The sequence below is a fragment of the Haliotis rufescens genome, unplaced genomic scaffold (genome assembly GCF_023055435.1).
Source record: "Haliotis rufescens isolate VD_foot unplaced genomic scaffold, xgHalRufe1.0.p SCAF_16, whole genome shotgun sequence".
In the NCBI taxonomy this organism is placed as follows: domain Eukaryota; kingdom Metazoa; phylum Mollusca; class Gastropoda; order Lepetellida; family Haliotidae; genus Haliotis; species Haliotis rufescens.
In genome coordinates this window covers 5,457,983-5,746,340 of record NW_025963846.1, presented here as the reverse complement: position 1 = coordinate 5,746,340, position 288,358 = coordinate 5,457,983, and the positions used below count along the sequence as shown (strand labels likewise).

Sequence of the window (288,358 nt, the reverse complement as noted above, 5' to 3'; positions counted from 1 at the left end):
TGTTGCCTTGGGAAGATGCCAGAAACGTATCAGTTAGCCCGGATTATGTAACTGTCAACGCCATATCCATGCTTGTAGGTTTAAATGAAGTCGTAAGCGTATAAGACCTACATTACTTATGCAATTCCATTCCACACGCCGTTTATATACAGAAATGTATTTTCAAATCTGCGTTAAACCAAACTGACTCACTCACTATGTCACTGACTGTTGCTATGCAACAGGTACCTCTACAGCTACCCGGTCACCTGTACCGGGTACGTATGTAGGTCTCTAAGTACATTGTCTGTCGCTTGGGCACTTATACCTAACGCCCTCGTTCAGCAGCTCCTGTCGCTGGGCTACACTGGCGCTTCGTCTGTCCCCAGGACTTAAGTATCTTGTCAGTCGAAGAGCCACTTCTAACCTCGTTTGTCGATCGGTAGGTCCCAAGTATCTTATCTGTCGCTGGGCCACCTTGACTTCTTCTGTCGATGGGTTATCTCAATACATATTGAAACCGTCTACCAAATATGACAGAATTATCATCGTACGGACGACAAGTGCCGTCAATTGGTGTACGAGAATTGTGTGGAATGGAATACGAGGCAGATTATACAAAGACATGTCCATCCTTGTGTCCTTGTGTCGTTATTATGCTTTACTCACCTCAAGTGTGCTGGCGTTTTTTAGTTGTTCGTTATGGTAACATTGATTTAAATAAAAGCGACAAAAACAAAAATTATGATAATAGACAGACAGATAAAAGCGACAAAAACAAAAACTATGATAATAGACAGACAGATAAAAGCGACAAAAACAAACAGAAAAAATATGATAATAGACAGAAAAATAAAAGCGACAAAACAAATATGATAATAGACAGACAGATAAAAGCCACAAAACAAATATGATAATAGACAGACAGATAAAAGCGACAAAAACTAATATTATGATAATAGACAGACAGATAAAAGCGACAAAAACAAATATTATGATAATAGACAGACAGATAAAAGCGACAAAAACTTTCCATAATCATAATAGATGGTTACAAAAGCAGAGTCCATTATACAATTCCGACTATATCATTAGTATGTGATTATGAATCATTATCAAAGTGATGATTCCAAGTCTTCGCGAAAAAGTGGGCGTATCCTGTCCCATCGGAGGCACCCATCACAAACACATGCAAAAACAAGTCAACTGTTCTGACAAAACAGGTGAACAACAAGGTACAAGTTATAATAAGGAACTGCGTCGGACATCATTTTTATCACTGATGCGTCAAATTTGGAATTTGGAACATGTCTACCAATTATTATCGGTGGCAAACCAAAAGGTTCCAGCCTAATGTCAAAATAGCAGAGACAACATATACGTAAGAAGGCTGAGGCGAAGTATCGATATAGAGCAGATATGTCTTCGAACATACTTCAGTATAATTGTACTGGAATGACTTGCGTCATTGGGGCGGTCGGGTAGCCTAGTGGTTAAAGCATTCGCTCGTCACGCCGAAGACCCAGGTTTGATTCCCGACATGGGTACAAAGTTTGAAGCCCATTTCTGGTGTCCCCCGCCGTGATATTGCTGGAATATTGCTAAAAGCGGCGTTAAACCATACTCACTCACTCACTTACATGCGTCATTGTTACTGTAATTCTCTGCTAGGTCAGTAAATGTCGGTAGGTGGGGCCGTCAGTGTTGTTATTGTATTTCTCTGCTAGGTCAGTAAATGTCGGCAGGTGAGACCGCCAATGTCGTTGCTGTATGTCTCTGCTAGGTCAGTAAATGTCGGTAGGTGAGACCGCCAATGTCGTTACTGTATTTCTTTGCTAGGTCAGTAAATGTCGGCAGGTGAGACCGCCAATGTCGTTACTGTATTTCTCTGCTAGGTCAGTAAATGTCGGTAGGTGAGACCGCCAATGTCGTTACTGTATTTCTCTGCTAGGTCAGTAAATGTCGGCAGGTGAGACCGCCAATGTCGTTACTGTATTTCTCTGCTAGGTCAGTAAATGTCGGTAGGTGAGACCGCCAATGTCGTTGCTGTATTTCTCTGCTAGGTCAGTAAATGTCGGCAGGTGAGACCGCCAATGTCGTTACTGTATTTCTCTGCTAGGTCAGTAAATGTCGGTAGGTGATACCGCCAATGTCGTTACTGTATTTCTCTGCTAGGTCAGAAAATGTCGGTAGGTGAGACCGCCAATGTCGTTGCTGTATGTCTCTGCTAGGTCAGTAAATGTCGGCAGGTGAGACCGCCAATGTCGTTGCTGTATTTCTCTGCTAGGTCAGTAAATGTCGGTAGGTAAGACCGCCAGTGTCGTTGCTGTATGTCTCTGCTAGGTCAGTAAATGTCGGTAGGTGAGACCGCCAATGTCGTTGCTGTATTTCTCTGCTAGGTCAGTAAATGTCGGCAGGTGAGACCGCCAATGTCGTTACTGTATTTCTCTGCTAGGTCAGTAAATGTCGGTAGGTGAGACCGCCAATGTCGTTGCTGTATTTCTCTGCTAGGTCAGTAAATGTCGGCAGGTGAGACCGCCAATGTCGTTACTGTATTTCTCTGCTAGGTCAGTAAATGTCGGTAGGTGATACCGCCAATGTCGTTACTGTATTTCTCTGCTAGGTCAGTAAATGTCGGTAGGTGAGACCGCCAATGTCGTTGCTGTATGTCTCTGCTAGGTCAGTAAATGTCGGCAGGTGAGACCGCCAATGTCGTTGCTGTATTTCTCTGCTAGGTCAGTAAATGTCGGTAGGTAAGACCGCCAGTGTCGTTGCTGTATGTCTCTGCTAGGTCAGTAAATGTCGGTAGGTGAGACCGCCAATGTCGTTGCTGTATTTCTCTGCTAGGTCAGTAAATGTCGGTAGGTGAGACCGCCAATGTCGTTACTCTTTTTCTCTGCTAGGTCAGTAAATGTCGGTAGGTGAAACCGCCAATGTCGTTGCTGTATTTCTCTGCAAGGTCAGTAAATGTCGGTAGGTGAGACCGCCAATGTCGTTGCTGTATTTCTCTGCAAGGTCAGTAAATGTCGGTAGGTGAGACCGCCAATGTCGTTACTCTTTTTCTCTGCTAGGTCAGTAAATGTCGGTAGGTGAGACCGCCAATGTTGTTGCTGTATTGCTCTGCAAGGTCAGTAAATGTCGCTAGGTGATACCGCCAATGTCGTTGCTGTATTTCTCTGCTAGGTCAGTAAATGTCGGTAGGTGAGACCGCCAGTGTCGTTGATGTATTTCTCTGCTAGGTCAGTAAATGTCGGTAGGTGAGACCGCCAATGTCGTTGCTGTATTTCTCTGCAAGGTCAGTAAATGTCGGTAGGTGAGACCGCCAATGTCGTTACTGTATTTCTCTGCTAGGTCAGTAAATGTCGGTAGGTGAGACCGCCAGTGTCGTTGCTGTATTTCTCTGCTAGGTCAGTAAATGTCGGTAGGTGATACCGCCATTGTCGTTACTGTATTTCTCTGCTAGGTCGGTAAATGTCGGCAGGTGAGACCGCCAATGTCGTTGCTGTATTTCACTGCTAGGTCAGTAAATGTCGGTAGGTGAGACCGCCAATGTCGTTGCTGTATTTCTCTGCTAGGTCAGTAAATGTCGGTAGGTGAGACCGCCAATGTCGTTACTGTATTTCTCTGCTAGGTCAGTAAACTTTATGGAAGCTGTAAATGTGTGCCATAATTTCTCTGTGTGTTTGATTGGCATTCCAGACGAAAACGTACAAATGGAGCTTGATAACGATCTACATCGAAACATCGTTATACGCCATAAACCAGAAGTTGTTATCCATAAATTTATACTGTTTGTTAATTTCTATCACCTTTCAGATACAGGACAGGTATTTGAGCAAGTGATTTTTAATAAAAGTGAGTTAACTTTACTATGTTCCCAAACCTGTTTTAATATTCCCCGCAGAAGGAGGTGTTTACACAATGATATTATGTTTTATATAATGCTGTTTATATCTGTATTTTAGTGTATATATTGTTTCTCATAATTCCAAATGAATGGCTTGTACATAATTTAGACATATGGTTTTTTTCTGAAATGGGCTTCACACATTGTACCCATGTCGAAATCGAACCTGGGTCTTTGGTATTACGAGCGAACGCTTTAATCACCAGGCAACCCGACCGCCCCTCAACGAACAAATATGGAATAGTACACCCAATATGTATTGAGATAATGAATACTGACTTGAGATGACCAGTTCACCTTACAAATTTGGAATATTATACACAAATGTATTTTGAGATTAAATAATGGCGTCACAGGTTTCCCTATCATTGTAAGTAGGCAGATCGTATTATAACTGAAACACTGTTCACGGCCGATATAGACAAGTCCCTGATTCATGCGTTAAAGAGCTAAACCTCACTAAGAATCGAGTCATTACATGTAACAGTTCGTTCGCATTCTCCAATCCTGCTGATGCAACTCAGGGCCCCGTTGCACACAGCTGTCCTGGCGCAGCGACTACTGTAAGCCTGTGTTAAAGTATTGATGTTACTATCACCTTAGTGTTAAGGTCTCTTTGTGAAAAGACCGCCTCCGTGGTCTAATGGTAGAGCGTCCGCCCGGAGAGCGGAAGCTCCGGGGTTCGATCCCCAGCCGCGTCATACCAAAAGACGTTAAAAAATGGTACTTATTGTTACCCTGTCTGGCGCTCGGCATTAAGGGGCTAAAACAAGGACTGGTCGGCTCGGAGTCAGTATACTGTGTCTGAGTGGGGTATTCATGTTAAACTGCGGCATGGTATCTCAGTGAGCTAGCACTATAAATCGGCATCAGTCCGGACTAGCACAAGCAGCCACACACATACACGTGCATGCGCGTCGCTATATAAGTGCAATAATCTTGGACGCGACGTTTTCCCCATTTCACCTCACCTCACCTCTTTGTGAAAAGGCCCTGCCCTCACCAAAGACTCGCGATTTATGAATACTCAGTATATTCCTTCACTATATTCATATTCGATCTGAGATCTACAATAAGCAATGTTTCGAGACGTGAAGCATGCGGCTTCGCTAGTCTCAAGTCAACAAGACCATTGATCATGACGTGTTAATCATATCAAGAAATTCCATTTATGAAATTGAAACCACCCTATTTCTTATTGAGAGGAAACGCCTGTCATAAACGAAGTTGGTTAATATCTCACTCTAGATCTGTCCAAAGACGAAGCTCGGTACTTTGATATCAAGTAATTAGTAACTAACCGAGTAACCCCGGAGGTAATTTCTCTAATGGAATCTAAGGTAGGCTACCACAGTTACACATTCATATACACTTCTTCTCACGTCCGTGGGGGCGGTCGGGTAGCCTAGTGGTTAAAGCGTTCGCTCGTCACGCCGAAGACCCGGGTTCGATTCCCGACATGGGTACAATGTGTGAAGCCCATTTCTGGTGTCCCCCGCCGTGATATTGCTGGAATATTGCTAAAAGCGGCGTAAAATCCAACTCACTCACTCACTCACTATCAGATCCGTGTATCTATAACTGTGTGGGACAAATTAATATAGATGGGGTTACAAAACATAATATTTAGATTTACAAACTTAGATTATACATAAACTGCTGGGAAAGAGAAAGTATCAACAAGTATCAACAAACAATCAAATATGATTATTCGATCATGATGAATTTAATACGGGTACTCGGTTATGTTTTCGACCTTACGCTTGCACTGTTTCATCGACCGTCTTAAGCGAGTAAGTTTTTTTTATATCAATGTTTGTAAAAAAAAAAACTCTATCCAAATTTCTTGTCTTTAAAGTCTCTAGTTCAGTTTCATATACTAAAAAGATTCTTCGAAACTGTTGAAGCATATGCCAAAAATGGACAAGAGAATATTAACCTGTTGAATGGTTCAATGTATACGTGTGTCAAGTTTGGTGCTTTTAACCCAAAGTGCACAATTTTGACAAAATCCTGCCTTAACCGCCCCGATAAATGTCGGTCAGAGTGGTTAAGTCAGTGCGCGATGTTGTCATTGGTGGAGTGCACAAACTGAAAAAGAGTAAACAGAATTGGAATAAACCAATTCCGTCCCAGCCAGCTGTCATCCAAGGTCTGGCTTCCCTACATGAAATGATTGTCAAATAATGCCAGCATGTCAGATGGAGAAGAAATCTGTCAAAACAACGCATCAGTACTATTAACTTTTGACTTGACTCTAAAACCTGAAGACATGCTCATTCCTCATTTATAATGGAATCCAAAGTTCAATAAATATCTGTACGAAGAGAAAGATATTGCTTGGTCCAGCAAATGTACCACTAAATCCCTGTCATAACGATAAACCATAATACAATCTGAGAATGCTTTTGTTTATATTCGTAGTTGAGACAAGTGGAATTAATACCATGAAGATTCTCAAAACTTTAAAGGATTTGCTTGAACTTTAGTGATTCTGTCGGAACATTTGATTTTTCAGCTTTGGGCACAACTATCTCACACAACAAATTTAAGGGAAAACTTCATTCTTTTATCGATGGATAATTTGTCACAAAACGCGGTGACTATAGATATAGTTACATCTCTATCTACAGAGGTTAGGTATAATTTATCAAAATGAAAGCAAATGTCATCTGATCAAACAATATACGAAATGCTAGACTTCCTCATTGATAACATATATGTATACTGTTAGCACAAGATAAGATGAGATAAGATAAGATCTGATTTAGTCCCTTCCACTTATTTACCCACCTGGACTATAGATAAAAGAAGAGACCAGTGATACGGCCTCACCTGTTTCACATTTAGATATATGCATAAAGAATCTGAGTGACAAGAACTCTCCACAAGACTATATGAAAAGAGGACTGACTTCAAGTTTCGGATAGTGAACTTTTTATCGATCAATTCTCCAGCAGGTCCAGCTTCGGTGTCTACATTTCACTGACACAGTCGCGCATGCTCTTTCCATGAGCATTAAATGTTGCTCAAAGGTTGTTTGGTGAAGGTTACAACATTCAAGGCCTCAGAGGAGGTCATTTAAAAAAATGACACATCAATTGACAAAATTATGCCCGATGCATTTCCCTGTTTTGATTTGTTCCGTATGGTTTGATTTCGAGTGAACCATTGACTTATCTTTGTATATGCTTCTGATGGGTGCCAACGCTGGGGAAGGATACGCTCACCTTTTCGCAATTACTCAGTATCATCACTATTTGATAGTGATTCATATGCATAGACTCACGCTATCGTCGGAATCGTACAATAAACTTTCTATACACATCAGAGCATCCTTTCACAGCAGACACGTGACCGCATCGACAATACATACTAAGTGATCTGTGCGTGTACATGTGCAGCCGTTGTTCACTTTGACTCAAACATGAAAGAGATTTTACTGCAGGTTCACACATAATGAGCGAGGAGTTAGGCGAAGGCTAGGCAGGCAACACGGCATCCTAATCTGCACATACGACCCGCAGAGATCTCTTGTGGAAACGCATACACTTCTTACATAAAAGGGAAAGGCATACGCATCTTGTTTCAAAGGAAATACATACATGTACGTCTCTTGCATAAGAAAAAAGGCAAACACTTCTTACATAAAAGGGAAAGACATACGCATCTTTACTCGTTACTTTAGACGTTACTCGGTCTATCTCAATCCTTGACCCCCCAAAATTCAATTGAGAGATCAAACAAAATAATTGTTATATTATGGTTAAGTAAATACTTAGCAAAACATTAACAACTATTTAATTAGCTTACTTTCATACAAATCCCTGTACGATCATTCGTATACATTTCAGTATTGTTATTTCCCATGGTATGGATGAGTTATGAAAACCAAGCCATAATTAGATGATTAATGAACCATGGAATTAGAGATCGGGGGTTTAATCATGCATGAATATCCGCCAACAACTTTCACTTAAGACGTTAATCACGTCCTGTTGTGAAAAGTCCAATATGTATCGTCAAGCAGCACTCAATGGGTCCCTCTAATGACGCCTTTGTAATGAGCTTAGCAACGGTTACTATGGGTCAGCGTCCTTGACAACCGACTGTCCGCCATGTGTATATAACTGTCCGGGCACCTGCTCTCCTATCAGACTTTCTCACCCTAGACAATTCGCAGTCCCCGTGAGATCCACATCTACCAACAACAATCATGGTATGTTGGATTTTTTTTTCTCGTTTCTCAGATTGTCCCAGATTCCGTCCTATTTGAAGTGTTGATTAACGATCAGGAAATCTGAATATGTACTATCCAAAAATACAAATAGGTATCGGGCAATGGATGAATAATAACAAGGGAGGACTATGTGTAACATGACAAGCAACAGAACGTGTTAGTGTTTGAAATGACCTGGTCAACAATAGGTCATGCCCCCACGATTGGTCACACATTCGTTTATGCGGCGTGGCATGGTCCGAATCAGTCTCCCAATGACAATTTGAGGGAGTCTTGCTCACTCTTCTTGCAACTCCTGGTCCAAATTGGTTAACGTAGTGGGCGGTCTTTGACGTCGGCGCACTCGCCTCCCAATCATGTCCCAGACGTGTTCTATGGGGGAAAGATCTACATCCTGGCGGTGTATTGATACTGCAGGTAGTCAGTTACAATACGTTCACGGTTAGCACGAGCGTCACATTGAAGTGTAAAATGACAAATGACTCTCTATCCATGTGCAGAGAGGAAATGCATGATCCATGTGCATTGTTTTGGATGTATGGGCGTAATGTTTTGGTTCAATTTGGCAGTTATGTTCAAAGCCGACCTTTCTTCTGACATATAACATTTATATTTCATGATCCATATTTTTTGGAGAGTATAGTAACCTAATATGAACTAATAAAATAACGCTAAAGGTAGTGCACTATTCGCCGTTCTCATTTTGGTCAATCGTTGTTTTCAAAACCCTGACTGAGAGTCGGATTATAAAGCGATTCATTTTGAGTTCTTCATAAATTGACGTTAAGAATATGCTTTATTTTTGTGTTTCTTCAGAGGGAATGCATCTCCATCCACGTCGGCCAGGCCGGAGTCCAGATGGGCAATGCATGCTGGGAGTTGTACTGTCTGGAGCACGGCATCCAGCCCGACGGTCAGATGCCCTCAGACAAGACCATCGGGGGTGGGGACGACTCCTTCAACACCTTCTTCAGCGAGACCGGGGCTGGGAAACACGTCCCCAGGGCCATCTTTGTTGACCTCGAACCAACTGTTGTCGGTGGGTACAAAATATTTTGAAAATGGTACATGTGCGACTAGAAGAGGTGTTCAAAGTACGGAAATTATGTATCAATGCTTGGTGTTTTTTATATGAAGAAGTTAAATAATAAAAGTTGAACATGTTAGAGTAACTTACCTCATCGACTGAAATATAATGGTAACATAAAAGTTGAATACTTGTTCATAGAATACATTTTTTACTTATAGTAAAAGGAGAAACAGATTTGTCCAAAAACAGTTCCTAAATCTAAAATCATTCTTTATTATGCCAACCTAACATGTTTTAGATGAGGTCCGTACCGGCACCTACCGACAACTGTTCCACCCAGAGCAGCTCATCACCGGCAAGGAGGACGCTGCCAACAACTATGCCCGTGGCCACTACACCGTCGGAAAAGAGATCGTCGACCTCGTCCTTGACCGCATTAGAAAGTTGGCTGACCAGTGCACTGGACTCCAGGGCTTCCTCATCTTCCACAGCTTCGGTGGCGGCACTGGCTCCGGCTTCACCTCTCTCTTGATGGAGAGGCTGTCTGTGGATTACGGCAAGAAGTCCAAGTTGGAGTTTGCTGTCTACCCCGCTCCCCAGATCTCCACTGCCGTGGTGGAGCCCTACAACTCCATCCTGACCACCCACACCACCCTGGAACATTCCGACTGCGCCTTCATGGTCGACAACGAGGCCATCTACGACATCTGCAGACGTAACCTCGATATCGAACGTCCTACCTACACCAACCTCAACCGTCTGATTGGTCAGATTGTCAGTTCCATCACTGCCTCTCTCCGTTTTGATGGTGCCCTGAACGTGGATCTGACAGAGTTCCAGACCAACCTGGTGCCCTACCCACGTATCCACTTCCCTCTGGCTACCTACGCTCCTGTCATCTCCGCCGAGAAGGCCTATCACGAACAGCTGTCTGTGGCCGAGATCACTAACGCCTGCTTCGAGCCCGCCAACCAGATGGTCAAATGTGATCCCCGTCACGGCAAGTACATGGCCTGTTGCATGTTGTACCGTGGTGATGTCGTCCCTAAGGACGTCAACGCCGCCATCGCCACCATCAAGACCAAGAGAACCATCCAGTTTGTCGATTGGTGTCCCACTGGCTTCAAGGTTGGCATCAACTATCAGCCACCCACTGTTGTCCCCGGCGGTGACTTGGCCAAGGTCCAGAGAGCTGTCTGTATGTTGAGCAACACCACCGCCATCGCCGAGGCCTGGGCTCGTCTTGACCACAAGTTCGATCTGATGTACGCCAAGCGTGCCTTCGTCCACTGGTACGTGGGTGAGGGTATGGAGGAGGGAGAGTTCTCCGAGGCCCGTGAGGACTTGGCCGCCCTGGAAAAGGACTACGAGGAGGTTGGAGTTGACTCTGTTGAGGGCGAGGGAGAGGAAGAGGGAGAGGAGTATTAGTGCTACCCCAGTTGACACTCAAATGTTCCCTTGATGGAACGACCGAATAAAAAAATAATATAATACATTGTTTGTCATTGACTTTGTTTCCATGACACTAAATTATACTACCGATAGAAAATAAGGGAACGAATGATTTGAATTCAGCTATCCTTGAGGTGTACATTTACAATATCGTCACGTTGCATTATGAAGGCAACATCTAATCACAATAATATGTCCAAACATGCATGAAGAGCAAGTGATTCTTGTGTACACAGAAACCAAGGTTTGTGCACATGAAGGAGGACTCTGTGTCTATAAATGCAACTGAGCTGAGCACACGCTTGAAAATGCCTCCAAACAGACGAAATGGTGAACTGTCGGTACGGCACAGGGGGTGGGGGCGTCAACATCCCATGTTGCTCGAATGTTTGGCAAATCAAAAAGTGTAATTACTCGACTGTGGGACAAGTACCGTCAAACGGGTGGGGCTGCAATGAAAACTGGGCGTGGCAGGCCAAAACATACGAGACCTAGACAGGATCGTCTCATTACATTAATTGCACTGGGCCATAGATTCAAATCTGCTCCTGTTATCAATAGAGAATTCCGCATAATAACAGGCAGACGGATGTCAACATTTACTGTTACAAACCGGCCTGAAAGCAAGGCGTCTTTTGAACGGTATCAGCGTACTATAGGCGGCCAAGATTGGGGTTGGCTAGGCAACACCAGGCACGGGCTGTACGTCAATGGCGTTACACCATGTTAACAGACGAATCAAGGTTTGCCTCCGATTCACCGATGGCAGAAAACGTTGTTGGCGACCATGTCAAGATCGTGCCCAGGTCCTCACCTTGTATCTCGCGACTGCCCTGCTAAGTCCCCTGCCATGTCCCCTAAAGAGCATCTTATAATTAGGGATGTCCTCGGGATTGGAACGTACGCCAGAGACCCAGCGACCGCCAACGTAGCCCAGTTTGGGGCAGCTCTTCAGGCGGTTTGGCGGCCAGTACCATGGGCAACCATACGCAAGTTAATCATCAGTATGCCGTCTCGGTGTCGTGCATGTATCGCCCAACATAAAGGACACAGACATGAATCGTCATTACACCTTTACTATCATTTCATCAGTTCTCTGATTTCTTTCGCTAATGCTGTTGTTTTGTTGTAACACAGGACCCTAAACTTGAAGATTTTAATCGCATAGAAGCGGGTGATGAAGGATGGTTCATATTCTAAGTACCTTGTTACATGGTTCATTTTATGGATACCTGTGACATGTGGTAACGCTAGCTTATCCGTGGAGCGCAGTCTCAACTATTGTGACGTTACATGCGTGGGTGAAAATATCTCTGCAAAATATTGTTTGAAACAAAATTCAAAATGTTATTCATTGATGTAACATTTTGTTGCAATATTAATGAGCAAAAGAGCAGGTGTTTTGTTAAAACAACCTCATCCTTATTATCACTATGAAACATATCGTCAGACTGATGCACACAGTACATGTAGTTGGATGTTGCAATGTTAACTTTCTTGCGTCAGGAAAACGTCACTACATGCAGGTGGGTCTTGCAAAGCTCATTAAACTCAAGTCCAAAGAAAGTACCCCGTGATCAAAAGATGTGTTAGAAAACACGAACTTATTTGTATTTTAAAGGGAGACCACTCACTGTGTGTATCTGATAGGAACACAATACAAGTAGAAATAATAGCGTCTTGTTCTCACCGCAGACGCATCCGCAAACCCTCACAACACCCGCACCATACGTTGACCTTGCATCACGCATGGTGGCGCCTGACCTTACCCTGTACGTCGATAGACACGAGTTCTTCAATCATTGTGATATAGACAACACGACTCTCGTTCCTAAAGATTACACGGCGCCAATCACGCAGTTGTCAACGTCTAAGTCTCCTTCACCAACGTAATCTGTTGTTTGATGTTCTGGAGTCAGCGTTATTCTACGGTATGGTCGACGGGCACAGGTTCCAGCAAAACGTAATCTTCTTGTCACGTGACCCAGTGCCGTTGACGACGTTTCTGCCACCGTCAGGAAACGATTCTTCAGGTGCAATGTGCGCAGGTATCGGTCTTCCTGAGGGGTTGGGATCCATGGAGTGCCGGTTCTTGTTAAGTGATTTCCACAATTTGCACGAAATTCTCGATCTTTTTCAAATGCCACAGCTGTGTTTGAGTCTTAATGTTACACCATGTTTCAATAACTCATTCACATCGCATTGTTTTTATATTTTAAAAATGTGATGGGGTATTTTATTTTGGACTTGGGGTTATTTGGGGCCTATTTGTAGATGAGTGTTGCGAAGTTAACAATTTGTGTGTGCGTAAAACGGTACCTGTACCTGTAGATGAGTGTTGCATGCTTAAATATTAGGGGTCAACCATTTGGCATCAGTGAAACGTAACAGCTTAACGAAGGTGGGTGTCTGCAAAGATAACTGTCTGACATCAGGAAATGGTTACATTTACACGTTGGTGGGTGTAGCAAAGTTAACCTTTCGGGTAGGTTGACTTTCTATTGACAGTTAAAAATAACGTCTACGCGAAGATGAGTGTTGCAAAGTTAACGATGTCAGTAAATGGTTGCATGTACACGTAGGTGTATGTTTCAAAGTTAACAAAGTTTTTTCAGTTAAACGTTACATCCACATGTAGGTGGTTGTAGCAAAGTTCCTTGTCTTGTGTCTACGTGGTTATGTAGGTGGGAGTTGCAAAGTTAACTGTCTGGGGTCTGTAAAACGCTAATCTGCCATCTCGTATACACACATGAGCATTAATTTAGCACCACGTGATTCAAAATCCAATTGCCAAAACTAGTTACAGAGTCAGTGGTAATTCCTAGTAGCTGGACAATAATCGGGTCTCTTCACTGCATAAGGTGACAGCCCGGTTCGTGGGGGGGGGGGGGGGGGACAGTGCAGATATTTGATATTTTTGGAGCGTTGTTAAAAAACGTTTTTAGACTTCTTCCCATAACACCAATACATCCGCACCGATTGCTGGTGCCATCATCATTATTGTGTGATGGCAGTGCCAGGCGCTCTGCTTGTCAGTTTCCTACTCTTTTGTCGTCGTCATTTTTTTATGTAGCACTTATAAAAATGTCGACATGATTGTCTATGTTTGTTTGTTTTTGTTGTTTGACGCAGCACTCAGCAATATTCCAGCAATAATATGAAAATAGTCTGTAAATAATCGAATCTGGACCGGACAATCCAGTGATTGACATCATCAGCGTCGATCTACGCAATTGAGATACGATGACATGCATCAACCAAATCAGCGAGCCTGATCACCCGATCCCGTTCTACCTCCATGACTGTCAGAGAGTAACGTTATATTAACAGCTACTTAATTCTTAAACACTAACAGGCATTTATCAGTATACTTCACATCTCTAGCTATATTTGTCAGAGGGTAAATAGCATATATTGGCAAAAAATTACATCCATTTCCCTTTGATTGTCGGAGATAAAAAGTAGACGATATTAATACACCGTTACATGTGTAGCTAAATGATTGTTAGAGAGTAAAGAGCCCGCTTTTTCACTTAGTAATAGTAATTTATAATCACCTATTTTTTCATATGTTCTCTGAGATTTCTTGTGGTTATTGAAATATTTTTGTCGCTTTTAGTTATATCTGTAAAGGTGACAGTTCTAGATGTATTCATAGAGAATATCTTGCAAATTTCAAGTAAACGTTACATAAATAGCCATATGATTGTTAGAGGGTCACTGGTATATATTCTTATATATAAAACGTTATGTCTGCAGCAAAGGTATTGTTAGAGAGGATCCAGTTGATACCAAGGAAACATTACATTTACAGTCAAACCCTGATGTGGCGAACTTACGGTTGTCTCGAGGAAAAAGCTTGGTCCCTGCATATTCCTTCTTTATTCATCATCATATAACCTCCGATTTGTCGAACTTACGGTTGTCTCGAAGTTATTTTTCAGTCTCAAGTATGTACTTCCAGCACAATTTTACTCTGACGAGACGATCTCTACACGACCAATCTGTCATCACAGTTCAATTAACAAGGCTCAACAAGCCGGAAATCACCACTGCATTGTCAAAGGCATACAGTTCCGTTATTCACACTCAGTGACACCTAACTTCAACGAAATCTTTAGCTGATGTGTCTATTATGGATTAACAAGTCATTTGTCTTGAAAAGTACAAACACAATAGGAAAATGTCATGAGAAATTAACGGAAATTCAACTCTCATCCTGCATCTGTAATTGACCTAAACGGTCTATGCTTCACGATATTGAAGTTAATTACATCTTCAATAGACTTATTCTTAATTAGTGCGCTATTTAAATTAATGGCGGAAGGCACAATCAATTTCACGGCTTGAACAAATGCCTTGTAAAGTCCATACAACAGATTTCTAATGAACTCAGCAACAGTTGCTATGGACCAGCGTCCTTGACAACCTTCTGACCACCACGTGTATATAAGTGTCCGGGCACCTGCTCTCTACATCAGACTTTCTCACTCCAGACAACTTGCAGTCCACGTGAGGTCCACATCTACCTACAACAATCATGGTAAGTGAAACTGTTTTATGTACACATGTATCACGTTTCAAGTTGCAAGATATGTGCATATTAAAACCTTTCATTAGGAATATTTTTGATATGCCATTGACGAAACTTATATGAAAGACGTAACGTGGGTGCCTCAGTAGCCTGGTTGGTAACGAGTAGCTCGTCAGGCTGAATGTATCATGTATCATTACCATGTACCCAGAACACAAGCAGGAACCATGCCGGGATTTGCCAAACACAGAATACATAGCCATGTTTATATCTTTCATAATCTTATTATAATTTTGTGCATGGGAATATTACATACATAACACCTTGCACCCTGATGTAACATGGCTACCCTTGTGGCCTGGTAGCAATTCATTCGTCAGACTTAAGGCACGGGTTTGAGTCCTCACATTGTGGTATTCTTGCTGCCCAGTCTCGTCGTCGCTGCTGCAATAGGAACAGAAGCTGCAGGCGACTATACTCACTCAGTCAGTAACTTGCTAGAAAAATAGGTACGGAAGCCATCGTCATAAAGAAGATTTCACGGAATTCATGAAATATATACCTTCAGACTACTTTCACGGACCGACCGTACATGTAGTTGTTAACTTAACAAAAGAACATACATGTTATTGTGATACTTTACATTTTTTTTTCTAAACAATCATTAAGTTTACTTAATTAATATTTATAAGTTTTATATGAACTGAAATAGTCTTCAAAACAAAATCCTTCATTCATTTTCTTGTGATCTTCAGAGGGAATGCATCTCCATCCACGTCGGCCAGGCCGGAGTCCAGATGGGCAATGCATGCTGGGAGTTGTACTGTCTGGAGCACGGCATCCAGCCCGACGGTCAGATGCCCTCAGACAAGACCATCGGGGGTGGGGACGACTCCTTCAACACCTTCTTCAGCGAGACCGGGGCTGGGAAACACGTCCCGAGGGCCATCTTTGTTGACCTCGAACCAACTGTTGTCGGTGGGAACAATATATTTCATATTTAACAATCGTAAATATTCGATTAAATCTTTCCTTAAAACGTATCTATTTATAAGAAATATGCACTTAAATCGGAATTCAACCTGTACATTGATTTTGTTTAAATATTCTTTTTATTCCTTGCTCATATTATTTCTTACTGCTCTTCCAGATGAGGTCCGTACCGGCACCTACCGACAACTTTTCCACCCAGAGCAGCTCATCACCGGCAAGGAGGACGCTGCCAACAACTACGCCCGTGGCCACTACACCGTCGGAAAAGAGATCGTCGACCTCGTCCTTGACCGCACAAGAAAGTTGGCTGACCAGTGCACTGGACTCCAGGGCTTCCTCATCTTCCACAGCTTCGGTGGCGGCACTGGCTCCGGCTTCACCTCTCTCCTGATGGAAAGACTGTCTGTGGACTACGGCAAGAAGTCCAAGCTAGAGTTCGCTGTCTACCCAGCTCCCCAGATCTCCACTGCCGTGGTGGAGCCCTACAACTCCATCCTCACCACCCACACCACCCTGGAACATTCCGACTGCGCCTTCATGGTCGACAACGAGGCCATCTACGACATCTGCAGACGTAACCTCGATATCGAACGTCCTACCTACACCAACCTCAACCGTCTGATTGGTCAGATTGTCAGTTCCATCACTGCCTCTCTCCGTTTCGATGGTGCCCTGAACGTGGATCTGACAGAGTTCCAGACCAACCTGGTGCCCTACCCACGTATCCACTTCCCTCTGGCTACCTACGCTCCTGTCATCTCCGCCGAGAAGGCCTACCACGAACAACTGTCTGTGGCCGAGATAACTAACGCTTGCTTCGAGCCCGCCAACCAGATGGTCAAATGTGATCCCCGACACGGCAAGTACATGGCCTGTTGCATGTTGTACCGTGGTGATGTCGTCCCTAAGGACGTCAACGCCGCCATCGCCACCATCAAGACCAAGAGAACCATCCAGTTCGTCGATTGGTGTCCCACTGGCTTCAAGGTTGGCATCAACTACCAGCCACCCACTGTTGTCCCCGGTGGTGACCTGGCCAAGGTCCAGAGAGCTGTCTGTATGTTGAGCAACACCACCGCCATCGCCGAGGCCTGGGCTCGTCTTGACCACAAGTTCGATCTGATGTACGCCAAGCGTGCCTTCGTCCACTGGTATGTGGGTGAGGGTATGGAGGAGGGAGAGTTCTCCGAGGCCCGTGAGGACTTGGCCGCCCTGGAAAAGGACTACGAGGAGGTTGGAGTCGACTCTGTTGAGGGCGAGGGAGAGGAAGAGGGAGAGGAGTATTAGTGCTACCCCAGTTGACACTCAAATGTTCCCTTGATGGAACGACCGAATAAAAAAATAATATAATACATTGTTTGTCATTGACTTTGTTTCCATGACACTAAATTATACTACCGATAGAAAATAAGGGAACGAATGATTTGAATTCAGCTATCCTTGAGGTGTACATTTACAATATCGTCACGTTGCATTATGAAGGCAACATCTAATCACAATAATATGTCCAAACATGCATGAAGAGCAAGTGATTCTTGTGTACACAGAAACCAAGGTTTGTGCACATGAAGGAGGACTCTATGTCTATAAATGCAACTGAGCTGAGCACACGCTTGAAAATGCCTCCAAACAGACGAAATGGTGAACTGTGGGTACGGCACATCCCATGTTGCTCGAATGTTTGGCAAATCAAAAAGTGTAATTACTCGACTGTGGGACAAGTACCGTCAAACGGGTGGGGCTGCAATGAAAACTGGGCGTGGCAGGCCAAAACATACGAGACCTAGACAGGATCGTCTCATAACATTAATTGCACTGGGCCATAGATTCAAATCTGCTCCTGTTATCAATAGAGAATTCCGCATAATAACAGGCAGGCGGATGTCAACATTTACTGTTACAAACCGGCCTGAAAGCAAGGCGTCTTGTGAACGGTATCAGCGTACTATAGGCGGCCAAGATTGGGGTTGGCTAGGCAACACCAGGCACGGGCTGTACGTCAATGGCGTTACACCATGTTAACAGACGAATCAAGGTTTGCCTCCGATTCACCGATGGCAGAAAACGTTGTTGGCGACCATGTCAAGATCGTGCCCAGGTCCTCACCTTGTATCTCGCGACTGCCCTGCTAAGTCCCCTGACATGTCCCCTAAAGAGCATCTTATAATTAGGGATGTCCTCGGGATGGGAACGTACGCCAGAGACCCAGCGACCGCCAACGTAGCCCAGTTTGGGGCAGCTCTTCAGGCGGTATGGCGGCCAGTACCAAGGGCAACCATACGCAAGTTAATCATCAGTATGCCGTCTCGGTGACATGCATGTATCGCCCAACATAAAGGACACAGCCATGAATCGTCATTACACCTTTACTATCATTTCATCAGTTCTCTGATTTCTTTCGCTAATGCTGTTGTTTTGTTGTAACACAGGACCCTAAACTTGAAGATTTTAATCGCATAGAAGCGGGTGATGAAGGATGGTTCATATTCTCAGCACCTTGTTACATTGTTCATTTTATGGATACCTGTGACATGTGTAAACGCTAGCTTATCCGTGGAGCGCAGTCTCAACTATTGTGACATTACATGCGTGGGTGAAAATATCTCTGCAAAATATTGTTTGAAACAAAATTCAAAATGTTATTCATTGATGTAACATTTTGTTGCAATATTAATGAGCAAAAGAGCAGGTGTTTTGTTAAAACAACCTCATCCTTATCATCACTATGAAACATATCGTCAGACTGATGCACACAGTACATGTAGTTGGATGTTGCAATGTTAACTTTCTTGCGTCAGGAAAACGTCACTACATGCAGGTGGGTCTTGCAAAGCTCATTAAACTCAAGTCCAAAGAAAGTACCCCGTGATCAAAAGATGTGTTAGAAAACACGAACTTATTTGTATTTTAAAGGGAGACCACTCACTGTGTGTATCTGATAGGAACACAATACAAGTAGAAAAAATAGCGTCTTGTTCTCACCGCAGACGCATCCGCAAACCCTCACAACACCCGCACCATACGTTGACCTTGCATCACGCATGGTGGCGCCTGACCTTATCCTGTACGTCGATAGACACGAGTTCTTCAATCATTGTGATATAGACAACACGACTCTCGTTCCTAAAGATTACACGGCGCCAATCACGCAGTTGTCAACGTCTAAGTCTCCTTCACCAACGTAATCTGTTGTTTGATGTTCTGGAGTCAGCGTTATTCTACGGTATGGTCGACGGGCACAGGTTCCAGCAAAACGTAATCTTCTTGTCACGTGACCCAGTGCCGTTGACGACGTTTCTGCCACCGTCAGGAAACGATTCTTCAGGTGCAATGTGCGCAGGTATCGGTCTTCCTGAGGAGTTGGGATCCATGGAGTGCCGGTTCTTGTTAAGTGATTTCCACAATTTGCACGAAATTCTCGATCTTTTTCAAATGCCACAGCTGTGTTTGAGTCTTAATGTTACACCATGTTTCAATAACTCATTCACATCGCATTGTTTTTATATTTTAAAAATGTGATGGGGTATTTTATTTTGGACTTGGGGTTATTTGGGGCCTATTTGTAGATGAGTGTTGCGAAGTTAACAATTTGTGTGTGCGTAAAACGGTACCTGTACCTGTAGATGAGTGTTGCATGCTTAAATATTAGGGGTCAACCATTTGGCATCAGTGAAACGTAACAGCTTAACGAAGGTGGGTGTCTGCAAAGATAACTGTCTGACATCAGGAAATGGTTACATTTACACGTTGGTGGGTGTAGCAAAGTTAACCTTTCGGGTAGGTTGACTTTCTATTGACAGTTAAAAATAACGTCTACACGAAGATGAGTGTTGCAAAGTTAACGATGTCAGTAAATGGTTGCATGTACACGTAGGTGTATGTTTCAAAGTTAACAAAGTGTTTTCAGTTAAACGTTACATCCACATGTAGGTGGTTGTAGCAAAGTTCCTTGTCTTGTGTCTACGTGGTTATGTAGGTGGGAGTTGCAAAGTTAACTGTCTGGGGTCTGTAAAACGCTAATCTGCCATCTCGTATACACACATGAGCATTAATTTAGCACCACGTGATTCAAAATCCAATTGCCAAAACTAGTTACAGAGTCAGTGGTAATTCCTAGTAGCTGGACAATAATCGGGTCTCTTCACTGCATAAGGTGACAGCCCGGTTCGTGGGGGGGGGGGGGGGGACAGTGCTGATATTTGATATTTTTGGAGCGTTGTTAAAAAACGTTTTTAGACTTCTTCCCATAACACCAATACATCCGCACCGATTGCTGGTGCCATCATCATTATTGTGTGATGGCAGTGCCAGGCGCTCTGCTTGTCAGTTTCCTACTCTTTTGTCGTCGTCATTTTTTTATGTAGCACTTATAAAAATGTCGACATGATTGTCTATGTTTGTTTGTTTTTGTTGTTTGACGCAGCACTCAGCAATATTCCAGCAATAATATGAAAATAGTCTGTAAATAATCGAATCTGGACCGGACAATCCAGTGATTGACATCATCAGCGTCGATCTACGCAATTGAGATACGATGACATGCATCAACCAAATCAGCGAGCCTGATCACCCGATCCCGTTCTACCTCCCTGACTGTCAGAGAGTAACGTTATATTAACAGCTACTTAATTCTTAAACACTAACAGGCATTTATCAGTATACTTCACATCTCTAGCTATATTTGTCAGAGGGTAAATAGCATATATTGGCAAAAAATTACATCCATTTCCCTTTGATTGTCGGAGATAAAAAGTAGACGATATTAATACACCGTTACATGTGTAGCTAAATGATTGTTAGAGAGTAAAGCGCCCGCTTTTTCACTTAGTAATAGTAATTTATAATCACCTATTTTTTCATATGTTCTCTGATATTTCTTGTGGTTATGGAAATATTTTTGTCGCTTTTAGTTATATCTGTAAAGGTGACAGTTCTAGATGTATTCATAGAGAATATCTTGCAAATTTCAAGTAAACGTTACATAAATAGCCATATGATTGTTAGAGGGTCACTGGTATATATTCTTATATATAAAACATTATGTCTGCAGCAAAGGTATTGTTAGAGAGGATCCAGTTGATACCAAGGAAACATTACATTTACAGTCAAACCCTGATGTGGCGAACTTACGGTTGTCTCGAGGAAAAAGCTTGGTCCCTGCATATTCCTTCTTTATTCATCATCATATAACCTCCGATTTGTCGAACTTACGGTTGTCTCGAAGTTATTTTTCAGTCTCAAGTATGTACTTCCAGCACAATTTTACTCTGACGAGACGATCTCTACACGACCAATCTGTCATCACAGTTCAATTAACAAGGCTCAACAAGCCGGAAATCACCACTGCATTGTCAAAGGCATACAGTCTTGTTATTCACACTCAGTGACACCTAACTTCAACGAAATCTTTAGCTGATGTGTCTATTATGGATTAACAAGTCATTTGTCTTGAAAAGTACAAACACAATAGGAAAATGTCATGAGAAATTAACGGGAATTCAACTCTCATCCTGCATCTGTAATTGACCTAAACGGTCTATGCTTCACGATATTGAAGTTAATTACATCTTCAATAGGCTTATTCTTAATTAGTGCGCTATTTAAATTAATGGCGGAAGGCACAATCAATTTCACGGCTTGAACAAATGCCTTGTAAAGTCCATACAACAGATTTCTAATGAACTCAGCAACAGTTGCTATGGACCAGCGTCCTTGACAACCTTCTGACCACCACGTGTATATAAGTGTCCGGGCACCTGCTCTCTACATCAGACTTTCTCACTCCAGACAACTTGCAGTCCACGTGAGGTCCACATCTACCTACAACAATCATGGTAAGTGAAACTGTCTTATGTACACATGTATCACGTTTCAAGTTGCAAGATATGTGCATATTAAAACCTTTCATTAGGAATATTTTTGATATGCCATTGACGAAACTTATATGAAAGACGTAACGTGGGTGCCTCAGTAGCCTGGTTGGTAACGAGTAGCTCGTCAGGCTGAATGTATCATGTATCATTACCATGTACCCAGAACACAAGCAGGAACCATGCCGGGATTTGCCAAACACAGAATACATAGCCATGTTTATATCTTTCATAATCTTATTATAATTTTGTGCATGGGAATATTACATACATAACACCTTGCACCCTGATGTAACAAGGCTACCCTTGTGGCCTGGTAGCAATTCATTCGTCAGACTTAAGGCACGGGTTTGAGTCCTCACATTGTGGTATTCTTGCTGCCCAGTTTCGTCGTCGCTGCTGCAATAGGAACAGAAGCTGCAGGCGACTATACTCATTCAGTCAGTAACTTGCTAGAAAAATAGGTACGGAAGCCATCGTCATAAAGAAGATTTCACGGAATTCATGAAAAATATACCTTCAGACTACTTTCACGGACCGACCGTACATGTAGTTGTTAACTTAACAAAAGAACATACATGTTATTGTGATACTTTACATTTTTGTTTCTAAACAATCATTAAGTTTACTTAATTAATATTTATAAGTTTTATATGAAGTGAAATAGTCTTCAAAACAAAATCCTTCATTTATTTTCTTGTGATCTTCAGAGGGAATGCATCTCCATCCACGTCGGCCAGGCCGGAGTCCAGATGGGCAATGCATGCTGGGAGTTGTACTGTCTGGAGCACGGCATCCAGCCCGACGGTCAGATGCCCTCAGACAAGACCATCGGGGGTGGGGACGACTCCTTCAACACCTTCTTCAGCGAGACCGGGGCTGGGAAACACGTCCCCAGGGCCATCTTTGTTGACCTCGAACCAACTGTTGTCGGTGGGTACAATATATTTCATATTTAACAATCGTAAATATTCGATTAAATCTTTCCTTAAAACGTATCTATTCATAAGAAATATGCACTTAAATCGAAATTCAACCTGTACATTGATTTTGTTTAAATATTCTTTTTATTCCTTGCTCATATTATTTCTTACTGCTCTTCCAGATGAGGTCCGTACCGGCACCTACCGACAACTGTTCCATCCAGAGCAGCTCATCACCGGCAAGGAGGACGCTGCCAACAACTACGCCCGTGGTCACTACACCGTCGGAAAAGAGATCGTCGACCTCGTCCTTGACCGCACAAGAAAGTTGGCTGACCAGTGCACTGGACTCCAGGGCTTCCTCATCTTCCACAGCTTCGGTGGCGGCACTGGCTCCGGCTTCACCTCTCTCTTGATGGAGAGACTATCTGTGGACTACGGCAAGAAGTCCAAGTTGGAGTTCGCTGTCTACCCCGCTCCCCAGATCTCCACTGCCGTGGTGGAGCCCTACAACTCCATCCTCACCACCCACACCACCTTGGAACATTCCGACTGCGCCTTCATGGTCGACAACGAGGCCATCTACGACATCTGCAGACGTAACCTCGATATCGAACGTCCTACCTACACCAACCTCAACCGTCTGATTGGTCAGATTGTCAGTTCCATCACTGCCTCTCTCCGTTTCGATGGTGCCCTGAACGTGGATCTGACAGAGTTCCAGACCAACCTGGTGCCCTACCCACGTATCCACTTCCCTCTAGCTACCTACGCTCCTGTCATCTCCGCCGAGAAGGCCTACCACGAACAGTTGTCTGTGGCCGAGATAACTAACGCTTGCTTCGAGCCTGCCAACCAGATGGTCAAATGTGATCCCCGACACGGCAAGTACATGGCCTGTTGCATGTTGTACCGTGGTGATGTCGTCCCTAAGGACGTCAACGCCGCCATCGCCACCATCAAGACCAAGAGAACCATCCAGTTCGTCGATTGGTGTCCCACTGGCTTCAAGGTTGGAATCAACTACCAGCCACCCACTGTTGTTCCAGGCGGTGACTTGGCCAAGGTCCAGAGAGCTGTCTGTATGTTGAGCAACACCACCGCCATCGCCGAGGCCTGGGCCCGTCTTGACCACAAGTTCGATCTGATGTACGCCAAGCGTGCCTTCGTCCACTGGTACGTGGGTGAGGGTATGGAGGAGGGAGAGTTCTCCGAGGCCCGTGAGGACTTGGCCGCCCTGGAAAAGGACTACGAGGAGGTTGGAGTCGACTCTGTTGAGGGCGAGGGAGAAGAAGAGGGAGAGGAGTACTAGTGCTATCCTAAACTGACACTCAAATGTTCCCTTGATGGAACGACCGAATAAAATATGAATATATAACATTGTCTGTTTGTCGTTTGTCCAACACCCTTAACAGTGACACTTATGTAACGTACATGTATCAACCGTCCTTTTCAGTTTGCATATGGTGAAGATGAAGGATTGTTAAATATTCACAGAATAACACCACCTCATCTCTGATGTAGTCCTTTGCCTTTTGTCATATAAAGTCACCATATGTGTTCATGACATAGATTCTTTTAATCAGACCTTCACCTGCACCGTTTTCTATTTAAATTGCGTACATGGAATAGTAGCCTTGATCAGACGTCAAAATATAATTCATTTTATAAAAGGAGCAGAACAGCTTCAAGTGAAAATGACACTAAATAGATGTCTTACCACCACAGCATAACCGTCATACACATCGAAACATAATATCCCACAGATGCGCCCAGGAGTGACTAAAGTTTGAAACATCCAGTCATCTTAAACTATCTAGCTACATGGATACTCCACATTGTGACATATCATCGCATACATATTTCAAATATCAATTTCGTATTTAATTATCTGGTAACATGGACTCTCAAATAGTAACTACATCTTGAAACATCTAGTCACATAGATACTTCAAACAATCATTTCGTATTTAATCATCTTGTCACATTTATAATTGAAATAGTAACTACATCTTGAAACATATCATCACATAGATACGTCAAATAGTCATTTCGTATTTAATCATCTGGACAAACATATATTTCAAATAATGATTACATTGTAAATTATTTAGTCACATCCATACTTCCAATAATTTTGTACACCAAGTCACACTAATACTTCCAATAGTGCTTGAATCTTCATGCACCTAGTCACACTAATACTTCCAATAGTAATTGTATCTTGATACACCAAGTCACAATAATGCTTCCAATAGTGATTGTAGCTTGAGACATACAGTCACGCTAATGCTTCCAATAGCAATTGTATCTTGATACATCTCGTCACATAGATACTTTCAATAGCGATTGTATCTTGGTACATACAGGCACACTAATACTGTCCGCAGTGAATGTAACTTGAGACATCTAGTCACACTAATACTTCCAATAGTGATTGTATCTTGATACACCTAGTCACGCTTATACTTCTAGTAGTGATTATATCTTCCCGCACCAAGTCACACTAATACTTCTAATAGTGATTGTATCTTGAGAAAATAGTCACACTAGTGCTTCCAATAGTGATGGTGTCTTGATACACATAGTCACACTAATATTTCCAATAGTGGTTGTATCTTGATACACCTAGTCACCCTAATATTTCCAATAGTGGTTGTATCTTGATGCACCTAGTCACACTAATATTTCCAATAGTGGTTGTATCTTGATACACGTAGTCAAACTCATATTTCCAATAGTAGTTGTATCTTGATACACCTAGTCACACTAATATTTCCAATAGTGGTTGTATCTTGATACATCTAGTCACACTAATATTTCCAATAGTGATGGTGTCTTGATACACCTAGTCACACTAATATTTCCAATAGTGGTTGTATCTTGATACACCTAGTCACACTAATATTTCCAATAGTGATTGTATCTTGATACACCTAGTCAAACTCATATTTCGAATAGTGGTTGTATCTTGATACACCTAGTCACGCTAATGATTCCAGTAGTGATTGTATCTTGATACACCTAGTCACACTAATACTTCCAATAGTGATTGTATCTTGATACACCCAGTCACATCCATACTTCCAATAGTGATTGTATCTTGACACACCCAGTCACACTTATACTTCTAATTAGTGATTGTATCTTGATACACCTAGTCACACTAATATTTCCAATAGTGATTGTATCTTGATACACCTAGTCAAACTCATATTTCGAATAGTGGTTGTATCTTGATACACCTAGTCACACTAATATTTCCAATAGTGGTTGTATCTTGATACATCTAGTCACTCTAATATTTCCAATAGTGATGGTGTCTTGATACACCTAGTCACACTAATATTTCCAATAGTGATTGTATCTTGATACACCTAGTCAAACTCATATTTCGAATAGTGATTGTATCTTGATACACCTAGTCACGCTAATGATTCCAGTAGTGATTGTATCTTGATACACCTAGTCACACTAATACTTCCAATAGTGATTGTATCTTGATACACCCAGTCACACTTATACTTCCAATAGTGATTGTATCTTGACACACCCAGTCACACTTATACTTCTAATTAGTGATTGTATCTTGATACACCTAGTCACACTAATATTTCCAATAGTGATTGTATCTTGATACACCTAGTCAAACTCATATTTCGAATAGTGGTTGTATCTTGATACACCTAGTCACACTAATATTTCCAATAGTGATTGTATCTTGATACACCTAGTCACACTAGTGCTTCCAATAATGATTGTATCTTGATACACCTAGTCACACTAGTGCTTCCAATAGTGATTGTATCTTGATACATCTCGTCACATTAATGATTCCAATAGTGATTGTATCTTGATACACTAAGTCACACTAATATTTCCAATAGTGATTGTATCTTGAGAAAAATAGTCACACTAGTGCTTCCAATAGTGATTGCATCTTGATACACCTAGTCACACTAATACTTCCAATAGTGATTGTATCTTGACACACCCAGTCACACTTATACTTCTAATAAGTGATTGTATTTTGATTCACCCAGTCGTATTAATACTTCCAATAGTGATTGTATCTTGAGACAAATAGTCACGCTAATGCTTCCAATAGTGATTGTATCTTGATACACCCAGTCTCACTAATACTTCCAACAGTGATTGTATCCAGTTAATGCAGTTCATTGTCCTTTGATAATTCCTTAATGCTCCCTTCGTGATTCCTTTACGTTTCCTCTTTCGTCATTTCATGATTCTTTGATGATTCAGTAATAATCATTGTTGATACCTTGATGATGCCTTGGTGATTCCTGATTTTCCCTTAACGATTCCTTGATGATTCCTCGAAGATTCCTTAATGATTCCTGGATGGTGCCTTGATGATTCCGTGATCATTCCGCAATGATGGTTCCTTGATAGTTCCTTGGTGATAACCTCATGTTTCTTTGATGATTCCTAGATTTTCCCTTGGCGATTCCTAGATGAATGTTCTAAGATTTTGAAACGTCGTTTACACCGACATCTAAATCAACCCTTGACGTTGGTCCAGCTACAACTGGCCTTGTTCCAGATGTGTAATGACACCACACAACCCTTCCTTAACCATCTGGTTTTCGCAACTGAGGAGCCGTTGTCAAGCTTGTGTCACTGCTAATGGTGGTCATACATGTGAACTGACCCCACGTCAGCTTCAGATGACGTTTACAGAGGACTTATGTGTTGACACTGTCCGATGACTTCATGTTTCAAGAACTTTCAAAATATTATTAAATCGTTCTTTGCGTTTATTTATTATTTCCCACGATAGTGATACACCCGAACGTTTTTTCGCTAGTATATTTTACAAGGTTTAGTACACATGTAGCTTTTAAGATGTTATACCCCATTTGGTTCTATTGTATATATCTTGCTTGTTATACTTGTAAAATGTTGAGACAATTATAGATAAATGCTTCGTAAAACGACCGTGTGGTCATATGAATTTACTAACTACGTCTTTGTTTAAAGGATGAGCATTTGTACATTGAAGTTGGTCAATTTCCAATTTTGGATCCGTGTGCTTAGTCATTGGCTGCATGTTTTAGGTCAAGATGTACAAACGCTCAAGCTCTGAAATGAATCTTTCTGGTGTTCTTTTCGGGGGAAAAGTCGCATCCATCGTCCACTGACTCGACACCGACGGCTGTCATTGTACAAGCTGAGGACAATAAGCGCCTTTAAACCCATCCACTGTCATTGGTTTTCACAATCAAGAAGACTAACTGTGTTTTCATTTCAATATAGGTTGTACGTGAATGGAAGGTAAATTTTGTGTGTTTCAGTTATTTTAGTTTCTGTTAATTGCAACAACCGTTAGTAAATGTTTTGTCTATTGCTTTATCAGATTTGAACATTCGGTTGGTTTTAATGTGAACAGAAAAATATTCCACTAAAGAGACTAAAGGTGTATACAAAGAAGAAAAACGCAATGAATTGAAAAACTTCAAACATTAGAATCTATCTTTGATAAAGAACAAAGACGCCGAACCATTCTTACTCCCTCAGATAGAACGTATCTTAGTTCTACCTGCGGTTAATAGAACACTCGGTCAATTGTTCTTTGATTTTGAACTTGCCCAAGTTTTTTCCGTCAACAGATTTAGCATGGCTGAAAACAATAGTATGTCATATGAGGTTAAGAATTGTTTGTCAGGGAATTAGTGATTTAGAACAGGATTACATTGATTAAATAAATCCCTTTAGGCGAGTTTTTGCTACTGCTTTGTAATGAGCTTATCAACCGCCATTACGGATTAGCGTCCCTGGCAACCGGCTGACCACCACGTGTATATAAGTGTCCGGGAGTCTGCTCTCGACATCAGACTTCCTCACTCCAGACAACTTGCAGTCCGCGTGAGATCTCCACCTACATACAACAATCATGGTAAGTAATAATTATGTCCACATGTAGAATACATCACGTATCATGTTTCACGTATCAAGTGGCAAGATATGTACATTTGTAAACATTTCAATAATTTTTGTATGTGCAACTGAAGAAAATTACATTCGGGTCTTACTGTGAAATATGTGTGCCTCAGCAGCCTAGTTAGTTGGTAAACAGTCTATTGTCAGGCTGAGTGTAGTATGTATCATGTATCATGTATCATGTATCATGAAGACAATCAGGTACCACGCTGACTGGTGCCAAACACAGTAAAACATATGTATGTCTTCATTTTGTGAATATGGGAATATTATACACATTACAACTTCCATCCTAATGTAACATGCCCCCCTTTGTAATCATTCGTTCGTCAGGACTTTAGGTGAGGTGAGGTGAAATTGGGTTTAACGTCGCGTCCAAGATTATTGCACTTATATAGCGACGTGCATGCACGTGTATGTGTGTGTGTGGCTGCTTGTACTAGTCCGGACTGATGCCGATTTATAGTGCTAGCTCACTGAGATACCATGCCGCAGTTTAACATGAATACCCCACTCAGACACAGTATACTGACTCCGAGCCGACCAGTCCTTGTTTTAGCCCCTTAATGTCGAGCGCCAGACAGGGTAACAACAAGTACCATCTTTTAACGTCTTTTGGTATGACGCGGCCGGGGATCAGGACTTTAGGCAATGATTTGAGAGTACCTATTGTGAATAATAAAAACATACAACTTAATGGATAACAACTTCTGGTTCGTGGCATGCAGCGACGTTCCGATGTAGATTCCTAAAAAGTTGTCAAGTTGATAACGGTGATAGAATCTACATCGAAACGTCGCTACATGCAACAAACCAAAAGTCGTTATCTGTTAAGTTGTACGTTTTTATTATTTGCTCACAAACTTCTAAAATGCCAGGAGCGGTCGGGTAGCCTAGTGGTTAAAGCGTTCGCTCGTCACGCCGAAGACCCGGGTTCGAATCCCGACATGGGTACAATGTGTGAAGCCCATTTCTGGTGTCCCCCGCCGTGATATTTTTTGGAATATTGCTAAAAGCGGCGTAAAACCAAACTCACTCACTCACTCTAAAAAGCCAATCGAACAGTTAGTACCCATTGTGGTATTCTCGATGCACAAACTCGACGTGGCTGCTGCAATAGGTATAGAAGCCACAGGCGAGAATATTCACTGTTAGTGAATAAACAAAATTAAGTGTGGAAGCCATTGACATAAAGACGATTTCCCGGACCACAAGGAAGAAACGTCAGACGTCCTTGGGCCGATCGTACATGTAGTTGTTAACTTACCTATTCAGCATAATTGTTAATGAGATACTTTTTTACATTCTTGTTTCTAAATAGTCATGAAAGTTTACTTGTAAACAGATATTTGTAAGTTTTATATGAAGTGAAATAATCTAATAAAATCTTCATATATTGTTTTGTAATCTTCAGAGGGAATGCATCTCCATCCACGTCGGCCAGGCCGGAGTCCAGATGGGCAATGCATGCTGGGAGTTGTACTGTCTTGAGCATGGCATCCAGCCCGACGGTCAGATGCCCTCAGACCAGACCATCGGGGGTGGGGACGACTCCTTCAACACCTTCTTCAGCGAGACCGGGGCTGGGAAACACGTCCCCAGGGCCATCTTTGTCGACCTCGAACCAACTGTTGTCGGTGGGTACATCATATGACCATTGTTAAATCTGGGAAGTGTTTTTTCACATAGTATGTTCATTCAGGAGAAGTGGTGAACAATGATACCGTTGATAAACTTTCACATATTGCTGTTAATGTTATTGTAACGACTTTCAGATGATAGAGGTTTCATCACAATCATATTTAACGGCTTAATAAAAATTCATTTTCAATCATGCACAAATACCGTGTTACAGATGAGGTCCGTACCGGAACCTACCGACAACTGTTCCACCCAGAGCAGCTCATCACCGGCAAGGAGGACGCCGCCAACAACTACGCCCGTGGTCACTATACCGTCGGCAAGGAAATCGTCGACCTCGTCCTTGACCGCACCAGGAAGTTGGCTGACCAGTGCACTGGACTCCAGGGCTTCCTCATCTTCCACAGCTTCGGTGGCGGCACTGGCTCCGGCTTCACCTCTCTCTTGATGGAGAGACTATCTGTGGACTACGGCAAGAAGTCCAAGCTAGAATTTGCTGTCTACCCCGCTCCCCAGATCTCCACTGCCGTGGTGGAGCCCTACAACTCCATCCTGACCACCCACACCACCCTGGAACATTCCGACTGCGCCTTCATGGTCGACAACGAGGCCATCTACGACATCTGCAGACGTAACCTCGATATCGAACGTCCTACCTACACCAACCTCAACCGTCTGATTGGTCAGATTGTCAGTTCCATCACTGCCTCTCTCCGTTTCGATGGTGCCCTGAACGTAGATCTGACAGAGTTCCAGACCAACCTGGTGCCCTACCCACGTATCCACTTCCCTCTGGCTACCTACGCTCCTGTCATCTCCGCCGAGAAGGCCTACCACGAACAACTGTCTGTGGCCGAGATAACTAACGCTTGCTTCGAGCCTGCCAACCAGATGGTCAAATGTGATCCCCGACACGGCAAGTACATGGCCTGTTGCATGTTGTACCGTGGTGATGTCGTCCCTAAGGACGTCAACGCCGCCATCGCAACCATCAAGACCAAGAGAACCATCCAGTTCGTCGATTGGTGTCCCACTGGCTTCAAGGTTGGCATCAACTACCAGCCACCCACTGTTGTCCCCGGCGGTGATTTGGCCAAGGTCCAGAGAGCTGTCTGTATGTTGAGCAACACCACCGCCATCGCCGAGGCCTGGGCTCGTCTTGACCACAAGTTCGATCTGATGTACGCCAAGCGTGCCTTCGTCCACTGGTACGTGGGTGAGGGTATGGAGGAGGGAGAGTTCTCCGAGGCCCGTGAGGACTTGGCCGCCCTGGAAAAGGACTACGAGGAGGTTGGAGTCGACTCTGTTGAGGGCGAGGGAGAGGAAGAGGGAGAGGAGTATTAGTGCTACCCCAGTTGACACTCAAATGTTCCCTTGGTGGAACGACCGAATAAAATATTGAATACAATAATTGTCTGTTTGACTTTCGAGCATTGTTGTCTGATAGCCACCTTAATATGACATATATTTATTGACACGTTCTGTTCAGTTTGTTTATGGAAGATGAAGATGAAATATTGTTAATACTTGCGGAATGACGCAAAGCTTTGATTTCTGAGGTTGTCCTTTGTTTTTAGACGAACAGAATAAGCTTATCATTACTGATACAAGTAAAAATGACACTACATGAACATAGTACCAATCCCAGATAATCGTGATACATCTCGAAACATACTATTACACATGGCAGTCGAACTGATTAAGTCATTGTGAATGCACATTTGACTGGCCAGCGATATGGTGACGAATTTATAGGTAAATTTATAGGGGAAGATTTATAGGTTAACAAATTGAACTGCAAGAGGACAATGCCAGATAACATCGTGCCCAGATAGTCACCGATTATCTCCGACGAGAAAGGATACGTACATTGGGCCGGCCCGCTCAGTCCCTTGACATGTCCCCAATAGAGCATCTGTTGGCAGCCCTTAAGGGGGGAATTGCGGGCAATACCAAATGCAACCATGCACCAGTTTATCATTAGTGTGCCATCAAGGTGTCTCGCAACATGGATGACACACCAGATACTGATCTACACGCCCGAAATTAATTGTACAGACATTTATCTTCTTTACATCCTCACTGTCATTTCATCAGTCTCCATACTTATTGTCGGTAGTAAATTATTCTTCAAAATGGTATTTAAATTGGAATATACGCACATACACTGTTTTAACTCGTATATCATTGGTATAAAATTCTGAACCTGGATTAATAATGTGAATCTTTGGTAATCGGAATAGTACTATTATCTCATTATCACGCCATGATGATGCAAAAAAATTGCTGAAAGCGATGTGAAGTTCATTAACTCTCACCCTCTAGTTGCCATGGTGATCTTCCAAACGCCATAAGCACATTTGTATTACAAGACTCCGATTAAGCTACGTGGGTACGCCAATGTCTAGAACAGGAGATTCCATAGTTCACACACATTCTAAAATGTTCCCTTGGTTATTTATTGAACATCCTTCGATAGCCCCTTGAGTATTCTTCAGTGATTCCTTGAGGGTCCCTTGATGATACCCCAATGATTCCTTGAAAGTTCCTTGATGATTCTAAAATTGATTTCTTGATAGCCCCTTGATAGCCCCTTCATGATTTATTGATAGCCCTTGATGATTTCCCGATGATTCCTTGAGAGTCCCTTGATAGTTCCTCAATGATTTCTTGAGCGTCCCTTGATGATTCCTCAATGATTCCATGGGAGTCCCTTGGTGATATACCTCGATGATTCCTTTAGAGTCCCTTGATGTGATCCTTGATAGTCCCTTAATGATTCCCTTCATGATTCCTTGATAGTCCCTTCATGATTCCTTGATAGTCCCTTCATGATTGTTTGATAGACCCTTCATGATTTCTTGATAGACGATTCATGATTCCCCGGTAATTCCTCCATAGTTCCTTGATGATATACCTTGATGATTCCTTCATATCCCCTTGATGATTCCTCAATGATTCCTTGAGAGTCCCTTCATGATTCCACGGTGATTCCTTGATATCCCTTGTCGATCCATATATAATTCCTTGATGATTCCTTGAGAGTCCCTTGATAATTCCTCAATGATTCCTTGAGAGTCCCTTGATGATACCTTGGTGATTCCTTAATAATTCCTTGATGCTTCCTTTATATCCCGCGATGACTCCTTGATGATTTATCGATAGTCCTTTAGTGATTCCTTGATGATTCGCTGATACTCCATTGGTGATTCCTTGGTGATTCGTTGATACTCCATTGGTGATTCCTTGACGATTCGTTGATACTCCATTGGTGATTCCTTGGGGATTCTTTGATGATTCCTTGATATTGCCTTGACGATTCCATGTTGGTTCCTTGATTATTCTTTGGTGATCATTCAGAAACTATCCCTCACATTTTAGTCCTTGTCACTTGAAATGCAATTTCGAAATATTGCGATGAAAAAAATAACGAAGATAGCTGTGTGTGCTGATACTTGTCAAAATAAACCACAGAAGTGGACTTGACCTGCGTTCAGTCAATTTCGCACGTCCAACACGTATTTCCCATGACCACAACGAGCGTCTTTCATCAATTAAAAGACAATAACTCATTTTATAAAATCATTCAAATACGATCGCACATTTCAGGATTGTCCAATTTACCAAGTATAAAAAATATAATGTATTACATATTCCAAGTAATAATTTCTAATTCTTCCAAAGTATGACCCCAAATGTTTAGTTTTTGTCCATAAGGTCTCAGTGACCGAATTGTGTTTACACTCACAAAAGGCAAAACACTTGGTGAAATAAGTGCCGGCAGTCAAAGATATCAAACCCAATAATATGTTAAAGATTTAAGTCACTGTCCAATGTCTTGGAAGGGGCAAGTGCCCCATTCTTGATGCCAGAAGAGTTAGCAGTTGGCATATTCCATCCGCACTTTGCAAGTAGATGAGCACCAACGCGACTTGCATCAATTGCCAGGTTATATGTATTCTCACAATCTGGCGCTTTGAAAACTTGAGAATTCATGAGTATGTTTTTTACAGAGGCTGCGCGTCAGTAGCTATCGCAATATACAAAACATCAATGTCGGAGAATAATCTCGATTATCTGTGGAATCGGATTACACTGGGCATAAAAGGCAACACAGCGGGGAACAAATCATAAATGAATCACTGAAAGTCGTGAAGGGTCCGGGGTAGAATAGGTCTTCAGCAACCCATGCTTGCCGTAAAAGGTGACTCTGCTTGTCGTGAAAGGCGACTAACGGGATCGGGTGGTCAGGCTCGCTGACTTGGTTGATGCATGTCATCGATCCCAATGGCGTGGATCGATGCTCATGACATAAATCACTGGATTGTCTGGTCCAGACTCGATTATTTACAGACCGCCGTCATATAGCTGGAATATTGCTGAGTGCGGCGTAAAACAACAAACCAACAAACACTGAAAGTCGGTGATAACACCAGGTGTTCGCCAAAAGGGCAAACAATTCCTGCCCTGCCGGTCGCATCCGCCACTCACACAATTTGCATAAAAAAGATTTGCTGCCTGACACCCGACAGCAGTACTCCTGCCATGTGACGGCGACATGATAACAAACCAGACAATCAAGTGATGGACCAGAGATCCCAGTCAAACTTCAGCGCATTTTGTAGTTTGTTGAAACTTAAACGATGTTAATTTGAATTACGCCTGATGTGTACAAGTGCAGAAATTCTGCTGCTTATAAGTAACTACAACGAGAAGAGTTATGTTTTAAACCGCTTTGGCCTATATTTAAGTTACATCACAGCGTGTCAGAAAAACGGACGGAAGCAAGTCCAACGGGGTGCATTTCTTACCACTTTGATGGAACCCATACAAACGGGCCACGGGCATGGTGCTGACAAACCGACGATCATGATCAAAGCAAACCTGGGATTCGAACCCACGATCACAGAAACCTGTCATAACTCTGCATTCCAGTCATGTCAAGGCGATGGACACCAGGTCTTGACAAACTGTATTTATTTGAGGAATCGAAACCAGAATCGTCATCGGCGTGACGAGCGAACACATTTACCACTAGACTACACCCATCGGCCACCCCATACCCATATCCCACAGCCCTTAACACTACGAGTGGTGAATCATTTTTTATATATAAGGGACAGGTTCCTCTGTTTCTGTATCAGTTTATAGATAAGTAAACATGCGTATTTTCTTCCTTTTAAAAAATAGTAGACACACCGAAGTGTTGTACATGTGCACTTTACTTTTTTACTTGTTTGTTTTGTATGTTTGTTTGTTGTTTAACAATATTCAGCAATGTTCAGCAATATTCCCGCTATATGACAGCGGTCTAAAATAATCGAGTCTGAACCAGACCATCAAATGATTGGCATCATGAGCATCGATCCACGCAATTGGAATACGATGACATGGATCGACAAAGTCAGCGAGCTTGACCACCCGATCCCGTTGGTCGCCTCTTACGACAAGCATAGTCGCCTTTTACGGCAAGCATGGGTTGCTGAAGACCTATTTTATCCAGGATCTTCACGGGCCTTTTGCTGTAATAGATTTCAAATCTTAAAAAGAAACTGTGTTTTAAAGATTTCAAGGCTGTTCATACCATGTTGTTTTTACCAGCCCAACACATTTTAGTTATTTAATGAGAGCTGTGGAGAGAAAGAGTCTTCGCATTAACTACAGATCCAGTTAACTGTTTTGTTTTAAATATAATGTGTTGTCATTAAAAGGTCAAATTGATTGATCAAACGTTGTCCAACTTACAACTCTCTTTCCATAAACATATTTACAGACAGCGATTAATGGTGTAAATATTAAACATTGAAATACATTAGGCGCATATAAAGTCTGATACTCCAGTGAAGATGGTAATATCAATAATTAATAAAGAAATAAATATGTGATTAATACTGTATACCAGTCATCTGTAGAGGTTGCAAATGGTAAAATAACAAATGTTTAATTGTAGTAAACAACAAATATGTAAATCAAATCGTTTTGTTGACATTATATAATTTTGCACACTTTTAAATATCAATTTGTTATGCATCAATGAACATGAAATATCATCAGTAAGAATTTATTGGATCAAGAAAATATTGTATTACAAGAAAGTTCTCATTGAATTATAGTAAGGGCATTCGAGAAAAAAGTGATAGGTTTTTTTTTCACGTGGATTTTCGCACAGGCTAGTTATCTAACGAATTGACTTTAAATACATCTGCATTGTGAGAACTACAGAATGTCTCAAACGAGCATGAAGTAACAAGGGGGTAAATATATTTCTGGTAAAAACATCCAATTAAGTTCATTAAAGCCCCCATGTAAATCTGTAACAAGCACTGGATAATCGACTTCAAAGTGAACGTTCTTCAGTAACACACTTCTAAATTCTTTTGTCAGGGAATTAGTGATTTAGAACACGATTAAATTCCCGGCTTTAGCAAATCACTTTGAGAAGGTTCTTGCGACGACTTAGTAATGAGCTTAGCAACGGTTACTAGGGATCAGCGTCCTTGACACCCGGCTGACCACCACGTGTATATAAGTGTCTGGGTACCTGCTCTCCTCATCAGACTTTCTCACTCCAGATAACTTGCAGTCCACGTGAGGTCCACATCTACCTACAACAATCATGGTAAGTAAAACTGTCTTATTCACACGTGTATCGTGCATGTTGTATGATATATAATTTTCAGCACGTGTGACGTCATGTTGTAGGATATATAATGTAGAGAACGTTTGACGTCTTGTTGTAAGATATATAGTGTAGAGAACGTTTGACGTCTTGTTGTAGGATATATAATGCACAGGGCGTGTGACAGGGTATGTAATGTATTTGACGTGTGACGCCAAGAATATATAATGCACGGGACGTACGACGTCATTGTGCACGGTACGTCAAACACCGCCCATCAGACATCCCAAAATAAAGAATATTTGATTAAACATTGCAATTAAACGCAATTAACCATACACGTTACTGGTAACATGGGTAACAGTGAAACAGACCTCGCCAATCGGTAAACCGCACTTGATTGCTGCCAAACTTCCAGATCGTCATGGGGGCGGTCGGGTAGCCAAGTTGTTAAAGCGTTCGCTCGTCACGCCGAAGACCCGGGTTCGATTCCCGACATGGGGGAAGCCAATTTCTGGTGTCCCCCGCCGTGATATTGCTGGAATATTGTTAAAAGCGGCGTAAAACCATACTCACTTACTCACTCCAGATCGTCATGACGCCCGGTCAATAACTTTCAAACTGTCCGCGAAACCTAACATATAAATATAAAAGAGCACTGATCAGATGAACCTGTCCAGCCGGTAATAGTTATGTTTCGAAGAGAACGTACATCTTATATTTGGCAGTTTGATATGAGTGTACAGGTTTTTTGATACAAAACATGCTGAACGTTTGCTTTTGTTACTTCAGAGGGAATGCATCTCCGTCCACGTCGGCCAGGCCGGAGTCCAGATGGGCAATGCATGCTGGGAGTTGTACTGTCTGGAGCATGGCATCCAGCCCGACGGTCAGATGCCCTCAGACAAGACCATCGGTGGTGGGGACGACTCCTTCAACACCTTCTTCAGCGAGACCGGAGCGGGGAAACACGTCCCGAGAGCCATCTTTGTTGACCTCGAACCAACTGTTGTCGGTAGGTACATCATATTTTCGTATTTAACAATCTTAAATATTCGACGAAATCTTTCAAGTCTAAATCCTTAAAAAAATTCTCTTCAAAGGAATTATGGTCTTAAATCAAACCTGTACACTTGCTTTTTAAATATTCTTTACATTGCTAACTAATATTATTCCTTACTGCGCTTCCAGATGAAGTCCGTACCGGAACCTACCGACAACTGTTCCATCCAGAGCAGCTCATCACCGGCAAGGAGGATGCCGCCAACAACTACGCCCGTGGTCACTACACCATCGGAAAAGAGATCGTCGACCTTGTCCTTGACCGTATCAGGAAATTGGCTGACCAGTGCACTGGACTCCAGGGCTTCCTCATCTTCCACAGCTTCGGTGGCGGCACTGGCTCCGGCTTCACCTCTCTCTTGATGGAGAGGCTGTCTGTGGACTACGGCAAGAAGTCCAAGTTGGAGTTCGCTGTCTACCCAGCTCCCCAGATCTCCACTGCCGTGGTGGAGCCCTACAACTCCATCCTCACAACCCACACCACCCTGGAACATTCCGACTGCGCCTTCATGGTCGACAACGAGGCCATCTACGACATCTGCAGACGTAACCTCGATATCGAACGTCCCACCTACACCAACCTCAACCGTCTGATTGGTCAGATTGTCAGCTCCATCACTGCCTCTCTCCGTTTTGATGGTGCTCTGAACGTGGATCTAACGGAGTTCCAGACCAACCTGGTGCCCTACCCACGTATCCACTTCCCTCTGGCTACCTACGCTCCTGTCATCTCCGCCGAGAAGGCCTACCACGAACAACTGTCTGTGGCCGAGATCACTAACGCCTGCTTCGAGCCCGCCAACCAGATGGTCAAATGTGATCCCCGACACGGCAAGTACATGGCCTGTTGCATGTTGTACCGTGGTGATGTCGTCCCTAAGGACGTCAACGCCGCCATCGCAACCATCAAGACCAAGAGAACCATCCAGTTTGTCGATTGGTGTCCCACTGGCTTCAAGGTTGGCATCAACTACCAGCCACCCACTGTTGTCCCCGGCGGTGACTTGGCCAAGGTCCAGAGAGCTGTCTGTATGTTGAGCAACACCACGGCCATCGCCGAGGCCTGGGCTCGTCTTGACCACAAGTTCGATCTTATGTACGCCAAGCGTGCCTTCGTCCACTGGTATGTGGGTGAGGGTATGGAGGAGGGAGAGTTCTCCGAGGCCCGTGAGGACTTGGCCGCCCTGGAAAAGGACTACGAGGAGGTTGGAGTCGACTCTGTTGAGGGCGAGGGAGAGGAAGAGGGAGAGGAGTATTAGTGCTACCCCAAACTGACACTCAAATGTTTCCTTGGTGGAACGACCGAATAAAAAATGGAAAAATGATATTTCTTTTCTTTTTCAAATGGTTTAACAAATGTTAGCCGTTCTGTTATGGGACATAGCCCAGCTGCAGATTTTTATGGCATTGTTCACATAATTTCCATAACTAATTTTGCCTTTCACGCCCCAATGAATCTGTTTCAGCAGATAATCGAGACTGATTATTTTCTGGCTTTGCTGTTCAGCAATGTCATTAATGGACTGATTGAGTAAACTCTTTGAAAAATATATTCATGTTTTGGTTTAGGTTATTGCACATACTAAATCAAACCAACAAAATCTATTTGGTTAATGAGTACCATTGTCATTGTTTGGAAGTATGGAAATTGCAAAATTTGCATGCCTTGCTTTTGATCTTACAGTTTATGACATTGTCAAGGTGACGCCATGTAAGTTATTAGATGTCATTACAGCAGGAGAAAGTACAGTATTTCCTTTCCAAAATCTCAAGAGCAATTACATCAGGGGACACCACGAATGGTCTTCATACATTGTACCCTTGTTGAAATCGAACCCGTATCTCCGATGTGACGAGTGAAAGCATTAACCACTAGGCTACCCATCTGCCTGGCACGGCTGCAACTCGAGACATGGATTACGATGAGTAAAGGCTGAGAATATGTCCTTCTTTTCGGAGAGGTGATTTTAGCTGCTATCATTCCTATTTTTAAATGTTATATCCATAGTTACCTGATCCCCACACCAATGTCTAGATGGTCTATGACTTGCCATATGTAGACATTTCTTTGTATAAATAATATCAGTATGTGAATGTAACCTCGTTGTATTATGAACATCGTGTATAAACAGTTGGAGACTGTTATTTAAAAACAATATAAAACCAGTAAGTGTAAACGATCTTGTGGAGTTAATGAGCGAATGAGTTGAGCTTAACGTCTTGATCAGTATTCCAGTTATATCACGGCGAGTCAGCTTCACATTGAGGAAAGCCCGAAGTGATGCAGGTCTCAGACGTTTACCAGTTCGGTGGAACCCGCGAGCATGGGTATGGTGCTGACAAACCAAGACGCATAATCAGGGCAAACCTGGTTCGAACCCACGATCATACTGGCGTGCATAAGGGACGCTAATTGCGGTGCCTTAGACGTCTGGGCCACCCGTTACCCGACGATTTTGTGGAAGGCAAATATGTACCAACTGTATAGTAAAGCGTCTGTGAAGATAACTTTCTCATGAAGATCATAGATATTCCAATCGAATACAGCCATCTCATGAAGATAATAGATATAGCAATTGTATATCACTATCTCATGAAGATCATAGATATAGCAATCATACATACCTATTTCATGAAGATCATAAGATAAAGGTGGGAAGATACTAAATCCGTACGACACACATGTGCCGTACAAGGTTGACCTCGTTTTATTTGTTTTGATTGGATAACCGTGATCTCTGTCACACCGGGACTACTTTTTTCATTCATAAAATATCGCGCTACAATGTATATATCCATTTACAATGTACGACTACCGATCATATAGATCGACGGTCCCCATGAGCGTGACACACCCGACCACTTTCGCAACTTTCAATTTGATTTAACGTAAAATGATAAGCGTGGTGAAATGAAGTCAGTTTGAACTATCTGGACAGATATCTAGACTTACTTGGTATGATCCGGTTGTGCTATATCAGTGTCTTCTTCGAAGCGTATTTTGTGGCACTGTTTCGGGGGTTGACCAGATTACTCAAAGTGAACATTTCCGATACAAATCATTCGTCTGACTTCTGATTATGTGGCCCAAAATATCCCAAATGTGAACAATAACATTCCCTATTTCTAGCGTAAAACGCTGTGAGAAGATCACGGTTGTCTTATTCCGGTGGTGACCTTGCCCTTCGTTCGAAGCTGTCACTGACATGCAAGCAGACTTGAGTTTGTTTTCACGTCTTCAGTATAGGGTGGTACAGTTAATATGAATGTCTTTGGTGAACACTCTGATTCCCTCTTCCAAAACGGTACGGACATGATATGAATTCAGCTGATAGACCAAGGAAACCGAACCATTTTATGCGCAGACAGATCCCCGCCAGTGCGAGTGACCGACTGTTGGTCTGATATTCACAGCTAATGTGACTTTTAAGATTTTCTTATAGGTGTCCTACGTACTAACAACATGGCGCTTGAATTACCATAAGTTGAAGAAATTCATCCAAAAGGATCTTGAGCGTCGGTGATGTTTTGTTTGCAAATACAACTGCAGGCGCATGCTGTTAATACGTATGCATAAACATGTCAACAATGCCCATATTTGGTCATACATCAAGATTTTGCAACCGGTTTCAGTTTTGTCTGTCAACGAACGAAAGTTGTTATGTATTTACACTTAAATATATATTTAACGTGGGTAATAAATAACATTCCACACTCATTCTAGTTAGATACCATTTTTACGAGTCCACTCGTTTCGTAAAAAAGGTATCTAACGAGAATGAGTGTAGTATTCTCTATGTATATAACTATATCATGAAAATCTAACATAAAACAATGTATATACATATCTCAAGAATATTAAAAATATAGCAATCGTATATAGTTATCTCATGAAGATCATATATATATATATTACAATCGTATATGACACTCTCATGAAGATCATAGATATAGCAATCGTATATAATTATCAAGAAGGTCGTGTATGGAGCAGGTACGTAAATGAATAGCAAATATAAACCAACTGTATATATAACCACTTTTATGAATAGCAAATATAAATCAACTGTATATAAAACCAGTTTGTGAATAGCAAATATAAATCAACTGTATATAAAACCAGTTCATGAATAGCAAATATAAATCAACTGTTTATTAGAGCGTATACACCGATGGTATATAGAACCAGTTTAAGGATAGCATAGGGACTGATATCGAGGCTCTTCCTAATAAGGGAACACCGCTGGCTCAGCATGTGGATCCACTAGTCGTAGGTTCGAATCCCAGCTGTTTACTTTGATGACGCATTACCTCATGTTATATTCTCTAAAGGCACTGAAATGCATTTGTATAATGCCAAAGTAAAATAGGTCCATTATAGTTATTGGTTTAAAGTTGACGTGTATATCAGCTGATAATGAATGTCACGTAAAGGAAATATTCTGTAATGCTTTATTTAAATACTATTTGATTTTGATTGTTCATAGTGGTCGACTCGGAGTCAGTACAATGTGTCTGAGGGTATTCATGTTAAACTGCGGAATGGTTTTTCGTGGGCTAGCACTATTAAAAAGGTACAAGTCCGGATAAGTCGAACAGCCACGCACCCGCGTACATTCACGTCGCTATACAAGTGCAATATTTTAAACGCGACGTTGAACTCCATTTTCATCCATCTCACTTTCTTGATTTAAATGCGGTCAGTTCTTGTCTCAGTTTCGTACTCTTTTCAAGTTTATACACAAGAACTCTGAGCTGGTTATGAGTACATAATCTATACATACATCCCATAAATCGAATTGGAGTCCTCGGACCTAGACTGTGTGAATTGATGAATGATTTACAGAGAAACTAATGACCACAATCCAGGTGCATAAATCAGAAAACAACCACTAATGATGTGAGCAGTGACTCGTGAATCTCTACCCACCTAACATGTAAGTATTTCCCACCCAAGCATATGTCGCCAGGCTGCTTTCTCTAATACTCAATTAACCCCTTTGCAATTGGCTGAGCGACAGTTACTAGGGATCAGCGTCCATGACAACCGGCTGACCACCACGTGTATATAAGTGTCCGGGCACCTGCTCTCAATATCAGACTTTCTCACACCAGACAACTTGCAGTCCACGTGAGGTCCACATCTACCTACAACAATCATGGTAAGTATAGTTTCTCTGGCTTGGTTGGAATCTACACCCCCACGTCGCTAACAATAACTAATATTGATTTGACGGCTGTATCATTGATATTCACTATTATAGACAAACTCAAGCAGGAGTGTTTATACGTGTCTGTTACATTATCGACGTCATATCGGCACTATTTAAGCGTCATCTTGCAATATCTAAGCTGTGGTATCTCACTGGTTACAATGCGTGAAGTCCTTTTCTGGGTTCCCCCGGATTATTTTGCTGGTATATTACTAAATTCGGCGTAAAACAATACTCAGCGACTCACTCAACTAACTCGCTCACACAAGATATCCATAGAAGTTGGCAGAAAAAGGTCACCAGACAGCGAAGCATAATCATCTTTAAATCATGGTTCCATCATATGAGAAATACAAATAAGTTATCATGTTAAAAAAAGTGAAACCGCAAGTCAATTTAAGTTACAAAAAGTATTATTGGGTTTACTTGGAACGACGACAAGTATACGATGGACGAGCTAGGTTCAGGGGACACGAGTGACCCAGTCATCTGAGGCGTCGAAATTCGCTGGATAGAGTTGCGTCCCTTGGGCGCGACAGAAACCTATGACTGTGGACTGGATTCCCGGTTCGCCCCGATTATGTTTCTAGGTTTGTCAGCACCATACCCGTGCTCGCGGGTTTTACCGAAGTGGTAAACGTCTGAGACCTGCATCACTTCGGTCTTTCCTCCCACATTAAGCTGTCACGCCGTGATATAACTGGAATACTGTTAAGACGTTAACTCCCTCACTCACTGACACGCTCATTCACTCACTCCTCGTCTATGTTTACATCGTTTTCAACGAATATTTCTAATGTTGTCGCGTTCATGTCTTCGTGACAGTTTTATTTGACACTGACCGTTTCATTGTGTTTCTTCAGAGGGAATGTATCTCCATCCACGTCGGCCAGGCCGGAGTCCAGATGGGCAATGCATGCTGGGAGTTATACTGTCTGGAGCACGGCATCCAGCCCGACGGTCAGATGCCCTCAGACAAGACCATCGGGGGTGGGGACGACTCCTTCAACACCTTCTTCAGCGAGACCGGGGCTGGGAAACACGTCCCGAGGGCCATCTTTGTTGACCTCGAACCAACTGTTGTCGGTGGGTACAATATATTTTCATATTTAACAATCGTTAATATTCGAAGAAATCTTTAAATCCTTAAAACGTTTCTCTTAATACAAGAATATACTCTTTAATCGAACTTCAACTGTATACTTGTTTTTTTATATTCTTTTCATTTCTTGCTCATACTATCTTTGTTGACCTCGAACCAACTGTTGTCGGTGGGTGTTTCATCTGCTTAAAACATAACAAACAATATGAAGTATAGAACATGAGACTTAAGTAAATGCATCAAACACGTTGATACAACCCAATTCAACTGTGTTCCATTTAAAAAACGCAGCATCTCGTTGACGATGTTGTCCTCTGCCTGTTGATTTTTGCATTGGAATTTACCTCAGTGCCCTGTCACATTTTCAGATGAGGTCCGTACCGGCACCTACCGCCAATTGTTCCACCCAGAGCAGCTCATCACCGGCAAGGAGGACGCCGCCAACAACTACGCCCGTGGTCACTACACCGTCGGAAAAGAGATCGTCGACCTCGTACTTGACCGCACCAGGAAATTGGCTGACCAGTGCACTGGACTCCAGGGCTTCCTCATCTTCCATAGCTTCGGTGGCGGCACTGGATCCGGATTCACCTCTCTCTTGATGGAGAGACTGTCTGTGGACTACGGCAAGAAGTCCAAGTTGGAGTTCGCTGTCTACCCAGCTCCCCAGATCTCCACTGCCGTGGTGGAGCCCTACAACTCCATCCTCACAACCCACACCACCCTGGAACATTCCGACTGTGCCTTCATGGTCGACAACGAGGCCATCTACGACATCTGCAGACGTAACCTCGATATTGAACGTCCTACCTACACCAACCTCAACCGTCTGATTGGTCAGATTGTCAGTTCCATCACTGCCTCTCTCCGTTTCGATGGTGCCCTGAACGTGGATTTGACGGAGTTCCAGACCAACCTGGTGCCCTACCCACGTATCCACTTCCCTCTGGCTACCTACGCTCCTGTCATCTCCGCCGAGAAGGCCTATCACGAACAGCTGTCTGTGGCCGAGATCACAAACGCTTGCTTCGAGCCCGCCAACCAGATGGTCAAATGTGATCCCCGACACGGCAAGTACATGGCCTGTTGCATGTTGTACCGTGGTGATGTCGTCCCTAAGGACGTCAACGCCGCCATCGCCACCATCAAGACCAAGAGAACCATCCAGTTCGTCGACTGGTGTCCCACTGGCTTTAAGGTTGGCATCAACTACCAACCACCCACTGTTGTCCCCGGCGGTGACTTGGCCAAGGTCCAGAGAGCTGTCTGTATGTTGAGCAACACCACCGCCATCGCCGAGGCCTGGGCTCGTCTTGACCACAAATTCGATCTGATGTACGCCAAGCGTGCCTTCGTCCACTGGTATGTGGGTGAGGGTATGGAGGAGGGAGAGTTCTCCGAGGCCCGTGAGGACTTGGCCGCCCTGGAGAAGGACTACGAGGAGGTTGGAGTCGACTCTGTTGAGGGCGAGGGGGAGGAAGAGGGAGAGGAGTATTAGTGCTACCCCAAACTGACACTCAAATGTTCCCTTGATGGAACGACCGAATAAAATATGAAAACAAATATTTCGTTTGCATTTCTTTTAAATCTGTAAAGAGCATAGAGCAATGGGCCAAATTAGTCTCTTACACAACATACAGGCTCTGGTATGTCTTTATTGCTCCATCTGGACAAGGTCTGGACCGTTAGCTTGAAGATTTGTATTAACTTTATTTGTTTCGTGACTTTTACGTCTTTCTGGTTTCTTTTCGGGATATCAGTTCATTATTCATCAGTACGATGTGTGCTTTACATTGACATCACACATTGATCGCACATGACTCATACACTAACGAACGGCTGTGTGGATGCATGTAAGGTATCTTACACAAGCCATACATGGCTGTACGTCGGTGTGCCTTGATGTCGGGTTGGATAAGTGAGTGAGTCATCGAGTATGGATTTACGGCGCTTTAGCAATATTCAAGTAATAGCACAGAGCAGGACAACAGAAATATCGCATCACACGTTGTACCAACATGTGGAATCGAACCCGGGACAGTACCTTTTTACCACTAGGCTACCACACCGACCCATATGTAAGCGAGTGAGTAAGTCAATGGTGTTTCACGCTTCAATCACCTACATGCAGCTATATCACGACAATGTGTAAATACTTGTGTCCGGGCCACTGTAGCCAGTGAGCATGGTAGCAAGACGACACACAGTCAGCCAGACCTATATCCCAACTACCCGTTTTCATGATTTGGCTTGTACGACAAGCATGGGTGCTAGAACTCGGTCATAGCCTATACTTTCTGTTACGCGTACTCATTTTTAAGTGAAAAGGTATGTGACTTTTAACTTAATATATTCATGTGTTGTGTCATGACTGGTCACATATGATGTAAGTTAATCAAAGAGTAATTCGGTTCCAGAACGATGCACATGCACGAGATTTCAGAACTGAAAGATACCAGAAGGGCTCGAAGACGTCACGACGTTGAAGCTTTCGTTAGACTCCTTCCTAGATCCTCCGCTTGGTGTCGCTTCTCTGCCTTTGAAATATTGTACAACGAGCACATATATACGCTTTCGGGAACATTTGTTCATTTACCAGGTGAAAGACGTTCAGACAAGTTCCGTGTAGTTTAACAACTACACGGAACTTGTCTTTGCTCATTTGAAAAGTTGCTCATTTGAAACGTTCCAGTGCAATGTAATGTCCACTTTTCTCACAGCAATTTTCTGAACACTTCCCTTGAAACAAGAAGTCTATATATTAGGTGGGCACTAATTGGCGTTACCGCTTGAACAGCTGAGGGACCGTCCATAAAAAATGCTTAACGTAAATAAAAACGTTTTCTAACTACACAACAAAGCAGTTGGTGTTTGGTATTTGAAAAAAAGAATTACTGTACTGAAATAAAATAAGTACCAGTTATCCCCATGCTTCCCTTCAGACAAACTAACGATCGACATTTGCATTTGGATTCAACTTGACAGCATGTCCGACAATCGCGTGTTTAGTTTTACTGACTAAGCCGGAACCATAATGTCTGATGACTCAAGGTCCCAATTTATACCGACAACTACGTTCCGCCACTAATAATCCCACTTTAGTTAATCTAACTGTGCACGCGGCTTTGATCTGCTTCTAGCTTCCACGAGTCCTGTTCTGTTCCTTGTTTAATGCCGTACTCAGCAATACTCCAGCTATACGGTGGAAATAATCGACCAAACACTCCAGTGACTGACATCGTAAGCAAAGGATCCACCCCATCAACCAAGACACAGAGCAAACACCTTAAGTCGCCTCCTACGACCAGCAGATGTTGCTAGGGACCAACTCTCATCCGAAATCCAATCCGAAAAATCTCAGATAGAAGCAGTAATTCGCGAACGTATTCTGGGACGTATTCTTCACCGAATTCCAAAATTATTCGGACCCCCAAAACCACCCGATGGCGTGTGTATCTGATGACGTATATTTTCATTGCATAAAGCCTCGAACCCTTCTCTATTTATTTGTTTTCATATTACAGTGAACAAACAGTGAGTTTAGGGGTATCTCCATATTATCACGTTATTCCGAAATGGTGCGCACGGTGCATAATAAAGGCCACAAACATGACACACTTAAACCAATGTTGACAACGCAATAGTTATCGCGGATTTTCAAGGTTGTACATAATACGTTGAGGCGATGGGACAACGTTTTATGGGATATTTGCAAAAGTAAAAAGGTCACCCGACGTCGGAAATACCCTACGGAGTGCTATACCTCAGTATAGTGAAGCGGTTTCTATCATTAGTTCTACATGCATGGAGAGTGACGGTAAACCTAACACACTCACTCACTCAACATGCATGAATATGGATGTAAACGCATGTTAATCAAGAACAGTTCTGCTGTCATTTATGATAAATTTACATTGAAACATGATTAGAGTACAAATATATATTTTCTAGATGTCGGTCTTTTAATGCTACATCATTGGTGCCTTATTATTATCACTGAACGGACACACACTGGGTCCTAGAAAGTAATATATTTCATATCAGTGAAACATTGAACCTATATGGATCTTAGAAAGTAATATATTTCATATTAGTGAAGTATTGCACCTATCTGGGTCTAAGAAAGTAATATATTTCGTATCAGTGAAACATTGCACCTAAATGTATATGGGTCTTAGGAAGTTATATATTTCATATTAGTGAAGTATTGCACCTATCTGGGTCTAAGAAAGTAATATAGTTCATGTTAGTGAAGTATTGGTCCTATCTGGGTCTTAGTATCTAATCTATTTCATATCCGGGGAAAATTGCATCTGTCTGGTTATGAGAAACTAATCTATTTCACGTCAGTCAAACATTGCATAAGCTATGTCTTAGAAACTCATGTATTTCACATCAGTCAAACATTGCATAAAGCTATGTCTTAGAAACTCATGTATTTCACATCAGTCAAACATTGCATAAAGCTATGTCTTAGAAACTCATGCATTTCACGTCAGTCAAACATTGCATATAGCTAGGTCTTAGAACACTGGTCTATTTCACATCAGTCAAACATTGCATAAAGCTATGTCTTAGAAATTCATGTATTTCACGTCAGTCAAACATTGCATAAGCTATGTCTTAGAAACTCATGTATTTCACATCAGTCAAACATTACATAAAGCTATGTCTTAGAAACTCATGTATTTCACATCAGTCAAACATTGCATAAAGCTATGTCTTAGAAACTCATGTATTTCACGTCAGTAAACATTGCATATAGCTAGGTCTTAGAACACTGGTCTAATTCGCGTCAGTCAAACATTGCATAAAGCTATGTCTTAGAAACTAATCTAATTCACGTCAGTCAAACATTGCATAAAGCTAGGTCTTAGAAACTAATCTATTTCACGTCAGTCAAACATTGCATAAAGGTAGGTCTTAGAAAGTAAAATATTTCATATCAGAGACACATTGCATCTGTTTGGATCTAAGCAAGTAATCTATTTCATATCAGTCACACATTGCATATAGCTGGGTCTTAGAAAGTAATCTATTTCATATCAGTCACACATTGCATCTGTCTCCTTGATAACGATGAAAGAATCTACATCGAAACGTCACTTAATGCAATAAACCGGAAGTTGTTATCCATAAAGTTGTACGGGTTTTGTTTTTCTATCAAATAAACATCGCATCTTGTAAACGTGTAATACTAAATTTAATGAAACATATCACTGTGTCTTGGAAAGTTAACTATTGTTATCTGTTAAACATTGAATATACTTTGGTCTTGGTAAGTAAAATATTTCATATCGCTACAACATTGCAACTCGTCGTGTCTTTTAAAGGAAAAGTATTTCCTACCACTGAAACATTGCATCGAGCTAAGTCTTGGAAAAGAAACTATTTCATATGGGTAAACCGTTACATTTAGACTTGTCTTGGAAAGTTAAATGTTGCAAGTCGAAAAAATAGATATTTTAGATATAAGACCAGGCTGTGGAAACTAAGAACTCTCATTAAGCATTAAGTAAAGAACAGAGCTAACGAGCTGCAACAAGGAATGAACACCATACTCCAAGTAAACAGTCATTAATTAAGTGTTCAGTGTACCTTCTGTTAATTAGGCTTTCACCATTTAGATGATTTAGAACATAGTGATAATCCCGTCGCAGTCATCCAGTGAACTTTAACCCCTGCACCCCAGACGCCGCCGTCGTAATGAGCTTAGCAACGGTTACTGGGGATCAGCGTCCTTGACAACAGACTGACCACTACGTGTATATAAGCGTCCGGGGACCTGTTCTCTACATCAGACTTTCTCACACCAGACAATTTGCAGTCCACGTGAGATCTACCTACAACAATCATGGTAACTATAATGTAGATGTGTTTAGTGGGAATCAACACTTACACACGTCGTTGACAATAATTCAGAATTAGGCACCAGTATAACACCTATTCCTTACAACACCCAACGTAAAAAAATACACTCACAAGTGTTAAAGATGAACTATTAATGTCTTATCGTCAATAGTTTAGTCATGTACGGAACAACTACTAAAAACGCCAGTGCTCTAGGGATACACGTACCCGCGGCAAACTGTACCCATTCAGGGTGTCAGGGTGTAAATCGCAGAGAAAGAAGAAGCTTTTTGAGGCTATCGTTCAATACGCTATAACTGATTAAGGTATGTAACAAGTATTCCAAAGAGGGTTAATGCGTCTAACCTGTCATGTGTGGAGTACTTCATTACTTATTGAAAGAAACTGAGATGTTGAATATATAAACTGTCACTCACTAACGTTGTCTTTTGTTACTTCAGAGGGAATGTATCTCCATCCACGTCGGCCAGGCCGGAGTCCAGATGGGAAATGCATGCTGGGAGTTGTACTGTCTGGAGCACGGCATCCAGCCCGACGGTCAGATGCCCTCAGACAAGACCATCGGGGGTGGGGATGACTCTTTCAACACCTTCTTCAGCGAGACCGGGGCTGGGAAACACGTCCCGAGGGCCATCTTTGTTGACCTCGAACCAACTGTTGTCGGTGGGTACATCATATTTTCAAATCGCAAAGAGCGGAAACTTCGGAAAGCATGTATCGCACTGTGTGGTTATAATGACTCAGTTAAAATATTGAACATGTACGAGTAACGGACCTTAACGATTAAAGACATTTAACAAACTGCTGTATACAATAAACTATTTCTATGTGAATAGAATGTATGTATATAATCCTTCTTGTCCGTAACATCTAAAAAAATAACTTTAATCTTCAAACTTGTCTTTGTTGGATTATCCACTGATACTCCTAAGATAACAGTTATTTGACTTGCTGTTCACTCAATCATAAACAACCTCATTGAAATCTGTCTTACTACTTGGTGTCTTACTAATTGGAGGTTACCGTTACAGATGAGGTCCGAACCGGCACCTACCGACAACTGTTCCACCCAGAGCAGCTCATCACCGGCAAGGAGGACGCTGCCAACAACTACGCCCGTGGTCACTACACCGTCGGAAAAGAGATCGTCGACCTCGTTCTTGACCGCACAAGGAAGTTGGCTGACCAGTGCACTGGACTCCAGGGCTTCCTAATCTTCCACAGCTTCGGTGGCGGCACTGGCTCCGGTTTCACCTCTCTCTTGATGGAGAGGCTGTCTGTGGACTACGGCAAGAAGTCCAAGTTGGAGTTCGCTGTCTACCCCGCTCCCCAGATCTCCACTGCCGTGGTGGAACCCTACAACTCCATCCTCACAACCCACACCACCCTGGAACACTCCGACTGCGCCTTCATGGTCGACAACGAGGCCATCTACGACATCTGCAGACGTAACCTCGATATCGAACGTCCTACCTACACCAACCTCAACCGTCTGATTGGTCAGATTGTCAGCTCCATCACTGCCTCTCTCCGTTTCGATGGTGCCCTGAACGTGGATCTGACAGAGTTCCAGACCAATCTTGTGCCATACCCACGAATCCACTTCCCTCTGGCTACCTACGCTCCTGTCATCTCCGCCGAGAAGGCCTACCACGAACAACTGTCTGTGGCCGAGATCACTAACGCCTGCTTCGAGCCCGCCAACCAGATGGTCAAATGTGATCCCCGTCACGGCAAGTACATGGCTTGTTGCATGTTGTACCGTGGTGATGTCGTCCCTAAGGACGTCAACGCCGCCATCGCCACCATCAAGACCAAGAGAACCATCCAGTTTGTCGACTGGTGTCCCACTGGCTTCAAGGTTGGCATCAACTACCAACCACCCACTGTTGTCCCCGGCGGTGACTTGGCCAAGGTCCAGAGAGCTGTCTGTATGTTGAGCAACACCACCGCCATCGCCGAGGCCTGGGCTCGTCTTGACCACAAATTCGATCTGATGTACGCCAAGCGTGCCTTCGTCCACTGGTATGTGGGTGAGGGTATGGAGGAGGGAGAGTTCTCCGAGGCCCGTGAGGACTTGGCCGCCCTGGAAAAGGACTACGAGGAGGTTGGAGTCGACTCTGTTGAGGGCGAGGGAGAGGAAGAGGGAGAGGAGTATTAGTGCTACCCCAAACTGACACTCAAATGTTCCCTTGGTGGAACGACCGAATAAAAAAGCGTAAAACAAATATTTGTCTTTGTCTGTTTACAGTATTTAGTTACTTGCTTTCATGTTTATTGGGAGACAATACAAAGAAAAATAATAGGATTGAATTATCATCATAAAGGACACCGGTATGCAATATTTATATTTTACATCGTCATACGCATTGAAGCTGCCTCTCACGTTCATATGTTAACAGCACTTTAGTGGAGCATTTAGCAGATAACGCATTTTTTGTCTCTACACACAGCTTTCTGGTGCAAATACGTTTTACTGATAACGAGAGGATTCAACTTGCTGATGTTTCATTTTTAGATGTGATTACATGGTGTCTTGCGATGGTGTTAAGAGAATACATGATCCTGTTACATTTTATTGCTATTCATATGCTTTTTTGTGATTTGACATTAAGCGTCTGTAGTACGACTTTCAGTGATCATGTTTATGAGGTTTGGTGGGGCATTGTTTTTATTGGACCCTAATTACTTTATGATGGTTGGGCCTCTTCGTCTCAGCTCCATAGCCGTGACGCTGGGAAAGGGCAGCATTTAATTAATGAGAGTAGAATATATCCTGGAGGATACACTTGAGGGAGAGGGCTATATTAATTACCGTACCACAGGAAGAGACCTGTAGACGTGAGCACGGGGTTGTGTGTAAGATGGCCGTCGCATAATGGCCGCCAGGAGTGGTAAACATTGAGCTAAAGCAGTGTTGTTTTCACGGGCCTGTTGAATAAATTTCCAGCGCTGCTGTCTATATATCTTCTACTTGATCCTGGATACATCATTTTGGCATTTACATTTTAATATTTTTCAACGTACATTAATGGTTTACTAGTCATAGATTTTAGAGTATTTGTCAATTGTGGTGAACGTACAAGCAATAATTGTAATTTGTGGTGACATCTAAATTTAAACGTCTCATTTAAAACAATAAGTAAGTACGATAGTAAATAATAATATTCAAATCGCATTAAACTACAATGAGACATCATCTGAAAATGACTATATATGCAAATGTTACAAAACTGTACCTATCTTCACGAATTATTAAAAAATGGGCATTAAGTTCACGGAGACGAAGGCTATAGATACAATACCATATTTTATTTTTTAGATGATAAAGTACATCATTTCATAATGAATTCAGTTATTGATATCTAAAAACCGATTTCCCATATTAATAAACATTTCATGATAAAACACAATCAAATGTGTGATATAAATTCATTCTTTAGTATCCATAAATGAATTATTGATATCATATAACGAATAAATAGTAAAAAGGCGCCCTATATATTGTTCTTTGTGGACTGTATTAAGTTACGCATTTGCATCACGGTTATAATGTTAATTGCTAGTCTTTTTTCTGCACCATCATTTCTTTCATCTTATGAAAAAATGTTTTTAAAATGGCAACTTATAATTAACTTATATATAGCACTGGTATAAATAAATAGTACACACACTAATTTAATGTCATAACTGGCCTCACTCTGTCACATACAGCACTAAAACTACTATATTTCAAGTCTCTTAACCAAGTTTGAGAAGATGACCAACAGCATCAAGGAACTCGATAGGGGTTTTCTGTCCTTGAGTCAACATGTCCTTAAGACGTCTCAGGCGATTTTCAGTCTCTCTGTAAACTCGCTTCCTGCTGGGTGGGGCGGCACCAAAGTATAACTGTTTTTGTCCTGTCTGCACACTCAATTTACAAATCGGTAGATATTCGGGTGGCGGTGGGGTAAGGTTCTTTTAAGGCCATGGTGAAATCCCTCAAGATTGTTGTTGGTGCGAGGGCCGGGTGTCTGGTGGTGATTCAAGAGAGGTATTGGAAACCGAGCATCATCGTCAATTGATGACCATATAGTTGATAACCATATAGTCATTGAAGTCTTCAGTTCTCGGAACTGGTGGAGTTGCCTGCTTAGCATCCAACCAGGTGTCCTGGACATCACGCAAGGGCAGGAGGGCAGGGTGTTGTGACGTGGTTGGGTGGCGTGCGGTGTGGGCTTGTTGCATTCGTCACCACTCGCCCCTTTCCGTAACCTGCAAGAAGATTCGTCCCCCTATCGATGAATGTTATGTGCGAAAATACGACAAACCAATCAGAATGCGCGTATGATTTCAAGTTCTTCGTCAAAGAATCCCTCAGAAATATTTTTTGATTTTACATATCTTGCAATCTAAAAATGTACCCAAGACAAAGTTAAATATGTTCAGTCATACTGTATAATTCCGCACGTCCCAATGTGCTTTAAATTGCATCTGAAATATACATAATACATGGGGAAATAATATGTGAACGAGTTGACAATTGTTTTAGGTATGCCCGTTTGCGCTAAGACGGAACCCGGTCACAAAAATGGCCATGAGAGGGGCACGAGTCGCTATTCGGCTTGTCCCGGAATAACACGAGTTGGTCACGAATGGGCTTGTTGTTGGCGCCGGCTGGCTTAACGACTCTATTGAGTTAGTGTATGGTTAGCTGGGGTTATAGGCACGGACGTCGGAGAGGGCGACTCGTGTTGGAAATTTCGATCCCGATCCGAAAGTTGGGGTGTTTGTTTACTAGGGCATAGTTATGTTGTATAGATTTGTTTGGGAGGTTCTAAATTCGGTCTATAAGGTCGGCTTTGATGATGAATTGCGTTATTGCATTGAAGATGTAGATAGGGTTGGAAGGTTTGAAAAGTAGTGTGAGGTTTTGTTTATAGTTAGGAGGGATAGCTTGATAAAGTTCGGAGTGAAGGGTGTTATAGAAAGGACAGCTGTTAAAAATATGATATAAGTCTTCTGGTTGATTACAATATGTACATTTCCCGTCCGGGTGTCTGCCTTGTTTGTGTAGATTGTGGTTGAGGTTGGTATTTCCGCTGATGATTCTTGATATAATATTGTCCAAATGGTTAGAGCTGTTATAGTTGCGACATTTGAGATTGTATTGCGTAAAAAGTGTTTTGAGCCATTGCGAGTTAGTGTTTTGGATTATATTGTTTTAGTTTTGAAGTTTTATAGACTTTTTAAATTTGTTCTTGATCTCCGCTTTGGAGGTATGGAAATAGATTTCTAATGAGGGCTGTTGGGTGGCTATATTGGCTGCGATGTGTGCTGTGTTATTGCCTGGTATATTTGTGTGTCCCGGGGCCCAGAGTAGACTGATTTGTTTGTTGTTGTTGTTAAGTTGGTTGATTAGAGTAATAATGTTGTTGATGTTAGTGAGTCTGATAGTGAGTCTGATATTATTAGAAATTTTTGTTTTGATAGCGTGTATTGCTGTAAGGATATGGCTAATAGTTCCCCTGTGTTATTGTTAGTGAAGTTTTTATAGTGAAAGTTTGTGGTGACAGGGGGGTTGTTGGTCTATGTGTATTCCTAGTCCTGTTTTTCCATTGGTTTGGGATGCGTCGGTGTAAATGTAAGTGTGTGTCGGCCAGTTATTGTGGAGGTGTCTGAGGGTTGCTTCGGCCTTTTTTGCAGTTGGGGTGCCGGGGCTTTGTATGAAAAGTTCGTGGAGCGTTGTGTCAACTGGGGGGGATGGGAGGTCGGCTATGTATTGTAGGGAGGGGTGTGTGTGTGATATATTGCTTAGATTGTGGGTGTGTATTAGCTTGTGTAGGTGGGTCATGTGTGGGGCTTGGTCAATGCTGTTTGTTTGTTAATGTTGTTATATTTTTGTTTGAGTATTTTAAAGATTGGATTGTGTTGTGCCCCAGCCCAGTAGTTGAGGATTGTCTGTTGTATTCTGTGTGTAATGGAGAGAGTGTTGGTCATGAGTATGGCGTGGTGTGAGGTACCAGTCCTGGTGCCGGTAGCTATTTTGAGGGCCTTATATTGAATTGATTTTATTTTGTTGTAGTTAGTAGTTGAAATGCCGCTTAGGACCGGAGCGGCGTAGTCGATTTTGGATTGAATAAGTGTTTTGTAGATGTTGAGGAGGGTTTGTTTGTCAGACCCCCAATTGTTACCTTTAATAGCTCTCATTAATTTTAAATCTTTTTCACAAGAGTTGACCAATTTTGATATACGGGGGCCCCATGTAAGGTGTCGGTCAAATGTAACCCCTAGGAACTTAGCTTCTTTTTGGTATGTAATTTCTTTGTCATTAAGGTGAAGTTTGGGTGTGTAATTTTGCATATATTGTTTTTTGATGAGCATGCCAATGGTCTTTTTGGTGTTGATTTGGAATCCCGAATTTGAAGCCTATTTTTTTATATTGTTTAAAGCAGATTGCATTCTGGTTTTTAATAAATTGATGGAGGCCGAGAGGTCCAAAGGGAAACGTCATCTGCGAAATTTGCTGTGGTATTTTTTTTCTTTATTTTTGGAATCTGAAAAGATGTCATTTATCATAAAATTGAATAGTGTTGGCGATAAGATGCTTCCTTGTGGAGTACCGTTTTCAATGGGGTGTGTGTCGGATAGGGTTTGATGGGATTTAACGGTGATGTGTCTATCTGTTAGGAAAGAGTGAATGAAGTTTAGTATTCTCCCATTGATATGATTATTTTCGAGTTTTTTAAGGAGGCCGTTATGCCAAACCATGTCGAAAGCTTTGCTGAAATCTATAAAGATGGCCAGGGTGTATTGTTTCATTGATTTCGCAGTCCTAATGTCTTGTTCTAGGTGTAGAATGTGGTCTAATGTTTGTCTGTTATTTGTGAAGCCGCTCTGGTCCGGGCTTATTAGTCTGTTTATAGAGATGTGATGCTTAAGTCTATTATTGATAATTGATTCAAGGATTTTGCATATATGGGAGGTTAGAGATATGGGGCGGAAGGAGTCTGGGTCGTTCGGGGGTTTGCCCGGCTTCAGGACTGGAATGATTTTTGCGTGTTTCCAGGTTTGTGGTGTTGTGCCTGTTGACCATATTTGGTTGTAGGGTTGTAGTAATAATTGTTGTATTTGAGGTGTGATTTTATTTAGTATTATGTAACGTATGTTATCGAGTCCTGTGGCTGCGGCTGTGTTTTTGTTATGAAGTGCATGTAGAAGTTCATATATATTAATGGTTTTATTGATGGGTAGATGGTGCTTTTTGTTTGTATCTTGGAATGGGGGGGGGGGGGGGTAATTGGCGGTACCGGTGCTGCTGGTCTTGGCAAAGTGGATAGCTATATGATTGGCTTTATCTTTATTGGATGGGCAGTTGGATTGGACTGATTTTCGAAATGTCCGTTTTAGTCATTTAAGTTTGTTCCAGATTTTTCTTGAATTATTTTCGCCAATTTTGGGGGTATTGCAGAAGAGCTGCCAGTGTTTTTTCCTGGCCGTTTTAATAAGCTGTTTAGTATGGTTTCTGAGATGAATGAAATCAGGGTTTTTTGTTTTATCCCGTTTACTTCTATTTAGGGCTCTTTTTCTTAATTTTCTAGAGTTTTGGATGTCGTCGTTCCACCAGGGGACTGGGTTGTGGGAAGGGGCGGGTTTGGTTGTGGGTATGCATTGGCTTGCGATATCGAATAGTGTGTTGGTAAGGTTGGTGTTGAATGTGTCTATGTTGCTGTTTTGTATTTTTGGGGGGTCGGTTTGGTTGCATAGTTTTGTAAAGAGTTGCCAATTGGCTTTTTGAAAATTGAATTTTATTTGCTTGGTGGTTTCTAAAGGGGGTTCGTTAGTGAGTGAAGGGGGATTTAGAGAGAATTTGGTCTGTCAAATGTCATTATGATGGACTCTAGTTATATACTATAGTGTTAATCCACAATAAATTGAGTAAACCCAATTTAAGGTTCAAACTACTCCCAGCCCGACAACTTGTAAGTTGCTATTACTGCATACACATGAAACATTTTGATCTTAAACAGTGTATAACTGTGATTTCCTAAACCAGTTAATTTCATTAAAAGTGACGGGTCTTTTTATTATAATCTTCTTTATCTACAAATAATTTGTTTTCATTAGGTACATCTGTAACTATTTAATCTTCACAAAGTACCCTTCCTTGCCTTTCTAAAACAACATCGAAAAGAAGCTAATGAGTCTTCTTAATTAAAGGAGGACTAAACCATTATAACAATGGGTAAACTCAATCAGTCATGACAACTCTCTGTAGATGTTTTGGCATGTAGACGTTTTGGCATGTAGAAGTTTTGGGAGTGAACCGTGACAATAGCTCAATTTGACTCAACTTGTGTGTCGCTCTCGCGTTAGATTTGCTAACGAACCAATTTAGGTCGGATTTAGTGCACCATGCGTTTAAGCTCCCATGTCTGATCCTTATGAAAACACATTAAGGGTTTAAAACAACACAGTAATCCATATCATGTTTCACATGACCACGAAATATGACACATAAATAAGAAATATTTGGGACTTTGGCTCAAGGAACACCTAGATTAAAATTTCACAGCTAAACAAATTGCTAAATCTGCTGGAAGAGCCCTCAGTGTAATTATTAGTAAATTTAAATTAGTTGGAGGAATGACCTATGATGTTTTCAGTACTTTGTATGACAATCTTGTACAACCTATCTTAACGTATGGTGCAGCAATTTGGGGAACCAGAGAATTTAGTTGCATAAATGCCATCCAAAATAGAGCGTGCCGCTTTTTCTTGGGTGTAGGAAAAACTACTCCTAATTTGGCCGTAAGAGGGGAGATGGGTTGGTCATCGATTATCACTAAACATAAAATCGAAGTTGTGCGTTTCTGGAAGAAGTTGAATTCAGCTCCCCCGCAGAGAATTATAGCTCGTATCAGAAATTGGTCTCTGTCATACCGAAAGTCCTGGGACAGCAGAGTTGTAAGAATGTTTGGTTCTTTTGATCTACCATTTTTGGATCTCTATAACATTGGTAATATAGATTTCCAAATTTTGAAATCAAAACTGATAGAACTTGACGGAGAAAACTGGTTGCGTGGAGTTTGGAATGACACTGGTCATACTACAGGCAATAAGCTTAGAACGTTTAGATTGTTTAAAAATACACTGAATGTTTCATTTTATGTACGCCATATTCTGGATAGATCACGACGAAGCACTTTAGCTAAACTTCGCTGTGGAACTTTACCCTTAGAATTAGAAAGAGGTCGTTATACACGCCCGAAAACCCCTGTTTCTGAACGCGTCTGTAAATTATGTAACGGCCAAACTGTTGAAGATGAAGTTCACTTTTTGGTAACGTGTGACTGTTATAGAGATCTAAGACTTAATGTTTGGCAGAAAGTATCCCTTATTAACCCCTCGTTTATTACCATGTCTCCGGCAGACCAAACCGTATTCTTAATGCAGTGCGACGAACTGGTTAAACCACTTGCTGCATTAATCTTCACAATGTATCGGAGAAGAAAATATATAAAACAATAAACTGGGTAGTTGTGTGCGTGTGATAATTCTTATCATCTATCATGTTTTGCTGTGTTGTAGGGTTGATGTGTGGGGGTGCTGTGGGTTGTGATGGGTGGCTGGCCCGAGGGGTTGTGATGGGTGGCTGGCCCGACGTGGTTGGTGCTTCTTTTTTGTGGAGACGGGGAGGGATGTGGATGCGAGTGAGGACGTGGTTGATGGGCGCGGATGAGGGAGTTGGTGTGGATGCGGGAACGGATACAGGTGAGGGTGTGTTTAAGAAATGGGGTGTGTGTGAGAGTGATGTGTGACGGTGAGGGTTCGAGCGAGGGTTCGGATGTGATTGAAGTGATGTCAATGAGGGTTTGGGTGTGTCTGAATGTTCGGGTGTGTTTGCGTGGTTTGCGTAAGCTGCTGTGAGTGAAGACCTGGATGTGGGAATGGATGTGGTTGTGTGTATATAGGATGTTTGTATGGGGGATAATATTATGAATGTTATTTTCATAACTGCTATTAAATGTGGTGTGTACATATATAAAATAGTGTTTTTATGAGTCTTTTAGTGTCTCGTAGGCCATTTTGGCCGGCCGCTGAATTTTTACATTCTTGCCTTGTCATTTTATATGTACAGCGGGTGACACTATAATAAAATATTCTTCTTCTTCTTCTTCTTCTTCTATTCTTCTTCTTCTATATTTCTTCTTTTAATAACAAAATAAGATAATATAAAGTTTTGTCACTCTCGTTTTATTCACAAAATATTCACCATCAACAATGTATCATTTTACATTACTCCAAGTGAAGCGATGGTCGGCATACTCCATTCTGGATACGGCACCATCCATCAGTCGTGCTCAAGTTGTTAGTTCTTGGACCATCGTTGCCGAAGTGGTTCGAAAGATGTCGCAAGTTGTCTCCAGTGGATTAACCAAGGACCTTCAGTCGAAACACGTGCAGGACATGTCTTTTCAAGACACAGCCAAGACTGCCACGTGTCTCTCTTCTTATTGCAACGGAACATAAATCCATGAAAACAAAGAATCCTACCTCCACGATGGGATGGTATGAATTTGATGTCAACTTGAGCGTTTGCCATTTTGCAAGTAACTTCTCGCTTTTTAATAATGCTCATTTAATTAATTAAGATTGACACTGATTGAACATGCTACTATGATTGGCATGATTACCAAATCATAATTAATTACTGAGATGTGGTCATGGAGAACATACTAATCCTATGTATGTAACCCAAATGTAATTCCAGATATTCTATATTGGCAAACAAAAGCTATTCTAAGTGAAAAGTAATCTATAATGTAAATGGTAATTCTATGGATTGTACCATGGATAGTTTGAATTATCATGTTTATTCAAATGATTTTTTTTCAAGATAAAGTTATATATCACTAGATTATTGCCTGTATTTGTTTTTGTGATGACCTTGTATTTATTTTTCCATATAATAGAAAATTATGGAAAGTTTGAGCGATCTGCGTGGAGTCAATTTCCATATGTGTGTTCTACTAAGTAAAATAGCCACTATACTTGTCATTATATTTATATGAAAATAACATAATCGTAACCGTAATAACTTCAGCTTTATTTTGATAGATTACACATGGAAATTGGACAATTTTAAAGACATTTATTGACCTTTTTGATGCAGTACAAAAATGACGCTGACGTGGAATGCAAAATCGCGATCTTTAGGGTACCTCCACAAATATGATGAAAACAGGAAGTGCATGCCTATAATTTCAATGTTAACATATGATTCCATGTTCAGGGCACTCTAAGGCTTCAGGAAAAGTATGTTTTGTTGGGAGGTGGGGGGGGGGGGGGGGGGGGGGTGTGTGTGTGTGGGGGGGGTGTGTGTGTGGGGGGGGGGGGGATGCATAATGGACCTAAGTAGCCCATGGCCTAATATTTTTTATTATTCAACCCGACCAACCCCGTCGATGTAATTCAGTTATTGATATCAAAAAAACGATTTTCCATATTAATAAACATTTCATGATAAAACACAATCAAATGTGTGATATAAATTCATTCTTTAGTATCCATAAATGAATTATTGATATCATATAACGAATAAATAGTAAAAAGGCGCCCTATATATTGTTCTTTGTGGACTGTATTAAGTAACGCATTTGCATCACGGTTATAATGTTAATTGCTAGTCTTGTTTCTGCACCATCATTTCTTTCATCTTATGAAAAAAAGTTTAAAAAATGGCAACTTATAATTAACTTATATATAGCACTGGTATAAATAAATAGTACACACACTAATTTAATGTCATAACTGGCCTCACTCTGTCACATACAGCACTAAAACTTCTATATTTCAAGTCTCTTAACCAAGTTTGAGAAGATGACCAACAGCATCAAGGAACTCGATAGGGGTTTTCTGTCCTTGAGTCAACATGTCCTTAAGACGTCTCAGGCGATTTTCAGTCTCTCTGTAAACTCGCTTCCTGCTGGGTGGGGCGGCACCAAAGTATAACTGTTTTTGTCCTGTCTGCACACTCAATCTTCTTAATCACTTCTACAAATCGGTAGATATTCGGGTGGCGGTGGGGTAAGGTTCTGTTAAGGCCATGGTGAAATCCCTCAAGATTGTTGTTGGTGCGAGGGCCGGGTGTCTGGTGGTGATTCAAGAGAGGTATTGGAAACCGAGCATCATCGTCAATTGATGACCATATAGTTGATAACCATATAGTCATTGAAGTCTTCAGTTCTCGGAACTGGTGGAGTTGCCTGCTTAGCATCCAACCAGGTGTCCTGGACATCACGCAAGGGCAGGAGGGCAGGGGGTTGTGACGTGGTTGGGTGGCGTGCGGTGTGGGCTTGTTGTTGGCGCCGGCTGGCTTAACGACTCTATTGAGTTAGTGTATGGTTAGCTGGGGTTATAGGCACGGACGTCGGAGAGGGCGACTCGTGTTGGAAATTTCGATCCCGATCCGAAAGTTGGGGTGTTTGTTTACTAGGGCATAGTTATGTTGTATAGATTTGTTTGGGAGGTTCTAAATTCGGTCTATAAGGTCGGCTTTGATGATGAATTGCGTTATTGCATTGAAGATGTAGATAGGGTTGGAAGGTTTGAAAAGTAGTGTGAGGTTTTTTTATAGTTAGGAGGGATAGCGAGATAAAGTTCGGAGTGAAGGGTGTTATAGAAAGGACAGCTGTTAAAAATATGATATAAGTCTTCTGGTTGATTACAATATGTACATTTCCCGTCCGGGTGTCTGCCTTGTTTGTGTAGATTGTGGTTGAGGTTGGTATTTCCGCTGATGATTCTTGATATAATATTGTCCAAATGGTTAGAGCTGTTATAGTTGCGACATTTGAGATTGTATTGCGTAAAAAGTGTTTTGAGCCATTGCGAGTTAGTGTTTTGGATTATATTGTTGTGGTTTTGAAGTTTTATAGACTTTTTAAATTTGTTCTTGATCTCCGCTTTGGAGGTATGGAAATAGATTTCTAATGAGGGCTGTTGGGTGGCTATATTGGCTGCGATGTGTGCTGTGTTATTGCCTGGTATATTTGTGTGTCCTGGGGCCCAGAGTAGACTGATTTGTTTGTTGTTGTTGTTAAGTTGGTTGATTAGAGTAATAATGTTGTTGATGTTAGTGAGTCTGATAGTGAGTCTGATATTATTAGAAATTTTTGTTTTGATAGCCTGTATTGCTGTAAGGATATGGCTAATAGTTCCCCTGTGTTATTGTTAGTGAAGTTTTTATAGTGAAAGTTTGTGGTGACGGGGGGGGGGGGGTGCGTTGTTGGTCTATGTGTATTCCTAGTCCTGTTTTTCCATTAGTTTGGGATGCGTCGGTGTAAATGTAAGTGTGTGTCGGCCAGTTATTGTGGAGGTGTCTGAGGGTTGCTTCGGCCTTTTTTGCAGTTGGGGTGCCGGGGCTTTGTATGAAAAGTTCGTGGAGCGTTGTGTCAACTGGGGGGGATGGGAGGTCGGCTATGTATTGTAGGGAGGGGTGTGTGTGTGATATATTGCTTAGATTGTGGGTGTGTATTAGCTTGTGTAGGTGGGTCATGTGTGGGGCTTGGTCAATGCTGTTTGTTTGTTAATGTTGTTATATTTTTGTTTGAGTATTTTAAAGATTGGATTGTGTTGTGCCCCAGCCCAGTAGTTGAGGATTGTCTGTTGTATTCTGTGTGTAATGGAGAGAGTGTTGGTCATGAGTATGGCGTGGTGTGAGGTACCAGTCCTGGTGCCGGTAGCTATTTTGAGGGCCTTATATTGAATTGATTTTATTTTGTTGTAGTTAGTAGTTGAAATGCCGCTTAGGACCGGAGCGGCGTAGTCGATTTTGGATTGAATAAGTGTTTTGTAGATGTTGAGGAGGGTTTGTTTGTCAGACCCCCAATTGTTACCTTTAATAGCTCTCATTAATTTTAAATCTTTTTCACAAGAGTTGACCAATTTTGATATACGGGGGCCCCATGTAAGGTGTCGGTCAAATGTAACCCCTAGGAACTTAGCTTCTTTTTGGTATGTAATTTCTTTGTCATTAAGGTGAAGTTTGGGTGTGTAATTTTGCATATATTGTTTTTTGATGAGCATGCCAATGGTCTTTTTGGTGTTGATTTGGAATCCCGAATTTGAAGCCTATTTTTTTATATTGTTTAAAGCAGATTGCATTCTGGTTTTTAATAAATTGATGGAGGCCGAGGAGGTCCAAAGGGAAACGTCATCTGCGAAATTTGCTGTGGTATTTTTTTTCTTTATTTTTGGAATCTGAAAAGATGTCATTTATCATAAAATTGAATAGTGTTGGCGATAAGATGCTTCCTTGTGGAGTACCGTTTTCAATGGAGTGTGTGTCGGATAGGGTTTGATGGGATTTAACGGTGATGTGTCTATCTGTTAGGAAAGAGTGAATGAAGTTTAGTATTCTCCCATTGATATGATTATTTTCGAGTTTTTTAAGGAGGCCGTTATGCCAAACCATGTCGAAAGCTTTGCTGAAATCTATAAAGATGGCCAGGGTGTATTGTTTCATTGATTGCGCAGTCCTAATGTCTTGTTCTAGGTGTAGAATGTGGTCTAATGTTTGTCTGTTATTTGTGAAGCCGCTCTGGTCCGGGCTTATTAGTCTGTTTATAGAGATGTGATGCTTAAGTCTATTATTGATAATTGATTCAAGGATTTTGCATATATGGGAGGTTAGAGATATGGGGCGGAAGGAGTCTGGGTCGTTCGGGGGTTTGCCCGGCTTCAGGACTGGAATGATTTTTGCGTGTTTCCAGGTTTGTGGTGTTGTGCCTGTTGACCATATTTGGTTGTAGGGTTGTAGTAATAATTGTTGTATTTGAGGTGTGATTTTATTTAGTATTATGTAACGTATGTTATCGAGTCCTGTGGCTGCGGCTGTGTTTTTGTTATGAAGTGCATGTAGAAGTTCATGTATATTAATGGTTTTATTGATGGGTAGATGGTGCTTTTTGTTTGTATCTTGGAATGGGGGGGGGGGGGGGGGGGGTAATTGGCGGTACCGGTGCTGCTGGTCTTGGCAAAGTGGATAGCTATATGATTGGCTTTATCTTTATTGGATGGGCAGTTGGACTGATTTTCGAAATGTCCGTTTTAGTCATTTAAGTTTGTTCCAGATTTTTCTTGAATTATTTTCGCCAATTTTGGGGGTATTGCAGAAGAGCTGCCAGTGTTTTTTCCTGGCCGTTTTAATAAGCTGTTTAGTATGGTTTCTGAGATGAATGAAATCAGGGTTTTTTGTTTTATCCCGTTTACTTCTATTTAGGGCTCTTTTTCTTAATTTTCTAGAGTTTTGGATGTCGTCGTTCCACCAGGGGACTGGGTTGTGGGAAGGGGCGGGTTTGGTTGTGGGTATGCATTGGCTTGCGATATCGAATAGTGTGTTGGTAAGGTTGGTGTTGAATGTGTCTATGTTGCTGTTTTGTATTTTTGGGGGGTCGGTTTGGTTGCATAGTTTTGTAAAGAGTTGCCAATTGGCTTTTTGAAAATTGAATTTTATTTGCTGGGTGGTTTCTAAAGGGGGTTCGTTAGTGAGTGAAGGGGGATTTAGAGAGAATTTGGTCTGTCAAATGTCATTATGATGGACTCTAGTTATATACTATAGTGTTAATCCACAATAAATTGAGTAAACCCAATTTAAGGTTCAAACTACTCCCAGCCCGACAACTTGTAAGTTGCTATTACTGCATACACATGAAACATTTTGATCTTAAACAGTGTATAATTGTGATTTCCTAAACCAGTTAATTTCATTAAAAGTGACGGGTCTTTTTTATTATAATCTTCTTTGTCTACAAATAAGTTGTTTTCATTAGGTACATCTGTAACTATTTAATCTTCACAAAGTACCCTTCCTTGCCTTTCTAAAACAACATCGAAAAGAAGCTAATGAGTCTTCTTAATTAAAGGAGGACTAAACCATTATAACAATGGGTAAACTCAATCAGTCATGACAACTCTCTGTAGATGTTTTGGCATGTAGAAGTTTTGGGAGTGAACCGTGACAATAGCTCAATTTGACTCAACTTGTGTGTCGCTCTCGCGTTAGATTTGCTAACGAACCAATTTAGGTCGGATTTAGTGCACCATGCGTTTAAGCTCCCATGTCTAATCCTTATGAAAACACATTAAGGGTTTAAAACAACACAGTAATCCATATCATGTTTCACATGACCACGAAATATGACACATAAATAAGAAATATTTGGGACTTTGGCTCAAGGAACACCTAGATTAAAATTTCACAGCTAAACAAATTGCTAAATCTGCTGGAAGAGCCCTCAGTGTAATTATTAGTAAATTTAAATTAGTTGGAGGAATGACCTATGATGTTTTCAGTACTTTGTATGACAATCTTGTACAACCTATCTTAACGTATGGTGCAGCAATTTGGGGAACCAGAGAATTTAGTTACATAAATGCCATCCAAAATAGAGCGTGCCGCTTTTTCTTGGGTGTAGGAAAAACTACTCCTAATTTGGCCGTAAGAGGGGAGATGGGTTGGTCATCGATTATCACTAAACATAAAATCGAAGTTGTGCGTTTCTGGAAGAAGTTGAATTCAGCTCCCCCGCAGAGAATTATAGCTCGTATCAGAAATTGGTCTCTGTCATACCGAAAGTCCTGGGACAGCAGAGTTGTAAGAATGTTTGGTTCTTTTGATCTACCATTTTTGGATCTCTATAACATTGGTAATATAGATTTCCAAATTTTGAAATCAAAACTGATAGAACTTGACGGAGAAAACTGGTTGCGTGGAGTTTGGAATGACACTGGTCATACTACAGGCAATAAGCTTAGAACGTTTAGATTGTTTAAAAATACACTGAATGTTTCATTTTATGTACGCCATATTCTGGATAGATCACGACGAAGCACTTTAGCTAAACTTCGCTGTGGAACTTTACCCTTAGAATTAGAAAGAGGTCGTTATACACGCCCGAAAACCCCTGTTTCTGAACGCGTCTGTAAATTATGTAACGGCCAAACTGTTGAAGATGAAGTTCACTTTTTGGTAACGTGTGACTGTTATAGAGATCTAAGACTTAATGTTTGGCAGAAAGTATCCCTTATTAACCCCTCGTTTATTACCATGTCTCCGGCAGACCAAACCGTATTCTTAATGCAGTGCGACGAACTGGTTAAACCACTTGCTGCATTAATCTTCACAATGTATCGGAGAAGAAAATATATAAAACAATAAACTGGGTAGTTGTGTGCGTGTGATAATTCTTATCATCTATCATGTTTTGCTGTGTTGTAGGGTTGATGTGTGGTGGTGCTGTGGGTTGTGATGGGTGGCTGGCCCGAGGGGTTGTGATGGGTGGCTGGCCCGACGTGGTTGGTGCTTCTTTTTTGTGGAGACGGGGAGGGATGTGGATGCGAGTGAGGACGTGGTTGATGGGCGCGGATGAGGGAGTTGGTGTGGATGCGGGAACGGATACAGGTGAGGGTGTGTTTAAGAAATGGGGTGTGTGTGAGAGTGATGTGTGACGGTGAGGGTTCGAGCGAGGGTTCGGATGTGATTGAAGTGATGTCAATGAGGGTTTGGGTGTGTCTGAATGTTCGGGTGTGTTTGCGTGGTTTGCGTAAGCTGCTGTGAGTGAAGACCTGGATGTGGTTGTGTGTATATAGGATGTTTGTATGGGGGATAATATTATGAATGTTATTTTCATAACTGCTATTAAATGTGGTGTGTACATATATAAAATAGTGTTTTTATGAGTCTTTTAGTGTCTCGTAGGCCATTTTGGCCGGCCGCTGAATTTTTACATTCTTGCCTTGTCATTTTATATGTACAGCGGGTGACACTATAATAAAATATTCTTCTTCTTCTTCTTCTTCTTCTATTCTTCTTCTTCTATATTTCTTCTTTTAATAACAAAATAAGATAATATAAAGTTTTGTCACTCTCGTTTTATTCACAAAATATTCACCATCAACAATGTATCATTTTACATTACTCCAAGTGAAGCGATGGTCGGCATACTCCATTCTGGATACGGCACCATCCATCAGTCGTGCTCAAGTTGTTAGTTCTTGGACCATCGTTGCCGAAGTGGTTCGAAAGATGTCGCAAGTTGTCTCCAGTGGATTAACCAAGGACCTTCAGTCGAAACACGTGCAGGACATGTCTTTTCAAGACACAGCCAAGACTGCCACGTGTCTCTCTTCTTATTGCAACGGAACATAAATCCATGAAAACAAAGAATCCTACCTCCACGATGGGATGGTATGAATTTGATGTCAACTTGAGCGTTTGCCATTTTGCAAGTAACTTCTCGCTTTTTAATAATGCTCATTTAATTAATTAAGATTGACACTGATTGAACATGCTACTATGATTGGCATGATTACCAAATCATAATTAATTACTGAGATGTGGTCATGGAGAACATACTAATCCTATGTATGTAACCCAAATGTAATTCCAGATATTCTATATTGGCAAACAAAAGCTATTCTAAGTGAAAAGTAATCTATAATGTAAATGGTAATTCTATGGATTGTACCATGGATAGTTTGAATTCTCATGTGTCCAATTATCATGTTTATTCAAATGATTTTTTTTCAAGATAAAGTTATATATCACTAGATTATTGCCTGTATTTGTTTTTGTGATGACCTTGTATTTATTTTTCCATATAATAGAAAATTATGGAAAGTTTGAGCGATCTGCGTGGAGTCAATTACCATATGTGTGTTCTACTAAGTAAAATAGCCACTATACTTGTCATTATATTTATATGAAAATAATATAATCGTAACCGTAATAACTTCAGCTTTATTTTGATAGATTACACGTGGAAATTGGACAATTTTAAAGACATTTATTGACCTTTTTGATGCAGTACAAAAATGACGCTGACGTGGAATGCAAAATCGCGATCTTTAGGGTACCTCCACAAATATGATGAAAACAGGAAGTGCATGCCTATAATTTCAATGTTAACATATGATTCCATGTTCAGGGCACTCTAAGGCTTCAGGAAAAGTATGTTTCGTTGGGAGGTGGGTGTGTGTGTGTGGGGGGGGGGGTGGGGTGGGGGGGTGGGGGGGGGGGGGGGGATGCATAATGGACCTAAGTAGCCCATGGCCTAATATTTTTTATTATTCAACCCGACCAACCCCGTCGATGCAATACAGGACTGTGATGTTGATGTAAAACCTAAAACTTGATGATGATGATAATATATGAATGTTAATGCAACAAGCGACGCGTGTGAAGATATATTGAATACGTTTGACACATTAACCTATTTCTACACCTTTTTAACGGTAAAATTAGATACACTTAAACGTAAGTAGCATATAACCGTTGAAATTAAAAGGTCTACAAGAAGATGTATTTCTTATAATAGAAGGTCCATAAGGGTATTTAGTATTTCGTTATGAAAAAATAGTTCTCTTGATATTCAATACTGGACATTTCCCCACAACCCACTTTTTGTTTGTTTATGGTAAAAGTTAATAAGAGGAGGTTTGGTGGGGGACTAGAGGTGTCTTTACAGAGGGTGTTATTCTGGCATTACCCACTATTTACTGGAGGATATTGGAAATGAATATACTGTAGACAGTCATGTTGTCTGACTACAGATAGGATTTGTTATCTTAACAATCACTGGGGGTTTCACATTAGAGGTGATTTGTACAATTGCCCAAATGATCCTGCTGAGTATTGGTGCTTAGTGATGTCAAATGGAATATTTTATTATCAGAGGAAATTGGTGGTGAAAACTTAATACCATCTATACAGTATATCTTCAGGATTTTTAGCCCTTTCTTTCTCTGTGTGTAATTCTGATTGAAAGAAGTCACTCAACCAGTTCATGCATTCCATGGTAAAAAAAATCAGACTTGGTTAGAATCCGTGTTTATCTCCGACAACTTCCCACTGGTGACATTGTAGTGAACTTGAGAAGTGGAGATGATTTTTTATATTCATATTATTATAATCTGTCAAACTATACATAAATGTGTGTGTGTCATAAAATTAAAAGGGACCGTTCCCTACACTCATCAATATCATAATGAATGAACATAAGTGTATTGTGTGGATTATATAAAGCTCTCACTAAATATATTTGGTATTAGGGTAACATTCAACAGGCTCTTTACCTTGTGATCATGTTAACATTTTTTCTTAACAGTTTAGAAAAAGAGAAGATATTTGAAGTGAACTACATTGAAAAATGAGAGAAGAAATTAATTGTCAATGGTTTTTTTATCATAAAAACTCTCTGGTCAGTAAACAACAGTTGTTATTTTAGTACTTTGAAGAGGAATCCCAAACCTTCTCTTACTCTGTTATGATATATAATGTCAAAGTGAAAGCAAAAAACCCATTAACGTGCAACACAGCATTTTCCATGGACTTGTTTATTTGCTATTTTGATATACATGTGTTCAGATTGATTGAAAAATATACAATATCAACTATAAATTTCTTCCGTGTGTGAATGCGTGTAATACTTGCATATTGGCTCCCCAGTTCTCATAATGCTTCATATGAAAGCAAAATTGTGTGTTTGATTAACATCATCTCTTATGTCAGTGACTGATTTAAACCACAGCCAGTGTCTCAACGCTCGTAAATGTTTCGCCCTCGCGATCTAACGTTATAACATTTCAGGTCATAGACATCCTCTGATACACAGCAGATGCGTTCTGGTCGTATTACCTTTCGGTCCATAGTCTGTACTGTCTTAAAATTGACTTTATTAGTCTTCAGATGTGACGTCTAGTACACACAAACAAGACCGTTTAGCCTATATAAGGAATGTAGCAGGCAGTGGATCTTCCAGTTGGCTAACTTACTGTTGGTAATATCCGTTTTCTTTTAGCAAATAAGAGGATAGTTAGTAACAAAATATACGATATACAACGCATATTTGCACAACTATCACAAAACCATTCGACACTGACACCGCATCAAACCCCGCGGTAGACTGGACACAGTTATGTGCTCACCGATTAGATAAACACCTACCGACAGGGTGGGGATTGTGGTTCAAAGCGAAACAGACAACCCTGTCTGTTGTCTAATAAATGCTGGGCGGCGCCTTTGATCCTGCCTCTAACCATGCATGAAGTAGGAGTAAACGATGACCAGGATGGCCTTGAAATAAACAAGATTCTTCTTGTTGAATATCAAGGTACCAATTCATCGGTCACGTGGTTTTCTTATGTATCCAGTGTATCCACAATTAACTAGAATGTTTCATATCCACCAAAATGTATATGCGTCAGTGTGCTTTATCAAGACATGAATAATGCTTATTCACGCTTGGTGTGCCAGACTGAAATTGAACATTATGATAGCGTCAGCAGGGATAATAGAGGTCATAAGACGTGGCATAAGAAGATCATACATAAATATGTTTAAGTTACATAGGCAGCAGGCTAGATTATTTACAGCAATACAGTTCAAATATTGTGTTCAATAAAAGAAAACGTTGATTTTTAACACACTTATTTTTGTACTATTAAACAAACTGTGGACTTTGGAGACATTTTCGCTTATTGTAATGAGATCAAGGTAAAAAGTCATATCTTTCTCTGAAATCCACGGGCATAGTTTCTGTCAAGCATAAGAACGTAATCAGGGCGGCCAGCTTTGACTTGTCGTGTGCCTTAAAGTTAGTTTAAAATGTCAAAAGCGATTGACCCTACAATATAGGGTCATTTACTCCAACGTTCTAACTTTCAATCGTCTTAACAGGACCATATCGTTTGTTATATATCGACTGCCTGTGTCTATATCTTAAGTTGTTAATCGGTAACTGCGGACCAGATTTATTTAATTTATTCATCTATTGTTGCAAACTTGACTGATTTGTTTACACAATAAAAATTCTAATTGATCATGCACTACTGAGGCAGTCAAGCACCTGTATAAGAAATATAAAAGCAGCCATGTTACATGTAGTCCCAAAAGCTGGCAATTATTTCGCCACAATATAACTGAAAAAATGCTGATGTGACGTGACATATAAACTTACCCACAGACAATACATTTTTTCCAGAGAGTGTAGCACAATTCTATCAAAGTTTTATTGAAAAAATATAACAGTGCGAAAATCATTATATTTTTCTTCAAGTTTTATCAAAATCAAATATATTCTACTACTTTAAGTTTCACATTCCCAAGCCAGTAAAAGCTACATAGTTTACAGGACGTCTATCATAATACGTAACGCTTGGAGATGCAAGCTGTCGAAACCAGTCAAACGAGCTGGCAGATGCTAATCAGCTAGCGCTATTGAAATTCTAGACCCGGCTGACCAGATTCAGACACAGCTGACCAGCCAATAAACAATTAACTAAGCAAGTCAGCACATCAAAACTTGCAAAATTTGACCAACATTTGAGAAGCCATTGTTATCAATTCCATGTATTGAAATTCTAGAGCCGATTGACCAGTTTCAAACACAGCCGACCAGCCTATAAACAATTAACTAAGCAAGTCAGCACATCAAAACTTTCAAAATTTGACCACCATGTCGGAAACCATTGTTATCAATTCCAAACTGGACAGATGGGTAGTGACATGCTTTCAAACGTGGACTGGAGGTCTCGGGTATAAATGCAGGGGTATCTTGGCATAGGGTCATTCCTGCATTTCGCCTGAGAACCTCTCTGTCTGTTTTTGAAGGCGTGGAGATCCCGGAGTTAATTCCCCGTAAAAAAGGACGGTTTCAATAATATGAATATTAAAATTCATCATCACTTTTCAAGTTTACAAAAATGGTTCCAGTTGGAAGATGTCACAGATAAACAAGGATTCTAACTGAATTTGATCGTCACAGGTTTATCTCCAATTTGCCAGCACAATGCAGAGGATTAACAGTTACTGTGAGTGAGCATGGTTTTACGCCGCTTTTAGCAGTTACTGTGTTTATACAATTCCCACAGATATCATGCCAAAAACGCTCACAGTAGTTAGTGAGTAAACTGAACTGAGGATTTTACAAGTATGTATCACAACCTTTGAAAGCTAACATGTGAATAAACTCAGTTCACTGAAACTTAAATAATTAAGGCACTTGCAGTGACCAGTTAACAAGTAATCAGTGAGATATTATATAAATACTGGGAACGCCAAACAACTTCATTGTAAATAGACAAATGCACCTGTGAATGGTCAAGGTTTTAAATACCGAGTGAAACAAAGACGAGGTGCCAGCCTACACTGGAAATGCTGTATCCTGCATGTCCAGCCTGCATCAACACCTCTAGTGATCTATTCGTGATGCCGAGCCTTGCGCATAACCATTGTCATGACCTGGTTGAGTGACTTCCTTCCATCAACGTGAAAGGATTACCCACAGCGAAAGAAAGGATTAAAATCCTAAAGATATCCTATCCAAATGGTATAAGTACTCACAACCAATTTCCTCTAATAGTAAACTGTCACCTTTGGTATCCCCAATAACACTCACCATGGTCATTGGGCAAATGTAAAAATCACAAACCCTAACGAGATTCTCTCTATATGGTCACACCCGGTGATTGTGAAGATCTAAAATTCTATCAACAGTTTGTTTGTTTGCTGTTTAACGCCGCACTCAGCAATATTCCAGCTATATGAAGGCGGTTTGTAAATAATCGAGTCTGGACCAGACAATCCAGTGATTGACATCATGTGCATCGATCCACGCAATTGGGATACGATGACATGCATCAACCAAGTCGGCGAGCCTGACCACCCGATCCCGTTAGTTGCCTCTTACGACAAGCATAGTCGCCTTTTACGACAAGCATGGATTTCAGAAGACCTATTCTACCCCGGATCTTCACGGGTCGGATCCTATTCAAGCACTATCTACACATTACATCCATTGTGACAATGGAATAGTTTCATCATACATCATTATCATGTTTTGTGCATGCAGGTCATTGGTTCAATGCATAGAATAACAGATAATCAAGTATTAGCTTGGACGTCGTTTTAAAAAGGTGCCCTCGCAACGTTGCATTAACAGTTCTTCTGATTTGAGTCCATGGGTGGCCCAGTCGTCTAAGGCTCAGCAATTCACTGTGCAGAGTTAGGTCCATTGAACACATATGATCATGAGATCGAATCCCGGTTCGCCACGATTACCTTTCTAGGTTTGCCAGCACCACACCCGTGCTTGTGGGTTTCACTAAGGTGATAAACGTTTGAAACCTGCATTACTATGGGCTTTCAGCCCACGTCTAGCTGGCACGCCGTGATATAACTGGGAAACTGTTCAAAACGACGTTAAACCCAACACACTGACTCACACAAATCCTGACCTCAAATGTGAGGTGTCCTGTGTCAGGATTACATATATGGTTCAATGTTCAGTGTTTCATGATATATGACTGATATCATGAGCATTGACCCACGCAATTGGGATACCATGTTAGCGAGCCTGACCATCCGATCCCGTTAGTTGCCTCTTACGACAAGCATAGTCGCCTTTTACGGCAAGTATGGGCTGCTGAAGATCTATTCTACCCCGGATCTTCACTGGTCACGAACCGACCTGATGACATATTGCTTTGTATATTATTACACATGTATGCTGGCCAGGTTTCCCCACGTACATCAATACATTGATTAGACCATGTTGATATCCTATTTGATGCTAATGTACCAGTAAGTTGGTCAAGCCTTGCTTTTAGGAGATTTACATGCTTTCTATTTTAACATAGAATACCAATGTTGTTGATTGGATATATATACCCATTGTTGGATGTATCGTTAATGATTTGGGGATTATGTGATATCTTAAAAATGCAGTAATTGGTGCTCTTATACAACAATTCGTAATTCAACGTTTGCCATGTCCACATCAGATGTCGATTCTCCAAATTTAATTGCTCGATATTTTTATGACAGTTCATTAATCACCAATCACTGTTATAATACCACGTCACAAACGGGATCAAAGGCATTGCTCCATTCAACATGTATCTTGTAATATACAGCAAACGCCAACACCATTCCCTGATGTATTTAATTAATATGCGTGGGTGTTACACACAGTGTAACCGCTAAAATTAGAACTTGGAAATAAAAGTGACATCCGTGTACATTCTACGAGTGCGACCATATCAAGTGTTCATGAATAACTGTGAAAAGTAGTGATGACATCGGATGTTTGCGAAAAGGTGCGATTTTTCTGCCCCACACATTGCGAACACGTGTAAAGGCAAGTCAACGTCTCACATGGAAATGATGGCCTGAATGTGAGAATGTTAGTAATTGTTAATAAGTCAATAAAAGTTCAAGCAGTGATGATGTCAGTTCACAAATGGGCCTTGTTCTCGGTAGCTATTGAGACCACTACGTGACTCCAAAACTGATCCGCATCGTCATGATTGAAGAAGGCTTTGGGTCCTAGCTAGCCCAAATGTTCTGTGGCTTTAATGTTTGGCGATTTGGACAGCCATGTGAAAGTGGTAATGTAATGTATTCATAGGCAAGAGTGGAACGTGCAGTCCGGCATTATCTCCTCTGAACATTTCTCTCTTATGGTCAATAATAAGAATCATGTGTAAAACGTGACCCCTGTGACGAAAAGCTATTATAATTGTCCCGTTTACACAAGATAGGATATCCACAATTATTCTTTTGTACGTGAAGTGATGTGTGGTATATTATGTTGAATTTTGTTTAACGACACATTCAGCAAAAACTGACAAGCTAGCGACGGAAATTATATTTTATATTATTGTGTAGCAAGCATAGGCATAGGCAGATCCAGGGTTTCTGGTGTCACCACCAATCAATTACCCGTAGACGCATGTTTCCCGAACTGACCAACAAGCAGCACATAGTTAAACTACTTTATTCTGCAATTTTAACATTTTACGTCCGGAATAATGCTGAGCTCTCTCATTCACCCGAGTGACAGAGAATTGGTGATATGTAGTCCCAGGAACTGGCTACTTTTTATGTTTTACTTTTTGTTTCCTTATATTTCTTACTTCCTCTTTTTTCAACTGATGTTTTTGTAACGTTAAATAGTCGAATAAAACAGTGGCTGTTGATGTGTCTTTTGTCCTTAAAAGCATAAGTCACTTCGCTAAAATATTCTGATCTGTCCATGTTGTGGTGTTCGCTCATTTAGAACGCTGAGTTTTGCTGTACGCGTCAGTGGAAACATTTTCAATAAAACGAAGCTGCAGGAACTACTTTCTTTGTGTTTCAATGAGTTTCCATAGAAGAGAACATATGTCATTTCTTGCCAAATATTGAATGAATGGAGCACGTTTGATCATTTATGTCAGGTCAGTTGATGAGAAAACATTATTTGAACAGAAACACCCTGATACATCCCTTCTCAGGCGGTGCGTCACACGTTTCACGTGAATATTTCACCCTGGTAACAACTTAATCGCGGTGTGAAGATGTGTGATCATTTTTGTTAGAAAATCAAAATTAAATTGCATTGCGAGAGTTGTTTTTAAACAAATGCATTGTCAACTGACAGCGAGGGCACTGTATTTTTTGTAGCCTAATTTTCGAATTTGCTAGGTTTTATATTTTATCATTTTACTGACATTTGGGTTCTCCTACGTTCTGTACCGCTTCAGACGTTTCCTCCGCATGAACCTACATGTAACACGCTGGGATATAACTTACATGAAGGAGAGGCGATACAACTTTGGAATGGTAAGCAGTCCGAACATGACCATAAAGGGATCGAGCCTACAGGAACACACAGGAACATTGGAAAGTTTATGTTCCTCAAATGAGCTCAAATGCATTTCTGAAGAAAATTCTGACTGATTTGTTTTGTACTGCAGAAATTTCTGGAAGAATTTTTTTATACCTCCAGAAATTTCTGCCAGACATTTATTATTTACCACTTTGTATTATGTACTTCAAAATATCGCTCAGCAGTCATTTTTGTACTAAACAACACGTTGGTGTTGAAACATTAGGCTCTGTAGTCAATCAATATATTTTGCAGTAAGAGAAAATCATTTGGCCTGATAGACTAGGGAATCATATCAAGATTTTCAAAAAATCATTTCATACTCTCATGGCTTCAAATGCCCGATTAGCTACAATGAAAACCAAATGGTGGATTTTTCATACTTTTATTATACATGGTTTGATACAGAAAAATGGCGTGACACTATAGTTCATGAAAGTCAGCCTCACAAGTATGGGATTGAAACCACCTAGTCCCACAGTAGTTGTAAGTGTGGCATCACGTTCGAGTGATTAGAGGACGGTGCACACTCATTCAGGGCACAACTGCGAGTTTTCCAGGTGGTACCCGGTGCAAGTAATGCCCATCACAGTGGCCTTTGTCAGGTACCAACTACTTGTCCTCCACAGCTCGTTCAAGTCTTGGTGGATCAAGTGATTCACACTGAATGAAAAAGAAAGACAACGTTACAAGTAAGCACTTACAAATTGGTGACATGTAGAATTAGTATTGTCGTAACATTGATTTTCAGCCATCAGCGCGTATTGTTTCTCATAATTAATGCTATCTGTCTCTGCTAATCAATTTGAATGGCACTGACAGCATCGAAGCAATGAATTTCATACTTCATCTCGCCATGGATGTTGATCAAACAACCACGACCATAGTTTTAAAGGTTTAAATTGTTACAATATTCCCAGGTGTATGGGATCCATTTCTACCTTATGGCACTAAGCTTACATATTTACAACAGTAATGCTATTCTACAACTACCAACAGATGCAAGGACAAACATGTAAAACATATATGAATAAATATATTACATGCAACACAGAACTAGTCCCTACATAATTTTTCTTGAATAGCGAAAACTTTACCACAACAAACGTGTATCATGACCCATTTTAACGTCCATCTACTCAAGTGACAGATGATCTCATCAATACATGTTTTAGATTCATCACGGATACCTCATGTTGCCAAATGCAGTAGAAATTAGTCCTGTGCCTCAAGCTGTCAATGTAAGCACTCTTGGTTTGATAACTTCACCTCTGTAATGGGAAAACAGACAAACTGACTTAATTGTAGTAAAGGCCAAACATAACATAAGCTCAATGCATCACAACCTAAAAACAGTTCTGCACCAACATTACTAAGAAAGTTGTTGGCACTTCCAGTAAAATGACATCATTTCCCGTTTGGAAAGAAGACAACTTCAAAACAGAAAGTGTTATTCCACAAGCTACCATAAACAGAAAGTTATAAGTACTTTTGGTGTAATGACCTTGACCTCAATTTAAGAGAATCACATGTTTGATTATTTTTAGTTGAAAACATAGGTGTAAGCTCTTACAAACATGTTATACACACACATTATTAACAAACAAACATGAATGCTGACCTTCGACGTGAAAACATTTGGGGGATTATTATGGAAAATTGCATTTGATTGCATAGTCATTTAGACCTTATAGTAGGTCTTCGTCATTTCAATTAATTGTAACTACATTGAACGATTTTTATTATTGAGAACGCGTGACCTTGACATTATCAATATCAACTGCAATATTTTCAAGGGTTAACCAGTATATAAAACCCAATATGAAGTCTCATGGTGGAATTCTATGTCACAACGAAAATATGGTTCATGCTTTTCATTGAAAATAGGTCACTGTGACCTAACAAATATCTGCAGAAATAGACACTGAAGTGAAAGGCACTGTTCTGCCTCCAGGATGTCCTCGTGACAGTGACACTGAATATCTTCTGGCAATCATTTCCTCAAGAGGTCTCGAATAATTTCGTGACAGTGAATTATCACTGAATATCTTCTTAGCAAACAATGCTTCGAGATTAACATTCTTGGAACTTTCATACCTCTTCATGACAGCGAAGTGTCATTGAAAATATTCTTCGTAATCAACGCCTCAAAACGGCCGATTGGAATTCTTCTGTCTCCACGGTGTCATCGTGAAAGTGAAGTTACGCAAAATATATTCTTGGCAATGAATGCCTCGATTTGACCTCATGGAAATCTTCTGCCACCTGGGTGTCTTCATGACAGTGAAGTGTCATTTAATTTTTTTTCGTAATCAATGCCTGGAAATGGCCTCTTAGAACTCTTCTGCATCCAAGATATCTTCGTGACAGGAAGTGCCATTTTTAAAATATTGGTAATCAATGCATCGAGGTGTCCTCATGGATCTCTTCTGGCTCCAGGGTGTCTTCGTGACGAAGAAGTATCATAGAATATATCCTCAGCAATCAATGCCTCGAAATGTCATAGAATTCTTCTGCATTCAAGGTGTCTTCGTGACAGTGAAGTGTAAAGGAATGTATTCATAGCAATCAATGAATCGAAATGTCTTCAGGTATTTCTTCTGCCTCCAGGTTCTCTTTGTGACAGTTAAGTGTCACTGAATATATTTTTAGCAATACATGCCTCGAAAGATCCTCTTCAAACTCTTCTGTCTCAAGGGTGTCTTCGTGACAATGAAGTGCCACTCAATATATTCTTGGCAATCAATGCCTGGAAATATCATGGAACTCTTCTGCATCCAAGGTGTCTTCGTGACAGTGAAGTGTCACTGAATGTATTCTTTGCAATCAATGAATCAAAATGACTTGATGGAATTCTTCTGCCTCCAGGGTGTTTTCCTGACAGTGAAGTGTCACCGAACGTATCTCCCGCAATGAATGAATAGAAATATCCTCTTCAAACTCTTCTGTCTCAAATGTGTCTTCGTGGCAATGAAATGCCATTCAATATAATCTTCACCATAAATGCCTCAAGATGTCAGAGAATTCTTCTAAATCCAAGGTGTCTTCGTGACAGTGAAGTGTCACTGAATGTATTCATAGCAATCAATGTCTCAAAACGTCCTGATGGAATTCTTCTGCCTCCAGGGTGTTTTCCTGACAGTGAAGTGTCACTGAACGTATCCTCAGCAATGAATGAATAGAAATATCCTCTTCAAACTCTTCTGTCTCAAGAGTGTCGTCGTGACAATCAAGTGCCACTCAATATAATCTTCACCATATATGCCTCGAGATGTCATAGAATTCTTCTGCATCCAAGGTGTCTTCGTGACAGTGAAGTGTCACTGAATGTATTTAATCAATGAATCGAAATATCCTCTTCAAACCCTTCTGTCTCAAGGGTGTCTTCGTGACAGTGAAGTGCCACTCAATATTATCTTGGCAATCAATGCCTCGAGATGTCATAGAATTCTTCTGCATTCAATGTGTCTTCGTGACAGTGAAGTGTAAAGGAATGTATTCATAGCAATCAATGAATCGAAATGTCCTCAGGTATTTCTTCTGCCTCCAGGTTGTCTTTGTGACAGTGAAGTGTCACTGAATATATTTTTAGCAATACATGCCTCGAAAGATCCTCTTCAAACTCTTCTGTCTCAAGGGTGTCTTCGTGACAATGAAGTGCCACTCAATATATTCTTGGCAATCAATGCCTGGAAATATCATGGAACTCTTCTGCATCCAAGGTGTCTTCGTGACAGTGAAGTGTCACTGAATGTATTCTTTGCAATCAATGAATCAAAATGACTTGATGGGATTCTTCTGCCTCCAGGGTGTTTTCCTGACAGCGAAGTGTCACTGTACGTCTCCTCAGCAATGAATGAATGGAAATATCCTCTTCAAACTCTTCTGTCTCAAGGGTGTCTTCGTGGCAGTGAAGTGCCATTCAATATAAAGTTGGCAATCAATGCCTCGAGATGTCATAGAACTCTTCTACATCCAAGGTGACTTCGTGACAGTGAGTGGTCACTGAATGTATTCATAGCAATGAATGAATCGAAATATCTTCTTCAAACTCTTCTCTCTCAAGGGTGTCTTCGTGACAATGAAGTGCCACTCAATATAATCTTGACCATTCATGCCTCGAGATGTCAGAGAAATCTTCTGCATCCAAGGTGTCTTTGTGACAGTGAAGTGTCACTGAATGTATTCTTAGCAATCAATGCCTCGAAATGTCCCCACGGAATTCTTCTTCCTCCAGGGTGTCTTTGTGACAGTGAAATGTCACTGAACGTATCCTCAGCAATGAATCAATAGAAATATCCCCTTCAAACTCTTCTTTCTCAGGGGTATCTTCGTGGCAATGAAGTGCCATTCAATGTAATCTTGACAATCAATGCCTCGAGATGTTAGAGAATTCTTCTGCATCCAAGGTGTCTACGTCACAATGAAGTGTCAAGGAATGTTTTCTCAGCAATCAATGCCCCGAAACGTCCTCATGGAATTTTTCTGCCTCAAGGGTGTTTTCCTGACAGTGAAGTGTCACCGAACGTATTCTTAGCAATCAATGCCTCGAAATGTCCCTACGGAAATTCTTCTGCCTCCAGGGTGTCTTTGTGACAGTGAAATGTCACTGAACGTATCCTCAGCAATGAATGAATAGAAATATCCTCTTCAAACTCTTCTGTCTCAAGGGTGTCTTCGTGACAGTGAAGTGTTACTGAATGTATTCATAGCATTCAAAGAATCGAAATGTCCTCATGGAGTTCTTCTGTCTCCAGAGTGTCTTCCTGACAATTAAGTGTCACTGAATATATTCTTGGCAATACATGCCTCGAAATATCCTCTTCAAACTCTTCTGTCTCAATGGTGTCTTCCTGACAATGAAGTGCCACTCAATATAATCTTGGCAATCAATGCCTCGAGATGTCATAGAATTCTTCTGCATTCCATGTGTCATCGTGACAGTGAAGTGTAAAGGAATGTATTTATAGCAATCAATGAATCGAAATGTCCTCAGGTATTTCATCTGCCTCCAGGTTGTCTTTGTGACAGTGAAGTGTCACTGAATATATTTTTAGCAATACATGCCTCGAAAGATCCTCTTCAAACTCTTCTGTCTCAAGGGTGTCTTCGTGAAAGTGAAGTGCCACTCAATATAAAGTTGGCAATCAATGCCTGGAAATATCATGGAACTCTTCTGCATCCAAGGTGTCTTCGTGACAGTGAAGTGTCACTGAATGTATTCTTTGCAATCAATAAATCAAAATGTCTTGATGGAATTCTTCTGCCTCCAACGTGTTTTCCTGACAGCGAAGTGTCACTGAACGTATCCTCAGCAATGAATAAATGGAAATATCCTCTTCAAACTCTTCTGTCTCAAGGGTGTCTTCGTGGCAGTGAAGTGCCATTCAATATAAAGTTGGCAATCAATCCCTCGAGATGTCATAGAACTCTTCTACATCCAAGGTGACTTCGTGACAGTGAAGTGTCACTGAATGTATTCATAGCAATGAATGAATCGAAATATCCTCTTCAAACTCTTCTCTCTCAAGGGTGTCTTCGTGACAATGAAGTGCCACTCAATGTAATCTTGACCATTCATGCCTCGAGATGTTAGAGAATTCTTCTGCATCCAAGGTGTCTACGTGACAATGAAGTGTCAAGGAATGTTTTCTCAGCAATCAATGCCTCGAAATGTCCCTACGGAAATTCTTCTGCCTCAAGGGTGTCTTTGTGACAGTGAAATGTCACTGAACGTATCCTCAGCAATGAATGAATAGAAATATCCTCTTCAAACTCTTCTGTCTCAAGGGTGTCGTCGTGACAGTGAAGTGCCATTCAATATTATCTTGGCAATCATCGCCTCGAGATGTCATAGAACCCTTCTGTCTCAAATGTGTCTTCGTGGCAATGAAATGCCATTCAATATAATCTTCATCATAAATGCCTCGAAACGTCAGAGAATACTTCTTAATCCAAGGTGTCTTCGTGACAGTGAAGTGTCACTGAACGTATCCTCAGCAATGAATGAATAGACATATCCTCTTTAAACTCTTCTGTCTCAAGGGTGTCGTCGTGACAATCAAGTGCCACTCAGTATAATCTTGCAATCAATGCCTCGAGATGTCAGAGAATTCTTCTGCATCCAAGGTGTCTACGTGACAATGAAGTGTCACTGAATGTATTCTCAGCAATCAATGCCTCGAAACGTCCTCATGGAATTCTTCTGCCTCAAGGGTGTTTTCCTGACAGTGAAGTGTCACCGAACGTATCTCCCGCAATGAATGAATAGAAATATCCTCTTCAAACTCTTCTGTCTCAAATGTGTCTTCGTGGCAATGAAATGCCATTCAATATAATCTTCACCATAAATGCCTCAAGATGTCAGAGAATTCTTCTAAATCCAAGGTGTCTTCGTGACAGTGAAGTGTCACTGAATGTATTCATAGCAATCAATGTCTCAAAACGTCCTGATGGAATTCTTCTGCCTCCAGGGTGTTTTCCTGACATTGAAGTGTCACTGAACGTATCCTCAGCAATGAATGAATAGAAATATCCTCTTCAAACTCTTCTGTCTCAAGAGTGTCGTCGTGACAATCAAGTGCCACTCAATATAATCTTCACCATATATGCCTCGAGATGTCATAGAATTCTTCTGCATCCAAGGTGTCTTCGTGACATTGAAGTGCCACTCAATATTATCTTGGCAATCAATGCCTCGAGATGTCATAGAATTCTTCTGCATTCAAGGTGTCTTCGTGACAGTGAAGTGTAAAGGAATGTATTCATAGCAATCAATGAATCTAAATGTCTTCAGGTATTTCTTCTGCCTCCAGGTTGTCTTTGTGACAGTGAAGTGTCACTGAATATATTCTTAGCAATACATGCCTCGAAAGATCCTCTTCAAACTCTTCTGTCTCAAGGGTGTCTTCGTGACAATGAAGTGCCACTCAATATATTCTTGGCAATCAATGCCTGGAAATATCATGGAACTCTTCTGCATCCAAGGTGTCTTCGTGACAGTGAAGTGTCACTGAATGTATTCTTTGCAATCAATGAATCAAAATGACTTGATGGAATTCTTCTGCCTCCAGGGTGTTTTCCTGACAGCGAAGTGTCACTGTACGTCTCCTCAGCAATGAATGAATGGAAATATCCTCTTCAAACTCTTCTGTCTCAAGGGTGTCTTCGTGGCAGTGAAGTGCCATTCAATATAAAGTTGGCAATCAATGCCTCGAGATGTCATAGAACTCTTCTACATCCAAGGTGACTTCGTGACAGTGAGTGGTCACTGAATGTATTCATAGCAATGAATGAATCGAAATATCTTCTTCAAACTCTTCTCTCTCAAGGGTGTCTTCGTGACAATGAAGTGCCACTCAATATAATCTTGACCATTCATGCCTCGAGATGTCAGAGAAATCTTCTGCATCCAAGGTGTCTTTGTGACAGTGAAGTGTCACTGAATGTATTCTTAGCAATCAATGCCTCGAAATGTCCCCACGGAATTCTTCTTCCTCCAGGGTGTCTTTGTGACAGTGAAATGTCACTGAACGTATCCTCAGCAATGAATGCATAAAAATATCCCCTTTCAACTCTTCTTTCTCAGGGGTATCTTCGTGTCAATGAAGTGCCATTCAATGTAATCTTGACAATTAATGCCTCGAGATATCATAGAATTCTTCTAAATCCAAGGTGTCTTCGTGACAGTGAAGTGTCACTGAATGTATTCATAGCAATGAATGAATCGAAATATCCTCTTCAAACTCTTCTATCTCGAATGTGTCTTCGTGACAGTGAAGTGCCATTCAATATAATCTTCACCATAAATGCCTCAAGATGTCAGAGAATTCTTCTGCACCCAAGGTGTCTACGTGACAATGAAGTGTCGAGGAATGTATTCTCAGCAATCAATGCCTCGAAACGTCCTCATGGAATTCTTCTGCCTCCAGGGTGTTTTCCTGACAGTGAAGTGTCACCGAACGTATCTCCCGCAATGAATGAATAGAAATATCCTCTTCAAACTCTTCTGTCTCAAATGTGTCTTCGTGGCAATGAAATGCCATTCAATATAATCTTCACCATAAATGCCTCAAGATGTCAGAGAATTCTTCTAAATCCAAGGTGTCTTCGTGACAGTGAAGTGTCACTGAATGTATTCTTAGCAATCAATGCCTCGAAATGTCCCCACGGAATTCTTCTTCCTCCAGGGTGTCTTTGTGACAGTGAAATGTCACTGAACGTATCCTCAGCAATGAATGCATAAAAATATCCCCTTTAAACTCTTCTTTCTCAGGGGTATCTTCGTGTCAATGAAGTGCCATTCAATGTAATCTTGACAATTAATGCCTCGAGATATCATAGAATTCTTCTAAATCCAAGGTGTCTTCGTGACAGTGAAGTGTCACTGAATGTATTCATAGCAATGAATGAATCGAAATATCCTCTTCAAACTCTTCTATCTCGAATGTGTCTTCGTGACAGTGAAGTGCCACTCAGCATAATCTTGCAATCAATGCCTCGAGATGTCAGAGAATTCTTCTAAATCCAAGGTGTCTACGTGACAATGAAGTGTCGAGGAATGTATTCTCAGCAATCAATGCCTCGAAACGTCCTCATGGAATTCTTCTGCCTCATGGGTGTTTTCCTGACAGTGAAGTGTCACCGAACGTATCTCCCGCAATGAATGAATAGAAATATCCTCTTCAAACTCTTCTGTCTCAAATGTGTCTTCGTGGCAATGAAATGCCATTCAATATAATCTTCACCATAAATGCCTCAAGATGTCAGAGAATTCTTCTAAATCCAAGGTGTCTTCGTGACAGTGAAGTGTCACTGAATGTATTCATAGCAATCAATGTCTCGAAACGTCCTCATGGAATTCTTCTGCATCCAGGGTGTTTTCCTGACAGCGAAGTGTCACTGTACGTATCCTCAGCAATGAATGAATGGAAATATCCTCTTCAAACTCTTCTGTCTCAAGGGTGTCTTCGTGGCAGTGAAGAGCCATTCAATATAAAGTTGGCAATCAATGCCTCGAGATGTCATAGAACTCTTCTACATCCAAGGTGACTTCGTGACAGTGAGTGGTCACTCAATGTATTCATAGCAATGAATGAATCGAAATATCTTCTTCAAACTCTTCTGTCTCAAGAGTGTCGTCGTGACAATCAAGTGCCACTCAATATAATCTTCACCATATATGCCTCGAGATGTCATAGAATTCTTCTGCATCCAAGGTGTCTTCGTGACAGTGAAGTGTCACTGAATGTATTTAATCAATGAATCGAAATATCCTCTTCAAACCCTTCTCTCTCAAGGGTGTCTTCGTGACAGTGAAGTGCCACTCAATATTATCTTGGCAATCAATGCCTCGAGATGTCATAGAATTCTTCTGCATTTCATGTGTCTTCGTGACAGTAAAGTGTAAAGGAATGTATTCATAGCAATCAATGAATCGAAATGTCCTCAGGTATTTCTTCTGCATCCAAGGTGTCTTCGTGACAGTGAAGTGTCACTGAATGTATTCTTTGCAATCAATGAATCAAAATGACTTGATGGCATTCTTCTGCCTCCAGGGTGTTTTCCTGACAGCGAAGTGTCACTGTACGTATCCTCAGCAATGAATGAATGGAAATATCCTCTTCAAACTCTTCTGTCTCAAGGGTGTCTTCGTGGCAGTGAAGTGCCATTCATAATAAAGTTGGCAATCAATGCCTCGTGATGTCATAGAACTCTTCTACATCCAAGGTGACTTCGTGACAATGAGTGGTCACTGAATGTATTCATAGCAATGAATGAATCGAAATATCTTCTTCAAACTCTTCTCTCTCAAGGGTGTCTTCGTGACAATGAAGTGTCACTCAATATAATCTTGACCATTCATGCCTCGAGATGTCAGAGAAATCTTCTGCATCCAAGGTGTCTTTGTGACAGTGAAGTGTCACTGAATGTATTTTTAGCAATCAATGCCTCGAAATGTCCCCACGGAATTCTTCTTCCTCCAGGGTGTCTTTGTGACAGTGAAATGTCACTGAACGTATCCTCAGCAATGAATGCATAGAAATATCCCCTTCAAACGCTTCTGTCTCAGGGGTATCTTCGTGGCAATGAAGTGCCATTCAATATAATCTTGACAATCAATGCCTCGATATGTCATAGAATTCTTCTAAATCCAAGGTGTCTTCGTGACAGTGAAGTGTCACTGAATGTATTCATAGCAATCAATGTCTCGAAACGTCCTGATGGAATTCTTCTGCCTCCAGGGTGTTTTCCTGACAGTGAAGTGTCACTGAACGTATCCTCAGCAATGAATGAATAGAAATATCCTCTTCAAACTCTTCTGTCTCAAATGTGTCTTCGTTGCAATGAAATGCCATTCAATATAATCTTCACCATAAATGCCTCAAGATGTCAGAGAATTCTTCTAAATCCAAGGTGTCTTCGTGACAGTGAAGTGTCACTGAATGTATTCATAGCAATCAATGTCTCGAAACGTCCTCATGGAATTCTTCTTCCTCCAGGGTGTCTTTGTGACAGTGAAATGTCACTTAACGTATCCTCAGCAATGAATGCATAAAAATATCCCCTTTAAACTCTTCTTTCTCAGGGGTATCTTCGTGTCAATGAAGTGCCATTCAATGTAATCTTGACAATTAATGCCTCGAGATATCATAGAATTCTTCTAAATCCAAGGTGTCTTCGTGACAGTGAAGTGTCACTGAATGTATTCATAGCAATGAATGAATCGAAATATCCTCTTCAAACTCTTCTATCTCGAATGTGTCTTCGTGACAGTGAAGTGCCACTCAGCATAATCTTGCAATCAATGCCTCGAGATGTCAGAGAATTCTTCTGCATCCAAGGTGTCTACGTGACAATGAAGTGTCGAGGAATGTATTCTCAGCAATCAATGCCTCGAAACGTCCTCATGGAATTCTTCTGCCTCATGGGTGTTTTCCTGACAGTGAAGTGTCACCGAACGTATCTCCCGCAATGAATGAATAGAAATATCCTCTTCAAACTCTTCTGTCTCAAATGTGTCTTCGTGGCAATGAAATGCCATTCAATATAATCTTCACCATAAATGCCTCAAGATGTCAGAGAATTCTTCTAAATCCAAGGTGTCTTCGTGACAGTGAAGTGTCACTGAATGTATTCATAGCAATCAATGTCTCGAAACGTCCTCATGGAATTCTTCTGCATCCAGGGTGTTTTCCTGACAGCGAAGTGTCACTGTACGTATCCTCAGCAATGAATGAATGGAAATATCCTCTTCAAACTCTTCTGTCTCAAGGGTGTCTTCGTGGCAGTGAAGAGCCATTCAATATAAAGTTGGCAATCAATGCCTCGAGATGTCATAGAACTCTTCTACATCCAAGGTGACTTCGTGACAGTGAGTGGTCACTGAATGTATTCATAGCAATGAATGAATCGAAATATCTTCTTCAAACTCTTCTGTCTCAAGAGTGTCGTCGTGACAATCAAGTGCCACTCAATATAATCTTCACCATATATGCCTCGAGATGTCATAGAATTCTTCTGCATCCAAGGTGTCTTCGTGACAGTGAAGTGTCACTGAATGTATTTAATCAATGAATCGAAATATCCTCTTCAAACCCTTCTCTCTCAAGGGTGTCTTCGTGACAGTGAAGTGCCACTCAATATTATCTTGGCAATCAATGCCTCGAGATGTCATAGAATTCTTCTAAATCCAAGGTGTCTTCGTGACAGTGAAGTGTCACTGAATGTATTCATAGCAATCAATGTCTCGAAACGTCATCATGGAATTCTTCTGCCTCCAGGGTGTTTTCCTGACAGTGAAGTGTCACTGAACGTATCCTCAGCAATGAATGAATAGAAATATCCTCTTCAAACTCTTCTGTCTCAAATGTGTCTTCGTGGCAATGAAATGCCATTCAATATAATCTTCACCATAAATGCCTCAAGATGTCAGAGAATTCTTCTAAATCCAAGGTGTCTTCGTGACAGTGAAGTGTCACTGAATGTATTCATAGCAATCAATGTCTCGAAACGTCCTCATGGAATTCTTCTGCCTCCAGGGTGTTTTCCTGACAGTGAAGTGTCACTGTACGTATCCTCAGCAATGAATGAATAGAAATATCCTCTTCAAACTCTTCTGTCTCAAGAGTGTCGTCGTGACAATCAAGTGCCACTCAATATAATCTTCACCATATATGCCTCGAGATGTCATAGAATTCTTCTGCATCCAAGGTGTCTTCGTGACAGTGAAGTGTCACTGAATGTATTTAATCAATGAATCGAAATATCCTCTTCAAACCCTTCTGTCTCAAGGGTGTCTTCGTGACAGTGAAGTGCCACTCAATATTATCTTGGCAATCAATGCCTCGAGATGTCATAGAATTCTTCTGCATTCAATGTGTCTTCGTGACAGTGAAGTGTAAAGGAATGTATTCATAGCAATCAATGAATCTAAATGTCTTCAGGTATTTCTTCTGCCTCCAGGTTGTCTTTGTGACAGTGAAATGTCACTGAATATATTTTTAGCAATACATGCCTCGAAAGATCCTCTTCAAACTCTTCTGTCTCAAGGGTGTCTTCGTGACAATGAAGTGCCACTCAATATATTCTTGGCAATCAATGCCTGGAAATATCATGGAACTCTTCTGCATCCAAGGTGTCTTCGTGACAGTGAAGTGTCACTGAATGTATTCTTTGCAATCAATGAATCAAAATGTCTTGATGGAATTCTTCTGCCTCCAGGGTGTTTTCCTGACAGCGAAGTGTCACTGAATGTATCCTCAGCAATGAATGAATGGAAATATCCTCTTCAATCTCTTCTGTCTCAAGGGTGTCTTCGTGGCAGTGAAGTGCCATTCATAATAAAGTTGGCAATCAATGCCTCGAAATGTCCCCACGGAATTCTTCTTCCTCCAGGTTGTCTTTGTGACAGTGAAATGTCACTGAATATATTTTTAGCAATACATGCCTCGAAAGATCCTCTTCAAACTCTTCTGTCTCAAGGGTGTCTTCGTGACAATGAAGTGCCACTCAATATATTCTTGGCAATCAATGCCTGGAAATATCATGGAACTCTTCTGCATCCAAGGTGTCTTCGTGACAGTGAAGTGTCACTGAATGTATTCATAGCAATCAATGTCTCGAAACGTCCTCATGGAATTCTTCTGCCTCCAGGGTGTTTTCCTGACAGTGAAGTGTCACTGAACGTATCCTCAGCAATGAATGAATGGAAATATCCTCTTCAAACTCTTCTGTCTCAAATGTGTCTTCGTTGCAATGAAATGCCATTCAATATAATCTTCACCATAAATGCCTCAAGATGTCAGAGAATTCTTCTAAATCCAAGGTGTCTTCGTGACAGTGAAGTGTCACTGAATGTATTCATAGCAATCAATGTCTCGAAACGTCCTCATGGAATTCTTCTGCCTCCAGGGTGTTTTCCTGACAGTGAAGTGTCACTGTACGTATCCTCAGCAATGAATGAATAGAAATATCCTCTTCAAGCTCTTCTGTCTCAAGAGTGTCGTCGTGACAATCAAGTGCCACTCAATATAATCTTCACCATATATGCCTCGAGATGTCATAGAATTCTTCTGCATCCAAGGTGTCTTTGTGACAGTGAAGTGTCACTGAATGTATTTAATCAATGAATCGAAATATCCTCTTCAAACCCTTCTGTCTCAAGGGTGTCTTCGTGGCAGTGAAGTGCCATTCATAATAAAGTTGGCAATCAATGCCTCGAGATGTCATAGAACTCTTCTGCATCCAAGGTGACTTCGTGACAGTGAGTGGTCACTGAATGTATTCATAGCAATGAATGAATCGAAATATCTTCTTCAAACTCTTCTCTCTCAAGGGCGTCTTCGTGACAATGAAGTGCCACTCAATTATAATCTTGACCATTCATGCCTCGAGATGTCATAGAATTCTTCTAAATCCAAGGTGTCTTCGTGACAGTGAAGTGTCACTGAATGTATTCATAGCAATCAATGTCTCGAAATGTCCCCACGGAATTCTTCTGCCTCCAGGGTGTCTTTGTGACAGTGAAATGTCACTGAACGTATCCTCAGCAATGAATGAATAGAAATATCCTCTTCAAACTCTTCTGTCTCAAGGGTGTCTTCGTGACAGTGAAGTGCCACTCAATATAATCTTGACAATCAATGCCTCGAGATGTCATAGAATTCTTCTGCATTCAATGTGTCTTCGTGACAGTGAAGTGTAAAGGAATGTATTCATAGCAATCAATGAATCGAAATGTCCTCAGGTATTTTTTCTGCCTCCAGGTTGTCTTCGTGACAGTGAAATGTCACTGAATATATTCTTAGCAATCAATGCCTCGAAATATCCTCTTCAAATTCTTCTGTCTCAAGGGTGTCTTCCTGACAATGAAGTGCCACTCAATATAATCTTGGCAATCAATGCCTCGAAATATCCTCATGAAATTCTTCTGTCTCAAAGGTTTCTCCGTATCATTGAAGTGTCTTTAAATGTATTTTTAGCAAGCAATGAATTGAAATGTCCTTTAAGAAACCTTATGCTTCGAAGCTGTCTTTGTGAACAGTGAAGTGCCACTTAATCCACTTTTTCCATTTAATGCCTCGAGATGTCCTTATGGAATTCTTCTGTTTAATGAGTGTCTTCGTAAAATTGAAATGTCAAACAATACAATCTTGGCAATCAATGCTTCGAGATTTCCTTTCAGAACTCTTCTGCATCCAGGGTGTCTTCGTGACAGTGAAATATCACTGAATATATTCTAAGCAATCAATTCCTCAAAATATCCTCTTAGAACTCTTCAGCCTGAAGGTTTCTTTGTGACAGTGAAGTGTCACTGAATGTATCCTCAGCAATCAATGTCTCGAAATGTCCTCAACGAATTCTTCTGTCTCAAGGGTGTCTCCGTAACAGTGAAGTGTCTTTGAATGTATTTTTAGCAATCAATGAATTGAAATGTCCTTTAAGAAACCTTATGCGTCCATGCTGTCTTTATGACAGTGAAGTGCCACTAAATTTAATCTTGGCAATCAATGCCTCGAGATGTCTTCAAGGAATTCGTCTGCCTCCAGGGTGTCTTCGTGCCTGTGATGTGTCACTGAGTATCTTCTTGGCATTCATTGCCTCAAGATTCGTAATGTCACTGTTTTCCCTCCAGGGTGTGTTCGTGCCAGAGAAGTGCCAATTAATAATTCTTGGCAAACAATGCCTCGAAATGTGCACTTTGATCTCTTCTGCCTCCATAGCGCCTTCGTGACAGTCAATTTCAACTGAATATCTTATTAGCAGCATCACTGCATTCATAAGTCTTCTTGACCCCCTTTTGCCTCCAGTGTGTGACCGTCGTTATCCAATGGTCGGACATGCTTCAGGCGGATACAAAGAGGCTGACACTGCCTCTGACAACCAAACAATCCCCGATTTTGAACCTAAATCTAAAAAATTTGGAAGTGTCTTTCTATAAAGTGATGCGCCTACGTGCAGGTTGTTAGTGCGGGTTAGTGCAGGTTAGTACAGTGTTAAGTCTCTGAACCTAACGTGCCTCAGAAGCATACCCGACCCTTAGATCGAGGTCTCCAGAGGTCTTATTTGGTACCAGTGACCATGGGAGTTGGGAAACCTGGTCCTGGAGAGTCTCATGGTGATGCCTTTTGCCTCAATGATGTCTTATGGCAGACATATTCCTAAAGGGGTCTTGTTGGTCATTTTCTGCCCCCAGAAGTCTTGTTGGCACTCTAATGCTTCCTGTGTTTCTTTGTGACAGTCAATTGCCACTGAACAGCTTCTTGGCAAACCTTGCCTCCAGAAGTCTCCTTGCAACTCGTCTATGTCTCGTCTGTGATTTGTTACAGACTATCCTCTTGGACCTCAATGTTTCCAGAAGAAATCAAGGCACTTTTCAGCCTCAATGGTGTGGTCGTGAAGTGCCACTGAATATCTTCTTGACAATCATTTGTTCAAGAGTTCTTGGATGTCTTCTTTACAGTGAATTGTCACCGAATATCTGCAAGGAAATAATTGCTTCATGAACTGCAGGACGTCGTCGTGAAAGTACATTTTCACTGAAAATCCTTTTGGCAATCCTAACTCATAGATTACTTATTGGCCCTGTCCTGCCTCCAGGGTGTCTTCGTGACAGTGAAGTGTCACTGAATATCTTTTCAGCAATCAATGCCTCGAAATGTCCTCTTAGCACACTTCTGCCTTCAGTTTGTCTTCGTGAAAGTGAATTACCACTGAATTTCCTCTTAGCAATCAATGCATCGACATGTCCTCTTGAAACGTTTCTACTTCCAGGGTGTCTTCGTGACAGTGAAGTGTCATTGAATTTATTCTTAGCAATCAATGCCTCGAAATGACCTCTTAAACCTCTTCTGCATCCAAGGAGTCTTCGTGACAGAAGTGCCACTTGAATTTATTCTTAGCATTCAATGCCTCGAAATGGCTTATAAGATCTCTTCTACAGTGTCTTCATGACAGAGAAGTCACTTGGTATATTCTTGGCAATCAATGCCTCGAAATGTCTTCTTGGATCTCTTGTGCCTCCAGAGCGTCTACGTGTCAGTGAAATGTCACTGACTATCTTCTTAGCAATCAATGCCTCAACATGTCCTCCACTGCCTGTAAAGTGTCTTCGTGACAGTGAGGTGTCATTGAATATATTCTTAACAATCATTGCCTCGAAATGTCCTATTCGATCTCTTCTGCTGTCTCTTCATGACAGGGAAGTGACACTTGGTACATTCTTGGCAATCAATGACTCGAAATATGCACTTTGATCTCTTCTGCCCCCAGGGTGTCTTCGTGATAGTGAAGTGTCATTGAATATATTCTTAGCAATCATTGCCTTGAAATGTCCTATTAGATCTCTTCTGCTGTCTCCTCATGACATAGAAGTGCCACTCAATATAATCTTGGTAATGAATGCGTCGAGTTGTCATGAAACTCTTCTGCCTCCAGGGTGTCTTCGTGACAGTAAAGTGTCACTGAATATCTTCTTAGCAATCAATGCCTCGAAATGTCCTCTTAGAAATCTTCTACCTCCAGGATGTCTTTGTGACAGTGGTTGGCTGGTTTGTTGTTTAACGCCGCACTCAGCAATATTCCATATGACTATATGACGGCTGTCTGTAAATAATCGAGTCTGGACCAGACAATCCAGTGATTAATATCTTGAGCATCGATACACGCAATTGGGATCGATGACATGCATCAACCAAGTCAGCGAGCCTGACCACCCGATCCCGTTAGTCGCCTTTTACGACAAGCAGAGTCACCTTTTACGGTAAGCATGGGTTGCTGAAGACCTGTTCTACCCCGGAATCTTCACGGGTCTTTTGTGACAGTGAAGTATCATTGAATATATTCTTAGCAATCATTGCCTCGAAATGTCCTATTAGATCTCTTCTACATTGTCTTCGTGTCAGAGAAGTGTCACTTGGTACATTCATGGCAATCAATGACTCGAAATATGCACTTTGATCTCTTCTGCCCCCAGAGTGTCTTCGTGGCAGTGAAATATCACTGACTATCTTCTTAGCAATCAATGCCTCAAAATGTCTTCTCAGAAATCTACTGCCTGTAGGGTGGCTTCGTGACAGTGAAATATCATTGAATATATTCTTAGTAATCAATGCCTCGAAATGTCCTCTTAGAAATCTTATGCTCCCAGGGTGTATTCGTGTCAGAAAAGTGCCACTTGATACATTCTTAGCAATCAATGCCTCGAGATGTGCAGTTTCATCTCTTCTGCCTCTCGTGTGTCTTCGTGATAGTGAAGTGTCATTGAATATATTCTTAGCAATCATTGCCTCGAAATGTCCTATTAGATCTCTTCTGCTGTCTCCTCGTGACATAGAAGTGCCACTCAATATAATCTTGGTAATGAATGTGTCGAGTTGTCATGAAAGTCTTCTGCCTCCAGGGTGTCTTCGTGACAGTAAAGTGTCACTGAATATCTTCTTAGCAATCAATTCCTCGAAATGTCCTCTTAGAAATCTTATGCTCCCAGGGTGTATTCGTGTCAGAAAAGTGCCACTTGATACATTCTTAGCAATCAATGCCTCGAGATGTGCAGTTTCATCTCTTCTGCCTCTCGTGTGTCTTCGTGACATTGAAGAGTCATTGAATATCCTTTTAGCAATGAATGCACCGACCTGTCCTCTTGGAGGCTTTCTGCCTCTAAAGTGTCTTCGTGACAGTGAAGTGTCAATAAATATCTTTTTAGCAATCAATGCCTCGAAATGTCCAATCAGAAAACTTCTGCCTACAGGGTGCCTTCGTGACAGTGACGAGTCACTGAATATCTTTTTAGCAATTAATGCCTCAAAATGTCCTCTTAGATCTCTTCTGGGATGTATTCGTGCCGGTGAGGTGCCACGTGTCACTGAATAGCATCTCAGCAGTCAATGCCTCGAAATGTTATCTGAGAAATCGTCTGCCTTCAGGGTGTCTTCGTGACAGTCCTATTGGATCTCTTCAACCCCCAGGTTGTCTTCGTGACAGAGAAGTGCCACTGAATACATTCTTTGCAATCATTGCTTCGAAATGTCCTCTTAGATCTCTTCTCGGCATTCTTCCTCCCAGTGAGGTGTCACTGAATATCTTCTCAGCAGTCAATGCCTCGAAATGTTCTCTTAGAAATCTGCCTTCAGGATGTCTTCGTTACAGTCCTGATGGAACTCTTCTGCCTCTAGGGTGTCTTCGTGACAGTGAAATGTCATTGAATATATTCTTAGCAATCAATGCCTCGAAATGTCCTCTCAAAAATCTTCTGCCTCCAGGGCGTCTTCGTGGCAGAGAAGTGTCACTTGGTATACTCTTGGCAATCAATGCTTCAAAATGTGCTCTTAGAATTCTTCAGTCTCCAGGTTGTCTTCGTGACTGAAGTGCCACTCAAAATATTTTTGACAAATTAAAAACTTCACATTTTTAAAAGTAATCCCATATATCACATACAACGGACAAATGTATCAGAGAAGGTACTTTTTAATCATTAATGTCGAAAGAAGGATTTGAATTAACGGTGGTAACCATAATTTGTTCCAAGCACTTACGGTATTCGGTAATAACATCAACAGTTCAAATCATAAGTCCCAAGCACGAGAATCTGCTGGCACACAAGTTCAGTAGCGTGTATGGCCACCATCTGCGTTGACAACTGCCACACAACGCCTCCGCATGGACCTTTTGATGCTTATGAACACATGATCGGGAAGACGCCATTGTTGCTGCAAAATGGTGCCAAGATCTTGCTAATTCTGTGGTTGGTTCTGGAGAGTGCGCAGACTTCTGCCAAGAGCATCCCAGACGAGTTCGATGGGATTGAGGTCGGGAGACCTTGACGGCCAGTCCATGACGTTGACTCCCGCATTCGGAAGGAAATTCCTTGTCAAAATTGCTTTATGGGGTCTGGCATTGTCGTGTTAGAAGATCAAACCGGGTGCATGTGCTGCCATAAAAGGCAGAAGTTCTGGTGCCAGTACCTGGTCCCGGTAAGCAGCAGCGTTGAGGTTGCCACTGATGACAAGAGGCCTGGAACGTGCATTGCCACAGAAAGCACCACACACCATGACACTTCCGCCTCGAAATCTGTCATCTTCCTGTACACAACACTAGGCGTAACGTTCATGACGGCGCCTCCAGACCCTCGCCCTACCATCAGCAAATCGAAGATTAAATAAGGATTCATCACTGAAGACGACTTGATTCCAATTCCTCTGAGTCCATTGTAAGTGTCGCTATGCCCACAACTGACGTTGACGTCTGTGTAATTGAGTCAGAATCGGCCCGCTGTATGGCCGTCGTGCTTGAAGGTGAGCAGTTCTCAGACGGTTTCGAACAGTTTGCGCACTCAGTCTACCCCTAAACAGTTCATTTCTGGTTGATGTACCTGTCAAAAATCGGTTACGGAGGTGATGTAAGACAATCTGACGATCCTTTTGCATGTGACGTCACACGTGGTCGGCCTGGCCGAGGGCGATCAGCGGTGGTACCCGTTTGCTGTAGACGCGTCTGTAAATCATTAACAGTCCGTCGGCTACAACCCATCGTCCTTGCGACTTCAGCTACGGACGTTCCTGACTGCAACATGCCGATGGCACGTTCACGTTTCACATTTGAAAGGCGTGGCATGACAAATGGCCGTAAAGACTTTTGTTTTCTTGTGTTTTTCTTTTTTGTTGTTAATGACTGCTTACAAGTATGGCTGAAAACACGTGTGGTATTATGGCCACGTGACCAGTTGCAGGTGAAAAACCACTTTTGCCACTATAGTGCTGTGCACATGATTTTGATCGATTCACCTGCACAAAATGGGTGTTATCTGAAGACAATACGTGGACATTACTGTTTAAATACACAATAAGGGCCCACAATGATAACTTGTCAAAAAGTTAAAGTTTTAGGATTGTGAAGTTGTTAACTTGGTTCAATATATTTACGTATTTCTTTGAAAGTAATGCTTACTTATTCTGGGTATGCAATCAACAAAACCTATGGGTACAAAATCACTACATTTCAACCGGATTTCATTGGAGTGATGGGATAGTAAAAAGGAGATATATCGCCTGTAGGTTTCCTTTTCACATTTTAAAAAAAGAATCGGTTTTTTTCCATGTTTGTGCTACCTTTTTCTTGAGAGCTGCAACATGGATTCTTTCCAAATGTAAGAAACACATTCTATTATAATAAAAAAAGGTGAAGTCCAAATGTTGATTTTGATATGTGTATTTTATGAAACAATATTATTTTCTTACAAGTTGTGAATGTGGTTTTTTTAATTCAACATTGTGCGACCTTAAAAGTGAGAACTGCCACATGGGTTCTCTTCAAATTTAAGGAACACTTTTTTATATTCATTGGAGAGATGCATTCCTAAGGTTGATTTTGATATGTTCATTTTATGAAACAATATGATTTTTTTTCATCTTTTGAACACAGAATGTTTTTTTTATTTTCTGTTTGTGCTACCTTTTACTTGATAGCTGCTAAATGGATTCTTTCCAAGTGTGAGAAACACTTTCTATACTAATAGAAGAGGTGCGGTCCAAATGTTAATTTTGATATGTGTATTTTATGAAACAATATGATTTTTTGCATGTTTTGAACACAGAATTTTTGTTTTGATGCTATGTTTGTGCTACCTTTTACTTGAGAACTGTTGCATGGATTCTTTCCAAATGTGAGAAACATTTTCTATACTAATAGAAGAGGTGCGGTCCAAATGTTGATTTTGATATGTCTATTTTATGAAACAATCTAATTCTTTGCATGTTTTGAACACAGCATGTTGTTTTTTTAATTCAACATTGTGAGACCTTTAACTTGAGAACTACTACATGGATTCTTTCTATACAAATGGGAGTTGTGCATTGATTTTGATATGTTGATTTTACGAAACAATATGATTTCTTTCATGTTTTTAACTGAGAATGTGTTTTTTAATTCAACATTGTGCAACCTTTGACTTGAGATATCAGTTGGAGAGATGTATTGCAAAAGTTGATTTTGATATGTTGATTTTATGAAACAATATGAAATTCTTGAAAATGTTTTGAACATAGAACTTGAGATCTCCCACATGGATTCTTTCCAAATGTAAGAAATTCTTTCTATACTAATAGAAGAGGTGCAGTGCAAATGTTGATTTTCATATCTGTATGTTATTAAACAGTATGATTTTTTTCATATTTTGTCCATGTCACCTTCCCAGTTTTAGCAGTTTTGAACAGTTTAATGACTTTGACGGGGGGAGGTAGCACTGTTGAGATTTTTTTTAGACATCAAATTATTATTTGGGGGAAGGCAACTTTTTAATGTCAAAATATGTCCCTTTCCTTGTAATTTTATAATATTTGTGTCATTGTTTTATTCAGTTACCAAGGCAAAAGCAGTGACCATGGATAAGGTTGAAGATCATCCCTGTGATAAGTTCGTCTGATTCCTCATTTGAGGACTGAAAAGGTTCCTCAACCACTTGGCCCAAGTTCTGACTTGTCATTTAACAAATAGATAGAGTTCACCTAAACCAGAATTCTATTGTCATTTTGTTGCTGTCATCATATTTTTTAATGGATCAAGGCAATCAATCATAGGACATCCGATGCATGGACTATTTTGCCTGTCTCAGTGTTGCTCTCAATGCTGAATGTATTGGGTAAGGCCAAGGAAAATTAAATGTTTCAATTTGTGCCGGGCTTATTGTCTGATGGTTTTTAATTTGCAAACTCGTGGGGAAATAATATATCTTTTAATAGTGTTGAAACATTTGTGAACAATTTGCGCATAGTCTTGAAAGTTGTTTTGGAAAGTAAATATTATATCACGAAATTATGCATGTAATTATAACCATTTTGAATTTTGTCTTGGCCGTATTTGAAACTATGTATACCGAGGTACCCTGCCAGAAGACAGCACATTTAATTGACATACTCTTTCATGGATAGAGTTCAGAGTGAATTCAGCTTGCAGAATTTACTGCTTGATACCTGATATTTTAACCAGATTGGTACAAACATTTCAAGCTGCCTGGGAGGTATTGAGTAATAAAACAGGCGTAATCTAACGTTGGACCAACGATGTCTATCAACGTTGGGCCAACGTTGTTTTGACGGACGGCATAACGTCAGACTTCTTTCTGTTATGTGTCATGTGCCCTGTGATCTGTGTCGTGTAATATTTTGTGTGATATCTGATGTGATTAATTGCATATCTGTGATGTGTGATGTGCCATGTACCATATGAGTTATGTATCCTGTGATCTGTGTCATGTAATGTTTTCGTTTGTGATATGTGATATGATTATTTGTATATACGTGATTTGCAATGTGACATGTGTCATGTATCCTGTCATATGTCTCATGGAATGTTTTGGGGGTTTTTTTGTATGCAATCAATTAATCTTATATGTGTAATGTGTGATGTACCATGTACCATGTGTGTTATTTATCCTGTGATCTGTGTCATGTAATGTTTATGTTTGTGATATGCGATGTGGTTGATTTTAAATGTGCCATGTACCATATGTGTCATACATCCAGTGATATGTATCATGTAACGTATTTTCGTGATATGTGATTCATTGTACATTTATTATGTGCCATGTGCCATATGTGTCATGTACCCTTTGATCTATTGAGAGCTGAGATATTAATTGGAGAGATGTCGGGCAAACGTTGATTTTGGTGTGTTTATTTTATGAAACAATATGATTTTGTAGATGTTTTGAACTTAGAATGTGTTTTTCTATTCAACATTGTTCGACCTTTAACTTGATATATTAATTGGAGAGATGTCGTGCAAAGGTTGATTTTGATATGTTTATTTTATGAAACGATATGAAATTTTCACATGTTTTGAATACAGAATGTTGTTTTAAATTCTATGTTTGTGCTACCTTTTACTTGAGAGCTCCTGAATGGATTCTTTCCAATTCGAGGAACACTTTCCATACAAATGGGAGTGGTGCATTGCACATCTTGATTTTGATATGTATATTTTATGAAACAATATGATTTTTTACATGTTTTTAACTGAGAATGTGTTTTTTAATTCAACATTGTGCGACCTTTGACTTGAGATATCAGTTGGAGAGATGTATTGCAAAAGTTGATTTTGATATGTTGATTTTATGAAACAATATGAAATTCTTGAAAATGTTTTGAACATAGAATGTTTTTCTTTAATTATTCTATGTTTGTGCTACCTTTTACTTGAGAGCTCCCACATGGATTCTTTCCAAATGTACGAAACTCTTTCTATACAAATAGAAGAGATGCAGTGCAAATGTTGATTTTCATATATGTATTTTATTAAACAGTATGATTTTTTCATATTTTGAACCTAGAATGTTGTTTTAATTCTATGTTTGTGCTAGCTTTTACTTGAGAACTGCTGCATGGATTCTTTCCAAATGTGAGAAACACTTTCTATACAAATATGAGAGGTGCAGTACAAATGTTGATTTTGATATGTGTATTTTCGGAACAAATATTGTTTGAATGCGTTGAGGTTACCCTTCTTCATTTAAGTGTTAAAAGCTTTTCTGCCAATGTATGATCCAAGAGCATCTTGGTTTTACTGTCCATGTCACCTTCCCAGTTTTAGCAGTTTTGAACAGTTTAATGACTTGGACGGGTGGAGATAGCACTGCTGAGATTTTTTTCAGACATCAAATTATTATTTAGGGGAAGGCAACTTTTTAATGTCAAAATATGTCCCTTTCCTTGTAATTTTTTAATATTTGTGTCATTGTTTTATTCAGTTACCAAGGCAAAAGCAGTGACCATGGATAAGGTTGAAGATCATCCCTGTGATAAGTTCGTCTGATTCCTCATTTGAGGACTGAAAAGGTTCCTCAACCACTTGGCCCAAGTTCTGACTTGTCATTTAACAAATAAATAATGGTCACCTAAACCAGAATTCGACTGTCATTTTGTCGCTGTCATAATATTTTTTAATGGATTAAGGCAATCAATCATAGGACATCCGATGCATGGACTATTTTGCCTGTCTCAGTGTTGCTCTCAATGTTGAATGTATTGGGTAAGGCCAAGGAAAATTAAATGTTTCAATTTGTGCCGGGCTTATTGTCTGATGGTTTTTAATTTGCAAACTCGTGGGGAAATAATATATCTTTTAATAGTGTTGAAACATTTGTGAACAATTTGCGCATAGTCTTGAAAGTTGTTTTGGAAAGTAAATATTATATCACGAAATTATACATGTAATTATAACCATTTTGAATTTTGTCTTGGCCGTATTTGAAACTATGTATACCGAGGTACCCTGCCAGAAGACAGCACATTTAATTGACATACTCTTTCATGGATAGAGTTCAGAGTGAATTCAGCTTGCAGAATTTACTGCTTGATACCTGATATTTTAATCAGATTGGTACAAACATTTCAAGCTGCCTTGGAGGTATTGAGTAATAAAACAGGCGTAATCTAACGTTGGACCAACGATGTCTATCAACGTTGGGCCAACGTTGTTTTGACGGACGGCACAACGTCTGACTTCTTTCTTGGATGTGTCATGTACCCTGTGATCTGTGCCGTGCAATATTTGTTTGTAATATCTGATGTGATTAATTGCATATTTGTGATGTGTGATGTGCCATGTACCATATGTGTCATGTATCCTGTGATCTGTGTCATGTAATGTTTTCGTTTGTGATATGTGATATGATTATTTGTATATACGTGATTTGCCATGTGACATGGGTCATGTATCCTGTCATATGTCTCATGGAATGCTTTGGGGTTTTTTATATGCAATTCGATTAATTTTATATGTGTGATGTGTGATGTACCATGTACCATGTGTGTTATTTATCCTGTGATCTGTGTCATGTAATGTTTTCGTTTGTGATATGTGATATGTGATATGATTATTTGTAAATACGTGATTTGCCATGTGACATATGTGTCATTTATCCTGTCATATGTCTCATGGAATGCTTTGGGTTTTTTTTATATGCAATGCGATTAATTTTATATGTGTGATGTGTGATGTGTGATGTGTGATGTACCATGTGTGTTATGTATCCAGTGATCTGTGTCATGTAATGTTTATGTTTGTGATATGTGATATGTGATATGATTATTTAAAAATACGTGATTTGCCATGTGACATATGTGTCATGTATCCTGTCATATGTCTCATGGAATGTTTTGGGGTTTTTAATATGCAATTCGATTAATTTTATATGTGTGATGTGTGATGTACCATGTACCATGTGTGTTATGTATCCAGTGATCTGTGTCATGTAATGTTTATGTTTGTGATATGCGATGTGATTGATTTTAAATGTGCCATGTACCATATGTGTCATAAATCCAGTGATATGTGTCATGTAACGTATTTTCGTGATATGTGACTATTGTACATTTATAATGTGCCATGTGCCATATGTATCATGTACCCTTTGATCTGTGTCATGTAATTTTTTTTATGCCATATGTGATGTGATTAAGTGTTAATGTATGATGTTCCCTGCAATAATATATACAAACATCTTTGATAATAAAAATTTAGATATTTCCTTTTTTAATGATATCCCCAATCTAAAAGGGCGGGTTGATAAAGCCATACCAAGGATATACGTCTGTCCGTCCTTCCAAATACATTTTGTGTGTGAGTGCAGTGAAAAGGTTCATTTTGATATGTGTATTTTATGAAACAATATGATTATTTACTTGTTTTGAACTTAGAATGTTTTTTTTAATTCAACATTGTGCGATCTTTAACTTGAGATATTAATTGGAGAGATGCGTGCAAAGGTTGATTTTGATGTGTTTATTTTTATGAAAGAATATGATTTTGTATATGTTTTGAACTTAGAATGTGTTTTTTAATTCAAAATTGTGCTACCTTTAACCGGAGAACTGCTACATGGATTCTTTCCAAATTTGAGGAACACTTTCTATACAAATAGGAGAGGTGAAGAGCAAAGCTTGATTTTCATAAGTGTATTTTTTATGAAACAATATGATTTTGTAGATGTTTTGAACTTAGAATGTTTTATTTTAATTCATCATTGTGCGACCTTTAAGTTGAGATATTAATTGGAGAGATGTCGGGCAAACGTTGATTTTGGTGTGTTTATTTTATGAAACAATACGATTTTGTAGATGTTTTGAACTTAGAATGTGTTTTTCTATTCAACATTGTTCGACCTTTAACTTGATATATTAATTGGAGAGATGTCGTGCAAAGGTTGATTTTGATATGTTTATTTTTTGAAACAATATGAAATTTTCACATGTTTTGAATACAGAATGTTGTTTTAAATTCTATGTGTGTGCTACCTTTTACTTGAGAGCTCCTGAATGGATTCTTTCCAATTCGAGGAACACTTTCCATACAAATGGGAGTGGTGCATTGCAAATCTTGATTTTGATATGTATATTTTATGAAACAATATGATTTTTTACATGTTTTTAACTGAGAATGTGTTTTTTTAATTCAACATTGTGCGACCTTTGACTTGAGATATCAGTTGGAGAGATGTATTGCAAAAGTTGATTTTGATATGTTGATTTTATGAAACAATATGAAATTCTTGAAAATGTTTTGAACATAATTATTCTATGTTTGTGCTACCTTTTACTTGAGAGCTCCCACATGGATTCTTTCCAAATGTACGAAACTCTTTCTATACAAATAGAAGAGATACAGTGCAAATGTTGATTTTCATATATGTATTTTATTAAACAGTATGATTTTTTGCATATTTCGAACCTAGAATGTTGTTTTTAATTCTATGTTTGTGCTAGCTTTTACTTGAGAACTGCAGCATGGATTCTTTCCAAATGTGAGAAACACTTTCTATACAAATATGAGAGGTGCAGTACAAATGTTGATTTTGATATGTGTATTTTCGGAACAAAGATTGTTTGAATGAGTTGAGGTTACCCTTCTTCATTTTAGTGTTAAAAGCTTTTCTGCCAATGTATGATCCAAGAGCATCTAGGTTTTACTGTCCATCTCACCTTCCCAGTTTTAGCAGTTTTGAACAGTTTAATGACTTGGACGGGTGGAGGTAGCACTGTTGAGATTTTTTTCAGACATCAAATTATTATTTAGGGGAAGGCAACTTTTTAATGTCAAAATATGTCCCATTCCTTGTAATTTTATAATATTTGTGTCATTGTTTTATTCAGTTACCAAGGCAAAAGCAGTGACCATGGATAAGGTTGAAGATCATCCCTGTGATAAGTTCGTCTGATTCCTCATTTGAGGACTGAAAAGGTTCCTCAACCACTTGGCCCAAGTTCTGACTTGTCATTTAACAAATAAATAAAGGTCACCTAAACCAGAATTCGACTGTCATTTTGTCGCTGTCATAATTATTTTTTAATGGATTAAGGCAATCAATCATAGGACATCCGATGCATGGACTATTTTGCCTGTCTCAGTGTTGCTCTCAATGCTGAATGTATTGGGTAAGGCCAAAGAAAATTAAATGTTTCAATTTGTGCCGGGCTTATTGTCTGATGGTTTTTAATTTGCAAACTCGTGGGGAAATAATATATCTTTTAATAGTGTTGAAACATTTGTGAACAATTTGCGCATAGTCTTGAAAGTTGTTTTGGAAAGTAAATATTATATCACGAAATTATGCATGTAATTATAACCATTTTGAATTTTGTCTTGGCCGTATTTGAAACTATGTATACCGAGGTACCCTGCCAGAAGACAGCACATTTAATTGACATACTCTTTCATGGATAGAGTTCAGAGTGAATTCAGCTTGCAGAATTTACTGCTTGATACCTTATATTTTAATCAGATTGGTACAAACATTTCAAGCTGCCTGGGAGGTATTGAGTAATAAAACAGGCGTATTCTAACGTTGGACCAACGGTGTCTATCAACGTTGGGCCAACGTTGTTTTGACGGACGGCACAACGTCTGACTTCTTTCTTGGATGTGCCATGTACCCTGTGATCTGTGCCGTGTAATATTTGTTTGTAATATCTGATGTGATTAATTACATATTTGTGATGTGTGATGTGCCATGTACCATATGTGTCATGTATCCTGTGATCTGTGTCATGTAATGTTTTCGTTTGTGATATGTGATATGATTATTTGTATATACGTGATTTGCCATGTGACATGGGTCATGTATCCTGTCATATGTCTCATGGAATGCTTTGGGGTTTTTTATATGCAATTCGATTAATTTTATATGTGTGATGTGTGATGTACCATGTACCATGTGTGTTATTTATCCTGTGATCTGTGTCATGTAATGTTTTCGTTTGTGATATGTGATATGATTATTTGTAAATACGTGATTTGCCATGTGACATATGTGTCATGTATCCTGTCATATGTCTCATGGAATGCTTTGGGTTTTTTTTATTTGCAATGCGATTAATTTTATATGTGTGATGTGTGATGTGTGATGTACCATGTACCATGTATGTTATGTATCCAGTGATCTGTGTCATGTAATGTTTATGTTTGTGATATGCGATGTGATTGATTTTAAATGTGCCATGTACCATATGTGTCATGTAACGTATTTTCGTGATATGTGATTCATTGTACATTTATAATGTGCCATGTGCCATATGTGTCATGTACCCTTTGATCTATTGAGAGTTGAGATATTAATTGGAGAGATGTCGGGCAAACGTTGATTTTGGTGTGTTTATTTTATGAAACAATACGATTTTGTAGATGTTTTGAACTTAGAATGTGTTTTTCTATTCAACATTGTTCGACCTTTAACTTGATATATTAATTGGAGAGATGTCGTGCAAAGGTTGATTTTGATATGTTTATTTTATGAAACAATATGAAATTTTCACATGTTTTGAATACAGAATGTTGTTTTAAATTCTATGTGTGTGCTACCTTTTACTTGAGAGCTCCTGAATGGATTCTTTCCAATTCGAGGAACACTTTCCATACAAATGGGAGTGGTGCATTGCAAATCTTGATTTTGATATGTATATTTTATGAAACAATATGATTTTTTACATGTTTTTAACTGAGAATGTGTTTTTTTAATTCAACATTGTGCGACCTTTGACTTGAGATATCAGTTGGAGAGATGTATTGCAAAAGTTGATTTTGATATGTTGATTTTATGAAACAATATGAAATTCTTGAAAATGTTTTGAACATAGAATGTTTTTCTTTAATTATTCTATGTTTGTGCTACCTTTTACTTGAGAGCTCCCACATGGATTCTTTCCAAATGTAAGAAACTCTTTCTATACAAATAGAAGAGGTGCAGTGCAAATGTTGATTTTCATATATGTATTTTATTAAACAGTATGATTTTTTCATATTTTGAACCTAGAATGTTGTTTTTAATTCTATGTTTGTGCTAGCTTTTACTTGAGAACTGCTGCATGGATTCTTTCCAAATGTGAGAAACACTTTCTATACAAATATGAGAGGTGCAGTACAAATGTTGATTTTGATATGTGTATTTTCGGAACAAATATTGTTTGAATGAGTTGAGGTTACCCTTCTTCATTTAAGTGTTAAAAGCTTTTCTGCCAATGTATGATCCAAGAGCATCTTGGTTTTACTGTCCATGTCACCTTCCCAGTTTTAGCAGTTTTGAACAGTTTAATGACTTGGACGGGTGGAGATAGCACTGCTGAGATTTTTTTCAGACATCAAATTATTATTTAGGGGAAGGCAACTTTTTAATGTCAAAATATGTCCCTTTCCTTGTAATTTTATAATATGTGTGTCATTGTTTTATTCAGTTACCAAGGCAAAAGCAGTGACCATGGATAAGGTTGAAGATCATCCCTGTGATAAGTTCGTCTGATTCCTCTTTTGAGGACTGAAAAGGTTCCTCAACCACTTGGCCCAAGTTCTGACTTGTCATTTAACAAATAAATAAAGGTCACCTAAACCAGAATTCGACTGTCATTTTGTCGCTGTCATAATATTTTTTAATGGATTAAGGCAATCAATCATAGGACATCCGATGCATGGACTATTTTGCCTGTCTCAGTGTTGCTCTCAATGCTGAATGTATTGGGTAAGGCCAAGGAAAATTAAATGTTTCAATTTGTGCCGGGCTTATTGTCTGATGGTTTTTAATTTGCAAACTCGTGGGGAAATAATATATCTTTTAATAGTGTTGAAAGATTTGTGAACAATTTGCGCATAGTCTTGAAAGTTGTTTTGGAAAGTAAATATTATATCACGAAATTATGCATGTAATTATAACCATTTTGAATTTTGTCTTGGCCGTATTTGAAACTATGTATACCGAGGTACCCTGCCAGAAGACAGCACATTTAATTGACATACTCTTTCATGGATAGAGTTCAGAGTGAATTCAGCTTGCAGAATTTACTGCTTGATACCTTATATTTTAATCAGATTGGTACAAACATTTCAAGCTGCCTGTGAGGTATTGAGTAATAAAACAGGCGTATTCTAACGTTGGACCAACGGTGTCTATCAACGTTGAGCCAACGTTGTTTTGACGGACGGCACAACGTCTGACTTCTTTCTTGGATGTGCCATGTACCCTGTGATCTGTGCCGTGTAATATTTGTTTGTAATATCTGATGTGATTAATTGCATATTTGTGATGTGTGATGTGCCATGTACCATATGTGTCATGTATCCTGTGATCTGTGTCATGTAATGTTTTCGTTTGTGATATGTGATATGATTATTTGTATATACGTGATTTGCCATGTGACATGGGTCATGTATCCTGTCATATGTCTCATGGAATGCTTTGGGGTTTTTTACATGCAATTCGATTAATTTTATATGTGTGATGTGTGATGTACCATGTACCATGTGTGTTATTTATCCTGTGATCTGTGTCATGTAATGTTTTCGTTTGTGATATGTGATATGTGATATGATTATTTGTAAATACGTGATTTGCCATGTGACATATGTGTCATGTATCCTGTCATATGTCTCATGGAATGCTTTGGGGTTTTTTTTATATGCAATGCGATTAATTTTATATGTGTGATGTGTGATGTGTGATGTGTGATGTACCATGTGTGTTATGTATCCAGTGATCTGTGTCATGTAATGTTTATGTTTGTGATATGCGATGTGATTGATTTTAAATGTGCCATGTACCATATGTGTCATGTATCCAGTGATATGTGTCATGTAACGTATTTTCGTGATATGTGATTCATTGTACATTTATGATGTGCCATGTGCCATGTGCCATGTGCCATATGTGTCATGTACCCTTTGATCTATTGAGAGTTGAGATATTAATTGGAGAGATGTCGGGCAAACGTTGATTTTGGTGTGTTTATTTTATGAAACAATACGATTTTGTAGATGTTTTGAACTTAGAATGTGTTTTTCTATTCAACATTGTTCGACCTTTAACTTGATATATTAATTGGAGAGATGTCGTGCAAAGGTTGATTTTGATATGTTTATTTTATGAAACGATATGAAATTTTCACATGTTTTGAATACAGAATGTTGTTTTAAATTCTATGTGTGTGCTACCTTTTACTTGAGAGCTCCTGAATGGATTCTTTCCAATTCGAGGAACACTTTCCATACAAATGGGAGTGGTGCATTGCAAATCTTGATTTTGATATGTATATTTTATGAAACAATATGATTTTTTACATGTTTTTAACTGAGAATGTGTTTTTTTAATTCAACATTGTGCGACCTTTGACTTGAGATATCAGTTGGAGAGATGTATTGCAAAAGTTGATTTTGATATGTTGATTTTATGAAACAATATGAAATTCTTGAAAATGTTTTGAACATAGAATGTTTTTCTTTAATTATTCTATGTTTGTGCTACCTTTTACTTGAGAGCTCCCACATGGATTCTTTCCAAATGTAAGAAACTCTTTCTATACAAATAGAAGAGATGCAGTGCAAATGTTGATTTTCATATATGTATTTTATTAAACAGTATGATTTTTTTCATATTTTGAACCTAGAATGTTGTTTTTAATTCTATGTTTGTGCTAGCTTTTGCTTGAGAACTGCTGCATGGATTCTTTCCAAATGTGAGAAACACTTTCTATACAAATATGAGAGGTGCAGTACAAATGTTGATTTTGATATGTGTATTTTCGGAACAAATATTGTTTGAATGCGTTGAGGTTACCCTTCTTCATTTAAGTGTTAAAAGCTTTTCTGCCAATGTATGATCCAAGAGCATCTTGGTTTTACTGTCCATGTCACCTTCCCAGTTTTAGCAGTTTTGAACAGTTTAATGACTTGGACGGGTGGAGGTGCACTGCTGAGATTTTTTTCAGACATCAAATTATTATTTAGGGGAAGGCAACTTTTTAATGTCAAAATATGTCCCTTTCCTTGTAATTTTATAATATGTGTGTCATTGTTTTATTCAGTTACCAAGGCAAAAGCAGTGACCATGGATAAGGTTGAAGATCATCCCTGTGATAAGTTCGTCTGATTCCTCATTTGAGGACTGAAAAGGTTCCTCAATTACTTGGCCCAAGTTCTGACTTGTCATGTAACAAATAAATAAAGGTCACCTAAACCAGAATTCGACTGTCATTTTGTCGCTGTCATAATATTTTTTAATGGATTAAGGCAATCAATCATAGGACATCCGATGCATGGACTATTTTGCCTGTCTCAGTGTTGCTCTCAATGCTGAATGTATTGGGTAAGGTCAAGGAAAATTAAATGTTTCAATTTGTGCCGGGCTTATTGTCTGATGGTTTTTAATTTGCAAACTCGTGGGGAAATAATATATCTTTTAATAGTGTTGAAACATTTGTGAACAATTTGCGCATAGTCTTGAAAGTTGTTTTGGAAAGTAAATATTATATCACGAAATTATGCATGTAATTATAACCATTTTGAATTTTGTCTTGGCTGTATTTGAAACTATGTATACCGAGGTACCCTGCCATAGAGTTCAGAGTGAATTCAGCTTGCAGAATTTACTGCTTGATACCTTATATTTTAATCAGATTGGTACAAACATTTCAAGCTGCCTGGGAGGTATTGAGTAATAAAACAGGCGTATTCTAACGTTGGACCAACGGTGTCTATCAACGTTGGGCCAACGTTGTTTTGACGGACGGCACAACGTCTGACTTTTTTCTTGGATGTGTCATGTACCCTGTGATCTGTGCCGTGTAATATTTGTTTGTAATATCTGATGTGATTAATTACATATTTGTGATGTGTGATGTGCCATGTACCATATGTGTCATGTATCCTGTGATCTGTGTCATGTAATGTTTTCGTTTGTGATATGTGATATGATTATTTGTATATACGTGATTTGCCATGTGACATGGGTCATGTATCCTGTCATATGTCTCATGGAATGCTTTGGGGTTTTTTATATGCAATTCGATTAATTTTATATGTGTGATGTGTGATGTACCATGTACCATGTGTGTTATTTATCCTGTGATCTGTGTCATGTAATGTTTTCGTTTGTGATATGTGATATGATTATTTGTAAATACGTGATTTGCCATGTGACATATGTGTCATGTATCCTGTCATATGTCTCATGGAATGTTTTGGGGTTTTTTTATATGCAATGCGATTAATTTTATATGTGTGATGTGTGATGTACCATGTACCATGTGTGTTATGTATCCAGTGATCTGTGTCATGTAATGTTTATGTTTGTGATATGCGATGTGATTGATTTTAAATGTGCCATGTACCATATGTGTCATGTATCCAGTGAAATGTGTCATGTAACGTATTTTCGTGATATGTGATTCATTGTACATTTATGATGTGCCATGTGCCATATGTATCATGTACCCTTTGATCTGTGTCATGTAATTTTTTTTATGCCATATGTGATGTGATTAAGTGTTAATGTATGATGTTCCCTGCAATAATATATACAAACATCTTTTATAATTAAAATTTAGATATTTCCTTTTTTAATGATATCCCCAATCTAAAAGGGCGGGTTGATAAAGCCATGCCAAGGATATACGTCTGTCCGTCCTTCCAAAGACATTTTGTGTGTGAGTGCAGTGAAAAGGTTCATTTTGATATGTGTATTTTATGAAACAATATGATTATTTACTTGTTTTGAACTTAGAATGGGTTTTTTAATTCAACATTGTGCGACCTTTAACTTGAGATATTAATTGGAGAGATGCAGTGCAAAGGTTGATTTTGATGTATTTATTTTTATGAAAGAATATGATTTTGTACATGTTTTGAACTTAGAATGTTTTTTTTTAATTCAAAATTGTGCTACCTTTAACCGGAGATCTGCTACATGGATTCTTTCCAAATTTGAGGAACACTTTCTATACAAATAGGAGAGGTGAAGAGCAAAGCTTGATTTTCATAAGTGTATTTGTTTATGAAACAATATGATTTTGTAGATGTTTTGAACTTAGAATGTTTTATTTTAATTCATCATTGTGCGACCTTTAAGTTGAGATATTAATTGGAGAGATGTCGGGCAAACGTTGATTTTGGTGTGTTTATTTTATGAAACAATACGATTTTGTAGATGTTTTGAACTTAGAATGTGTTTTTCTATTCAACATTGTTCGACCTTTTAACTTGATATATTAATTGGAGAGATGTCGTGCAAAGGTTGATTTTGATATGTTTATTTTATGAAACGATATAAAATTTTCACATGTTTTGAATACAGAATGTTGTTTTAAATTCTATGTGTGTGCGACCTTTTTCTTGAGAGCTCCTGGTATGGATTATTTCCAATTCGAGGAACACTTTCTATACAAATGGGAGTGGTGCATTGCAAATGTTGATTTTGATATGTATAACTTATGAAACAATATGAATTTTTACATGTTTTTAACTGAGAATGTGCTTTTTAATTCAACATTCTGCTACCTTTAACCGGAGAACTACTACACGGATTCTTTCAATATTTGAGGAATACTGTCTAAATAATTAGGAGAGGTGCAGAGCAAAGGTTGATTTTCATATGTGTATTTTATGAAACAATATGATTTTGTACATGTTTTGAACTTTGAAAAATGAATGAGTCGAGGTTACCCTTGTTCAGTTTAGTGTTAATATCTTTTCTGCCAATGTATGATCCAAGAGCAGCATGGTATTACTGTCCATGTCACCTTCCCAGTTTTAGCAGTTTTGAACAGTTTAATGACTTGGACGGGTAGAGGTAGCACTGCTGAGACTTTTTTCAGACATCAAATTATTATTTGGGGGAAGGCAACATTTTTAATGTCAAAATATGTCATTCAAAAGTATGCTACCTTTAACCGGAGAACTGCTACATGGATTCTTTCCAAATTTGAGGAACACTTTCTATACAAATAGGAGAGGTGCAGTGCAAAGGTTGATTTTGATGTGTTGATTTTATGAAACAATATGAAACTCTTGCATGGTTTGAACATGCATGTTTTGAATGTTTTTTAATTATTCTATGTTTGTGCTACCTTTTACTTGAGAGCTTCTACATAGATTCTTTCCAAATGTAAGAAACACTTTCTATACTAATCGAAATATCCTCTTGGATCTTTCTGCCTCCAGGGTGTCTTCGTGACAGTGACGTGTCACTAAATATCTTATTGGCATTCATTGCCTCAAGATGCGTTATGTCACCGTTTCTCTCCAGAATGTCTTCGTGACAGTGAGGTGTTGCTGAATATCTTCTCAGCAATCAATGCTTCGAAATTACCTCCTAGAAATCTTCTGCCTCCAGGTTGTCTTCGTGAAGGAGAAGTTCGACTTAATACATTCTTGGAAATCTTTTCTTCCTCCAGAACGTCTTCGTGTCAGCAAAGTGTCACTTGATATATCTTGGCAGCAATCAATGCCTCCAGGATATCTTCATGACAGTGAAGAGTCATTGAATATATTCTTAATAATCAATGCATCGAAATGCCCTCTTGAAACGTTTCTGCTTCCAGAGTGTCTTCATGACAGTGAGTGCCACTCAATATATTATTGGCAATCATTGCCTCGGGATGTCCTCATGGAATTCTTCTGCCTCAATGGTGTCTTCGTGACTGTGATGTGTCACTGAATATCTTCTTGGCATTCATTGCCTCAAGATTCGTAATGTCACTGTTTTCCCTCCAGGGTGTCTTCGAGCCAGAGAAGTGCCACTTAATAATTCTTGGCAAACAATGCCTCGAAATGTGCACGTTGATCTCTTCTGCCTCCAAAGTGCCTTCGTGACACTCAGTTTCCACTGAATATCTCAATAGCAGCATCACTGCATTCATAAGTCTTCATTACCCCCTTTTGCCTCCAGTGTGTGACCGTCGTTATCCAGTGGTCAGGCATGCTTCAGGCGGATACAAAGAGGCTGACACTGCCTCTGACAACCAAACAATCCCCGATTTTGAACCTAAATCTAAATAATTTGGAAGTGTCTTTCTATAAAGTGATGCGCCTACGTGCAGGTTGTTAATGCGGGTTAGTGCAGGTTAGTACAGTGTTAAGTCTCTGAACCTAACGTGCCTCAGAAGCATACCCGACCCTTAGATCGAGGTCTCCAGAGGTCTTATTTGGGTACCAGTGACCATGGGAGTTGGAAACCTGGTCCTGGAGAGTCTCATGGTGATGCCATTTGCCTCAATGATGTCTTCTTGGTCATTTTCCGCCCCCAGAAGTCTTGTTGGCACCCTAATGCTTCCAGTGTTTCTTCGTGACAGTCAATCGCCACTGAACAGCTTCTTGGCAAACATTGCCTCCAGACGTTTCCTTGCAACTCGTCTGTGTCTCTTCTGTGATTTGTTAAAGACTATCCTCTTGGACATCAATGTTTCCAGAAGAAATCAAGGCACCTTTCAGCCTCAATGATGTCGTCGTGACAGTGAAGTGCCACTGAATATCTTCTTGGCAGTCATTGGTTCAAGAATTCTAGGATGTCGTCTTGACAGTGAATTGTCACCGAATATCTTCTAGGAAACAATTGCTTCATGAGCTGCAGGACGCCGTCGTGAAAGTGAATTTTCACTGAAAATCTTTTTGGCAATCATAACTCATAGATGGCTTATTGGCCCTGTCCTGCCTCCGGGGTGTCTTCGTGACAGTGAAGTGTCACTGAATATCTTTTCAGCAATCAATGCCTCGAAATGTCCTCTTAGCACACTTCTGCCTTCAGTTTGTCTTCGTGAAAGTGAATTACCACTTAATTTCTTCTTAGCAATCAATGCATCGACATGTCCTCTTGAAACGTTACTACTTCCAGGGTGTCTTCGTGACAGTGAAGTGTCACTGAATATCTGTTCAGCAATCAATGCCTCGACATGTTCCACTGAAACGTTTCTCCTTCAAGGGTGTCTTCGTGACAGTGAAGTGTCACTGAATATCTTTTCAGCAATCAATTACCACTGAATATTTTCTTAGCAGTCAATGCCTGGAGATGTCCTCATTGAATTCTGTATCCAGTGCGTCTTCGTGACAGTATTAAATGTATTAAGTGTCACTGAATATCTTTTCAGCAATCAATGTCTCTTAGCACACTTCTGCCTTCAGGGTATATTTTTGGCAATCAATGCCTCGAAATATGCACTTTGATCTCTTCTGCCTCCAGGGTGTCTTCGTGACAGTGAAGTGTCATTGAATATATTCTTAGCAACCAATGCCTCGAAATGTCCTATTAGATCTCTTCTGCTTCCAGGGTGTATTCGTGTCAGAAAAGTGCCACTTGATACATTCTTAGCAATCAATGCCTCTAGATGTGCAGTTTCATACCTTCTGCCTCTCGTGACAGTGACGAGTCACTGAATATCTTTTTAGCAATCAATGCCTCGAAATGTCCAATCAGAAAACTTCTGCCTCCAGGATGTCATCGTGACCGTGAAGTGTCACTGAATAGCTTCTTAACAATAAATGCTTCGAAAGGTCCTCTTAGAAATCTTATGCCTCAAGGGTGCCTTCGTGACAGTGACGGGTCACTGAATATCTTTTTAGCAACCAATGCCTCAAAATGTCCTCTTAGCTCTCTTCTGGGGTGTATTCGTGCAAGTGAGGTGCCACGTGTCACTGAATACCATCTCAGCAGTCAATGCCTCTTAATGTTATCTGAGAAATCGTCTGCATTCAGGGTGTCTTCGTGACAGTCCTATTGGATCTCTTCAACCCCCAGGTTTCCCCAGAGAAGTGCCACTTATAACATTCTTTGCAATCATTGCTTCGAAATATCCTCTTGAAACTTTTCTGCCTCCAGCTTTCTAAGCATCAAAACTTTAATAAGTTTATTTATAATCTGAACTTATTTACATAGTAACAAAACGATTTATTTGCAGCATAATGCAGATTATGTAAAATAATCAAACTATTTGTAATTTTATGACTCCTTGCTGAAATCGGAAGCACATACAGCATCGTACATATCGAAGTCTAAGTTTTGAAGCCGAAATCGTAAAATAGTCATGGATTCTACGCTCGGTGATTTTCGAATTGTTTTTTGAAACAGGGCGGCGGGGATAGATATATATCATATTGATGTGACATAAGTGTACCCAAATAATGGTGTTATTGGTCTATCATTGCAAGAAGGACAATTTAGAAAGTCTTTACAAACTTTTTCTGAGAATCTCCCGTTCCCAGAACGGATGGGTGGGTGAGTGAGTATGGTTTTACGCCGCTTTTTTCAATATTCAAGAAATATCACGGTGGAGAACACCAGAAATTGGCTTCACACATTGTACCCATGTCGGGAATCTACCCCGGGTCTTCGGTAATTTAACCATTATGCTATGCGACAGCCCCTCTCAGAACGGATGAAACAAGATACACGTGATGTTTGTTATGAACCATAAAAATATTTTCTACCCAAAATGCTGCGTGATTTTGTACCAATGAATATATAACAATCGATCTATATAATTATATTTCTTTTTACATGTATATTGCAAACTAATATTTACATATATTTTGAAACTAATGCAAACTTATTCTGGGTATTCAATCAACAGAAATTATGGGTACAAAATCACTACATTTAAACCGGATTTCGTGGTGTGATGGGATAGTAAAAAGGAGATATATCGCCTGTTTCCTTTTCACAATTTAAAACAAGAATGTTTTTTTTATTCCATGGTTGAGCTACCATTTACTGGAGAGCTACAACATGGATTCTTTCCAAATGTAAGAAACACATTCTATTCTAATATAAAAGGTGCAGTCCAAATGTTGATTTTGATGTGTGTATTTTATGAAACAACAAGTTTTGAATGTTTTTTTAAATTCAACATTGTGCGACCTTTAACGTGAGAACTGCTACACGGGTGCTTCCTTTTACTTGAGAGAGATAAGTTCGTCTGATGCTTCATTTGAGGACTGAAAAGGCTCCTGAACCATTCGGCCCACTTTCTAACTTGTCATTTAACAAATAAATAAAGGTCACCTAAACCCGAATTCTATTGTCAATTTGTTGCCGTCATATTTTTTAATGGATCAAGACAATGAATTATAGGAGATCCGATGCATGGACTATTTTGCCTGTCTCAGTGTTGCTCTCAATGCTGAATGTATTGGGTAAGGCCAAGGAAAATTATATGTTTCATTTTGTGCCAGGCTGATGATTTTTAATTTACAAACTCGTGGGAAAATCATATTTCGTTAAATATTGTTGAAACATTTGTGAACAATTTGCACATTGTCTTGAAAGTTGTTTTGGAAAGTAAATATTATATCACAAAATTGTGCACGTAACTAAAAACATTTTGAATTTTGTCTTCGTCGTATTTGAAACTATGTGTGCCGAGGTACCCTGCCAGAAGACAGCGCATTTCATTAACATGTTCTTCCTCGGATAGAGTTCATTCAGAGTGAATTAAGCTTGCAGAACTTACTGCTTGTTACCTGATATTTTAACCAGGTTGGTACAAACATTTCAAGCTGCCTGGGATGTATTGAGGAATAAAACAGGCGTAATCTAACGTTGGGCCAACGCTGTCTATCAACGTCGGGCCAACGTTGTTTTGACAGACGGCACAACGTCTGACTTCTTTCTGGGATGTTTCATGTACCCTGTGATCTGTGTCTGGTGTAATATTTTTGGTGATAACTGATGTGATTAATTGCATATTTGTAATGTGTGATGTGCCATGTACCATATGTGTCATGTATCCTGTGATCCGTGTCATGTTATGGTTTTTTGTGTTATATGTCATGTGATTATTTGTATATGCGTGATTTGCCATCTGACATATGTGTCATATATGCTGTGATATGTGTCATTGAATTTTAATATTTTTTTTATATACAATGTGATTAATTTTATATGTGTGATGTGCCATGTACCATATGTGTAATGTACCCAGCGATCTGTATCATGTAATGTTTTTGTTTGTGATATGTGATGTGATTGATTTTATATATGTGATGTACTATGTACCATATGTGTCATGTATCCAGTGATCTGTATCATGTAATGTTTTTGTTTGTGATATGTGATGTGATTGATTTTATATGTGTGATGTGCCATGTACCATATGTGTCATGTATCCAGTGATCTGTGTCATGTAACGTATTTCGTGATATGTGGTTCATTGTAATTTATGATGTGCCATGTGCCGTATGTGTCATGTATCCTGTGATCTGTGTCATGTACTGTTTTTGTTTGAGATATGTGATGTGATTATTTGTATTTGCGTTATGTGCCATGTACCATATGTGTCATGTATCCAGTGATCTGTGTCATATATTTTTTTGTGATGTGTGATGTGATTAATTGTATATTTGTGATTTGCCATCTGACATATATGTCATGTATCCTGTGATATGTGTTATTGAATTTAAATTATTTTTTGTATATGCAATGTGATTAATTTTATATGTGTGATGTGCCATGTACCATATGTGTCATGTATCCTGTGATTTGTATCATATAATGTTTTTGTTTGTGATATGTGATGTGATTGATTTTATATGTGTGATGTGCCATGTACCATATGTGTCATGTATCCAGTGATCTGTGTCATGTAACGTATTTTCGTGATATGTGGTTCATTGTAATTTATGATGTGCCATGTGCCGTATGTGTCATGTATCCTGTGATCTGTGTCATGTACTGTTTTTGTTTGAGATATGTGATGTGATTATTTGTATTTGCGTTATGTGCCATGTACCATATGTGTCATGTATCCAGTGATCTGTGTCATGTATTTTTTTGTGATGTGTGATGTGATTAATTGTATATTTGTGATTTGCCATCTGACATATATGTCATGTATCCTGTGATATGTGTTATTGAATTTAAATTTATTTTTTTTATATGCAATGTGATTAATTTTATATGTGTGATGTTTGATGTGCCATGTACCATATGTGTCATGTATCCAGTGATCTGTGTCATGTAACGTATTTTCGTGATATGTGATTCATTGTACATTTATGATGTGCCATGTGCCACATGTGTCATGTATCCTGCGATCTGTGTCATATATGTTTTTGTGATATGTGATTTATTGTATATTTGTGATGTGCCATGTGCCATATGTGTCATGTACCCTTTGATATGTGTCATGTCATGTTTTTTGTGCGATATGTGATGTGATTAAGTGTTAATGTGTGATGTGCCCTGCAAAGTATATACAAACATCATTGATAATAAAAATTTAGATGTTTCTTATTTAATGATACCCCCTACTAAAAGGGCGGGTTTGTAAAGCCATACCAAGATATCTGTCTGTCCTTTCACAGACATTTTTTTGGTGTAAGTGCAGTGGAAAGTTGATTTTGATATGTATATTTTAATGGAACAATATGATATTTTTTTCTTGTTTTGAACTTAGAATGTTTTCTTTTTAATTTAACATTGTGCGACCTTCAACTTGAGATATTAATTGGAGAGATGCAGTGGAAAGGTTGATTTTGATATGTGTATTTTATGAAACAATAGGATTTAGTACATGTTTTGAACTTAGGATGTTTTTGTTTTTTTATTCAACATTGTGCGACCTTTAAGTTAAGAACTACTACATGGATCCTTTCCAAATTTGAGGAACACTTTCTATACAAATAGGAGAGGTGCAGTGCAAATGTTGATTTTGATATGTTTATTTTATGAAACAATATGAATTTTTTTACATGTTTTGAACATAGAATGTTTTATTATTCTATGTTTGTGCTAGCTTTTACTTGAGAGCTGCCACATGGATTCTTTCCAAATGTGAGAAACACTTTCTATACAAATATGAGAGGAGCCGTGCAAATGTTGATCTTGATATGCGTATTTTCGGAACAAATATTATTTGTTTCTTGTTTTGAACTTTGAAAAATGAATGAGTCGAGGTTTCCCTTGTTCCTTTTAGTGTTAAATGCTTTTCTGCCAACGTACGATCCAAGAGCATCATGGTATTGATGTCCATGCCACCTTCCCAGTTTTAGCGGTTTTTAACAATTTAATGACTCACTGCTGAGACTTTTTACAAACAACAAATTACTATTTGGGGCAAGGCAACTTTTTTTTGTCAAAATATGTCCCTTTCCTTGTAATTTTATAATATTTGTGTCATTGTTTTATTCAGTTACCAAGGCAAAAGCAGTGACCATGGATAAGGTTGAAGATCATCCCTGTGATAAGTTCGTCTGATTCCTCATTTGAGGACTGAAAAGGCTCCTCAACCACTTGGTTCTGACTTGTCATTTAACAAATAAATAATGGTCACCTAAACCAGAACTCGATTGTCATTTTGTTGCTGTTATCATATTTTTAATGGATCAAGGCAATGAATCATAGGAGATCCGATGCATGGACTATTTTGCCTGTCTCAGTGTTGCTCTCAATGCTGAATGTATTGGATAAGGCCAAGGAAAATTAAATGTTTCAATTTGTGCCGGGCTTATTGTCTGATGGTTTTAAATTTGCAAACTCGTGGGAAAATCATATATCTTTTAATAGTGTTGAAACATTTGTGAACAATTTGCGCATAGTCTTGAAAGTTGTTTTGGAAAGTAAATGTTGTATCACGAAATTGTGCACGTAACTAAAAACATTTTGAATTTTGTCTTGGCCTTATTTGAAACTATGTATGCCGAGGTACCCTGCAAGAAGACAGCGCATTTCATTAACATTCTCTTCCTTTGCGTTGGTTTCAGTATCGAATCATACATAGAATACTTGCAACTATTTCTTTGTTGTTTAAAATGAATATTTCTGATACCACGCTTTGTTCTTTTTGCAAATGTTATGATGAAACTATTGTACACATTTTTTGGGAATGTGAACTTGTACAAGTATTTAGGAAAACCTTCTTAGATTGGATAAATAAATGTAGCCATATACATCATATGAACTTAAGTGCTGAACTTGTTTTATTTGGTGTTAAAGAAAATATTGTTACTGACAAAGTTTTTGATCTTCTTATTTTAATAGCTAAATTTTTTATATATTTTTGCAGATTCAAAAAAAAAAATCTTTGCTTCGCAATATTTCAAAAAGATGTTAGTCTTAGATACAAAATTGAGAAGAATATAGCCTTTACAAATGGTAATGTAGCTACATTTTATAAATCTTTTATCATATATTGTTTGAAGAAGCAGAACAGCAATAACATATGTATCTCTTTCTCATATTTGTTTCTTGCCAGGATCAGTGTTTGAATAATATTTTGAATGCTTGACTGTGTGTATGTTTTGTTATATTTCTTAAAAATCACCTTGGCACTATTTCCAATACTTGTATTTAATTTTCCCCAAATGTATACATACATTGTCTTCAGAATGTGAGGGTGACCATTGCCCTGGATGGCCATCCTCCTCATGTAACGGGGAAAAAGGTGAAATAAAATGCTAAAAAAAAAAATTAAAAAAAAAAAACATGCTCTCCCTCGAATAGAGTTCAGAGTGAATTAAGCCCGCAGAACTAACTGCTTGTTACCTGATATTTTAACCAGGTTGGTACAAACATTTCAAGCTGCCTGGGATGTATTGAGGAATAAAACAGGCGTAATCTAACGTTGGGCCAACGCTGTCTATCAACGTTGGGCCAACGTTGTTTTGACGGACGGCACAACGTCTTACTTCTTCCTGGGATGTGTCATGTACCCTGTGATCTGTCCGGTGTAATATTTTTGGTGATATATGGTGTGGTTAATTGCATTTTTGTAATGTGTGATGTGCCATGTACCATATGTGTCATGTATCCTGTGATCCGTGTATTGTTATGGTATTTTTGTGTGATATGTGATGTGATTATTTGTATATGACATATGTGTCATTTATGCTGTGATATGTGTCATGGAATGTTTTATTGTTTTTTTAAAAAAAATTATATGCAATGTGATTAATTTTATATGTGTGATGTGTGATTTGCCATGTACCATTTGTGTCATGTATCCAGTGATTTGTGACATGTAATGTTTTTGTATGTGATATGTGATGTGATTATTTGTATATGCGTGATTTGCCATGTGACATATATGTCATGTATCCTGTGATATGTGTCATTGAATTTTTTAATATGCGTGATTTGCCATGTGACATATGTGTCATGTATCCAGTGATCTGTGTCATGTAACGTATTTTCGTGATATGTGATTCATTGTAATTTATGATGTGCCATGTGCCGTATGTGTCATGTATCCTGTGATTTTTGCAAATATTTTTGTGTGATATGTGATTAATTGTATATTTGTGATGTGCCATGTGCCACATGTGTCATGTACCCTTTGATCTGTGTCATGTAATGTTTTTTTGTGCGATATGTGATGTGATTAAGAGTTAATGTGTGATGTTTGATGATCTTTAATAATAAAAATTTAGATGTTTCTTATTTAATGATATTCCCAATCTAAAAGGACGGGTTGATAAAGCCATACCAAGGATATCCGTTTGTCCGTCCTTCTAAAGATATTTATTTTTTTGTTGATTTTAATATGTATATTTAATGAAACAATAGGATTTTTTACATGTTTTGAACTAAGAATGTGTTTCGTAATTCAAAATTGTGCTACGTTTAACTTGAGAACTACTACACGGATTTTTTTCCATATTTGAGGAATATTGTCTATATAAATAGGAGAGATGCAGTGTAAAGGTTGATTTTGATGTGTTTATTTTATGAAACGATATGATTTTGCACATGTTTTGAACTAAGAATGTCTTTCGTAATTCAAAATTGTGCTACCTTTAACCGGAGAACTGCTACATGGATTCTTTTCAATTTAGAGAAACACTTTCTTTACAAATAGGAGAGGTGCAGTGCAAAAGTTGCTTTTGATGTATTGATTTTATGAAACAATATGAAATTCTTGCATGTTTTGAACATGCATGTTTTTAATGTTTTTTAATTATTCTATGTTTGTGTTACCTTTTACTTGAGAGCTTCTACATAGATTCTTTCCAAATGTAAAAAACACTTTCTATACTAATCGAAATGTCCTATTGGAAGCTTTCTGCCCCCAGGATGTCTTTGTGACAGTGAAGTGTCATTGAACATATTCTTGGCAATCAGTGTCTCAAGATGCGTTATGTCACCGTTTCTCTCCAGGATGTCTTCGTGACAGTGCGGTGTTACTGAATATCTTCTCAGCAATCAATGCTTCGAAATGACCTCTTAGAAATCTTCTGCCTCCAGGGTGTCTTAGTGAAGGAGAAGTACGACTTAATACATTCTTTGCAATCAATTCCTCGAAATGTGCACTTTGACCTTTTCTTCCACCTATTCTTGGCAGCAATCAATGCCTTGGGATGTCTTCTCCGAAATCCTTTGCCTCCAGGATGTCTTCGTGACAGTGAAGTGTCATTGAATATATTCTTAGTAATCAATGCCTCGAAACGTCCTCTTGAAACTTTTCTGCTTCCAGGGTGTCTTCGTGACAGTGAAGTGTCACTGAATATCTTCTTAGCAATCAACGCCACGACATGTCCTCTAAGAAATCGTCTGCCTTCAGGATGTCTTCGTAACAATCCTAATGGAACCTTTCTGCCTCTAGGGTGTCTTTGTGACAGTGAAGTGTCATTGAATATATTCTTAGCAAACAATGCCTCGAAATGTCCTCTTGGAACTCTTTTACCTGCAGGGAGTCTTCGTGACGAGAAGTGTCACTCAATATATTCTTGGCAATCATTGCCTCGGGATGTCCTCATGGAAGTCTTCTGTCTCCAGGGTGTCTTCGTGACTGTGATGTGTCACTGAATATCTTCTTGGCCTTCATTGCATCAAGATGCGTCATGTCACAGTTTTCCCTCCAGGGTGTCTTCGAGCCAGAGAAGTGCCACTTAATAATTCTTGGCAATCAATGCCTCGAAATGTGCACGTTGATCTCTTCTGCCTCCATAGTGACAGTCAATTTCCACTGATTATCTTATTAGCAGCATCACTGCATTCATAAGTCTTCTTGACCCCCTTTTGCCTCCAGTGTGTGACCGTCGTTATCCAGTGGTCAGGCATGCTTCAGGCGGATACAAAGAGGCTGACACTGCCTCTGACAACCAAACAATCCCCGATTTTGAACCTAAATCTAAATAATTTGGAAGTGTCTTTCTATAAAGTGATGCGCCTACGTGTAGGTTGTTAGTGCGGGTTAGTGCAGGTTAGTACAGTGTTAAGTCTCTGAACCTAACGTGCCTCAGAAGCATACCCAACCCTTAGATCGAGGTCTCCAGAGGTCTTATTTGGGTACCAGTGATCATGGGAGTTGGGAAACCTGGTCCTGTAGAGTCTCCTGGTGATGCCTTTTGCCTCAATGATGTCTTATTGGCAGACATATTCCAATAGATGTCTTCTCGGCCATTTTCCGCCCCAAGAAGTCTTGTTGGCACCCTGATGCTTCCAGTGTTTCTTCGTGACAGTCAGTTGCCACTGAACAGCTTCTTGGCAAACATTGCCTCCAGACGTGTCCTTGCAACTCGTCTGTGTCTCTTCTGTGATTTGTTACAGACTATCCTCTTGGACATCAATGTTTCCAGAAGAAATCAAGGCACCTTTCAGCCTCAATGATGTCGTCGTGACAGTGAAGTGCCACTGAATATCTTCTTGGCAGTCGTTGGTTCAAGAATTCTAGGATGTCTTCTTGACAGTGAATTGTCACCGAATATCTTCTAGGAAATATGTGCTCCATGAGCTGCAGGACGCCGTCGTGAAAGTGAATTTTCACTGACAATCTTCTTGGCAATCATAACTCATAGATGACTTTTTGGCCCTGCCTGCCTCCAGTGTGTCTTCGTGACAGTAAAGTGTCACTGAATATCTTTTCAGCAATCAATGCCTCGAAATGTCCTCTAAGCACACTTCTGCTTTCTGACTTTCTTCGTGAAAGTGAATTACCACTGACTTTTTTCTGAGCAATCAAGGCCTCGACATGTCCTCTTGAAACGTTTCTGCTTCCAGGGTGTCTTCGTGACAGTGAAGTGCCATTGAATTTATTCTTAGCAATCAATGCCTCGAAATGTCCTCTTTGAAATCTTATGCTTCCAGGGTGTATTCGTGTCAGAAAAGTGCCACTTGATACATTCTTAGCAATCAATGCCTCGAGATGTGCAGTTTCATATCTTCTGCCTCTCGTGTGTTTTCGTGACATTGAAGTGTCATTGAGTAGCTTTTTAGGAATCAATGCATCGACATGTCCCCTTGGAAGCTTTCTGCCTCTAAAGTGTCTTCGTGACAGTGAAGTGTCAATGAATATCTTTTCAGCAATCAATGCCTCGAAATGTCCAATCAGAAAACTTATGCCTCCAGGATGCCGTCGTGACAGTGACGAGTCACTGAATATATTTTTAGCAACCAATGCCTCAAAATGTCCTTCCTCTAAGATATCTTCTTGGGTGTATTCGTGCCAGTGAGGTGCCACGTGTCACTGAATATCATCTCAGCAGTCAATGCCTCTTAATGTTATCTGAGAAATCGTCTGCCTTCAGGGTGTCTTCGTGACAGTCCTATTGGATCTCTTCAACCCCCAGGGTGTCTTCGTGACAGAGAAGTGCCACTTAATACATTCTTTGCAATCATTGCTTCGAAATGTCCTCTTAGATCTCTTCTGGACATTCTTCCTCCCAGTGCGGTGTCACTGAATATCTTCTCAGCAGTCAATGCCTCGAAATGTTCTCTTAGAAATCTGCCTTCAGGATGTCTTCGTTACAGTCCTGATGGAGCTCTTCTGTCTCCAGGTTGTCTTCGTGACAGTGAAATGTCATTGAATATATTCTTAGCAATCATTGCCTCGAAATGCCTCTTGTACGGTGTCTTTGTGGCAGAGAAGTGTCACTTGGTATACTCTTGGCAATCAATGCTTTAAAAAGTCCTCTTAGAATTCTTCAGTCTCCAGGTTGTCTTCGTGACTGTGAAGTGCCACTCAAAATATTTTTGAGAATCAATGCCTCGAGATGTCCTCATAGAACTCTTCTGCCTCTAGGCTGTCTTCGTGCCAGAGAAGTGCCACTAAATATATTCTTGGCAATCAATGCCTCGAGTTGTCCTCTTGAAACTTTTCTGCCTCCAGCTTTCTAAGTATCAAAACTTTAATAAGTTTATTTATAATCTGAACTTATTTACATAGTAACAAAACTATTTAATAGCAGCATAATGCAGATTATGTAAAATAATCAAACTATTTGTAATTTTATGACTCCTTGCTGAAATCGGAAGTACATACAGCATCGTACATATCGAAGTCTAAGTTTTGAAGCCGAAATTGGAAAATGGTGTTATTGATCTATCATTGCATGAAGGACAATTTAGAATGTCTTTGCAAACTTTTTCTGAGAATCTCCCGTTCTCAGAACGGATGGGTGGGTGGCCGCTTTATTCAATATTCAAGCAATATCACGGAAATTGGCTTCACACATTGTACCCATGTCGGGAATCTACCCCGGGTCTTCGGCGTGACGAGCGAACGCTTTAACCACTATGTTATCCTCTCAGAACGGATGAAACAAGATACACGTGATGTTTGTTATGAACCATAAAAATATTTTCTACCCAAAATGTTTATTGATTTTGTACCCATGAATATATATAGCAATCGATCTATATAATAATATTTCTTTTTACATGTATATTGCAAACAATAGTAAATGAGCAGAACATGTAAAAAAACATATGATCAATTTTATGATATGACTGATGAATATGAATGACTGTGACTGAGTGAGGGCAATCCAATTGGCAAAACTCAAACTGATTGTTTGGTTCTGATAGGACAGTAAAATTGATTAAACCTTAGTTGATTTAATGTTTTGATAGGAAAATTATTGTAAATTAAAAAGTATAAAACTAATATTTACGTATATCTTGCATAACTAATGCAAACTTATTCCGGGTATTCAATCAACAGAAATTATGATTTCGTGGTGTAACGGATAGTAAAAAGGAGATATATCGCCTGTAGGTTTCCATTTCACATATTTTTATTCCATGTTTGAGCTACCTTTTACTGGAGAGCTGCCACATTGATTCTTTCCAAATGTAAGAAACACATTCTATTCTAATAAAAAAGGTGCAGTCCAAATGTTGATTTTGATGTGTGTATTTTATGAAACTTTTTTTTTTTTTACAAGTTTTGAATGGGTTTTTTTAATTCAACATTGTGCGACCTTTAACGTGAGAGCTGCTACATGGGTTCTCTTCAAATTTAAGGAACACTTTTTTTATATTAATTGGAGACATGCATTACAAAGCTTGATTTTGATATATGTATTTTATGAAACAATATGAAATTTTGCATGTTTTGAACTTAGAACGTTTTTTTATTTTTTGTTTGTGCTACCTTTTACTTGAGAGTGATAAGTTCGTCTGATGCTTCATTTGAGGACTGAAAAGGCTCCTCAACCACTCAGCCCAAGTTCTGACTTGTCATTTAACAAATTAATATAGGTCACCTAAACCAGAACTCTTTTGTCATTTTGTTGCTGTTATCATATTTGTTAATGGATCAAGGCAACGGATCATAGGACATCCGATGCATGGACTATTTTGCCTGTCTAAGTGTTGCTCTCAATGCTGAATGTATTGGGTAAGGCCAAGGAAAATTAAATGTTTCAATTTGTGCCGGGCTTATTGTCTGATGGTTTTTAATTTGCAAACTCGTGGGAAAATCATATATCTTTTATTAGTGTTGAAACATTTGTGAACAATTTGCATATAGTCTTGAAAAATGTTTTTGAAAGTAGATATTATATCACAAAATTATGCATGTAATTAAAAACATTTTGAATTTTGTCTTGGCCGTATTTGAAACTATGTATGCCGAGGCACCCTGCCAGAAGACAGCGCATTATATTGACATGCTCTTTCATGGATAGAGTTCAGAGTAAATTCAGCTTGCAGAATGTAGTGCTTGTTACCTGATATTTATCCAGATTGGTACAAACATTTCAAGCAGCCTGGGAGGTATTGAGGAATAAAACAGGCGTAATCTAACGTTTGGCCAACGCTGTCTATCAGCGTTGGACCAACGTTGTTTTAACGGACGGCACAACGCCTGACTTCTTTCTGGGATGTGTCATGTACCCTGTGATCTGCGTCGTGTAATATTTTTTGTGATATATGATGTGATTAATTGCATATTTGTGATGTGTGATGTGCCATGTGCCATGTACCATATGTGTCATGTATCCTGTGATTTGTGTCATGTAATGTTTTCTTTTGGTGATATGTGATGTGATTATTTGTATATGCGTGATGCGCCATGTGACATATGTGTCATGTAAGCTGTGATATGTGTCAAGGAATGTTTGTTTTTTTAATTTTTCATATGCAATGTGATTAATTTTATATGTGTGATGAGTGATGTGCCATGTACCATATGTGTCATGTATCCTGTGATCTGTGTCATGTGATGTTTTTATTTGGTGATATGTGATGTGATTATTCGTATATCCGTGATGTGCCATGTGACATATGTGTCGTGTATCCTGTGATATGTGTCATGGAATTGTTTGGGTGTTTTTAATGTGCAATGTAATTAACTTTATATGTGTGATGTGTGATGTGTGATGTGCCATGTACCATGTGTGTCATGTATCCAGTGATATGTGTCATGTAATGTATTTTCTTGATATGTGATTAATTGTACATTTATGATGTGCCATGTGCCGTATGTGTCATGTATCCTGTGATCTGTGCCATGTATTTTTTTGTGTGAGATGTGATTAATTGTATATTTGTGATGTGCCATGTGTCATATGTGTCATGTACCCTTTGATCTGTGTCAGGTAATGTTTTTTTATGCGATATGTGATGTGATTAAGTGTTAATGTGTGATGTGCCCTGCAATAATATATACAAACATCTTTAATAATAAAAAAATGATGTTTCTTTTTTAATGATATCCCGAATCTAAAAGGGCGGGTTGATAAAGCCATACCAAGGATATCCGTCTGTCCGTTTATCCAAAGATATTGTTTTGTGTGAGTGTAGTGGAAGATTGATTTTGATATGTATATTTTATGAAACAATATGATGTTTTACTTGTTTTTAACCTAGAATTTTTTTTTAATTCAACATTGTGCGACCTCTAACTTGAGATATTAATTAGAGAGATGTAGTGCAAAGGTTGATTTTGATATGTCTATTTTATGAAACGATATGAAATTTTCACATGTTTTGAACACAGAATGTTGTTTTTAATTCTATGTTTGTGCTACCTTTTACTTGAGAGCTCCCACATGGATTCTTTCGAAATGTGAGAAACACTTTCTATACTAATAGGAGAGGTGCAGTGCAAATGTTGATATTGGTATATGTATTTTATGAAGCAATATGATTTTTTTGCATGTTTTGAACCTAGAATGTTGTTTTTAATCATATGTTTGTACTACCTTTTACTTGAGAACTGCTGTATGGATTCTTTCCAAATGTGAGACACACTTTCTATACCAATAGGAGAGTTGCAGTGCAAATGTTGATTTTGATATGTGTATTTTCGGAACAAATATTATTTGTTTCATGTTTTGAACTTTGAAAAAGGAATGAGTCGAGGTTAACCTTGTTCATTTTAGTGTTAAAAGCTTTTCTGCCAATGTATGATCCAAGGGCATCATGGTATTTTTGCAGTTTTTAACAGTTTAATGACTTGGACGGGTGGAGGTAGCACTGCTGAAACTTTTTCAGACATCAAATTATTGTTTGAGGGAAGGCAACTTTTTAAGGATCAAAATTATATCTCTTACCTTGGAATTTAATTATATTTGTGTAATTGTTTTATTCAGTTACCAAGGCAAAAGCAGTGACCATGGATAAGGTTGAAGATCCACCCTGTGATAAGTTTGTCTGATTCCTCATTTGAGGACTGAAAAGGCTCCTCAACCACGTTCTGACTTGTCATTTAACAAAAAAAAAAAATGGTCACCTAAACCAGAACTCGATTGTCATTTTGTTGCTGTCATAATATTTTTTAATGGATCAAGGCAATCAATCATAGGAGATCCGATGCATGGACTATTTTGCCTGTCTCAGTGTTGCTCTCAATGCTGAATGTATTGGGTAAGGCCAAGGAAAATTAAATGTTTCAATTTGTGCCGGGCTTATTGTCTGATGGTTTTTAATTTGCAAACTCGTGGGGAAATAATATATCTTTTAATAGTGTTGAAACATTTGTGAACAATTTGCGCATAGTCTTGAAAGTTGTTTTGGAAAGTAAATATTATATCACGAAATTATGCATGTAATTATAACCATTTTGAATTTTGTCTTGGCCGTATTTGAAACTATGTATACCGAGGTACCCTGCCAGAAGACAGCGCATTTCATTGACATACTCTTTCATGGATAGAGTTCAAAGTGAATTCAGCTTGCAGAATGTAGTGCTTGTTACATCATGTCTCATATAGATTGCTACAAACATATCAGGCTGACTGGGCGGTATTGAGAAATAAAACAGGCGTAATCTAACGTTGGGGCAACGTTGGCTATCAACGTTGGGTCAACGTTGTTTTGATCGGCGGTCCTACGTTGGGCCAACGTTGGCGCAAAGCTTGATTATGATGTGTATATTTTCGAAAAAAATATGATTCTTTACATTTTTTTAACTTCGAATATTTCTTTTTATTTCAACTCTTTCATCGTCAGAGTTCAAAGTGAATTAAACTTACAGAATGTAGTGGTTGTTACCTGATGTCTTAACTAGATTGGTACAAACATTTCAGGCTGACTGCGCGGTATTGAAGAATAAAACAGGCGTAATCCAACGTTTGGCCAACGTTGGCCTTCAACGTTGGGCCAACCTTATTTTGATCTGCGGTCGTACGTTGGGCCAACGTTGGTGCAAAGTTTGATTTTGATATGTATATTTTCGGAAAATAAATATGATACTTTACATGTTTTTAATTTCGAATATTTCTTTTTATTTCAACTCTTTCATGGTTAGAGTTCAAAGTGAATTCAGCTTGCAGAATGATTTGCTTGTTACCTGATGTGTTAACTAGATTGGTACAAACATTTCAGGCTGACTGGGAGGTATTGAGGAATAAAACAGGCGTAATCTAACGTTGGGCCAACGTTAGCTATCAACATTGGGCCAACGTTATTTTGATCGGCGGTCCTATGTTGGGCCAATGTTGGTGCAAAGTTTGATTTTTATATCCATATTTTCTGAAAAAGATATGATTCTTTACATGTTTTTAACTTTGAATATTTCTTTTTATTTCAATTCTTTCACGGCTAGAGTTCAAAGTGAAGTCAGCTTGCAAAAATTATGACTTGTTACCTGATATTTTAACCAGATTGGTACAAACATTTCTGGCTGCCAGGGAGGTATTGAGGAATAAAACAGGCTTAATCTAACGTTGGGCCCAGTGATCTGTGTCATGGAATTTGGTTTGTGATATATGATAGGAGTAATTGTATATGTGTGATATGTCATATGCGCCATGTATCCCGTGATATATGTCATGTAATGTGTGTAACTGTATATATGTGATGTGTTTTATATGTCATGCATCATGTGATCTGTCATACAATGTTTTTGTTGTAATATGTGATGTGATCAATTGATATTTGTGATGTGCCATATATGTCATGTATGCGTGCCATATGCGTCATATCATAGTCATTGTATATGTGTGATGTGGCATGTGCCATATCTGTCATGTATCCTGTGATATGTGTCATGTATTTTTTGTGTTATGTGAGTAATTGTATAAGTGTGATGTGCCATGTGCAATATGTGTCATGTATCCTGTGATCTGTAGCATGCAATGTTTTTGTTGTTATATGTGATGTGATCAATTGATATTTGTGATGTGCCATATATGTCATGTATGCGTGCCATATGCGTCATATCATATGTGGTATATTTCATTTCATATATCATTTGTCATTTTATATGTGAGGTGAGATATGTGTAAAGCGATGTTATATGCAATGTGTCCTGTGTCTTGCGATTTATATCAGGAGATATGTTTCATGTGACGTTTGTCATGAGTTCGTTTATATGTGTCCTGTATCGTGCGTCATGTATTAAGTAATGTGCCATATATATCATGTATCCTGTGATATGTGTTCTGTAATGTATTATGTGATATGTGATTAACCTTTTATGCATGATGTGTCATTTTACCTGTGATAATTATGTGTCATGTATTCTGTGGTATGAGCCCCGAAAGGTTTTTCGTAATATGGGGCGTCCGGTATTTGTCATGTGGCATATGATGTGTGTAGTGTCCTGTTTTGTCATGTGTCATGTCCTAGGTGATATATACGTCTCATATGTCGTGTGTCGTATCATGTGAAATGTGATTTGTGTGATGTGTCATGTGTTGTGTCACGCGAAATATGTCATGGCATACATTGAATGTTATGTAATATGTTATAGTGAGTGAGTGAGTATAGTTTTACGCATCTTTTAGCATTATTCCAGCAATATCACGGCGGGGGACACCAGAAATGGGCTTCACACATTGTGTCCATGTGGGGAATCGAACCCGGGTATGAAGCGTGTCGAGCGAACGCTTTACCCACAAGGCTACTCCATCGGCCCTTATGTTATATGTTTCATGTGATATTTGATATTTGTCATTCCTCGTGGATACATGTGAAATGCGTTATGTGTCATGTCATGTGTGTCATGCGATAGATGACGGGTAGCATGTATGAAATGTAATATGTGATGCGTGATGTGTGATGTGTGATAAACAATGTTACTCAGTAATCTTACTCAGTATTCGCATGATAGAGTAACCCTGAAACATCGCTATAAACATTAAAGTTGCTATCCATAACCGTTTTATGTCCCCATGTTCCTACAACTTCTGATTGGCTAACAAAGAGTATTTTACAATTAAATGAGCATTAGACCGGTGTATACAAAGTAGTATCTTGCTGTTTAAAAGAGGAATATTGGCTTGACAGTCAACTCATCTCTCATCAATGTTATGCAACAAACAGACACCGAGTTATGTTCGGGGTAGTGAGTGAAATGTGTCGACCATATCCGACACTACTCGTGAGAACACCAGAGATTATGTCATAGAGTTCACAGAGTAATAGTTCATTACTTTCTGTTCACGAGGTCACGGCAAGACCTTTTTGTCTCCAGCATTAAGACTTTAAATTACGTATAAATTACTCTGGCATTTAAACTTTAATTACGTACATACTTTGTTTATAAAGATTTTCAATAGGTGCTCATGACCATCTGTTTCGCTATGTTATTGTGTAAGCGTTGTATGCTAATCGGTAAACACACGGAAGTAACAGCTGTAAATACGTAAACTATGCCATTTCATTTCAAAATAATGTTTAATGCAATTTAATTAGGTTTACACGTTTGAAGTAGTCGAACTTGAGAATGTAAAGCTTTTGGAAGCACGTGAGTAAAGATGAATATCGTCAAAGAAACATCTATGTGATATACTAGTTATTAACAATTAATGTTGACAAACTGCAGCAATTACTGTACTTGTAAATGAATTTACAGGGTTTCTGTCGCGAAATCGTAATATGACAGCTTCTTTTATCAGTAAACATTCAATATTTGTAGAGACATCGTATTTAGAAACTGCAGACATGTTACATTGCTGCGCATGCGCATGTTGTAAAGCGCATCTGGTGTTGCGGTAATGTCCGTACTCCCTACCCTTATTCTGGTGTAGAAACATTAAAATGTCCTCTGATTATGTAGGATATATGGTAGCATTTACGTGGTTTATAGCTCCTTGCCGATATGTAGTTCGCTTTGGGACAGCACGCTTCAGATCTTGCCCCACGTGCGGGCACGTGCGTTTGTCGGTTGCATGCCGATTAAGTGTTTTATGGTTATAAAGGTGGGTTGGACGGGTGGATTTAATTAGGAAATAATGTAAGCTATGTGATGTAGCTATATTGACCGATTGTGTTGGGAGGTTTGGAAGGGTGGTTTGTTTGTCCTCGTAGACTGTGTTAAGGATGCTGTTGTGATTATTTATTAAAGTGGCTTAGTTAGGGGTTTGTTCGTCTGCTTTAGGCTGCTTGTGGGTTTTATTCTTAAGGTATAAGTAAGTAGGATTTTTGGCTTAATAATGTAAATTTTAGTTAGGAATAGTATTGACTAATTTGTAATTGTTGTTTTATATTTTCTTGTGTGTTTTTTATTTTCTGTTATAAACTGTTGAAACTTGATTATATTTTGTCGTGAATCACCTCCCTACATCCAACGAACTGAGGTCGTAAAGGACAGACGGAGGGACCGTAGACACATTCTTTAGTATTTTCGGCATCAATATCTCCTTGATAAAAAAATCACAACGCAAAGTCATGAAAATATTAGGTGTCTAAATGTGCCCAAAACCTGTCCTGTTACAAGTGACACACCAAGCTGTCACTAACAGGTGAGGTGACCCTCCTAACACAAGTACCCCACCCCTACCCTCATTGTTTTTACCAATCACCCGTCTGACTGATCATAAATATCCAACGGTAGGTGTTGACAAGGGCGCAGGTTTTATCACACGGTTCTTTTACAACATGGAATTTTTTGTGAAATCACAGTGTCTATTAAATTATATTTAATAAAAAGCATAACTTACGTTTGGTGATATTTGTATTTACACGGTTGTGTTTCTTCAAAACAAAGAAATGATTTTTGAATGAAGGAACACGCGCTGGTTCATGGGACAAATGTTTACATGACGCTAAACATTGAATTATATTAGACATCGGTTGAGTTATATGTCTTGACTGCCAAAAATATCAGACTTGTGCAAAGGAAAATTGGTCACCACGTGGTTTTTCGACAACATATTGCTGCGCTTTTCACACCTTAGGATGTCTCCGCGGAAACAACACGATCAACTGTGTAAAACCGGCCACAATGCTTAGATTTTCTGGACAACAGATTTTTAAAGAATGAAAATTGGACGTGGTATAGATAAGGGTAGAAAAATCTTTACCTCGTTGTTTGTCCATTGAACTGTCTCCATGTGGGTCGGGCGGGGTTCGGGCTTGCAATTGCTGCGTGCTTGTTTTTTTTCCAGTGTGTGGGAGGGGGTTGTGTTTGTAAAAAAAGTCATATAGGCAATATACACCAGACGCACATTTCTCAATCACCGACTTCTTGGAATGCTCTCTGTGAACACGTTTTGGTGGACGTCCATTTCTGGGAATCACGTCGACTATTCATGTCTACTCTTCCTCTCTTCGTTCCGTTTTCTTTATCATCAGTGTATGTTTCAAACAGTTCATTTTCAAAATAAATTCCATCACGTTGTCCAAGCCGTCTGTGTATTGCTTTGAAAATGTCAATGCGTGTATCCTCCATACCTTGGATATCGTAGGCCGTCTTCCTTGCTGTGAGAACTGGTCAGTGCTTCAATAACCCTGCACGGGCTGCCCATTGTTTGTTGATTGCCTGGACGCTGGGTCAGTCAGCAGTGACAATACTTGTGTAAATTCGCCTTCACATTTGTTTACATTTTGGACACTTGATTTTAAGCAAAACGCTCAATAATGTTCATGATTCACTCACATATACCCATTCCGGGTTGCTTCAAGGTCAAATTAAATTATTTTCGCACAACATCATCTCATAATTAACGCGATTGTGACGGAGCGTTCTTTTCAGCGACATGCTATTCAGGCGCATGCGCATCCTGCTATGATCTACACTAACACCCAATGTGAATACGTACCAATATACATGTTGCACTCAATGTGTTAAATCTGATTCATTTAGGCAATTTCTAAAATGTCTAAATATTTTAATCATTTTACAAATTAAGTGACAAATCTGTTTATTGTCCATTGACACGCTGACTGATTATACACATTGTCTGAAACATAATGTTCTGTGTTGACAACTGGGCTGTGCACATGTAGCACTTTAAAAAGCCACGATGCATACTGGCATCCAGGGTGTACATGTGCCACTATATATAGCTACGTTGTATACTGACATCCTGGGTGTTCATGTGTTACTATATATAGCTACGTTGTATACTCACATCCTGGGTGTACATGTGTCACTATATATAGCTACGTTGTATACTGACACCCAGGGTGTACACCTTTCACTACATATAGCTACATTATATACTATCATTCTGGGTGTACATGTACCACTATATATAATTCTAGGTGTACATGTGACAGTATATATAGCTACGTTGAAAACTGACATCTTGGATGCGCATGTGTCACTATATATAGCTACGTTGTGTACTCCCGTCCTGGGACTGCATGTGTCGCTATATATAGCTACGTTGTAAAATAACATCCTTGGTGTGCATGCGTCACTTTATATAGCTACATTCTATAATGACATCCTGGGTGTACATGTGTCACTTTATATAGCTACATTGTATAATGACATCCTGGGTGTACATGTGTCACTATAAACAGCTACATTATATACTAACATCCTGGTTGTGCAGGTGTCACCAGGTAAACCTATTTCATATACTGACATACTTGGAGTGCACTACATATAGCTACGTTGTATACTGACATCCTCTGTGTACATGTGTCTCTTTATATACCTACGTTGTATAATGCCACCCTGGGTCTACATGTGTCACTATATATAGCTACGTTGTATACTGACATACTAGGTGTACATGTGTCACTTTATATAGCTACGTTGTATACTGACATCCTGGGTGTACATGTGTCACTTTATATAGCTACGTTGTATACTGACATCCTGAATGTACATGTGTCACTATGTATAACTCTGTTGTATACTGACACCCTGTGTATACATATGTACATCTACCACTACATATAGCAACGTTGTATACTGAATTTCCCTGTATATTTGTACCACTATATAAAGCTAAGTTGTATAATGACATCCTGGGTCCACATGTGTCACTTTTTATAGCTATGTTGTATAATTACATCATGGGTGTACATTTCTCACTATATATATCTACGATGTATACTGACATCCTGTGTGTACATATACTACTACATACAGCTACGTTCTTACTGACATCGTAGGTGTACATGTGTCACTATGTATAGCTACGTTGCATACTGACATCCTGTGTGTACGTGTGTCACTATATATAGCTACGTTGTATAGAGACACAACATGGGTGTACATGTGTCACTATGTATAGCTGCATTGTATACTGACATCCTGCGTGTACATGTGTCTCTATATAGGTACGTTGTATACTGACATCCTGCGTGTACATGTGTCTCTATATAGGTACGTTGTATACTGACATCCAGGGTGTATATGTGTCACTATATATATCTCCGTTGTATACTGACATCCTGGGTGTACATGTGTCACTATATATAGCTACGTTGTATACTGACATCCTGGGTGTACATGTGTCACTATATATAGCTACTTTGCAAACTGACATCCTGGGTGTTCATGTACCACTATATATAACTACGTTGTATACTGACAACCAGGGTGTACATGTGTCACTTTATATAGCTACGTTGTATACTGACATCCTGGGTGTACATGTGTCACTATATATAGCTACGTTGTATACTAACAACCTGGGTGTACCTGTGTCACTATATATAGCTACGTTGTATACTGACATCCTGTGTGTACATGTGTCACTTTATATAGCTACGTTGAATACTGACATCCTAGGTGTACAGATGTCACTATGTATAGATACGTTGTATACTAACAACCTGGGTGTGCATGTGTCACCATAGATAGCTACGCTGTATACTAACATCCCGGGTGTACATGTGTAACTATAAACAGCTACATTATATACTAACATCCTGGTTGTGCAGGTGTCACCAGGTAAACCTATTTCACATACTGACACACTTAGCGTGCACGTGTCACAACATATAGCTACGTTGTATACTGACATCCTCTGTGTACATGTGTCACTTTATATACCTACGTTGTATAATGCCACCCTGGGTCTACATGTGTCACTATATATAGCTACGTTGTATACTGACATCCTAGGTGTACTTGTGTCACTTTATATAGCTACGTTGTATACTGACATCCTGCGTGTACATGTGTCACTATATATAGCTACGTTGTAAAATAACATCCTGGGTGTGCATGTGTCACTATATATAGCTACGTTGTATACTGACCTCCTGGGTGTACATGTGTCACTATATATAGCTACGTTGCAAACTGACCTCCTGAGTGTACATGTGTCACTATATATAGCTACGTTGCATACTGACATCCTGTGTGTACATGTGTCACTATATATATCTACGTTGTATACTGACATCCTGCGTGTACATGTGTCACTATATATAGCTACGTTGTATACTGACATCCTGGGTGTACATGTGTCACTATATATAGCTACTTTGCAAACTGACACCCTGGGTGTTCATGTACCACTATATATAGCTACGTTGTATACTGACACCCAGGGTGTACACCTTTCACTACATATAGCTACATTATATACTTAGTCTATCATTTGGGGTGTACATGTACCACTATATATAATCCTAGGTGTACATGTGTCACTATATATAGCTACGTTGAAAACTGATATCTTACGTGTGCATGTGTCACTATATATAGCTACGTTGTGTACTCCCATCCTGGGAGTGCATGTGTCACTATATATAGCTACGTTGTATACTGACCTCCTGGGTGTAGCTGTGTCACTATATATAGCTACGTTGCATACTGACATCCTGTGTGTACATGTGTCACTTTATATAGCTACGTTGTATACTGACATCCTGTGTATACATATGTACATCTACCACTACATATAGCTACGCTCTATACTGAATTTCCCTGTATATTTGTACCACTATATACAGCTAAGTATAATGACATCCTGGGTGTACATGTGTCACTATATATAGCTATGTTGTATACTGACATCCTGTGTGTACATATACCACTACATACAGCTACGTTCTTACTGACATCGTAGGTGTACATGTGTCACTATGTATAGCTACGTTGCATACTGACATCCTGCGTGTACATGTGTCACTATATATAGGTACGTTGTATACTGACATCCAGGGTGTATATGTGTCACTATATATAGCTCCGTTGTATACTGACATCCTGGGTGTACATGTGTCACTATATATAGCTACGTTGTATACTGACATCCTGGGTGTACATGTGTCACTTTATATAGCTACATTGTATAATGACATCAAGGGTGTGCATGTGTCACTATATATATCTACGTTGAAAACTGATATCTTGGGTGTGCATGTGTCACTATATATAGCTACGTTGTGTACTCCCATCCTGGGAGTGCATGTGTCACTTTATATAGCTACGTTGTAAAATAACATCCTGGGTGTACATGTGTCACTATATATAGCTACGTTGTATACTGACATCCTAGGTGTACAGATGTCACTATGTATAGCTACGTTGTATACTAAAAACCTGGGTGTGCATGTGTCACCATAGATAGCTACGCTGTATACTAACATCCCGGGTGTACCTGTGTCACTATATATAACTACGTTCTATACTAACATCTTCGGTCTACATGTATCACTATATATAGCTACGTTGTATACTGACATCTTAGGTGTGCATATGTCACTATTTATAGCTACGTTGTGTACTGACATTCTTGGTGTGCATGTATTACTATATATAACTGCGTTGTAAACTGACTTCCTGGGTGTGCATGTATCACTATGTATAGCTACACTACTGCCTTGAAGTTCATTCCCCTTACACGCATGGGAAACGCGTTACGCAACCCGTGTGCACCCCGTTGGTCATTCGAACCCGTCCGCGACGTGTGTGATACCCGTGTGCAACGCGTGACACACTCATTAGAGGGAGAACAAACTTTTGTCCAAAGTAGGATCCATGTCTAGCTAAACCTGGACGTTCTCTAGAGTTTATTTCCTCCAAGTTTCAGGCCATAGGCCCATAGAACATACATGATATCAATAAAGTGTATGCATAAATACATGAAATTAATATAATACATAAATAATATATCAGTGAATTGTGAGTGACTCGCGTAATCTAAAAGCGTGGTAGATATATTTAGCAAGTTGTGTAATAGTGTATTTACATTTAGAAGACATAAGATTTACAAATTTTTCATATGATGGATTAGTGTGAAAATATGTATCAATAAAATGTAAACGTAATGTTAAATATGAAGTACAAATAAGGAGGAAATGATATTCATTTTCAATGTAGTTGAAGTCCAATTTTTGACATTGTGGGCAAAATCTTTTGTTTTCTTCTATATTGGTATGACGTCCAGTTTCGATCATAAGTTTATGGCAGCTGCATCGGATTCTTGTTAGGGTTTCTTTATAGATCTTCTTGTTTACTTCCTGAAGGTACATTTCTATTGTTAATACCGATTTGAAAGTTAAATATGTTTTAAGTTTTGATTTTTGAGATAGGTTTTCAGTCCAACGTTGTTGACCACAGTCCACGATACGTTGTTTGAATTGTGAAATGAATATTTGCGGATCTCCAACATCTTCAATTATCCAGGCGTAGCCAAATCCATACTTGAAAAGAATGTTTTTTATATATTTTGCCCATGATATACGGCCAGCTTCATCTAATTTGTACATCATTAAATACGTTTGCTTCGGTAGACGATCAGTGTTCATAGAGATTAATTTTGTCCAATATTTAATACATTTACTAATAAAATACACATATAATCGTTGTCTTCCAGTTTCACCAAGAACAGCGGCATTGCTTGCATTATTTGGTAGGTAAAGAATCCGTTTGTAATATTTAGTCTGTACCATCTCTATAGTTTCGTAGTATTGGAAACCCCAAACTTCAGAGCCATATGTTAATATTGGTAAAACCATGGATTCGAACATCTTGATTGCAGTAGTGATTGGTAATCCTCCACATAGTTATTTTATAGATATAATGACATACTTTTTCTGCTTGTTGTGAAAGTGTTGCCGTTGCTTTTGTCCATAGCAATTTAGCAGTGACAAATAGTCCCAAATATTTATAAGATGAAACTGTAAGTTCAATTTTCATAGTTCATTAAACGTCCACCAATTCTAAAAACGATTATCTTTGATTTGTTCATATTTAGAGACAGTCCCCATTTTTTACAAAATTCACTTATACATTTGATCTGTTGTTGTAATCTTCCAGTGGTATCGGCAGTGTTGGCAACATCATCGGCGTATAATAAAGAACAAATATTTGGTACTTCTTCTGAGATGAATATTCCACGAGAGTCAGATTGATTTAGTTCGTTGACCAATTCATTTATAAACAGGCAAAAGAGTGTCGGGCTGATCATGCATCCTTGTCGTGTTCCAATAAAACAGTTAAAATATTCAGTTAAACCATTATCAGTTCTCACACAAGCTTTTAGTTTCGAATACATATCTCGTAAAATTTTTAGAACGTTTCCATGGATACCATATTTCATAAGCCGATGCCAAAGCAAGTTATTGTGAACAGACAAACGCTTTACTGAAGTCAATGAAGAGACAATAAAATCTTCCACCGGTTGATTTTGATAGGTATTTCTGTATCATTCCATACAATGTGAAAATACTGTCGACTGTTTAGCGTCCTTTTCTAAAACCAAACTGGTTTTCATATAATATATTATTGTCATCACACCATAGCTGCAGGCGTTCGTTGATCATTTTTGTGAATATTTTCCTCAAAACGGGTAATAATGAAATGCCTCTATATATAATTATTCACACTGTTCGTATCTCCATCTTTATACATCGGACATATAACTGCTCTGCACCATGATTCCGGATAAACACCTGATTTCATTATCTCGTTGAAAAGATGCACACATATAGGAACAATAATATCCAAAGAATTCAGAAATAGTTCAGAAGAGATCCCATCACATCCTGGTGCTTTATTTGATTTCATGTTGATAATGGCTTCATCACTTGATATCTCTCTGTTTACGTCTTCAGGCGATCCATGTTCACAAGCCTCACATACATCATTGTCATGCTGTGATATGTCTGATTTTACTAAATCTTCAATAGATGACTTCGAACGGGGAGAATTTAATAGATTCTGGAAATATAAAAACCATCACCAAGAACTGATACTGTTTGCTTTCCTGCAACATTTTATTTTCTTGATTTCCTTCCACAGTTTGTTGTTATCACTTTTTATCTCATTAAATCTATCTCTGAGTGAACGCTGAAATTCATCTTGTTTCTGTTTGCATAATTCTTGAAAGGTTCGTCTGTGCTGTTTATATACTTGGTAATCTTCATCTCTATCCGTGTCCCTGAGTCTATCCAGTTCAAAATACTTCTCCGACTTCAGTCTATCACACTCTGCGTCCCACCATGCAGGCTGAACCTAGACGTGGTAACAAGGCGATAACGTTTTGATATTCCTGACGAAAAATGTTAACACACATTTTATTTTATGTACTTGCTGATGTCTCATTTTTAGATGTGATTTTGTTGGAAAATATGAGGAGTACTGTTGTGGCTTCTACATGATGTTTTCCGATGGTGTTAAGAGAATACATGATCCTGTTAAATGTTATTGCTGTTCAAATGGGTTTTTTGTGATTTGACATTAAAAGTCTGTTGTACGACTTTCAGTGATCATGTTTATGGGGTTTGGTGGAGCATTGTTTTCATTGGACCCTAATTATTGTATGATGGTTGGGTGTCTTTGTCTCAGCTCCATAGCCGTGACGCTGGGAAAGGGCAGCATTTAATTAATGAGAGTAGGTTATATCATGGAGGATACACTTGAGGGAGAGGGTTCTACTAATTACCGTACCACAGGAAGAGACCTGTAGACGTGAGCGCGGGGTTGTGTGTAAGATGGCCGTTGCATAATGGCCGCCAGGAGTGCTAAACATTGAGCTAAAGCAGTGTTGTTTTCACGGGCCTGTTGAATAAATTCCCGGCGCTGCTGTCCATATATCTTCTACTTGATCCTGGATACATTATTTTGGCATTTTCAACGTACATTAATGGTTTACTAGTTATATCTTTTAGAGTATTTGTCAATTGTGTCGAACGTACAAGCAAATATAACGTAAATATAAAACGTCTCATTTAAAACATGAAGTAAGTACGATAGTAAATAATAATATTCAAATCGCATTAAAATACAATGATAACAAGATTCATATGTAACCCTAAAGCCTGTGTTCCACATTCATAGCCAGGAGGACAGCTGCTGACTAAACAAAGGGAAGAAGCTTGCCTTTACATATACTGAACCAAATTAAAAACTTCACAATCCTAAAATTTTAACATTTTGACCTGTTATCATTGTGGGCCCTTATTGTGTATTTAAACAGTAATGGCCACGTATTGTCTTCAGATAACACCCGTTTTTGTGCAGGTGAATCGATCAAAATCATGTGCACAGCACTATAGTGGCAAAACTGGTCACGTGGCCATAATACCGCACGTGTTTTCAGCCATACTTGTTAGCAGTCATTAATAAAAAAAAAGAAAAACACAAAAAAAACAAAAGTCTTTACGGCCATTTGTCATGCCACGTCTTTCAAATGTGCAACGTGAACGTGCCATCGGCATGTTGAAGACGGGAACGTCCGTAGCTGAAGTCGCAAGGACGATGGGTTGTAGTCGACGGACTGTTTGTGATTTACAGACGCGCCTACAGCAAACGGGTACCACCGCTGATCGCCCTCGGCCAGGTCGACCACGTGTGACGTCACACGCAGAGGATCGATAGATTGTCTTTACGTCACCTCCGTAGCCGATTTTTGACGGCTACATCTACCAGAAATGAACTGTTTAGGGGTAGACTGAGTGCGCAAACAATATAGGGTCATTTACTCCAACGTTCTAACTGTCAATCGTCTTAATAGGACCATAACGTTTGTTATGTATCGACTGCCTGTCTCTATGTCTTAAGTTGTTAATCGGTAAATGCGGTCCAGATTTATTTAATTTATTCATCTATTGTTGCAATCTTGACTGATTTGTATACACAATAAAAATTCTAATTGATCATGCACTACTGAGGCAGTCAAGCACCTGTATAAGAAATATAAAAGCAGCCATGTTACATGTAGTCCCAAAAGCTGGCAATTATTTCGCCGCGATATAACTGAAAAAATGCTGATGTGACGTGACATATACCCACAGACAATACATTTTGCCAATGAGTGTAGCACAATTTTATCAAAGTTTAATTTACAATTTGAAAAACTATAATAATATGAATATTAAAATTCGTAATACTTTTCAAGTTTACTAAAATGTCCCCAGTTGGAAGATGTCACAGATAAACAAGGATTCTAACTAAGTTTGATCGTCACAGGTTTATCCCCAATTTGCCAACACAATGCAGAGGATTAACAGTTACTGTGAGTGAGCATGGTTTTACGCCGCTTTTAGCAGTTACTGTGTTTATACAAGCACAGAAGTCATGCAAAAATCGCTCACAGTAGTTAGTGAGTAAACTCAACTGAGGATTTTATAAGTATCCATCACAACCTTTGAAAGCTAACATGTGAATAAACTCAGTTCACTGAAACTTAAATAATTAAGGCACTTGCAGTGACCAGTTAACAAGTAATCAGTGAGATAGTATATAAATACTGGGAACGCCAAACAACTTCATTGTAAATAGACAAATGCACCTGTGAATGGTCAAGGTTTTACATACCGAGTGAAACAAAGACGAGGTGCCAGCCTACACTGGAAATGCTGTATGCTGCATGTCCAGCCTCCATCAACACCTCTAGTGATCTTTTCTTGATTCCGAGCCTTGCGCATAACCATTGTCATGACCTGGTTGAGTGACTTCCTTCCATCAACGTGAAAGGATTACCCACAGAGAAAGAAAGGATTAAAATCCTAAAGATATCCTATCCAAATGGTATAAGTACTCACAACCAATTTCCTCTAATAGTAAACTGTCACCTTTGGTATCCCCAATAACACTCACCATGGTCATTGCGCAAATGTAAAAATCACAAACCTTAACGAGATTCTGCCTACATGGTCACACCCGGTCATTGTGAAGATCTAAAATTCTATCAACAGTGAGACAACATGGCTGTTCATAATCATTTCCAATATCCTCTTAGAATTAGTGATAAATATGTTAAGTCCCACACTAAACATTCTCTTAATAATTCTTACAAAATACAAAACAGAAAGTGGGGTGTGGGAAAATGGGACATATTCCTACGTGAAATAATAAGACATAAGTAGTGATGACTGTTCTATCATAATTGTACTATCTAAAGCATGAATTTGGCGAACGAAAAACATTATATTCATAGTCACCCTCAATGACTAACGTGGGCAAAACTTAAAACGAATATGTCCGCAATCCACAAACAATCACTTCACTAATGGCGAGCATTTACCAACCCGCGACAATCGTGTCAACTCGGGGATTCCCCTAGCAATAAACTCGCTTCTAAACTCACTGCTGTTCTACTGTCGGGTAGCCAAAATGGCTAGACTGGACCCTTTTTGAATGGTTCATGCCATAAAAGTCCAACAACGGAACACTAATTATGACGGGCCGACCTTGTGTTCATGGTCTGGTGAACACAGGTCAATGGCGGCTCGTTAACTCAAGATTCACATCTCACTGTTTTGATTTATCTCACAATTCTTTTAATATATTTTCCAACTTCAACTGAAACCCGGTCCCGTGTTACACGCATGGCACACGCGTGTGCAACGAGTGACTCACGCGTGCTCAACGGGTTGCACACGCGCTGCACACCCGTTGCACACCAGTGTCATATGCGTGTTACACGCGTTCTCAACGCGTGTTCGGGGAATGAACTTTTAGGCAGTAGTGTATCTGGGTCTTAGAAACTATTCACTTTCATATTAGTGAAATATTGCATCTATCTGGGTCTTAGTAAGTAACCTACTGCATATCAGTAAACCATTAAATGCTCCCGGGTCTTAAATAGTTAAACTATTTCACAGAGAGAGAGAGAGAGAATAATGTTTATTATAGTGTCACATGTTATATACACTTCATACTAAAACACGTACATGAACAGTAAAATATAACATCCGACCAGGTATGGCCTAGGAGACACTAGACATAAAAGCAAATTATAACGTCATGATCTGGGTAAGGTAAAATAAGACATATACTAACACAATGTTTAAAATTAAGGTTGGGTTATGAACACGCACGCACGCACGCACACTCACACTCACACGCCAAATTACTTATAAAGTCACGCACACGATCATACACAAACACGTAGGTACACACACACACACCCCACACTATACCATGCACACACACACACACGCACACGCACACGCACACGCACACACAAACACACGCACTCACACATACATACCCTACGTACATTATAACACCCCCCCCCCCCCACACACACACACACACACACACGCTCTCACGCCCCCCCCCCCCCCCCCCCCACACACACACACACCAGACGCAATACGCACACACGTACACATATACCATACGTAGATTATACGCCACCCCCCACATTTATTTTTTCTAGAGAAATACAATATATCATAAAATATAGGTTAAACGTGGTATCAAGTTGGAAAAAAAGAAACTTTGGATAATAGCCCAGGCTGTAGAAAAAAAGTGGTCTCATTATGCATTAAGTAAATAAAAGAGAAACAATACGATGCTACAAGTAAACAATCATTAATTAAGTTGTCAATGTACCTTCTGTTAATTAGGCTTTCAGCATTTAGATGATTAAGAACACAATCATAATCCCGACTCAAGTGAACCTTCACCCTTTAAACACCAGACGCCGCCGTCGTAATGAGATTAGCAACGGTTACTGGGGATCAGCGTCCTTGACAACCGGTTGAACACGACGTGTATATAAGTGTCCAGGGACCTGTTCTCTACATCAGATTTTCTCACCTCAGACAACTTGCAGTCCACGTGAGATCCACATCTTCCAACAACAATCATGGTAACTATAATGTAGATGTGTTCAGTGGGAATCAACACTTACACACGTCGTTGACGATAATTCAGAATTTGGCACCAGTATAACACCTATTCCTTACAACACCTAACGTCAAAAATTACACTCACAAGTATGAGAGATGAAATATTAACGTCTTATCGTCAATAGTTTAGTCATGTACGGAACAACTACTAAAAACGCCAGTGCTCTAGAGAAACACGTACCCGCGGCGAACTGTACCCATTCAGGGTGTCAGGGTGTAACTTGCAGAGAAAGAAGAAGCTTTTTGAGGCTATCGTTCAATACGCTATAACTGATTAAGGTATGTAACGAGTATTCCAAAGAGGGTAACCTGTCATGTGTGGAGTACTTCATTACTTATTGAAAGTAACTGAAATGTTTGAATGTAAAAACTGTCACTAACGTTTTCTTTTGTCTCTTCAGAGGGAATGTATCTCCATCCACGTCGGCCAGGCCGGAGTCCAGATGGGCAATGCATGCTGGGAGTTGTACTGTCTGGAGCACGGCATCCAGCCCGACGGTCAGATGCCCTCAGACAAGACCATCGGGGGTGGGGATGACTCCTACAACACCTTCTTCAGCGAGACCGGGGCTGGGAAACACGTCCCCAGGGCCATCTTTGTTGACCTCGAACCAACTGTTGTCGGTGGGTACAACATGTACATACTTGACTATAGAAGCTGGGTTGAACGTATTGAAACTTTGTATGGAAGCATGAATCCCACTGCTTGACCATAAATAACTAAGTTAAAACATTGAACATGTACGACTAACTGACCTTTAAGGTTAACATTTCAGCAAGTAAACACACTGTTGTGTAAAATAAACTATTTCTATATGAATAGCATGTATGTATAGAATCCTTTACGTCCATAACATCAAGAGAAATAACTTTAATCTTCAACCCTGTCTTTGTTCTATTATTCCCTTTTCCACCTGAGATAACAGTTATTTTATTTGCTGTTCACTCAACCATAAATTGTGTTGTTTCAAGCTGTCTCACTAAAGAGTGACTTACTAATCGGAGGTTACCGTTACAGATGAGGTCCGAACCGGCACCTACCGACAACTGTTCCACCCAGAGCAGCTCATCACCGGCAAGGAGGACGCTGCCAACAACTACGCCCGTGGTCACTACACCGTCGGAAAAGAGATCGTCGACCTCGTCCTAGACCGCACCAGGAAGCTGGCTGACCAGTGCACTGGACTCCAAGGCTTCCTCATCTTCCACAGCTTCGGTGGCGGCACTGGCTCCGGCTTCACCTCTCTCTTGATGGAGAGACTGTCTGTTGACTACGGCAAGAAGTCCAAGCTAGAGTTCGCTGTCTACCCCGCTCCCCAGATCTCCACTGCCGTAGTGGAGCCCTATAACTCCATCCTGACCACCCACACCACCCTGGAACATTCCGACTGTGCCTTCATGGTCGACAACGAGGCCATCTACGACATCTGCAGACGTAACCTCGATATCGAACGTCCTACCTACACTAACCTCAACCGTCTCATTGGTCAGATTGTCAGCTCAATCACTGCCTCTCTCCGTTTTGATGGTGCCCTGAACGTGGATCTGACAGAGTTCCAGACCAACCTGGTGCCCTACCCACGTATCCACTTCCCTCTGGCTACATACGCTCCTGTCATCTCCGCCGAGAAGGCCTACCACGAACAACTGTCTGTGGCCGAGATCACTAACGCTTGCTTTGAGCCCGCCAACCAGATGGTCAAATGCGATCCCCGTCACGGCAAGTACATGGCCTGTTGCATGTTGTACCGTGGTGATGTCGTCCCTAAGGACGTCAACGCCGCCATCGCCACCATCAAGACCAAGAGAACCATCCAGTTTGTCGACTGGTGTCCCACTGGCTTCAAGGTTGGCATCAACTACCAGCCACCCACTGTTGTCCCCGGTGGTGACTTGGCCAAGGTCCAGAGAGCTGTCTGTATGTTGAGCAACACCACCGCCATCGCCGAGGCCTGGGCTCGTCTTGACCACAAGTTCGATCTGATGTACGCCAAGCGTGCCTTCGTCCACTGGTACGTGGGTGAGGGTATGGAGGAGGGAGAGTTCTCCGAGGCTCGTGAGGACTTGGCCGCCCTGGAGAAGGACTACGAGGAGGTTGGAGTCGACTCTGTTGAGGGCGAGGGAGAGGAAGAGGGAGAGGAGTATTAGTGCTACCCCAAACTGACACTCAAATGTTCCCCGAATGGAACGACCGAATAAAAAAGCGTAAAACAAATATTTGTCTTTGTCTGTTTACAGTATTTAGTTTACTTGCTTTCATGTTTATTGGGAGACAATACAAAGAAAAATAATAGGATTGAATTATCATCATAAAGGACACCGGTATGCAATATTTATATTTTACATCGTCATACGCATTGAAGCTGCTTCTCACGTTCATATGTTAACAGCACTTTAGTGGAGCATTTAGCAGATAACGCATTTTTTGTCTCTACACACAGCTTTCTGGTGCAAATACGTTTTACTGATAACGAGAGGATTCAACATTTGTAAATCCTTTAACGAGAACGTGATACTTTATAGAAACCTTTATACCCTTAAGCACATGCGTGTCTGGGTTTCGCATGATGATTAAATATCTCAGTCAGGAACAGTTATTCAGGAACGTTGCCGGGGACGTTTTCTTCCCCGAGTTCCCGAATTATTCGGACCCCCCTCCGAATACCCCGTCCTCCCGCGCCCCCATGTATTCCAAATTCATCACTGCATTCTTGGGATAAAGTTGATTTTAACAACAATAGATATGGGGCACCGAGTTCATTCGAAGGGATGTGCATGTAAATGGAAGGATGATAAGTTGTATGCAGATTTTGAATTTCATATTGGGGTTTAGAAGCGTTTACTCTTCATGTTCGTCACCATATGGCTGCAATATTGATGGAGGCTGCCGAATGCCCAACCACACGATGACCTGTGTATCTGATGATGCATTCTTTATGAATATATATGGCTAAAATAATCTGTTATGAATTGTGTACAGTGAATACCATATGTTGTGTACATTCAATATCATACGTTGTCTGGTCAATACCATACATTGTGCATAGCCAGTACCATACATTGTGTACAGTTAATACCATACATTGTGTATAGTTAATACCATACATTGTGCATAGCCAGTACCATACATTGTGTACAGTTAATACTATACAATGTGTATAGTTAATACCATACATTGTGCATAGCCAGTACCATACATTGTGTACAGTTAATACTATACAATGTGTATAGTTAATACCATACATTGTGCATAGCCAGTACCATACATTGTGTACAGTTAATACTATACAATGTGTATAGTTAATACCATACATTGTGTATAGTCAATACCATACATTGTGTATAGTTTATACTATACAATATGTATAGTTAATGCCATACATTGTGTACAGTCAATATCATACATTGTGTATAGTTTATACTATACAATCTGTATAGTCAATACCATACATTGTGTATAGTCAATACCATACACTGTGTATAGTCAATACAATACATTGTGTATAGTCAATGCCATACTTTGTGTATAGTCAATGCCATACATTGTGTATAGTCAATACAATACATTGTCTATAGTCAATACAATACATTGTGGATAGTCGATACAATACGCTGTGTATAGTCAATACCCTACATTACAGTAGTGGTAGTGTAAGTTATACCGTTGTTTATGAAGAACGTTGTTTGACAGTGCTTCAGATGAAGCCTTCTACTGGCAGACACCCGATGACGTACTGCACGTGACTTAGTGCATCATCACTGTATGTGCACGTGTTGTGTTGTGCAACGCTTATGCGTGTTAGCTTTTTGACTTGGCCTTTCATTGTAGATAGCCTTGAACACTTCCCTGTTTAATCTTTTTACATTACAATAAATAAACAGTCGGTTGGGGGAGGTAACTCTCTCATGATTCCGAAATAACACTTAAAGCACACAATGGTTTTCGTGTATTTTCAAGGCTGTACATAATACGTTGATAAAATGGTGCAACTTCTTATGCGATAATTTGCAACAGTAAAAAGTCACCAGATGTTGGAAATGCCTTGCAGAGAGCAAGTAAAGTGTAGAGGATTCTATATCAGTTTTACAAGCATTGGTGTGGACACATGTTTATCAAGCGCAGTTCTGCCGTTATTTATGATAAATATACGTTGAAACATGATTTGCATTTTTCACAAATGTACATTTTCTAGCCGTCAGACGGTTCATGCTCCATTAACTGATAAATCGTTGGTATCAGTAAAGCGATACATCTCCTGTTGGAAGTAATCTCTAATATTAGTGAAACATGGTACCTATCTGGGTCTTAGAAAGTAATATATTTCATATTAGTGAAACATTGTACCTATCTGGGTCTTAGAAAGTAATCTATTTCATATTAGTGAAGTATTGCTCCTATCTGGGTCTTAGAAAGTAATCTATTTCATATAAGTGAAGTATTGCTCCTACCTGGGTCTTAGAAAGTAATCTACTTCATATTAGTGAAACGGTGCATCTATCTAGGTCTTAGAAAGTAATTTATTTCATATTAATGAAGTATTGCACCTATATGGGTCTTAGAAAGTAATTTATTTCATATTAGTGAAACATTGTACCTATCTGGGTCTTAGAAAGTAATCTTTTTCATATAAGTGAAACATTGCATCTATCTGGGACGTAGAAAGTAATCTACTTCATATTAGTGAAACATTGCATCTATCTGGGACTTAGAAAGTAATTATTAAATATTAGTGAAATATTGCTTCTATCTGGGTCTTAGAATGTAATCTTTTTGATATCAGTGAAACTTTGCACCTATCTGGGTCTTAGAAAGTATTCTCTTTCATATTAGTGAAACACTGCATCTATCTGGGACTTAGAAAGTAATCTATTTCATATTAGTGAAACATTGCATCTGCCTGGGTCTTAGTAAGTTATCTATTTCATATTAGTGAAACATTGCATCTATCTGGGTCTTAGAAAGTAATCTATGAAATATTAGTGAAACATTGCATCTATCTGTGACTTAGAAAGTAATCTCTTTCATATAAGTGAAACATTGCATCTATATGGGTCTTGGAAAGTTATCTATTTCATATTAGTCAAGTATTGCACCTATATGGGTCTTAGAAAGTAATCTATTTCATATTAGTGAAATATTGCATCTATCTGGGTCTTAGTAAGTAATCTACTGCATATCAGTAAACCATTAAATGCTCCCGGGTCTTAAATAGTTTCCACTATTTCACATCAGTCATACACTCGATGGGTCTAGGAATCTAATCTATCTCCTCCTGTGAAACATTGAATCTGTTTCGGTGTTGGGAAAGTGAACTTTCGATAATAGCGAAACATTGCATCTCGTTCCGCCTTGGAAAGTAAATTATTTCCTACCAATGAAACATCGCATCAAGCTGGGTATTCGTAAAGAAACTAGTTCATATCGGTTACATTTATTTTTTCTCGGGAAATAAAATATATCATAATATATAAGTTAAACGTGGCATCAAGTTGGAAAAAAAGAAACTTTGGATAGTAGCCCAGGCTGTAGAAAAATAGAAGTCTCATTATGCATTAAGTAAATAAAAGAGAAACAAAACGATGCTACAAGTAAACAATCTGTAATTAAGTTGTCAATGTACCTGTTGTCTGTTAATTAGGCTGTCAGCATTTAGATGATTAAGAACACAATGATAATCCCGTCTTAAGTGAACCTTCACCCTTAAACCCCAGACGCCGCCGTCGTAATGAGATTAGCAACGGTTACTGGGGATCAGCGTCCTTGACAACCGGTTGAACACGACGTGTATATAAGTGTCCAGGGACCTGTTCTCTACATCAGATTTTCTCACACCAGACAACTTGCAGTCCACGTGAGATCCACATCTACCTACAACAATCATGGTAACTATAATGTAGACGTGTTCAGTGGGAATCAACACTTACACACGTCATTGACATTAATTCAGAATTTGGCACCAGTATAACTCCTATTCCTTACAACGCACAACGTAGAAAAATACACTCACAAGTATGAGAGATGAAATATTAACGTCTTATCGACATTAGTTTAGTCATGTACGGAACAACTACTCAAAACGCCAAAGCTCTAGGGATATACGTACCCGCACGTCTATCACATTTCTTTAAGGATGTATTGTATTCTTTCCCATTTTGAAGTTTGAACCAGACAGAGAACAGTTAAAGAAAACATGGCCGTGTGAAATCTTTTCATTACAAATATGATGCCCTGTTAAAGTCATTGCAATGAAAATCACAACTTTCCCCCTGATGTGACATGGAGTCCTCGTGGCCTAGTAGTTAAGTCATGCAGGCTGAAGACCAGGTTTTGAATCTGCACATGGTGAATACCGTGCCGCTCAGTCTTGTACCACCAGCGTCACTACTGCAATAGTGCTAGAAGCGGCGGTAAACTGTTCCCATTCAGGGTGTCAAGTTGTAACTCGCTGAAAGAAAAAAGGCTGTTTAGGCTGTTTTTCAATACGCTACAGTCGATAAAGATATGGAACAAGTATTCCCAAGAGGATAAATGAGTCTAACCCGTCATGTGTGGAATAATTCATTACTTATTGAAAGTAACTGAAATGTTTGTATGAACTAAAGTTGTCTTTTGTACCTTCAGAGGGAATGTATCTCCATCCACGTCGGCCAGGCCGGAGTCCAGATGGGCAATGCATGCTGGGAGTTGTACTGTCTGGAGCACGGCATCCAGCCCGACGGTCAGATGCCCTCAGACAAGACAATCGGGGGTGGGGACGACTCCTTCAACACCTTCTTCAGCGAGACCGGGGCTGGGAAACACGTCCCGAGAGCCATCTTTGTTGACCTCGAACCAACTGTTGTTGGTGAGTATATTGGATGGTTTTGTTTTTTTGTTAATGACCATTTTCCCAAATAACTTTAATCTAAGTTTACTCTGTAGTGAGTGGGTGAGTGAGTTGGGTTTAACGCCGCTTTTAACATTATTCCAGTTATATCACGGTGTGTCAGCTTAATGTGGGAGGAACGCCCGAAGTGATGCAGGTCTTAAACGTTTACCGTGTCGGTGAAACCAAGGAACACGGATATGGTGCTGACAAACCTAGAAACATAATCGAGGCGAACTGGGATTCGAACCCACAATCATAGGTTTCTAGCGTACCCAAGGGACTCAATTCTGCACAGCGAATCGCGGCGCCTTAGACGACTGGGCCACCCGTGCTCCCAGTTTACTATGTAAACTCGATATTTTTTAAATAATACATTAGAATAAAAACATAATTTTCCTTACTCATGTGTCAACTGTGTTTCCAGATGAGGTTCGTACCGGCACCTACCGACAACTGTTCCACCCAGAGCAGCTCATCACCGGCAAGGAGGACGCCGCCAACAACTACGCCCGTGGCCACTACACCGTCGGAAAAGAGATCGTCGACCTCGTCCTTGACCGCACCAGGAAGTTGGCAGACCAGTGCACTGGACTCCAGGGCTTCCTCATCTTCCACAGCTTCGGTGGTGGCACTGGATCCGGATTCACCTCTCTCTTGATGGAGAGACTGTCTGTTGACTACGGCAAGAAGTCCAAGTTGGAGTTCGCTGTCTACCCCGCTCCCCAGATCTCTACTGCCGTAGTGGAGCCCTACAACTCCATCCTCACAACCCACACCACCCTGGAACATTCCGACTGTGCCTTCATGGTCGACAACGAGGCAATCTACGACATCTGCAGACGTAACCTCGATATCGAACGTCCTACCTACACTAACCTCAACCGTCTCATTGGTCAGATTGTCAGCTCCATCACTGCCTCTCTCCGTTTTGATGGTGCCCTGAACGTGGATCTGACAGAGTTCCAGACCAACCTGGTGCCCTACCCACGTATCCACTTCCCTCTGGCTACCTATGCTCCTGTCATCTCCGCCGAGAAGGCCTACCACGAGCAGCTGTCTGTGGCCGAGATCACTAACGCTTGCTTTGAGCCCGCCAACCAGATGGTCAAATGTGATCCCCGTCACGGCAAGTACATGGCCTGTTGCATGTTGTACCGTGGTGATGTCGTCCCTAAGGACGTCAACGCCGCCATCGCCACCATCAAGACCAAGAGAACCATCCAGTTTGTCGACTGGTGTCCCACTGGCTTCAAAGTTGGTATCAACTACCAGCCACCAACTGTTGTCCCCGGCGGTGACTTGGCCAAGGTCCAGAGAGCTGTCTGTATGTTAAGCAACACCACGGCCATAGCCGAGGCCTGGGCTCGTCTTGACCACAAGTTCGATCTGATGTACGCCAAGCGTGCCTTCGTCCACTGGTACGTGGGTGAGGGTATGGAGGAGGGAGAGTTCTCCGAGGCCCGTGAGGACTTGGCCGCCCTGGAGAAGGACTACGAGGAGGTTGGAGTCGACTCTGTTGAGGGCGAGGGAGAGGAAGAGGGAGAGGAGTATTAGTGCTACCCCAGTTGACACTGAAATGTTCCCCGAATGGAACGACCGAATAAAAAAGCTCAGAAACAAATGTTTTGTTTTTGTTTTTGCATCATATTGTATTTACTTGCTTTCTTGAGTATTCGAAGACCACAAGGAAAATAAAGGATTTTCGTTATTTTGAAGAAGGCTGAAAGAGATATTTTTTATTACCTGTTTATTCGCATTTAATCACCTTCAGTGTTTTACCACCCTGAGTGGATCCTTTGGCAAATAACAATTAATTTGTGTCCCTACACACAGCCTTTTTGTGCAACTATGTATAACTGATGATGAAAGAGGATTCAATATGTGTAAAACCTTCAACCAAATACGAGATATTTCATGTAACCGTGTATAGCTGTAATCACATGCGTGTCTGGCCTTCGCATATTGATTCAAAAATTCAGTAAAAAACAGTTATTCAGGAACGTATTCTTTAGACGTATACTTAGTGGATTCCCCAATTATTTGGACCTCCTCCACCCATCAATACCGCACCCTTCCGCGCCCCTAAGTATTCCAAATTCATCACTGCATTCTTAGGATTAAGCTGATATTAACGCCATTGGATATGGTGCACCGAGTCATTGGACTTTGGCGTATTAAGAATGATACGCTGTTAAAAGATGTTGCATTTCATATTGGGTTTTAGAAATATCTGCTTGTCATTTTCGTCACAATATGGCTGAAAATTGCCAATGTGTTGTAAAATTTTAACTCACTTACTCGCCAAATGAAAGATACCATACGTTGTCTACAGTGAATACCATACATTGTGCACAATGAATACCATAGATTGTGTACAGTTAATAATATAGTGAATACCAAACGCTGTGTACAGAAAATACCATACATTATAGGCAGTCAATACAAAAAGTTGTGTATAGTCAATACCATAGATTATACATATTCAATTCAATAAACTGTTTATTGTCAATATCATACGTTATGAAGTCAATACCATACATCAGAGTATTTACAATCAATACCATACATTGTGTAAAGTCGAAAGAATATGTTGTGTATAGTCAAAACCATACATTATGTACAGTCAATGCCATACGTTGTGTTGTCAATACCACACATTGTTCAGTCGATACAATCTATTTGCAATCAAATAAACCCATCTATTTGCTCAAATTCATGACTGGTTTCAAAGGTCGAGAGAATTCTTAAAGACCGATTTATACAACAGTAGCGAGAATGTATCTTATCAAGTTCAAAACGTTTAAATTACCAACACTTTGAAGAATTACCAAAATTCGAAAATGTTCTATTACTTCCCAAAACTATCTACTTACCGATTTTACATTTTCGCACTTCGAATCCTCATTTACTCATTGAAACCGGCCGATGGCGAGGGTTTCTGAGAGAAGCCCGCATCTGTTTCACTATCTTTTTCAGGTGTGAAGCTCTTCCCCAACAACGACTTCTTTATATCCCAAAGAATTGTTATATCTGGCCAAATATGTGTAAACTGCGTAAAACGTTATCGACTTAAAATATATCCACTTTGAAACATCTGTCCAGATTGAGTGTACACATTATTACGTTAAATTGTCTAAATCACTTATTAAGGAACGTTATCATCTTGATCTCCATTGATTATTACAGGTATAAGTTATACCGTTGTTTATGAAGAACGTTGTTTGACAGAGCTTCAGATGAAGCCTTCTACCGGCAGACACCCGATGACGCACTGCACGTGACTTCATGTGCACGTGCTGTTTTGTAGAACGCTTTCATTGTAGATAGCCTCGAACCCTTCACCTATTTCACATTACAATGAATAAACAGTCGCTTAGGGGGAGGAAACTCTCTCATTATTCCGAAATGGTGGACACGGTGCACACTTAAGTTCACAAAAATGAAGCACTATAAACACACAATGGTTTTCGTGGATTTTCAAGGCTGTACATAATACGTTGATGAAATGGTGCAAATTCTTATGCGATTATTTGTAACAGTAAAAAGTCACCAGATGTCGGAAACGCCTTGCAGAGAGCAATACCTCAGTAAAGTGTAGAGGATTCTTTATCAGTTTAACATGCATTGGTGTGGACACATGTTTATCAAGCGCATATCTGCCGTTATTTATGATAAATATACGTTGAAACATGATTTGCATTTTTCACAAATGTACATTTTCTAGACGTCAGACGGTTCATGCTCCATTAACTGATAAATCGTTGGTATCAGTAAAGCGATACATCTCCTGTTGGAAGTAAACTCTTTCAAATTAGTGAAACATTGCATCTCTCTGGGTCTTAGAAAGTTATCTCTTTCATATTAGTGAAACATTGCTCCTATCTGGGTCTTAGAAAGTAATCTATTTCATATTAGTGAAGTATTGCACCTACATGGGGCTTAGAAAGGATTCTATTTCATATTAGTGAAATATTACACCTATCTGGGTCTTAGAAAGTAATCTACTTCATATTAATGAAACGGTGCATCTATCTGGGTCTTAGAAAGTAATCTATTTCATATTAGTGAAACATTGCATCTATCTGTGTCTTAGAAAGTAATCTATTTCATATCAGTGAAACATAGCATCTGCCTGGGTCTTAGTAAGTTACGTATTTCATATTAGTGAAACAGTGCATCTATCTTGGTCTTAGAAAGTAATCTGTTTCATATTAGTGAAACATTGCTCCTATCTGGGTTTTAGAAATTAATATATTTCATATTAGTGAAACATTGCTCCTATCTGGGTTTTAGAAAGTAATATATTTCATATCAGTGAAACATTGCTCCAACTGGGTCTTAGAAAGTATTCTCTTTCATATTAATGAAACAGTGCATCATCTGGGTCGTAGAAAGTAATCTATTTCATATTAGTGAAACATTGCTCCTATCTGGGCCTTATAACGTAATCCTCTTCATATTAGTGAAACATTGCACCTATCTGGGTCTTAGAAAGTAATCTGTTTCATATTAGTAAAACATTGCATCTATCTGGGTCTAAGAAAGTAATTTACTTCATATTAGTGAAACGGTGCATCTATCTGGGTCTTAAAAAGTAATCTATTTCATATTAGTGAAACATTGCATCTATCTGGGTCTTAGAAAGTAATCTATTTCATATCAGTGAAACTTGGCATCAATCTCGGTCTTAGAAGGTATTCTCTTTCATATTAGTGAAACAGTGCATCATTTTGGTCTTAGAAAGTAATATGTTTCATATTAGTGAAACCTTGCATCTGCCTGGGTCTTAGAAAGTAATCTATTTCATATGTGTGAAACCTTGCATCTGCCTGGGTCTTAGTAAGTTATCTATTTCATATTAGTGAATTATTGCATCTATCTGGGACTTAGAAAGTAATCTGCTTCATATTAGTGAAACATTGCATCTATCTGGGTCTTAGAAAGTAATCTATTTCATATTAGTGAAACATTGCATCTATCTGGGTCTTAGAAAGTAATCTATTTCATATTAGTGAAACATAGCATCTGCCTGGGTCTTAGTAAGTTATCTATTTCCTATTAGTGAAACATTGCATCTGTCTGGGACTTTGAGAGTATTCTCTTTCATATTAGTGAAGTATTGCATCTATCTGGGTCTTAGAAAGTAATCTATTTCATATTAGTGAAACATTGCTCCGATCTGGGTCTTAATCTATTTCATATCAGTGAAACTTTGCATCCACCTGGGTCTTAGAAGGTATTCTCTTTCATATATGTGAAACAGTGCATCATCTGGGACTTAGAAAGTAATCTATTTCATATTAGTGAAACCTTGCATCTGCCTGGGTCTTAGTAAGTTATCTATTTCATATTAGTGAAACATTGCATCTGTCTGGGTTTTAGAAAGTAATCTATTTCATATTAGTGAAACATTGCTCCTATCTGGGTCTAAAGAAAGTAATCTATTTCATATCAGTGAAACATTGCTCCTATCTGGGTCTTAGAAAGTATTCTCTTTCATATTAGTAAAACATTGCATATGCCTGGGTCTCATAAATATATCTATTTCATACTAGTGAAACATTGCATCTATCTGGGTCTTTGAAAGTAATATATTTCATATTAGTGAAATATTGCATCTATCTTGGTCTTAGAAACTATTCACTTTCATATAAGTTAAACATTGCATCCGCCTGGGTCTCATAAAGTTATCTATTTCATACTAGTGAAACATTGCATCTATCTGGGTCTTGGAAAGTAATATATTTCATATTAGTGAAATATTGCATCTATCTTGGTCTTAGAAACTATTCACTTTCATATGAGTGAAACATTGCATCTATCTGGGTCTTAGTAAGTAATCTACTGCATATCAGTAAACCATTAAATGCTCCCGAGTCTTAAATAGTTAAACTATTTCACATCAGTCATACACTCGATGGGTCTAGGAATATAATCTATCTCCTCCTGTGAAACGTTGAATCTGTTTCGGTGTTGGTAAAGTGAACTTTCGATAACAGCGAAACATTGCATCTCGTTCCGCCTTGGAAAGTAAATTATTTCCTACCAATGAAACATCGCATCAAGCTGGGTATTGGAAAAGAAACGAGTTCATATCGGTTACATTTATTTTTTCTCGGGAAATAAAATATATCATAATATATAAGTTAAACGTGGCATCAAGTTGGAAAAAAAGAAACTTTAGATATTAGCCCAGGCTGTAGAAAAAAAGGAAGTTTCATTATGCATTAAGTAAATAAAAGAGAAACAATACGATGCTACAAGTAAACAATCATTAATTAAGTTGTCAATGTACCTTCTGTTGATTAGGCTTTCAGCATTTAGATTATTAAGAACACAATGATAATCCCGGCTCAAGTGAACCTTCATCCTTAAACCCCAGACGCCGCCGTCGTAATGAGCTTAGCAACGGTTACTGGGGATCAGCGTCCTTGACAACCGGTTGAACACGACGTGTATATAAGTGTCCAGGGACCTGTTCTCTACATCAGATTTTCTCACACCAGACAACTTGCAGTCCACGTGAGATCAACATCTACCTACAACAATCATGGTAACTATAATGTAGATGTGTTCAGTGGGAATCAACACTTGCAAAAGACATTGACATTAATTCAGAATTTGGCACCAGTATAACTCCTATTTCTTACAACGCACAACGTAGAAAAATACACTCACAAGTATGAGAGATGAAATATTAACGTCTTATCGACATTAGTTTAGTCATGTAGGAACAACTACTCAAAACGCCAGAGCTCTACGGTACCCGCACGTCTATCACATTTCTTTAAGGATGTATTGTATTCTTTCCCATTTTGAAGTTTGAACCAGACAGAGAACAGTTAAAGAAAACATGGCCGTGTGGAATCTTTTCATTACAAATATGATGCCCTGTTAAAGTCACTGCAATGAAAATCACAACTTTTACCCTGATGTGAAATGAACTCCTCGTGGCCTAGTAGTTAAGTCATTCGCTCAACAGGCTGAAGACCAGGGTTTGAATCTGCACATGGTGATTACCGTTCCGCTCAGTCTTGTACCACCACGGGGACTCCTGAAGTAGTGCTAGAAGCGGCGGTAAACTGTTCCTATTCAGGGTGTCAAGGTGTAACTCGCTGAAAGAAAAAAGGCTTTTTAGGCTGTTGTTCAATATGCTACAACCGATAAAGATATCGAAAAACTATTCCCAAGAGGATAAATGAGTCTAACCCGTCATGTAAGGAATAATTCATTACTTATTGAAAGTAACTGAAATATTTGGATGAACTAACGTTGTCTTTTGTAACTTCAGAGGGAATGTATCTCCATCCACGTCGGCCAGGCCGGAGTCCAGATGGGCAATGCATGCTGGGAGTTGTACTGTCTGGAGCACGGCATCCAGCCCGACGGTCAGATGCCCTCAGACAAGACAATCGGGGGTGGGGACGACTCCTTCAACACCTTCTTCAGCGAGACCGGGGCTGGGAAACACGTCCCGAGAGCCATCTTTGTTGACCTCGAACCAACTGTTGTTGGTGAGTACATTGGATGGTTTTGTTGTTGTTAATGACCATTTTCCCAAATAACTTAATCTAAGTTTACTCTGTAGTGACTGGGTGAGTGAGTTAGGATTAACGCCGCTTTTAACATTATTCCAGTTATATCACGGTGTGTCAGTTTAATGTGGGAGGAACGCCCGAAGTGATGCAGGTCTTAGACGTTTACCACGTCGGTGAAACCAGCGAGCACGGATATGATGCTGACAAACCTAGAAACATAATCGAGGCGAACCGGGATTCGAACCCACAAACATAGGTTTCTAGCGTGCCCAAGGAACGCAACTCTGCACAGCGAATCGCGGCACCTTCGACGACTGGGCCACCCGTGCCCCCAGTTTACTATGTAAACTCGATATTTTTTAAATAATACATTAGAATAAAAACATAATTTTCCTTACTCATGTGTCAACTGTGTTTCCAGATGAGGTTCGAACCGGCACCTACCGACAACTGTTCCATCCAGAGCAGCTCATCACCGGCAAGGAGGACGCAGCTAACAACTACGCCCGTGGTCACTACACCGTCGGAAAAGAGATCGTCGATCTCGTACTTGACCGCACCAGGAAGTTGGCTGACCAGTGCACTGGACTCCAAGGCTTCCTCATCTTCCACAGCTTCGGTGGCGGCACTGGATCCGGATTCACCTCTCTCTTGATGGAGAGACTGTCTGTGGACTACGGCAAGAAGTCCAAGTTGGAGTTCGCAGTCTACCCCGCTCCCCAGATCTCTACTGCCGTGGTGGAGCCCTACAACTCCATCCTGACCACCCACACCACCCTGGAACATTCCGACTGTGCCTTCATGGTCGACAACGAGGCCATCTACGATATCTGCAGACGTAACCTCGATATCGAACGTCCCACCTACACTAACCTCAATCGTCTGATTGGTCAGATTGTCAGCTCCATCACTGCCTCTCTCCGTTTCGACGGTGCCCTGAACGTGGATCTGACAGAGTTCCAGACCAACCTGGTGCCCTACCCACGTATCCACTTCCCTCTGGCTACCTACGCTCCTGTCATCTCCGCCGAGAAGGCCTACCACGAACAACTGTCTGTGGCCGAGATCACTAACGCGTGCTTCGAGCCCGCCAACCAGATGGTCAAATGTGATCCCCGTCACGGCAAGTACATGGCCTGTTGCATGTTGTACCGTGGTGATGTCGTCCCTAAGGACGTCAACGCCGCCATCGCCACCATCAAGACCAAGAGAACCATCCAGTTCGTCGACTGGTGTCCCACTGGCTTCAAGGTTGGCATCAACTACCAGCCACCCACTGTTGTCCCCGGCGGAGACTTGGCCAAGGTCCAGAGAGCTGTCTGTATGTTGAGCAACACCACGGCCATCGCCGAGGCCTGGGCTCGTCTTGACCACAAGTTCGATCTGATGTACGCCAAGCGTGCCTTCGTCCACTGGTACGTGGGTGAGGGTATGGAGGAGGGAGAGTTCTCCGAGGCCCGTGAGGACTTGGCCGCCCTGGAGAAGGACTACGAGGAGGTTGGAGTCGACTCTGTTGAGGGCGAGGGAGAGGAAGAGGGGGAGGAGTATTAGTGCTACCCCAGTTGACACTCAAACGTTCCCCGAATGGAACGACCGAATAAAAAAGCTCAGAAACAAATGTTTTGTTTTTGTTTTTGCATCGTATTGAATTTATTTGTTTTCGTGAGTATCCGAAGACCACAAGGAAAATAAAGGATTTTCGTCATTTTGAAGAAGGCTGAAAGAGATATTTTTTCATTACCTGTTTATTCGCATTTAACTGGCCTTAGTGTTTTTAAAACCCTGAGTGGATCCTTTGGCAAATAACAATTAATTTGTGTCCCTACACACAGCTTTTTTGTGCAACTATGTAAACTGATGATGAAAGAGGATTCAATATGTGTAAAACCTTCAACCAAATACGAGTTATTTCATGTAACCGTGTATAGCTGTAATCACAAGCGTGTCTGGCCTTCGCATATTGATTCAAAAATTCAGTAAGAAACAGTTATTCAGGAACGTATTCTTTAGACGTATACTTAGTGCATTCCCCAATTATTTGGACCTCCTCCACCCATCAATACCGCACCCTCCCGCGCCCCTAAGTATATCAAATTCATCACTGCATTCTTAGGATTAAGTTGATATTAACGCCATTGGATATGGTGCACCGAGTCTTTGGACTTTGGCGTATTGAGAATGATACGCTGTTTAAGAGATGTTGCATTTCATATTGGGTTTTAGAAACATCTGCTTGTCATGTTCGTCACAATATGGCTGAAAATTGCCCATGTGTACCATACATTGTGTAGTCAATACCACACATTGTTCAGTCGATACAATCTATTTGCAATCAAATAAACCCTTCTATTTGCTCAACTTCATGGCTGGTTTCAAAGGTCGAGAGAATTCTTAAAGACCAATTTATACAACAGTAGCGAGAATGTATCTTATCAAGTTCGTTTAAATTACCAACACTTTGAAGAATTACCGAAATTCGAAAATGTTCTATAATTACTTCCCAAAACTATCTACTTACCGATTTTACATTTTCGCACTTCGAATCATCATTTACTCATTGAAACCGGCCGATGGCGAGGGTTTCTGAGAGAAGACCGCATCTGTTTCACTATCTTTTCAGATGTGAAGCTCTTCCCCAACAACGACTTCTTTATACCCCAAAGAATTGTTATATCTGGCCAAATATGTGTAAACTGCGTAAAACGTTATCGACTTAAAATATATCCACTTTGAAACATCTGTCCAGATTGAGTGTACACATTATTACGTTAAATTGTCTAAATCACTTATTAAGGAACGTTATCATCTTGATCTGCATTGAATATTACAGGTATAAGTTATACCGTTGTTTATGAAGAACGTTGTTTGACAGAGCTTCAGATGAAGCCTTCTACCGGCAAACCCGATGACGCACTGCACGTGACTTCATGTGCACGTGCTGTTTTGTAGAACGCTTTCATTGTAGATAGCCTCGAACCCTTCACCTATTTCACATAACAATGAATAAACAGTGGCTTAGGGGTAGGAAACTCTCTCATTATTCCGAAATGGTGGACACGGTGCACACTTGAGTTCACAAAAATGAAGCACTATAAACACACAAAGGTTTTCGTGGATTTTCAAGGCTGTACATAATACGTTGATGAAATGGTGCAACTTCTTATGCGATTATTTGTAACAGTAAAAAGTCACCAGATGTCGGAAACGCCTTGCAGAGAGCAATACCTCAGTAAAGTGTAGAGGTTCTTTATCAGTTTAACATGCATTGGTGTGGACACATGTTTATCAAGCGCATATCTGCCGTTATTTATGATAAATATACGTTGAAACATGATTTGCACATTTCACAAATGTACATTTTCTAGACGTCAGACGGTTCATGCTCCATTAACTGATAAATCGTTGGTATCAGTAAAGCGATACATCTCCTGTTGGAAGTAAACTCTTTCATATTAGTGAAACATTGCATCTATCTGGGTCTTAGAAAGTAATCTATTTCATATTAGTGAAACATTGCTCCTATCTGGGTCTTAGAAAGTAATCTATTTCATATTAGTGAAGTATTGCACCTAAATGGGTCTTAGAAAGGATTCTATTTCATATTAGTGAAGTATTACACCTATCTGGGTCTTAGAAAGTAATCTGCTTCATATTAGTGAAACGGTGCATCTATCTGGGTCTTAGAAAGTAATCTTTTTCATATTAGTGAAACATTGCATCTATCTGTGTCTTAGAAAGTAATCTATTTCATATCAGTGAAACTTTGCATCCACCTGGGTCTTACAAGGTATTCTCTTTCATATTAGTGAAACAGTGCATCATCTGGGTCTTAGAAAGTAATCTGTTTTATATTAGTGAAACATAGCATCTGCCTGGGTCTTAGTAAGTTATGTATTTCATATTAGTGAAACAGTGCATCTATCTGGGTCTTAGAAAGTAATCTGTTTCATATTAGTGAAACCTTGCTTCTCCCTGGGTCTTAGTAAGTTATCTATTTCATATGAGTGAAACATTGCATCTGATTGGGACTTTGAGAGTATTCTCTTTCATATTAGTGAACCATTGCATCTATCTGGGTCTTAGAAAGTAATCTATTTCATGATAGTGAAACATTGCATCTATCTGGGTCTTAGAAAGTAATCTATTTCATATTAGTGAAACAATGCTCCTATCTGGTTCTTAGAAAGTAATCTATTTCATATCAGTGAAACTTTGCATCAACCTGGGTCTTAGATGGTATTCTCTTTCATATTAGTTAAACAGTGCATCATCTTGGTCTTAGAAAGTGATCTATTTCATATTAGTGAAACATAGCATCTGCCTGGGTCTTAGTAAGTTATGTATTTCATATTAGTGAAACATTGCATCTATCTGGGACTTAGAAAGTAATCTGCTTCATATTAGTGAAACAGTGCATCTATCTGGGTCTTATAAAGTAATCTATTTCATATTAGTGAAACATTGCATCTATCTGGGTCTTAGAAAGTAATCTTTTTCATATCATTGAAACTTTGCATCCATCTGGGTCTTAGAAGGTATTCCCTTTCATACTAGTGAAACAGTGCATCATCTTGGTCTTAGAAAGTAATCTGTTTCATATTAGTGAAACATTGCATCTGCCTGGGTCTTAGAAAGTAATCTGTTTCATATTAGCGAAACCTTGCATCTGCCTGGGTCTTAGTAAGTTGTCTGTTTCATATTAGTGAAACATTGCATCTATCTGGGACTTAGAAAGTAATCTATTTGATATTAGTGAAACCTTGCATCTGCCTGGGTCTTAGTAAGTTATCTATTTCATATTAGTGAAACATTGCATCTGTCTGGGTTTTAGAAAGTAATCTATTTCATATTAGTGAAACATTGCTCCTATCTGGGTCTAAAGAAAGTAATCTATTTCATATCAGTGAAACATTGCTCCTATCTGGGTCTTAGAAAGTATTCTCTTTCATATTAGTAAAACATTGCATATGCCTGGGTCTTATAAATATATCTATTTCATACTAGTGAAACATTGCATCTATCTGGGTCTTGGAAAGTAATCTATTTCATATTAGTGAAATATTGCATCTATCTTGGTCTTAGAAACTATTCACTTTCATATAAGTGAAACATTGCATCCGCCTGGGTCTCATAAAGTTATCTATTTCATACTAGTGAAACATTGCATCTATCCGGGTCTTGGAAAGTAATATATTTCATATTACTGAAATATTGCATCTATCTTGGTCTTAGAAACTATTCACTTTCATATGAGTGAAACATTGCATCTATCTGGGTCTTAGTAAGTAATCTACTGCATATCAGTAAACCATTAAATGCTCCCGGGTCTTAAATAGTTAAACTATTTCACATCAGTCATACACTCGAAGGGTCTAGGAATATAATCTATCTCCTCCTGTGAAACATTGAATCTGTTTCGGTTTTGGGAAAGTGAACTTTCGATAACAGCGAAACATTGCATCTCGTTCCGCCTTGGAAAAGTAAATTATTTCCTACCAATGAAACATCGCATCAAGCTGGGTATTAGAAAAGAAACGAGTTCATATCGGTTACATTTATTTTTTCTCGGGAAATAAGATATATCATAAAATATAGGTTAAACGTGGCATCAAGTTGGAAAAAAAGAAACTTTAGATATTAGCCCAGGCTGTAGAAAAAAAGGAAGTTTCATTATGCATTAAGTAAATAAAAGAGAAACAATACGATGCTACAAGTAAACAATCATTAATTAAGTTGTCAATGTACCTTCTGTTAATTAGGCTGTCAGCATTTAGATTATTAAGAACACAATGATAATCCCGGCTCAAGTGAACCTTCACCCTGAAACCCCAGACGCCGCCGTCGTAATGAGCTTAGCAACGGTTACTGGGGATCAGCGTCCTTGACAACCGGTTGAACACGACGTGTATATAAGTGTCCAGGGACCTGTTCTCTACATCAGATTTTCTCACACCAGACAACTTGCAGTCCACGTGAGATCCACATCTACCTACAACAATCATGGTAACTATAATGTAGATGTGTTCAGTGGGAATCAACACTTGCAAAAGACATTGACATTAATTCAGAATTTGGCACCAGTATAACTCCTATTCCTTACAACGCACAACGTAGAAAAATACACTCACAAGTATGAGAGATGAAATATTAACGTCTTATCGACATTAGTTTAGTCATGTAGGAACAACTACTCAAAACGCCAGTGCTCTACGGATACACGTCTATCACATTTCTTTAAGGATGTATTGTATTCTTTCCCATTTTGAAGTTTGAACCAGACAGAGAACAGTTAAAGAAAACAAGGCCGTGTGGAATCTTTTCATTACAAATATGATGCCCTGTTAAAGTCACTGCAATGAAAATCACAACTTTTACCCTGATGTGAAATGAACTCCTCGTGGCCTAGTAGTTAAGTCATTCGCTCAACAGGCTGAAGACCAGGGTTAAAATCTGCACGTGGTGATTACCGTTCCGCTCAGTCTTGTATCACCACGGGGACTCCTGAAGTAGTGCTAGAAGCGGCGGTAAACTGTTCCTATTCAGGGTGTCAAGGTGTAACTCGCTGAAAGAAAAAAGGCTTTTTAGGCTGTTGTTCAATATGCTACAACCGATAAAGATATCGAACAACTATTCCCAAGAGGATAAATGAGTCTAACCCGTCATGTAAGGAATAATTCATTACTTATTGAAAGTAACTGAAATATTTGGATGAACTAACGTTGTCTTTTGTAACTTCAGAGGGAATGTATCTCCATCCACGTCGGCCAGGCCGGAGTCCAGATGGGCAATGCATGCTGGGAGTTGTACTGTCTGGAGCACGGCATCCAGCCCGACGGTCAGATGCCCTCAGACAAGACAATCGGGGGTGGGGACGACTCCTTCAACACCTTCTTCAGCGAGACCGGGGCTGGGAAACACGTCCCGAGAGCCATCTTTGTTGACCTCGAACCAACTGTTGTTGGTGAGTATATTGAATGGTTTTGTTGTTGTTAATGACCATTTTCCCAAATAACTTAATCTAAGTTTACTCTGTAGTGACTGGGTGAGTGAGTTAGGATTAACGCCGCTTTTAACATTATTCCAGTTATATCACGGTGTGTCAGTTTAATGTGGGAGGAACGCCCGAAGTGATGCAGGTCTTAGACGTTTACCACGTCGGTGAAACCAGCGAGCACGGATATGATGCTGACAAACCTAGAAACATAATCGAGGCGAACCGGGATTCGAACCCACAAACATAGGTTTCTAGCGTGCCCAAGGAACGCAACTCTGCACAGCGAATCGCGGCACCTTCGACGACTGGGCCACCCGTGCCCCCAGTTTACTATGTAAACTCGATATTTTTTAAATAATACATTAGAATAAAAACATAATTTTCCTTACTCATATGTCAACTGTGTTTCCAGATGAGGTTCGAACCGGCACCTACCGACAACTGTTCCATCCAGAGCAGCTCATCACCGGCAAGGAGGACGCAGCTAACAACTACGCCCGTGGTCACTACACCGTCGGAAAAGAGATCGTCGATCTCGTACTTGACCGCACCAGGAAGTTGGCTGACCAGTGCACTGGACTCCAGGGCTTCCTCATCTTCCACAGCTTCGGTGGCGGCACTGGCTCCGGCTTCACGTCTCTCTTGATGGAGAGACTGTCTGTGGACTACGGCAAGAAGTCCAAGTTGGAGTTCGCTGTCTACCCCGCTCCCCAGATCTCTACTGCCGTGGTGGAGCCCTACAACTCCATCCTGACCACCCACACCACCCTGGAACATTCCGACTGTGCCTTCATGGTCGACAACGAGGCCATCTACGACATCTGCAGACGTAACCTCGATATCGAACGTCCCACCTACACCAACCTCAACCGTCTCATTGGTCAGATTGTCAGCTCCATCACTGCCTCTCTCCGTTTCGATGGTGCCCTGAACGTGGATCTGACAGAGTTCCAGACCAACCTGGTACCCTACCCACGTATCCACTTCCCTCTGGCTACCTACGCTCCTGTCATCTCCGCCGAGAAGGCCTACCACGAACAACTGTCTGTGGCCGAGATCACTAACGCTTGCTTTGAGCCCGCCAACCAGATGGTCAAATGTGATCCCCGTCACGGCAAGTACATGGCCTGTTGCATGTTGTACCGTGGCGATGTCGTCCCTAAGGACGTCAACGCCGCCATCGCCACCATCAAGACCAAGAGAACCATCCAGTTCGTCGATTGGTGTCCCACTGGCTTCAAGGTTGGCATCAACTACCAGCCACCCACTGTTGTCCCCGGCGGTGACTTGGCCAAGGTCCAGAGAGCTGTCTGTATGTTGAGCAACACCACGGCCATCGCCGAGGCCTGGGCTCGTCTTGACCACAAGTTCGATCTGATGTACGCCAAGCGTGCCTTCGTCCACTGGTACGTGGGTGAGGGTATGGAGGAAGGAGAGTTCTCCGAGGCCCGTGAGGACTTGGCCGCCCTGGAGAAGGACTATGAGGAGGTTGGAGTGGACTCTGTTGAGGGCGAGGGAGAGGAAGAGGGAGAGGAATATTAGTGCTACCCCAGTTGACACTCAAATGTTCCCCGAATGGAACGACCAAATAAAAAAGCTCAGAAAGAAATGTTTTGTTTTTGTTTTTGCATCGTATTGATTTTACTTACTTTCGTGAGTATCCGAAGACCACAAGGAAAATAAAGGATTTTCGTCATTTTGAAAAAGGCTGAAATAGATAGTTTTTTATTACCTGATTATTCGCATTTAAGCTCCTTCTGTGTTTATACCACCCTGAGTGGATCCTTTGGCAAATAACAATTAATTTGTGTCCCTACACACAGCCTTTTTGTGCAACTATGTAAACTGATGATGAAAGAGGATTCAATACTTGTAAAACCTTCAACCAAATACGAGTTATTTCATGTAACCGTGTATAGCTGTAATCACAAGCGTGTCTGGCCTTCGCATATTGATTCAAAAATTCTGTAAAAAACAGTTATTCAGGAACGTATTCTTTAGATGTATACTTAGTGGATTCCCCAATTATTTGGACCTCCTCCACCCATCAATACCGCACCCTTCCGCGCCCCTAAGTATTCCAAATTCATCACTGCATTCTTAGGATTAAGCTGATATTAACGCCATTGGATATGGTGCACCGAGTCATTGGACTTTGGCGTATTGAGAATGATACGCTGTTAACAGATGTTGCATTTCATATTGGGTTTTAGAAACATCTGCTTGTCATGTTCGTCACAATATGGCTGAAAATTGCCCATGTGATGTAAAATTTAAACTCACTTACTCGCCAAGTGAAACAACCGGGTTCGAGTAACAACATTGATAGTCGATACCATACGTTGTCAACAGTGAATACCTTACGTTGTGCACAATGAATACCATACATTGTGCACAATGAATACCATACATTGTGTACAGTTAATAATATAGTGAATACCATACGCTGTGTACAGAAAATACCATACATTATAGGCAGTCAATAAAAAAATTGTGTATAGTCAATACCATAGATTATACATATTCAATAAACTGTTTATAGTCAATATCATACGTTATGAAGTCAATAACATACATTAGAGTATTTACAATCAATACCATAAAATGTGTACATTATGTACAGTCAATGCCATACGTTGTGTAGTCAATACCATACATTGTTCAGTCGATACAATCTATTTGCAATCAAATAAACCCATCTATTTGCTCAACTTACTGGCTGGTTTCAAAGGTCGAGAGAATTCTTAAAGACCAATTTATACAACAGTAGCGAGAATGTATCTCATCAAGTTCAAAACGTTTAAATTACCAACACTTTGAAGAATTACCAAAATTCGAAAATGTTCTATAATTACTTCCCAAAACTATCTACTTACCGATTTTACATTTTCGCACTTCGAATCATCATTTACCCATTGAAACCGGCCGATGGCGAGGGTTTCTGAGAGAAGACCGCATCTGTTTCACTATCTTTTCAGATGTGAAGCTCTTCCCCAACAACGACTTCTTTATACCCCAAAGAATTGTTATATCTGGCCAAATATGTGTAAACTGCGTAAAACGTTATCGACTAATAATATATCCAATTTGATACATCTGTCCAGATTGAGTGTACACATTATTACGTTAAATTGTCTAAATCACTTATTAAGGAACGTTATCATCTTGACCTGCATTGAATATTACAGATATAAGTTATACCTTTGTTTATGAAGAACGTTGTTTGACAGAGCTTCAGATGAAGCCTTCTACCGGCAGACACCCGATGACGTACTGCACGTGACTTAGTTTGTCATCACTTCATGTGCACTGCTGTGTTGTGCAACGCTTTTGCGTATTAGCTTTTTGACTTGGCTTTTCATTGTAGATAGCCTCGAACCCTTCACCTATTTCACATTACAATGAATAAACAGTCGCTTAGGGGGAGGAAACTCTCTCATTATTCCGAAATGGTGGACACGGTGCACTCTTGAGTTCACAAAAATGAAGCACTATAAACACACAATGGTTTTCGTTGATTGTCAAGTCTGTACATAATACGTTGATGAAATGGTGCAACTTCTTATGCGATAATTTGCAACAGTAAAAGGTCACCGGATGTCGGAAACGCCTTGCAGAGAGCAATACCTCAGTAAAGTGTAGAGGATTCTTTATCAGTTTAACATGCATTGGTGTGGACACATGTTTATCAAGCGCATATCTGCCGTTATTTATGATAAATATACGTTGAAACATGATTTGCATATTTCACAAATGTACATTTTCTAGACGTCAGACGGTTCATGCTCCATTAACTGATAAATCGTTGGTATCAGTAAAGCGATACATCTCCTGTTGGAAGTAAACTCTTTCATATTAGTGAAACATTGCACCTATCTGGGTCTTAGAAAGTAATCTATTTCATATCAGTGAAACATTGCATCTATCTTGGTCTTAGAAAGTAATCTCTTTCATATTAGTGAAACATTGAACCTATATGGGTCTTAGAAAGTAATCTATTTCATATTAGTGAAACATGGTACCTATCTGGGTCTTAGAAAGTAATATATTTCATATCAGTGAAACATTGTACCTATCTGGGTCTTAGAAAGTAATCTATTTCATATTAGTGAAATAGTGCACCTATCTGGGTCTAAGAAAGTAATCTATTTCATATTCGTGAAACATTGTACCTATCTTGGTCTTAGAAAGTAATCAATTTCATATTATTGAAAAAGTGCACCTATCTGGGTCTAAGAAAGTAATCTATTTCATATTAGTGAAACAGTGCCCCTATCTGTGTCTAAGAAAGTAATCTATTTCATATTCGTGAAACATTGTACCTATCTGGGTCTTAGAAAGTAATCAATTTCATATTAGTGAAAAAGTGCACCTATCTGGTTCTAAGAAAGTAATATATTTCATATTAGTGAAACAGTGATCCTATCTGGGTCTTAGAAAGTAATCTCTTTAATATTAGTGAAACATTGCACCTATCTGGGTCTAAGAAAGTAATATGTTTCATATTCGTGAAACATTGCACCTATATGGGTCTTAGAAAGTAATCAATTTCATATTAGTGAAAAAGTGCACCTATCTGGGTCTAAGAAAGTAATATATTTCATATTAGTGAAACAGTGCACCTATCTGGGTCTAAGAAAGTAATCTATTTCATATTCGTGAAACATTGTACCTATATGGGTCTTAGAAAGTAATCTAATTCATATTAGTGAAACATTGTACCTATCTGGGTCTTAGAAAGTAATCTATTTCATATTAGTGAAACAGTGCACCTATCTGGGTCTAAGAAAGTAATCTCTTCCATATTAGTGAAACAGTGAACCTATCTGGGTCTGAAAAAGTAATATATTTCATATTAGTGAAACAGTGCTTCTGTCTGGGTCTAAGAAAGTTATGTATTTCATATCAGTGAAACATTAGGTGCGCATTTCGTTCGGCCTTGGAAAGAAAATCATTTCCAACCAATGAAACATCGCATCAAGCTGGGTCTTGGAAAAGAAACCAGTTCGTATCGGTTAACAGTAACATTTAGTTTTGTTTCGGGAAATAAAATGTATCATAATAGGTTAAACGTTACATCAAGTTGGAAAAAAACATTAAAAAGAAACTTTGGATATGAGCCCTGGCTGTAGAAACATAGAAGTCTCATTACGCATTAAGTAAATAAAATAGCTCACAAGTTGTAGCAAGGAACAATACGATGCTACAAGTACACAATCATTAATTAAGCGTTCAATGTACCTTCTGTTAATTAGGCTGCCAGCATTTAGATGATTAAGCACGCAATGATAATCCTGACTCAAGTGAACCTTCACCCTTAAACACCAGACGCCGCCGTCGTAATGAGCTTAGCAACGGTTACTGGGGATCAGCGTCCTTGACAACAGACTGACCACTACGTGTATATAAGCGTCCGGGCACCTCCTCTCTACGTCAGTCTTTCTCACACCAGACAACTTGCAGTCCACGTGAGATCTACATACAACAACTACAATCATCTACAATCATGGTAAGTATAATGTAGATGTGTTCAGTGGGAATCAACACTTACACACGTCGTTGACATTAAATCAGAATTAGGCACCAGTATAACTCCTTTTCCTTGCAACATCCAACGTAGAGAAATACACTCACTAGTGTTAGAGATGAAATATTAACGTCTTATCGGCACTAGTTTAGTCATGTACGGAACAACTACTCAAAACGCCAGGGCTCTAGGGATATACGTACCCGCATGTCTATCGCATTTCTTTAAGGATGTATTGTATTCTTTCCCATTTTGAGAATTCAACCTGACAACAAATGATCTGTTATCATTGTAATGAAAATCACAACTTCCCCCCTGATCTGACATGGAGTCCTCGTGGCCTAGTAGTTAAGTCATTCGCTCAACAGGCTGAAGACCAGGGTTTGAATCTGCACATGCTGATTACCGTTCCGCTTAGTCTTGTACCACCACGGGGACTGCTGCGTTAGTGATAGAAGCGGCGGTAAACTGTACCTATTCAGGGCGTCAGGGTGTAACTCGCAGAGAAAGAAGAAGCTTTTTTAGGCTGTCGTTCAATACCCTATAACTGATTAAGGTGTCAAACGAGTATTCCAAAGAGGGTAAATGTGTCTAACCCGTCATGTGTGGAATAATTCATTACTTATTGAAGGTAACTGACATGTTGAATATATAAACTGTCACTCACCAACGTTTTCTTTTGTAACTTCAGAGGGAATGTATCTCTATCCACGTCGGCCAGGCCGGAGTCCAGATGGGCAATGCATGCTGGGAGTTGTACTGTCTGGAGCACGGCATTCAGCCCGACGGTCAGATGCCCTCAGACAAGACAATCGGGGGTGGGGACGACTCCTTCAACACCTTCTTCAGCGAGACCGGGGCTGGGAAACACGTCCCGAGAGCCATCTTTGTTGACCTCGAACCAACTGTTGTTGGTGAGTATATTGGATGTTTTTCTGTTGTTTATGACCATTTTCCCAAATAACCTTACATCTAAGTTTACTCTGGAAAATCGATATTTTTTTTAATAAGTACATTAGAATAAAAACATAATTTTCCTTACTCATGAGTCAACTGTCTTTCTAGATGAGGTCCGTACCGGCACCTACCGCCAACTGTTCCACCCAGAGCAGCTCATCACCGGCAAGGAGGACGCCGCCAACAACTACGCCCGTGGTCACTATACCGTCGGAAAAGAGATCGTCGATCTCGTACTTGACCGCACGAGGAAGTTGGCTGACCAGTGCACTGGACTCCAAGGCTTCCTCATCTTCCACAGCTTCGGTGGTGGCACTGGCTCCGGCTTCACCTCTCTCTTGATGGAGAGGCTGTCTGTGGACTACGGCAAGAAGTCCAAGTTGGAGTTCGCAGTCTACCCCGCTCCCCAGATCTCCACTGCCGTGGTGGAACCCTACAACTCCATCCTGACCACCCACACCACCCTGGAACATTCCGACTGTGCCTTCATGGTCGACAACGAGGCCATCTACGACATCTGCAGACGTAACCTCGATATCGAACGTCCCACCTACACCAACCTCAACCGTCTGATTGGTCAGATTGTTAGCTCCATCACTGCCTCTCTCCGTTTCGATGGTGCCCTGAACGTAGATCTGACAGAGTTCCAGACCAACCTGGTACCCTACCCACGTATCCACTTCCCTCTGGCTACCTACGCTCCTGTCATCTCCGCCGAGAAGGCCTACCACGAACAGCTGTCTGTGGCCGAGATCACTAACGCTTGCTTCGAGCCCGCCAACCAGATGGTCAAATGTGATCCCCGTCACGGCAAGTACATGGCCTGTTGCATGTTGTACCGTGGTGATGTCGTCCCTAAGGACGTCAACGCCGCCATCGCCACCATCAAGACCAAGAGAACCATCCAGTTCGTCGACTGGTGTCCGACTGGTTTCAAGGTTGGCATCAACTATCAGCCACCCACTGTTGTCCCCGGTGGTGATTTGGCCAAGGTCCAGAGAGCTGTCTGTATGTTGAGCAACACCACGGCCATCGCCGAGGCCTGGGCTCGTCTTGACCACAAGTTCGATCTGATGTACGCCAAGCGTGCCTTCGTCCACTGGTACGTGGGTGAGGGTATGGAGGAGGGAGAGTTCTCCGAGGCCCGTGAGGACTTGGCTGCCCTGGAGAAGGACTACGAGGAGGTTGGAGTGGACTCAGTTGAGGGCGAGGGAGAGGAAGAGGGAGAGGAGTATTAGTGCTACCCCAAACTGACACTCAAATGTTCCCTTGATGGAACGACCGAATAAAAAAAGTTTAAAATGTTTCCTCTTTTGTTTGATTTTCGATCGTGACTGTGTGAGTGTGTGAGTTGTGTTTAATGCCGCTTGTAACAGTATTCCAGTTATATCACGGCGTGTCAGCTTAATGTTGGAGGAAGGCCCGAAGTGATGCAGGTCTCAGACGTTTACCATTTCGATGAAACCCACGAGCACGGGTATGGTGCTGACAAACCTAGAAACATAATCGGGGCGAACCGGGATTCGAACCCACAATCATTGGGTTCTGCCATGCCACAGAGACGCAACTCTGCACAGCGAATCGCGGCGCCTTAGATGACTGGGCCACCCGTTCCACCCCGTGACTATGTGAGGATCACACAAGTTTGCATTTTCGTCCTCCCCAAAGAATTCTGATCTTATATTTTGAACATATAAAAAGAAATGTGCTCAAGTCGATTTTGTTTGAATATGAAAAGAAAGCAAACAATTGAAATTTGATTTGGCCCAAAAATGACAAACGTTATCAATACGTTATTAGGCTAAAAACAGTCGCCGAAACAGGACAGGCCCTTTAGATCGAGATCTTAGTGCTTGCTACCGCTGCACATAGATAAGAGGATATCCCATTATAGGTTACTTCAGAATGACCTTTCATCCGACCAATCAAAACATCGCTTACCAGATCGCGACAGCGAAAGTCCGATTGTGTGTTCTGATCATGCATACTCAAGGAGATTAATAAACAGACAGACAGAAAGCTAATATATTTGAGTCTCACCTTGTTTTAACATATGAAACATTTTATATTGTGATATAAATATGAGCAACTCCTTTTGGAGTTATGAGAGACTAAAAGTATGTACACAACATATTCAAAACACACCAATCTCCTAAATATAAATCAGAATACAGTTACGTAAAAAACAGAATACGTTTACATAAAATACAGAATAAACTAGAAAATATAAATACTTTAGCTCTGATATAAAATGTTCTTGCGCAGATTTAAGAAAGCTTTGAAAGTTTTGGCACTGAACCTTACAACACTGGGAGGGGCACGGGTGGCCCAGTCGTCTAAGGCGCCGCGATTCACTGTGCAGAGTTGCGTCCCTTGGGCACGCCGGAAACCTATGATTGTGGGTTCGAATCCCGGTTCGCCCCGATTATGTTTCTAGGTTTGTCAGCACCATACCCGTGCTCTTGGGTTTCACCGAAATGGTAATGCCGATGCGAGGTTAAATATTAACTCGCTCACGTGTTGTGGTATCGCCCAAAACAGAACTATGATACCCGTATCAAATACATCACCATCGAATAAGTTTGTTTTGTAAGTTTCATTTTAAGCCACCATCAAACATGCGTGCATAATGTTTAGTACATCCAGTGGCGTGCAACGTGGATGCCTGGGTGAAGCCTGGGTAATATAACTCCCAGAACTCCTGGGCCCTATCTGTAAACATGAGAACCTATTCGTCAGTATATTATGTTGATTTATAACTATTCCATGAATCATCGGTGGCAGGAATGGCCCAGGACCGTTCCGCAAAGCAAACGTGGCGCTAAGGCGATCGCAATTCCCATATATTAACATAGATTTACGACAATCGTAGCGCTAAGGTGACCGAAACTCCCATATACTAAGATAGATTTACGACAATCGCAACTCCCATATATTAAGATAGACTTACGACAATCGTAGCGCTAAGGTAATCGTAACTCCCATATATTAAGATAGACTTACGACAATCGTAGCGCTAAGGTGACCGTAACTCCTATATATTAAGATAGACTTACGACAGTCGTAGCGCTAAGGTGAACGCAACTCCCATATATCAAGATAGACTTACGACAATCATAGCGCTAAGGTGATCGTAACTCCCATATATTAAGATAGACTTACGACAGTCGGAGCGCTAAGGTGATCGTAACTCCCATATATTAAGATAGATTTACAACAATCGTAGCGCTAAGGTAATCGTAACTCCCATATATTAAGATAGACTTACGACAGTCGTAGCGCTAAGATGACCGTAACTCCCATATATTAAGGTAGACTTACAACAATCGTAGCGCTAAGGTGATCGCAGCTCCCATATTTTTACGACAGTCGTCAGCTGTGCGGATCCATACAGTTTGCACATCGGTTTAGCAATTCATACCTCAATTAACCGAAAACATAAACATTCAATCCTTAAAATGAATCGAAAAACATACAGTCAATCCAGTCAATAAAGAATATATTACACTCGCATGTTTGTCATACTGATTTTTCGAAACTCGCCCTCTCTTGGGAAATACACCGGCAGTCGTTTGTAACATCAGCACGACACACATGCTCGTATGATAATCTCTGTTTATGTCTTTGACCAATAAATACCTCAACTAATTTTCGTTTATAGTATGAAAGATCTTGAAATTCAGTTTTACAAATGGAGATCCTATGAAAGAAAATTGGGTGAGATATCTATTACATAATTTAGTGTGAAAGACTGATTTTTCTAAAGTTGAGAAGAGCGATGTTTTCTTGCACTGAACATAACACTTGATATTTCATTTCGACGGAAGTAATGTCTTACATGAGTTACACATTTAATTTTCCGGTACAAAAACTGCACAAAAAGTATATAATAAATTGGATATTCAATGTGTCGAGTGAAATACCATGTTTCCCCGTGGCTTTGCAACTCGTGATAATATCTTCTTTTCCCCGTCACTCGATGAGAGAAACATAATATTTCACTCAACACATGGAATATCCTATATATTAATCAAACGTTGTCGTCTTTCTCCGACGTCGTCAAACAAGCTATGACGTCAAACTAAAATATGTCAATTTTTCAGTACATGTAATTCATGATTACATTTGATGGAAAGTCTAATACGCCATTATAAACTGTACAACATTAGTCGACTGTCAAATAACACTGACACAGTCAGGTGAGAGCTGAATCTAAGGTCTAATTTACACGTTAAATGTTCAAGCCATTTCGCTATTACATCCTTTTTTAAGTTGTATGATTTCATCATTTCATAAACTGAGAGTATACCGAGCATACCGAGTTGTTTTTTTATGTAATTGAAAATTGAAAGAACGATTGCTCAATTTGATTATGTCTATGAAACCTATGATTGTGGGTTCGAATCCCGGTTCGCCCCGATTATGTTTCTAGGTTTGTCAGCACCATACCCGTGCTCTTGGGTTTCACTGAGGTGGTAAACGTCTGAGACCTGCATCACTTCGGGCTTTCCTCCCACATTAAGCTGACACGCCGTAATATAGCTGGAATACTGGTGAAAGCGGCGTTAAACCCAACTCACTCACTCACACACTCTTACATTAATAATAATGCAACAATATAATGATAACAATAATACTAATGATGTGCAGTCGTAAAATATTGTTCCAAAAACGCTAGTGTCACCTCTCCAGTATTGACTTTGTGGGTGTGTTCCAAAGACACCAGTGTCACCTCTCCAGTATTGTGTTCCAAAGACACCAGTGTCACCTCTCCAGTATTGTATTCCAAAGACACCAGTGTCACCTCTCTAGTATTGTGTTTCAAAGACACCAGTGTCACTTCTCTAGTATTGTGTTCCAAACACACCAGTGTCACCTCTCCAGCATTGTGTTCCAAAGACACCAGTGTCACCTCCAGTATTGACTTTTTGGGTGTGTTCCAAAAACGCTAGTGTCACCTCTCCAGTATTGACTTTGTGGGTGTGTTCCAAAGACACCAGTGTCACCTCTCCAGTATTGTGTTCCAAAGACACCAGTGTCACCTCTCCAGTATTGTGTTCCAAAGACACCAGTGTCACCTCTCCAGCATTGTGTTCCAAAGACACCAGTGTCACCTCCAGTATTGACTTTTTGGGTGTGTTCCAAAGACACCAGTGTCACTTCTCTAGTATTGTCTTCCAAAGACACCAGTGTCACCTCTCTAGTATTGTGTTCCAAAGACACCAGTGTCACCTCTCCAGCATTGTGTTCCAAAGACACCAGTGTCACCTCCAGTATTGACTTTTTGGGTGTGTTCCAAAGACACCAGTGTCACCTCTCTAGTATTGTGTTTCAAAGACACCAGTGTCACCTCTCTAGTATTGTGTTCCAAAGACACCAGTGTCACTTCTCCAGTATTGTATTCCAAAGACACCAGTGTCACCTCTCTATTATTGTATTCCAAAGACACCAGTGTCACTTCTCTAGTATTGTATTCCAAAGACACCAGTGTCACCTCTCTAGTATTGTATTCCAAAGACACCAGTGTCACTTCTCTAGTATTGTGTTCCAAAAACGCTAGTGTCACCTCTCCAGTATTGACTTTGTGGGTGTGTTCCAAAGACACCAGTGTCACCTCTCCAGTATTGTATTCCAAAGACACCAGTGTGACCTCTCTAGTATTGTATTCCAAAGACACCAGTGTGACCTCTCTAGTATTGTGTTCCAAAGACACCAGTGTCACCTCTCTAGTATTGTATTCCAAAGACACCAGTGTCACCTCTCCAGCATTGTGTTCCAAAGACACCAGTGTCACCTCTCTAGTATTGTATTCCAAAGACACCAGTGTCACCTCTCCAGCATTGTGTTCCAAAGACACCAGTGTCACCTCTCCAGTATTGTATTCCAAAGACACCAGTGTGACCTCTCTAGTATTGTGTTCCAAAGACACCAGTGTCACCTCTCTAGTATTGTATTCCAAAGACACCAGTGTCACCTCTCCAGTATTGTGTTCCAAAGACACCAGTGTCACCTCTCCAGTATTGTATTCCAAAGACACCAGTGTGACCTCTCTAGTATTGTATTCCAAAGACACCAGTGTCACCTCTCCAGTATTGTATTCCAAAGACACCAGTGTCACCTCTCTAGTATTGTATTCCAAAGACACCAGTGTCACCTCTCCAGTATTGTATTCCAAAGACACCAGTGTCACCTCTCCAGCATTGTGTTCCAAAGACACCAGTGTCACCTCTCTAGTATTGTATTCCAAAGACACCAGTGTCACCTCTCCAGCATTGTGTTCCAAAGACACCAGTGTCACCTCTCCAGCATTGTGTTCCAAAGACACCAGTGTCACCTCTCCAGCGTTGTGTTCCAAAGACACCAGTGTCACCTCCAGTATTGACTTTTTGGGTGTGTTCCAAAGACACCAGTGTCACCTCTCTAGTATTGTGTTCCAAAGACACCAGTGTCACCTCTCTAGTATTGTGTTCCAAAGACACCAGTGTCACTTCTCCAGTATTGTATTCCAAAGACACCAGTGTCACCTCTCTATTATTGTATTCCAAAGACACCAGTGTCACTTCTCTAGTATTGTATTCCAAAGACACCAGTGTCACCTCTCTAGTATTGTATTCCAAAGACACCAGTGTCACTTCTCTAGTATTGTGTTCCAAAAACGCTAGTGTCACCTCTCCAGTATTGACTTTGTGGGTGTGTTCCAAAGACACCAGTGTCACCTCTCCAGTATTGTATTCCAAAGACACCAGTGTGACCTCTCTAGTATTGTATTCCAAAGACACCAGTGTGACCTCTCTAGTATTGTGTTCCAAAGACACCAGTGTCACCTCTCCAGTATTGTATTCCAAAGACACCAGTGTCACCTCTCCAGCATTGTGTTCCAAAGACACCAGTGTCACCTCTCTAGTATTGTATTCCAAAGACACCAGTGTCACCTCTCCAGCATTGTGTTCCAAAGACACCAGTGTCACCTCTCCAGTATTGTATTCCAAAGACACCAGTGTGACCTCTCTAGTATTGTGTTCCAAAGACACCAGTGTCACCTCTCTAGTATTGTATTCCAAAGACACCAGTGTCACCTCTCCAGTATTGTGTTCCAAAGACACCAGTGTCACCTCTCCAGTATTGTATTCCAAAGACACCAGTGTGACCTCTCTAGTATTGTATTCCAAAGACACCAGTGTCACCTCTCCAGTATTGTATTCCAAAGACACCAGTGTCACCTCTCTAGTATTGTATTCCAAAGACACCAGTGTCACCTCTCCAGTATTGTATTCCAAAGACACCAGTGTCACCTCTCCAGCATTGTGTTCCAAAGACACCAGTGTCACCTCTCTAGTATTGTATTCCAAAGACACCAGTGTCACCTCTCCAGCATTGTGTTCCAAAGACACCAGTGTCACCTCTCCAGCATTGTGTTCCAAAGACACCAGTGTCACCTCTCCAGCGTTGTGTTCCAAAGACACCAGTGTCACCTCCAGTATTGACTTTTTGGGTGTGTTCCAAAGACACCAGTGTCACCTCTCTAGTATTGTGTTCCAAAGACACCAGTGTCACCTCTCCAGTATTGTATTCCAAAGACACCAGTGTCACCTCCAGTATTGACTTTTTGGGTGTGTTCCAAAGACACCAGTGTCACCTCCAGTATTGACTTTTTGGGTGTGTTCCAAAGACACCAGTGTCACCTCTCTAGTATTGTGTTCCAAAGACACCAGTGTCACCTCTCTAGTATTGTATTCCAAAGACACCAGTGTCACCTCTCCAGTATTGTGTTCCAAAGACACCAGTGTCACCTCCAGTATTGACTTTTTGGGTGTGTTCCAAAGACACCAGTGTCACCTCTCCAGTATTGTGTTCCAAAGACACCAGTGTCACCTCTCTAGTATTGTGTTCCAAAGACACCAGTGTGACCTCTCTAGTATTGTGTTCCAAAGACACCAGCGTCACCTCTCCAGTATTGTGTTCCAAAGACACCAGTGTCACCTCTCCAGTATGGTGTTCCAGAAACAACAGTGTCGACCCTATGGTATTATTATATCTACCGTCGGCCTGAAAGTATTATTCCAAAATAACCACTGTACCTCAATAGTAGTGTGTTTCAAAGACATAATTTCGGACCTTGCAGCGTTGTGTTCCCCATGCAATTTGACCCTCTAATAATTCAACATGAAGTCTAGCTAAAATCTAAACTGAAATATTAAATTCGCATCGACATTGCTGTCAAATAAAGCCTTTACTTAAACCACACGACCGAACCCGTAACAAATCCTGGCTGACGAATCACATCCCCCTCTCCCAGTCGGTTCTTGTCAGCTGCAAATCCGATCCTGCTCCATAATATCACACAACATATTATTCTAATAAAGGTTTTGATTTTGACAAAATGTATTAATTTATCCATCAGCCTTGTGATTACCATGTTGCGTTGTTTTCATTATGTTATATGGGTGTGTGGCTGCACACCTTGTAGAATAAATACCTATACTTTTCTGTCTGAAGGACTTTTGGTTTGTTTCTGATATTTATTACGATGAATGAACACCACACTTGTATCAGGATGAGAAGGGGGGTCAAGGACTGGTCAGGACTGACCTGTGACTGGACGGGAAATCATCATTTCCTTAAGAGGACACACTACGTTGTCGTTTGCTTCGAACAAAAATATCATTTTTCTTCTTTCAAATTTGCCTTCCACTTTGTCAGTTGGCGGGAGGTCGAAATAGGAAATAGGAATTGGTGTTGAAATAAAATTGAATGCATCAGAAGAAACAATATGATACAATGGAAACCGGTTAATCCAGACATATGCGTTCTCAGTGAAATCGGATTAACGAGAACCATAGTTGCACCAGAAATAGTGTTTTATTAAGTGACAGAAATTGTCATCTGTTGGAGGATTCCACTGAGGGTTCTATTAACATATGCACATGATATGTGTTCCGTCAGTTATAAATGGTGGCTTCAATGAGCATAACGATGAAAACTTAGCACATAATCTATTTCATATTTCATGAAGATGAAAATGCAATATTCAGTGTTTCATGTTGTCTAAGACCTGCATCACTTCGGGCATTCCTCCCGATGACACTCCGTGATAGCGGCGTTAAACACAACTCACTCACTCACTCACTCTTCCAATAATTATAAAAGCATATAAACTAAATACTATACACTGACGAAAAGAAAACATTTGTTTCTACGCTTTTTTTATTCGGTCGTCCCTTCAAGGGAACATTTGAGTGCCAACTGGGGTAGCACTAATACTCCTCTCCCTCTTCCTCTCCCTCGCCCTCAACAGAGTCGACTCCAACCTCCTCATAGTCCTTCTCCAGGGCGGCCAAGTCCTCACGGGCCTCGGAGAACTCTCCCTCCTCCATACCCTCACCCACATACCAGTGGACGAAGGCACGCTTGGCGTACATCAGATCGAACTTGTGGTCAAGACGAGCCCAGGCCTCGGCGATGGCGGTGGTGTTGCTCAACATACAGACAGCTCTCTGGACCTTGGCCAAGTCACCGCCGGGGACAACAGTGGGTGGCTGGTAGTTGATGCCAACCTTGAAGCCAGTGGGACACCAGTCGACGAACTGGATGGTTCTCTTGGTCTTGATGGTTGCGATGGCGGCGTTGACGTCCTTAGGGACGACATCACCACGGTACAACATGCAACAGGCCATGTACTTGCCGTGACGGGGATCACATTTGACCATCTGGTTCGCGGGCTCAAAGCACGCGTTGGTGATCTCGGCCACAGACAGCTGTTCGTGGTAGGCCTTCTCAGCGGAGATGACAGGAGCGTAGGTAGCCAGAGGGAAGTGGATACGTGGGTAGGGCACCAGGTTGGTCTGGAACTCTGTCAGATCCACGTTCAGGGCACCATCGAAACGGAGAGAGGCAGTGATGGAGCTGACAATCTGACCAATCAGACGGTTGAGGTTGGTGTAGGTGGGACGTTCGATATCGAGGTTACGTCTGCAGATGTCGTAGATGGCCTCGTTGTCGACCATGAAGGCGCAGTCGGAATGTTCCAGGGTGGTGTGGGTTGTGAGGATGGAGTTGTAGGGCTCCACTACGGCAGTGGAGATCTGGGGAGCGGGGTAGACAGCGAACTCCAACTTGGACTTCTTGCCGTAGTCAACAGACAGCCTCTCCATCAAGAGAGAGGTGAATCCGGAGCCAGTGCCGCCACCGAAGCTGTGGAAGATGAGGAAGCCCTGGAGTCCAGTACACTGGTCAGCCAACTTCCTGGTGCGGTCAAGTACGAGGTCGACGATCTCTTTTCCGACGGTGTAGTGGCCACGGGCGTAGTTGTTAGCTGCGTCCTCCTTGCCGGTGATGAGCTGCTCTGGGTGGAACAGTTGGCGGTAGGTGCCGGTCCGGACCTCATCTGGAAACAAAGTTGACTCATGAGTAAGGAAAATTATGTGTATTTAAGAAATATCGATTCCACAGACTTACCTTTGATTTAGGATTATTTGAGAAAATTATCATTAACAAAAATATTCAATACACTCACCGACAACAGTTGGTTCGAGGTCAACAAAGATGGCTCTCGGGACGTGTTTCCCAGCCCCGGTCTCGCTGAAGAAGGTGTTGAAGGAGTCGTCCCCACCCCCGATGGTCTTGTCTGAGGGCATCTGACCGTCGGGCTGGATACCGTGCTCCAGACAGTACAACTCCCAGCATGCATTGCCCATCTGGACTCCGGCCTGGCCGACGTGGATAGAGATACATTCCCTCTGAAAAGAATATTGAGTTATAACATGAGGTGAGGTGAGGTCAAATGGGGTTTAACGTCGCGTCCAAGATTATTTGCAACTTTATAGCGACGTGTGTGTCTGTGTGTGTCTGTGTGTACTTGTACTTGTCCGCCCGATTGTTAGTGCTAGCCCACTGAGATACCATGCAGCAGTTTAAATTGAATATCCCACTCAGACACAGTTTACTGACCCTTAATGCCGACCGAAACAACAAGTACCATCTTTTACCGTCTTTTGTGAAAGAAGCCCGGACCTTCCGCTCTCCGGGCGGACGCTCTACCACTAGACCACGGAGGCGGTCTAAAATATGTTGTAGATATTACTACTTCCACCCTGATGTAACATGGATTTCAACGTAGCCGAGTAGCTGAGCAATTTGCTCGCCAGGCTGAAGACCAGGGTTGAATCCACTCTTGGTAGTATCCATGCAGCTTTGTTGTATTCCAGGTGTGACTGATGTAATAGCGCTTGAAGCGGCGGTAAACTAAACCTATTCACTCAGTCACCATTATTTATCCCGGTAACGAACACAAAGAAGTACTCTCAAGATGGATGAATGTGAAATTGCCAAACCGGTCCCGTATATGAAAATCGGGTTATTCCATGTCGTCGCTTCCTTTTAACTATCTGTAAACTACGGTTATAACGAACTCAAAGGGACCACTAATTTAAGTTCGTAATAACCGTAGTTCGTTATAAGCATATACACAGCATATATGCAACAAATGGCTGGGACTAAAAACAAGTTCGTTATATCGGTAAGTTCGTTATAAGCGTGTTCGTTATAAACGTAGTTTACGTAAGATCATACGGATATGTTTCATATGTTTGTCAGACCCTGCAGACTTGGAATTTAAGCCAGGATACAGGATACAGGATACAGGATTCATCATACATTCAGTCTGACCAGCGACTGTTTACCAACCAGGCCAGAAGGAAACCCACATTACATCTTTCACAGTAAAGTGTAATTTATTTTTCTTTTCACCGGCAAACCCAAAATATCCTTAATGAAAGGTTTTAAATTGTAAATATGTGCCTAGCAGAAACATTTCATGTGTTTGTTTGTTTGTTTGTTTGTTTCCTTGTTTGCAATATTCCAGCTATATGACGTCGGTCTGTAAATAATCGAGTCTGGACCAGACAATCCAGTGATTGACATCATGAGCATCGATCCACGCAATTGGGATACGATGACATGCATTAACCAAGTCAGCGAGCCTTACCACCTAATCCCGTTAGTTGGCTCTTACGACAAGCATAGTCGCCTTTTACGGCAAGCATGGGTTGCTGAAGACCTATTCTATCACGGGTCATTTAATGTGTACCTGATGTACCTGATGTGTACATGTGACAGGGTTACTTACCATGATTGTTGTAGGTAGATGTGGACCTCACGTGGACTGCAAGTTGTCTGGAGTGAGAAAGTCTGATGTAGAGAGCAGGTGCCCGGACACTTATATACACGTGGTGGTCAGCCGGTTGTCATGGACGCTGATCCCTAGTAACCGTTGCTAAGCTCATTAGCCGTCGTCCGAACAGTCTCTGATTTGGATTTGTTTCAGCCATCAATTTCATTCTGCCCGAAGGGATACCTGTACTGCCCAAGCACTGACCTGTACTGACCACTAAGGTCTTACACAAGGATCTTAGTCCGATATTTGCGGAACGGAAACACACTCAGCTAATAATTTCAAATGTTCACCTAATACAGTTTCTATTCCTTATATATGCTGTATATGATACGGAAACACACGAGGAATATAATCTCTTTATCATATATAATATCACTCTTAAAATAATGGATGTTTGAGACGTAATTTCACTTAGACGCCAAGCTTTATGAAGCATAATTAGTTTTTTAAAGAATTTTCGAGGACAGTTTTTTTAGATACAATCCCAGCACACTTAGGGCACCAACCATTTCGTATTGTATGGAAGCGGATAACGCCATCGTGCTCTGGTATGACACCATGTTATGAAGCAAATTTTCATCTCAAGCTATATTTATTTATGTTACAGAAACGTGCTTTTCAATTCAACATTTACCCTTTTGATTTGACGTATTTGTTGTGCATGTGCGAGAGTACATGTAGGTCCTTTCTACGATATATGAGGTGAGGTGAAATGGGGTTTAACGTCGCGTCCAAGATTATTGCACTTATATAGCGACGTGCATGCACGTGTATAACTGTGTGTGGCTGCGTGTACTTGTCCGGACTGATGCCGATTTATAGTGCTAGCACACTGAGATACCATGCCGCAGTTTAACATGGATACCCCACTCAGACACAGTATACTGACTCCGAGCCGACCACTCCTTGTTTTAGCCCCTTAATGCCGAGCGCCAGACAGGGTAACAACAAATACCATCTGATATTTATGGCAACGTGATCACCAAACGTTTCTCTTGTGATACTACTGTTAATCGCCTTGGTAAGATTTTACTAAACGTATGTAGTGCTTTGAATTTGTGCATTTTCAATGGCCGATGTGGATCAGACGCGGCAAAAGGTGACTATACCTTCATCAGCCACAATGGCACAAGCGTAATCGACTATATTGTTGCATCCCCTTCATTGTTTATGTTGTGCAAACAGTTTGACATTGCAAATAGAACAGAGTCGACCCATATGCCAGTTACATGTTCATTTCACGCACGTGCCAAAGCTGGATCGAGAGACCGTGAGCGTGTTGCACGAGACCCAGGGGACAGCTACCGCTTTGTGTGGAACGAGGACAAAACTCAAACTTTTAGAGACAGTTTACTGTCTACAAATTCTATTGCAATGCTTGACAAGTGTTCAGATTTTATCGCTTCAGGTAATATTGATAAAGCAGTTGAGGTATTTTCAGATGTTTTATGTACCGCTGCGAAATGTATGAAACGCCCTTCTTATATTTCTAGAAGTAAACAGCCATGGTTCGATAGGGAGTGTGAATACCACCGCTGTGAAAGATATAGGCTTCTTAAGGTTTTCCGATCACTAAAAGATTCGTCATCACTTTGTAACTATATTAAGGCAAGAAATACTTATACACATGTTATCCGTGAAAAAAAGAAGTTATATCAAGACAATGTACAGAGTACCATTTTGACTAACTTGGATAACAGTAAAATATTTTGGGCAAATTTGAAACGTCTGTCTGCTACCACTGTCCGTCCTAAGCCAAATATAAATATTGAGCAATGGTTTTCACATTTTAAGGGGTTGTTCGATTCAGAAATGGGGGATGAAGATAACACTGTGCCAGATAACAATTTTGATGACTTAACTCAATCTATCTTAGACTCGCCAATTGAACAGCAGGAGGTAATTGAGGCAATTAACAAATTGAAAACAGGCAAAGCTGCCGGCAGTGATAAGCTTATTGCTGAAATGTTCAAATACGCATGCGATGTGTTAGTTCCCTATATTACCTGTCTGTTTAACGTTATATTTGATTCCGCTTATTTTCCGATTTCCTGGTCGACTGGCCAAATTGTACCATTACACAAGAAAGGGGATACTAATACACCCGATAACTACCGAGGGATTACAGTATTAAGTATTTTTAGCAAGTTATATATTTCTGTTCTAAATAGAAGGTTGCAGTCTTGGTGTGATGCCTATGATAAAGTTGTGGAGTCGCAAGCAGGATTTCGTTGTGGCTATTCCACAATTGATAATATGTTTATTTTACAGTCAGTTATACAGCGTTATCTGGGGAAGAAGCGAGGTAAACTATATGCTTTATTTGTAGACTTCTCCAAAGCGTTCGACTCTATAAACAGATCAAAACTATGGATAGTTTTGAATAACAGTGGTGTGTCACCTAAAATGTTTAAATGTATACAATCCATATATACGACTGTACGTTCCTGTGTAAAGTTTAACAATAACTTCTCAGATGTATTCGATTGTGACTTGGGTGTCCGTCAAGGCTGTGTACTGAGCCCGTTTTTGTTTTCATTGTTTATCAATGATCTAGCTGTTGAAATTGAGGCTAACTGTGAACCCGGAATCCAGCTCCATCCAGACATAATTCAACTATTCCTGCTACTCTTTGCTGATGATGTAATTCTTATATCAGATACTGTATATGGCCTCCAAAAACGCATCGATGTACTCGAACACTATTGCCAGAATTATTCCCTAAATGTAAATCTTGATAAGTCGAAAATAGTAGTTTTTAAGAATGGTGGTGTACTTTCTAGATCTGAGAAATGGTATTTCACTGGTTGTCAGTTGGAATGTGTATCATCGTACAAATATTTGGGAGTTGTATTTTCAAAGAATTTATCATGGTCGAAACATACTTACAATGCTTCATTACAGGCTAAACGGGTATTGTTCTCGGTTCTAAAATCCCTTTCATCACTTAAACCTATTCCACTGAAACTATTTTTTAAAATATTCGATACTAAAATTGCTCCAATTATGTTATATGGGGCTGAAATATGGAGTTTTGAAAACTGCAAAGAAATAGAAAGTATCCATGTACTTGCTTGTAAACGTCTGCTAGGTGTTAAAACGTCTACTCCCAATCATGTTGTGCGAGGAGAGTGTGGAAGATACCCACTGTACATTTCTGCGTATAAACGCTGTATAAAATATTGGTGTAAACTTATGTCCCTACCAAATTCACGATATCCTAAGAAAAGTTATGATATGTTATTTCAGCTAGCCACACATGGTAAAACTAATTGGGCTACAAAAGTCAAAACTCTTTTATACAGCCTTGGATTTGGATATATATGGGAGAACCAATATGTTATTTGCCCCGAATCATTTATTTCCGAATGTGAAGATCGGTTAAAATTTGCTTACGAACAGGACTGGCATTGGTCTTTAGCAAATAGTTCTAAAATGTTCCATTATACACTTTTCAAAAATTCATTCAGTCTAGAGTTGTATTTGTCTGCTATCACTATCAACAAATTTCGTGTTGCACTAGCCCAGTTTCGCTGTAGCTCCCATACTCTCCATATTGAGACTGGTAGATACGTTAATACTCCACGAGAGCAGAGATTGTGCAATAGTTGCAACCAAAGATATGTCGAGAATGAATATCATTTTTTATTAATTTGTAACGCTTATGATGAACTTCGTCTTCAGTATTTACCACAGAAGTATTTTGTACATCCTACTCTTGCTAAATTCAATATGCTTATGGCGGTAAACAATGAAACTGTAATTAGAAATGTTGCAACTTTTATATACCATGCTATGAATGTTAGACTCCAAACACTAAGCCTATAAATGTTTATGATGGACCAAATATTGTACCATGGGCCGCTGGCCTACACATGTACATGAATAAAGAATTAGAACAAATACCATCTTTTAACGTCCTTTAGTATGACGCGGTCGGGGATCGAACCCCGGACCTTCAGCTTCCCGGGCAGTCTCAACCCACTAATACTTGCCGTAAATGGCGACTATGCTTGTCGTAAGAGGCGGCTAACGGGATACGGTGGTCAGGTTCGCTGACTTGGTTGATACACGTCATCGATCCCAATTGCTTGGATTGATGCTCATGAAATCAATCACTGGATTGTCTGGTACAGACTTGATTATTTACAGACCACATGGCTGCAATATTGCTGAGTGCGGCGTAAAACAACAAACCAACTCAACTCACTAAACCACTGAGGCTGTCCGATATAACATGTAATATGATGGACATGTGACGAAAAAGCTTTTTATGTAATGCCTATTTATCCTGTGTATTACGTAAAGCTCTTGCATAGTCCATAACATGTAAGTTTCAACCATTGGAGGCAATAAAGCAAATAAAGAATATGTAATATGTAAACTATCCGGTAAAGCAAAGTGTACATTTGAAAATTGGATTTGACCCCAAAATTACAATTGTTACCATAACGTTTCGATGCTGAAAACAGTCTCCGAAACTATGATACCCGTATCAAATGTATCACCTTTGAATAAGACCCGTGAAGATCCGGGGTGGAATAGGTCTTCAGCAACCCATGATCGCCGTAAAAGGTGACTATGCTTGTCGTAAAAGGCGACTAACGGGATCGGGTGGTCAGGCTCGCTGACTTGGTTGATGCATGTCATTGGTCCCAATTGCGTGGATCGATGCGCATGTAGATGTTAATCACTGGATTGTCTGGTCCAGACTCGATTATTTACAGACCGCCGTCATATAGCTGGAATATTGTTGAGTGCGGCGTTAAACAACCTACCAACCAACCAACCATTTTAGCCACCATCGAACATGGGTATATACTTTCTTCTGCCCCGCAGTGTTTATCATATGTGTGAAACCATTGACATATACTTCTGTATTTTTAAATGTTAGATCAGTTTGTGGCACCTTACACGAAACATTAAATTTAATAACGCTCTGATGATTAAGGTTATCATAGAAAGTACTGCCCACCTTCTTCTTGTGCCCCTGTTCGTTTTTCTTTTCAGTTTTCTCTTTTTTGGTATTTCGCGGATCCGTATAGCAATTTGCTGCCCTCGTGGTGTGTGAGTAGGGTTTTACGCCGCTTTGATGGGTCCAGGATATTTTATTAGTGTGGATATATAATAGACTGGATAATCGAGGGTGACATAGGTCAAGTGGTGTGTGGGGCTGGGGGTGGGGGTAGGGAGGGGGCGGTATTTCAATGAACAGCTTTATTCTGCGAATACTGATGATTACGGTAGCCCATAAGGGACATGGAGTCTGTTTTCACTTACTTTTATCGTAACCTTTTGCAAATTAACACTATAAATTTAAGATTTCATGGTTGAATGTGTGTCTGATGCGTTTCAGGAAGCCAAGTTCTACTGTGGTGGTGAGTGAGTGAGTGAGTTGGGTTTAACGCCGCTTTTAACAGTTTTCCAGTTATATCACGGCGTGTTAGCGAGGAAAGCCCGAAGTGATTCAGTTCTTAGACATTTACCCCTTCGGTGAAACCCACGAGCACGGGAATGGTGCTGACAAACCTAGACACATAAACGAGGCGAACCGGGATTCGAACTCACAATCACAGGTTTCTGGCGTGCCCAAGGGACGCAACTCTGCACAGTGAATCGCGGCGCCTTAGACGACTGGGCCACCCGTTCCCCCTGTGGTGGTGAAGTCTTGTCAAGGTAAGAATAAGATGTACCACACATTGTGTTTATTATATACTGTTTTATTTCAATCCAGGTAAAGTAGTGTATGAGTGAGTGAGTCTGGTTTTACGTCGCTTTAACAACAATCCAGCAATATGACTGCGGGGGACATGACTTCACAGATTGTAACCATGTGGCCTACGGCGTGACGAGCGAACGCTGTAACCACTTGGCTACCCCACCACCCTAAGGTACATTGCGAGCGTGATTTCAAACAGTGTCTCTGAATATATTCCACATAAATATTATAGCTTTAGTGCGAAAAGAAGATGTTTTGGAACATTTGAAGCCTTTGCATGAAGTTTCAATCACAACAGCGGAGGTGACACGGGTCGTTTGTGGAGTCGCGACCTTCCGGGTCTATTTGATGGTTTCTATATGTTCCAATTGTTATGTGTAAGTCATTTTAGTGGCGGTAAAACTGTTATTAATATGTTTGCAGTAACTGTCAGTGGCAGAAATTGATTGAAACGACTAGTTAACAAATATCAAGTGCTGTTGTGACCATTGAAAGAGCAGTCAACAGCAGCGAGTTGAGTTTTCAAGAATGGTTGGTGTTAGAATTAGAGTTATCTGTCCTTGTGTTCATGAACATGGCGGGCTTTGGTCGTTCGAGAAGTTTCTGGTTGGGACTTTTTTTTAAAGGCTGACTGTACCCATGTAAGAGGGACAAGAGAACAGGGAGATCAGAGGGTAAGAGCAGAACAACAACGGGTACGTCTGGTGCGAAGACACATTGTAACTGCCCGTTCCTCGTTCGGTGATGACAAGCATGGACTGCAGATGACATATTCTGCATTCGATTACATGTTTATGATTCTGGAGTTAACCATATGACGGATGATTGTAGCCAGAATGATATATATGCAGGAAAAATACATCATCCAATACACACGCCATCGGGTGGCTGGGCCTTTGGAAGCTTAAATCAATATTACATCCAAATCACTAAGGGGGACACGGTGTGTGTGCGTGCGTGCGTGCGTGCGTGCGTGCGTGCGTGCGTGCGTGCGTGCGTGTATGTATGTGTGTGTTATAAATAGTTGCTCCATATTGCTTGTCATCTGTTGGAGGATCCACCGGGGGTGCTATTAACACATCGTCAGTTGTAACTGGCGGCTTCAATGCGTTTGGCGATGGAAACTAAAAATACAATCTGTTTCAAATCGGCCGGAAGACGAATATGTAATCTTATTGTTGCCTTCCAACTCTAAGAAAAGCAAGTAAACTAAATACTATACACTGACAAAAAGAAAACATTTGTTTCTACGCTTTTTTTATTCGGTCGTTCCATCAAGGGAACATTTGAGTGTCACTTTGGGGTAGCACTAATACTCCTCTCCCTCTTCCTCTCCCTCGCCCTCAACAGAGTCGACTCCAACCTCCTCGTAGTCCTTCTCCAGGGCGGCTAAGTCCTCACGGGCCTCGGAGAACTCTCCCTCCTCCATACCCTCGCCCACGTACCAGTGGACGAAGGCACGCTTGGCGTACATCAGATCGAACTTGTGGTCAAGACGAGCCCAGGCCTCGGCGATGGCCGTGGTGTTGCTCAACATACAGACAGCTCTCTGGACCTTGGCCAAGTCACCGCCGGGGACAACAGTGGGTGGCTGGTAGTTGATGCCAACCTTGAAGCCAGTGGGACACCAGTCGACGAACTGGATGGTTCTCTTGGTCTTGATGGTGGCGATGGCGGCGTTGACGTCCTTAGGGACGACATCACCACGGTACAACATGCAACAGGCCATGTACTTGCCGTGTCGGGGATCACATTTGACCATCTGGTTGGCAGGCTCGAAGCAGGCGTTAGTGATCTCGGCCACAGACAGTTGTTCGTGGTAGGCCTTCTCGGCGGAGATGACAGGAGCGTAGGTAGCCAGAGGGAAGTGGATACGTGGGTAGGGCACCAAGTTGGTCTGGAACTCCGTCAGATCTACGTTCAGGGCACCATCGAAACGGAGAGAGGCAGTGATGGAACTGACAATCTGACCAATCAGACGGTTGAGGTTGGTGTAGGTGGGACGTTCGATATCGAGGTTACGTCTGCAGATATCGTAGATGGCCTCGTTGTCGACCATGAAGGCACAGTCGGAATGTTCCAGGGTGGTGTGGGTGGTCAGGATGGAGTTGTAGGGCTCCACCACGGCAGTGGAGATCTGGGGAGCGGGGTAGACAGCGAACTCTAGCTTGGACTTCTTGCCGTAGTCCACAGACAGTCTCTCCATCAAGAGAGAGGTGAAGCCGGAGCCAGTGCCACCACCGAAGCTGTGAAAGATGAGGAAGCCCTGGAGTCCAGTACACTGGTCAGCCAACTTCCTGGTGCGGTCAAGTACGAGGTCGACGATTTCCTTGCCGACGGTGTAGTGACCACGGGCGTAGTTGTTGGCTGCGTCCTCCTTGCCGGTGATGAGCTGCTCTGGGTGGAACAGTTGGCGGTAGGTGCCGGTACGGACCTCATCTGGAAACACAGTTGTCACATGAGCAAGACAAAAATAATGTATATTTAGAAAACATCAATTTTACAGACTAAACTTAGATTTAGGATTATTTGAGAAAATGGTCAAAAACAGATCATATTCAATACACTCACCGACAACAGTTGGTTCGAGGTCAACAAAGATGGCCCTGGGGACGTGTTTCCCAGCCCCGGTCTCGCTGAAGAAGGTGTTGAAGGAGTCGTCCCCACCCCCGATGGTCTTGTCTGAGGGCATCTGACCGTCGGGCTGGATGCCGTGCTCCAGACAGTACAACTCCCAGCATGCATTGCCCATCTGGACTCCGGCCTGGCCGACATGGATGGAGATACATTCCCTCTGAAAACAAATAAGGCTTTTTAGGCGACAATTTTTTTATTTCTTGGTTTACGGATGCGCCGCTCTTTCAAAGTCCAAATGTTAAAAAAAAAAAAAATGAAAATTACCCTTTTTTTTATTACCGCCGATTTTTTCGACAAAAAGTTCAAACAAACAAAAGATTTCATTTCCTCGTCGAGAGTAAAGCAAAGGGAAGTCACTCTGATATTTCTTGCTGGGATCCTTCTCTAATACCATCAAAGCTTTATAACGCAAAGCGCAGTGGTGACCAGTTTAACTATTTCAACACTTTTGGCCGTTCAAAGCCACAAATGTATTCACTAGACACTATTTCCCCGCAATGTTATTGAAAATAAAATTCTCGGACACACTTCGACAACGGGTCCTCATCGAACATGTCAAACAGCAAAATAAAGATGTTCCATGTGCTGAAACGTCTTTATTTACAAAGTAATAAAATCATCAAAAATATATCTATAAAAGTTATTATTTCCAACTTTTCGTGCGATCGCATGTAATCGTCAGTCAAATGACATCTCGCCTTTTGTCGCCTCGATTTCTCGGCTCGGACACGATGTCTTAATGCCAAAATATATGCATAAGAAATCTTTGTCACAGCTCGTAACCTAGCTCTATGCATCCATAAAGTTCCATTTTTTTAATATAGATCGCGATTTCATGCTTAAGCGTTCAGAATAACATGATTTAACCCAAACCTTTCGCCAAAGTCTGAAAATTACCGTTGCTGTAATTTGATTGACTGCCTTAGGTCACGTGCTTAAATTTGACCAATCTCGAACCTTGTAGCAGATTTTGTCGGTGAAACAATGTAGAATCTAAGTTTTTTTAATGTATACTGACATGGCAGCCTTCGACGTATGTGTTATTCACACGGAGCTTTGAAAACGGAGGTATTTCCTCATGTTAGTGAGCGGACAGCCACTATCATCGGGAAATGGGTGATGACAGATATTATTTGTAATTCTTTTTAAAATAACGTTCCAACAACGTAAACAAATGAAAATAAAAAAGAAATGGGTAAGTGGATTTTATGAATTCTTATATTTGCCGAAAAAATCGTTAAATTTGCGCTTCATTGGTCCTTAATCTGGACGTTATGAATGTTTTAGCTTACATTATTTTTTATTTAAAACGAACTTTATTTAGTTGTTAATGAATTATTTAAATAATGTAATACACATAACTTTTATATTTATAAACAATAGGATTAATTAGACCTTTCAAATAGTTTATGGCCAAACATTTAGCAGCAAAGATGTTAATTTCAGCAGATAATTTCCTTGATAAATGTTGGTTTCATCTATCACACAAGAGTCTCTGGGAACTTGGTGTCACAGCAGTAATCTTTTGGTTGGCTGGTGCAAAAATAGCAACGTCTTTCATGCATTTCCATCAATGACATGAATATTGTTATGTTGCCATTTGTGCACAAGCTGAGTGCCAGGGATTTAATAAAATGTTCTTGAAAAATTGAGTTATTTTACTTTTGTTACGCCAGGATATTTTTTTTCATACCTACCTAACTTTTAAGGACAAAATTCAAGTAAAAAAATTGTGAGAGGCTTTTTTTTTTCTTTTTTTTTAAATTGGCCTGCCTCACTTTTGAAATGAGTTTGAAATACGTAAACCAAGAAATAAAAAAAGTGTCGCCTTAGTTGCACATCATTTTCCTGCCCCATTCAACAAAAAAACCCGATTCTCATATATTTTAACCGGTTTGGCAATTCCACAATCATCTTCTTGAGAGTAGAATAACGCCATTATCGCGACACTTTGTTAAGACAACAAAGGTAAATTACCCACTGATGTTGTGGGATAGTCCAGGGATAGGGAATAGGGATGCGCAAACTTTTGTAAGAATCATCTAGGCGGATTCCTACAGTCTGCACGTAAGTTTTTCGATTCATACCTCAAAGAACAGGAAAAAATACACAGTAAATCCGTTAATAAACAAAAATAATCGGGATAGTTACATCTTTGACTGAATGAGATGGACACAACGATGGCAACGGCGGTAAACTCCACATGCACGCATACTATTACAATCCTTTTGTTATATCTGACTTGATTTCCTACAATTATTTACACACATAAGAAATTTTGGTAAACTTTATCTCCTGTTTATCGAGTTTGTAAATGATTTTATATTTAAATTTTAGATCTATTAGTATCGCGCTGTAGTCGCAATAAAAATGATTACGAATTTGAACTCTGTTTAATTTGAGATCTCGGAGATGTTCACATAAAAATCATTCTATTTTTATTATTCAGTGTGGGGTTTTTATTTGTATGTTGATAGACCAGTCCACTTCGGGATAAAGGGAACAGGATGGGGATTACAATACCATTAACTTTGTTGTTTAGACTGTAGTGATTTTGGCATGAAGTTATTTTGGGATGATACCGGGAAAAGCGGAAAAGGAATAAGCGGAGGTTGACAATCTTAACTGTTGGATGTGGTCAAAGATATTTATGCTAAATATATGACAATAACAATTCATTGTGCTAAGGAATAAAGGGATTAAAGCTAATTAACCCAAGAGAGTAGGGAAAAGCGGAAAAGGAACAAGATGTTGAGCAAATTTAGTTATTGTGACCCAACTTATTTCGTACATCCTGAATACAACTTCCCGTTGTGAAGACTAGAATAGCTCTGTTATTTCCAATAGTATATTCCTTTTAAAAAAATCTGAAGAAACATTATTTAGAAACATAGTATCACGTGACAGGTGTATCGCGACATCCTAACTCGTACTACAGCATATATATATTATGTGTGTAATACAAACACACCGAAATCGAAACTGTAACAAATAAGTATTTGGTGAAAACCAGAAAGCAAGATTCTCTTCTTACCATGATGTATAGTGTGTTGGAGAGGAGCTCAGTCGGTCTACAGGTTGCTCGAGTTGGTGTGTGGCGCACCTGGAGCTTGCCCGCTCCCATTTATACCACTGCACGTCGCCAGGGACGCTATTACGGGAGCTGGTTGCTAGGTCGACATCACGCCAATTAACAGGTTCGAAGAAACTGTTAAGCCTCTTGAAAGGTCTCACCAGGGCGTCTATACATATGGTCTTACATAGAGGGTGATACGGCTTAATGTCACGTATATAGAGTCCTTATATCGAGCCATGTGGTTGATACATTTGTTTCGGCAAGGTGCGCAAATAGTTGTGGGTTTTTTCAGATTATGCTATTTCAAAAACATATTACTGAAAATGCTATATGTATATCTACCCTTTGGGAGCAGCCATTTGATATCTATTGGTCTGGGAAGTGATTGTTTTAATGAAAGGTTTGCTCATAAAAATGCCAAAATGAATAGTTTGCTGGCATTGGTGAAAAAAATATATAGTCGGTCTTGCGGAAAAATACCCAAACGTAACTTGGTGTGTGTTAATTGTGAAAATGAATTAATTATTTGATTTTGCTCAGTAAGTAAATAGTTTGTTGGGTATAGCTGGGGAAAGTATATCGTTCTCAAAAACAAATTTAATCATATCGATAAATACATGTATGTAGTAAATAGAAAGTGGTGTAAAAATGTCTGTTATTATTTCTATGACATACATACATACATACGTACATTCGTACGCATATACGTACATACATACGTGCATACATGCGTACATACGTACGTACATACATACATACATACGTACATACATACGTACGCACATACATACATACATACATACATACATACATACATACATACATACATACATACGTACACACATACGTACATACATGCGTACATACATGCGTACATACGTACGTACACATATATTTTCCCTTCTTTCTGTAATAATAGAGTCTAATTGAAGCAAGTCAAGATTTTCAACAGGTTTATACTCCAATCTCACAGGTCATTAAGACTAAAACAAGAAGTGCAGATATATAGATTGTTGAGGTCACATATATAACCATTGAACATGCAACTATATTGTCGTGTATTCAAAACGACCCAGCCTTTGTTATAACATGTTGCATTTTCTACATATATCATTTTTTTGTATGTTATTGTAGTTAAAATGAGTCACAAGGAATGTTTCAACAAGTTTGGTGATTGTTGTCTAAATTTAGGAAAGCTCGCGTCTAATACCACCAAGGGAGATAACTCCATACTAACCGTAGTCACATTGGTTTGACTTTCTTGTGGGAATGGCTCACTGGGTGCATTGAAAACGATGATAAAGTCCATTTCTGAGTCACAGCGTGGAATACAGCACTGACTCCATGATGCTTTTAAGGAATATTTCTCGTTGTTTACTTCGCAGATTGCACCCACAGTTTAGGTAACTGTATGGTAACGAATGTCACATATTTTCGTGAGTGTTGGGTAACGACCAGGTACTCCTCTCCGTATCTACACACATAGGCCATAGCGTGGCTACGCATTCCACGGCACTGTCACGGGCTCCTGAAGCAGGGTAGTGATGTTACTGAATTATCTGACCAATGTATACAAATAAATAAGCTTGTATATTATTAGGTCCGATGTTTGATTATAGTTTTCCTGTTTCAGGGGCTTTGGTCACTGTCTATTTTGAAAACATATGTACGAAACCGGTTCATTTAGGCTGTCGGGTAAACTCGCATGTGCAATATGCCGCAAGTGTGTTGTTTACCTGTTTACCATCATCCTCAACAATCCTGACTTCAGCATGGTTATTTTGACACGCTGAGTTCGTTTGTGTATATTTGGGCTATCTGTGCAGACGACAGCACTAACAGGCTAGACTACCACCATGGCCTAGTGGATAGAGCGTGTGCCCTTACAATGGAAGGTCTTTGATTTGATCCCCAGCTACGTCATACCAAAAGACATTAAAACCTGCCTGACCCTCAGCAGTAAGGGGATAGAACAAGGACTGGTCTGCTCTGAGTCAGTATAACTGCTGCTTGGTATCTCCAGAGGTGGCACTATAAAACTAGTCCAGACCAATGCAAGCAGACAAACAAACACACACTCACACACACACACACACACACACACACACACACACACACACACACACACACATTTCACCTCACCTCACCTTGAAGAAATTGACACGCACACACATTTCACCTCACCTCACCTCACCTCACCTTGAAGAAATTGACACGCATGCACACACACACACATGCACGCACATTTCACCTCACCTCACCTCACCTTGAAGAAATTGATTAATACCTATATCTTTCAGCGCGACACCTGTTCGACATCACAACATTGATGGCAACGTCAACGCTACAGCAACCACAGTCACCATCCTCAGCAAGGAAGACGACACAGTAACATTTATAGATGCCTACAGCTCTGTTGGATTCAAACTCAACAATGGTTTCCGGATATTTGGGCCATGTGCTGTGTTTCCGCGATCAGTTCTTCATTGGAATGTACGTTTCTCCGTACACAAAAATAATAATATATTGAGGGATCAGTATACTTTCAAGATGACAGTTTGACCTGAATACATGCATGTAACTTCAACACGCTAAAGAAGTTTCAATGTGTTGATGTCCAAGAATTGAACGCTATTAATCCAGAAACCTCAGTGTCAAGACAAGTCACCCATCAATCTCATTAAAATCAGACCTTAGTTCTCGCTACTGCTCAAAAAAGATCTGAAGACATCCCATTAGGGGTCACATCAGAACGACCTTTCATCCGACCAGTCAGAGCGTCGCTTACCAGATCATGAAAGTGACAGTCGGAATGTGATTTCTCTTCATGCAACCTGGAAAACTTCAACACAGGGTATTCAGACGTCACCCGTAATGGGATGTCCTCAGATCTTTGTTTAGTGGTAGCGAGAACTAAGATCTGATTTTAATGAGATTGAGTCCCCCATGTAGATCTGGGTCATAAGAGGCGACAAACGGGATCGGGTGGTCAGTCTCCCTGACTTGGTTGATGCATGTCATCGTATCCCAATTGGGTAGATCGATGTTCATGAAACTCGAGACTATTATTTACAGACAGCCATCATGTGGCTGGAATAGTGCTGAATGCGGTGTTATACTACAGACAATCAATTGTAGACAAGTAGTGGGAATATAAAGAGACATTCCTCAGAACCAGTGATTCATTCCTCCTCGGTTACCCAGTGTATTATATAATACTTTGTGTCTCCGGTCCATAACAGTGTTGACCTATCTGCATCATAGCTTTGTTTGGGAAATGATACAGAGCTCCAGATAAGCTGCATATCTGCGTAAAATACACATCAGAAATGCAGAAATATGCAGTAAAATAAAATCCAAGTGTATCAAATACGCAACGAACATTACAGATAAGCTACAAAAATAAAACTTGTGCGTATCATCAAAATATTGTAAAGTAACCCTGCGTATTCAATTAGCAAATTAGCAACTTATTTTGAAATTATAAACGGGCATTCAGTCAACCTTGCCAAACTCCACAATGACAGTTACATCACGATCATTTGCCATCACACTTTCTTGTGGAAGTATCGTGGTATTTTTGAGTCCTATAAAGCTCTCGAACCCACACGACACCAGTTTGCAGGGACTAGATGAATAGTGTTTTTAAATATTTAACTTAAATACCCACGTGTAAAATCTGGTGGGTAACAGAAATTTGAATACCCAGATAGATTTACTGATACCCAATGATTTTAAAATGCATGGGTAAAATACCCACAACACCAAAAGTTTTTTTCTGGAGCTCTGTGATGTCATCATTAGGTCTGCACTGTATAATCAGTGTACGGTGTACCTTCAACAATATATATTGCGATACAATCCAAATGGTTCGGTATCTTGAGAAAATATGTAATCAAGTGTATTTCTTTGGGGGTTTTCTATCATGAAATAAATATGCATATTCCTGAAAACACCTGATTGTCAACATTCTAAACAAAATTGTAAGTGGAGGGCCGTAAATATATTTCAACAAAGCCACGATATGTTATGCAGGATAATTGAGGGGTTGATTCATTAAGCCAGTAATTAGTTAAACTTTGAACTCCACTCTCTGCACTAACAGGACTTCACTGAATCCATACATGAGTTGTGTCCCTTTGACCATACTTCAAACGTCATCTCCTATGAATATGTTTGTGTTTGCATAAGGCTTAAAAAAATAAAAGAATTGGTTCTCAGGCAATGGATTTTGAAAATATAGTGAGGGCGGGTGTGTTTTTTTGGGGGGGTTGGGGGTGGGTGTTGTCCAAACTAGTATGTTACCAATAAACAGTTGTGTAATCAATAAAATAATTGTATACAATCAACCTGGGAAAGGGCCTCCCTTCATAAATGCATTCCATGGTGAGTAAAATACTGGAATACAAGATGGACTTGGAATATTTAAGGATTATTTTGATATATTTTTAAAAAATTGAAATAAAAACGAAACATGCAGCAAACTTTATGTTGATGTGGGCGGTGCCTGAGAACCAAGACTTTTCTTTTTTGACTAAGACAAAATTGTTATGGATGAGCAACTTCTTTATTACAATTGGGCGACGTTTCGGTGTAGATTCTAACACCGTTATCAAGCAAATGATGTACAAACTAGGTATGAGCATGATATATATACATAACAATAGGTAGATGTTTATATAACAGATAAGGTTGATGTACACTGATTGATAGGTAGTTATGATAAACAAGTTTATACAAGAGATAGGGTTGATGTACAGTGATTGATGGGTATGGGATTAACACAAGCATTACTAAGAAGGAATGTATGGGAAGCCAGTGGGGAGATAATAGTTCAGTGTTGTTTTGGCGAGCTGATGAGATCATTTGCTTCATAACGGTGTTAGAATCTACACCGAAACGTCGCCCAATTGTAATAAAGAAGTTGCTCATCCATAACAATTTTGTCTTAGTTACTTCTAAATGCAAGTTTTCTTTTTTGGCCTAATGTGACAGATCAGGGTAAATATGTTAAGTTAGATACTACCAAAACATGTTGACAGTTATTGAAGGTATTTATATATGTCATGTTGACAGTTATGTTTATCATACATGTTGATATTATGAGAGTGTGACACTGTTGTCTGTGAGGAATCTGTTGTTCAATACTGACATGTATATTTATACACAGGTGAGCGGCCCGGAGGACATCAGCGTGGATTCTCTTTCACTTTTCACCATCTTGGAACCGAAGATAGGTATGTGTCAGTATGTAGACAGTGTCAGTCGGTAGGCTGTGTCAGTGAGTAGGCTGACAGTGTGCAGACAGTGTCGGTGTGTAGACTATGTTAGTGTGCAGACAGTGTCGGTGTGTAGGCTGTGCCAGTGTGCAGTGTCGGTGTGTTGACAATGTTGGTGTGCAGACAGTGTCGGTGTGTTGACTGTGTAAGTGTATAGTCAGTGTGTAGGCTGTGCCAGTGTGTAGACAGTTTCAGTATGTAGGCTGTGCCAGTATGTAGACAGTTTCAGTATGTAGGCAGTGCCAGTGTGTAGACAGTCTCAGTATGTAGGCTGTGCCAGTGTGTAGACAGTCTAAGTATGTAGGCTGTGCCAGTGTGTAGACAGTCTCAGTATGTAGGCTGTGCCAGTGTGTAGACAGTCTCAGTATGTAGGCTGTGCCAGTGTGTAGACAGTCTCAGTGTGTAGGCTGTGCCAGTGTGTAGACAGTCTCAGTATGTAGGCTGTGCCAGTGTGTAGACAGTCTCAGTATGTAGGCTGTGCCAGTGTGTAGACAGTCTCAGTATGTAGGCTGTGCCAGTGTGTAGACAGTCTCAGTATGTAGGCTGTGCCAGTGTGTAGACAGTCTCAGTGTGTAGGCTGTGCCAGTGTGTAGACAGTCTCAGTGTGTAGACAGTCTCAGTGTGTAGGCTGTGCCAGTGTGTAGACAGTCTCAGTGTGTAGGCTGTTCCAGTGTATGGACAGTCTCAGTGTGTAGGCTGTGCCAGTGTGTGGACAGTCTCAGTGTGTAGGCTGTGCCAGTGTGTAGACAGTCTCAGTATGTAGGCTGTGCCAGTGTGTAGACAGTCTCAGTATGTAGACTGTGCCAGTGTGTAGACAGTCTCAGGATGTAGGCAGTGCCAGTGTGTAGACAGTCTCAGTGTGTAGGCTGTGCCAGTGTGTAGACAGTCTCAGTGTGTAGGCTGTGCCAGTGTGTAGACAGTCTCAGTGTGTAGGCTGTGCCAGTGTGTAGACAGTCTCAGTATGTAGGCAGTGCCAGTGTGTAGACAGTCTCAGGATGTAGGCAGTGCCAGTGTGTAGACAGTCTCAGTGTGTAGGCTATGCCAGTGTGTAGACAGTTTCAGTGTGTAGGCTGTGCCAGTGTGTAGACAGTCTCAGTATGTAGGCAGTGCCAGTGTGTAGACAGTCTCAGGATGTAGGCAGTGCCAGTGTGTAGACAGTCTCAGTGTGTAGGCTGCGCCAGTGTGTAGACAGTCTCAGTGTGTAGGCTGTGCCAGTGTGTAGACAGTTTCAGTATGTAGGCAGTGCCAGTGTGTAGACAGTCTCAGTGTGTAGGCTGTGCCAGTGTGTAGACAGTCTCAGTGTGTAGGCAGTGCCAGTGTGTAGACAGTCTCAGTGTGTAGGCTGTGCCAGTGTATGGACAGTCTCAGTGTGTAGGCTGTGCCAGTGTGTAGACAGTTTCAGTATGTAGGCAGTGCCAGTGTGTAGACAGTCTCAGGATGTTGGCTGTGCCAATGTGTAGACAGTCTCAGTATGTAGGCTGCGCCAGAGCACAAGAAACATCCCTGACTATTTCATTCTCACTGAGCAGACCATGAATAACATCCACCCCGTCCACTCACTCATCCTTCACCTTTCAGACATCTTGGTTCTTGGCATCGGGGACAAAGGTGCAAAGTATGACACAAGTATCATCAAGTATCTCCGTAGCAACAAGATCAACGTGGAAGTCCTGCCCACGGTGAGTTCATCAGGTCTGGTGCCAGGTGTGGTTCCTGTGTTATGACATGGAAGCAGGGCATATACAATATAGGTGGCCCTGCTTGGCGCTCAGCATTTACGAGGATAAAACAAGGACTGGTTGGCTCGGAGTCACTATACTATGTCAGATATCCACGTGACTCACACAGGCACTTAGAGAATGTAGGGTCTTATCTGCATGTTTTGTTTGCATAATTATGTACAATATCTTTGTGAATCATATATCACATAGGTGGATCCAAAGGGCAGGAGGGGTCTGGACACACACGCATGCACACACACACACACACACCAAATGTAGTATGTAGGCATTAAAATTGACTTTGATATTTTGAACCCCTCTCTTTTGAAAATGCTGGATCTGCCCTTGCATCATTTCAGGACCAGGCGTGTTCGACCTTCAATTTCCTCAACTCTGAGCGGAGGTACGTGGCCGGCGCTTTGATTCCTCCCACATACATTCACATGCAGCACGACGAGGATGCACTGGTCCGCACACAGCTGGAGAGACGAGGTTTGTACGAGATGGAGTTCAACCGTACCCCTGACACCCCGGGGGAGTTCGAGGACGAGGTCAAGGACATCAAACAGAGGGTGTCCAAATATGTCTCCAGAGATGAGGATGACCCCTCCAAGAGAAAGTAATCTTTATAACTTCCATGGAGAATCGAGTTTACTCAGGAAGAACTTTACAAGCTGTGAAAAAAAGACATTTGTGTTACAAGGTAATGTCCTTCAGAGGAATCAGGTTTGTTCCTGGTTGATTTACAGACTCTAAGGGGAATACAGACCAGAATTGGTGTCCTGTGAAGGATTAATGTTTTTGCCACTTCATTGATAGACAGTCACATCCCCTGCTGTTGGTTGAAGGAACTATTTTGTTTCTTGGCAAGAAACATTGTTAAGAAACTTAAGTTGTTTGTACTAGACAGTGTTGTATAGTGGAGAAATAAACCAAGACTGACTCTGAATACCAAAAACTGCAAGTTCGTGTTTTGTGTTTAGAAAAGGGTAAATTTGTCATGTATGTCAAGTGTATGACAATTTGTGACTCATATCTCTGGTCCAGGTAATAAACAGTCACACAACACTGTAACCTGACCCTATCTCTGGTCCAGGTAATAAACAGTCACACAACACTGTAACCTGACCCTATCTCTGGTCCAGGTAATAAACAGTCACACAACACTGTAACCTGACCCCATCTCTGGTCCAGGCAATAAACAGTCACACAACACTGTAACCTGACCCTATCTCTGGTCCAGGTAATAAACGGTCAGACAACACTGTAACCTGATCCTATCTCTGGTCCAGGTAATAAACAGTCACACAACACTGTAACCTGACCCTATCTCTGGTCCAGGTAATAAACAGTCACACAACACTGTAACCTGACCCTATCTCTGGTCCGGGTAATTAACAGTCACACAACACTGTAACCTGACCCTATCTCTGGTCCAGGCAATAAACAGTCACACAACACTGTAACCTGACCCCATCTCTGGTCCAGGTATTAAACAGTCACACAACACTGTAACCTGACCCTATCTCTGGTCCAGGTAATAAACAGTCACACAACACTGTAACCTGACCCCATCTCTGGTCCAGGCAATAAACAGTCACACAACACTGTAACCTGACCCCATCTCTGGTCCAGGTATTAAACAGTCACACAACACTGTAACCTGACCCTATCTCTGGTCCAGGTAATAAACAGTCACACAACACTGTAACCTGACCCTATCTCTGGTCCAGGTAATAAACAGTCACACAACACTGTAACCTGACCCCATCTCTGGTCCAGGTATTAAACAGTCACACAACACTGTAACCTGACCCTATCTCTGGTCCAGGTAATAAACAGTCACACAATACTGTAGTAGAATGGGTCTTCAGCAACCCATGCTTGCCTTAAAAGGCGGCTATGCTTGTCGTATGAGGTGCCTAACGTGATCAGATGGTCAGGCTCGCTGACTTGGTTGATGCATGTCATCGATCACAATTGCATGGATCGATGCTTATGATATCAATCACTTGATTGTCTGGTCCAGACTCGATTATTTACAGACCGCTGTCATACAGCTGGAATATTGCTGAGTGCGTTGTTAAACAACAAACCAACAACACTGTAACCTGACCTCTGGTCCAGGGTGCCATTGTTCAAACCTATCTTAGCTCTAAGGTGATCATAACTCCCATTCCTTAACATAGACTTACGACAGTCGTAGCGCTAAGGTTTTGTACAAAGACACCCAGGTAATAAGGCACACAACACTGTAACCTGACCCGTGTCTGTAGTCCAGGAAATAAACAACGGTGACCAAATTCACATAATTCATTTATTATTGCCTCACGTTTCTATGTATATCAAACAATACACAAAACAAGCCTACTGTGTGTGTATAATTTACAAGAGACACTTTTAATTGAGAACTAATCACTTACATTAATAAATGTAATAACAAGATGTATAAAGCATAGATTGTATGAACAAGGACTGCACAGGACAATTGTTCCAACTCACAGTGTACCAGCCATGCAGACACCTGGCCACATGAGACTGCACTAAAGGCAGAAACATAAAAACAGCTTCTCACATTACCACCAAAAACCTTTGAAAATTCTAATACCAATTTTAACAAAATCAGCACTACCCTACTAATACATTTGGAAGAGTCCATCATGGACTGAGGGTAATCAGGTATATGACCCATATTTAGCACCACCAATGAAATATAATTTCAGCCATCAAATCAGTTCCGTAATTTTCATACCTGATATCCACAGAACCTTCAGTAAAGTAGCAAGTTTTCAATTCTACACAATAGTGAAGCACCATAGTCAGATGAAAACTTAAAATAAATGGGATTTCTATTTCTGAATCATGTTTCGGCACCACCTAACTCCTGGATTATATGATGCTAAGACTTGTACCCGACAAAGTGTCAGCAATGTGATAGCATTTCCCTCAAACCACTAAATCATATTCAAACATTTCTTCACTGCTTTCTCAAAAATGTTACGTAACTATTCACTTACCATTACTGTAATATTTACCTTCTCCTGATATTGTGGTCCAATTTGGTCACAAAAGCGCAATGTTTTCGCGATGGCAACGAGATTTTAAACTATTATCAGATAAATATTCCTTCCACTATCTTCCATTAGTCCATTCATAACTAAAAGTGCACTTACACCACTAGTCCAACAAAAGTTCAACCTGAACATCGCTCTGATTTGTTCGAGAAACAAATTTTGCTCATAACCTACTGCAGTCCAATGTCAGATTTCGGAACCAGGGGAGGTAATCCATCTACTGCATCGCAGGTGCCCAATGTGTGCAAGATGAAGGAGAATGTTAATCAATACAAAGGTAATTGGTGTATGATGAAGTATGAATTCATATAAAAATATATGTGCAAGAGTTTAAATGTTCATTTAGAATATCCGAACTAGGCAAATTACTCCTTCGCAAAGTAACTATGTGAAAATACATCCTGTTTTTGTTAAGGCGGCCATTCCTGTCTAGGCTTACAACATGGTACAGAAATTTTACAAAGGATGGTTGGTAAAGCTAAGCAGTAATACACTTATAACATCTTATTAAAATTTCACAACAACAAAACTGCCACAAATTGTTCTTACGAAAGATCATGTATTGCCTTCAAGCCATTTAACTAAATCTTTACCCATTTGTCCAAGGTCAGTTTCCGCCCACCCCTTCCCCGTATTAAGGCCAACTGTTGTTTGTATGTATCGAGAATTATTACGGATGTCATCTAGGGTGGTTACCATGGTTACGTGAAGGATAACAGGGTATCTTTCATCTTTGGTATGTTCCTCCTTGGAAAGATGAACGACATCCGGTTGAAGAATGTGGTTGTGTAGCTGTGATAGCACTCATTCAAACGCAGCCTTCCATTCATCGGCACAGATATCAGAACACGCTACCATGCCTACTTGACAAAACAACTCAACTGATGATATTGATGTGTAAAAGTGATGGCACTCTAATTGAGACCAGTTATCTATTATGCTTTGAATGTTGCAGTCGGGGTAAGGGTAGATAACTCTAGTTACAAGGAGACCAAATATGAACATAGATCTTGTAAAAACAGTGTACACTAGTCAAGTTGATGGAGTTATCTCCCCTTGAGTAAGTTCAGCATGTGAAATTGCCAAGGGGTGTTTCATGAGATGATTGTATACAACGATGAATCAGACATTGAAGGATGACTTTCTACAATAAAAATCTTATTTACATTTGACATACATATCAGTTTGTGGATTAACATAGCGTCAATTCAAGCAAACAGGTTTAAATATATACCTGATAAAACATGTATAACTGATAAAAACACTTATTGTTGATGAAAAGAAAAGATAAAAATCTAAAACTATTCTGCTCAAAAACATACACAGGACATATATGTATATATTCATTCCCACCAGTACAAATGTTTAAAATCAACATATTTGCATTTGGTTTGTATTTATTTTACACAATTTGTTTCTACAACACAACTATAGTATTATTAAAATACAAACCAACAACATTTGTTAATATATATATAATAATAATATATAAACTCATTTTAATAAGCTACATAAAATGTGACTTCAGGATATTTGTTCTCATGGACATATACACAAATAGAGATTGAAAATGAACACAATAACGTCAAAACATCATAGATGAATACTTGGTTTTTGTGAGCTTTGTTTTATATATTATAATTGTATTATGAATTTGACTTTTTTTCATATTTTATATCATCTTTTTCATAATAAAGTCATAAGTTAACAACACAAACAATATTGAACACTTACTCATCACATTATAACACTGTATGTTCCTCCCCCCTTCACTTCGTCTGCACAGCCATAGCTGGGCACACTTCCTTCCAATACAAGAAGCTTGACACTAGGATCCTGCATGAGTAGCTTGATGTGCCAGCTCTCTGTACAAGGAGCTTGACGCACCAGGATCCTGAGTGAGAAGCTTGACACTCCAGGATCCTGTGCAAGAAGCTTGACACACTAGGATCCTGTGTGGGAAGTTTGACATGCCAGGATCCAGTGTGAGAACTTTGACATACAAGGATCCAGTACAGAGCTTGACACACCAGGATCCAGTGTGAGAAGTTTGACACACAAGGATCCTGTGTGGGAAGTTTGGCACGCCAGGATCCAGTGTGAGAAGTTTGACATACTAGGATCCAGTACAGAGTTTGACACACAAGGATCCTGTGTGAGAAGCTTGACACAACAGGATCCTGTGCAAGAAGCTTGACACACTAGGATCCTGTCCAAGAAGCTTGACATACCAGGATCCTGTCCAAGAAGCTTGACACACCAGGATCCTGTATGAGAAGCTTGACACACCAGGATCCTGTGCAAGAAGCTTGACACACCAGTTCTTGAGCAAGATGTTTGACCAACATGCTGTGGTCACAAAGTTTAACTTAATTAACTATTAAGCCTAAATGTAAAATGTCAGTCTTCAAACTACGGTCCTCTGCCTACTACAAGTTATAATAGAGTAAAACAGTTTGATTCTGAACTCATATCTCAATGTCAATACCTGGCATAAATGTGGATGGAACTAATCCTTATTTCTCTAAGGCAAAGTGTAAGATATCATATGACGTTTTTAAAAAACATAGTGGTCTCATTATTAAGTATGTACTCATTTGAAAATATTCAGCTGCCGATGATAAACATCATTTGAACTTAAAAGATTTTTAACATTTGACAAATCAATTCAACTTTTTTGTTTTGTTTTCAATATGTACCATATTGATACCCCTATATTAGTCAGTATCATTGTCCCCAATGTTCCACAAAATGATGACTGGTTTCGTGTCACTGCACTTCAGTGTCAAGCTCCGGCTGTTGTGCACCATCCTCATCCGCCGCCCTTCCAACTACCCCCCCTCTACCGTCCCTCCTCTCACACATAAGGATACATAATACACAGGATTTCTATAATACATACATTTTTTTACACATGTATCAAACCAGTAAACCTTTTCTTCATCCATAATGTCCCTGAATAAGCAGCTGATGGCAAATCTTTTGGCTAAGTACTTGATTCCCTACAGACAATTCAGCAAAGAGAAGACTTAAGTCTTTACATCAGAGAAATATGCTGACTGCTAACACATGAAACAGTTTCCATATTCGACATATTGAGTGAACTGCTCTATTCAACACAGAACAATATCATATAATATTCTTCTAATTTTCTTATCAAGATGGAAGTTTAAATGGATGGATCCAGAAATTACACAATGAGGATCTAGATAAAAATACTTCAGTATATATTATTTGGAGCGAGACATTAATTGACAGGTGAACACAAATCTTAAATTTTCAAAAGGGAGGCATCCCTGACCCTTACCCCAACACCAACATCCCCATAACAACTATCCCACCCCAACTTCTCCACCGTAACCATCCCATCCACTACCTTCACACCCCACACCCCGTCTCAAACTTTGCCTCCCCCACCACCCCATCCCCCAAAAGATTCCAACTTCCAATCCAGAACTACCCCTCTCCCCTCCAAAACCACAACTTTCACTCCCGGACCATCCCCACCTTCCTCCAAAAACATAACTTCCCCTCTCTAACTATCCCCCATCCCTCCAAAAAAACACAAAAACTTCACCTCCCAAACTATCCCATACCCCATGCCCCATGCCCTTCCGTGAGTGAAACTGAACATACCTTCACTCACTGACTGCATTGTCAATTAACCTTAAATATTCCGGGGTAGAATAGGCCTTCAGCAACCCATGCTTGCCGTAAAAGGCGACTATGCTTGTCGTAAAAGGCGACTAACGGGATCGGGTGGTCAGGCTCGCTGACTTGGTTGATGCATGTCACCGATCCCAATTGTGTGGATCGATGCTCATGATATTAATCACTGGATTGTCTGGTCTAGACTCGATTATTTACAAACTGCCATCATATAGCTGGAATATTGCTGAGTGCGGCGTTAAACAACAAACCAAACCAAACCAGCATTGTCAATTCCCAATTGCAAAATCAGCAGTAGCTTCCACAAAGCAGATATCAGTCCCTTTCCAGCATGTCCTTCCTAATTGTTAATGATCCACTTCTCATGACAAAAATATAAATCAGAAATGAACGATCTCTCTCTTGTCAAACTATTCCATCACTAAAAAACTGCCCATGGTAAATATGTCACTAAATATGTCAAATATGGTAACTTGTCTGAATCAGGTACAAAATAACTCGTTAAACAAGGAAATCACACATACGCAGGTAAATTAATATAGTGTTCTTGACAATAACATGCAAATAATGATATTGATTATCATGCATCGGATCTGTATCAGCAACTCATTTGATTGTGTCAGCAGTGCTAGAACTAACAGTTGTGACTCAACCTAAGTACCAGTGCAGGCTAGCCATCTACTCTGACAAGACCTGGGATACCATCACAGTAAACACCTGTAGGTAAACACTGCTCAGCATCAAGGACAACACAGAACAGCTTGGACATATAAGCTGTGTCCAGGACCACGAAGTGTACAGAGTCCCAGCCAAACATGACCCGTGAAGATTCCGGGGTAGAACAGGTCTTCAGCAACCCATGCTTGCCGTGAAAGGCGACTATGTTTGTCGTAAAAGGCGACTAACGGGATCGGGTGGTCAAGCTCGCTGATTTGGTTAATGCATGTCTTCGATCCCGATTGCGTGGATCGATGCTCGTGATGTCAATCACTGGATTGTCTGGACCAGACTCGATTATTTACAGACCGCCGTCATATAGCTGGAGTATTGCTGAGTGCGGCATTAAACAACAAACAAAACAAACAAACCAACCAACCAACCCAGCCAAACATTGTAATTAACCCAAACTTCTCTCTTCCGTAACATACTGTGGACTATTATCCGTTAAGATTAAAAGACCAAATACAATTTAACGAGACTCTTGGACATGTGGCTGTTTTAACGGCGAACTAGGCATAGAAAATGCTTAATATAGCTTGTAATACAAGCCTTGTATAATGATCTATCTGGACGTGCTAGTGACATTTTCTGGCTACTGATTCTGGTCTGCTGGTATAAAAATATCTTAACAAAAATGTTAAGGTAAACGCTGAGAATCTTTTATGTTAATATTTGGGGATAAAAATGTGAATCTATTTTGAAAGGATCTTTTGTTAGACCACATAATGAAAATAATGGTAAAAGACAAGGCACCAGCTACTGTTGTCTTGGGATACAAAGTGACCACGTCCATGCCACGCCTACACAAGTTACCTGATTCACCCTTCAAAAGAGGCTTCACAATACTGATATCTTAATCAAACTCATATTAATGCTGGGGACAACAACAACTGAAAGGAAACTTAGGTGTTCAGACAGGCAAGCAAAGATTCCATCCCACCTTTCCCATCCTATTTCTTTATCTTGTGTTTACAGAAAACAGATGTTCACTAAGATGGCACTCAGATCTTGTTCTTGAACAACAGGATTAACAGAGGAAACAGGTCAAGTATCTTCACAAGATGCTATTGCCTACATTGCACATATTTTGCAGATTTGGAAACATTTTCAAGTCAAAGCAAACAAATCACTTCACAAGTAAGTAAGTAATGTCTCATTATTTCATAAAGCTGTTTGAACGGATCTAAAGACGCAGCTTGATTAATTTACTGAATCCATTAAGTACACTTCAATAACACTTGTGAAATACTTTATGCATTAAGTACAGGTCTATTTTGAAGTAAGAGAGCATACGTGGTCATTCAGCATTACCGTATGAAAATCCTACTTCTACTTCTTGGATAGCCCATTTCTGCTGTCCCCCGCCGTGATATTGCTGGAATATTTCTAAAAGCGGCGTAAAACCATACTTACTGCTTGGATAGCTGGAACAGACAAACTGACTATTCAGAGTTACCTCCCCTTGATAACATCATAAGTATGACCTAGTTTTTTCTCCGAATCAAGCGTTAGTGAATCATAACAGTGTGACTCGATGTAGGCTTCACAAACAGAACTGATGTGACCAGTAAACACCTATGGGCCACAGATAATGTTAGGACTTAGATCGTAAACCTGACGTGATGAATATATGAATATTGATAGTACAATGTACGGGTAAGTATTCATTATTTAAGTACATTGGCAGATTTGGAAAAAAAGCCATCACGCCTTATTTCTTCCTAAAATTTCACATTGTCCCAGTCATCCCTGCATGCTCAGTTACTTCAGAAATGACTGTACATAGAAAACAAACTGGTAGAATCAGTGCATGTAGTACCTCAGTGTTCCTCCTGAAATTAACAACACCTTAAGTAATTAAAATTTAAACAATTGAACTTTCAAGTGTGATCCTTGAATAGACAATTATCCTGATGCAATCTTCACTGAAGATGATAGTCTTCTGCAACCAAATACTGTGCTTCTAATACATCCATTGATGCTAAATTACAGAAAAATTCCTCAAATATACAAAAAGGAAGGAATTTTTTAGATTCATTAGCATAAAACTTTCTAAGCACATCTAAATCCTGCAATACCAGAGAAAAATAGTTCTTGAATGGAACCAAACAAATTATAAGTTCAGTTGATTCATTGAAGACGATATATTTTCAAAGGTATTCCTAATAGGTTAACATCACTCAACCTATCAGACTACTGTCTTCAGTGAAGGAGGCACAGCAAAACAGTTTGAACTTGATACATATGAAAAGGCAATGAGATACATAAACAAAACTTAACAAACACTCGTCTATTCAAATGAATATCTATTCATGACATTGTAGAGCACCCCACATCGGTATGGATCCGGGGGCATCTGGCTCTCCGCCGTGTTGGGTCGGGCCATAAAGTCCCGGTCTTGGTTGACCGTGGGTCCCGCTGAATGAGTCAGTTTGGCTGCCGTCGAGTACTGCCTCTCTTCTAGAAATGGATACGGGGGGTTTTGATGAGGGTAAAGGCTACGATGGGGGTATTCCCTGTCAAACACAGAATGTTGAGTGGGTGTACTATGCGTTAGGAAAGCACTATTAGTATTGTCACCAACATGTTGCGGATGATACACAGGGTCTCTGGGGTACATATATTTGTCTAAATTGAAACTGCTATTTACACCAATTCCACTGAACACATCAGTGGAAGAAGTTTGGGGCAAACCTCGGAAGTCACTCATGGCTGTACCAGCAGTCTGACGATAACGCTCGTCGAAAGTTTTAGTGGCAGTTCCACACGGTGGCCTACTATAGTCTAATGTAGCAGTTCCTGAGTACGGATGACTTCCGAAATAACTCAATTCAAGTGGAAACGTCTCTGGTGCCAGTTCTCTCTGGGGCTGCGGAGATGAGAGACTGGCAAACATATTACGCTCTGTCATTGTCCTAGAGGGGTCAAACATAAAGTCGCGACTGGCGAGGTAGTTGTCTTTGGCAAAGAGCGTTGCAGGTGTGGTGTTCGGCTGTCTATCTATTGTGCGCTGCAAGTATGGAGCCTGTGGCCAGTGAGGGGGCCGGACCTCCTGGCCCGACCATGTGTTGGTGAAGGGGTTCCTCTGCATGGTCTGAGACATGGCAGGCGTAGGAAACATGTCCGTACTTGGCATGGTTGTTGGTCGGCGAAGAAGAGCTGGGTTAGTTGGTCTCAGCGCTGTGTCTGGGAGACGTGAGATGGCAGTTCTGTCATTTTGAGGCAAGAAAGGTGTGGTCATTCTCTGCCTCATGGCCTCACTCTCGCCCAGCCTCATGAAACTACTACCTGTGGTTTGTGCAGAAAAGATATTTTCATTTTGACGCAAGAAATTATTCTCTCTAGATACACTATGAATTGAGTTGAGTGGGTTAAATGTTTCGAATGGGGCAGGGTCTGGCAGTCGTGGAAGCGCAGATGCTGTGTCCCTCTGGAAGTGTTGTTCTTGAGAACGATCACAGGCCAAGATTTCCATGCGTTTATGGGACATGTCATGAAATGGTTGCATACTTGTGTGAGTGATAACATTACTGGCCACAGATGCTGCTCTTGGGATATCTCTACTGTCTTCATGAGGCTTCTCCGCCAGTTCTTCCAGCCTCTGGAGACGGTTGGGCTCATCTGGAACAGCTTCTCTTGGGGTGTTGCCAGGTACATTTAGGTCCTGGAGATATTGCCCCAAGTAATCCTTGTCACATTCAGGTGCCTGATGAGGGAATTGAGCACTTGGTTGAGGAGGTGGTGGTGGTGGTGGTGGTGGCTGAGCATCATCTTTCGGAGGTTCCACGCTAGGCAACGGTTGCTGCTGATCTTGCGACACTTGGGACAAAGGTTGATTGGACAAGGGTTGGTTGGACATAGGTTCAGGATGAGAGAGTGGTTCTTGAATAGGAACAGGAACAGAGACAGAGACAGGCGCAGGGAGAGGAGATTGCACAGGTTGCATCACTTCCTCCACCTCCTCTTCCTCCTCTGATGGGCTCTGAGGTGGAGGAGGAGCAGGTGCTCGTGGTGGAGTCAGGAGAATATCATTGGGGACTTCATCATCAGAGGAGACCCTCTGTTCTTCATCATCTCCTTGTTGTTCTTCAATCTTTTCCTCAGGTTCCTCGACCAATGCTGGTGAGTACTGCCTCACATCTTGTTGTGAGTTCAGATCTTTCAGAGTAGAATCATCAATGATAGGATTCTCCTCAAGTGATCTATCAATTGCCTCTTGTTGAGCTTGTCCAGGAGACATGGCCTCTTCTTTGGGAACTTCAATAACAGGAGGAACTTCAAGTTCCTCGAAGGCTTCCTCCAGATTCTCCTGCTTCTCCTCAATGTGTTCCTCTTCTCGTTCCTCCTGCTCAACAGGAAGAGGCTGAGGCTGACCCTCACTCTCATTGTCACTGAGGAGTGGACTACACACACTGCGGTCACTGTGGGGGCTATGTGGACTTGGTGAGCTGTCATCACTCTCTGGACTTTGTGGTTTATGGAGAGTCTGTGGAGATAGAGGTTGAGGTTCTGGAACAACCTCAGGTTCAACTGGGATTTCTGCTTCAGCTTCAGCTTCAACTTCAGCTTCAGGTTCAGCTACAGGTTGTGGTTCAGCTTCAGGTTCTTTCTCTTGTTCATCACTTGCTTCCTTCTCTTCCACCGCTTCCTCAGGTTTATCTTCTTCAACAGCAGCTGCCTTTTTAGTCTTTGTTTTCTTCACAGATGCTTTACCCTTAGGCTTTGTTTCCTTTTTCTTAGTAGGAGACTTCTTCTTTGCTGCCTTCTTGCTTTGTGGAGAGACTTTCTTCTTTGATACTGGTGTTTTCTTCTTGGCTACTTCTGGACTAACTTTCTTCTTCATTCCCTGAGACTTGGGCGACTTGGGTGACTTTGGAGTTTTCGGAGCTGCTGTTGCTTTAGGAGATTTAGGAGGAGTGGATGACTTGGTTGATTTCAATGCTTTAGTTCCTTTAGGTGACTTCACCTTTTTAACAGATTTTGGAGAAACCTTTTTGCTAGACACGACCTTTTTCTTCTTCTTTTTAGGAGGTGTCTTTACAGGTTCTTTCTCTTTCTCTGCCTCTGCCTCTGCTTTCTCTGTTTCCTCCTTTGGTGCATCTCCATTAGATTTCACCCACTCTGGCAGAGGGTTGGGTTTAGGCTCAAGTTTGGCAGCTTCATGAAGTTGATCAAGAGCTTCTCGTGTGAGGGTATGAACTCTTGGCTTGTCCCTTCGGAATACAACTGGAAGGTCATCACCAGAATCATCATCATTGAAGTCATACAGATCAATTCCCTTTTCATGCTTTCCACTGGTAGACTGTTCACTTGTGGTGGCTGCAGCAGCAGCATCAGCAACAGCAGCACCAGAAGCAGCAGCAGCAGCAGCAGGGGCTGTAGGAGGAGTAGGAGCCACACCATTCACTTTCGGTTCATTGCTGTTTTCACTACTCCCAGAAACGGGGGGCTCGCGTGGCTGTTCAGAATCTTCTCCTGGCTTTTGTGTGTGATGCCTCTTGATATGCCACTGTAAAGAGTTCCTCTGCCGACAGGAGAAGCTGCACATTGTACATTTGATGGGTTTCTCATTGGTATGCTGCCTTTGATGCACCTTCAAGTTGTCCGAGTGCCGGAAGGACTTGCCACATTCCGGCCATGTGCAGTGATAGTTCCTCTCTCCTGTAACACACAAGAGTCAGTGTCAGTCAGTTTTAAAAATATGTACACTTTTCAAATCAGGTAGGGATATTTAGAAAGAAAGGTTTTGGGTTGTCTCATGGCAATGTCTCATGGCTATTGTTTAGGGATGACATTTTGAAAGGAAGTTGTTATAAGTATTTTTTTTCTAAACTTAACTATATAACATGATGGCTTCATGGCAGGACTCAGATATGTACATTTGGTATAGTTTAGGCCATCTGACAAAGGGTGTGTTGTGACCCCCAAAAATCGGGGGGTGAGGGGCTGAGGAATTGTGCCATATCAATGGCAGGGGTTACAATAATTAGATCTCATCTGTGTTGGGAGTTGAACCCATGCCATCAGCATTACATGGAAACAGACATTCCATCAACCTTGCCAAACTCCACGACACCACACAACACCAGTTTGCAGGGACTAGATGAATAGTGTTTTTTAAATATTTAACTTAAATACCCACATGTGTAAAAACTAGTGGGTAACAGAAATTTGAATACCCAGATAGAATTACTGATACCCAATGATTTTAAAATGCATGGGTAAAATACCCACAACGCCAAAAGCTTATCTGGAGCTCTGGAAAGGGACTTCACTCTGAAACCATTTTCACTTTCAGTAAACAAATGGCGACCCATCAGGGTGGTGCAGTGCATTGTTGGCCAAAATATGTTAATTGCACCTACAAACACTTTAGTACTAACTTAAGCAAGCGAATCACATTCTTACATTGGTCTCTACATCCATGATCCTAGTAACAAGATAGAGTGATGGCTGCTTTATGATGAGAACCATTGGTAGATACCAACCAACATTTAATTACACATTCGACTTTCCCGTCTTCAGAAACCCATGCTTGCCATAAAAGGTGACAATGCTTGTCGTAAAAGGCGACTAACGGGATCGGGTGGTCAGGCTCGCTGACTTGGTTGATGCATGTCATCGATCCCAATTGCGTGGATCGATGCTCATGATATCAATCACTGTATTGTCTGGTCCAGACTCGATTATTTACAGACCGCCGTCATATAGCTAGAATATTGCTGACTGCGGCGTTAAACAACAAACCAACCAACCAACCAACCGTATTTAGATGATAATATTGTTTACAATCATAACACAAAACATGGTTTGGCAAAACAAATCAGGGAACAATGTAGTTAACCAAGCTTTAAAGGACTTGAAGCGGTTCTGCATGGTAACGCATGCATGCACATATACATACACATACCATAGAAACATATAGAGAAGTATGTCCATTACGAAGAAATGTTTCCAATGTGTACAAATTAACAATCAGTCAAGTGTTACTACAGAGAGTTTTTATTCTTATCATAATATCCTCCACATGATTACCAAAACTTTACATGCTAATCCTGCACGAGACAAATGACACTTCTCAAGTCTATGACGTCACATGTGATGAATTCATGATCGTCGGTTCACACAACATAACAGTATGTTCGTTTGTGCATCGAACCAATCTAATATCTCTTAAATATGAGTAATACTTCTTATATTAACCAACATGTATGGTATTCATGTTTCGGTGAGTGAATATATTGCGGGCACCTTCAACTATTATGAAATAAACACAGAACTGTAGACACTTAGTCTGCACAAAACGTGAATTTCAATGGACTGGTGAAAATATTCACAGATGCTGACTCCAATGTTGTCATCATCAAAGACTGATGTAAAAACTGTTTATGTGCGACAAACAAATTATTTAACTTTATTAGGAGATGGATTCGCTACATGTGGAAGTCCATCAACAAAGAGAATCTATATAATCCTAGTGTAGTTCACTTTAAGAAAAAGTTTCCAATCCTTGAACCTTTGTGTCTTGCTTTCAAAGGACATAAAACTCAAGCTGTTCCTAAACCATAAAGTACCAGTCCCTGCTGAATTCTACAGCCAAACAAAAATATAAAACGTCTGAAGTAAATTCTGATATATTCTACAACCAATTTTCATGAATTCTGCACACAGCCCTACAACCTCATACAGTAAGTTGGTTTTTTTCCATGAATAAAAGCCTTTTTTGATAAATGTATCCATGTTTTATGAACTAACAGTCAGAGCATGATACAGGAAGACATGCATTTAGCGTAAGTCACAATACAAAAGTTGGATTCACTTGAGATAAACACTTCAATAATGTTAAAATTTTAAACAATCTATAGTAGAATGTTCTTTAATACAAAAACAATTCATTCACATGTTGTTTGTGAAAGCTTATGTAAATTTTACTTATTGAGGACCAGTTTTTAATTTGCATGGAAAATGTGTATTTGACCAATTACGCTTCAGCAAAATGCTACATTCTGCACGAGTTCTGCACAAAAGGTGATTTTCTGCAAGATACATCTCTAGTGTGTACATGGAAGTGGTTAAATGTTCAGAGTGCTGTTGTTTTGTACAGGTAAACTAATAACACATAATAACCAGACCTCAAGGAGCAAGTCAATTCCACTGTTTACATTTGACACAGACTGCCATATCTAGCATCCCTAAGACACACTGCTCCAGCCCAACCTCCCAATAGCAACCTGCACAGAAACAGATGCACCATTCCCATCTGAAGATAATCATATTTAATTTGTACAAGGAATGAAAATCAATCCTAGAACAATAATTCTGAGGTTTTGATGCATTTTGGAGGTCGGAGACCAGGGAAGAATGAAAACACACTCAAATTAATTCCACATTAAGGTACAGATTTTAAACCTTTTGTGCTTAAAACACTATTAGGCAGACCAAATTATTAATCCTCCAGCCAAAAATGACTTATTTTGCAATTTTTGATATCGATTTTCCTTCAGTTACATGTTCAGTTGGCCCATCTTTCTAATGTTGTATACACAGCAAGCTGTGCAGGCACAGCAGCAGAAGGCTTACTTTAGTTGGACCGTTAACAAGACAATGTCGATATTTCACAAACAAATTACTTGAGCTGAAAAACATGCCCAGGACTTGATAGAATTATATCATGTATGTGTTACTCATCAGAAACATATCTTTTTTATTTCCTATATTTTGTTTTCAATTATAAAAATCATAGTCTGATAAAGCTGATCAATGTACAGCCTTCATCCATCACCCACATAGTACCCAACCCCAAACTAGGGCTGGGACGGGTATCTCGGGTACCTGGTTCAGTAGGGTACTGAGTCGGACTCTGGTACCCACAGGACTACCCGGACCCATGGTTAGTCACGTGATGTATTGTTTAATGACAAAAATTAGATATTTTGTATCTCTTGAGACCTACAGTGGGTACCCGGGTAGTGTTGGGTAATAGGAGGGTGGGTACCTGGGTAGTAAATTTGAACTCGTCCCAGCCCTACCCCAAACCCTGTCTGGTATCGACTATTCTTGTGATTAGCCATCAAAAACACTGACTGATTCCCAACCCAATCTGAAGCCTACCATTTCTAGGGTCACCCAACCCAAACTATGTGAAGCCTACCATTTCTAGGATCACCAAACCCCAAACCCTGTCTGAAGCCTACCATTTCTAGGATCACCAAACCCCAAACCCTGTCTGAAGCCTACCATTTCTAGGATCACCCAATCCCAAACCCTGACTTAAGCCTACAATGTCTTGGATCACCCAACCCCAAACCCTGTGTGAAGCCTACCATTTCTAGGATCAACTACCTAATTAGCATCCTAGAGCTAAACCCATCCCCACTCCATCCCACCTCCACCAGTAACCCCCACCCACAGTCCATCCCGTCACCCTGATTCACTTATGACATACAGCCTGGGATTTGTGGGAAGATAGTGGAGAAAAAGCGTTGCTCCATTTGTGAGTGCATCAATTGCCTCTCTCCACCTCCGCCAATAATTAGGACCAAGTAGAACCAGGGAACATGGGCTGCCTTTGACTGTGGCTAGTTGAGCTTTCCTGACTCAATACTCAGCAGTCGGATGCAAATTCTCAACTGTAAGAGAGATGCCAACCAACAATCATTTATTGATTCCAGCAGTATATTGGTGTGTCTGCAGCATGGCCACTCCTGATTCGTCAGCTCACCCCAGGATTAAGCGGTTTATTCCAAGCGTTACAGAAGCAGTCTCTATCACTCCAATTTAATTACTGTGGCTGTGTTTGCCTCATTAAGCTGTCCCACTCCTAACAGTAATCAAACATAATGGGATATGCCATTTCATATCTAGGGGCACCAGCACTCATGCAAATATATCAAGGTCCTCCTCTGTCACGTGGCATGGATTGGTAGAAAGTGGAATATCTCAATACAGCTGATGAAAGAAGAAGCTCTGTGTTTGTCCTGCGAGACAGTGGCTCGAGCCGTAGAAGCTAGGCAGTGATGAGATGTGTTCCATATGGGGAGGGAACCAAGACTTACATAGGCATCAGCAGCCACCCTAACAACTGGGTTGTCTCATGATAAATAATCCTTACATGATGACATCTTCCATAGCATAATAACTACATCACAATCGTCCATGATCTAATCCATACTTGATAACAATCTTCCATGACATCACCCTTCATGATAACAATCTTCTATATCATGCCTACACAATAACCACATTCCATCATATATTCCTTATATAACCCCTACGTGGTAACAGTACTACATTACACAAATTGTATTCCTTACATTATTACCATCTTCCATTACATAATCCACACAAGACAACATCCTCCATTACGTAATGCCTAAACGATAACATCCTCCATTACATAATATATTATATATTCCCTACATGATAACAATATTCCATTATATATTCCCTACATAACAATCTTCCATAATATATTCCCTAAATGATAACCATCTTCCATTACATATTCCCTACATCATACATAACAATCTTCCATAATATATTCCCTAAATGATAACCATCTTCCATTACATATTCCCTACATCATACATAACAATCTTCCATAATATATTCTCTAAATGATAACCATCTTCCATTACATATTCCCTACATAACAATCTTCAATAATATATTCCCTAAATGATAACCATCTTCCATTATATATTCCCTACATAACAATCTTCAATAATATATTCCCTAAATGATAACCATCTTCCATTTCATATTCCCTAGATGATAACAATCTTCCATTATATAGTCCCTCAATGATACCAATCTTCAATTATATATTCCCTAACTGATAACCATCTTCCATAATATATTCCTTACATGTTAACAATCTTCCATAATATATTCCAAACATAACAATGTTTATTTATATATTCCCTAAATGATAACAATCTTCCATAATATATTCCCAACATTACCATCTTCCATTATATATGCCCTGAATGATTACAATCTTTCATTATATATTCCCTACCTGATGACAATCTTCCATTATATATTCCCTACATTATATATTCCCAAACTAACAATCTTCCATTATATATGCCCTGAATGATTACAATCTTTCATTATATATTCCCTACCTGATAACAATCTTCCATTATATATTCCCTACATTATATATTCCCTACATAACAAGCTTCCATTATATACTCCCTACATTATATATTCCCTACATAACAATCTTCCATTATATATGCCCTGAATGACTACAATCTTCCATAATATATTCCCAACATAACAATCTTCCATTATATATGCCCTACATTATATATGCCCTACATTATATATTCCCTACATAACAATCTTCCATTATATATGCCCTGAATGATTACAATCTTCCATAATATATTCCCAACATAACAATTTTCCATTATATATGCCCTACATTATATATTCCCTACATAACAATCTTTCTTTATATATGCCCTGAATGATTACAATCTTCAATAATATATTCCCAACATAACAATCTTCCATTATATATGCCCTACATTATATATTCCCTACATAACAATCTTCCATTATATATGCCCTACATTATATATTCCCTACATAACAATCTTCCATTATATATGCCCTGAATGATTACAATTTTCCATAATATATTCCCAACATAACAATCTTCCATTATATATGCCCTGATTGATTACAATCTTTCATTATATACTTCCTACATTATATATTCCCTACATAACAAGCTTCCATTATAAATTCCCCTTCCTGCGATTACATGATAGTTGGCCCGTGAAGATCGGGGTTAGAATTGGTCTTCAGCATCCCATGCTTGCTGTAAAAGGCGACTATGCTTGTCACAAGAGGCGATTAACGGGATCGGGTGGTCAGGCTTGCTGACTAAGTTGATGGATGTCATTGTATCCCAATTGCGTGGATCGATGCGCTTGCTATGTACCACTGACTTGTCTGGTCCAGACTCGATTATTTACAGACCATCGTAAAATAGCTGGCATATTGCTGAATGTGGCGTTAAACAATAAACAAACAACATGATAACCATCCTCCATTAAATTAACCTCATTACGTGATGCCAACATCACAAACATCTTTCTATAATCCCTATATGATAACAATCTTCAATCATATAATCCCAACATAACAATCTTCCGTTATATAACCCCAACATAAACAACCTTCCGTTTAATAATTACTACATAACAATCTTCCATTATATAACCCCAACATAACAATCTTCCATTACATAATCCCAACATAAACAACCTTCCATTTAATAATTACTACATAACAATCTTCCATTATAGAACCCCAACATAACAATCTTCCGTTTAATAATCACAACATAACAATCTTCCATTATATAATCCCAACATAACAACCTTCCGTTTAATAATTACTACATAACAATATTCCATATTATAACCCCAACTTAACAATCTTCTGTTTAATAATCATTACATAACAATCTTCTATTATATAACCCCAACATAACAATCTTCTGTTTAATAATTACTACAAAACAATCTTCCATTATATACTGTAAACAGCTTTATTTCTGCGCCGTTAAAATATTGCGAATACCACACCAAAGACAATACTGCGACGAGATATTTTTGCGAGTTGCCGTGTTGAGATGACCCCTAGATTACCAAACAATAGACAGATTCTCTCCAAACCGGAAGGGATTGCGACCAATTATCAAATACGATAATTGACTCAACTCAGTGTCATGACTGTGAGTTTGAATACAAACTATATAAGAAGACACTAATTGATCTGTTTACACTGTCATTTGTGATGTATTGTGTGACCATTCTGCATTCATTTGTGTTTTTAACTTATTGAGTAACTTGTGGTTCTGGTTGATGATTTCAACATTTGATGACGTATTGCAATGAATAAAGTATGTATGTATTATTTATTCTTATTTTTGCGTTTTTAATTTTTGCGATTGAGTCTCGTTCGCAAAACTCGCCAAAATAAAACGGTCGCAAAAGATTCCCTCTTTACAGTAATCCCAACATAAACAACCTTCCCTTTAATAATTACTACATAACAATCTTCCATTATATAACCCCAACACAACAACCATCCGTTTAATAATTACTACATAACAATCTTCCATTATAGAACCCCAACATAACAATCTTCTGTTTAATAATTATTACATAACAACCTTCTGTTACATAACCCCAACATAACAATCTTCCGTTTAATAACTACTACATAACAATCTTCCATTATATAATCCGAACATAACAACGTTCTGTTTCATAATTACTACATAACAATCTTCCATTATATAACCCCAACATAACAATCTTCCGTTTAATAATTACTACATAACAATCTTCCATTACATAACCCCAACATAACAACCTTCCGTTTAATAATTACTACATAACAATCTTCCGTTATATAATCCCAACATAAACAACCTTCCGTTTAATAATTACTACATAACAATCTTCCATTATATAACCCCAACATAAAAATCTTCCGTTTAATTATTACTAAATAACAATCTTCCATTATATAACCCCAACATAACAATCTTCCGTTTAATAATTACTACATAACAATCTTCCATTATATAACCCCAACATAACAACCTTCCGTTTAATAATTACTACATAACAATCTTCCATTACATAATCCCAACATAAACAACCTTCCGTTTAATAATTACTACATAACAATCTTCCTTTATATAACCCCAACATAAACAACCTTCCGTTTAATAATTACTACATAACAATATTCCATTATATAACCCCAACATAACAATCTTCCGTTTAATAATTACTACATAACAATCTTCCATTATATATCCCAACATAACAACCTTCCATTTAATAATTACTACATAACAATCTTCCATTACATAACCCCAACATAACAATTTTCTGTTTAATAATTATCACATAACAATCTTCCAGTATATAACCCCAACATAACAAACTTCCGTTTAATAATTACTACATAACAATCTTCCATTATATAACCCCAACATAACAATCTTCTGTTTAATAATTACCACATAACAATCTTCCATTATTTAACCCCAACATAACAACCTTCTGTTTAATAATTACTACATAACAATCATATGTCAATCCCTACATGATAAAACCATCTTCCATTTCACAATCCATACATAACAATCTTCCATTATATAACCCCAACATAACAATCTTCCATTATATATCCCAACATAACAACCTTCCATTTAATAATTACTACATAACAATCTTCCATTACATAACCCCAACATAACAATTTTCTGTTTAATAATTATCACATAACAATCTTCCAGTATATAACCCCAACATAACAAACTTCCGTTTAATAATTACTACATAACAATCTTCCATTATATAACCCCAACATAACAATCTTCTGTTTAATAATTACTACATAACAATCTTCCATTATATAACCCCAACATAACAACCTTCCGTTTAATAATTACTACATAACAATCATATGTCAATCCCTACATGATAAAACCATCTTCCATTTCACAATCCATACATAACAATCTTCCATTATATAACCCCAACATAACAATCTTCTGTTTAATAATTACCACATAAGAATCTTCCATTATTTAACCCCAAAATAACAACCTTCTGTTCAATAATTACTACATAACAATCATGTCAATCCCTACATAATAAAACCAGCTTCCATTTCACAATCCATACATCACAATCCACCTTTATATAATCCCTACATGATAACCATCCTCCATAATCAATGGCCACATCACCTTCCTTTTGACTCCAATTCAAACGACAAGACCACGACATTGATATACCCCCCAAAAAATCCAATTCCACTTCAGATCCACTTGAGAATTCGCTATCTCCATGGACAAATCTGCATCCTAATGAAGTCAGCAAGCCCCCCCTCACCTGCCATCAACCACAAGCTGTGACTGATATCTTCCACAACAAACACATCATTACTGGCACCATGAATCATGCCTGTATTGATCCATGGGTTCAGTGGCTGCAGGTGAGGTCTGGCTGTAATTGCTCCCATGCTTCAGATATACTGTTAATCAAACAATTTCCACTGGTTCCATTCCGTCTTACTAAATGAGTTTTTCTCATTACAGCACTGGCATGCAATTGTTGCATTAGCTACACAAATACTGATTTAACTTATTACCTGGGCAGGTTTGTTGAAATGACTGTGAATGGAGCTAATTCGAAACTCAATTGATTACAGTTTAAAAACAAATTCTTCTCATCATGCTGTGGAAGGAAATCAATAAAAGTTTGGTGGAGACAATGTCATTCATGTAAAAAACAGCATCAATCTGATTGGCTTATTCCCATCAGCAAATCCCAGGCCCAATACCAGGTGGAGTGGAGTGCAGTCAAGTGAGACCTGTCACAAACCAGGTGTGAGGATCCTGAGGTAATCAATATTGCTGACGTGATGGCCCGTGAGATCTTCAACGCCCCAGGCGCGAAGAAACCGTGCTGCCAGACCCCGCGGTCCACTGCTTGCACAATAAGGGTTATGCCAGTTGATACTACAGCAAACCCAGTCAGTGTCAAACACTTTTGATTCTACAAGGCCGAACTTGTATTTTGGCACTATTTTCAGAAGATGTTGGTCTTAGTGCTGTATGGACAAGTAAAAGCTGATCTTACGAGACCAAAAAGAAATTTTACAAAACAGGTGCATGGGATTAGTGGATTAAGTCACAGACTGCAAAACATCCACATATATATTGACTTATTCGGGTAATGTACAGAGATGAGTGAGAGATATCTTTTGAAAGTAAAGTAAAGCACATCGGCTGTCATACAATAGTACACCATGATGAGTGAGTAGACTTGTTGACAGCTCATAGCAACCTCAAACTCAGCCAACGACACTACAAGTGTACTTCACAGATTCAGAATTCAGACATATTTGTTCAGCAAAATGTTCCCGCACAAGTCATTATCATGGTTCACAATATGGGCATCAAACCCAGACTCATGCAGATAGTGAAGGTACCTGCACACCAATACAGGGGCATCAAACCCAGACTCGTGTAGACAGTGAAGGTACCTGCACACCAATACAGGGGCATCAAACCCAGACTCATGTAGACAGTGAAGGTACCTGCACACCAATACAGGGGCATCAAACCCAGAATCATGTTGACAGTGCAGGTACCGGCACACCACTACAGGGGCATCAAACCCAGGCTCATGTGGACAGTGAAGGTACCGGCACACCACTACAGGGGCATCAAACCCAGACTCGTGTAGACAGTGAAGGTACCTGCACATCACAAAAGGGGCATCAAACCCAGAATCATGTAGATTGTGAAGGTACCTGCACACCAATACAGGGGCATTAAACCCAGACTCATGTAGACAGTGAAGGTACCTGCACGACCCTACAGGGGCATCAAACCCAGACTCATGTAGACAGTCAAGGTACCTGCACACCACTACAGGGGCATCAAACCCAGACTCATGTAGACAGTCAAGGTACCTGCACACCACTTCAAGGGCATCAAACCCAGACTAATGTAGATGGTGAAGGTACCTGCACACCACTACAGGGGCATCAAACCCAGACTCATGTAGACAGTGAAGGTACCTGCACACCACTACAAGGGCATCAAACCCAGACTCATGTAGATGGTCAAGGTACCTGCACACCACTACAGGGGCATCAAACCCAGACTCATGTAGACAGTGAAGGTACCTGCACACCACTTCAAGGGCATCAAACCCAGACTAATGTAGATGGTGAAGGTACCTGCACACCACTACAGGGGCATCAAACCCAGACTCATGTAGACAGTGAAGGTACCTGCACACCACTACAAGGGCATCAAACCCAGACTAATGTAGATGGTGAAGGTACCTGCACACCACTACAAGGGCATCAAACCCAGACTCATGTAGACAGTGAAGGTACCTGCACACCACTACAAGGGCATCAAACCCAGGCTCATGTAGACAGTCAAGGTACCTGCACACCACTACAGGGGCATCAAACCCAGACTCATGTAGACAGTGTACAGGTACAACAGCCAGTCAACACTGTCACCCTGGTAACCACAGGCACAACAGCCACAGTCAACACTGTCACCCTGGTAAACACAGGTACAACAGCCACAGCCAACACTGTTACCCTGGTAATTACAGGTACAACAGCTAGTCAACATTGTCACCCTGGTAACGACAGGCACAACAACTAGTCAACACTGTCAACCTGGTTACCACAGGTACAATAGCCTCAGTCAACACTGTCACCCTGGTAACCACAGGTACAACCGCTACTGTCAATACTGTCATCCTGGTAACCACAGGTTTAACAGCTACAGTCAACACTGTCACCCTGGTAACCACAGGTACAATAGCCACAGTCAACATTGTCATCCTGGTAACGACAGGTACAACAGCTACAGTCAACACTGTCACCCTGGTAACCACAGGCACAGCTGCCACAGTCAACACAAACACTATCATCAAGGGAATCAAATTGACTTGAATCCTTCTGACTTGGGGACCTTTTTCGGGCTGTCAGGGGACAATGATCAAGGCGAGGGACTTGTCATCCAAGGTCACCATGTCCACATGAATGTAAAACAACCAACATGACAAACAATATGTTCTGTGTCCCAGCCTATACCAGATGACTCCGGTTCCAGTGACTGCTTGATGCCAGATCAGTTACCTAATATAATGATCCAGTGATCAATTGTAAATGCACCTAATCCATTTTTGTTTAGAATGTTATTTGATATGGATTATTCATGTTGGATGTTCAGTCATTCATAAAATCCTTGAATGATTAAATAGAACAGGCTTCACAACAGGAATTTATTTTACATGACTAATAACATTTTGCTTAATTTGAAATAATCAATGAAGCACAGTAAACAAATTTCAGGAAAATACACAATATAATCATAAACATTTAGAACTGGACGATTACTAGGCAACCGATCCAAAGTGTGAAACTATCCCTGGTAACTATCCCTGATAACTTTCCCTGGTAACTTTCCCTGGTAACTATCCCTGGTAACTATCCCTGATAACTTTCCCTGGTAACTATCCCTGGTAACTATCCCTGGCAACTATCTCTGGAAACTATCTCTGGTAACTATCCCTGGTAACTTTCCCTTGTAACATTCCCTGGTAACTATCCCTGGTAACTATCCCTCCCTCTCACTGACTGGGAAATAACTCACTACGTTGACCAAGGATGAAAACTGACACAAACACACTAGTCCGAGTCAGTTTGTTCATATTTAATATATTATCACTCTCTGATATAGTAGCCTCCCTGGCACATGAGGATAGTGGTATGTTTGTATGCATTACCAGCACCATATCAGGATATATGAGGTGAGGTGAGGTGAAATGAAGTTTCATGTGTTGCACTCATAACCATGATAACAGCGATGTGCATGCATGTGCATGCATGTGTGTGTGTGTGGCTGTTTGTACTAGTCCAGACTAATGCCGATTTATAGTGCTAGCCCACTGAGATACCATGCTGCAGTTTAACATGAATACCCCACTCACACACATTATACTGACTTCAAACCAACCAGTCCTTATTTTGGTCCCTTAATGCCAACTCTCAGGCATGGGTAACAACATGTACTATCATTTAACGTCTTTTGGTACGACGCAGCCGGGGATCAAACCTCTGACCGTCCGCTATCCGAGCAAACACTGTACCACTAGACCACGTAGGATATATCAGAATAGCAGTGTGTCCAAAATGCATTACCTAAACCTTGTCGACCTTGACATGTATAGACCAGTGAGGCCTTGCATACTTTAAAACTAATGTAGTTTTCTACCTAAATAGAAACAAGATTCTACAGTATTTTTTCACCAAGTTAAGAGTGACATTACTCTAAAAACGCATGTCTGTTTGTTATCATTTAACTATCAGGAGGATTTTCTCTTACATCCCTACCAACCTTCCAGGGCCTTATCTTGGTCTGAATATTCAGTTCTGAGGACTCTTGGTACTAAGTTATGAGGCTCCTAGACATAGAACAGAGACCACTGTACCAGCAGTGCATACAGTACCGAGCATGTGGAGATTTCCTTGATTAAATCGAAACCTAGTGATTGAATAAAAAAAGATCTGACATTAACTGTCCAAACTATTGATTGTATTTCTTATCAGAAGAGAAATATCACATAAATCTCAAATACGTTTGAGTTTAATTACAGTTGGTCGCCTTCTCCAAAACAGTGTGCGTTTTACCACGTAAAAACCTAGATGTAACCAGATTGCATTTGACCACTGGGAAAATTTAAGGTGAATAGTTGGCTGTTTATCCAAGGAGGAACAAGATGCAACAGTTGTCATTTTACCCCATTTCTCCCTGGATGACTAACCTGTATGTGTGATTTCATGACGCTTCAGATGACTTTTCTTGAAGAATGAGAAGCTGCATCCCTCGGCCGAGCAGTGATACTTTTTCTCCCCCAGCTGGTGCAACTCCTCAGCGTGGTTTTTTAGGAATTTGGCTGTACGGAAAGTCTTACTGCAGCCATCGATGTCACACTTAAATGGCCGTCCTGTGTTGTGGCTCTCCATGTGACACCTCATTGCGTTCACCGTCTTGAACGCTTTCTCACATTTCTCACACTGGAACGGCCTACTTTCAGCGTGAAGACGCAAGTGGCGTCTCATGTGCTCCTCTTTGTAAAACATCTTATCACATTCCCGACATTTGATTGTCTTCTGCCGCTCCTGGTGAATGTTCTGGATATGTTTGTGTAAGTTCGCCTTGTAATTGGACTGATAGCTACACAGTTCACACGTATAAAGTTTGGGTTGATCGGGGAAATGTGTACTTATGTGAACCTTTAGTCCTGATTCATACTTAAACTCTTTGTTGCACTCCTTACAAACAAGCGGCACTTTACCCTTGCACTCCTCCATGTGTTTCTCCAGAGTGTCCTCGCCCTCAGGGCATCGAATATATCGCGAACACAGGCGGCACAACTTAAGGTCTCCTTTGTTTTTATGCTCCTCTGTGACATGTTCTTCCAGCGCTTCCTGTGTCGTACAGACAAATGGACATTTAAAACACATTATGACATCATGAAGCAGCATGTGTTTCGCAAACACAACCCGTTTGGCAGCATCAAAATCACATCTATCACACTTAAACTTGGGTGGTTTTCTTATGATTTGATGAGCACGTTTCATATGTCTGGTTAATGCTGCCAACCCCCGAGTCTTGTGACCACACATAGAACACTCTCGAGTCTCTAAAATCTTCTTTTCTTTGTAAAGCTTTGAATTTACTAATTTGCTTTCACTTGTACTGGCCGGACTGTCGCCCTCTGCTGCAACACTGTCATCTTTGACTTCGCCGTCTTTATCGTTCTCTCCTCCTAGGTCCTCACCATCATCATCCATATCATCATCCCCCATATCACTTTTCACACCAACACCTATTGTACCATTCTCAGGTACACTCGCCACAAGTTCAGACGAAGCACCAACGCCATTGTTCTCTACATTTTCTTTACCCTCGCCATCTGCTAATGGCTTCTTCACAACTTTTTTCTTCTTTTTCACAACTTTTTTCACTTCACCATCACCATTTGCAACGTTTTTCTTCTTTTTCTTTTGAGGTGAAGGTTCGGCCGTCTGCTCCTTAGAAGCAGATGGCTCACCATCTGTAACATTCTTCTCTGACTTCTCTGCATTCTCACCTTCCCCCGATTTCCTCTTCTTCGCTTTTGCCTTTTTCAGCGGTTTGGTTTTGTCTGACATTTCCTTTTCATCTATGGTGTCTGACTTTGTCAAACCATTCACTTTCTCTTTTCCTTTCTCTTTCGGCTTTTTGGGTTTGGAACTTTTAGCTTTCTTTTTAGCTTCTGGTTTTGCTGCACTTTTGCCCTCAGCTTCTGCCGATTCTGATTTTAATGTCAATTCGGAAATTTCCATTTTCTCCGGCACATCGGATGTGACAGTTTGAACAGTTGTTTGAAGTGCATCCATGGCAGCACCAGATGCTGCTGGTTTGACTGCACTCTCAACCTTCATCTCAGAGTCAGTTCCACCAATACCGCTGTCGCTAGAACACTGAGCATTCTCATGGTTTTCAGGACTTGCCATCTGCTCGCAGGCAGCCTTTGACACAGCCTGCTCTGTTGTCTTGCTGGTAGCATCCTTCTTGGTTTTCTTTGCTGCTTTTTTCTCCTTTGCCTTCTTAACAGGCTCTTTAATGTCTGTTTTGCTTTGTGCATCTTTAGTCTCTTTAGACTCCTTGGCTTTACCCTTCACACCTTTACTTTTTGGAGACTTCTTGGGCTTAGGACTATCTGTCTTTTCTGCTGGAGTATCAGATGGCTTCTCTGTTGCAGAGTTTCCCTTTGACTTTGAACCTTGTGGCTTCTTTGTAACTTTGGGTTTTGAAACTGGCAGTGTTTTCTCATCTTCCTGTTCATCATGAAACTTCCTCTTCTTCGGCGTCCGCTTCGACCGCGACTTGGCCCCTGCCTCACAGGGTTTTGAATCAGTCTGAGCCCCTGCTGAAGGACCGCCATCCTTCAACTGCGCACCAGATGTCTCAGACACACTCTCACTTTTCACATGTCCATTTTCTGAAGTTTTCTTTTCCACATTCTTTTTCACTTTCTCACTATCATCAAAATTAAGTTTTTCCTTCATTTTAACATCATCGTTACGTCTTTTCTTAGGCGGTTTCCTTGGAGGTGTTTTAACAATGATATCACCCCGAGCAACCTCATCAATGATGCTTTCATATGAACACACACTTGCTGCTGGTACCTTTGTCTGGGTTTCAGGAGTCACAGGTTTCTTTGCTGGGCACTCCTGTTCCTCCGCATCCTTCAGTTCAGACTGTTCAGGAATTGGATTTGAGGTTGAAACAATAGGTTCAGGGTTACAGTTGTCACTTTCCACATGGTTTTCTATTGTAGGTACATCTTCACACACCTCCGGCACAGCATTATTGAAATCCAAACATTCTGTTATAGAATTCACAGCTGCTGCTATCTCATCAGGACCCTCGTTGGCGACCTCTACTGCAGCTCCATCCACAACGGGCGTTGGGACATCAGGAGGAGCAGTAGTAGGGTGACAGTTCTGACCATCCCCTGCGGTCTCGACCTTCTTCGACTTCTTTACTTTCTTGACCGTTTTAGGGGGGACAACCTTCTCCACATCCTCCCTGTCCCGCTCAACGATGTCCTTTTTCTTCACGTCCTTATCAATTTTAGTCCTCATTATCCTGGACTTCTCTCTCTCTCATGACCAGCAGATGACCTTCACATTCAGCACAATCACCCTTCACCAATAGAGTCCATCTGCAACAATGGGAGACAGACATTAATCACAATATTCAAAAAGGACCTTCATTAACAGCATGTTTGAGGCAGCACACCCAGTAAAATGAAATGTATTTGTTTGTTTACGCTGCACTCAAGCTAATTCCATCTATAGGACCATTGTCTGTAAATAATCGAGACCAGATAATCCAATAATTGAAATCATGAGCATCAATCTACACGACTAGGTGAGATGATATGTATCAGCCAAGTCAGCGAAGCCTGACCACCTGATCCAGTTAATTGCCTCTCTGAAGACCAATTCTAACACAAATCTTCAAGGGATACTTGTCTTCATTAATAGGGTTACACTGTTGGATATCAATGCACTGTACCCTCTCTAGTGTGATGAAGCTGCATGCCTATTGGGGGTGGGAGTGGGGTTAGATAGGAAAGGAGAAACAAAGGAAGAGTTAGTTTACAGGGGGAGGCTTTTTTCACTGTGAGGCTTTTTTCACTGTGCCCCAAAAATCATAATTAATTTTGTCTGGAACCAACTGAACATGAACACAGTGTCAGCAAGTGGCCCAGCAATAGAAATTGGCACTAGTCCTACAGCCCTTGCCAAATTGCAGAATAGTTAAGATATCATAAGAACTAGTAGAAATGACTAATGAAAAACCTCTAGTTGCAGATGTAAACGTTTGACCTGGGGATGAATATTGGCCACTGAGAACGCCTAGATAAATCCCTGACTTGTCACTCAACCTTTACCCAGCCAAACATCCACTGACCGCAACAAGCTGAATACTAACATAGCGGAACAAGATCAATCACTTTTACTTGCTGCATATGTATTCTTTCTGACTTGTCAAGTCATTCCTTGACATCTTCCTGAAGCAAGGGAGTTAACTGACTGTTTCCACTCTTGCCAAACTAGGCTGGAATTTCTGGGCTCGATTGTAGCAGCACCAGTGGCTATTACGAGTTAGGTCCCTCCTATTGACCAATCAGATTCCACCTCTCATATCACTTGTATTTGCTTCGTATAAAATGGTGGCGCCCAGTCAACAATCGATAATCAAAATCTATATTATGATAAAACTTGATTAGACTATGCATAGATTCGTCAGTTCAGCGGAAATATACCTCCTTCAGTCAAGTCTAGTTTGTCAAGGGAGGATACTGGACTTTTATAGCCAGTTAACTCCCTTGCTTCAGGAAGATGTTCCTTGATCAATATTCGCTCTTTGTTTATCAACCCAACACATATAGAAGTGTTATCAATCAGATGCAAATCATATTGATGAGCCTATATTCTTTCTAAGATTTTATCAAGGATTGAGAAACAAACTTCCAGACTGTGTATAAAAACAATCAATACATGAACACTCCGGGAATTTGGCAAGTATAACATGAAACACATGATAAACATCCCCACTGGAAATCATGTTATATACCGAAAATTAAAAAATGATATTGTGATACATATCATGGAAAGATTTACCCTCAATTTACTGATATATCAGTAATACCCCTCACCACTACCATTAAACCTCACTGATGACATGTCCACATGTAAGACACCAGGACCTCTATGTTGACTGACTGGTTTCCTAGCAACATGCAGACATGGTACATACATCAGCTTGAATTTGTTGACTGTTCATCAGTAACCAGTCTTGCTATGTATACAGTTTCGCTAGCTTTAACTCGTGAATTCCATGATAATTTGTAATATTCATCAAAATTTCAAAAAAATTCACCAAGAAATACATATATTCAAACATGTTCACATGATTCAAAAGGAGAACTCACAAATTACCATATGGATAAAAAATATACAATATGTCCACAATAATTGATGACATTGTCGACGGAGATTGTAAAATGCTATTTTATCTGAGGACTTTGTACACAAATTTTACTATCTTCATATAAAATGGAGGAGATCTTCATGATTAAGCTACTCTTTTGCAGTGTTAGAAAGATTGGACATCACGCCAACGAAGACGTATGCTTTTGTTACCTATGGAAATAACCAAGGAGAGAACAATCCATCTCAGTTGACATGCCAAATTTCTTTGGTAGTCTGCAGCTGAGTGCACCGAGTTTCATGCAAGGTTTGCAGTTTCAGATTGATGAAGTGATATATCAGGCCTGCATTAAATAATTGAAGGTGAGCCTCAGAAGCTAGTGTGACTGCCTGATATATAGTAGCTGCTTAGCATGACCAACATCATAACCATCAAATCAATATTTTGGTCAACTCTTTTGACAAGCATGAGATACATCAGCAGCGTTAACTCCCTTGCCTCGGGAAGATGGGGATATAAGTCGGGGACTGAAAGCAGGTCTTCATGACCAAATGCAACACTTGAAGAACCAGGCTACACAGACAAAGTTGTCGTCTACGCTGCAGGATTAAAGCTCTATCATGGTGCCCGGTGAAGATTCCACTGCAATATTTTGAACTAACATGTCTGCCTGCAGAATTCAGAGCGACTAGTGACATTTCCTTGTGGACTTCCAATTGTACAAGATGGCAACTCTGTAGCAGAGCATTTTTGTGACTTGTGAAATCAAAATTAATTTCTAACCCTGGACCAGTGCTTAACAAAATGAGCAGCGGAGTCATGTTCTCAGATCCTGTGTTGTAGATCGTAACTACCCCGGGGGCTTTTCAGGGTAGAACTGTTCTCAAGTATGACATTTCGTAAGGGCAACTAAAGATCATCTTGTGGTCAGACTCAATTGTCTATCACTGTATCCCAACGGCATTGATCGCTGCTCATGCTTTCAGCCACTGGTTTGCCATTTCACCAGGTATTTTACACTGATAAGATACCTCTCTGCATGAAGATCTTACAAGCCAACCAAGCCCTAACATCATGAATATTGTAGAACACCCAATCTGAATGAAAGATGTGTGTTCGTGGGTGTATCATCTTAATAAAAAGAATTCCCGCTTCATTTCTACTCAGAAATATCAATGTTATCAAAAGAAAGCCATTACAGAAAACAAATATTCCTTCAATGGTACTCCCATTTGGGTGTTGTTGCCATGGCACTCAGACATGACAGGGCATTTAAAATATTTACACCATAATAATGGCCTGACCTTAATTATTTACGTTCGGAACTGTGCGTTAAACTTTGTTTTTTGATTACAGAAAAATATGATGGTGATCAATATGCATCACTCACTTGTACCAAGAATTTAGAAGCCTCAACACTGTTTGGATGATTTGAAAGAAACATACCAATGTGGAGGCGCTGTCAGACCTTCACACACAGAGACATCTTATCCCTTGTTAACAGGTTTGAATATACTCAACAACAAAAGTTCCCATAACACCAATATTTTAGTGTATTTTTCAAACAAGTAAAGTTTGGTTTTCAATATTGTAGTACATGTATGGAATCAAGTCACAAAAACGCAACTGCTACAGAAACGCATGCATTGGATCAAAAGTTGACTTTTATGTAAGCCCCATGCATTTCACTACCCAAGAATGGGTATAAAAACATGTGCGTTAACGGGATTCCATATGCATTGTTTAGCATCGTGCTGACAACCACTCAGTAAAACAACAAAATTACGCAATTATTCAACATTACGAAATGCAACGCCTGTCCGAAAGTGAGTGTCTGCGAGCCATTGGTATGCTTGAAGCAGGATCGAGTCAACGTGATGTTGCAAGACAATTTCACGTCCACAGAAACACTATTTGGTGTTTATGGCAACGTTGGCAACAGACGAATGCAGTCAGAGACCATCCTCGGATTGGCAGGCCACACATAACCAATAATCGACAAGACAACTGGATTCGAACAACACACCTACGAAATCGATTCCAGCCAGCAACAGTGACTGCAAGACATCCCTGGCCTTCGACGAATATCTTCACAAACGGTACATCACCGATGTGCAGGGGTTGTCGCCAGAAGACCCGCCAGATGTCCCATTTTGACAGGAAACCACCGTCAAGCACATCTACAGTGGTGCAGACAGTGTCGAGGTGAATGTTACGTCAATCATTGTGTCATGGAAGAAGATCAGTTCGGGAGTGGCAGTGTTATGGTATGGGGTGGAATTACAGCAAGACAGAGGATCCGTTTGATAGTGGTAGAGGGAAATCTCAATGGACAGCGCTACCGCAACGAGATCATGGGCCCTGTTGTTCTACTGTGTTTGCGTCGTCATGGCCCAGGCATTACCTTTCAACATGACAACGCCCGGCCTCATATTGCTTGAGTTGTTCAGTATTCTCTTCAACAAAACAACGTGAATGTCATCCCCTGGCCGGCTCGCTCCCCTGATCTCTCACCAATAGAGCACATGTGAGATGAGATGGATCGGCGCCTTCGACGTCAACCACGTGTTCCACAAACACTCCAGGAACTTCGAAACATGCTCCAGCAGATATGGCCAGATATCTATACACTGACGAGTCTCGTTTTCACCTCAGCCACAGCGATGGATGGATTCGAGTGTACCAACGTCGAGGTGAACGGTACGTCAATCATTGTGTCATGGAAGATCGGTTCGGCAGGGTTATGGTATGGGGTGGGATTACAGCAAGACAGAGGACCCGGCTCGCCCAACTGATCTCTCACCAATCGAGCACATGTGGGATGAGATGGATCGGCGCCTTCGATGTCAACCACGTGTTCCACAGACACCCCAGGAACTTCGAAACATGCTCCAGCAGATATGGACAGATATCCCACAGGTCTTTGTGCGATGCCTGGTCCATTCAATGAGACGAGTATGTGGAGGTGGATTTGAAAATTGACATTTTGGCATGTTTATGTTTTTTAATGAAATCATGCAATTTCTGAAGTCAGTATGGCAAATCAAACCATTTGAACACTTACAGGAGTCTTTAATCTGCTGCAAACCGAAATTGTTTCAGATTTGGTAAAAGACATAACTTTGCATTAAATCTTATTCAATGTCACTGGAACTTTTGTTGTTCAGTAAATTTACAGGCAGACGTGTCATACCGTATTTGATGTAATAAGCGCCCCGCTCAAATAAGCGCCCACGGCGATATTTGCGAATATATTGGCTTGTGAACAATCCCAATTAGCACCCCTTCCGATTGATCAATGTACACAAGACTTATTTATTCGCGTATAATACGTGTGTTATATGCATCCTTAATTATGGGAAATAAAATTCTTGAAAAATATATCTGTCGTATATAAACATTTCAGGCTGTCAGCATAAACCACGAATTTTACGATCTTTCATCTCTGTTTTTTTTCACCAAAATAATATTCTTATAAGAGCCCCCTTTTTCTAATTTTGAGAGCGCCCAGGGTGCTTATTATGTCGAATACGGTAGCTGGAGTAAACAACAACCAAGCAAAACAAGATCCCAACTGATAGTTTAACATATTCCCCTTGCTTCACAGACACCTGTCGATAAGGAGATCATCACCTGAGCAGTATCAAATGCAAACTTACCATAATTGAAATTAAAATTACAGTTAATCATCAGTCACATAGTTGCTGCTGGTGATGTGGCTTGTACCATGAACACACTACCGCCACTCACGGTGAGCTTGAGCTGAAACAGACAAACACACAGTCAAACACAGACCACCATCATCAAGAAACGCCACTACAGAGTACAAACACACAAAAATGTCAAGGGTGGAACAGCAGTCTGACTTTCAGAATATTGGACCTTTGGTTCTAGTGACTGAAAATGAACTTTTGGGGTCCTGGCTGCGCATCACTTGGTATCTTGCGATATGAATTGTATCACTATTCGGACTGATGATACTACAGGTGTCACAATACTAGGGCTGGGACTGTACACCAACTGTGCGATCTGATAGTATCACGATACCTTGCTCATGATCCAATACGTATCACAATACTTGCATGTGCTCTTATCAGTGGTGCATAAGCCATCTTTTTCATAGACAGGATGGCCAAATACCTGGCACACTGATGATTTACAGTTGGCACTGTCAAGTATGGTGCAATGGATGAAAATATGAACGTTTTCGCATCTAATTTTCACGTGTAATTAGTGTTTGGTGAAACATTTATCAAAGAATACATTAAGGTAAGAATCAATACCTTTTACTTAGTGTGCGAGTGTGATCGATACTTGTTTCGAGAAGTAAGATATCAGTGTATCGTCCCACTACTACACAAAACATCACATCAAATAGTAAGAAATGAAATCACCGATAAACAGCTCCAAAACCAATTGATTCATACATTTATTGTTATCCCAAACACTTTAACAATGAAAACCACAAGAAAAAAGTTTTAATGAAGGGATGGTTTTTAAATGTAACAGTCAGTCGACGTGTCCTCAGTCACCACGTCCTCGTGTTCTGCCATGCTTACAGGTGGTGCTATGCTACTTCTGCCATTATTGGAAGTAACTCTATTAGTTCCTCTTCTATTTTTAGCATATCGTGATCTCGCACACTGACGATTCAAGTATCGTGTTCATGTAAGTATCGATGATATCGTAGGTATCGGTGAATCATTACAGCCCTAGTCTTGGCTGTCATTCCACAAAGTCTAAGTCAAGTATGGGAGTTATGATCATCTTAGTGCTAAGAATGCTTTGTTGAACAGGCCCCTGGTAGTGAGTGAGTGAGTAATGCCACTTTGAACAGTATTTCAGTTACCGTATTCAACGTAATAAGCGCCCAGGCGCTCTCAAAATTAGAACATAATATAAGTGAGAGAAAAAAAGATGGAGTTGAAAGATCGTCAATTTCATGGTTTATGCTGACAGCCTGAAAAGATGCAAAAGAAAAGTCTGTGCGTATTATACACAACAGATATATTTTCCAGAATTTAATTGTATTTACAGTATTTGAATCGTGTGACCATGATCTTTAAATCTTAACAATAGGCCAATGACGAGATCTCATGAATTGTGTGCATAATTTGGAACACAGCATAGCGATGAAGTCATTAGTTCATAACATTAGTCACTTATTACTTAACAATATGTCCACTTGGGTGACATTTTCTATATACTGAATAATAAAGATGTTCATTATTATGTATGTATATAGAGAAAAATACCATCTCATTGTCCAACTATGGTAATCTTAACATAAACAAACTGTGGGAGTGAATAATTAATTAAGCATTGATATTCATATATTTGTGATCTATACATCAACATTAAAAATTTACTGACATAGCATTATCACAACATACAATGACATCTCTAATTCAACATATTATTCATCAAAATGAGCCATTTTACCGATTAATATGAAGAAAGTGATGTGCCTTTGTTTGCTGTGAAGCAAGCTCCATCTACGTGTAGGAACAAGGCATCACTGTGAGAGTTTTGGTGAGACTTAAAGATATGCTAACAAGTGTACCTGGCACGTAAAAGATGCTGATTGATTGGTTCATCACTTCCTTATACACATGGTTATGGCAGGGTAACACACACAGGTACCAAACATCAAGTTGAAATGATTATTGAATCATGAAAATCAAAATCATTAATAGGAGTTGACCATGTGCCAACAAGTTTGTGAAAACTTGTTAACAATGACCCTTTTCCCCTTTTGAAAACGTTCCTACTTTTGCATGTTTTGTGTCCCTGGTGGGTTTCAAGCACACAGGACAGGGATGTCCCAAGCTATTCCCAAGGACCACTAGGTAAACAAATATGATAACTGTGGAGTGTATTGAATTTCAAAAGTTAGTCTGAACTTGCCTATTGGCATCATTTTCAGTGGATTTTATCGTTATTTCTTGGGTGAAACGATACAGCAAGGTCACGATACGATACGTATCACGATACATAGGCCACGATTCTATATGTATTGCGATACACATATTTACAAATTGCATGGAGATTTCTTGACTTTTAAAATTTCAGAGCAAGTTCAAATAGAAAAGCTAGACATGTTCATAGCGGCCATTTTGTTTTGTTAACTTGAAATGCATATTACAACACATTTTGAAATATTTGACTGACAAAAATGCTGGGGGTCATTAAATGGGTAGTAACTAATATATTTTAGCAAGTATATCGTCTTGTATCGATACAGAAAAGAATGTATCATGTATCGTATCATCACATGAAAACTCATGATGCACCGGTGCACTTATGTATTGTTTCAGTCCTCGTTATTTTGTTACTGTTTACTGTTAATATATACCCAACAGTCTGTGCCATAAACTTTTGATTCACCCAGCAGGAACATGGCTCTTAGCATCCCTTTTGGTAATTCTTTGTGTTATGATGTGGACTTTTAAGTTAACTAGACCACACTGAATTTTACTAGACTCTGGCTTCAGACTAGTGGTTGAAGTCGCAGACTGGCACAGGTAGTAAGCTGAATCTCCCAGACAGAAAACTTCCTGGACTAGGGCTTCCGTCTACTGTGAAAGTCACAGACCATCAATTCTCAGTGGTTAATAAAAAATATATACATTTTGGGAGGATACCTTAGTCCTTCCGGACAGTCTGCACTAACACACCTGTGTGACATATGTCTTACCCTGAGTGTGAATGATGTGACAAGCTTGTCATTACTTATCAATCAATATCCAAGTCACAAAACTCACTTGTAGAAAGTAAGTGATTTTTGTCACAAGTCAATTAATTTTAGTAATTAATTTCTACTAGTCCTATTAATACCTCATCGCTATGTATTTTGGCACATGGCAAAGGCTAGTAGGATGTTGAAGGGTGACAAGTTCCATCTCAGATAAAACGATATTATATCATCGGAGGGACAAGAATTTAGGGGATAATTCAGATTTTCTTTTTGACCAACCAGACATTATCAGTGAATTTTAGTTACTGCTATTGTTACAGGTCACCAAAGGGTCAATAAAATATTTTTTAAAAAGCTCAAAATTACTAAACAGCACACATACTGCATATCCGCACTGATACTTGAATAATTGGCCAGATTGTGGACCAAACCACATTTACAAGTTAGAGTAAACCAAGAGAGGAGGTTGCTGTAGACTGTTAGATCTGATGACTGTATTAGCCAGTGTTCCCAAAGAATGCCCATAATTGGCGACTGACTAGATATTGTGTAATGGTGCAATGATCGATAGTAGGTGCCCATAATTATGATAATCAATTGTTGAGGAAAATGTTATTGGTATACACCATTCACAGAAAATGTTTGATGTTCATATCAATATATAATTATTGATAATGAAACTGAACAGGAAACATTTTTCTTTGATAAAAAGAGACACTGTGATATAACTTGAAGAAATTACTATTATTAGTAGCCAGTCATAACCGATGTACAATTGACAAAATGGATCAAACCAGAGATCGCTGATGAAATCCTAACATATTTTCACTACAGAAAACTTCTTATGCTCCAAAGAATTGTGTCCCCAACAGAAAAAACTAATTTTTCTTGGATCAGCTTGAGAATATAGTCTCCTGGTGACTACACAGAAGACGTAAGTTACCTGCTAGATACGACAGTCGATATTTTAGATATGACAGTCAACATGCTAGATATGATAGTCAATATACTATATACAATAGTCGATATGCTGGTCATATTAAATATGTTAGGTACGACAGTCAATATGATATACACAACAGTCAATATGCTAGATAGGATAGACGATATGCTGCTATGACAGTCGATATGATAGACGATATGATAGTCAATATGCTATATACAATAGTCGATATGCTGGACATATTAAATATGTTAGGTACGACAGTCGATATGATATACACAACAGTCAAGATGCTAGATATGATAGCCGATATGCTGCTATGACTGTCGATATGTTAGATATGATAGTCGATATGCAAGATACAATAGACAATATGCTAGATATTATAGTTGATATTCGTGATACGATAGTCAATATGCTAGATACTAGGGCTGGGACGATAAACCTACTGTGCGATTTGATACATATCACAATTTCTTGCTCACAATCTGATATGTATCACGATACTTACAGGTGCTCTTATCTGTGGTGTGTTAGCCATCTTTTTCATAGAAAGGATAGCCAATTACCTGGCACAGTGACGATTTACAGTTGGCAGTGTCAAGTATGGGGCAATGGATCAAAATATTTATATTTATCCATGTTTTCACTTCTGACTTTCACTACGAAATAGTGTTTGGTGTAACAGTTATAGAAGCAAATACTTACAGTAAGTATTGATATTGTTTACTTCGTATCGAGATGCAAAATATCCACCAAGACATCAGTGTATCATCCTACCACTACCAGATACGAAAGTTGATGTTAGACATAAGTCAATATGCTAGATATGATAGTCAAAATGCTAGATATGATAGATACAACAGTCAATATGCTAGATATGACAGTTGATATGCTAGATACAACAGACCTTATGCTAGATATGATAATCGCTGCTTTATATGATAATCGATATTCTAGATACAACAGTCGAGATGCTAGATATAATTGATATGATAGGCAAAATATCCTCGGTATGATAAGTCGATATGCTAGATATGATAGTTGATATGAAAGATACTACAGTTAATATGATAGTCGATATGCTAGATGCGATAGTTTATATGCTAGATGTGATAGTCAATATGCTACATATGATAGTCGATATGCTAGATACAAAAATTGATATGCTAGAGATGATAGCCGATATCAGTCTGTGCTAAACACTTTTGAGCCTACTTGCAGGAACTTGACTCATTTACCACATTTCAGTGTTATATAGACTTTTCTTAGCTAAGTTCACCAGATCGAACTGAGTTTTACAAGAGTTGGTCTTCGGATTAGTGGCTAAAGTCGCAGACTGCGATATGCTAGATAAGCTAGCAGACTTGCTAGATAGGACAGTGAGTGAGTTTGATATTACGCCGCTTTTAGCAATATTTCAGCAATATCACGGCGGGGGACACCAGAAATGGGCTTCACACATTGTACCCATGTCAGGAATCGAAACTGGGTCTTCGGCGTAACGAGCGAACACTTTAACCACTAGGCTACCCGACCGCCCCAGATAGGACAGTCAATATGCTAGATACAATAGTTAGTATATTAGATACACGATACATGTGATAACACAGACAGATATAATGCATTTCAATACATTTCTGTCGCATGAAACTTATCACCATGTTGTTTTGCCATGTGAATTTAATCAGCAGAGTTTTATTTAACTTTATAAGGTTTTTTTAGTTGCAGTAGGTGACTAAATGAATCAGGTGGTCAAGCTTGGTGACTTCGTGGTGGATGTCGCTTATAATATAGTGAGGAGTCACACAACAAACAAACAAACACTTGCCCCAATCCCTCAATCCCCAAGTAAAGCACTAAAAGTCATGACAGTCAGTAAGATGGTTTTTTTGTAAATATTTTCTAAAAAGATCTAAATGAAATACGTGGAGAATCAGCAATCAAGGATACACTATAGAAATCCCTCAAAACTTCTAGTAAATTTGTCAATTTCTGCCCCTGTGTATTGCAATGTTGATGTTTTAGTAGTGACCTTGTTAGGATCATCAGACATGGCATGTACAGAGTAGGGGTATAAAAACTGGAGTGTCATTTTTAAGGAAAAGGTATCAGAGGTACACACTTCACTCACAGAGGGATGACCTACAAATGAATTTTACTTGAAGGTAAATACCTAAAGAAACATTAACATTAATTTTGTACTCACCTAGTTGTGATTCAATGGAGCATATACTGAGGGTCTGTTAAAATCTACGTATTGCCTTCTACTGGCTTATCAGATTGAACAAAACACATTCCAACTGTCACTTTTAACCCAATTATAAAATACTCTCAACTTTCTTTTATGTCTGACTTTCTGTTGTGTGAGGGGAACAACCTATTTCATGCTTGAATGCAGTTCAGCTTCAGTGACTTTATGGGGGTATGACCCCATGTGAAAAATGTTTACCAGCGAAACAATGCAATCCTCATTATGTAACATCTAATTAGGGAATGCATCACGTATATTTACCTAATACAAGCACATGGCGAACCGGTAAATGATTCTATATTTTCATAAATATTACAGACATCCACATGATTAGTGATGTGTAGGATAATCCTTTATTCTAAATAACTAACACTTTTCGATCTGAAATACTTATTTTGTAATTGTAAACCTTTTTAAAAAATATAGGGGTAAGCCATAAACAAAATAAGAATGTAATATATATAATATATCTAGGCTTCATATTATTTCATACCGGAACTGGGATTTTAGGATTTATTTATCATAAACTGGTCATGAACTGAAACTTGTATATGTAAACAGGTTACTGGGTTCGGTTTTGATATGGAGGTCAGACATTTCTCAGACAAAAGGGCCATGTAGATAAGCTGAGTGAGAAAACAAACAAAACCTTCTAAACTCTTCAGTTTGCAGACAGGTTTTCAAGCATGGACTGGGGGGGAATAATATCAAAATGATCTTAAGAAATTAGTGTAAAGACTAACTTATATGTCAGATTGTGAAATGATGTGGAGATCTGCTGGTTCAGGCCACAAACAGGTGTGAATCAATGAATGACAGCACCTTGCCTAGACCCAGTTATCATGGTCTAGTTTATGTTTACAAATGTGTCAATAGCGAGAACGCGGTCTCGGTGGATTATCCGCACAATGAAAACGCACAAGATACATGCTGAATTCATTTTGAAATACACCGTCTGTTAAATAAAATTATATATTTCATCATTTGCTTAATATTGATTATTTACTTCGAATCGATCGGGACAGGAAACCAAATGTCAATTTCATAGCTCAGCCACGCCGTTCCCGTTCTATTTACACTCACAACCTGTCAAATTGGAAACGGATCGCTCAATTCGGAGAGCATCCTTATTTAAATCTGCACTATGATAAATACACATACAGCTAAAATGGTGGCCGATCTATTAAGTCGATGAAAATACGACCTTTTTAGCGGCGGCATGGTATCAAATTTGCTCGTCTTCGACCATGACGGGAAAATAGGCCTTCAAGAGAGACTAGACCTACATTTTGCACACACATAACGTGGCATCAGGGCTGCTTTGGGGGAAGCCGTTGAGCAGGGCAGTTAGCAGTCTTGTTAAAGTTTAGCATGCATTAAAGTTTAAGCAATAGCAAAGACAATAAAGGCCTATTTGTCAGGAAATAAGTACACAAATAGAACACATACCTTCTCCCTGTATCTAATTTTAGTAGCATACAAGACAGCAGTTAATGTGACTTCGTGATTTCATTGGCTGAAGCGCAGAAAAATCGCGCCAATCACTTTTACTTCCGGTTCGGCCATGGCGCCAAGTTGTGAATGGTGATCGATCGGCGATATATTTCGACCACTTTAATTGTGCAACCTTTTAACATATATATGCACATCTAACGTCGTGACATATAGACAAGCGTAAGTATTTCATACAATATACGCTATTGCCAACAGTGTCAGAAGCCTGCCATATTTTCAGCCTCATTTACACTGCTGGAGAAGTCTACCACACTAAAGCCTACAAGTTTGTCAGTTGCAAGTTCAGGTGTCAGGATTTTAGACAAGGAGAATCATGTTGTACCACACTTGACGTTATTGTGTGCCACTATATGTTGATATATGTGACGATGTAGGTGTAATTTATCCAAGGCATGTGTTCAGTTACGGTACAAAATCTAATTTGCATTTGTTTCATGAAGGATCAGATTAGCCAAGTCTGTATTGTTTTCGTTAGCACCCTGATGTCTGGGGCGGAATTCTCAACACCCTACTATGTATAGACAGACTTCAGTGTGGCTCATTTTGCTTCTGCTTAAATTCATCAATTAGGAAACAAATATTTCTCAATATGGTCAAACTCACCTCATGGTAGTCGGTAAGTTATTAAGAAATGACACCACTGTAAGGAAATATATGAGTGGTGTAACATGAGAAGGTTACAAGCACAGGCGCATCTTGTTCAGACAATAAATATGTATCTTTAGAATTCAGTACCACAGCATTTCACAAATTGATTCTTAGGGTATTGTAACATATTTGTAAACTTCACGGTCGACGTTTCCTTAAAAATATGTTTACTTCTATTTTGTAACTAAATTTACCATTGCGTCTCAATAACATGAAAATTGGGACAAATTAGAGTACAAAGTACATTATAGCTTTTCTTATGGATGATTAATGTTTTGCAAATCTTTATCAGCATCATTTTGTAGATAACATTTTCATTGGTTATATTCAAGTGTGACATGAGTTTTGCCAGTCAGCATGGGGAAAACTTACTTTGCATGGCCTTCAAGTTTAATGTTTCTGAGAGAACCTTGGGCATGTTGAAAAGGTTTTGAACTTTGTGATTGCCTTTTGGTCTTGATCTTAACATGGATTAATTAAGCATGTTGAGAGAAATTTAGGATCATGTTTATCCTAGATCTCCATCAAACAGATGATGTGGTGTTCACAATATGTGACTGGATTGATTTTGAGGCATTGGATGTTGCCTCATCAGTCAACCACTGGTAAGTCTGGCCCAGACTTGGTGATGTGATAAAGGTCTTACTACTTTGAAGGGATAAGGGTGGCCCAGTCGTCTAAGGCGCCGCGATTTGCTGTGCAGAGTTGCGTCCCTTGGGCACGCCAGAAACCTATGATTGTGGGTTCGAAACCCGGTTCGCGCCAATTATGTTTCTAGGTTTGTCAGCACCATACCCATGCTCATGGGTTTCACCGAAGTCTTAGAACTGCATCACTTCAGGCTTTCCTCCCACATTAAGCTGACACGCCGTGATATAACTGGAATAATGTTAAAAGCGTCATTTAACCCAACTCACTCACTCACTCACTCACTCACTCACTCACTCACTCACTACCATGTAAAACAACATGCATTCTCTCACCCCATTCGGATTACAGGTTAAAATTGATCCCCAGGCAACTTATTTTATTAAATGGATTGGGTGGTCCAACTTAATGATGTCATCATACCCTTACAGCATGGGACATTGCTCATGATATCAGTCACTTGTATTTTTGGACCAGATTTGGTCTTTTACCGTTTTTGATCACATAGCTGGAATATTACTGAGTTCTGTGTTAAACAACAAACCAAACAAAGAAATATTCACTTTCTCAATAACTGTCTTCACCCGTGAAGATCCGGGTTAAAATAGGTCTTCAGCAGACCATGCTTTTTGTAAGAGGCGACTAACATGATCGGGTGGTCAGGCTTGCTAACTGGGTTGATGCATGTCATCGCATCCCTATTGCGTGAATCAATGCTCATGATGTCAATCACTGGACCGTCTGATCCAGACTCGATTATATTCAGACTGCTGGACTCACAAACATACATACAAAAATGGAAGTCAAGATGACCCCCCATTTTTTTAAGGGTCCTTGCAGGCAATATGACTATGAGGGTGCTGTAAGTAAGGTAGTTAAATAGTGTAGTGTACTGTACGTCTTGATTACTTTAGAGCCTGGAATGAATCAAAGCTCATGTGGACAGTGGTCATGATTGATGGATCACATGACCGACACCTTAAACTGCTCTTGCTGAGCTACCGCCTCCGTGGTCTAGTGGTAGAGCGTCCGCCCGGAGAGCGGAAGGTCCAGGGTTCGATCCCCAGCCGTGTCATACCAAAAGACGTTAAAAGATGGTACTTGTTGTTACCCTGTCTGGCGCTCGGCATTAAGGGGCTGAAACAAGGACTGGTCGGCTCGGAGTCAGTATACTGTGTCTGAGTGGGGTATTCATGTTAAACTGCGGCATGGTATCTCAGTGTGCTAGCACTATAAATCGGCATCAGTCCGGACTAGTACAAGCAGCCACACACATACATGTGCATGCACGTCGCTATATAAGTGCAATAATCTTGGACGCGACGTTAAACCCCATTTCACCTCAACCATATAGCAGGACATACAAACATACATACAAACATGGAAGTCCAGATGACCCCCCATTTTTTTAAGGGTCCTTGCAGGCAGTATTACTATGAGGGTACAGTAAGGTAGTGAAATAGTGTAGTGTACAGTATGTCTTGATTACTTTAGACCCTGGAATGAATCAAAGCTCATGTGTACACTGGTCATGATTGATGGATCACATGACAGGCACCTAAAACTGCTCTTGATGAGCTGTAGGTACAATGAATATTATTGTGCCTCCCTTGGGATGCAGTATATTCTTTTTCTGTGTCCATTCACTACATTTGTGCGTCACGGAAAACCCTGTTAATGCATGCATAGCTTTGATAACATTGCAAACTTCTGGCATGGATCCTTAACTTAGAGAATTAATCTTGAAATCTGATTAGGTTTTAATTGGTGTTTTGACAGAAATATTTTAATTGTTTGCCAGCGTTAGAAATTGGCACTAGTCCTGTAGTCTTACAAACTGCCCAATAGTTAAGGTATCATATAAGGACTAGTAGAAATTGGCCCATTTTAACGGTTTTGCTAAATGTTATCGTTATAAGGACTAGTGGACAAAAACTTTTAGTTTCTAACCCTGTTTGCTCTGGTAAAGTAGTGAAATTGAGGCAAGGCAAACTATTTGATTAATAAATTTATAGTACAGCGTTAGAAATTGGCACTAGTTTAACTAGTATAGTTATAGTCTTTGCCAAAATGCCCAATAGTTAAGGAATCATAAGGACAAGTAGAAATTTGCACTTCTTAAGTGTTTTTCTATGTTATTTTTTATAAAGGACTAGTGGGCCAGAATTGTTAGTTTCTATCGCTGTAGTACTTGTGAAGATGGAAATATGTGGGCAGTGTCACTCACAAACAATGCAAACAACATTACGACGCAAACTCCATCCCATTGCATGACATCTTCATTAACCTCCCAGGTGAGAGTCAACAGAGCTGTATTCATCAGTGTTCACTATGAGGCTTTGTCGTAAAGCTGTGAAGTCAGTGTGGTGATTGTAGTTACCATTGACTTTCATCAACATGGATAAACATCAGATGTCATCCTCACTTATCCAGTGCATTACACCTCCATTCTGTTGTGATCAATACCCTGGACCTATTCATTAACCATCATTCCATTTTGGAAGTGATGTCACCGGTGATGTGTCTCTTCAAGCTCCTCACAGCGATATCCCGTTCGCGGAGCTCTCTATACTGTCGCTGCCACCTGTCAAAACTCCCCACTGTGATACCTGGCTACAACCACGCTTGGAGTTCAACTAGCAGCCGACTGACCATTATGTTTACAAACAAGTGATGACTGCTGTGATGTCAAATTCTCTTACCCCTGCTAAATTATTTTCTTTGTTTGTCAATTTGAATTTGTTTCATTACAACTATCATGTAATTGGTATAGTAAGAATGTAAGGGGGAAGTTGGTTAATTGTCCGTCCGTCTGCAATCTCGAACCAATGTGATCAAACAAACAAAAGGTAAATTCATCTGGGAAATGTGGTCGTTCGTAAACCTTTTCAAAATTCACTGTGATAGCATTCCCTAAGACACAAACAAAAACATAAACATTACTACATTTGGGGTTAGAGGGCAAATTTCAAGATTCCTGTAATGGCCGCGCCCACATTGGTGGCAGCAATGTTACCTAGAGTGTAACGAAGGTGTCACACACCGGGAAGGAACGTGGTCTCTCCTATCACAAACTTAGAAATTAACACAGAATTTCTCTCACTCAGGAACGTGAAGTCAACAACAAAGTAGTTCCGTTTTTTGCAATGGCACACAAAAGTTGACTTGGCTTGTTTAAATCATGGAAGAATATTGTGATATTATTTGACATTTTTTCCATTTTTGGGAGGTCATGTCATTAAAACTCTGAAGAAGAAGTAAAGGTGCAAATGGGTCGAGGCTGTAAGAGTGTTAAGCATGTAAGACAACTTAAATTATTGATATTTGAAAGCAAATTATATGAATGAATATCAATGAGGTGAACATCAAAGAGCAAATCAATGACACATTGGCAGGCATTGTTTCCCCTCCCGCACCCCCCAACATGGCTTCTTCCCCATGTTAGCAACTACTGTATTCGACAAAATAAGTGCCCAGGGCGCTCTCAAAATTAGAAACAGGGGGCTCTTATTTGGGTGAAAGATAGATGTCAGGGTTTATGCTGACAGCCTGAAATGTTTATGTAGTAGAGATATATTTTTCAAGAATGTAATTGCCCTTAATTAAGGGTGCATATAACAAACAAGTGTGTATTATACGTGAATAAATAAGTCTTGTGTACATTGATCAGTTGGAAGGGGTGCTAATTGGGATTGTTCACTAGCCAATATATCAGCAAATATTGCTGTGGGCGCTTATTAGAGTGGGTTGCTTATTATGGTAGTAATACGGTAGTGTGAATACTTGTCCACTCAGATTCATTCTGATACTCCAGTACATGTGCAGTGGCAGCCATGATGTGACTTCAGGGCGAACTCAAGCAAGTATTGATGTATCAACATATGAATCAATATCCAGTACAAATGACTATTGTGAAGGAGCACTGGCCAAATGAAGGCTAGTTGACATAGTATGGCATTTGTGTTTTCTGTATTTCCAAAGACACCTCCGTACTGATGAACTTCCTTATCGACCACATTAGTGGTGTCTCCCTAATTTCCTCAGTTCCAATCTAAATTTCTTTATTTGGAAGCCTTATTGAGAAAAAAAACACCTTTCTTGGCCATTTGTGCACAAACTTTTTTATGTGAAATATGGTGTTGCTTAAATTACTGAACAAGTGTCCAACATATATACAATATTTTATTTAGGGATGAGCGGTATTACCACTATATCAGTAATTTGAGGTAAATTCTTTCCATGGTACTTATCACAATATATCTAAATATTTTTTATGTGCGGTATATCAGGTGATTTCAAGTAGAAATTTTTATGATATACACCGAATACCTTCGAAATATATTTCCTTAATTGAAAAGTTCAAGTTCGCAAAGATAAAGGTTAATTTTCAGTTACCTCCCTTATGTGCATGTGCGATACTGCTACAACTTATATTACAGCAATAACGAGGCCATTAGTCTTCAGTAAGCGATGTCACTCAATGTTTCGAGTTTACTATATTACATCCTGTCGTGTGCACTGTTCATAGTTTCAAGGCAAGATGCCAGTGGTGAAATAGTTTGAGGGTTTTTACTAACAAGTGAAAGATATCAAATACCAGATGGGGACAAACCCGAAAAAAACAGTAATTAAGCGAAAGATAAAAAAAAAATACTGGTTGACCAAGTTTCTGTGGCTGTCATCTGACAAGCAGTAATGAATTGAGATTACTGTTCCATGTTTCCTAGGTTAGTTGTCAGAAGTGAAGTCCTCAATGGCACATCTCATTTTTAAAGAGACTAATGAAACATTCAACAATGTTCAAAAGCACAAAACATTCGTGCAGGGGTATGTTTATAAATGTGAAGTCAAAGCCAATTTCGAAATGATTTTCTGTACATTAGGAAATTTCAAGATTGTCTTTAAAAACTAACAGTTTCTGTTTTGTTCATGATGTATAATAGATTATGTTATTGTTAGATTATATTTTTGAAATTGTAGTATAATAGCTAATTTAAATATGGACGGTTTTTGTCTGTTGCATAAAATATATTTTCTACACTTCCTTTGTCTGTGGTTTGGTTTGGCAAACCTGACCACCTGATCCCGTTAGTCGCCTCTTACGACAAGCATAGTTGCCTTTAACAGCAAGCATGGGTTGATGAAAACCTATTCTACCCTGGATCTTCACGGGTCTTCAATGTCTGTTAGAATCACTATGCTCTATAATATTATCTGTTAAACTTCTGACTGCCATTAACAAAATCATTATTTCCAGCAATAGATCACAATACTATCAAAATGAAGCAACCATGACTCCTTAAATACACATGTTCAAAACTTTTGATAGATTTATCAGTTTCAGTCATATTAACTTAAAAATATTACGAAATCATTCATTTTTTCCTTTTGAATTTCCCTTCAAATTGACAGTCGGAATGTTTACATGTCTGCAACACAGGGGATTGTGGGAACCCTTTCATCCATACAGTGTGAACTACATTGCGAGGCTGGATGATAGTGCCCTTGTACCTCAACTGCATGGATTCCTGGATTGTCTGGTCCAGACTCGATTTTGTAATGGCTGCCTTCATATAGCAGGAACATTGCTGAGGGGGGTGTTAAACAACATAGAAACATACAGTGATCACAGTGTTTGAAATATAGGGGGGCCCCAGGCATCGGTAAAGACAAGGACCTCTTGACCTCCATGTCCAATTTCAATCCTGGTGAGGATGTAGAACATGTATGTGTGTTGCCGTTGGAGATCAAAACAACCTATGTTAGTTAAGGTGGAAGTGTGGGACAATTCATTCATTTCTTTGCAGAGGCTTATCTAGACCTAGTCATGGGCACGGGTGGCCCAGTCGTCTGAGGTGCCGTGATTCGCTGTGCAGAGTTGCGTCCCTTGGGCACATCAGAAACCTATGATTGTGGGTTCGAATCCTGGTTCTCCTCGATTATGTTTCTAGGTTTGTCAGCACCATACCTGTGCTCGTTGGTTTCACCGAAGTGGTAAATGCCTGAGACCTGCATCACTTCAGGCTTTCCTCCCACATTAAGCTGACACGCCGTGATGTAACTGTAATACTGTTAAAAGCGGCGTTAAACCCAAATCACTGACTCTAGACCTAGTCCAAGTCCCACTTTCGGCCCCAAGTCTGCAGCAAATGTCAGAAAAATTTCCAAATTGGAATATAGAGTGTCCTAATTAATATAGAACCGGGCTCCGTGCGTCATGTTTCGTTTATGGAGCATAACTCAGAAACCGTTCAATATTTTTTCAGGAAGCTTTGCAGGTCTGTCAAGTACATGGTGAACTATTGCTTTTTGCTATTTAGAAATTTTAGAAATTTTTATTTTTTACGTTTCCATGGCAACTAGATGGACTTAGGTTCTGTGAGGGTAGGGTTCGTTTCCGGAGCATAACTCATAAACAGTTCAATATTTTTTCATCAAACTTTGCAGGTTTGTCAGGTACATGCTGAACTGGTGCCTTTTGCTATTAAGAAATTTTAGAAATTTTTATTTTTTATGTTTCCATGGCAACAAGATGGATTTAAGTTTTCATATAGGGTGGGTTCACTTATGGAGTATAACAAATAATCTGTAAAATATTTCCTTGTAAAACATTGCATGTCTATATATAAAGGACATACTGAACTGGTGCCATTTGATATTAAGGCGTTTTAGAAATGTTTATTTTAGAATTTCCATTGCAGCTATTTTGACATGGGCTAAGAGAAATGTTGGGACCATTACGTGTTAAAATGGGCAGGGGATATAGATGACTTCATCTTGTTTAGTTATTGTTTCTTGTAATTTGTCATTTGTTTGCATAAAAAAACCACCACAGAAACACACGTTTTACTTTCCATTTCATATGGATGCGACCATGGTGGATCTTTTGTGGGTAAACAATGTATGCTTCTAAAAGAACATTCAACTCTTGACTCATTACATACAGAATTGCACATTTACATTGTTATACAGCTTTGTAGATTTAACTTGTACAGTCATGCCCCGCTTATACGGACTTCAGGTTCCCGGACGATTTTCATTCAAAACGAAATAATTACTATATAAATTTACCCGTATATACGGAAATTCAGTTTCCAGACAGGATGGTCATTATCATACACAAAACACTGAAACGCACACAAAATTGTCTCACTTACCCGGACAATACACTTCCGCTGGTGGTAATCCTTCTGCTGGTGGTAATCCTTTGATTCGTGAGAAGTCAATTAACCAAATGACACTGAGTTACGTTTGAGACGAGCTTGTTTATTGTACATGAAACCCCATTCGATAAATATGGCGTCTGTGGAGGTCAAAGTTGTGACTTCAAACTGTGTGTATGGCCTGTCAACCAGCGAAACGTAAGCGACACGCAGTTACAGCACGCGAAAAAAGGGAAATTTGTCTGTTTAAGGAAAAACACCCGTCAGCAAGTTTGGAAACCATCAGTAAGCATTATGCCACTGAATTTGGAGAAACCATAAGAAAATCGACAATTGGTGACATTTTAAAAGACAAACAGAAGTGGCTAGATCTTCCGGAAAATTATTGAAGGGAAGTAACTCTTCCAGTAAGAAGCTGGTTTCAGTTATACGGAAATTCGTTTATACGGACGAATTGTGAAATGACGCAAGTGTCCGTATAAACGAGGCAAGACTGTTTATCACTGATAACAGTACAAACAAAGAGAATGAGTCTTGAATGATTAGTTTAAGTACTTTTATATTATCAGACTGAATGCAATGTTAAAATACCCCAGTATTTAGGGAGGAAAATAAAGGGTTTTATCCAATTTGCCTGCCCAGGGCACTTAGTTTAAAATCCTAGATAATGCCTGCTCTGATGTTGAGCTCTTGCTAAGAAATGTGCTTGTTTGTTGCAGAGCACGGGTGTAGAACAATGCTGTATGTCCCTGACAGTGTGGATAGCATAGCAGACCCCGGGACCGATTCCACATCTTCCATCACACCAACACAACATGTCTACTACACAGACAACACGCCCAAACGCCAGAGTTTGGAGAGCGAGACGTCCTTCGACAGTGGTTACTTCTCTCCTCCGGCCACCGGACCCTCTAGTTTCCCCCACTTGATGCAACAGCAGCAGCAGCAGCAGCCACCACCACCATTATACACATCCAGCCTTGTGCAGCAGAGTCCATCCAAGATCGCTATGATGGCGTCGGTGATCGATGACCTCACTTCCCCCAGACCCACAAATCATGACCTGCCCCTGCTGGATGACTGGGACAAAAACTTCATTGAAAATTTTGAAGAAAACCTTTTTAGTTTAGATAACGAAGTTGACATTGGTTTGCTTGAAGGTCTTTTCAAGAGTCCTTTAAAGAGTCCGCTGAGGATTCTGAGTCCGGGCAAAAGAGGTCTGACCTCCAGCACCAGTCCCTACAAGATGGCAGTCTCCAGGAGTCCTTACAAGAGCCATTTTATTCCAAGTCCTCGTAAGATGAGTGATGTGCCCCGGAAGAGGGTTGTGTCGGTGGAGAGTAACGGACATGGGTATGACCCTACGAGGAGACAGTTTGATGGGGTCTCATTTGTCCAGTCGGGACTTCATGGAGGTCAGCATCAGGTCATGTCAAAGGTCATGCCAGCGGAAACCATGACAACGAATGTTCTGGGGGCAGGAGTTTTGTCAGCTTCCGAGAACAAACCAAGCAACACGTATGTTGGCATCCCGTTGACAAATATTGGTGGCCCCACTGCACAAAAGCGTATCAGATTGGACTCTAAGTCTTGTACAAATCCAAAGCAGATCCGAAAAACCAAAGAAAACAGTGCTCCTTGCATGTCCCGCCAGAAACTGCAACTAGCCCGTGCCAATTTTAGACTTTCGCTGGAGAAGGCTATGGAGACAGCGGCATCCAGGGGGCTGCATCGCAAGTCTGACCAGTACCCTCAGCTGTCTAAAGCTCTGTCCATGCCCAGCAGTGATACAGCTCCTAGTCCCCCTCTGGGGGTGTCCAGTGATGGGGTGGGGACCTCCAGCCCCACCCCCGGGGTCCCCAGCACTGCCCAAGGCAACCCCTACCTGGAGGAAGATGCAGAAATCCCGAGTTCTTGGCTTGGAGGGAGTTGCACCGAGGTGGGGGCATACGAAGTCGAGCCCCAGTCAGAGTGTAAAGTTGTAATTCGCAAGAGGAGGAGATGATCAGCTTTACTTCGCTTGTGAATATTTTTGCTTTTGTTATGCAATGTCTGACACATGAAAAATATTATATTTTTTACTTCTCTGCAGCATTTCTCACTGTATCTACCCTAATTATTGTTTGCATTTCCAGGCTATTTCCTTTCTTCAAATACACCAAAAAAAATTACTATAACAAGTTTTATTGTGTGAGTGTATGTTTATTGCATCCAAACTGAAACATACATAAGGGTATGTTATAATCTGATTGAATAGCAAACGCACTGTTTTATTTAGGTCTAATTGTGGTTGTGTGTATTATACATAGATCTTGTTTTCATTACAGTCATACCAGTAACCATGGTAGTCCTGATCAAATAATTACATCTTGAAAGCTTATTGCAGGTTCCTGTTAAACACAGAGAAGCGTGTACTGAAGGGTCACAAGCCGTTTCTAGAGGTTATTGCCTTAAAAGAACAATTTTTATGTTAATATAACATAGTCCTTGATTATGAATAATATTGTTTAATGAACGTAGACCAGATCAAATTTTTCTTCTTCTTTTTAAGATGATCCTACACAATTTCCTACAAAATTTTCCATTTTGATTTCTCAGTTTGGGCCTATTGGCCAAAAAAACCTGCAAGTCAAAAATAACAAATTGGTCCGGACTAAGACTGTGAAGCTGAATGCTGGACATCTGATTGGTTCACATCACCAGTGCATGATATGTATCAACAACATAGCTGTATCAATTCACTATATTATGGTTATTTTACAGACATAAATAATAATTGTAGTAATGATAATAATTATCCTGATATGACTCAAGATATGCATGAAGTATATAGGTCCTTGTGATATACATAGCGGTTAAGTGATGGAGATCGTATCATGACAAAAGTTGTCCCCCTTTGACCATTGGGCAGGTTCCAGTGAGAAGCTGATTGACAGTTTTGTTTATAATCTGTAAAGGGTTCACCTTACAAATGTATGTTTTAATAGTATTGTCAAATGCTACATATCAAAATAATAGTGTGTGACTATTTCTAGCAAGAACTTTCTACCCAACTCTCTATCAGCTCCACCCCACCACTTCGTAGGTCTACCCAACCCCCACACAGATCCACCCCACCACTTCATAGGTCTACCCAACCTCTTCTCAACTCCACCCCACCACTTTGTAGGTCTACCCAGCCCCTCTCAACTCCACCCCACCACTTCGTAGATCTACCCAACCCCCTCTCAGCTCCACCCCACCACGTGGTAGATCTACCCAACCCCCTCTCAACTCCACCCCACCACTTTGTAGGTCTACCCAACCCCCTCTCAGCTCCACCCCACCTCATGGTAGATCTACCCAACCCCCTCTCAACTCCACCCCACCACTTTGTAGGTCTACCCAACCCCCTCTCAACTCCACCCCACCACTTTGTAGGTCTACCCAGCCCCTCTCAGCTCCACCCCACCACTTCGTAGGTCTACCCAACCCCCTCTCAGATCCACCCCACCAAACCCTAGGTCTACCCAACCCCCTCTCAGCTCCACCCCACCACTTAGTAGATCTACGCAACCCCCTCTCAGCTCCACCCCACCAAGCGGTAGGTCTACCCAACCCCCTCTCAGCTCCACCCCACCAAGCGGTAGGTCTATCTAACCCCCTCTCAGCTCCACCCCACCCCTTTCACAGGTCTACCCAACCCCCTCTGACTTCCACCACCCTACCCCCTCACCTCAAAACCTCCACCCCAACCTCCTCAAAGCTCTTCAACCACCCAAAGTTTAACCAAAAAATAGGACATCAGCCTGTATAACTGTTCTGGTTAGATACACAAATTAGCATAAGCGCAGTCAATCTAGACTTGTCATCGTTGATTGTTGAGGAACAGGTTTTTATGGGGACTGGTGATGACCAGGCCTGCTATGTGTACTTTGTTGTAAGAAGTGATGTTTGACGAAGATTGTCTTTCAGTCATGTTTGCTGGATGTTGTCTGTGATACGTGTGTTTTTAACGGGTATTTATTGACTTGTGTTGTGATGACATCTGTTTAGTATTGATACATGATACATCAATGTATCGTGTGGGGATAACATCCATATTGTATCGATACAGGGATACCATGCATAGGGTTGACATCTGTTTGGTATTGATACATGATACAGCCATGTATCGTGTGGTGATAACATGCATATTGTGTCGATACAGGGATACCATGCATAGGGTTGACATCTGTTTAGTCCTGATACATGATACAGCCATGTATCGTGTTGTGATAACATCCATATTGTATCTATACAGGGATACCATGCATAGGGTTGACATCTGTTTAGTCCTGATACATGATACAGCAATGTATTGTGTGGGGATAGCATCCATATTGTATCGATACAGGGATACCATGCATAGGGTTGACATCTGTTTGGTATCGATACATGATACAAAAATGTATCAACCATGAGGATAACATTCATTTTGTGTCGATATAGGCATGTACAATTCTTTGGAATAACCACTAATATGTGTATCCGTAGGTTACCTACAGTCTTAATTATACAGTAACCATGGTAATTTTGTAGTGGGAATTTAATCCTGACTGACATGATGGCTTGTGTTTTATCTAGGTTTGCTGGGACTGTTGTGTGTGGTCGCCACATTTAATCAGTCATTTAACTATGGAAATTGAGGTTTCCCTTTTCCGCCTTGCTTCAGGTAAACAAGCTGAGTATTTTTTAGTTCCAGCACCATAAATAAACATTACCGTATATCGCTGTGTATAAGGCGAGTTTTTCGTACCTAAAATGAGGGCGCTAAGAAGACTCTTATACACGGAGTCGAAGATCTCACATTTTTTTCCACTGGCGATGTCAACTGGCGTCCGATAGCCAGCCAAGCATTTGACAATAAAACTTCGCATTTCGATTTTTAGGGCGTGTACAGGGGGGTCGTCTTATACGTGGGGTCGCCTTATACACAGCGATATACGGTAGCTTCATTGGGTTTTTTGGTTTTTTATTAGTTGGTTTACAAAACGATTGGCCTCAAATTCAATGGAATAGTAGGTGGCCGACATTTCACCTTCCAGATTAGTACTGCTAGCAATAAATGAAAAACCAAACATGTTTCAACATGGCAAGCTACTGAAAGATAATTGTTAAGGTTTTTGGGGGGTTTTTTTTATCTTTTTTGTTAGAATAAAGATTGTTGTATTATTCACCATTTCTAACAAACAGCAATCTTGTAGCTTTTTAATTTTATTAGTTGTAAAACAGCGTTGGACAAAACAATAATTGTCAAAAGTCATTTTATTTTAATTTTTCTAATTTCAATGTCTTTTGGTCAGTCGGTCGGTCTCGTAAACCAACTTAATAAAATATAAGGCTTAGCCATAACGTCTAAACCTGTTATATGTATGATGGCTGTCCAGGAAGGTCCATTTCAGAAAAGAAATAGTATGTTGGCAATGAAGTTCTTCCTGGCACAAATTTGAAAGAATTACTCTGAAAAAGTAATGATATTTATGTTTGGACTTTCCGATCTTTTTCTTGTTGTTCAGCCCTGAACTGTATTCAACACAATGCCCATGCACTAGTAGACCTTAGGGTTTTTTAACAATCTCATTAAAATCAGATCTTAGTTCTCGCTGCCGCTAAACAAAGATCTGAGGACATCCCATTACAGGTCACGTCAGACCGACCTTGCGCAACTTTGACTGACCAATGGAATAACCAATCAGAAGGCAGCTTTCTCGTACTTTACGGCACTTATTTCAAATTGGCGTCTACGCTTCGCAACATATTTTGACAAATTCCCGATTACAAATTTGAAACCTAAACAAAAGAACATTCTAGAATGGCTAATAGATGGTCTAGATTTTATGGATTCAGTCTTTAAACCCGGAACTAACATTCGGAATACCCTGTGACGTGACCCCTAATGGGATGTCTTCAGATCTTTGTTTAGTGGACGCGAGAACTAAGGTTTGATTTTAATGAGATTTGGTTTTTAATCACTATTTTTGAACCTAGGTAGGTAGGTTTATAGTTTCAATGAGAATATTTTGAAGCTGAAAAATGCCTGGAAGCTTTTTTCAATATGTCCTACACAGAACTAACCTGTATAAAACTGGCAAGTGATAATGTCCGTTTCTGTTCACTTCTGCATGCTGGGCATGACTTCAAGATGTGTGTATATTTGTTGTCGTTTTGATACTGACATTTATGGCAGGCTTTTGGAGGTGTAGACTGTACAGCATTTTCATTTCATTTTGCCGATTCTGAAGTAGCAACACTTAATTAAGCCCAAGACGATCAGTGGACGACACTCAACTATTTATTTTTTATTTTTTTTATTTATTTATTTAGCCACGAGCCCAGAAATTCAAGCCTGGTTCGGCAAGGGTGGAAACTGGACTATAACAGTCAGTTAACTCCCTTGCCTCAGGAAGATGTCGTCCAAAGTGAGATGTGAACAAGCCTGATAATAAATTTGTAGGCATTTAGAAGATGGTTAAACATGAAGACATCAAACTCTTTATCATATAATGGTTACTGTGATCGATGTGATAAACCAGTCAGATAACATTGGTATCACAATCTGATAAATATGTAAATGAGGTCACTGAGCAGGAACTACTTTATAATGATGTCAGTACATTGATCCGATGTCTGCTTTCTCAAAACCCTTTCTATACGGTTCACCAAATTGTTTAGAAGTTCCCGGATGTGTGAGCACTTAAGTAAATTAACATGGCTGCAAATTATTTGGCACTATGTTATGAATAGGGCAGTTCACTCGTCTTTGTATTCCTACACAATTTCTGTAGTTACATTTGTGAATGTAAATGTCTTAAACTTTGATTATTTCAGGATTGACTTTATGTGGGAAAGGGATAATTACCCTTGTGTACTTCCATATCATAAATAAATATTAAGAATAAAAAGTATGTATTATGCTCGCCAAGGGTTCACATAATACAATTTTTGTTCCTGATATATGATATTTACTATATGCAAAACACATTTGGCAAATAATCTCTGTGTGGATAACAACTCCTTTATTGTTTATATCAACATTTTCGGGCCATTTCCTGCCACTTCACCTGTTGAAGGGGCAACATAGCCCTGAAATGTATTGACAAACAAAAAACGTATCCATGAAAAGTTTCAGGTCTTCATGTTGGATCTTACTCCTTCAGAGTATTGTAAGAAGTTAGAACTTGGGGGGCCCAGTCGTCTAATTCACTGTGCAGAGTTATGCCCCTTAGGCATGCCAGAAACCTATGATCATGGTTTAAATCTCAGATTCTCCCTGGTAAAGTTTCCAGGTTTGTCAGCACCAAACCAATACGCGTGGGCTTCACTGAATTCGTAAACATTCAACTCACATCACTTCAAACTTAACACCCATATTATGTTGACGCGTGATTAAACTGGAAAAGACGTCATGATATAACTGAAATACTGTTCAAAGCCTGTTACCGGTATATCAAACTGACAGGAAGCGAGGACTTGAAGAATTGGCTGATGTTAATGACTGACATATGGTAGTACCTGGCAGGAGGTTGGCCTTGCTTGTTGGGATTGTGTTGGCCTCGACTAGTCTTTTGTTCTTAGGTAGACGGGCCACGGAGAGGGCCGAGTTTTATACTGGATCCAAGGAGATGTGTGTATATATTAGCAGTCCATTTGTAGATATGTATGTGTACAGCTTATTAGGGGATTATTTATTGATCTGTTTGTAAATTTATGATCACATAGATTACTCAAAGTGCTTTTAATTTTTTGAAATTTAGAAATATTTGTGCTTGTGTTTTTGAAAAAAAAACTTTTTTTACAGATTGTGTGCTGTGTACATGTAACATAGATGTTGTCATGTGCTTGTTGGTGTGCAGGAAAGTATAACGAGTTAACTGTTTTGAGAAGGGTATAATTGCCTTATACAAAAACGATATTCATACACCTCGCACCAGAGGTTGTATTTTGACCTAGAAAGATATAGCCACTGCAAATATGCATTCTCAAAATATATTTTCGGTGGCTACTACTGTCGTTCAAGCAACACTTTTGATGAAATTTACAAAGATATTTTGATATGAATTATTATATTATTTCGTGTGCTTCAGTTTGATGCATGGCGAGGTATTTCTACTGTCTGCATGTTGACCATGATTACTACTAGTTTGTATTGCCAACTTTCTCCATGTTCAAACAGTGCTGTATCTATAGCAGTCCTTATTTGCTGCTATGCCACCACTAGCCAGCAAAATAAAAACTGAAAAATACTTCAATAAGTTTTGTTGTGTTTTCATTTGATACTGTAAATCTTTATATTAACGCAAGCGTGAATTAAATGCAAAAAATGCGAGTGGTCTTTGCTCGCATTATTAAACATCTCATTTATATCAACAATAAGACATTTTGGATACCAGAAATACCAACTTAGACATACGCTGAAAACAAACAACTATGTATTCCACATCTGTTTATTGAGCAGCACTTGTTACAAGTATATATACAATGTCATTCAAACACTAATTACATCCTGTGAATTGTCACTGCTGGGGTCAAGACAAGCGTTCTTCTCACTCATGTCATCACTGATCACACCTGCAAGTCCAGACAGATGCCACCCAACACGGTGTCTTTGCTCTTTGTGACTGCATCAAAGGCCGACACGAGCCAGCGCGCACGTATGGTTTTAGCTGAAGTACTCTACTCAGCGTTAATAAGCGGTGCTATTTGGTGAGTGGTTGGATTAAGGTGAGGATTCTCCTGTAAACCTGACAGGACATTTTGTTTAGATATAAATCCACTGATGCTTGAGGGGAGGGGGTGTCACATTCATATTGAGTCTCATTTTTGGCTAGGGGCCAACGGTCGCATTCTTTTAGAGACGCATTAATTGCAAGTTTTACAGTAGTTACTTTGTGCTGGCAACGTCTGTATGTCCAGTACATGTAAGAAATTTCATTGTCCTGGAACTAGACTTCCCACAGGGTGTCAGTTCTGAAGGTCGCTGACCATGTGCTTGTAGGGATAATGTCTGTTGTTAACCGACATCCAGTAATAAGTCAGGACATTTCATTGTCCTGGCACTAGACTTCCCACAGGGTGTCAGTTCTGAAGGTCGCTGACCATGTGCTTGTAGGGATTATGTCTGTTGTTAACCAACATCCAGTAATAAGTCAGGACATTTCATTGTCCTGGAACTAGACTTCCCACAGGGTGTCAGTTCTGAAGGTCGCTGACCATGTGCTTGTAGGGATTATGTCTGTTGTTAACCGACATCCAGTAATAAGTCAGGACATTTCATTGTCCTGGAACTACTGGAACTAGACTTCCCACAGGGTTACAGTTCTGAAGGTCGCTGACCATGTGCTTGTAGGGATAATGTCTGTTGTTAACCGACATCCAGTAATAAGTCAGGACATTTCATTGTCCTGGAACTACTGGAACTAGACTTCCCACAGGGTTACAGTTCTGAAGGGCGCTGACCATGTGCTTGTAGGGATAATGTCTGTTGTTAACCGACATCCAGTAATAAGTCAGGACATTTCATTGTCCTGGCACTACTGGAACTAGACTTCCCACAGGGTTACAGTTCTGAAGGGCGCTGACCATGTGCTTGTAGGGATAATGTCTGTTGTTAACCGACATCCAGTAATAAGTCAGGACATTTCATTGTCCTGGAACTAGACTTCCCGCAGGGTGTCAATTCTGAAGGGCGCTGACCATGTGCTTGTAGGGATTATGTCTGTTGTTAACCGACATCCAGTAATAAGTCAGGACATTTCATTGTCCTGGAACTACTGGAACTAGACTTCCCACAGGGTGTCAGTTCTGAAGGTTGCTGACCATGTGCTTGTAGGGATAATGTCTTGGCAGTGAATTTGGACATGAGCATCACCAGAAGTCTTAACACGATCCAAATGTTGGCAAAATACCAGGTAACTGGAATCCGCAACTGAGTTAAACGGTCAGCACAGTTACCTTTTTTACCGTTAAGTCTATATCAAATGTAAATCCTCAGTAGATGGAAATAATGTCATTTAACGTCCTGGAACTGGTTTACCTTGGCTTTCAACTCATATAGGAAGCTGGGCATCTGTTATTTCATGTTCATCACTGGACATGACTCACAACAAAATTCTTGGGTTTTTAGTTTCAGTTTATTACCAACATTAGTTAAATACAAATATATTGGAAATACTAAAAAGTTCTGGCGTCTTTGATGGGTGTGTCAATGCAGGTCAGCACATGGTCCGGGAATACTGACCAGAGATGGTGTGTCAATGCAGGTCAGCACATGATCCGGGAATACTGACCAGAGATGGTGTGTCAATGCAGGTCAGCACATGATCCGGGAATACTGACCAGAGTGGGTGTGTCAATGCAGGTCAGCACATGGTCCGGGAATACTGACCAGAGATGGTGTGTCAATGCAGGTCAGCACATGATCCAGGAATACTGACCAGAGTGGGTGTGTCACTGCAGGTCAGCACATGATCCCGGAATACTGACCAGAGATTGTGTGTCAATGCAGGTCAGCACATGAACCGAGAATACTGACCAGAGATTGTGTGTCAATGCAGGTCAGCACATGATCCAGGAATACTGACCAGAGTGGGTGTGTTACTGCAGGTCAGCACATGATCCAGGAATACTGACCAGAGTGGGTGTGTCACTGCAGGTCAGCACATGATCCCGGAATACTGACCAGAGATGGTGTGTCAATGCAGGTCAGCACATGAACCGAGAATACTGACCAGAGATTGTGTGTCAATGCAGGTCAGCACATGATCCAGGAATACTGACCAGAGTGGGTGTGTTACTGCAGGTCAGCACATGATCCAGGAATACTGACCAGAGTGGGTGTGTCACTGCAGGTCCGGGAAACCTGACCAGAGTGGGTGTGTCAATGCAGGTCAGCACATGAACCGAGAATACTGACCAGAGATTGTGTGTCAATGCAGGTCAGCACATGATTCAGGAAATGACCAGAGATGGTGTGTCACTGCAGGTCTGGGAATACTGACCAGAGTGGGTGTGTCACTGCAGGTCAGCACATGATCCGGGAATACTGACCAGAGATGGTGTGTCAATGCAGGTCAGCACATGATCCAGGAAATGACCAGAGATGGTGTGTCACTGCAGGTCCGGGAATACTGACCAGAGTGGGTGTGTCACTGCAGGTCAGCACATGATCCGGGAAATGACCAGAGATGGTGTGTCACTGCAGGTCCGGGAATACTGACCAGAGTGGGTGTGTCCCTGCAGGTCTGGGAAACCTGACCAGAGTGGGTGTGTCACTGCAGGTCAGCACATGGTCCGGGATTACTGACCAGAGATGGTGTGTCAATGCAGGTCGGCACAAAGTCAGGCTGACTAGAGTGGGCGTGTCACTGCAGGTCAGCACATGGTCAGGCTGACTAAAGTGGGTGGATCATGACAGGTCAGGCCACCTGGTCAAAGTGGGCATGTCATTGTACTGCACTTGCAAGCTGATACATCAATGAAATGATGCTCCTTACCAGTACCTTCATAACACAACTGTCTGTCATAAATATTTTTGTTGTCTCATCTTAGTCCTACATGATCAGTAGATCTTCTTACATGTGAACACATCTTGTCCTGCCTCCTCGTACAGACATCTGGTGACCTGTACAATCTGTGACCCATGAAGATCCAGGGTAGAATAGGTCTTCAGCAACCCATGCTTGCCGTAAAAGGCGACTATGCTTGTCGCAAGAGGGAACTGACAGGATCGGGTGGTCAGGCTCGCTGACTTGGTTGATGCATGTCATCGATCCTAATTGTGTGGATCGATGCTCATGATGTCAACCACTGGATTGTCTGGTCCAGACTCGATTTTTTACAGACCACCGTCATATAGCCGGAATATTGCTGAGTGTGGCCTAAACAATCAAAAAACAAATCATATGGAAAAAAGCATATATTAAAGCCCAGGGCCGAATAACGGGTTTCATCATGTTTTATGACCAAATATTTCATCCAAAATTAATCCCTGGGCTAATACAAAAAATATACAAGCATGACTAAAGATTCTATTTCATTCAGTTTTAATAAATCAACACTTTTGAAGTACAATAAACACAAATGTAGTATGACTTTCATATAAATAAATGACTGACATAGTTATTTAATTTTACAGTAAACTTGGGTTATAACGAACATGCTTATAGCGAACTGACGGATATAACGAACTTACTTTTTAGTCCCAACTATTTGCTGTAATTATGCTGTGTATATGCGAACTACGGTTATAATGAACTAAAAATAATAGTCCCTTTGAGTTCGTTATAACCGTAGTTTACTGTATTTTTATTTTGACCGACCTTGTGTAGAAAAGCTGGAATATATCTGTGAAACATAAAAGTTACAAAGTGTGGCCTGAGGTAAAAACACAGGTAGAATCTAACATTGACAGGCTGCTTCTGCACATCACTTAAGACCATCAACTGGGAAACATTGGAGAGAGGGCATCCTTGTTTATCGTTTATTGTCCACAACACCAAACATCAGAACAGCCCATTACACGTCACATCAGAACAACATTGGCATTGTACCAATTGTGTTTAGATTTAGTAAATTTATTTTTGAAATTTTGAAACAAGAACACATTACCGGTACTTTTATTGGCCTAAAAAAAATTCTACATGCTGTAAATAAGGGTGTCACATAAGAGAGAGTGAGTTGGGGTGGGTTTAACGCCGCTTTTAACAGTATTCCCGTTATATCGCGGTGTGTCAGATTAATGTGGGAGGAAAGCCCGAAATGATGCAGGTCTCATTTACCACTTAGGTGAAACCAACGAGCACGGATATGGTGCTGATAAACCTAGAAACATAATCGGGGCGAACCGGGATTCGAACCCACAATCACAGGTTTCTGGCATGCCCAAGGGACACAACTCTGCACAGCGAATTGCGGCGCATTAGACGACTGGGCCACCCGTGCACCCAGCTCAGGGATTAACAGCTCATCATAAACATAAACCTTGTCGGTGAAAGAGTGCACACAGGACCACAAACTGAGTTCACCATATCCGTTATTTTGCTATAAGCATGTTCGTCATATCCATCAATTTTATATGATAAGATATACAGCGAATATCCGAGACCGAAAAAGCAGTTTGTTTTATCCGTCAGTTCATTATAAGCATGTTCATCATAAGTGTTGTTTCCTGTATTGAAATATGTGGTTTTCAAGGCAATTCAGTTGAGAAAATGTTTATGTCTTGCCATAGTCACACTATGATGACAATTTGTTTCACAACACTTTTATTTATGGTACATTAGAGGTAAGAATACTTCACCTTAATAACAGACAATACTAACAATATAAATATTTTTCTAAATAAACTCATTGGACCCAAACTAGATTGCTGGGCCCCGTTTCACAAAACGATCATAATGCTACAACCATCGTAAGTAACATACACTTACGACAGTCGTAACAGTACAATCGCTTTGTGAAACAGGGCCATGGTTCATAAAGCAATCGCAACGCTATGACTGTGAAAACTCCCGTATTGTAACAGACTTGATTTGGTCCCAGCAATGAGACTGCTGCGAAACATGGGTCTCTGGACACACACAGATCCGCAATCCCGTCAATAAATTCAATGAAGCTGACTGAAGATGAGGTGATCATCTGAATGGTCATTTCTCAAACACACACACACACACACACACACACACATACTGAACACACATTCTACAAAAACACACACGCACACTATCTTCCCCGGTGTATATGCTGGTTATGAAGTATGTGGGCCTTGTCCTTCAACACCGACAACTCCTCTTGTATCAAGTCTGTCAGTCGTTTACGTATCTCTCGCTGAAAAGAAGAAAACCAAATGTTATCTTCACTACTGTTTCAATTCCAGGGTGCTGTTGTCCAAAGCGATCTTAGCGCTAAGATGATTAAAGCTCCCATACCTGTACATAGGAGGAGTTCATGATCATCTAAACGCTAAGATCGCTTTGTACAACAGCACCATGAAAATTGACTATGCTTGTCGTAAGAAGCGACCAACGGGATCGGGTGGTCAAGCTCGCTGACTTGGTTGATGCATGTCATCTTATCCCAGTTGGGTGGATTGATGCTCATGATGTCAATCACTACATTGTCTGGTCCAGACCGCCGTCATATAGCTGGAATATTATTGCCGAGTGCAGCGTTAAACAACAAACAAACCTGAACATAGACTTACAACTGTTGTAGCGCTAAGGCAGTTTTGTACAACCAGAGCATAACTAGTGATTGTAGTTCATGAAGGTACTGTTGGTGTGACGTCAGCCATCATGTAATTTGACGAAACAGTACAAGATCCTGACGGCAGATTTTTTTTGTTTAATGCCACACCTAGCAACACTAAGATGGCAGCCAAATAATTGAGTACAGACCTGAAAATCCAGTGATCAACGATCCACACAGTCGGCGTCCAATGACACGCAATCAACAAAGAAAGACATCGAGCCTGACCACCCGATTCATTTAGTCACCTCTCACGACCAACATAGGTTGTTGGGGACCAATTCTGATTGGGAATCACCCCTGAGCCCAGACATGAAGCTGACCAGGTCAACAGGAAATAGTCCCCTGCTTGACCATGTTAAGACTAGTAGCTGTCTAAAATTGGTGTCGACCAAAGAACCTGTTTTCCCTCAAGGTTTTCAGTGAAGTAGCACTCAAAACACATAGCCATCTGAGTCAAACTGACTAGACCGACAGAAACTGATCTGTTAGACTTTTGTCACTGGTTTCCATCAGTGTTTACATCACTACAATCATCAGCTTCATCACACTTGTATCCTGTAAGTAGTCGAGTGTTTGACAGTGTAATCGATGCTTCATGTTGTCTGGGAACAGGGACACACAATCAGCTTTGTGACTAGCCGATCCTGGAGCACTGGTAGACTTTTGGTGTTTCTACTCCAGGTAAATGTCCACCCTTACATGCCAACTTTGATCTTATCGTGTAGTAAGGCTGTTTTCATGACATTATTGTACCGGTATATAAGCACAAACTTGCTGTGCTAAATTCCACCCCTAACCAACCAGCATATTGAGGTCATTAGAACGAGTGAGTTTGATTTTACGCCACTTTTAGTAATATTCCAGCAATATCACGGCGGGGGACACCAGAAATGGGCTTCACACATTGTACCCATGTTGGGAATCGAACAAAGGTCTTCGGTGTGATGAGCGAATGCTTTTACCACTAGGCTACCCGACCGCCCCTCCCTGTGTTTGAGGCAAACCATCATAACATTTCTAAAGACATGGCCAAAAGTATGACACGAGACCGAGACAAAGCACCAACATTTCCCTATCATTATATCATTTATCCATTTATTTATCTTCTTTGAACAGCTAAGATGCTTAATTAAACTGAAATAACTCTAAACACCATTTGATAAAATAACTATTTTTGTAAGAAAACAAAGTTTGAATCATTTTAAGTTAAATACAAACTTAGTCAGCTTATAAATGCCTTTAACAAAGTGTGTATGTAAGATTGAGTGAGTGAGTATGGTTTTTCATCGCTTATAGCAATATTCCAGCAATATCACAGGGGTGGACACCAGAAATGGGCTTCTCACATTCTCACATATCTGAAAAATGAAGATAATTTCAATCATCAAAGTGATACTTACAGGCGTTTTCTTTAGCTCACGGAGTTTGGCTAATTCCTCCTGAAAGTCGATGGGTTTACCAATAAGCACTGTGACTTTCTGAAAAACAAACCCAGCAAATCATGTGACTGAAGAAGATCCTGAATAGTTCTGAAGTCAACTACTGTATGGAGGTAGACTTTCAGTGTGCAAAGAATAGAGTTATGTTCCCTTGACCAGCACCAGCAAGGTGTCCACACTGAGATTACCTCCCTTTGACCACAAATTGCTTTCCCTCACCATTTCATCAAACCGTTTTATTCCCCCAGAATACAAGACTTAGAAACTAAATCAACCCAAAGAAAGTACTGTACACCAAGATGTTAAACTCAACAATGCAAATCAACTTTGCAAAACTCCTTCAGATACATCATCACATCATAAACATTACGTAACCTAATCATGTCATACAATCTGAATATTTGACATAAAACAATATTTTGAGAAAAACAAATCTTTACACACAGAACAAGCATGTCATGAAGGTCATACACAAAAAAGACTTTGATTATTACACTGATGATAGTGAAAGAAGAAGTCTTAGATTGGATAGTGCATGTTGACCAATGATGGTCAGTTCGAGGCGACTACTGACCTTCTTAATGAGCGGAATATAGGGCGTCTTGTTGGGCAGCACATCATCCATTCCTACAACAAACTCAACCGTAGATCTGTCCACCAACATGAGAGAGGAACCACTAGAAATGAAATGACTTGCTAGTAAGGTGAGGTGAAATTGGGTTTAACGTCGCGTCCAAGATTATTGCACATATATAGCGACGTGCATGTACGTGTGTGTGTTTGAGTGGCTGCTTGTACTAGTCCGGACTGATGCCGATTTATAGTGCTAGCTCACTGAGATACCATGCCGCAGTTTAACATGAATACCCCACTCAGACACAGTATACTGACTCCGAGCCGACCAGTCCTTGTTTTAGCCCCTTAATGCCGAGCGCCAGACATGGTAACAACAAGTATCATCTTTTAACGTCTTATTGTATGACACGGCCGGGGATCGAACCCCGGACCTTCCGCTCTCTTGGCGGACGCTCTACCACTAGACCACGGAGGCGGTTGCTAGTAAGGGACCGACCATTTCAGTCTTGGATTAACTATCAAAATTAGAAAAAACAGGAAAAACACCTTGCAACAATGTAATTTTTGATGCAGGCAATTTCTTTCTTTTTCCAAAAGTCTGAAACGTAATTATATTTATTAAGAATTTTTCAGTCAGCAATATTCCAGATATATCACGCCAGTCAGCAATATTCCAGCTTTATCGCGACAGTCATCATTATTCAAGCTATATCACAGCATTCAGCAATATTCAAGCAATATCACGACAGTCAGCAATATTCCAACTATATTGCGATAGTCAGCAATATTCCAGCTACATCATGCTGCAGTCAGCAATATTCCAGCTACATCATGCTGCAGTCAGCAATATTCCAGCTACATCATGCTGCAGTCAGCAATATTCCAGCTATATCATGCTGCAGTCAGCAATATTCCAGCTACATCATGCTGCAGTCAGCAATATTCCAGCTATATCATGCTGCAGTCAGCAATATTCCAGCTATATCATGGAGGTCAGCAAGATTCCAGCTACATGACAGAGATGAGCAATATTAACGCTATATCACAGCAGTATGACATTCAATAAACAAAGTCACCTGATGCTCATAATTCAGTCGCCTCTTACAACAGGCATGTTATGGCTACTCTGCCCGGGGATTCCTCTGGGCTGTAAAATAGGGACATATTCACAGCCTTTGAAATTGTTGTTCTTTTTAAACTAGTGCAAAGGACTAGAATTTACATTATTTCCCTAGTCCTCAGAGTTTGCAGCTTGTCCTTCTTGAACAAGACAAAACAGTTTACATTTTTATTCAGTTTCAATTTGTAACCCTATAACATCTTCCCGAAGCAAGGGAGTTAACTGACTTTAAACGTCCAGTTTCCACCCTTGCCGAACCAGGCTGTAATTCCTGGGCTCGATCGTAGCCCCACCAGTGGTTATTACGAGTCATGTCCCTTCTGAGCCTCGCCTATCGACCAATCAGATTCCACCTCTTGTATCACTTGCATTTGAATCAAACAAAATGGCCCCACCCAGTCAAGACGATCTTATCGATAATCAAGTTCTATTGTGTATAAGTTCTAACGGGTCTTACATCGCGAAGTGCATCAAATTGCGTGAGCACCTTGATTAAAAACATGAAAAGATTTGGAAAATATTTGTTGACAACGAGTTGGCGGTGTACATGGTTTGCAAATCCTGCAATCGACCGAAATCTACACGACAGTTTACTGACCGGGTTTCGATTATGTGACCGATTTTGATTGGACTATGCATAGACTCGTTAGTCCAGCCAAAATGTAACTCCATAATACCAGCTGGACTGGACTTTTATAGTCAGTTAACTCTCTTGCCTCGGGAAGATGCCCTATAATTGTAGAACTATAGCACTTAAATGTAACTTGTCAATGTGGACTACCATCATAGGACTTGCAATTATCCTCATCCCAATTTAGTAGTCTCAGGCTGGAGGGAATTTCGAAGGCTGCATTTGGGTCAGAAGTTTGTCTATCTTTTTAAGCAAAAGTAAATGCTTTTACTGGAGGATGTCTTTGTGATGCGACAGACGATGGATTGCATGAGTTATGAGGATACACAATCAGTCAGGTAACCCACAGCCACCAACTGATCCTTCATTTCAATTCGTAAAAGCAGGTGCTGGAGACCTCCGCTGCCCCGGCATCCACACAGAGACAATGAGACGAGGACAAGACAAATGTAACATGGCAGCATCTCAGTGCAACTCACCAAAATGGAACATGGGCAGGACTAACGGTGTGATGTTACTCTCGCTGATGAGACGCCCAACACCTGCAACAACAGACAGGGTATACCTCGCATCACTCATAGTTTTAGTCCACTAGTCCTTATAATGATAACATAGCAAAACGCTTAAAAAGGGCAAATGTCTACTAGTCCTTATGATACCTTTACCATTGGGCAGTTTGGCAAGGACTATAGGACTAGTGCCAATTTCTAACACTGCTCATACGCAAATATTGACAGAAACAGACAGGGTGAACCTCGACTCACTCACACTCAAATACTGACAGAAACAGACAGAAAATACATTCCCCTTACAAAGCAAGGTGGAATAGGTCATTTATACTTTCACAGGATATCTGCTACTCAAAAGAAGTTAAAGAACACCCAACTGTTTAATGCCTCTAGTTAATCTGTCATGGCTGGTGGGTATTGCAACACACAGCCTACCAGCTGTGGGTGTTCTTTAACTTCTTTTGAATAGTATACATCACCAGCAACTTACAGTGGCTTAAAGATCAGGGTACTTCAGAAATTGTTTCAAAAGGGGGAATTTGTAGAATACCAAATCTGAACAGTTTATGCAAGTGCAAATTAACCCAAAACAGTCATAGGATCGTGGAAGAAATATGACAAACAATATTTGTCTTTATACTCATCATGTTTTTATTTAATGGTTCTTTTAATAAACAATATCTGTTTTAGCCATATTTCAAGCGAGGCAACACTTTGAATGAGTCATGAACAAAGTGACTGACAAATGCACTCACCCCACTTCAGCCTCATCTGTTGATGGGTTTCATTAACTTTACCTGTCAAAATAAAACACAATATAACTTAATAATCTAAGTAATATTGAAAAATAATTTCTACCTTAAGTTATGGGAAAAATTATTGCGCAACATGTGTTTTGTTGTGTTTTCTAGTCTGCTGAAGTACCTATGAGTATTAATATACATCTTCCTGGGGCAAGGGAGTTAACTTTCAACCTTGCCAAACTAGGCTGGCATTTCGTTGCTCGATCATAGTGCCCCGGTGGCTATTGCCCCTCCTGTTGACCAATCAGATTCAACCTCTTTTATCGCTTGCATTTGTGTTTTCTAGTCTGCTGAAGTACCTATCAACATACATCTTCCTGAGGCAATGGAGTTAACTTTCAACCTTGCCGAACTAGTCTGGCATTTCGTTGCTCGATCATAGCGCCCCCACCCCGGCTATTGCCCCTCCTACTGACCAATCAGATTCAACCTCTTCTATCGCTTGCATTTACTTCAAACAAAATGGCAGCACCCAGTCAAGAAGATCAGATCAATAATCAAGATCTACATTGTAATAAAACAGGTCTTACCTAGCAAAGTGCATAAAATCACTTGAGCACATTAATTAAAAACATGAAAATGTTTGTAAAAGATCTGTTGACACCCAGTTGAAGGTACGCATGCATTGCAAATCCTGCAATCGACCAAAATCTGCACGGCACTTGCAATGTTATTTACAAACCAGATATCGACCTTGTTACGCAATTTTGACTAGACTATGCATAGACTTGTTACTCAAGCCAAAATATTATTCAGAAATTCAAACCTAGTATGGGAAGGGTGGAAACTGGACTGCTTTGGGCAGTTAACCCCCTTGCCTCGGGAGGAAGATCAATATGTTAACTATCTATCAACCATTCATGGAAGAAATGCTGAAGAAGAAGAAAAAAGAAAAAGAAAGAAAGAAATCTGCATAATACACAAATTGTGGCGATAAAATACATACACACATTGTAGTATGTATGATTTGGGAGAACATACTTCAACTGTTGAAGTATGTTCTCCCAAATCATACATACTACAATGAAGTTCAACACTTTGAAGAAGATAACCCAGCTCAGTAACAATTCCCCGTGAGTGGACAACTGATAGCTGTGGCCATTAAACAGTTATATCTAATTGAGACAGTATCTGGGCATGGCATCATGACCAACCTGGCGATATCATCAGTAAGGGAGAGAGTGAATGTGTCCGTCTTCCCAAGGCATGGGAGTTAACTGACTGTAAATGTTCAGTTTCCAGCCTTGCCGAACTAGTCTGGAATTTCAAGGCTCGATCGTAGCACCACCAGCGGCTTTTACGAGTTATGTCCCTTCTATGTCTCTCCTATTGACCAATCAGATTCCACCTCTCATATCACTTGCATTTGCTTCAAACAAAATGATGGTGCCCAGTCAAGGTGATATGATCGATGATCAAGTTCTATATTGTAATAAAACGGGTCTTACCTTGCAAAATGCATCAAATCACATGAGCACCTTGATTAAAAACATGAAATGATTTGTAAAATATCTGTCGACACCCAGTTGACTGTACACATCCTCTGCAAATCATACAGTCTTCTGAAATTTTGTTTACGAACCGGATGTTGATTTCATTACGCAATTTTGATTTGACTATGCATAGACTTGTTAGTCCAGCCAAACTGTAACTCCATAATACCAGCCTAGTTCGGCAAGGGTGGAAACTGGACTTTTATAGTCAGTTATCTCCCTTGTCTCGGGAAGACGGGGATATATGTGGGGGACTTGAAGAAACAGGCTACACAGACAAAGTTGTCTTTAGGCTGCAGGATTAAAGCTCTATCATGGTGTCTGGTGAAGATTCAAGTCTGAATAAGACTAACCAGTGCAATATTTTGAACTAACATGTCTGCCTGCAGATTTCAGAGAGACTCGTGACATTTCCTTGTGGACTTCCAATTTTACAAGATGGCATCTCTGTAGCAGAGGATTTTTGTGACTCCCTTGCCTCAGGAGGATGAAATGTGTCATGCCAGCCAGCATTATTTAAAATATATCAGACCTTAGAAGATCCGGGGTAGAATAGATCTTCAGTGCCGTGAAACACGACTATGCTTGTTGTAAAAGCCGATGAACGGGATCTGGTGGTCAGGCTCGCTGGCTTGGTTGAAGCATGTCATTTATTCAAATTGCGTGGATCGATGCTCATGATATCGATCACTGGATTGTCTTGTCCAGACTCGATTATTTACAGACCACCGTCATATTGCTTGAATATTGCGGAGCGCAGCGTAAAACAACAAACCAACCAATCAAAAATATCATGACAGCCAAAAGCTTAATCCAGGCCAGGCAAACCATTGGCTGACAGTAAAACAACTGATCCATGTAACTGGCATATAAATCAGGTGACACATTGTAAACATACAACCTTCATTCCAGTCATGAGTTACTGGGGACAAATTCTGCCCTGCAACCTAAACAGGATGGCATCTATCATCTCAGAACAAAGAATCCATTACACCCCAAGCTCTGACTGACAGCACCCACCTTCCGGGAACATGTGTACCCACTCTCCCAGGTGCAACTTTTCCAGCATGTAATCGACACTGCGCTGATACACCCCTGCGCCCCTCACGACCGGCACAGTTTTACCCAGACTGAAGAACAGCGCATGCCAGTACTTGGTGAAGCAAACATCTTCAGCCGCTAATGTCCAGCGTAACGTACTCTGGTCCATCACATACCGAATCTTTAGCATTCCTGAAACAGACACAATGGGTTATTTTGGGGTGTAGTGGCGTGTGTTTTAAGTGAGAATAGTGGGAAATAGCGGCACAGGGGGTAAGTGGGCACAGTGGCATGTGTAAAAAGTAGGCATAATAGCATGTGTAAAAAGTGGGCGTAATGGAATAGTTGATAAGTTGGCCTGGTAGTATGGGTGGTAAGTGGGCATAGTGGAATAGTTGATAAGTTGGCATGGTAATCATGGTAATATGGGTGATAAGTGGGAAAAGTGGAATAGTTGATAAGTTGGCATGGTAATCATGGTAATATTGGTGATAAGTGGGAATAGTGGAATAGTTGATAAGTGGGCAAAGTGGAATAGTTGATAAGTTGGCCTGGTAATATGGGTAATAAGTTGAAATAGTGGAATAGTTGATAAGTTGGCATGGTAATCATGGTAATATGGGTGATAAATGGGAATAGTGGAATAGTTGATAAGTTGGCATGGTAATCATGGTAATATTGGTGATAAGTGGGAATAGTGGAATAGTTGATAAGTGGACAAAGTGGAATAGTTGATAAGTTGGCCTGGTAATATGGGTAATAAGTTGAAATAGTGGAATAGTTGATAAGTGAGCATAGTGGTATGGGGATAAGTGGGAATTGTGGAATAGTTGATAAGTGGGATAGTGTAACAGTTGATAAGTGGGCATAGTGGTATGGGCGATAAGTTGGCATAGTGGAATAGTTGATAAATGGGCAAAGTGGAATAGTTGATAAGATGGCAAAGTGGAATAGTTGATAAGTTGGCCTGGTAACATGGGTGATAAGTGGAAATAGTGGAATAGTTGATAAGTGGGCATAGTGGTATGGGTGATAAGTGGGCATAGTGGTATGGGTGATAAGTGGGCATAGTGGTATGGGTGATAAGTGGGCATAGTGGTATGGGTGATAAGTGGGATAGTGTAATAGTTGATAAGTGGGCATAGTGGTATTGGTGATAAGTAGGCACAGTTGATATTGATGGTGGTATCATACTACGTTGTAAGTGGACTAGGGCTCTGGGGAAACTTACCCCACAGAATAGGGTCGTCCAGACAGCTGTGGTGATTAGTAACTGTAACTAGGCCTTGTTCTTTTGGACGGTTCTCTATGGCATCATACAGTTGTGTCCTGTTGTGCACATTGAGTGTATTCAACCATTCTGTAAGAACACAATGACACAAAGCTAGAACATCTAAAAGAAACAGACAAAGTAAGACTGTCTAATCACACGGTTCTCACTCAATGTGCTTGGTCTAAATAACCAATGTGTAACTGGTCATTAATATCTCAACATTGTAGAAATAAATCATTGTGATGAAATAAGATTTTTTGTTGTGTTTAATTTGCATATATCTGGAAAAATGTATTGCAACACCAGAATATTTCATAACCTCCAAGAATGATTTTGAACTGATAAATGTCCAGAACAATGGACTGATATCACTGGCTTATCTTGCCAACCATACATGCAACTGTAGCCTTTGCAATTCTGGCACATCACTTACTCACAAAAGTACATGTATGTTCAAGTAACCATTTCAGTGAATAAAAGACGAAAATGGGTCCACCCCATGGTTACATAACTCTTCAACATGTTCAAGGAATGCCCATTATCATGATTATGGTGTCCAGAGACAGACATAATTCCTAGGGCACCAATGCCCCCTCAGGCATCTTTGTGTCTACTGTGGCACAGACACAGTGGTTTGAATATGTTGGGGAAAACCTTGAGTGAGTGAGTATGGTTTTACGCCGCTTTTAGCAATATTCCAGCAATATCACAGCGGGTGACACCAGAAATGGGCTTCACACATTGTACCCATGTCGGGAATTGAACCCGGGTTTTTGGCATGACGAGCGAACGCTTTAACCACTAGGCTACCCGGCCGCCCTTGAAGTATGAGAGATAGTTGATATCATCTTGCCATATTTTTCCCAGGTAATAATATCAAAATATGTGACATAATTAAAAATACTATTTCACCAATAACTGATGTTGAATCGCCATCTTGCTTGACAATAATGAAAGAACAATGTTACATTAGATAACAGGGGAGGTAATTTGAACAACTCCATAACTCAAAACGTTTACTTTATCACAGGATATAGTACTGTCGGTACCTTTGATCTTTTACCGAAGCATATAAGAATGCACTATAAGATTGATAATTACTTTAATTACAAGACCTTTATATTTCTTGTCAAGAATTTGGTACAGTGTACCGGTTCTTCATAAAGGGTTCTTTGCACTGATCGAACCAACTATATGCTCAGTATTTAGTACTATATTATTGACAGACAGGATTTAAAACTGATGTCATTATACTTACAAGATTTTTAAATGTCAGAACTTTTTATAAGGTTGGTTGGTTAGTTGGTTAGTTGGTTTGTTGTTTAACGCCGCACTCAGCAATATTCCAGCTATATGATGACGGTCTGTATATAACAGAGTCTGGACCAGACAATACAGTGATTAATATCATGAGCATCGATCCACGCATTTGGGATCGATGACATGCATCAACCAAGTATGCGAGCCTGGTCAATATTTTAACTATTTAGTGTGTTTCAGCCCCAACAAGAGAAAGAAAAGTTAATCTAGAATGCACTGACTTGGGTAGACGTGAAATCATGTACTGCTCTCCTTTAACTATCTGACATCAACAGTTTACTGGTCGCAATGGCACAGCTACGATTCACGCCTTCATAATGTTTTAAGGAAGAATTTGGTGCTCCTGTTTAATGCTGCATAATTTTTTAAGACTAATAATCATATGTGTATACTGAGATACTCTCCTTATTGTAAGCATAATCTTATTAAATGTTAGACCAAAATTGCCTGAACTGATCAAATTTGGAGTTAGCAGTTGAATGTTATAAATAATAAATTGAAATCTTAAAACCAAATTACTGTTAGTTCATCTAATTGGTATCTGAACAGGGATAACTAGTATTTGTCAGTGCCTCACAAGCACAATCAACGAAATCTAGTCAGGTCATGACCATGTCATGTTTACAAAACCAGGACAAGCCTAAACACGTGCAAAAGAGTAAATAGGACTTAGTTTGTTGAGTGATATGACTCATGTGGGGTTAAAACAACTACGTCTTATGTGTTGGTAAGGCACGCCACGTGTCACAATGGTAAAGTGGAGCAATGCCGTACTGTCTTGACAAGTAGAACATGTTCGAAGTCCACACGTGTTTGACATGACACAAGCCAACAGAATTAAAGAAAGTCGTACCCAACCAAAATTTGCTCAACGTTCCAACCATCGCAACTGTAAACCTGCTGGAAACATTCCAAGTAAAAGTGGGTTTACTTGGAAACAACCAACCGTTTCCAAGGGGCATCGTGGTGGACTTTGTAAAACTTAAAACGTGCGTCTATGAAAACATTAACAACCGGAAATAGGGCTTTTCTTCACTTCTGTACACACAAGAGTTACTAAGGGAGTTAACTCAGCGTTGTTCCGGGACAAATCGAATGGAGACCTTCTTGTTGGTTATTTAAAGATGCGTGTTGTGTCGAATAGTCCCATTTATCACAGTGTGACTGAGCATGATTTTAGTATAATACGCCGTTGTCAGGACGGGATATTCTGTGTGGCCCTAAAGTATTGAATCTTAAAATGTTATAGCCTTCAGTCATCAGTTGCACAATACAGCATGTTATTAGCACTCAATCTTGTACCGAACCTTGGACTTTCTGCAATGAATTTTATAGTCATGAGAAAATATTAAACAATACTTTTTAAAGACCCTTACATTTGCAATAACAGCAACATATTAACATGATCTCATTTCGATGGAGATCTCCACATGATTAATTCGTTTTATTAATAATCTGTGTTGCATATATATATGAGGAGCCGTTTTATCATATATTCCTGATTTTATTATATAAATAATAAATATATTGATATCACAAAATAATTTATTGATTTCACGAAATCGAATTTATGATATAAAATAATTATTGATATCACAAATTTGGAATTTTATATATCATATAAATCTGTGATATCTAAAATGTTGGGTTTTTTTATCATTAAATCGAATTTGTCATTTATTCAATTTTAGATATCAGTAAATTGAATGTGATTAATTACCCTTTTCACAATAACTGTTCCCTTTGACTTCAGGTCGATTTTAACGAATATTCACTGCTGCACTGAATTGAGTGTTGAGTTAGATGCATTTGAATAATCGGGATGCTAATCGCTGCTTTCTTAGTATATTTTAGGGAAGATAAATGATGAAACCCAAACTCCGATATTCCGAAAAGTATATATTTTAGTCACTTAAAAAAATATGCGCCTTTTTTACAATTTGCATGCCAATGTTTTGTGAAAGAGAGCCATTCATTTTGTTTGCATTGTTTACCTTTTTCTGTATAATTTATTACCATATTATTATTTAAATAATCTTTTCATAATGCTCCATTTTATCTGTGTGTTTCATTGTTCACTGTATCATACTGTACCTTGTCAAATAATAAATATACGGTAACTTTGATCCAGAGGATCAACACTGCGCAGAGATATTTTGTAACATACCAACCTATTGATGCAAGTATCTGTACTGTCATAAAGCGCAGGGGGCACGGGGGGCCCAGTCGTCTATGGGGTAACAGATATGATAAAACTAGACTGGAACCCTGCCTTTCGCATCCTAGCGGCTGCAGTCGAGGAGCGCAATCGTTCTTGGGCAGGTAAACCAGTCTAGCACAGAGTGCGTGCCCTCTCTTATGATTGTGCCGATTAACACAAACATGTTTAGTGTAATAGTTTATAGTAACCAGATAGGATAGGAATGTTATAAAAAATATTATCATAAATATTTACGTATTTTGTTTGTACGCATATCATTATTCATATGCGAGACATTGTCGTAAGAGGCGACTAACGGGATCGGGTGGTCAGGCTCGCTGACTTGGTTGATGCGTGTCATCGAATCCCAGTTGTGTAGGTCGATGCTTATGATGTCAATCACTGGATTGTCTGGTCCAGACTCGATTATTTACAGACCGCCGTCATATAGCTGGAATATAGCTGAGTGCGGCGTAAAACAACAAACACACAAACAAATATGGAGACAAAGACGCCTTTTCTTTTAAAATTGTGTTTACAACTTTTCAACTCATCCCCATGTACCGTCCTCAAACCAAAAACGAATAAGGCACGGCGTTTGGCGCCCTGCAATATTACATCCATTTAAAATGCGCAAGATTCCATTCACCAAGTGAATACTCAAAATGGGAAACCATTATTAGCTGGCTGTTGAAGCCTCCTATCTCACCTGAATACGTCGTCGCCTTTTTGCTACCTCTGCGCTATAGCTCTACACACACACTTATACACGCGCACGCACACACGCACACACACACCACCCAATCCAACCCCACCACACACACGCACGCTTACAAACAGCCACGCTACCCCCCACCCAACAACACACAGAGGCACACCTACACGCACTCACGCACACACTCTCACACACGCCAAAGCGTTGATCGGTATTCATCAACCGATGCTGAATACGGTGCAAAACATCCATGGGCGGATACAGAGAGAGGGGGGGGGGGGGGGGGGGGTGTCTTTTATTTCGAAAAAAATCTTTATTTCTGCATAAATTACCACCAAAGACAATAAATAGATCTTAATTGTGCACCCCCCTTTTCAAAAAAGCTGTATCCGCCCGTGACATCATTCACTTTCTCACCTTGTAGACTCATCCCACACATACCATTAACAATGTCCAGCCAACATTATTCCTTACATGCACACACAATATGTCAATTCTACATACCATATCAACATTATTACCTGTACAACTTAGACTCGTGGAGGTTAAACCCGTGTCAGGTAGACATTGAGGTACATACAAGTATATCACTGCAACAACAGCCGGCTGGCTGGTCGGATCACTGGGCGTGGCATCACGCTCCACCGTCGAAAACTATCCCCCAGGAACACAGCGCTGGGGTGCCGACACCATCTGAGAACACCCACAGACTCTGTCCCCCTGGGGGTCCCCAGAGATCAGTACCCGACGCTCATAGCACACCCGAAGGCGCGATTGCGAGGCCGCTTTATCGGGCACGTCACCCCAAGGACCGAGCTGAATTCACTTGATCTGTCTACATCGGTAACAGGGTTACCGACCCGCCCTCCGTCCGGTAGGTATGCGGCTCAGCCCCTGGGCCCGAGGCACACGAACGCGCCCCGGGCCCATACTGTTATCTCACGGCTGTGTCGGTCATTGTTGGTAATTCGAAGTAAGCGGCGTCCTGTCACCCTCCCCACGAAGACAACATCAGCTCGCCATGGCGTCCCACCTCGCCGACAGCAAGGACTGGGTCACCTACAAGCTTCTGCGTCTCCCTGGTTCAAAGCGACTGTGACTCAGACGGCGAAGATTTACTTTATATACCCTCATGTTTGTGCCTAATCAGCATAACGAAGTCACGTGAACGGTATCGACGGACAACAGTGTTACGGTACGAGCGAGGCGCCTTAACGTTCTTGGAAACCGTGTTCTAGGCGATCTTTGTTAACTATGTTGGGAAAATTAGGCTTAACGCCTGTTTGAACACATCCAGATGTATTCTGTCACGGAAGAACAGTATGAATTCATTTGGGTGCTCTGTTAGAGTTGTGTCATTTGGACTGGATTCTGAAGACCCCAAACGAAGGTGTGGTGGCGAAGAGGTCCAGATTACTTATCAGAATAGTGAGTGATTATGGTTTTACGCCGCTTTTAGCAATATTCCGGCAATATCACAGCGAGGGACACCAGAAATGGGCTTCACACATTGTACCCATGTCGGGCATCAACACCGGTTCTTCGGTGTGACAAGCGAACGCTTAACCACTAGGCTACCCGACCGCACCTTATCATAATAGAATGGAGATAGAGTACACATGGTACTTCAGAATCATTAAACAGTTCTTTATCACGGCGTCACAGTTTGTGGAGCATGTAAGCCCGAAGTGATGCAGGACTTTGACGTTTACCTCTTTGATGCAACCCAAGCTCAAGTGAATGGTGCTGACAAACCAAGAAACAATATTAGAGCGAATCTGGGATTCGAACCTACGATCATAGGTTCTGTCTGCATAAGTGACGCAACGCTGCACAGCGAACTGGGATGGTTTAGACAACTGCGATAACCATATGGATGATACGTGGAAGCACACCCACACACACACACACACACACTATCACTATCACTATCACTATCACTAGTGTGCCAGAATGTTCCATCATCAGAGGCATTCGTGACCAACTCGTGTTATTCCAGCACAAGCCGAATAGCAGATTACGGAAAGAGGCGAGTGGTGACGAATGCATCTGAGGGCGGTTGTCAATGCAACGTGCTAGTTGCGTTTTGACTACAGTGGAACAGTTCGCGGGTAGAAGCCAGTCGTCAAAACGCAACCCAGATAAGTTAGGCGATTTCCGCGATGTTGTGCAATCCGCTACAATCATGTGATGCAATGTTAAGGAAACGTTGAAACATCTCCATATTAGTCAGTATAGGTACATACGTTGATCACAAAATGTAGTTTTCATATCTAAAAATATATTTTGAGATATCTAAACATGTATTTTATGACATCCCTAGCCTAATTCGATTTTTTCAATTATTATTATTTTTTATGTCATAATATTGGTGATGTTTAAAAATCAATCAATTTAATTTGTGGTATCATTAACTGCTCCCTTGACTTCACGTAGATTTGTACGAACATTCACTGCTGCATTGAAGTGAGTGTTGATGTCGATAATATACATAAATAGGACGCCAATCGCAGCTTTCTTGGTGTATTTTAGACGTGATGAAACCTACTGACGTGCTGTGTGGTCAGATCTGATGTCGGGAGCTATGGTATTAAGCTTGGTGAAGTATACCGGATGTTGGGTACCCATGTGTTAACTGGTCCATTGTATGATATGCAGGGTCAGCTCACTTGCTATATACATCATGGCCACAGTATGGTGGATTTTATGAGCGATTCAACAGCTTTTCTTCACTCACAAGTTTCCGGAATGAATCAAATTATTTTCCACTGAACTGTAATTCAGAATTCATCCATCTATCGATCCATCTATAAGAATACTAACACTGAAGTTAGAAATAATTAAGTGGGAAGAGAGTGAATCGCAGACTTTCATGTATAAATTCCAGTCAATATGTACCAATGTGACTGATATATGTATAGATGCATAGGAACTGATATGAACCAGGCAGCATTATACATCCTTAATCTGAACCAACTAGCTGCAGTCCAGGCAAGAAGACTGTACAAGCAGCCTTCACAAGTTATTGACCAACACCCGCCATGGTGGGACGGGGAGCTTGAAGAAAAAAAGTGTGAAAAGTATAGAACATTAAGTGAGTGAGTGAGGTTTTACGCCGCTTTTAGCAATATTCCAGCAATATCACGGCGGGGGACACCAGAAATGGTTTGCACTATAACACAAGCTTTCGCGAACTTTGATATCTGAACAGGGAATATCACCAGTTCCCCTTTGAGTAGTTTTAATAGTACATATCCCTTTATTGGCTTGTAAAGGTAAACAAAATTGTGTCTTACTTCCAACAAGTTTGGACGTAAATACAAGTACCAAATATCTGCAACAAGAGTCTACCTCCATTTGACGACCATTAAAAACAAAGGACATGAAAAATGTTTAACCCAATTTTCATAAAGAATAATGCTTGATATATATTTGCTACAGGTTGCCTTGCTTTTAAAGTTTTCAAAACAATCTTAGGTCATTTCTCGCCCCAGTTAGTTTAAACCGTTGAGTTTCCTGACGGTTCTTTATTTACAAAAGTGGATTTATGGATCGCAGTTTACAAGTGTATTCTGGACATTTCATAATTATCATTGGATTGGTTCCTGGCTATCGTCCATTAGTTAACAAATAGAGAGTTTCAAGGTATATTTCATTTGGAGCTTCCGGATGCGTGTCACAAAATCAATAGGGAGATGAGCAATATGGCACGTAGGCTTCTGTATTTTTCCGATTATGACACACATGAGTTCCTGGTCAGATCTAACTTTTAACGAATCAAAATGAGGTATTGTGACATGTGACAAGGACAGGCCAGGCTCGAACACTATAAAATGATGCCTTCAACATTAGGAGAGGAGAGCGCGGTTTGCAATCAATCGAGTCGAATTCCGATCGTTCTAAGTTTTCCCCAGTTAGTGACGAGTCTGGCCGGTCTGATCCTGTCCTGTATTGATAGATGGGCTGAGAGTAAGTAAAACTAGGTGAGTATAAACTGGTGTTGTGTTTCTTTATTATGCGTGCGTGAATGATGATGAAGACAACTTGGAGTAAGTGTCGTTAGACCAATCACTCCTTGACGGAGCCGAGCCGCGGCGGACAAGGCGAGTGGCAATGTCATGGCGTAATTGACCACAAGGACCAGGAACCAGTGACTGTATTAGGGTCGCTCTGGACGCCCGAAAGCAGTTACGACAGTACTTCAAAGTCTGTGCCATAGTCTCCAGGCTCTTAATG

General features: G+C 40.2%; 18 protein-coding genes across 18 annotated transcripts; 14 read left to right on the top strand and 4 right to left on the bottom strand.

The window, feature by feature from the left end:
- Nucleotides 1-8,006: 8,006 nt before the first annotated feature.
- On the top strand, nucleotides 8,007-10,649 carry LOC124120684 (tubulin alpha-1A chain). The gene is made up of 3 exons (XM_046483564.2): nucleotides 8,007-8,105; nucleotides 8,943-9,165; nucleotides 9,455-10,649. Exons 1-3 carry the CDS (start codon nucleotides 8,103-8,105, stop codon nucleotides 10,582-10,584), a joined length of 1,356 nt encoding a protein of 451 aa, XP_046339520.1. The 5' UTR covers nucleotides 8,007-8,102; the 3' UTR covers nucleotides 10,585-10,649.
- A 4,414-nt stretch (nucleotides 10,650-15,063) lies between these two features.
- LOC125380989 (tubulin alpha-1A chain-like) lies at nucleotides 15,064-17,487 on the top strand. Its single transcript, XM_048396814.1, has 3 exons — nucleotides 15,064-15,151; nucleotides 15,898-16,120; nucleotides 16,293-17,487. Exons 1-3 carry the CDS (start codon nucleotides 15,149-15,151, stop codon nucleotides 17,420-17,422), a joined length of 1,356 nt encoding a protein of 451 aa, XP_048252771.1. The 5' UTR covers nucleotides 15,064-15,148; the 3' UTR covers nucleotides 17,423-17,487.
- Nucleotides 17,488-21,881: 4,394 nt separating this feature from the next.
- On the top strand, nucleotides 21,882-24,306 carry LOC124120685 (tubulin alpha-1A chain-like). Its single transcript, XM_046483565.2, has 3 exons — nucleotides 21,882-21,969; nucleotides 22,716-22,938; nucleotides 23,111-24,306. Exons 1-3 carry the CDS (start codon nucleotides 21,967-21,969, stop codon nucleotides 24,238-24,240), a joined length of 1,356 nt encoding a protein of 451 aa, XP_046339521.1. The 5' UTR covers nucleotides 21,882-21,966; the 3' UTR covers nucleotides 24,241-24,306.
- A 4,473-nt stretch (nucleotides 24,307-28,779) lies between these two features.
- Nucleotides 28,780-31,938, top strand: LOC124120717 (tubulin alpha-1A chain-like). The gene is made up of 3 exons (XM_046483596.2): nucleotides 28,780-28,845; nucleotides 30,304-30,526; nucleotides 30,745-31,938. Exons 1-3 carry the CDS (start codon nucleotides 28,843-28,845, stop codon nucleotides 31,872-31,874), a joined length of 1,356 nt encoding a protein of 451 aa, XP_046339552.2. The 5' UTR covers nucleotides 28,780-28,842; the 3' UTR covers nucleotides 31,875-31,938.
- Nucleotides 31,939-37,070: 5,132 nt separating this feature from the next.
- LOC124120719 (tubulin alpha-1A chain) lies at nucleotides 37,071-39,536 on the top strand. The gene is made up of 3 exons (XM_046483598.2): nucleotides 37,071-37,149; nucleotides 37,942-38,164; nucleotides 38,341-39,536. The coding sequence occupies exons 1-3, from the start codon at nucleotides 37,147-37,149 to the stop codon at nucleotides 39,468-39,470; spliced, it is 1,356 nt and encodes a 451-aa protein (XP_046339554.1). The 5' UTR covers nucleotides 37,071-37,146; the 3' UTR covers nucleotides 39,471-39,536.
- Nucleotides 39,537-43,309: 3,773 nt separating this feature from the next.
- Nucleotides 43,310-46,089, top strand: LOC124120718 (tubulin alpha-1A chain-like). Its single transcript, XM_046483597.2, has 3 exons — nucleotides 43,310-43,373; nucleotides 44,288-44,510; nucleotides 44,895-46,089. The coding sequence occupies exons 1-3, from the start codon at nucleotides 43,371-43,373 to the stop codon at nucleotides 46,022-46,024; spliced, it is 1,356 nt and encodes a 451-aa protein (XP_046339553.1). The 5' UTR covers nucleotides 43,310-43,370; the 3' UTR covers nucleotides 46,025-46,089.
- A 4,215-nt stretch (nucleotides 46,090-50,304) lies between these two features.
- Nucleotides 50,305-52,621, top strand: LOC124120699 (tubulin alpha-1A chain-like). The gene is made up of 3 exons (XM_046483577.2): nucleotides 50,305-50,383; nucleotides 50,838-51,060; nucleotides 51,429-52,621. The coding sequence occupies exons 1-3, from the start codon at nucleotides 50,381-50,383 to the stop codon at nucleotides 52,556-52,558; spliced, it is 1,356 nt and encodes a 451-aa protein (XP_046339533.2). The 5' UTR covers nucleotides 50,305-50,380; the 3' UTR covers nucleotides 52,559-52,621.
- Nucleotides 52,622-146,629: 94,008 nt separating this feature from the next.
- On the top strand, nucleotides 146,630-148,990 carry LOC125380988 (tubulin alpha-1A chain-like). Its single transcript, XM_048396813.1, has 3 exons — nucleotides 146,630-146,735; nucleotides 147,177-147,399; nucleotides 147,794-148,990. Exons 1-3 carry the CDS (start codon nucleotides 146,733-146,735, stop codon nucleotides 148,921-148,923), a joined length of 1,356 nt encoding a protein of 451 aa, XP_048252770.1. The 5' UTR covers nucleotides 146,630-146,732; the 3' UTR covers nucleotides 148,924-148,990.
- A 3,564-nt stretch (nucleotides 148,991-152,554) lies between these two features.
- LOC124144216 (tubulin alpha-1A chain-like) lies at nucleotides 152,555-155,374 on the top strand. Its single transcript, XM_046513511.2, has 3 exons — nucleotides 152,555-152,658; nucleotides 153,398-153,620; nucleotides 154,069-155,374. Exons 1-3 carry the CDS (start codon nucleotides 152,656-152,658, stop codon nucleotides 155,196-155,198), a joined length of 1,356 nt encoding a protein of 451 aa, XP_046369467.1. The 5' UTR covers nucleotides 152,555-152,655; the 3' UTR covers nucleotides 155,199-155,374.
- Nucleotides 155,375-160,114: 4,740 nt separating this feature from the next.
- On the top strand, nucleotides 160,115-162,800 carry LOC124144217 (tubulin alpha-1A chain-like). The gene is made up of 3 exons (XM_046513512.2): nucleotides 160,115-160,197; nucleotides 160,936-161,158; nucleotides 161,604-162,800. Exons 1-3 carry the CDS (start codon nucleotides 160,195-160,197, stop codon nucleotides 162,731-162,733), a joined length of 1,356 nt encoding a protein of 451 aa, XP_046369468.1. The 5' UTR covers nucleotides 160,115-160,194; the 3' UTR covers nucleotides 162,734-162,800.
- Nucleotides 162,801-167,081: 4,281 nt separating this feature from the next.
- LOC124144218 (tubulin alpha-1A chain-like) lies at nucleotides 167,082-169,785 on the top strand. The gene is made up of 3 exons (XM_046513513.2): nucleotides 167,082-167,185; nucleotides 167,921-168,143; nucleotides 168,589-169,785. Exons 1-3 carry the CDS (start codon nucleotides 167,183-167,185, stop codon nucleotides 169,716-169,718), a joined length of 1,356 nt encoding a protein of 451 aa, XP_046369469.1. The 5' UTR covers nucleotides 167,082-167,182; the 3' UTR covers nucleotides 169,719-169,785.
- A 3,834-nt stretch (nucleotides 169,786-173,619) lies between these two features.
- On the top strand, nucleotides 173,620-175,964 carry LOC124144219 (tubulin alpha-1A chain-like). The gene is made up of 3 exons (XM_046513514.2): nucleotides 173,620-173,685; nucleotides 174,395-174,617; nucleotides 174,769-175,964. The coding sequence occupies exons 1-3, from the start codon at nucleotides 173,683-173,685 to the stop codon at nucleotides 175,896-175,898; spliced, it is 1,356 nt and encodes a 451-aa protein (XP_046369470.1). The 5' UTR covers nucleotides 173,620-173,682; the 3' UTR covers nucleotides 175,899-175,964.
- Nucleotides 175,965-183,846: 7,882 nt separating this feature from the next.
- LOC125371554 (tubulin alpha-1A chain-like) lies at nucleotides 183,847-186,849 on the bottom strand. The gene is made up of 3 exons (XM_046513515.2): nucleotides 186,785-186,849; nucleotides 185,174-185,396; nucleotides 183,847-185,044 (listed from the first exon to the last, which is right to left on the bottom strand). The coding sequence occupies exons 1-3, from the start codon at nucleotides 186,785-186,787 to the stop codon at nucleotides 183,915-183,917; spliced, it is 1,356 nt and encodes a 451-aa protein (XP_046369471.1). The 5' UTR covers nucleotides 186,788-186,849; the 3' UTR covers nucleotides 183,847-183,914.
- A 6,942-nt stretch (nucleotides 186,850-193,791) lies between these two features.
- LOC124144221 (tubulin alpha-1A chain-like) lies at nucleotides 193,792-198,302 on the bottom strand. The gene is made up of 3 exons (XM_046513517.2): nucleotides 198,223-198,302; nucleotides 195,123-195,345; nucleotides 193,792-194,990 (listed from the first exon to the last, which is right to left on the bottom strand). The coding sequence occupies exons 1-3, from the start codon at nucleotides 198,223-198,225 to the stop codon at nucleotides 193,861-193,863; spliced, it is 1,356 nt and encodes a 451-aa protein (XP_046369473.1). The 5' UTR covers nucleotides 198,226-198,302; the 3' UTR covers nucleotides 193,792-193,860.
- Nucleotides 198,303-199,486: 1,184 nt separating this feature from the next.
- LOC124144222 (NADH dehydrogenase [ubiquinone] 1 alpha subcomplex assembly factor 3-like) lies at nucleotides 199,487-206,222 on the top strand. Its single transcript, XM_046513518.1, has 5 exons — nucleotides 199,487-199,667; nucleotides 200,565-200,757; nucleotides 203,435-203,501; nucleotides 205,122-205,222; nucleotides 205,624-206,222. The coding sequence occupies exons 1-5, from the start codon at nucleotides 199,609-199,611 to the stop codon at nucleotides 205,885-205,887; spliced, it is 684 nt and encodes a 227-aa protein (XP_046369474.1). The 5' UTR covers nucleotides 199,487-199,608; the 3' UTR covers nucleotides 205,888-206,222.
- A 6,775-nt stretch (nucleotides 206,223-212,997) lies between these two features.
- LOC124144223 (axoneme-associated protein mst101(2)-like) lies at nucleotides 212,998-248,242 on the bottom strand. Its single transcript, XM_046513520.2, has 4 exons — nucleotides 248,210-248,242; nucleotides 240,526-240,628; nucleotides 232,137-235,088; nucleotides 212,998-218,388 (listed from the first exon to the last, which is right to left on the bottom strand). Exons 3-4 carry the CDS (start codon nucleotides 235,006-235,008, stop codon nucleotides 215,018-215,020), a joined length of 6,243 nt encoding a protein of 2,080 aa, XP_046369476.2. The 5' UTR covers nucleotides 235,009-235,088; nucleotides 240,526-240,628; nucleotides 248,210-248,242; the 3' UTR covers nucleotides 212,998-215,017.
- A 63-nt stretch (nucleotides 248,243-248,305) lies between these two features.
- On the top strand, nucleotides 248,306-264,998 carry LOC124144224. The gene is made up of 2 exons (XM_046513521.2): nucleotides 248,306-248,434; nucleotides 257,454-264,998. Exon 2 carries the CDS (start codon nucleotides 257,471-257,473, stop codon nucleotides 258,737-258,739), a length of 1,269 nt encoding a protein of 422 aa, XP_046369477.2. The 5' UTR covers nucleotides 248,306-248,434; nucleotides 257,454-257,470; the 3' UTR covers nucleotides 258,740-264,998.
- A 4,574-nt stretch (nucleotides 264,999-269,572) lies between these two features.
- Nucleotides 269,573-282,264, bottom strand: LOC124144225 (tafazzin-like). The gene is made up of 8 exons (XM_046513522.2): nucleotides 282,061-282,264; nucleotides 279,846-279,974; nucleotides 278,594-278,806; nucleotides 276,033-276,074; nucleotides 275,248-275,310; nucleotides 273,016-273,068; nucleotides 272,403-272,480; nucleotides 269,573-270,579 (listed from the first exon to the last, which is right to left on the bottom strand). The coding sequence occupies exons 1-8, from the start codon at nucleotides 282,167-282,169 to the stop codon at nucleotides 270,475-270,477; spliced, it is 792 nt and encodes a 263-aa protein (XP_046369478.1). The 5' UTR covers nucleotides 282,170-282,264; the 3' UTR covers nucleotides 269,573-270,474.
- Nucleotides 282,265-288,358: the final 6,094 nt, after the last annotated feature.

What these genes read in the sequence shown, in the direction of transcription:
- LOC124120684 (XM_046483564.2), top strand. An exon ending in CCTCGAACCAACTGTTGTCG is followed by an intron (nt 9,166 to 9,454) that starts GTGGGTACAAAA and finishes AACATGTTTTAG; the next exon opens with ATGAGGTCCGTACCGGCACC.
- LOC125380989 (XM_048396814.1), top strand. An exon ending in CCTCGAACCAACTGTTGTCG is followed by an intron (nt 16,121 to 16,292) that starts GTGGGAACAATA and finishes CTGCTCTTCCAG; the next exon opens with ATGAGGTCCGTACCGGCACC.
- LOC124120685 (XM_046483565.2), top strand. An exon ending in CCTCGAACCAACTGTTGTCG is followed by an intron (nt 22,939 to 23,110) that starts GTGGGTACAATA and finishes CTGCTCTTCCAG; the next exon opens with ATGAGGTCCGTACCGGCACC.
- LOC124120717 (XM_046483596.2), top strand. An exon ending in CCTCGAACCAACTGTTGTCG is followed by an intron (nt 30,527 to 30,744) that starts GTGGGTACATCA and finishes ACCGTGTTACAG; the next exon opens with ATGAGGTCCGTACCGGAACC.
- LOC124120719 (XM_046483598.2), top strand. An exon ending in CCTCGAACCAACTGTTGTCG is followed by an intron (nt 38,165 to 38,340) that starts GTAGGTACATCA and finishes CTGCGCTTCCAG; the next exon opens with ATGAAGTCCGTACCGGAACC.
- LOC124120718 (XM_046483597.2), top strand. An exon ending in CCTCGAACCAACTGTTGTCG is followed by an intron (nt 44,511 to 44,894) that starts GTGGGTACAATA and finishes TCACATTTTCAG; the next exon opens with ATGAGGTCCGTACCGGCACC.
- LOC124120699 (XM_046483577.2), top strand. An exon ending in CCTCGAACCAACTGTTGTCG is followed by an intron (nt 51,061 to 51,428) that starts GTGGGTACATCA and finishes TTACCGTTACAG; the next exon opens with ATGAGGTCCGAACCGGCACC.
- LOC125380988 (XM_048396813.1), top strand. An exon ending in CCTCGAACCAACTGTTGTCG is followed by an intron (nt 147,400 to 147,793) that starts GTGGGTACAACA and finishes TTACCGTTACAG; the next exon opens with ATGAGGTCCGAACCGGCACC.
- LOC124144216 (XM_046513511.2), top strand. An exon ending in CCTCGAACCAACTGTTGTTG is followed by an intron (nt 153,621 to 154,068) that starts GTGAGTATATTG and finishes CTGTGTTTCCAG; the next exon opens with ATGAGGTTCGTACCGGCACC.
- LOC124144217 (XM_046513512.2), top strand. An exon ending in CCTCGAACCAACTGTTGTTG is followed by an intron (nt 161,159 to 161,603) that starts GTGAGTACATTG and finishes CTGTGTTTCCAG; the next exon opens with ATGAGGTTCGAACCGGCACC.
- LOC124144218 (XM_046513513.2), top strand. An exon ending in CCTCGAACCAACTGTTGTTG is followed by an intron (nt 168,144 to 168,588) that starts GTGAGTATATTG and finishes CTGTGTTTCCAG; the next exon opens with ATGAGGTTCGAACCGGCACC.
- LOC124144219 (XM_046513514.2), top strand. An exon ending in CCTCGAACCAACTGTTGTTG is followed by an intron (nt 174,618 to 174,768) that starts GTGAGTATATTG and finishes CTGTCTTTCTAG; the next exon opens with ATGAGGTCCGTACCGGCACC.
- LOC125371554 (XM_046513515.2), bottom strand. An exon ending in CCTCGAACCAACTGTTGTCG is followed by an intron (nt 185,045 to 185,173) that starts GTGAGTGTATTG and finishes CTTTGTTTCCAG; the next exon opens with ATGAGGTCCGGACCGGCACC.
- LOC124144221 (XM_046513517.2), bottom strand. An exon ending in CCTCGAACCAACTGTTGTCG is followed by an intron (nt 194,991 to 195,122) that starts GTGAGTGTATTG and finishes CTGTGTTTCCAG; the next exon opens with ATGAGGTCCGTACCGGCACC.
- LOC124144222 (XM_046513518.1), top strand. Translation starts at nt 199,609, where the DNA reads ATGATGCTTTTAAGGAATATTTCTCGTTGTTTACTTCGCAGATTGCAC. An exon ending in AGATTGCACCCACAGTTTAG is followed by an intron (nt 199,668 to 200,564) that starts GTAACTGTATGG and finishes TATATCTTTCAG; the next exon opens with CGCGACACCTGTTCGACATC. An exon ending in CATCTTGGAACCGAAGATAG is followed by an intron (nt 203,502 to 205,121) that starts GTATGTGTCAGT and finishes TTCACCTTTCAG; the next exon opens with ACATCTTGGTTCTTGGCATC.
- LOC124144223 (XM_046513520.2), bottom strand. Translation starts at nt 235,008, where the DNA reads ATGAGGACTAAAATTGATAAGGACGTGAAGAAAAAGGACATCGTTGAG. An exon ending in TCATGAAATCACACATACAG is followed by an intron (nt 218,389 to 232,136) that starts GTTAGTCATCCA and finishes TGTGTGTTACAG; the next exon opens with GAGAGAGGAACTATCACTGC.
- LOC124144224 (XM_046513521.2), top strand. Translation starts at nt 257,471, where the DNA reads ATGCTGTATGTCCCTGACAGTGTGGATAGCATAGCAGACCCCGGGACC.
- LOC124144225 (XM_046513522.2), bottom strand. Translation starts at nt 282,169, where the DNA reads ATGCCCCTTGGAAACGGTTGGTTGTTTCCAAGTAAACCCACTTTTACT. An exon ending in GTTGAGCAAATTTTGGTTGG is followed by an intron (nt 279,975 to 282,060) that starts GTACGACTTTCT and finishes GTGTTCTTACAG; the next exon opens with AATGGTTGAATACACTCAAT. An exon ending in CCTGCCCATGTTCCATTTTG is followed by an intron (nt 273,069 to 275,247) that starts GTGAGTTGCACT and finishes AGTTTGTTGTAG; the next exon opens with GAATGGATGATGTGCTGCCC.